The sequence below is a fragment of the Trichosurus vulpecula genome, chromosome 6, assembly GCF_011100635.1.
Source record: "Trichosurus vulpecula isolate mTriVul1 chromosome 6, mTriVul1.pri, whole genome shotgun sequence".
NCBI classification, from domain to species: Eukaryota; Metazoa; Chordata; class Mammalia; order Diprotodontia; family Phalangeridae; genus Trichosurus; species Trichosurus vulpecula.
In genome coordinates, this window is record NC_050578.1 from 138,714,230 (window position 1) to 138,972,345 (window position 258,116).

The following is a 258,116-nucleotide window of genomic DNA, read 5'->3' on the forward strand; positions in this document are numbered from 1 at the left end:
ATGTTCTAGATAGAGTTCTTAGGATTCAGTTAAAGATATGTAGGCAGCAAGGAAGGCTCATTGGGTGAGGCAGACACAAGAACTGGACTTTACTCTTGCTTCTGCTACCTATGACCTAGATGACCTTGGACAAGTCTCTCCACGGGCTTCCACTTCTAAATCTGTAAAAGGAGAGGATTGGACTATAATCCTGTAGGATCCTTCTAGCAGGAAATCCTATGATCCAAATGACTTTTGTGGGCCTTATGTGGCAAAGGGGATTGGACTTGCAAACGGGACACATCTTCCATGCGACTGGTTTCCTCATCTGTAAAAGAAGGGAGTTGGACTAGATTCTTGTAGGATTCTTCCACTCAGTCAGTCAGCAAACACTAAGTGTCAGGAATTCTTCTAAGTGCAGAGGATACAAAGCAAGGGCTCCCAAGGAGCTCCCAGTCTAAGGGAAATCAGACTCAAATGAGATAATACCTGTAAAGCATTTTGTTAGCTAGGATTAATAAGTAACGCTAATTTTTCTCTCAGGAAGTCTCTGCTCTTATTGTGACCCTTAACCTCTCAGGGTCTCAGTATTCTCAACTGTGAAACTTGGCCCAGATGATAGATATCCCAGGTCCTTTCTGGGTCGAAGTCCTCTATCTCCTGAACATTATGCTAACTTTGGTTACCTTACAAGTTTGTTCAAAGGGAATAGGGATGTTGTTCCCCTTGGGAAAATTACAGGCCAGGGCATGCTGAGTGTCCCAAAATGAAACTGGGCACCTCTCTGATTACAGCTCCTTGAGGGCTTATTGTTCAGTCGGGTTCCTCTCTTCATTATCTTATTTGGGGCTTTCTTGGCAGAGATACTGGAGTGGTTTGCCCTGTCCTTCTCAGCTCATTTTACAGATGAGGAAACTGAGGCAAACCGTTAAGCGACTTGCCCACGGGCACACAGCTAGTAAGTGTCTGAGGCTAGATTTGAACTCAGATCTTCCTGACTCCAGGCCTGGTGCTCTGTGTAATGTGGCGCCCTCGGGGCATAGTCCTCGAGGACAGGATTAGTTCCTTTCATTGTCAGCCCAATGACTTACACATGGCAGGCTGGAATAAACATTTTAAGACACAATTAATTACAAGCTGAGGTGTGAGGCATGTTTCTGCATCACAATTCGGGATTAGGAAAAGTTGCCTCCAAATTAACCAATGTTGGGTTCCCAATTAGTTCAAAGGGAAGTTGGAAAGTTGTGGTGAGAAGGGAAAGGCGAGATCTGAGGAAAAGAAAACGTTTTCCTTTCCGAAGCCTGAATCTTTCAGCGGAAAAGGTTCCTCTCTTCACTGAAAGCCAAAGGGACTTATTTGCACAGGGAGGGTTGCAGGGGCTTCTTCTCCCTCATTTCACAGATCTCAGCAAGTGGCGTCCTTCCTTCCCCGACCCTCGTGTCCTCCTGGTCTTGACCAAAGGCAGTCCTCCGCCAGCTCTGTCGCCCGCTCCTTCCTCCCCCCGTCCCACCCCCTTCCCCATCCCCTTCTATCCCTCCACCCCGCCCCCCCCGCCCCGCCCTTGCTCTCCCCGTGGGAATGATGCTGTCCTCGCCAGCGATGTGGTGCTCGAAAAGAGAGAGACGAGGGCGGAGGAGGGAGGGCTCCCTGCGCTGCCCAGAGGGGCCCCGCAGCCGCTACCGCCGCCGCCGCTGCCCGGGACGCACATCTGGCTGCCGCTGCCCAAGGCGCACATCTGGCTCCGCAGCTGGCTCCAGGGCAGGTTGGATGGTGCGGGCGGAGAGGCGGCGCGAGCTGGGCTCGGGCCGGGCTTTCTCTCCCCTCCAGCGGCTGAGCCGCGAGCCCTGCCCTGCCTCCCGGACTCCCGCCTGGGGCCGCCTCCGGGGCAGCGGGACGCGCGGGCCGAAGGGGTGGGGGCTGGGGCGGAGCGAGGCGTCGGTGGGGGCTGCGGGGGCCGAATCGGGCAGCCCTCCCCAATCTCTGAGCTGAGCTCCAGCCCGAGCCCTGGCCGGCCCGCCACGATGTCCACCAAGGGCAGGAAGTGGAAGGAGCCGGCGAGGGGCAGGGTGACCTTCCCGGCTCCAGAGGACGAGGAGCAGCAGCTGCAGCAGCAGCGCGGGGGGCGCTGGGGTTGGAGTGGCGTCAATGGGGGGCTGGAGCCGCCGCCCCGGCTCGGCTACGGGGAGAGCCTCGCCGAGCCTCCCGGCGGAGAGCTGCTTCGCTCCCCCCTGGGCAGCAGCCTGTGAGTACGCCGGCAGGCAAGGGGCAGGCTTGGAGAGATGGAGGCAGAGGACTGGGGGGCGGGGGGAGGCCGGCAGGTGGCCCCCTCGGAGGTGCGAACTTAGGTTTTTGAGCCTCAGGCCGCGGGGCTGACCCCTCAATCAAACGGCCCGAGGGAAACTCTGAGCAACTTTTCTGCCGGCCAAAAGGCTCGCCGATAGCGCCCCCGGATGCTGCCTACGAGGTGCAAAGCCTGGAAGGGAGGGCCCGCGCTCCAGGGTCACCGAGGGTAGACAGACAAGTGGGCAGACAGGGTGTCAGGCAAATAGAGTGTCAGGCGGAAGGGCAGACAGACTGTTGGACAAAGGGAGGGAGGAAGAGAGGCGGGGAGGAAGAGAGAGAGGGAGGTAGGAAGAGGGAGGGGGGAGGGGAGAGAGAGGGAGAGAGAGGGAGAGGGGGAGAGAGAGAGAGAGAGAGAGAGAGAGAGAGAGAGAGAGAGAGAGCGCGAGAGAGCGAGAGCGAGCAGGCAGAAAGTAGCAGACAGACAGGTGGTAGACTGACAGAGACAGGCAGGAAGACCATTAGGTTAGACAGGTGAATGCACTGACAGAGGCCAAAGCATAGGCAGGCAGACAATAGGGCAGGCTGACCCGTAGATAGAGCCAGACCGGGGGGCAGGCAGGCAGACACAGACAGTCAGGGAAATGGCTAGGCAGACAGACAGGAAGCTGGGCAGGCAGAAGCCAGAAGACCCGCTGACTGGCAGGCGGAGTGACTGACAGACAGCAGATTAAGCTGACAGTGACAGGCAGGCAGTGAAACAGCAGCTGGGCAGACAGGTAGAGGCAGAAAATCAGAAGGGCAGACAGAGCGGTGGATTGGAAGATAAACAGGCAGGAAGAAAGGAGAGGCAGTCAGCAGACAGACAGACACACATAGTAAGGCAGAAATCAGACAGGCAAGGTCGGCGGACTGGGATAGACAGGCAGGCGGGCGGGCCAGAGGAGCTGCCCCGCGGACAGATGGGCAAAGACAAAGAAAGGCACAGACCGGCGGCTTAGACTAGAGCCACCTGAGCGCCCGAAGTGCACAGGGAGGAACCTGCTGCCCGATGAACACCTAACCCAACAGACGCTCTCTCTCGTCAAACCACCCCAAGCTCGTGTAGCCGGTAGACAGGCTACACAAGGGAGGCCTGGGTCCTATCCTACCCCCTTACTACTCCGGCCGCAGCGAGCCCTGTCCCTCCCCTACATCGCATAACCAGCGTGATTGGCCCCAACCCGGGAAAGTAGGCTTCCTCATCCCAGGGCAGCGGAGCCTCGGTGTTGGTGGTGGCCCGGCAAGGGAGTGGGGAATTTTGTCGGTCTGGCTTAGCCTACACAAGGGGAGGAGAGATGCTGGAGGCAGTTAGAACTGGGACTGGAGGGGGCAGAAGGGCTGTCCTGAACGTGACTGCCGTGGTGGCAGCTCAGTGACCGTCTCGTCTGCTCCCTCCTGCTAGGGGAGGGTAGGGTCCCGAGTCACAGGGAGGGGAAAGGACAGCGACTTTGGCCATTCTCAGGTCTAGTCTCGAGACAGGTAGATGTATATCAGCCTCGTAGCCTAGGGCACCTGAGGGCTCTCGGGGAAGGTGGGCCGAGTTCTGGAAGCTGTATTTCGCCCCCAGCTTGGTTTAAGGGGATCCTCGGCAGAGAGACGGAACGCGCAGGGGTCCGTCTGATCACAGAGGATCCACAGCGCCTTTTGGCGCCCCTTGAGTCTTTTCCACAAGGAGGCACACCCCACCCCGACTTCAGGGAATCTGGTCCCTGGGTCGCAGAGCAGTGCTCTTAAGTTGCGAGCCCCTCTTTACCATGATCCCACACTCCCCAGCAAGATCCTGTCGGTTTGTTTGTGTGTACCAGGCTTGTTGTTAAAATAGGCAGGAGTGGTCCTTTTCCATATGGGTGCCTCTAATCGCGACTGAATCAGAGATGGGCTTTGGAGGTGAGGGAGGCAGCCTGGCAAAGTGAAGGGTTCCCTGGCCTGGAGTCTTAGAACTGAAGAATGTCAGAATACAAAGGGACCGACTTTACAATTCGTCTCCAGGAACTCTTAACCTGGTGTTTGATAAATATACTTCAATGTAATTGGCTTCCTTTTGTAATCCTATGTATTTTATGTATTTAAGAATATTATTCTTAGAAGGGGTTCATAGGCTTCACCAGGCTGCCAAAGGTGTCTGTGACACCCCAGAAAGATTAAAAACCCCTGACCTGCTCTGACTTTGTTTGGAAAGAATGCTGGATTTGGGTTTGGACCTGGATTCAAATCTGCATTTGCTAATTACTGTTCTTCTGACCTTGGGCAAATTACTGAGTCTCTCCAGACTTCAATTTAAATGAGGGGGGTAAAAATGTATTTACATGTAATTGGGGAAAAATTAAATACTAAATTTTAAAGAACGTAAAAAATAGTGAGAGGTTGGACTGGATGCCTTCAGAGATCCCTTTCAGCTCTAAAGTGAAAGAAACTTGGCCCAGAGGTCACAGGTAGAGGAGAGGCAGAGCCAGGGTCCCAAGCCAGGTACCCTGCTGTCACATTCAAAGCTCTTTTCCTAGAGCTATTCTCCAGGGAGTTAGAATGCAGTCTGGTCCTTACTAGGTATGTCACCTTGAACATGTCCTTTGATTCAGTGTCCTCATCTGGACAATGACAAAGTGACCTCTGAAGCCCCTGCCAGCTTCTAGTTCTAATGTTTTGTGATTCTGTGAGGTTGGCGTGTATGCCTTCCATTCTATGGACCTCCTGAATGGCAAGGTGAAAGCTGTCCACCCTTCTGCCAAATTGTTTAGATACATACATACATATATATATATATATATATACACATATATATGTATATATATACATATATATGTATATATACGCATATATATATACATATATATGTATATATATACATATATATATACGCATATATATATGCACACACGTATTTGAGTCTGGGCATAGTCTTTAAACACAAAATACAGCTTAAAGAGCACACCTGAAGAAGTAGGACACAAGGCAAAAGGTTCCTATTGCTTTCTAAAGTTCTGGGTCAGTGAAAACCTCTGAGGCAATTTTGTTGTTTCATACAGGCCAGTCTAGTGTGTTGAGGAAACCAGTTGGCTCGGTGGATAAATCTTCTGGGCCTGGAGTCAGGAACACCTGAGTCAAATTTGGCCTCAGACTAGCTGTGTGACCTTGGGCAAGTCACTTCACCTGTTTGCCTCAGTTTCTTCATCTGTAAAAGGAGCTGGAGAAGAAAATGGCAAACAGCTCCAGTATCTTTGCAGAAACAAAAACAAATCAAATAACAAACAGACAAAAAACCCAATCCATGTGGGGTCACAAAGAGTGCAACAGAACTGAAGCAACTGAACTAGTCTAGTGAGTAGGCAGAATGCTTTTCTCACAGACCTTTATAGCTAGCATGGAGGGTGTGGGTGTTTATAAATAACAACCAACATTCACGAGATGAAAGATTTGAAGCTTGAAAGGGCTTTAGGTATAGCTAGCCAGTCCCTTAATTCTCTGTATTGGGAAACTGAGTCCCAAAGAAGGAAGATGGCTTGTCCTAGGTCTTGCAGAGAGTGGGTGGCTGAGTTAAAGACTCAGACCCCAGTTCCTGAGAGTAGGGATTGTTTCATTCGTTGTGTTTTTACCCCCAACACCCAATAGCTTTTCCTAAATGTCTGTTGATCATTTGATCCAAATCTAGGTTCTTTCCAATCTGTGGAGCTGTCTCCCATTTTATGACTTTTCTGCACATTAGCTCCTTGGACTCCTACGACACACTTGCTGGGTTTGGTCCTGCAGGTAATTTTAACTCTATTTGGAAGATGACAAAATGGAGATTCAGAGAAGCTGAGTGATTTGCCCATGGTCACACAGTGTTCATGGCAGAATTTGAATGCAGGTCTTGAAAGTTCGACAGCTTCTCACTGAACTGTGCTGCTTCTCAGTTATCTAGTTATATAGTTTAAGAGAGGCTCCTTCTGCCAGTGAGGAAAGGAAGGAAAGATAATGGGGTGGGAGAGAGAGGAGAGGCATGTGGAGATGGGCCTTTTCACTTCAAATGGCAAAAATGAAAATTTTTTCTTCAGGTAGGAAGGTTTTCCCTCTCACCAGCCCCTGAATTTAGGCCATCGGTAGTCAAATGCAGACCCACGTAGAGGACCATGGACACTAAAACAGCAACCTCAGCGAAAATGATCAATGGCATAGGCTTTCATTAGCCTCTAAGACTTACAAACACTGTTCCACCAACAGCCACCCGAGGTGAGCAGCTGGAAGGGACCTTATAGACCATATAATCCAACCTCCTTCATTTTACACATGAAAAAAAATCTGTGGCCCAAAAAGGAGAAATGTTCCACCCACCCCACCTCACCCCTAAGGTCTCACAGCTACTCGGTGGCTGAATAGGATTTGAATTCAGGTTCTTTGACTCCAGAGTCTGCACTATTTTTTAGCATACCATGAGGGTTCTCTTGTTATGTTGTGATGACCATTTTACAGACGAGCGCACTGAGGCACAGAGAGATTAATTGGATCTGGATTCACCTCCAGGACCTCTTGACTTGGGGACACTGAAATCACAGGGGCACATTTTAGGCATAAAGAATATAATGTCCCATTTTCAATGGAGAGACCATTGGTACTCTGCCCAGAAACATTGCCTTGGATGATCAAGACACATAATACATGCCCAATAACTTTTGGTTGGTTATTTACTTGATTGATTACCTGATGTAATATCATGATATTATCATAGTATCATAAATTTCAAGCTGGCAGGTGCTTTAGAGGCTGAGTCCAACGTCTCATTTACAGAAGAGGAAATTGTGGCACAGAGATATTAATTGATTTGTCTGGGACCACACGGTAATGTGAGAGAGGGTCTGAAGTCAGGTCCCCCTGATTCCAAGTCAAGTGCCCTGTACATTGTGCTGCACTAGCCTTTGAGACAGAATCAACCTAGAAAGGATGGTGTCTGCATGATCTTGTCCATGCCTAGTACTTGGTCATCTATGGCTCAACTGCCTATTTGAAACCTAGCCTTCCTTAAGTCTTCTCCTTAGCTAAGCAAGCACTAATGCTTATATAGGAAAGGATGTTGTTAGGTTCATAAATTAAATAACTTAATTAATTACTAATTAATTAAATAGTTTAATTAATAATTCATGAAATAATTACTAAATTAGTAAATGCATCAGTTGTATTCCCAAACATGTCTTTGCAACCCCTTAGGACAATATCCTAAGCTATGACAGAAAAAAAAATGCCTTCACTTGGTAGTCTGTAACTGAGATGTTTCTCCTGGCATCAGAGTTCTAGAGGGGGAAGGGTATAATTAGGTCGTGCTGCAGTGGATAGCACACCAGGTCTGGAGTCAGGAAGACCTGAGTTAAAATCCAACCTCAGACACACTAGTTGTGTGATCCTGGACAAGTTACTTACCCCTATTTGCCTCAGTTTCCTCTTCTGTAAAATGGGCAGAAGGAAACTGCAAACCACTCTAGTATCTTTGCCAAGAAAACTCTAGATGGGGTCATGAAGAGTCAGACAGAACTGAACAACAACTGTGCAGTAACTTATTCATTCCATTCATATAACATAATGTATTCAGCCATTCCCCAATTGATTGGTACCCTCTTTCCTTACAGTTTTTTGCTATTATGGTTTGGTCTTAAAAAGCAGTACAATGCAGTTCTTTATTTAGGCTCCTTTATCATCTTAAACTTGTCTTTGCAGAACAATTTTTATGCTTCAGTGAAGTTTTTTTCCATTTTTCTTTCTTTTTTTTTTTAACAGTGCATCGCACATAATCATTTTAATGATTCTAATCAGGTAGGTGGTGAAGTAATAGAGAGCTAGGCCTGGTATCAGAAAGACCCGAGTTCAAATCTAGCTTCAGATATTCACTAGCTGTGTGATCCTGGACAAGTAACTTAGTCTCTGTTTCCTCAACTATAAAATGGGGATCATAATAGCACCTATCTCCAGGGTTGTTGTGAGAATCAAATAATGTTTGTAAAACACTTAGCACAGTGCCAGACACATAGTAAGCACTACATAAATGTTAGCTGTTATTATCAATATTATCGCTATTTTGGAAATGATGCAAATCCTCCTGGGAGGTATTGATCATTTATTAAGTATGAATAAATTAAAAGTAAGTTAGAAATTAAAATTATTCCCTCTGCCCTGATCAGACCATACCTGGATACTGTATTGCATTCTGGGAAGCATATTTTAGGACAACTATTAAGCATCTAGAACATACAGAGGAGAGCGTCCGGGATGGAGAGAGGCCATTCCAAATGAAGAAACTCCGGAAATGTAGGAAAGATGATACAGGGAGGCCATGAGAGCTGCCTTTGACCATTTGGAGGGCTGGGATGGGGAAAATGATTTGGATTCATTGCCCTCGGCCCCAGAGGCAGAATGAGAAGGAAGGTACAAAGATGCCAATTGTGACTTGATGTCAGGAAAATGCACACCAGGTCTAATGAGATGATTTGGGAAGTAGTGAGCTCCTTCCCTTTTATTGGAGATCTTCCAAGCAAAAGCTGGATAGCTATTTGCAGTCTGGACATTAGATTTTTGTCAGCTCTGATGGCTAAATGATCTTTCAACTCTGAGATTCTGTGAGTCTGTGATAGCCACAACTTAAATACTTTCTCCTCCATTCAAGTCAAAGGTACAACTATGACTTACCCCTTTCTTCATAAATTCACCTAAGGAGAAGTACCAAATTGAAGCTCCAAGCCTATGACATTCTTGTGGAGAGTATATCTGAAATAAGATCGCTCAGTCAACAAGCATTTATTAGTCACCTATTCTGTGCCAGGCACTGAGCTAGTTGTTGGGAATACAAAGACAAAAAATGAAACAGTCTTTGGCTTCAAGGAGCTTACGTTCCATCCGAAGAGAGACATGTACCCAGGACAGTCTCCCCCAGGGAGAACTTGTGATCAAGCTTAGGCATTGGCTGCCAATGGAACATGCTCAGTTGAAGCCCTCTGGCTCTATTACTGGGGTGAATTTTGTGCCCTCCCATCCTTCACACTAAGGTTAGGTTTCTTTTGAAGTTCCTTAGGGAATCCAGTGAAGAGACAAACCACACAAAGTCATTCAGACTGACACCATCAAGGAGCAGCCTGGAACTCTCTGGTTGTCTGATTTCTTTCACGAAAAGGGAATGAAAACAAGGATATGGATGTCTTTGGTTTCAAATACCTCTGGTTTGGCTTATGTGGAATTTAACAGTAAAATTCACCTGGAATTTGTTGGCGAACAAGTTTATTGTCTTGTGAAGGATTAGTAGTGAAAGGGAACCTTCAGGAAAAGAACAGCAGACTTCCAGGGCCCCAGGTGCCCTCTCCAAATAGTCAAATCAGTCAGCAGGAAGTAAAGAGATTGACTAGGTCAGGGAGGCAGCATAGTTTAGTGGAAAGAACATGCCCTGGCTCTGGAGTCAGAGGAACTGAATTCAAATCCCTCTTTGACACTTAATACCTGTGTGACCTCGGGCAAATCACTTAATCTCCCAGGGCCTCAGCTTCTCATCTGTAAAATAAGGGGAATGAATTAGATGGCTTCTGAGGTACCTTCCAGCTCTGTGAACCTGTGATCCCTTTAAGAAGCAGATTTACCTGAACTGAAAAAATGGAGAGCATTCACCAGCTTTTCTTCCAGGTCGAAATTCAACCTGGCATCTCTTGTATCACTTGCCATGCTAGCCTCCCTTCTTCCTGCTTGTGATAGCTTCTTCTGTCTTCCCATAAAATCCTTCAAGGTCAGGGTGAAAAGAAACCCTTGACCCTGGGAATCTGGGTTAACCACCCATCTGGTACATCGGTCCTTTGTCATAAGTCACCTGCATCACTGTCCCTTGTGGGTATTACCAAAAACACATAACAGGGCATGAGAAATAAATGCAAAATGAATCCAAGGTAGTTGGTTGGAGGCACTTGCAGCTAGATTGAAGAGGATTTTTAAAGAGATTATATAGGAAATTGTATTAGTAGCAGCTAGGTGGCACATTGTATAGAGCAGTGGGCCAGAAGTCAGGAAGACCTGAGTTCAAATCCAGCCTAAGATACTTATTAGCAGTGTGACCCTGGGCAAGTCACTTGACCTGTTTCCACCTTAGTTTCCTCAACTATAAAATGCAGACAATAATCACCCCTGCCTCTTGGGGTTGTTGCAAGGATAAAGTGAGATGATATTTGTTAAGTGCTTTGCACACCTTAAAGCTCTATATAATTGGTCATCATTATTATAATAGAGTATTTCTTAGTGTAGGTGAAGCAGGTCATCACCGATATGATATGATAGGAAGGAGTGTCTTTGGTAAAATGTAAGTTTCTTGAAGACATAGACTTCCAGTTCTGTCTTTGTATCCCCCGTGTCTAGAACAGTGATTGATGTGTAGTAACAAAACTGATAACCACGACAACAGTAATAATAGTGAACATTCGTAAAGCTCTTTAAAATTTGCAGAGATGTATGTTTGTTGCCTCATTTTATCCTCACAACTACTCTGGGAGGGAGGGGCTATTATTATCCCATTTTATGGATGAGGAAACTGAGGTGGACAGAGATGAAGCGATTGCCCAGGGTCACACAGCTAATGGGCAATAAATAAATTCTTGAAGTGAATCTCTTTACTTTAGTGCCTGAGAATTCATCATTATATAGAACCATGGACTGACTATTAGAGTTGAAAAGATCCTTATTCTCTATGTCATAGGATTGAGAGCTGGAAGGAATGAATCACAAAGAACATCTACTTCTGCCCTCTCGTTGGCCAGATGCAGAAATAGACACCGAGAGATATGAAAGTGACTTGTCCCAGTGGACGTAGTCATAAGAAGCATCTTCAGGATTTGAATCCTCATTCTCAGAGTCTGAAGCACAAGCAGGCTTGAGAGTTGATTGTTACATTTTTAGTGTGAGCATTTATACCTCAGAAATCACAAATTCTACACATCAGGACTGATATAGTGTTTTGTTGATTATCCAGACTTAAGGAAGTAATGGAGAAAATATTAATAATGCACATTAAACTGAAAAATATGTCTTGGTACTTTTTGGTGGGAGGGGGAAGAGCTGGTTGTTAAATATTTATTGGCACACCCTTGATCCAGGGCCAGTGTTCTTTCCATTCATTGCACCACTCTGCCTGCTCTTGTCCACCCCCTAACTTTTCAGGTGAGCAAACAGAAGGCCGGAAGCTACTTGTCTACAGAGGTTTGTGGTAGAGTAGGTGGGGCTGTCCCGGGCTTCAGATTCCCAATCTGGGGCGCTTTCTACTGGACCCCCCACTTCTTCTCCCCTTTGGCTTAAATAGTATTCTCACCTTAGGTTTTCTGTTAATGTGCAAATATGTTTCAGAGGTGTTACCCATGAAGTCAGTCACACTTCAGTATGAATCTATTCATCAGGCATGAGCCTTCCTCGAGGATGAAGATCTTGGGAGGAGGGGAGTAGGAAAAAGAAGGAATGTTACAGTAAAGGGAAATGAGGATTACTTAAGGTAAACCAAACTTCCTTGGGTATCTTTAAGTCTGTCTCTGTTTTGACTGCCACATAAAAGATCTAGCTGTAACACCACCATTCCCTTGAGATTATCTGTAGCATTTTGTTTCCATTTTTGTTGTTGTTGTTCAGTTGTGTTCAACTGAACATGACCCCGTTTGGGGATTTCTTGGCAAAGATGCTGGAGTGGTTTGAAGATGAGCCTTCCTGATTCCAGGCCCAGTGCTCTATCCACTGTGCCACTTAGCTGCCCATTCCCATATTTACTCATTTGTCAAATCCTATGCGTTGTGTGACTTTGGTAACTCTTGAATCTGCCCCATCCTTCTTGTTTCTATTGGCCCCACTGTAGCTCAGACCTTCATTGTCAGGGCTTACTCAGGTCATTCCACCTTCACTCTCCCATCCTTTCCATTACCCCATGCCATAAGCACCTTAATCTGACACCAGGAGCTGGTGGGGTCTCAGTTCCAGCCCTCAGCCCAGTCTGAAGTCTTCAACAAAATAACCAAGGCAGAAATTCCAAACCAAAGAGGAGTCTGCAGTTCTATCAGTCTGAACCTATAGGGCTTTTCAGTTGGCTGTTAGTGGTGGCTGGAATTCTAGCCAAGGGCAAGCCGACATGTGTTGCTCAGACAAAACCCCAGGTCAGGAGTCTGCAGATTGAAGACCAAAAGAGTAGCACTCAGGCGATCCCCTGGAACAGACCATTTTGGGAATACTGAAAGCTTACAGATCTCCAACCTGAGCTGTCCCTGAAGAACTAAAATAATGCAACACTCAATTACCCAAAGAAAGCAGCAACATGATGGAGCACATAAAACCCCAGCCCAGACACTTTTTCAAGAATTGCAGAGAACCCAGCCAGCCCTAACATAAAGTCTGAACTCAGGAAGTAGGCTGGAAGAATGAACAAACAAAAAGAATTCCACCGTAAAGAGCTATTATGGTGACCAGGACACTTAAGACAAACTCAGAAGAGACTGACTCAAGAAGCCTCAAAGGAAAACAGCTTAGGTACAAGTTCAGCTAGAATTCCTGGAAAAGATGAAGCAAGAGTGTTTTTAAAGAGCTCAGAAATTATTTGATAAATGACATGAGAATGCTAGAGTCAAAACTGGAAAAGAAATAAGAGCTGTTAAAGAAAGAATTGGAAAGAAAATTAATAGCTTGGCAGAAGAGGTACAAAACTTGAACCACACAATAGATTCCCTAAAAATCATAATGGACCAAATCGAAGTTAATGACTACATGAGACAACAAGAATGTTAAAAATAATTCAAAAGACTGCAAAAATAGAAGAAAATGTCAAGTATTTCATAGCAAAAAAAGATTGACCTGGAAAACAGCTTGATGAGAGACCAGAATAATGATAATAATAATAATTTTGTTGTCGTTCAATCTAGTCTGACTCTTTGTGACCCTATCTGGGGTTTTCTTAGCAAAGATACTAGAGTGGTCTATCATTTCCTTCTCCAGCTCATTTTATGGATGAGGAAACTGAGGCAAACAGGACCAAGTGACTTGCCCAGGACCACACAGCTAGTAAGTGCTGGAGGCCAGATTTGATCTTGAGTCTTCCTGATGCCAGGCCCGGCCCTCCATCCGCTGAGCCACCTAGCTGCCCTAATAATAATGATAACCACCATTCATATAGTACTTATTATGTGCCAGGCATTATGAGAAGGACTTTACAATTAGGATTTCATTTTTTCCCTCACAACAACCCTGTGAGGTAGGGACTATTATTACCTCTGTTTTACAGATGAAGAAATTGAGGCACAGACAGGTTAAGTTTACTTGCCCAGGGTCACACAGCTAGTGTACGTCTAAGGCTGGATTTGAATTTGGGTCTTCCCGACTCAAAGCCAAGCACCCTTTCTACTGTTCTGTCCATATTTTAAACTCCCTAAAAGCCATGATTTTAAAAAAGAGCCTATATGTAATGTTTCAAGAAGTCAAAATAGAACATTTCCCAGGTCTCTTGGAACCAGAGGGGAAACTGGCAATACAAAGGATTTACTGGTTACCTCCTGAAAGAGAAGTGTTTTCGTGTGGAGCACCATTCTCAGTAGAGTTAAGAAGTTGTGTGTTTAATCTGTGACTGAGGATTTATGAAGAATCTATGTGACAGAAAGGTGAGAATAGATTTCTTTCTTGTGATAACTGTCTTGAATGTTATTTTTGAGAAAATCATGTAAAGAGAAGTTTCTAAAGAAAATCCTATGAAGATTTTTGAGAGAAGCTAAAAGATTGTCTCCTGTCATTGCTGGAGAGAAAGGAAGAAGTAACTGATATTAAGGAGAAATATTAAGATAACAAAGAGACTTTACTTATTGTTTGGAGGGAGTTGAATGATTTGGAATTGAGTTTACCGACAAGTGGCTCTGACAGTTAGTTTGCAGCAGCCAAAATATTATAAATAGTTACCTATAGGATGCCAGAGGAAGTGTACGGAGAAGACAAAGTTTGGAACAATCACTGCGGGCAAGGGCATAGAGAACCAGAAAAGAATGAATTATCAATGCAAAGAGTAAAGGTCCAGTTGAGGTTAGATACCATAAATCTGTAGGGACCTAGTCAACATGGTTGAGCCCTTTGACAGCCTGAGAAAAACAATGTAAAAGGCATATGAGTGAATGAGGATTTGGGTTTGGCAAGGCATTCATGGTGATGAGAAAAGGGGGCAAGAGATTCTAACTCAGAAGGCAGTGCATGCTTGATCTGGATAACTAGAGGCTCAAGATTGTGACAGAGGAAAATGAGGCCAGAGCAGAGAGGTGGGAAAAGACTGGAGGTTGAAATGAAGATGAAGAAGAGGTTTAGGTGGAGTAAGGAAGAGAAAGGGATGAAAGGATCGGAAGTTGTGGTCAGAAAGAGGAATTTCATGGGTCTGGATCCTAGAGGTTGAAGAACTATGGGTGACTGTGACATCAGGGCTGTGATGGATTCTTGCACATGGCTGAGGTAGAGTGAAGTTGTGGGAAGTGGTAAAGTTGATGAGTCTGGGAAGACAGAGTGTTGGAGGGACAGCAACCTGAGGGGAGACTCTAAGCCTAGTACTCAAGTATGTGAAGGGGGAATGACCTGGGGATCAGTAGACAACTAGAAAGAATGTCTTTGCCAGTGGTCTCCTCAGTTAGGTGCACCAAGAAAGTTAGAGGTGGGCTGCTTTCACCCCAGATTTTGAAGATGTCCTTCCTGGGCATGGAAATCATGTGCTTTGTACTAATCATTACAACCATTCAGTCTCTCATTTATTATTCATCAATTCACAGATCACAGATTTGGAGCTGGAAGGGACCTTAGAGAAAAGGAGGTCCAATCTGTTCATTTTACAGAAAGGGAAACTGAGGCCTAGAAAAATGGTGAGATCTGAATTCAGATCTTGACTCCAAAACAAGTTATCTTTGCAGTGCACCATTGTATTAGGAGGGCAGAGTTTATAATCCCACAGAGGATCATATATATGTCTGAAAGGTTCGGAACCGCCGGATATAAGAAACTCTCAAAGTAGAAGGCAGAAGAATCAAAACATATATTTAGGCTCCACAGTAACCAACCCATGAACCAGCAACCCCATTTTAATATATTGATCAAAAGCTTCCAGGCCCAATAAGTACGCCTTGAAAGAGTAACCAGGAGGCTACAGAGAAGCATGATTGTGTAAAGCAAAATCATGCTTCCCCCTCTATGGTAAAAAGATTACCCACTGGCCTGAAGTCCTTGTTCAGCTTCCTCCCGTAGGTCAGCTCTGCTACTGGCAGCTCCGGCTGTGGCTGTGGCTGTGGCTGTGGCTGTGGCTGTGGCTGTGGCTGTGACTGTGGCTGTAGCAGCCTCTGGCTCCAACGGAAGCTGTTTTTAACCATCCAGCTTCTGCAGGGGTGTAAGGTACGCCGGGGAAAGCACAGGTTCTTTCAATCTGCTTAAACAAGGTGAAGGGGTTGACCGAGAAAGCACAGGTTCTTTCAGTCAGCTTAAGCAAGGTGAAGGGGTTGACCGAGAAAGCACAGGTTGTTTCCATCAGCTTAAGCAAGGGAAGCAAGGTGAAGGGGCCAACAAGCTTACTCCAGTCCAAAATACAAACAGCATTCAGTTCAGGGGAAAAAGCCAAACTAGTCAAGGGCACTTGTTGACCAAGTGCTATAAGGAGCCCATTTTTGGTTGCCAACACAACCATACAGCCTCCCAATTCATTCACAGTACCTCCCATTCATTCATTCATCGAACAAATATTTATTGAAAGTGCTTACTCTGTGTGTGTATGTGTATGTGAAGATTCAAAATTTAAGCAGGATGGAAGCAGTTGGACACCCGTGTAGGTAGAACCAGAAGAGATTTTCAATTCTCACTCACACTTAAATAAAATACATGAAAAACAAACACATTGCTGCTTTCTCAACATTCCATTTCAACCTGACAGTCTTATTGGCTTTTCAAAGCCAGTAATGTGAGGATAGCTTTAACTTCTAAGTTTCAATACCTTTCCTACAGATCAAACCACAGCTGTTTTTAAGACGTTTTATTTTTATTTTCAGTTCTAAATTCCCCCCTTCCTCCACTCCTCTCTCACCCATTGAGAAAACCAGAAATATGATACCCATCTACATATGAATTCATGCAAAATATATTTCCACAATAGCCATGTTCCCCTCCACCCCACCCCCCAAAAAACTCCAAGAAGAATAAAGAGAAAAAATAGGTTTTAATCTGCATTCTTAATCCATCAGATCTCTTTCTGGAGGTGGATAGCATATTTCATCATGAGTCCTTTGAATTGTGACCAATCACTGTATTGATCAGAGTTATTAAGTCTTTCACAGTTATCGTTATAATATTACCGTTACTGTGTACATTGTTTTCCTGGTCCTGCTTACTTCACATTGCATCAGCTCATATAAGTCTTCCCAGGTTTTTCTGAAACCATCTCCTTCATATTTTCTTACAGTGTGAGAGTATTCTATCAGTCATGTACCGTAATTGGCTCAGCCATTCCCCAATTAATGGGTATCCCCTCAATTTCCACACATCTGTTTTAGATACTGCATATTGACTGGAAACAAAATAGATGCTTATTGAGGGGAGAATGGCTAAACCAACTGGTAAATGAATCCAATGAACAAGCATTTGGTAAGCCCTTAGTGTGTGCCAGGCATTGGGGATACAAAGGCAAAACAAAGTACTAGCCCTCAAGGAGCTTACATTCTTCCAGTGGGGGAGACAATAGGTAGATAAAAGAAATATCCAGAGTAAATGGAAGGCTCTCTGAGAAGGGAAGGTATTGGCAGCTGTAGGGGGCATGGAGAAAGGACTCATAGAGAAGACAGGATTTTAGCAGAGTCAAGAAGGAATCCAGGGAGACCAGGGGGCATGAATGAAAAGGAAGAGCATCTCAAGCAAAAGGACATAGAGATGGCAGGTGGGGGGGGGTAAGTCTGAGGGACTGCATGTAGGCCAGTATTGTGCTGCTAGAATGTACACTTAACAAAGGAGAATTCAGTGCAAGAAGACTGGAAAGGTAGGAAGGGGCCAGGTTATAAAGAGCTTCAAATGCTAAACGAGAAGTTTTTATTTGATCCTGGAGGTGATAAAGAGGGAATATAAGAACAAAAGACATCTATAAAAATGAACTATTTTTTCAAAAGGACTGCATCTTGAAAATTCAACTAGCAAGAGTCCTAGAAGGAGCTAAGGTAGACATATGGCATTACAATTAGATTAGACTTTTCAGAATGCAGGTGATAAGCTTACAGAGAAGGGGAATGGATAGGAGGAGTTTGGGATATTGTGTTGGGAGTTTGGGAGGAAATGCAACCTTTTGGAAGAAGTTCATGATCTTTCAAAAGATAATTAAATTCAATCTCGTGATAGACATCTGAGGAAGTTTGGAAGAAGGATGTATTTCCATTTTCCTCCTAGAAAAAAGTACAGTGCAGAAAGATGATTCTTTTTGGCCTGGCTTTAAAAAATTTGAATCATGATGAAAATTCCAGTCACCTCACTACAACAACAACTTAAATGTTCTTGAAAAGGTGGGAGGCACCCAGTAAAAGCACCATTCTGATTGCTGTGGTTCAGAGTGTTGTGGGCATGCGGTTAACACCCAATTAAAGATTGTTGGCTGATCTTAGGGATGTCGAAAGGATACATTCAGCCAAAAACGATTTCCCCTTAAGAAGCAGATGTAAACAATCAAAAATGGTCCTTCAGTTTGACCTCCACAACATCCAGCTCACAGACCACATCACCCTTGCAACATCTGGAGCTAGGAGGGACTTCAGAGGCCATCTAGTTCACCACCCCCCAACCCCTGTCCCATTTGACAGTTGAGGAAACTGAGGCCTAGAGAGATGAAGTGACTTGCTCAGCAGGTGAGAAAAACTGTTTTATCTGTCCTCTTCCAAAACCAGCCCCTTCCTCATTCCCTCATCACCTCTCCCCAGGACTAGTGACGTTAAACTCAAATAAAACTGGTGACAGATTGACTTAGAAAATCACATTAGCATTATCTGTGTTCTACTCTATTTTCATTTGTTTCCCAATGGCATTTTAATCTGGTTCAGGCTGCAGTCCTGAGTATTGTGGGCTGCATGCTGCTAGCTGGAGGCATGATTGGTACCTTTCCCTCTTCTTGCCATGGTTCTTCCATTTACAATCTGTCTCTCATACAGCTACCAAAATCATTTTCCTAGGGCACAGATCTGACCACATCACTCTTCAAATCAAAAATCTTCAGTGGTTCATTATTGCCTCTAGAATAAAATACTTCACCTGGCATTGAAGACCCTCCAATCTGACTACCAGCTACATTTGCGGCTTTATTTTCCACTACTTCCCATACATGGAGTGAAATGCTTTCAGCCAAGTGGCCTCCTAGGAGTTCCAATCCGAACTGTTGTTTTCTCCTACTTCCTGAGCATAGGCAGCTGGGTGGCACAGGGAAATGCTGGACTTGGGGTCAGAAGATCTGAGTTTGAATACTGCCTCACATACTTACTAGCTGTGGGACCCTGAACAAGTCACCTCAGTTTAATCTAATTCAGTCCAACCCAATCAGCATTTATTAAGCATCCACTATGTGCCAGCGCTGTGCTAAGTGCTGGGGGTACAATCCAGAAAAAGAAGCAGTACTTAAGCCTTTGTGTGTCGTGAACCCCTCTGTCAGCCTGGTGAAGCTTAAGGGCCCCTTCTCAGAATCATGTTTTTAAAGGCAAAAACCAAACCAAACCATAGGATTACAGAGGAAGTCACTTATATTAAAATACGATTATCAAAATAGTTTTCTAAAGTTCACAGCCCCCTGGTAGAGTCTTTAATTAATGCTTGGCACTGGGCAAAAGGAAGGCTGCGGGTGACCTTGCAGAGTGCCAAATGGGACTTTGAGCTTGGCAGCCGGGAAAGGGGTGTGGAGGAGGAGGAGGTGTGGAGAGGGGATGCCAGCTGTCATCGCCTCCAGTGACTTTCTACTTGCTGCTAATTAGGTCCGTGGAACGAAGCCCATCGACGACCAAGCGGCTCGCCATGAGGGAGAAGGGCCGGCGCCAGGCAGTGCGCGGCCCGGCGTTCATGTTCAACGCCCGTGGGCCGAGCCTCACCGCGGAAGAGGAGCGCTTCCTGGACGCCGCCGAGTACGGTAACATCCCGGTCGTGCGCAAGATGCTGGACGAGTCGGAGACCTTGAACGTGAACTGCGTGGACTACATGGGCCAGAACGCGCTGCAGCTGGCCGTGGGCAATGAGCACCTGGAGGTGACGGAGCTGCTGCTCAAGAAGGACAACCTGAGCCGCATCGGCGACGCGCTGCTGCTGGCTATCAGCAAGGGCTACGTGCGCATCGTCGAGGCGCTGCTGAGCCACCCGGGCTTCGCGGCCGGCCGCCGCCTAACACTGAGCCCCGGCGAGCAGGAGCTGCGCGACGACGACTTCTACGCGTACGACGAGGACGGCACGCGCTTCTCTCCGGACATCACGCCAGTGATCCTGGCGGCGCACTGCCAGAAGTACGAGGTGGTGCACATGCTGCTGACCAAGGGCGCGCGCATCGAGCGGCCGCACGACTACTTCTGCAAGTGCCCGGACTGCGCCGACAAGCAGCGGCGCGACTCGTTCAGCCACTCGCGCTCGCGCATCAACGCCTACCGCGGCCTGGCCAGCCCAGCCTACCTGTCCCTGGCCAGCGAGGACCCGGTGCTCACGGCGCTCGAGCTCAGCAACGAGCTCGCCAAGCTGGCCAACATCGAGAAGGAGTTCAAGGTGAGGCTGGCCCCGGCTCCTGGGGGCTGGTGTGCGCGCGAGTGGGAGTGTGGGAGTGTGTGAGCGTGAGTGTGCGCTCACGACTGTGTGCGTGCACGTGTGAGTGTGTGAGGGTGAGCGTGTGTGCACGCGTGAGTCTGTGCGCGTGAGTGTGCTCTCATGAGTGTGTGAGCGTGATTGTGCGCGCACGAGTGAGTGGGTGGATGTAAATGCGTTGCCCTGAATGTGAGCTTCAGTATGTGAGCGTGAGTGTGCACGAGTGTCTGTGTGTCTGTGTCGGTGGAAGAGTGGCAATAGTTCGGGGAGGTAAGGGAATCACCCTTTGGGGCTTACACCTCTTAGCAGGGTGATTCTGCTCTTTAGCCTTTTTTTGAGTCATGGACCCCTTTGGCTGTCTTGCAAAGCCTATAACCTTCCTTTCCCCTACCCCTGTCCCTCTTCAGGAGAATGGTTTCAAATGCATAAAATACTGGCCTAGGAGTACAAAGGGAACCAAGCGAAGTATATTGAAATAAAGATATAATTTTTTTTACCCCATTCAAGTTTACGGATCCCCTGAAATCTCTGCCTACACCAAAGAGAAGTTAACAATGGCTTAGGCCTCCGTGATTTTGGGTGCTCTGGGGGACCAGTCAAGAGGGCAGAGTTCTGGGCTCAGAGTCCAAAGGTTTGAGCTGGGAATTCCACCTCAGATGCTGGGCAAATCCCTTCATCTCTGGGCCTTCAGTTTCTTCATGGGTGAAATGGAGGGATTGAGCTCTGTGTCCTTGGAAGGTCTTTTTGGGTTTTAAATCTGAGATCCTTCTGACACTGTCACTTATGGCTGGGGGTCTTCGGTCAAGCTGGGCTTCAGGGATGATTCACTGATGGACTGACAGAGGCTGGGGGAGGAGCAGCATCCTCTGCTCCTGGTTATTGCTTGATGTTTAGAACATCCAGTTAGAATTCCCCATTTAGGGACCCTAGCACTAGAGCTGGTTGGGATCTCAGAAGGCATCTACCCAATCCTCTCATTTTAGGGATGAAGAAGCTAAGACTACAGTAGGCTAAGTCACTGGGTCAAGCACTCCAAGGATGGCAGGAATTGAATCTAGCTCCTGTGATGCCAAATCAAGTGTCATTGGTTGTTTTTCTACTAGACTGGTTTGATTCAGTGGACATAACGGCGGAAACATGGGGGAGTGGTGGGGAAGTTCCCTCTGGAGTTACAGACTCTAGTGCTTAGACCCATGCCTCTCCAAACCATGGTGCTCTGTCTGCTCCCGTGCTCTGGAGCATTGCTGTTCAAGCCTGTGGGACTCTTCATGACCCCATTTGGGGTTTTCTTGGCAAAGATACTGGAGTAGTTTACCATTTCCTTCTCCAGTTCTCTTTACAGGTGAAGAAACTGAGACAAACGGGGTTAAGTGACCTATCTAGGGTTATGCAGCTAATTAAGTGTCTGAATCTGGCTTTGAACTCAGAAAGATGAGTCTTCCTAACTCCAGGCCCAGCACTCTATCCACTGTGACACCACCTAGCTGCCCCTAGGAGCATTTAGAGACAGTTTATCTCTTTCAAAAAAGAGTGGAGATGTAGCTTGATATTCTTAGCCCCAGATTTTTCCTCCCCTGTTGCAGTGCACTGATTAATTACTGCACCTTAGCCTCTCTCTCCCTCATCCTTCTCTCTCTCTCTCTCTCTCTCTCTCTCTCTCTCTCTCTCACACACACACACACACACACACACACACACACCACCACCACCACCACCACCACCACCACCACCACCACCACCACCACCACCACCACCACCACCACCAAGAGTATTTTAATAGGATCTTCCCTTCCTCCTGTCTTCATCTGTAAAATGAGGGGGTGGGGTTTAGAGTAGTTGACCTTTAGGGTCCCTTCTAACCCTAAATCTGTGACCTTGTAAGACGATCCTACATTACAGTGGTTCTCAGTGTTAATGAGGCAATTCAGTAGGGTACTCGATAGAATGCTGGATCTGGAGTCAGGAGGACCTGAGTTCAGATCCTTCCTCAGACACTTACTTGCAAGCCTTCTGTGTTGCCAGCTTCAGCTGGTAGTTCAGCGCAGGATTTAATTTCACATGGCAAAAGAAAGCGGTTGTGTTGTTGAGAATCAGTGTATAGTATCGATACATGTGTGAGTCACATGTGCCCTGCTATTGCCAATATTTAACAAATGCCATTTGAATTGAATTGATTCTCTTCAAAGATCTTTTGGAGATAAAATTCTAGTGTAGAATTGTACTTATTTTGATTCGTTTATGAAAATGTGGAGAGCTCCTACCCCTGAAATCCACAGCCAAGGATGTGACCGAAAGCAGACAGAGTACATTTTGGCATCACTTAAAAAGGAATTAGCGAATGTAAATTTCCTCAAGATGTGTCTCGGCAATTCCGAATGAATGTTGATACAGTCCAGGTCATTGGCACTGGACAAACACTCCTTTTTTTCCCCAGGAGACAGTGGAGTGTATGGGAAAGAATCCAAGGGTGTGATTCAGAGGATTCAATCAAAATACTGAATCACAGTTCTGACACTTACCACCTGAGTCCCATGAACTCTCTGGGCTTCAGCCTCCTCCTTTGTAAAATGTACGATTGTTTCTGGGTATTCTGGGTTCCCTAGAAAAAATAGAATGACTGAGAAATAAAAAGGAATTTTATTTGTAAATCAAAGGTAATTTTGGTGGGTATTTCATCAGCACAGCACAATTATTCATTCTTGTTCATTAGTTATTAAGGAAATTTTTCCCCTGCTTTTTCCAGCCTTTTTGTAGACTTTGAACAGTTCTGCCCATTGGCTGGGACATCGGTCAAATTTATACAGTCTGTTTTCAGGAATGACCTTATCTCCCCATGCCTAGTTGTGAGGATGATTATGGACGCTAACATGAATATGAATCCTGGCCACAGTGGTGGGGAGCCAGGGACCTTCTGCTCCTCAGTACCAGCCCTCCAGTGGGTGTAGAAAAGAACCCTGAGAATGAGAAAATCTTTCAAGTCTCAGGTCTGCTACTTATTGCCTCTGTGTTCTTGACCAAATCACCTTCATCTCTGGACTTCAGAAAACTCAAAGCGTGACTAGTATCAACCTTTGGAGGATTGTAAAACATCAAAAATGCAGCAGTTGTAGGTGAAAGACGGGACAAGAGGTGGGCTTGGGGGAGATACAGAGGAAGAAACAAATGTAAAAGGGGTAAACCAGTCAGCCCTCTGATGTAGGGGACTTCAGACCACTTCAAGAGGGAGGAACATGTGAGTGAGAACATAAGGTCATAGGGGGTTGGATTTAGAGCTGGAAAGAACATTAGGGTCCAGCCTTCTTATTTTGCAGCTAAGGAAACAGGCATAGAGAGGTCACTCTTGCTCAAAGTCACACAGCCAGTAAACGTCTAAGGTGAACTCCGAGTCCAGTGCTTTATCCACTTCTCCATTATGCCTTTAAGCTGAGGCTGTAGCTTCCTTTAAAGTTTATTAAGTGGGTGGCTCTCCCTGGTTCAGTGGCCAGTCCTCTTTGGAAGCATCATCCAATCCCTGAGGCTGCCATGGAACCAAAGAATTGTATCAACATCCCAAATTTCCAAGTCCTTCATGGATGACCTATAGCACAAATGACCTAGTGACCCAGAGACCTGCAGATCAGGGGTCTCACTGGTTTATCCTCATCATACTCTCCCCAATTAAATATTTGCAGTCCTCAGCAAATCGGTTGGGATGCATTTAGCTCATTTTCCCATATCCTCAATCCCAGAAAGTCTTTGGTGACCTGGGAAGGCTCAAGCATTATCTTTTAGAGTCTTCCCGGTGGCTCGCACTAAAGACCTTCAACAAAGTGCATGTGACAGTTTTAATGGATTAGGGCAGATTATTCTACCCAGTTCTTAAGTATTCCCCAAATTAACAGTCTTTGTGGAGGGTCTGGATCTACCAAAGGCTGATGAGTCTAGAGATTACCATTTCTCCCAAATACTAAGTTATGCAAAGTCAACAAAGGACATTTTGTGAAGTTTATCGTGTATTTACTCCGTGTCCCAATCCAGTCACCTAGAAAAAATAATTAGTAGAAATCGACAACTAACAAAATGGAAATTTAATTCAACAAACATTTATTAAGCACCTACTATGTGCCAGGCATTTGGCTAAACACTGGAGATACAAAAAAAAAAAACAAACCAGAAGACAGCCTCTGCCTTCAAGAAACTTACAATCTAAAGGCGGAGACAACAAAAAATAAACACAAAGCAAGCTATAATTAAGAGAGGGAAAGTTAAAATCAATACCCTATTTTTTGGTGACATCCTTAGCTGACCAGGTATATACTATTCCCATTAAAACAGACTAAATGATGATTTAACACTATGTCTGAAGATGTCATCCATCAGGCGTTAGTTTCTGATTTTTCGTTGAAGTTAGTCAAAACCTTTTTAAGTCTCCTGGGGGGGTATTTCCATAACATTGATCCTTGTGTGGGTGTGAATGTTTACATAATCATCCTTTCCCTTAAAACTTCTCAGCTGAATTCAGTACTCTAATGAAAGCATAACTGTTTGCAATTACTTGACCATAACTTTAGCCTATGTTAGGAAAACTACAGTTATTTTCTCCAGGCAGCCTTTCTCAGTTAGTGGCTTACTTTTGACTGCATGACAAAGACTACAACCAATCCATTATATACTAAGCCTTTGAAATGGAACTGAGGATCACTAATGGAGAAGTCCACATATACACATGGTACAACTAACTGCTTCCAATCGTAAGCAAAGATAGGGATATTTTTTGTTTCCTCACTGTTTGAAATTACAGTTCTTATATGTCAATTAGGTTTTTACTATTTCCCCAGTATATCTGTGTATAAGTAAGTTTTCTGGTGCCTCTCACTGCAGTATCCAGGCTTGTTATTGGTATCTCCAAGTCACCAATGAAATGTTGACCCTCTATTTGTGCTTCTGTGCTTCTTGTCAAATGTCCAATCTCCATGCTGATTTGTTTTAGCTTGTAATATTTTGCATTAAACTTTCTACAGGAAAAAAAAGAGAGAGATGGCCCTAGAGTTAAGAGAGGTTAGGAAAGGGTTTTTATAGATGGTGAGATTTTAGCTGGGACCTAAGGAAGCCAGGGAGGTCAGTATTCAGAGTGGAGGAGGGACAGCAATGTATGGAAAGGGGACATCCAGAGAAAATGTCCAGGGCTGAGAGATAAAGTGTCTTGTTCATAGAATAGTCAGGAGTCTGGTGTCACACAATAAGAGACAGGGAGTAAGGTGTAAGAAGACTGGAAAGGTAGTAGGAGCTAGGTTATAAAGGGCTTTGAATGCCAAACAGAGCCTTTTGTATTTGATCCTGGACAGTGGGAAGCCACTGGAATTTATTGAGTAGGGAGATGACATGGTCAGATCTGTACTTTAGTGACTGAGTGGAGAATGGACTGGAATAGGGAGAGACTTGAGATAGCAGACCCACCAGCAGCTATTGTAGTAACTGAGGCATAAAGTGATAAGGGCCTGCACTATAGTGGTGGCAGTGTCCGAGGAAAGAAGGGGGCATATTCTAGAGATGACCCAAAGGGAAAGGCAACAGGCCTTGGCAACAGCTTGAACATGGGGGTGGGGCTGGGGGTAGAGATAAAGTTATGGTTAGATAATGAGGGTTAGACTGGAGGGAGGCATCCCTGCCTTCTCATCACAAAAACTCCCAAAGAGAGAGCAGCACCATACTTCATATTCCAGAGAGAAGAATGGGAGAGTGGGGGTAGTTCTCTCTCCTTTTAAAGTCAATTGACTGGGCTGGATAGTGAAGAATCTGTGTTGACTCCTAAACTGCAAGCCTGGGGGACTGGGGATAGTGTTGCCCTCTCCAGTAAAAGAGGAAGTGGGGGAGGGGAGAATTTAGGGGAAAAGAGAATGAGTTCTTTTTGGACATAGTGAGTTTGAGATGTCTACAAAGAAGTTGGAGAGGTGAGATTGGAGAGCAGCAAAGAGATTGAGGCAGGAAAGCTAGATTTGAGAATCATCAGCATAGAGAGGGTAATTAAATCCATGGGAGCTGATGAGATCACCAAATGAAGCAGTGTAGAGCAAGAAGAGAAGGGAGCCTGGAACAGAGCTAGATTGGGTTAGATGATCTGGAGGAGGAACCAGCAAAGAAGACAGAGGAGGATGGGTCAGAGAGGGAGGAGGAGAACCAGGAGAGAGAGAGAAAAGTATACTGGAAGAGAGCAGAGTAATCCAGCAGTGCCAAAGGCTGAAAAGAAGTCAAGGAGAATGGATTGAGAAAATTCTTAGGATTTGGCACCAAAGAGATCATTAGTAACTTTGGAGAGAGCAGTTTGGATTGAAAGTTGGAAGCCAGAGTGTAAAGGATTAAGAAGAGAGGGAGAGGAGAGGAGGCAGAGGCACCTCTTATAAACAGCATTTTTGAGGAATTAAGCTACAAGGGGCAGAAGAGATAAGGAATGAGAATTATTAGGGATGGAAGGGTCACATGAAGGCTTTTTCAGGGTGGGGGAGATATGGGATATTTGTAGGCAGTAGGAAGGAGCTAATAGACAGAGGAAGAGTGGGGATGACAGAGAGGGCAATCTGTTGGAAGAAAAAAAGGAAAACTTAGTTCCTTCTCCTACAGAGAATCTTTAGGCCCAGATGAACTCCCAGAACAAGTGAGGCTCTCTCAACAGGGATTAGTGACTGAGGGTCACCTGGAAGTCACCTCCTAACCAAAGTGTACTGGGTTCCTCCGTGGGTCCCATAGTGCAAATGGCAATGTATACATTTCCCACAATGGATTAGAGAGCTATCCAGATAGAAGCCCCAACGCAATCTCTCCAGGCATCTCACCAATACAGAGAGCACACCAAATAGAGGTCTGAACTCATCCAACAATTAGCTTGAAAGAAAGCAAACAAACCTTCACATCCCATGTGGGGCTCAAAGAGGTGGGTTAAACACTTGGACTTGTTTGCGAAACAACCCCTCAGATTCCAGGCAAGGTCTTTAAGTATACAAAAACAAAACCTCTTGGTCCAGAGGTCTCATTACTGGCTCCTGCTCTGGGTTCATGATGACTGGGCTCCACCCTGAGGGAATTGTGGCCCCTAAAGAGGGGCCACAAAAAGGCTTCTTTTTCCCCCTCGTATCTGCTGACCTTCACGTAGACACCTTGGAGCTCCTGGGAGAAACACTTAAAGTTAGCTTATTACATTTGCCTAATGTCTAGAGTCTCCCTAAAAGGGTGGCACAATAGATAGAGCGCTGGGTCTGGAGACCTAAAGATGAGTTCACATCTGGCCTCAGATACTTACTAGCTGTGTGACCCTGGGCAAGTCACTTAATTTCTGTCTGCCTTAGTTTCCTCAACTGTAAAATGGGGATAATAATAGCAGCTATCTCCCAGGGTTGTTGTGACACAGGGTAAAATGAGATAATATTTGTAAATGCTTTGCAAACCTTAAAGTGCTATAACAATGCTAATCATATTATTTAAAAGGTATTGAATGAAATATGTAACTCAATTATAGGATAGATTTCTTTCCCCTTCACTGAAAAGAAAAGCTTAAAACACAAAAGACTCATGAGCATTCATTGATCAAAATGAACACATAACACAGCAACCTTGATCATCTATTTTCTATGCCCTGAACCTCCCTCAAAGTCTGTGTCTTAAGGCAATTCAGGCAGAATCTGGGCTCATCTTCTGGAGGATGGTGGTACTTCTCTTCATTACAGTCTTTTCAAGGAACATGGTTCAGTCAGTGATGGCTCGATGACCTTGGAGCCCTCCACTTCTCCACCTCAAAGAGTTGCTTCCCAGACTGGATATGTGCATCTCAGGATCACTGTTTGGTAACCTATACTCAGGAAAAGAAACACCAAGCAAAAGAGTCAGTCACAGTCTTAAGATCTTGACTTGAGTCCACCTAGAGGAGCACGCAATCATATAGTGGCCACTGTTCTTTTAAACAGCAGTATTATGGCCCCCAGATTGCTCCACAGTGGATGGAGTGCCCAGTCTGGAGTCAGGAAGACTCATTTTCTGAGTTCAAATCTGGCCTCAGACACTTACTAGCTAGGTGACCTTTGCAAGTCACTTAACCCTGTTTGCTTCAGTTTCCTCATCTGTAAAATAAACTGGAGAAGGAAATGGCAAACCACTCCACTGTCTTTGCCAAGAAAACCCCAAATGGGGTCATGAAGAGTTTGACATGACTGAAAAAAATGACTGAACTAGGGCTTGGGTTGAAATTGTGAAGAGGCACATCCAGGCTCCACGTTAGAAGGAACCTCCTTCCAATTAAGCTGTCCACAGATGGAATAGATGGCCTTGGAAGGTAGTGGGTCCCCCCTAGACCTTGAGTCAGACTGTGGAGGAACATCTGTCAGGGTCTATTATAGTAGGGATTGTTTCTCAGACGTGAGTTACACTAGATAGTCATAGAGGTCCCTTCTAGCTCTCAGATTCTGTGACTCGATGAAGCCTAGACAAGATCTAGATTCTCCTTCACCTCATTTTTCTTGTCTATAATGTAGAACAGCAGTACTGGCCTAGGTCAGAAAAGAACCTGGTAAGGAATGAAGACCATAGTTACCACAGAGCAGTAACTTTAAGGTCCTGGCCTCAACACACACGATCATATAATTTTAGAGCTAGAAGGGGCCTTAGAGACAAGCTAGCCTACCTTCTGTATTTTATATATGGGGATACTGAGGCCACAGCTAAGGTTACAAATTTGTGAACAACAGATCCCTTCATGGAGGAATTTTTGCCCAAGAAAGTTTTGTTTCTCACTTGAAGGTGCGGAGGTGACTTCCGGTGAATCCCAGAGCCCTAATCCTTGTTGGGAGAACTCCACATTTTCTTGGAGCTCATTTGCAACTGGAGTTTTACTCTGAGAAGACAAACTTGTGTGTGACCTTGGCTCTGGCCTCAGTATCCTATCCAACCAGGGTAGGGAGTAGCAGAGTCAGAGCTAGAAAGCCAGGATTGGGCTCCAATATTAGTCCTCTTTCTTCTCACCTCACTGCCCCAAACTATAATAACAATCAGGACAGCATTTGATGCTGATCACCAGCCCTGGCTTGCAACTTAGTAATTCCAGTGAAATCTGGGAGGTTTAGAGGTGAGCCTTCTTTTTCCTCTTAAGGGGCAATAATATTAGAATCTGATTACTCACCAAAGTAGGAGTGATGGGACACATAAACAAGGAATGGGCAGGTCTGGGTTTTGTACTTCCCCTAAAGTGGGCACCAGCTGACTGCTGCCAGCTGACCTTGCACAATGCGGTCTAGATGATGAGAGGGAAGTATGGCGAAAGACGCTGAGCTAAAGAAGATGAAAAGGAGACAAATAACCAAGTAAAATACAGCCTGGAAGAAAAAGAACCGTAACAATATCAGAACTCAGGTCGAGGAAGACAGATGAACATTGACAGGCAATGTGATGGGTAGGCTTGCTCAAGGTTACCCAGCAAATAAGAAAGCCTACTTTTAGTTAATGTTAGGATGGAGAGAAAGAGAGAGAGGGAGGGAGAGAGAGAGAGGGAGGGGGAGAGAGAGAGAGAGAGAGGGAGAGAGAGAATATATATAACTGGCATATATGTGTAGATGTATAATATTAGTGTATGTATATGTTGGTATATCTATATACAATGTTAGTACATATATGTTTGTGTATATGTAATATTAGTGTATATATAGTATATATAATGTTAATGTATGTAGTATATATACATATACACTATATATTAAATTAACATTAGCATATATACAAATACACATACACACGTATACATCCATATACAAATATGTGCTTTTGGGTGTGTGCACATATACATACATGTTCATATCCAAGGCAGGTTTTGAAGCTATCTGTTCCTGAATTCCAAGGCTAGCCCCCTATCCTCTACACTAAGCTCCCTCTCATGATGTTGAGAACAAGACATTTTGCTTAGAATATTTCTGACTGGTAGCATACCTTTGTTTCTCAGCTAATGTGTTGTGTGTATATGCAGAAAAGCCCACATCCTTCCTGAGTTTTGTGCAGTTCACAAAATACTTCCTAAAGCCTTTTCCAATTCCCATAATCCTTGTGCCTTTCCTCTGTTAATTATTTCCTGTCTAATCTTGTTTATATAGAGTTAATTGTGTATTGTCTCCCAATTAGCCTGGGAGTACCTGGAGATCAGGGACTGTCTTTTGCTTCTCTCTGTATCTCCAGTGCTTAGCACAGTGCCTGGCACACAGTGGGTGCTTAATAAATGCTTATTGACTGACTGCCTAGAGCTGGAAGGGATGTTAGAAGTTATCTACTCTGAGCAGCTCCTTTTACAGCATTCAGAGTCAGGAGCTGATCCCCTGGCTTTGAGGCAGAGGATACCCGAAGGCTGACTGCCCAGCTTGTGCTTCTCCTACCAGGACAATGAGGAAATGGCCAGTTTCTATTCTGCACATATTTCCATGACTGTCCTCCTGAGCTGAGGATGCGCATGCGCATGAAGACGTTCCAAGTGCTTAAAAATCCAGCAAGGCGACTAGGCTCGGGAGACAAATAGACTCTTCCGTGGTACTCTGATCAGTCTCTGACGAGCAGATGAAGAGGGAGCTTTCTTTTCTCAGAGTCCTGTGAGGAACTTGAGCCTGCACTGCACTGTTGGCCAGTTTTATGCCTGGCCTAGTACCACGGGGAAGCTTTGGGGGGAAACACTCATCTGTTCTCGATGTGAATTTCCAGTCTCTGAGACTGAAGCTCCCACTACCCATGCAGACTTTAAATTAGGCTCCCTCTCTTTCTCAGATTTGGTGCATACCCTGATTCTAAAGCTTCAAGGCAAACAACTCATTGTGGCCAAGGCTTTGATGTTTTCCATGACTCTTCTTCAGGACTCTGACTTGAGACAGATATGCCACTGTGTTAGGCACCAGAGGGACTGGTAAATTGTGTGGGGGTTTGGAAAACTTTCAAATCTCCTGCCATACTTGGATGTAAAGATCGTATGTATTAACTTATTTGGTAGGGGAAGGGAGATCCAGGCCTGTGACTTCATCAGTGTGCATGGGGAGCTTCCAATATGAAAACTCCCTTTAATAATGCAGATCAGCAACTCAGCAGCAGACCCCTCTCTCACCGCTACCCCCTTCCCATGAAATCATAGATCCAGATGAAAGAAATAAGACAAAGAGCTCTTGTTGTACCTCCTTCAATGAGTGACTGTGAAGCTCAAATAAATCATGTTTGTAAAGTGCTTTTTAAACAGGTAAACACTATAGAAGTTCCAGACACACTTGCCTAGTTGTTGTTGCAGTGGGAAGAGTGTTGGACCTGGAGTCAGGAAGACCTAAGTTCAAATCCTGCCTCAGAAAATTACTAGCATTGCGACCCCTTCCCTCTTGCAAATCAATTAGCTACTCAGCCTCAGTTTCCTCATTTATTAAATGGGAGAAATACTAGTGCCTTCCTCACAGTGGTTGTGAGGATTGATTCATCCAAGGTATGTAAGGCACTTTGCAAAGTGATCTATATGCATGCTAGCTGTTACTGTTATTTTGGAAAAGCCGGACCGCCAGGGTCCTGGGGATTCACGGGGGGCCTCCTTTCTAAGAAGGGACCTTGGGCACCTTTAGAAGAGGCCAGAGTCTCAGCTCAGAGGGCTTCATCTGTCAGGAAAGGAGCAGAGGGCAGGGAGCCCCACTCGGTCATGATGCTCTGGGCTCCGGAAATATGCAAATGAAATGAAAGATTCATTCCCAGAATATTTTTAGCAAAGTGTTAGTTCCAGTGTCCTGGAAAACGTTCTCGCAGTTATCGATATTCTGCAGCCCTTGAAGATTTAGTTACATGTCAGCAGCCTGGTTCTCTCCTCCCAGCTCCGCGGGCACGGATGTGTCCTTCAGCGCTCAGAGGAACTGGCTTTAGGAAGGTAGAGACAGAATTGAGGAGTCTGCACAGGTGTGCCGTGGGGAAACCTTTTATGTTTTCCAGTGACCTGGAATTAGAGGTAAAAGTGTAAGAGAAGTCACAAGGTGGCATTCTGGAACCAGGGAATTGTGTTCTGCTCTCACTCGTGGCATAAGCTGGTGGTGTGACCTTAAGTTATTCACTTCCTTTCCTTTCTTCTCCTCGTTCCTTTTCTTCCCTTCCCTTTTTGTCTCCCTCTCCTCTTCCTTTTCTTTTTTTTTAAATTTTACTGATGCTCTTTGTGTTTTATTTGTGGTTGTTCAATCATTTCCGACTGTGACCCCATTTGGGATTTTCTTGTCAGAGATACTGGAATGGTTTGCCATTTCCTTCTCCAGCTCATTTTACAGATGAGTAAACTGAGGTAAATAAGGTTAAGTGACTTATCCAGAGTCACACAGGCAGTACATGTTTGAGTCTGGATTTGAACTCAGGCAGATGAGTCTTCTTGACTTCAGGCCAGGTGCTCTATGCACTATGGTGCCCCCTAGTGCCCTGTTTGTGTTTTACACCATTATTATTATGTCCTGACCACATGCTGTGGTAGCCAGAGCACCTACATGATAGGATATAAACTCCTCTGTTTAGCATTCAGATCTCGTCACAACTGGACCCTTCCTACCCATCCAGCCTTCTGACCATTCATTCTTCTCCATACAACTCTATAATCTAGCAACTCTGCCTTATTTGTTATTCCTCAAACATTCCAACCTGTTTCCTGTCTCTGAGCCTTTGCCCTGACTGTCCCCAATGCCTGGCAAGCTCTCCCTTCTCACCTCAGCGTCTTAGCTTCCCTGACTTCTTTCAAGACTCTGCTCAAATCCTCCCTTCTTCAAGAGTGTCGTCTGGTCCCCCGACCTGTTAGTGCCTTCCCCTCTGAGATAACATAGCCTCCCATCTACTTCGCATACATCTTGTATATGTCATGTTATTTACATCCCATCAGAGTGGGAGCTCCTTGAGGGCAGGGCTATTTTCAACTTTCTTTGTATTCCCAGTTCTTAGCACAGTGCCTCGTACAGGAGAACTTAATAGATCTGCAGTTACAGGTGCAAAAGATAGAGCCAGAGAGAGAGATTGAGATTCCAGTGTCATCCAGGGGCTCTTCCTTTATTTGATGCCTGTAGTTGCTCACTCCAGGCTTGTAAGTGTGTTCCTAGGGCATTAGCTTTAAGCTAAGACCAGCTTCAATACTAATCTCCAGATGTCTTCCTCTTAGAATGACTATCGGAAGCTTTCCATGCAATGCAAAGACTTCGTGGTGGGTGTTCTAGACCTTTGCCGAGACTCTGAAGAGGTAGAGGCCATCCTCAATGGAGACGTGGATTCCGTGGAGCCAGCAGTGGGGCAGCACCATAGAGCATCCCTGAGTCGTGTAAAGCTGGCCATCAAGTATGAGGTAAAAAAGGTGAGTGGGCAGCGAGTCCCTTCTCAGCCAGCACCATGCTGAAGCAGTATCTAGTGCTCATGCTGTGAGTACCAGTGGACTTACAATGAAATAAAAAGAATTGGGAGCGATTAATGAAAGACGGAATAGATTCCATTCTATTTAAAGGAATAGAAAGTATCTTGGAGTCAAGAAAGCCTGAGTTCAAGTCCTGCTTTTGACACATATGGTTGTGTGACCATGGGCAGGTCATTTAATTTCTCAGTGTCCCAGGAAATTCCTTAAGGCTAATACTTACAGATTAGTTGTCCATCTGCATTGGTAGAGGAGGATGCCATCCTGGAAGTTCCTTCATATTGATGAAATTACAGGGATGCCTAGACACACACACACACACACACACACACACACACACACACCATCATCATCATCATCATCATCATCATCATCATCATCATCATCACTCCATAGCCAACCCAGTAATGATATTAGTAAATTCTAGCTATTTTTATTAAGGAACCTCCAAGTTTAGTGAGTGTGGTTGGTCCTGAGACAACAAGCCACCTACAGTCCGTTGCTGGATCCTTATTCAAAACCTTTCTGGTTTGGTAGAACATGCCAAAGCTTCTACTCACTTGGCATAGTATTCAGAACCTCAGTCACCTCCACGCCATAGTTAGTTGTCCTTCATTCTCAAAGAGGGCCAAAAGGACATCAGTATGTTAGAGTCGAGTTACAGTGTGTCCAGCTATGGCTGATTAGACCAATATGAGCTCAGAATGTTCTACCACAGGTTGGGCACCAATAGTCCATAAGCACCAGAGGAGGATGTTAGTGGGACTGTATAATCTGCTAAAAAGAATTATTGTGATATTTCATTACATTAGAAGACCATCTGAGGATTTGGGGATGGTGACCTTGGAGAACAGAAGACTGAATGTTGGGGGTGGAGAGGCATGATAATTGTGTTCAAGTATTTGAAGGACTTTTTTTTGGAAGAGGAATAACTTACTATGTTTGGTCCTGAGACTTAAAATAGGAGCACTTGATAGACATTGAAAAAGGGCAAATTTAGACTTGAGGTCAGGCAAGCTTTCTAAGAGTCAGAACTATTCAAAGTGGATTGGGGTGCCTTGGGAAGTACTGGGGTCTCCATTACTAAAGGCCTTTGGGAAGACTGCTTTCCAAGAATGTTGAGGATCCCTTCCAGGTCTAAAAGTCTGTAATTCTGTGAACTCAACTCTTAAAATCCCTAAAATAACTGGATGTTTTTCTGTGCTATGGAAGAGAGGGAAAACACTCTCCCTTGGATCAGGGGATCAGGGAGGAAATCAAAGGAAAAATAAGATTCTATCAGAAACAATTCAAGGATGTCCTCGGGCTGGTGCCCTTAGATTAGCATATATTAAGAGCCTACTATGTGCCAAGCATTCAACAAATGCTTTATTAATATGATACCATAGCAAGTTTGTTTTTTTTTTAAAAAAAAAGACTATGTAAGTTGCAAAGAAGGGGCTGACCTGCATCAGTGAGGGGAGTTGCTCATTTAGGAATTCCCTATACTGTACCAGTGAAATCACACTGGTCACATCCCTTTTTCTATTCCCATCACTCATTCTCTGGCAGTGTGCAAAGAATACACTTATCCCTTCCACATCGCAACTTTCCCCATCACGGCTTCTATATATCATGGGTCAGCATAAGAAATTAAATGGGAATTTTGGGGGAGTATTGTGGAAGCCTCAGATGACATGTGAAGGTCAGAAGATGACACCAAAGAAGTTTAGAAACTCAGTAATGCATAAAATATATGTATTGTATAATGTCAACATATTTTATCTTTTAATACTATAATAATTCAGACTTCTCTAGCATGAAGAGAGGACCAAAAAATTTTACATGAGTTTTCCAGATCTCAGGGGCACCGTGCCCCTAACCTCTGAGATGTTGAAGGGAAAGCCTAGTCTGACCCTTCCCTTCACTGGTCCTCTGCTTCCCCTTCCACATGACAGAGGGGTTGGACTTGTATCCCTAAGACTCTTTCCTGCTTTACCATCCAGCGCTGGTTTTTCTTCTCTGGAAAATCTCTTGTCAAACTATGATTTGAGTTCTGCTGGTGCCACTTTTAAATGCCATGCCCTAGAATAGTGCTGACCTCATTTTCTTCATTGTCCCTCCCCCCATCAGCCTGCTGATCATAGCTTGGGGCAGAGGCAATGACGGATTTTTAATTCAGTGATAATTGGTGCATACCAAGGCTTGCATTTCCTCTTTGCAACTTTTGAGAGCTTTTCATCCAATGTCCCATGGCATTCATGAAACTGAGTCATTATGTTATTGAACTGGCTATGACTTACATATTGAAGACGCCTCCTACAGTTTGGGAGGAAGGAACGTGACCTGGGAGTTCTTTCTAAGATTGTGTGCTCATATCATGCTATGACATTTACAGATTTCCACAACAAGCCTGAGAGCTCAAGGATAAGAAAAGTTTAAGTCTCAATTTACAAACGAGGAAACTTGGGCTGAACAAAGTGAATCACGTTGGCCTGAGCCACACAGCTATTGAGTGTCAGGGCTGCTGCATCTTGAACTCAGGTCTTTGAATTCAGAGTCTCCAGGGCCTGGGCCCTTCTGCTGGGCTGCCTCTCTCTGTTACACACAGTGATTAGTTTAAGAAGTAGGGACTCCATCCGGTGCATCCTGGAGCTGAGGGCTTTGTAACTGTTTAGAGAAGCATTCAACAAAGAGAAAGGAGATGATAAAATGATTTTCCTTCTGAGACTTTTAAATCTACAAGCTGGCTTTTGGTATTAACTTCATAAGTAGGAGTAAGTAACTCAGACAATTAGTCAGCTTTATTAAGACCTCCCCTGTGTTAAGCACTGTGCTGGGCTTGGGAGTGCAGAGACAGAAGTCAAAGAATCCCTGCTCTCCAGGAATTCTCTCTGTCTGTCTCTGTCTCTCTCTGTCTCTCACTATCTCTCTCTTTGTCTCTCTGTCTCTGTCTCTCTCTTTCTCTCCCTGCAAAGAGAGAGACAGACAGATATAGATATCTATATTTAGATCACTGAAGCATATATAATTTCCCTCCAGCCTGTTGGACTCCTTACAATATTCATTCTCACGATCTCAAATTCTAGGGTAATTCAAGGATACTCAAAAATATCCCTCTGGAAATATAAAAAATCAGTAGAATGAATATTTCCTTATTAGTTACTAAAGTTATAGATATTGCTAATTAATCAACTAGCTTGGCACTTTCTGTCCTAGTTTTTTAAACATCATTTATTTAATAGGTAATAAATTAAACATTATTTCTTTAGTAAACTAGAGAAATTTCTTTTCCTATAAGCAGTTACTCATCCATCTCTCTCTCTCTATATATATATGGATATATATGTCTCAAAATGCTTCATCCCTTAGGCAAATACATATTAAAGTAACTGATACACAGTTAATTAACGAGGTAACCAACACAAGGACAAAAAGTAATACTAACACAAGGATAACTGCAATGTGTAGAGGAAGATCACAACCAAAGTCATCTTTGGCCATCAGACAACCATTGACTTGTCACTTATCTAACCCAGTCCTACCATTCAGCCCTCCCAAGTCTCTTCACAAGAATTCTGTGCATCCTTTTTCTGAGATAAAAGTTGAAACAGTTCTCAAAAGAAAGAATTCCTCTCCATCTTTTGTTTACTGTAGCTCACTGAATCTCTTTTTGGTGAAGGCAGGAAAAATTCTTTCATCCTTCTTTATTCCTCATAACATTTTCTTAATGATATTTTTTCACCATATTAAAGGTAAACAATACTCCCAAGAAAGGTTTTTCCTCATCCTCTCAATCTCTCTCTCTCTCTCTCTCTCTCTCCCTCCCCCCCTCCCCCTCCCCCTCTCTCCCCCCTCCCTCCCCTCTTCTCTTTCTCTCTCTCTCTCCCATCTCTCCCTCCCTCCCCCTTCTCTCTCTTCCTCTCTCTCCCTCCCTCTCTCTCCCTCCCTCCCTCTCTCTCTCTCTCTGTCTCTCCCCTCCCTCCCCACTTCTCTCTCTTCCTCTCTCTCCCTCCCTCTCTCTCTGTCTCTCTCTCTGTCTCTATCTCTCCCTCCCTCCCCTCCCTCCCCCTCCCGCTCCCCCATGCTCTTTTACTCAAACCTCTCCATTAACTGTCTCTTCTCAATGCCTCTGTAGAATCACACTTCACAATTCAAGTATTACTCCCTAAATTTCCCTGATTCCTGAAGAGATAGTCACAGATTATTCTCTTGGGACCAGGAAATGATGCTCGAGCTGAGTGTTGAAGGAAAACAGGAACTCCCAAGTGTCAGAATTGGGGATGGAGAGCTGAAGTACTCTGGGCGTAGAGAATGATCAGTGCTAAGTCATAGACATGGGAAATGTAGCACTGCTCATGAAGGACAGCAGATATTTGAGGATGAATGGACCATAAGAGGATGGAGGCAAATAGTGACTGTGGAGAAGAGGACTGCAAAGGTCAGTTGGAAAGGGTTTTATATGCCAAGCAGAAGACTTTATTTTTGGTCCTGGTGATAACAGAGACCATTTGTAGTTTATTGAGCAAGGGGTGACATGGTATACCTGAGCTTTGGAAAATCACTGGTGTGAGGGTAGGGGATGCATTGAGAAGAAGGGAGAGATTTGAGGCAGTGAGACCAATTGAGAAGGGAAAGGGAAGCAAGGAAAGGGAAGAGGAGGGGAGGAAAGGGAATGGAAGGCCAGGGAGGGGAAGACCAGGGAAGGGAAGACCAAGGAAGGGAAGGGAAGATCATTAGATGTTCATTGGTAACTTCAGAAAGGATGGTTTAAATTGAGTGGTGAACATAGAAGACATATAGTTAGTTCAGAAGAAGTTAAGAGGAGAGGAATCAAGGGCACCAAGTATAGATGGCTGTAACCCATTAAAATATTTTCTGTTCTGACCTGCTTCCCATCAATATGGGCATGTTCTCATTAGCCTTTGGGTTCTTGGAGAGAACAGGGACTGTTTTTTGCCTTTGTATCCCTAGCACTTAGCACAGTGTCTGGCATACAGTAGGCACTTAATAAATGCTAATTGATCGACTGACTTACTGCTGTTTCAGATTAAAAGTGGAAAACTCCCTTACCTAAAGTCAGCCTTTGAAGACAACACTGACCTCTTACAGTAGGCAATGTTGAAAGAAGAGAGACTGGGTGAGGTTCAAACAGAGATGCCCTTGTCCCATTCCCTTGGAAGCACATCTGGCAGCAGGGCAGGGAGCCAGGGTAACGCCCTTATGAAGGATAGCTAGATGCCTTGGAGCCTAGCCAGAAGGAAGAGGCTGCCAGGTGACTTGGGTCCAGGTGACCTGGAACCTCTGCTCTGCAGCCTTGGTCATCCTTCGCTCATCTACAAAATGGAACCTTGGGTTAGATAATGATTTTTTCAAAATACCATATATATGGTGCAAGGGTTTGTAAAGCATTTTGCAAATATCATCTCACTTGATCCTCACAACAACCCTGGGAGGTAGGTACTATTTTTATCCTCATTTTACATGTGAGGAAACTGAGGCAGACAAGCTAAGTGACTTGCCCAAGGTCACACAGGAAAGGTTTGCGCTGAGGCTGGATTTAAACTCAGGTGTCCCTGATTCCAGGTCTGTCCACTGGACCATTGAGGTGCCTTTGATGTCTCTTCAGTCTGGGAGAGGAAATTGCCAGTTTACAGTTATTCTTTTAGTGGTGTTCATTCCAGATCCTCACTTATTTTTTTTGGAGGGGGGAAGGCAGGGCAATTGGGGTTAAGTGACTTGCCCAAGGTCACACAGCTAGTAAGTGTGTCAAGTGTCTGAGTCCAGATTTGAGCTCAGGTCCTCCTGACTCCAGGGCCAGTGCTCTACACATTGTGCCACCTAGCTGCCCCCAGATCCTCACTTATAAGCCTTCAATCAACAAGGCACAGCATGGCATAGTGAGTAGACCAAATGTAAGTCTTGGAAGCAGGATGACCCTAGGTCAAATCCTATCTCTTACACTAACTAGCTGTGCAACCATGGATGAATCATTTAATTTCTCTAAACCTCAGTCTTCTCATCTAAAAAATGGGGATAAGACCAATACTATACACCTCATACAGCTGTTATAAGACTCAAATGAGATGTGTAAAGCTCGTTATAAACCTTAAAGCATTCAGCAAAATTTAGACAGAGTGCTGTAAAAAAGAAATTAGAGTCAGTTCTTCTGCCTTATTAAAATTTCCAATTTTTTTCCTTTCAGAGTTATAGAATAATAGGATGTAGGGCTGGGTGAGATTTTATGGATCAAGTATGGTGCCCTCATTTTTCAGAGGAGAAAATTGAGACCCAGAGAATTAAGTGGCTTGCCTGGGTCACATAGTAAGGAGCAAAGCCCAGGTCTTCTGACAAAGGCAGCTTCCTAGTGCAGCGGATGGAGTGGTGGACCTGGAGTCAGGAGGAGCTGAGTTCAAATCTGGCCTCAGATGTTTCTTTTTTTAATTTCTTTTGTTTCTTTTTGTTTAGCATTTTATTTTTCCCCAGTTACATATAAGAGCAATTCTAACATTCATTTCTAAAACTTTGAGTTCCAAATTCTCTCCTTTCCTTCCTTCCCCCCACCCCCACCCATTGAGAAGGCAAGCAATTAGATATGGGTTATACATGTGTAATGCAAAACACTTCCATAATAGTCATGTTGTGAGAGACTAGCTATATTTCCCCCATCCTATCCCTAATTCTCTCCCTCCTTTCACCCTGTCCTTCCTCAAAAGTGTTTTGCTTCTGACTACCCCCTCGCCCAATCTGCCCTCCCTTCTATCACTCTCCCCCTTCTCTCATCCCCTTCCTCCCTACTTTTCTGTAGAGTAAGATAGATTTCTATACCCAATTGAGTGTGTATATTATTCTCTCTTTGAGCCACTTCTGATGAGAGTAAGGTTCACTCACTTCTCTCATCTCCCCCCTCTTCCCCTCTACTGTAGAAGCTTTTTCTTGCCTCTTTTATGTGAGATAATTTACCCCATTTGACCTCTCCCTTTCTCTTTCTCCCAGTACATTCCTCTCACCCTTTAATTTTATTTTTTATGTATCATCACCTGTGCCCTTTGTCTATATATACTCCTCCTATATATATATATAGTATATATATATATATATACTATATATATAGTGTATATATATAGTATATATATATATATACTATATATACTCCTCCTATCTACCCTAATAATGAGAAAGGTTACAAATATCATTTTTCCATGTCAGAATGTAAACAGTTTAGCTTTAATAAATCCTTTATGATTTCTCTCTCCTGTTTACTTTTTCATGCTTCTCCTGAGTCTTATATTTGAAAATCAAATTTTCTATTTAGCTCCAGTCTTTTCTCAAGAGTGCACTAAATTCCTGTATCTCACTGAATGTCCATTCCCCCACCCCCCCGCAAAGGATTATACTCAGTTTCGCTGGGTAGGTGATTCTTGGTTGTAATCCTAACTCCTTTGCCCTACGGAATATCACATTTCAAGCTCTCCAGTGCCTCAGACATTTTTTTACCTGTGTGACCCTTAACTAGTCACTTACTCTGTCTGCCTTAGTTCCCTCAACTGTTAAGTGTGGATAATAACCACATTTGCCTCCCAGGATTGTTGTAAATTTCAAATAAGAGACTATCTGTAGAGTGCTTTACAGTTCTTAAGCTTATATAAATGCTAGTTATTATTACTAAAAGTCAGGGGTGCTGTTCACTCTTGTACAGATTATTGGAGTAAAGGACTTTAGTTGCCGAATGTCTCAAGAAGATTCTGAGAAGTGCATTTATCTGAGAATGGGTACCTGTTTTGTTTTTAACATGGAAGCTTTACATGATATAAATATAATTAGCCACCAAAATAAGCCAGACTCCAGATACTCAGCGAAATCTTCATTTAACTCAATTTAATTCCATCCAGGGAATTGACCTAAAGAAATTAGGCAGTGGCTATGAAAGCAATGTAATACATAACCTAGAACCAGAAAGCTGGAGCTGGAAGGGACTTTGGAGCTATCTAATCTAACTCCTAATTTTACAAGTGAGGAAATTGAGGCTTGAAAGGTAGATGACTTGCTTAAGATCATGTAGGTAATAAGCATCAGATTTGGGGCTTGAATTTGAAGCCATTCTACCTACATTACCTCTGTTACTCTTTCCTTATCAAAATGTGAATTTTTGACAGAATCACTAGTGATGTATGTTTCCTCCAACATTTGGATATGTTTCCATCAAAAGTGGTTTGATGATCTCAGCAGAGGGAGTCTTCCATCACTGGTGCTCATTTCAGTCCATCTAAACCTCCTCCTGTGTGGTTCTTATCCATGCCTTCCCATAGATCCTTCATGGGAGATACGCTTAATGGGCTGGAGGCCATCCTCCAGGTCATCCAATGTGCCACGGATTGCAGGGTAGCCCTAGAGCTATCCAGCTCTTATGTAATCCTCAGCTATCACACTGTGGCTGGTCTTTCTCCTTTTATGACTGTGTATTTCCTGAGTGCCATCTTTGAATGCTACTTCTTGGGCATAAGTGATATTTTATAGGATGCCATGACCTGCTCTCATCTGAGTCTGCCTTTCTAGTGCCCTTTGTGTGTCCCACAGTCTTGATTCTTTGGAGATTTTGTGTCCCATGATTTGCAGACATATGTCTTGATGGGTGTGAACAGGCTACAATACAGAACCAATGAGAAACTTCCAAGAACAGGGACAAACAAGAAAGGTACTGTGACAGGGTAGAAAAGAGCTGGTCCCATGGTGAGGGTGGAAGAGATGGACAGCCAGTGTGCTCCACTAGGCCCTCATGCTGTTAGGAGAAAGTAAGGAAGGTCTCTGACACAGTGGATGCACCCCTGGGTTGAAATTATGGGAGGACATGGACAAGAATGGCCCAGGATGGGCAGGCATGATGGTCTTCATCTCTGGAGAAAAAGACTCTAATCCAGATGGTGATGCATCTTTTCTAATGTTATTTCTGTTGACAAAACCATATCTATTTCTGATTGTGAACTTCTTGGGTACGTGTGGTTCAGTGAAAAGAGCACTGGAGTAGTGGCCTTGGGTCCAAATTCTGCCTCTGACTCTGGCTGTATGTGTGACTTTGGGCAAGTCACTTAGCCTTACTCTGTACCTCGGCTTCCTCATCTGTAAAGAGATGAGGTCATACTAGATGGCCTCTAACATCTCTTCCAGCTCTGTCTGTGACTATAAGCCTAAGACTTCCTGTAATGTTAATGGAGGGGGGGAGGTGTAAGATCTTCCTCACCCATTAATAGGCCTCATGTGGAGCCCATTAAGAGAAGCTTGCTTGTAAGAAGACTTGCACAGCTTTTGTTAATAAGCTAATCAGGCAATGAGTCGGGTTGTGATGCCTTCTGGCTCTGGGTCTGTTAGCTGAAAGAGTATATATTGTGAGAGTTGAGCTTTTGCTTTGGGGCTTGCTTATGAGAAAGATGTTGTTATTCCCTGGTTGAGGCTCTGAGTGGCTGTATGTTCAGAGCTCTCTGACTCCTCAGAGGTAAAGGCTCTCTCGATTCAGTGGTGGATGTAAAGCTTTGATTCAGGCAGGAGAGTCCTATCTGTTGGTCTTTATTTCTCTTTGTATTTTTTCTATGTAATTAAAGAAGATCATTGACCCCTTTTGAGTTGCTTTCCTTAGTAGAGCAGATCTAAGAACCTGCACTAGCAGCCATTCTGGATGTTGCATCCAGTGTGGTTGCTGTTACACTTCCCCAAGGCAAATACTTTTTAAAAAATCAGTAAACATAAACACAGCTAGAGTTTTATATTTCCTCCATCAGTGGTTCTCCATCAGTGGTTGGTTACTTATCATCATATGGGGTTGGGGGAAGAAGAAAGTACCCAATTTTTTAATGAGAAAAGACTTTTAATATAAGCTCAGCTATATTCTGTTCTGTGGGTCCCCTAGCCAAGAACCAGAATATGTCCCAAGGGCCTCATTATTTCTAGTGAGGCTGGCCTCCAGGTAATGGTTTTCTTTTGGCCAGACATTCACAAAGCTGTATGCTGAGGCTTAGAAGGGATCCAGATCTGCAGTGGTAGAGGGCATGCCCACACCAAAGGCATTATGGATCCCTGAAGTATTGAAGGTGATTTGTTTATGTAAGAGAAACGGCAACTCTAATGAGAAGCTCTACCTCCAGGGGTCCTGAAGAAGTGATTGGGTCTCTGGGCCCTTAGTGTCTGGCTCTGACCTTGGCTCCGTAACGTGTCTTTACTTCTGTTTCTCTGCAGTTTGTGGCTCATCCCAACTGTCAGCAGCAGCTTTTGACTATCTGGTACGAGAACCTCTCGGGATTACGGGAACAGGCCATTGCTATCAAGTGTTTGGTGGTGTTGGTCGTTGCCTTGGGACTACCATTCCTGGCCATTGGCTACTGGATTGCCCCATGTAGCAGGGTATTGACTTTTCTCCTTTAATGTCCTGTGATGTTGATTCAGGATGTCTGATAGGGAGTGTCTGTCTGTCTGTTTCTGTTTGTCTCTGTCTCTCTCTCTCACCCCTCCCCCAAACAATGGAAAGGCTAGAAAAAACAAAACCTATTACAGATATGTATAGTAATGCGAAACAAATTTCTACATTAGCCATTTTGGAAGGAAGGAAGGAAGAAGAATGACTGGGAGAGGAGAGAATGCCATGGCTGCACCAAGATCAGATGGGTACCTGGCAAAGACATCTAGGGTTGGATATACCCAAGTCTGGTCACATTGAAGAAGCTCTGACAAGCCTAGGGAGGCTATACTGATCATATAGGCAAGGTCTATAAGAGGGTAATAAATGGTGACTGCCCAGAAGGAGATCAGGAACTGGCCTAGAGAGCTCACTTCTGTTTCAAAATCCAAACCTCTGGTTTTATTAAGATTGGTAGGTATTTCAGGCCAAATAGGTCAATGGCACTCCCAGATGGACATGACCTCTCCCCATAATCATCCTTTCTAGATCCCTCATTTCCTTTTGGTAAAACCTGGGCCCCCTTCCTGCTCCCAGGAAACCATACTTCTGGGGGAATATTCCTGGGCTGTCCTTTCATTTCATCTTGCTTTGCAATTGAGATAAATTACAAAGAATGGGCTATTTTTAGGTTGCTTGGCATTTCTATTTTTGATGAAAACCCAAACATTTTAAGCTCTTTTTCAACTGGTTTAATTCATTGAAAGTAAGCAAAGATTTATTAAGCCACTCAGGGGATGCAAAGATGACCCAAATATGGCATTTGTCTTAGAATTTTATGTCTCCTGGAAAATAAGATAGATATAGAAAATATATGGTATGATACAGTATACAGAAGGGAATGATAGGGCAAACTTTAAGGAAAGGACTTAGGGAAAGTTTGAAGGAGAGAAGAGGGGCCTGGGGAGGTGCATGAAAGAGGGAACCCCTGAACTGAGCCCAGGAGGATAAGGCTTTCAGCAGGCAACACAGGGTAGTGGATAGAGCCATGGACTTGGACTTAGGAAGAATTTGAATCCAGCAACAGCAACTTACTAGCTGTGTGACTCTTCACAAGCCACTCTGCTTCCCCTGGACTCAGTTTCCTTATCTGTAAAATGAGAGGGTTGGACTTGGCAGCCTGTAAAGGTCCCTTCTAGCTGTAAATATGTGATCCCAGGTGAGGATGATGATGATAATGATGATGATGATGATGATGATGATGATGATGATGATGATGACCACTAACATTTATGTGGAGCTTTAAGGCTTGCAAAAAACTTTATAGATATAATCTCATTTAATCCTCACAACAACTCTGGGAAGGTAGGTATTATGATCCCTATTTTACAGTTGAGGAAACAGGCAAACAGAGGTGAGGTGACATTCCAGGGTCACACAGCTAGTGTCTAAGACTGGATTTGAACTCAGGTCTTCCTGACTCCAGGCCCAGGGCTCTATCCATTGCACTACCTAACTGCTTATATAAGCTTCAGTAGTTGTTAAGGTCAGATGGAGAATAAAAATCTTTTCTTTTCCTATCTTTTCTTTATTTTTTTTCCTTCATGAAAGAGGGGATGGGGGTGGGGGAAGTCCCAGAAAAGAAAATGTGGAATTTACTTAGAAAAAAAAGCCCCAGCAAGTGTTCCATACCTCTTGGGCAAAAAGACTCCTTAGAGCAGGGGAACATTATTTGTGACTTCTTCCTCATCTGATGATATCTCCTGAGAAAAAAAAATCACCACACATGGAACTTTTAGGATACTTCATGAAATGTGGTTTTGAAGGTGCAGAAGAAACTTTCATATAATCATAAGCTTATGTATCAAGATACTTTCATGAGAGAGCATAGTAGAGAGAGTATAGGGACTGTGGTCAAGAAGACCAAGGGGTGTGCTGGTAAATGTTTAGCAACCAGCTCTCCAGGAAAAAAATATGCCTATGACTCACTTTTAAGTTTGATCTGTTTTATGAACATTTTGTCCATTGCTTTCTTAAGCCTAGACAATCAACAAAATGACAGATCAAGTCCTGATTTGTATCATTTGCCATTTCTGAGGTTTAAATGCTCATGCTGAAAATGTAATGATTGGCTCAGCTAGTATGAGCTGGCTCCAGCGCCAACTTCCCAGGATCATGGTGACAATCAAATGAGATGACATTCATAAAGCCAGTAAGCTTCTGAGGGAGCATTTGCAGCTAGGTCTTTGGACCTCCCAGCCTGGTACACTATCTACTGTGCCACACTGCTTATCAATTCATTATTCACCTCTATTTAATGGAACAAGCCTTTAACAACTCCTACTATGTGCAGGGGACTGGGCTCGGTCTGTGAATACAAAGATAAGCAGGTATACATTTCCCAGTGTCTTCTTGCCCCAGGGACTGTCCTCTGTAAGTGGGAGCCAGGTTTTCTCAAGTGAAATTTTTTTTAAAAATTCTGTCTTGCATGTGGTAGCTTGGAAAAATCCTCCGAAGCCCATTCATGAAATTTGTGGCCCATGCTGCTTCCTTCATCATTTTCCTGTGCCTGCTGGTATTTAATGCCTCGGACAGGTTTGAGGGCATTACAACGCTCCCAAACACGACGGTCATCGACTACCCAAAGCAAATCTTCAGGGTGAAAACAACCCAATTCACCTGGACTGAGATGTTAATCATGGTCTGGGTTCTCGGTAAGTGAGTGATTCTCTATTCATTCAAGTTTCTCTGCCTTAGGAAGTTTTGAGAGGAGGACAGGGTATCTACTTCATTTGCTACTGAAAATAATTGTTCCCGCCTTTAGAAACTGGGTCAAACCACATACAAGCAATGAAGCCAGTGATTCATGGAGAGGTGAGAAGATCATCGGATCATAGATTTAAGGTCATCAAGGCCGATCCCTTATTTTGCAGGTAGGGAAACCAAGGCACCAAGAGGTTGAGATTCACACAGCTGGTAAGCATCTGTGGTGACACCAATCCATTCTCCCCTCAGCTGTCAGGGTGATTTTACTAAGGTGTAAGTCTAACCATATTACCCCATGCTCAATGAACATGAGTGGTTCCCTATTACCTCCAGGATTGAATACATAATTATCTAGCCTGTAATGCCCTTCATAACCTGACTCCTTCTTATACCTTATCCCCTTCCATATATGCCAAGTTACACCTTCAGTGACCTACTTGCAAACACCCTACTTCATCTCCCCCAAAACCACACTGTCTACTATTTGTTCACTGCTATTCAATTTGACAAGCCTTTAAAAACTCCTACCATGTGCAGAGTACCGAGCTAGGACTACGAATGCAAAGATAAGCAAGCAGACATTCCCCAACTCCCTACCTTTGCGCTGGTTGTGCTCTTTGCCCAGAATGCTCTTCCTCTTTACCTCCATTTCTTAGTCACTCTGGCTCCCTTCAAGACTTAGCTCAGAGCCCCCTTCTGCACAAAGCTACTCTCATTCCCTCCAGTCTCATTTAGTCTGGGTACACTTTCTTTGTGTCTAGTGCAGGGATAGGGACCCTGCCGCCTCAAGGCCACATGTGGCCCTCTAGGTCCTCAAGTGGGGCCCTTTAACTGAATCCAAACTTCACAGAACATATCCCCTTAATAAAAGGATTTGTTATGTAAAACTTGTACTCAGTCAAAAGGCTGCATCCAAGGACCTAGAAGGCCACATGTGGCTGCAGGTTCCCCACTCCAGGTCTAGTTATTTAGATGGAGTCTCTCTCATTAATTAGATAAAGCTCCTTGAGGGCAGGGACACACCTTTTTTTGTAATCCTGTGTTTAGCAAAGTGTCCAGCACACAGTAAATGCATAATAAATGCTTGTTGGGTAATGACTCCCAGGTCAGTCAGTTTTCCCCTTTAAATGTTAAGGATTGCCTTTCCATCCAAAGGGAGAATGTCTATGAGTCCAAATTCAGCCACTTGTTTCTAAAGCCTGAATCCTGTTCTGTAAAGGTCTGACTGTGCATAGACTGAATAACTATAATTCTCAGCTTCTAAGGGTCAAGCGGCCCTCTGACCCCAAGAGACTGTGAACTCTTCACCCAGCCCACTTTGTAGAAATGTTGTTTATTAAGAAGGTTTCCTGGTACTTCAGTATCAGAGGCTTTTTGCTAGTTTGTGTGTTTTCCCCCAGAATCCCTCCTCTACTCAGACACCTCCAGTTTGCTTGTGTGGATGGTTTATCCTTAGGCAGAAGTCCAGGCAGAGTGGGAGAACCATGATGATTGAGAGGAAAAGGGGAGGCAATTGTTCCTGAAGCATGATACTGTCACACAGAAATGGCAGACATGGACAGGAGACAGGAACCAATCGGGAAGAGTCCCGCTCTTTCCCCAGTTCTCCAGCAGACTAGTTGAGCAGACATACAAACAAGCAGCATTCTGCAGTCCTAGGTCTCAAGCTTTCAGGGCTCAAACGTAGACAGTTTTAGATAAAGACATAGTAGTTATTGGTGAGGCAAGGCAGTGAGAATAGTCTGATGCACTGATATCTGGGTATTTTCTGAGTTGTTTAAAAGGAATAAGGAATGGGGGCAGAGTCAGGAAGCTTAACTCTTAAGTGTGCCTCGCACAGCAAACAGGTGGCTTAGGAAGGGACAATGCCTGGTTTCTGGCTCACTTGATCTGTAGCTGTGGGCATCCCATGTGCCAGTCAAACTAATTTTCATGGGCTTGCAGTGATGGAAGAGGAATTCTATTATGCCTTTTCTTCTTAACAAATGGAAATTGAAACAAAACACTGGATCACTAGACACCAAGAGTTTTACACCTCTCACCTTTGGAGGGGTGGAGTTGTGAAGTTGACAAGATTAGCCTTAATAATAAACCAGGCTCCCATTTAAGAGGGGGCATGTGGGGCAGAATTTTTGTGAGTCCTAAATTATAAGCATTTAAAAAGCCCTCCATTACCAGAGAGGAAACCCAAGGGGTTCCTGAAGACTAAAAAATACAGCCAATGGATCTAGAATTAGAAATGAGAGAGCATCTAGTTCAATGCTGTCATTTTACAGATGAAGAAACTGAGGCACTAAGCAGTGAAGTAACTTCTCCAAGCTCACCCAGTTTGTGCATGCACACACACACACACACACACACATACACACACCCCTCTTCTGCCTCCATATCTGCTGTCTACTGCACCACTTAGTCACCCTTCCCCATATCGATGAAATCGATCTGGCTTAGCCAACTATAGATGGTGCAGTTGAAGGCAGAGTGGTTTCTCTAAAGAGTCACAGATCAGTCAGTAAACATTTAGCAGCATTCCACAGAATGTAGACATAGGCTTGTTGATGGATTGAGTGACTGGAGCTAGAAACATGGCATTTAGTACCTTCATTAAACCCAATATCCACCATTCAGCAAACATTTATTAGGTGCCTACCGTGGGTCAGGCACTGTACAAGGTACAAGGGATTTAAAAACAGAAATGAAGCTGTGGCTACTCTCATGGAGCTTATTCTCTCTTAAGTGGTTACTAAGGTGAATAAAACACTCAAGCAAATACACACAAAATAATTCAAAGAGGGAAACCATATTTAAAAAGAGGAAAATAGCACCTGAATTGAGCCTTGAAAAAGACAAGGGGGAGGGGAAGGGGGAGAGGGAGGAAGGGGGACGGGAGAAGGGGGAGAGGGAAAGAGGAAGATGGAGAGAGGGAGGGGAGAGAGAGAGAGAGAGAGAGAGAGACACGGGGGAGAGAGGGAGAGAGGGAGAGAGAGAGAAAGAGAGGGAGAGAGAGAGAAAAGGATGAATCGGGCAGGGCATAGGCTGAGGTAGGTGGATCAGTTAGAAGGGTATTACGTTACAGTAGGCTGGATGAAAAGCTACAATGGCCTAGACAAGGCATAAGTAGAGAAAAGGACACAGATATAACTTGTTGGGGAGGTAGAATCAGTTGATTGGTCTTAAAGAATGAGGGAAAAGGAAGACTTAATGATGATTCCAAGGTTACAAATCTGGATGACTAAAAGGATATTTTCCCCCCTCAAACTAGATAGGAGCTTGAAAGAGAGCTAGGTTTAGGGAGGAAAGTGAGGTCCATTTTGGGACTTTTATTTGCTGGGCTATCCAGGTAGAGATGCCCACCAGGCATGTGGCAGTGTAGGGTGGAGATTCTCTGGGCATCACCTTGGTAGAGGTCATTGCTAACCTTAGAGCAGTTTCAGCAGGGTGGCAGGGTGGAAAGCTAGATTGTAAGAGATTAGGATGGAAGAAGTTGGTAAAGAAGTTGCAGTGGAGAGAGAAGACTGCTTTTCTAGGATTGTCCCAATGAAAGGGAGAAGCGATATAGGACAAAGCTTTAGGATGGCAGGTCAAGTGAAAGGTTTTGTTGTTGTCATTTTAAGTTTTATTGTTGCCTTTTAAAAAGTATATACGAGGTCAAAGGATATGAACAGCTTGCTGCCTTCTCTTCAATTGTTTCACCTCAATTCACAATATAACAACAACGTATTTGAGCTTCCCACAGCGCCTCCAGGACTGACTTGAAATAAGAGGTAACACCAGGTTTTGGGACACCAGCTTTGATACCTGTCCCTTGTTAACTGTGCCTTTAAGAAACAATGTTGATCTCAAAGTTAGAGATTTAATCTGGGAAGACTGGGGAGACTAAGAGTTTAATTTTTATTCTGGAGAGTTACCTATGACCTGTACCTATGAGGTACAGAGAGAAAAGACTACTAAGAGAACTTCCCTGAGAGACTAAATTTGACTCTTTTGGGTCAAGAAAGAGTGTTCGTGAGAGACTCTGGCTGATACCCAGAGACCTAATTGTGAGGCCGTTTCCTAGAATGTAAGACATAAGCAGCAGCGATAGTTAGAAGTGACTTTGGCTGTGATCAGGTCTTTTAGGTGATATATTATAAATAATTATTTACGTCTTTAATTCAAGACATCAAGTAGTAGCAGGGATAGTTAGAAGCGACTTTGGCTGTGATCAGGTCTTTTAGGTGATACATGTAAATAATTATTTATGTCTTTGTTTCATTGGGTCTGTTGCATTGTTAAGAAATTATATAGCCAGTAACTTTGTCATTTATTTAAGCCTAAAAGATTAAGGGAGTGTATACATACAGGGTGGCCCAAAAGTCTTGGTACAGTTTTAAGCTACTAAGTTTATGGAAAAAGAGATTCTTCCAGTTTATTTAATGTGGTATTTTTAAGCTAGAGGTGAGGGAGGGAGCTCAGAGTTAAGTGATTAATTAGTGAGACAAATGAAATATGGTAGAGTTAAGTGGAAGGAGATGGGATGGGGATGTGGTTTGACATGATTGTAGATGCAGTTGACCCCCATGTAGGCTATAATACCAGGATCATTCTACCCTTTATCATCTTGGCCCATTTATGAGGTGTGGAATAAAACCCCGGTAGTATTTTAATTAAAATTCTTACTATTAGTGATTTGGAATGTTTTCATGTGGTTGTTGATCATGTGCATTTCTTCAAAAACTTAGGTTCTTTGATCCAAGTGAAGTGTGGGTTGGTTGGGTTTCTTTGTTTTTAGGATGAGAGAAAGCTAAGGATACTTTTAGTGTGCAGGGAAGGGACTTGTAAGTACAGACTGAAGATGAGAGAGAGGTAGGAAATTATCAAAAAAGGGCCAGCTCCTGGAGGAAATTAGATGGGTTGGCCTTGGCAAGGAGAAAAGCCACCTGACCTTGGAGAGTGGAACAAATGAGGAATGGATTATTGTAAACTTTCAGACAGTCCTACATAGCTTCTAATCATGAGGAATGAGGTGGCTCTATTAGGTCAAGCCATAGACCTGAAAATAGCAACCAGCGCTCGAAGCTGCAAGCCAGAGCAGCCCATACCCTTACCTATTGTGACTCATTTGTCTGTTTAGCCATCCTGCAGGGATCATAAGTGCCATTGCATGTCATCTATCGACCGATGAAAAGAGGGCTGGTCATTGAATCAGGAGACTTGCGTGCTGGCTCTGATAGTGATTAGCTTTGTTATAATAGGAAATACATGCCATCTTCCTGAGCCTCAGTTTACTCATCTATAAAATGGGGTGATGCACTAATTTTATCACAGGGTTGTGAGGAAGTGCTTTATATATATATATATCTTAACACACTAAGAAAATGTGTGTGACACTTAAAAAGTTTGAGAGACATAGTTTCTGGGTAACACAATCATTTTATTGATAAGACTAGCAATTATTAGACCCCTCATGGTGGGAGGCTCCCAGTTTATATGCCCTTGGAAGAGCAGGTGTACCTGAAGGTGGCAGTCAGTTCTGATTGGTTAACAATTAATGAGAGAATAAATGTTATACTGAGAGGTAGGCTCTATTACTATGAAGGTCTTGCTGGTACATGACGTGGTTCACCCAAATCTTGGTCAAAGAGACTTGTCAATTTCCATATCACCTGTCTTACAAAAGGGAGAATCCATATTTTCAGAGACCTGAGTAAATATGACGAGCAGGAATCCTCCCATTAGCCTAAATTTAGAATTTCTTTTACTGTCCAATTAGGTCTTAGTCTGGGTAAGTCTTTGCCCAAGATCTCCCACACTGGTTGATTTCTGGATGATGCATTAGGACAGGGGAAAAATGTTGGTCCTGATTCAGTGATTAGTTATTAATATAAGAGAGGAATAATCATGTCTCTCATGCAAGTTATTAATTTGTACAGGTGAGGCAACCCTGCTTCTGAAGTTGAAGGTAGGGCAGTGAGGCTTGGGGGCTGAGCATTTTTAAGAGTAAGAATGTTTGCCATACTTAGTTGTCAGTGAGTCAACAAACATTTATTCAGCCCTACTATGTACCAGGCACTGCGCTAAGCTCTGAGGATACAAAAAAAAGACACAAAGAGCAGTCCCTGCCCTCAAAGATCTTACAGTCTAATGGGGAAGAAAACAAGCAAATACATATGTACAAAGAAGCTATGTACAGAATAGATAGGAAATAATTAACAGAGGGAAGGCACGGGAATGAAGAGAGGTTCCTATAGATGATGAGATTTCCTTTGGGACATAAAGGAAGCCAGAGAAACCGGGAAGCAGAGGTGAGAAGGGAGAGCATATCAGGAGTGAGGGACAGCCAGACAAAATGCCCAGAGGTGAGAGGTGGAATGTCTTATATGTGAAACAGCCAGGAGGTCAATGTCACTGGATCAAAGAGTACATGTTGGGCAGTAAGGTATAGGAAGACTAGAAAGGTAGGAGAGGCTGGGTTGTGAAGGGCTTTGAATGCCAAGCAGAGGATTCTATATTTGATCCTGGAGGCAAGAGGGAGCTAATGGAGTTTATTAAGTAGGATGAGGGTGGGGCTGATGTGATCTGACCTGCACTTTAGGAAAATCACTTTGGTGTTGGAATGAAGAATGGATTGGAGTGGAGAGAGACTTGAGGTAGGCAGACCCACCTAGAACACAAGGTGGTGAGTGCTTGGACCACAGTGGTAGCTGGGACAGAAAAGAGAAAGGGGCATATTTGACAGATGTTGCAAAGGTAAAATTGAGAGGCTTTGGAAACAGTTTGGATATGGGGGTAAGGAGTCGTGGATGACACCTAGGTTGTGAGCCTGAGGGATTGAGAGGATGGTATTGCCCTCGACAGTAATTGTGAAGGTAGGAGCAGGGGGAGCAACTAGGTGGCACAGTGGATAGAGCATCAGGCCTGAAGTCAAGAAGACTCATCTTCATGAGTTCAAATCTGGCCTTACTAGCTCTGTGACCCTGGATAAGTCATTTAACCCTCTGCCTCAGTTTCTTCATCTGTAAAACGAGCTGGAAAAGGAAATGGCAAAGCACTCTAGTATCTAGAAAACCCCAAATGGGGGTCACAAAAAGTTGGATGTAACTGAAAACGACTGAACAACAAATTTAATTGATTGGTCCTCTACCTTAATACATTTTTTGAGGTAGTATGGCATAGTGAATAGAACAATAGACAGGAAAACAAGATTTAAGATCAAATCCTGCCTAAGATAAGAAGAGGTTCAAGTGCTCCCTCTAACAGGAAGTCAGAACTAGGTTCAGATGCTGCCTCCCCCACCTGCCAGCTCTAAGTTCAATCCAAGTCCCACTGTTCTCCCATCTGTAAAATGGGACCAATAATATTTCAGGTTTGGGGTGGGGTCTGGACCTGGGATTTCATGGGCATTGGGAATTCCATGTGTGGAAATTCCTTCCATGGATGAAGGCTGGCAACTTACAGTCTTAGAGAGTTGCCTGGGGACACTGAGGGGTTAAGCCACTTGCCTAGAGTCTCACAATAAATATGGTAAGACTTGAACCCATTCCTTCTTATGTCTAATGTCTGCCCTACACCAAACTGTCTCTGAATACCTGGAGTGTTGTAGCATCCCTATTTCTAGGGCTTCCTTGAGTAGCTAGTGTTTGCATATTACCAATCCTACTTTTTAGGGGATAGATTACTTTTTTCTCTTCCTCCTCCTCCTCCTCCTCCTCCTCCTCCTCCTTCTCTTCCTCCTTCTCCTTCTCCTCCTCCTCCTCCTTCTTCCTTCTTTCTTATTTCTTCTTCTTTCTCCTTCTTCTTCCTTCTTTCTTCTTTCTCTGGGTTAAGTGACTTTCCCAGGATCGACACAGTTAGTAAGTGTCTGAGGCCAGATTTGAATGTAGGTCCTCCTGACTCCAGGGCTGGTGCTCTGTCCACTGAGCCACCTAGCTGCCCCAGGAATGGATTACTTTCAGTCAGTCTCTACTTCTTCCATTTATCTTTCCCTGGTATTTCCACATGATTAGCTGTTTGAATAAGAATTCCTTGAAGATAAAGCCTTGGTTTCTTGGGCCTCCAGGGAGCTGAACCAGATGCTTTTTCAAGGAAAGCATCCTGTCCATAGGAGTGGCTAACTAGCACAGGGGACAAAGCTGTCTTGATGGGATCCCTGATTGTGTCTCTTCTCTGGTCATCCAACAGGGATGATGTGGTCGGAATGTAAGGAGCTCTGGCTGGAAGGGCCGAGGGAATACATTTTACAGCTGTGGAATGTGCTCGATTTTGGGATGCTTTCCATTTTCATCGCAGCCTTCACAGCCCGATTTCTAGCTTTTCTTCAGGCCACCAAAGCCCAGCAGTATGTGGACAGTTATATTGAACAAAGTGACCTCAGTGAAGTCACACTGCCTCCAGAGATACAGTATTTCACTTATGGTAAGTTACCCATTGAAAATAACCTCTAGAAGTTTTCAAATAAAGGAGGAAGCAAGGAAGTACACTCCGTGGAAGTCAGGAAGGCCTGGGTACATCCTGCCTCGGCCACATCCTGGCAAATCCCTTAAGCTTTCAGTGCCCCCAGGGAACTTGAAGACTGTCGGATACAAAGGAGCTGGCCGGCAGAATCAGTGAAGGACTGTTCCCGTAAGCGGAGTTCTCTAGAGTAACAAAATCACACATCCAGACCATCCTCCACAAACAAACAAAAAAATGAAGAAAGCAACAAGAAAATGCATAGGATCATAGCTCCAGAGCTGGCATGATTGACATTTACATAGTGTTGTGAGGTTTGCAAAACACTTAGACATACTTTTTTTTTCTCTTCTGGGACTTGCAAAAACCCCAAGAGGTCAGCACTTGTTAGGGCTACCTCCCTTTTTTAGATGAGGATCCTAAGATTCATGGTCACACAGCTAGTAAGATGGCAGCTGGAATTTGAGCCCAGGTTTACTAGATAGCATTTCTATGACATGTACATGTTGACATGCTATATGATGTGTGTTTGTATGTGTTATATACACACACACAATGTGTGTTGTGTGTAGACACATAATGTGTATGCTTATATTGAGCATATAATGTGTGTTTATATATAACATACATGTTATCTTATTTGGTCTTCACAATAACCCTGGGATGAAGGTGTTTATTAGTTTCCCCATTTTACAGATGAAGAAACTGAGGCAAAAGCAGTTAAGTGACTTGCCTAGGATCACATAACTAGTAAGTGTCTGAGGCAGGATTTGAACTCAGGTCTTCCTGACTATGCTTTATTTGTCCAGCATTCTGTCACCCATATGGCACTGTCTCACATCTCACAACCCACATCTATGTCTCTGAGGTATTTACCTTCAGGAATAAAGCTGGATCACCTCATTTTACAGAGAAGGAAAGAGAAGCTCGGAGAGCAGAAGGGACATGTGCAAAACTAAGAAGGGGCAGATCCAGGATTGGAATCCAGGTCCTAAATCCCACTCCCAGTTCCTTTCCACATGTTACACAACAGCTTCATGGTCTGTTCTGAGCACTGCTCCTCCCCATCCCCAGGTTCCAGTTCATCACCTTGTGGTGACACCTTGTGGGCAGTTTACTAGGGAGGATAAAGCGTGTGTGTGTGTGTGTGTGTGTGTGTGTGTGTGTGTATACACATGCACACGCATGGAATGAGGTGGTGGTATACGTGATCATCATCTTTGAAGGACTGTAATATGAAAGAGGAATAAGATTTATTCCTTGTTTTTTTGTTTTTGAGGGAGGAAGGCAGGGCAATTGGGGCTAAGTGATTTGCCCAAGGTCACACAGCTAGTAAGTGAGGCTAGATTTGAACTCAAGTCCTCCTGACTCCAGGCCCAGTGCTCTACTCACTGCGCCACCTAGCTGTCCCTATAAGATTTATTCTTAACAGGTCTCTATAAGGCACAGTGGCTAGAACTCTGGACCCTGAGTCAGGAAGATTTGAGTTCAGCCTCAGACATTTCATTGGCTGTGTGACATTCTCTTACGCCCTCCAGACATGGGGCATATTCCCTGACAGATACACCCAGGTCCATGTGAAGAGAAGATTTAAACATTTGAACACCTGTGTGGAAAAGGTGTGTCTCCATAAGGGGTGACTTAACCCCCTTTCTGATTCAATTCCAATTCTGATTCACCTGTAAAATGGGGATAATGGGCAGCTGGGTGGCACCATAGTGCCTAGAGCCCTGGGCCTGGAGTCAGGAAGACTCAATTTAGTGAGTTCAAATACAGCCTTGGACATTTAGTAGCTGTGTGACCCTGGGCAAGTCACTGAACCCTGATTGCCTCAGTTTCCTAATCTGTCAAATGAGCTGGAGAAGGAAATGGCAAACTCCTCCAGTGTGTCTGCCAAGAAAACCCCAATTGGGGCCATGAAGAGTTGGACCCAACGAAACAACAACAACAAAAATGGGGGTGCCTGCGCTCACCTCTGAGGGTTGTGGTGATGACCAATTGAGGTTGCACATGTCAAGTGCTTTGCAAACGTTAAAGCAGGCTGTATCAATGTGAGCTGTGATCATTGTTTTGCTCTTCCTCTGGGGGCAGAACTAGAAGTAACAGGTGGAAGTTTCTAAAAAACTGACTTTGGTTCGCTGTCAGGAAAAGCCTTCTCTCTTTGGTCTGGCTAATATGGAAATATACTTTGCATGATGACACATGTAGAAGCTATATCAAATTGCTTGTCTTCTCAAGGAAGGGGAAAGGGGAAGGAAGAAGGCAGGGAGAGAATTTGAATCTTGAGTTTTTAAAAATAAGTGTTAAAATTGTTTTACATGTAATTGGAATAAATACAAAAAGTTTTTTAAAGGAGCAGAGACATAAAAAAATGAAAAGAAAAACTGCCTTTCAGTTTTGTTCCAGAACTGTGATGGGCATACATTAGTGAAGTCAAGGTGAGTGAAGTCCAGCTATGTCATTTGAAATGTGCTAACTTTGTGATCATGGGCAAATCCATTAACTTCTCAGTTGCTTGAGTAGCTATCTAAGAATGTAAATTAAATAAATAAAACTTCTCGTCTCCCTGTCAGGAAATTGAGCCCAGTCTCCCTCCTGACAGGTGAGGATAATCACCAATTTGACTAGCTAAAGAGGCCACTCTCTGCTTCAATTCTAATTAAGTCTCAATCTCTGAATGGGCTTTGTCTCAGTCACACTGAGGCCTGTTAAAGACCTTAGCGTGAAAAGGCCAGGGTGCCACACTGCATCCTGAGCCATCTCCAGTTGCCTGATCTGTTTCTGGCCGCTGGATCCAGATGGCGCTGGAGGAGAAAGTGAGGCTGGTGACTTTGCACAGCCTCCCTCACTTAAATCTGATTCACTTTCACATCATGGCATCACCTTTATGAGTTGTGGTGTTTTGGACAAACAGCAGCAGCAGCATCAAGAGTCTAAGTTACAGGAAAGTTGCTTCCAGGTGAGCCGAACTTGGGAGTCAGGAAGACCTGAGTTCAAATCCTGCCTCAGACACACACCAGCTGTGTAAGCATGGGCAAGTCATTTAAACTTTGCCTGCCTCGGTTTCTTCATCTGTAAAATAGGGATGATAACGTTTCTCTCAGGGTTATTGTGAAGATAAAATGAGATAACAGTTTAAAAGTGCTTTGCAAACCTTCAAGCATTATATAAATGCTAATTATCATCCCCATTATCAGTTCCCGTACTAGAAATACCGGCAACCCACTGCCCAGAATTGGAATGAGCCTCCATATTCCCCCACACAGGAGGGGATTCCCCTGACAAAAGGCTGGGTGAGCACACATTGCGTGCATTCTAGTAGAGATTCTTGGTCAGGTATGTGTTGGACTAGCTGCCTCCTAAGTCCCTGCTACTGAGATTTTGTGATTCTGTGAGTTGAGCATTTAAGAATTTAACTAAGCCAGCCTCTGAGTACAGACCATTCATCAGCTGCCTGTGCTCTGCCAGTGTCAGAAAAATAGGAATAAGCGAAGTCACTTTTGAAACCATATATGTTTATCAGCTAATTCAAGTTGCATTCCATAGAGCTCTCATCCACTGCTTACTCAAGCTCTCTATGATTCCTCCTAATATAGCCAGGAGAATTATGGAGCTTTCTCAAAACAGTCTCTTGCTACAGTTGTTTTTGGTAAATTTTTAAAATCTAGACCTTATTTTTTATATGGTATCCTTCCCCCCCTTCTCTGATTCCTTATTTTTTTTTGTTCTTTATGAGATTTTTGGAATATTATCTTTTTTTGGATCCAGATTCCAGAATGTTTAGACCAACTCAGAGTTTCACCAAGGTTGCATCAGTGTTCCTATGTCTCCACAGCTCCTCCAAGACCAGCTATTCCCATCTTTTGTTATCGTTGCCAGGTTGCGAGGTGTAAGGTGAAACCTTAGAGTGGTTTTCATTTGTATTTCTCTTAGTTTACAATTCTTCAACTACTCAGGTTTCTAAGATAAGGGTTTCTAGTACAGTTGTTCACAAGCCTCCACTGGTGTGCTCCCCATTAATAATCAGCCAATAGATTTAATAAGATTTTAGCAAAAGCATCCACTACAGTGGTATACTAAGAACAGTGGTACAAAACATTTCCTTTTGTCCCTCAACCATTGGGCATACTCCCTAACATTTATACCCAGCTCTATGAGAAGAGCAGACTTAAACTTGGAGTTACAATGATATTGAGGCACATATTTACATATCTATGTTGCAAAAGGGTAACTCATAATTCCTTTAGTTTTGTGACCTAGAAGTCCTTTCTTGAGTCCAAAACTGACATTCTTCTCTGGTATAAGGAGCCTGATTCTTTGAAACAGTGATTGCATTTCTACATCAATTTCTCCTTAGGGTCCATTCTGCTCCTGGCTGGTTGTGGTACTTCCTATGGGTCTGCTTTTTCTGATCCTAGCTAGTTATCCTCTTTGTTACTGGTCAAGGTTCTCTGATGACATGGTCAAAGGTGAGGGTGGGGTAGAAAAGCAAGAGAGAAATTCCTCCCTCCAATAGCATTTCCTTCTCAGGGGCTTGGCTCCAGCTTTGAAATTGGAATCCAGACTTCCGGGGGTGGAGCCAAGATGGCAGCTGGAAAGCAGGGACTTGCGTGAGCTCCCCACCACGTCCCTCCAAAAACCTATAAAAAATGTCTCTGAACAAATTCTAGAAATGCAGAACCCACAGAATAGCAGAGGGAAGCAGGGATCCAGCCCAGGACAGCCTGGATGGTCGATAGAGGAGGTCTATCGCGCACGGAGTAGAGGGGAGCAGAGCTCAGCGTGGGAGGCAGCAGGACCAGCCAGACCAGGAGCCGGGCAGAACAGGCCCTAGCACCCTGAATCAGTGAGCTGTGGCAGTTACCAGACTTCTCAACCCACAAATACCAAAGACAACAGAGAAGGTTAGTGGGAAAAGCTATGGGGGACAGAGTTCGAGGTTAGGCCACCACCCCAGGGGCAGCGGGGGAGGTGCAGCTACAGAACTACAGCTTCAGTGGCTTCCAGCCCCAGGCCCACCTGGTGGGAGGAATTAAGTGGCAGATCAGAGCAGGAGTGCAGAGCCTGCTGAAGATTTGCGGGTTGGTGGTTCTTGAGGAAGGAGGAGTGCTGGTGTGGCAGAGCTGGCTATATAGAAATAGCTCTGGAATCAATGGCGCATCCCCTCAAGCTTGGAACAAAGTACTCTGCTCTACAAGCAGTCATACCCTGACGAAAAACTCAAGGGTCAAATAAGTTGGCTGTGAACATGGCCAGGCAGCGAAAACATACCCAGATTGAGTCTCAGACTTTGGAATCTTTCTTTGGTGACAAAGAAGACCGAAACATACAGCCTGAAAAAGTCAACAAAGTGCAAGAGCCTACACCAAAAGCCTCCAAGAAAAACATGAACTGGTTTCAGGCCACGGAGGAGCTCAGAAAGGATTTGGAAAAGCAAGTTAGAGAGGTAGAGGAAAAATTGGGATGAGAAATGAGAATGATGCAAGAAAACCATGAAAAACAAGTCAATGACTTGCTAAAGGAGACCCAAAAAAATACTGAAAAAAATATTGAAGAAAACAACACTTTAAAAAATAGACTAACTCAAATGGCAAAAGAGCTCCAAAAAGCCAATGAGGAGAAGAATGCCTTGAAAGGCAGAATTAGCCAAATGGAAAAGGAGGTCCAAAAGACCATTGAAGAAAATACTACCTTAAAAATTAGATTGGAGCAAGTGGAAGCTAGTGACTTGATGAGAAATCAAGATATTATAAAATAGAACCAAAGGAATGAAAAAAATGGAAGACAGTGTCAAATATCTCATTGGAAAAACAACTGACCTAGAAAATAGATCCAGGAGAGATAATTTAAAAATTATTGGACTACCTGAAAGCCGTGATCAAAAAAAGAGCCTAGATATCATCTTTCAAGAAATTATCAAGGATAATTGCCCTGACATTCTAGAGCCAGAAGGTAAAATAGAAATTGAAAGAATCCACAGATCGCCTCCTCAAATAGATCCCAAAAAGAAAACTCCTAGGAACATTGTTGCCAAATTCCAGAGCTCCCAGGTCAAGGAGAAAATACTGCAAGCAACCAGAAAGAAACAATTTGAATATTGTGGAAAAACAATCAGGATAATACAGGATCTGGCAGCTTCCACATTAAGGGACTGAAGGGCTTGGAATACAATATTCTGGAGGTCAATGGAGCTAGGATTAAAACCAAGAATCACCTACCCAGCAAAACTGAGTATCATGCTCCAAGGCAAAATATGGATTTTCAATAAAATAGAGGACTTCAAGCTTTCTCAGTGAAAAGACCAGAGCTGAATAGAAAATTTGACTTTCAAACACAAGAATCAAGAGAAGCATGAAAAGGTAAACAAGAAAGAGAAATCATAAGGGACTTACTAAAGTTGAACTGTTTTGTTTACATTCCTACATGGAAAGATGATGTGTATGATTCATAAGATCTCAATATCTTAGTAGCTGAAAGGAATATGCATATATGTGTGTGTGTATGTGTGTGTGTGTGTATACACATATGTGTGTGTCTATGTATGTATATATGTAGGTATATATACACACACGAAGGGCACAGGGTGACTTGAATATGAAGGGATGATATCTAAAAAAAATCAATTTAAGGGATAAGAGAGGAATATATTGAGAGAGGGAGAAAGGGAGAGATAGAATAGGGTAAATTATCTTGCATAAAAGTGGCAAGAAAAAGTGGTTCTGTAGGAAGAGAAGAGGGGGCAGGTGAGGGGGAAGGAGTAAATCTTGCTTTCATTGGATTTGACCTGAGGAGGGAATACCATACACACTCAATTGGGTATCTTACCCCACAGGAAAGAAGGAGGAAGAAGATAGAAAAGGGGGGATGATAGAAGGGAGGGAAGACAGGGGTGGAAGTAATCAAAAACAAACACTTTTGAAAAGGGACATGGTCAAGGGAGAAAATTCAATAAAGGGGGATAGGTTAGGAAGGAGCAAAACATAGTTAATCTTTCACAACATGAGTACTGTGGAAGGGTTTTACGTAATGATACGCATGTGGCCTATGTTGAATTACTTACCTTCTTAGGGAGGGTGGGTGGGGAGGGAAGAAGGGAGAGAATTTGGAACTCAGAGTTTTAAAAACAGACGTTCAAAAATGACAACAACAACAAAAAAGTTTTTGCATGCAACTAGGAAATAAGATACACAGGCAACAGGGCATAGAAATTTATCTTGCCCTACAAGAGAAGAAGGGAAAGGGGGATGGGAGGGGAGTGGGGTGACAGATGGGAGGGCTGACTGGGGAATGGGGCAACCAGAATATACGCCATCTTGGAGAGGGGGGAGGGTAGAAATGGGGAAACAATTTGTAATTCAAACTTTTGTGAAAATCAATGCTGAAAACTAAATATATTAAAATAAATTAAAAAAAAGAAAAAAAAAAAAGAAATTGGAATCCCTAGTTCTTGAACTTGAAGTCTTCCTCCACTGGACTGGTTCACTATTTGGTAGATTTGGTAGATTTGGGATTTGGGGTGTGTGTGTGTGTGTGTGTGTGTGTGTGTGTGTGTGTGTGTGAGAGAGAGAGAGAGAGAGAGAGAGAGAGAGAGAGAGAGAGGGAGAGAGAGAGAGAGAGTGTAGCCCAAGGGGATCTTCTCAGTTCATCGTAAGATGTTTTCTTTGTGGCTAATATGCCTTCATCCAGTGACTAAAACCCTGTGAGTCTCTCAAATTAGTCAAGGATCTGTTTTCACCCTGTGACAGGGATGTTATTTAATGCTGAGTTCAAAGTATTTATTGATTGATTGGGATTTCTGTGATTATATTGAGGTGGGGTTCCAGCTGCCATCCCCCTATAGAAACATAAACAGAGCAAGATACAAAGGAAAGAAAGCAGGTGTTTCAAGGTGTGGAGGCAGAGAGAGTTGAGCATATTAGACTGCTTATTTTGTCCTCAGAGGCAGCATGGTGCAGTCTAGTGTCTAGTGCATTTGACTTGGGGGTCAGGAAGGCAGGTTCAAATCCTGTCTCTGATACCCACCAATGAGCAAGTCACTTAATATCTCTGAGCCTCAGTCTCCAGTCTGTAAAAATGAGGATACTAATCGTAGCTCCCTCAGAGTGATCTTGAGGATCAAATGAGATCATGGATAAAATGGGCTTTGGGAAACTTAGCTATATCAACATAAGCCATCATTATCCTGCAGTTAGATATTGCTTACATTTGACTTGAAGGTAGCTTTATGAAAAGAACCTGGGATTTTATCTCTTGGAGAATGTGCAGATACATAGGCTATAAATGAAAAGCCCTGAGACTCATTATGTATGCCACACATAAAAACCCAAGCCCTTCATTCATAGTCATGCACTTGCTAGCCAGTGACCCTCTGCAGGCTCCAGGAGCTGGGGAGAGTCTCCAGTCCCTCTTAGGTAGAAAGGGACATTTTCTTGTAGCTGATTGTGCTCAGAGAACTTGGTTCCCTAAACGCTGTTAGACACAAGTTTCCTAACAGCTCTGGCTCTATGATGGTAAAATAGAATAAAGAAGTTCTGGGTTAGAATCCCACCATTTCTGTTTCTTCATCTGTAAAATGTGGAAAATGATAGGGATGAGCTCACTAGGATTGTTGTGAGACAGATCAGTAAGCATTTAGTAAGCATATACCATGTGCGAGGCACAGTGCTGAGTACTGGGGATAGAGACAAAGGCATTGGTGCCTGCCCTCAGGGAGGTTACCTAGCAAAGGGAGAGACCACACATACATGAATCAGTACTTAGATCCAAAAGGAGACGGAAGGTTGCCTTAGGCTCAAGCAGCCCAAGTGTGTAAAAAAAAAAACCCACAACTTTGCAAACTTCCAATTGATACAGAAACGTCAGCTAGTCTTATCTACCCAATGGCGTGGAAACAATTAGTCCATTTCAGTTGTTTTGACATCATGTTATCCCAGCCTATATCAGAGGGATTTTTCCCCCTTTCTCTTCCCCTTGAGTATTTTATTTTGCCTTCTCCCAGTTGGAAAAGACAACGCATGCTTTTGTGATTGTTCCACCCTCTATTGAAAAGAACATTTAATTGAAATCTGAGTGAAAAGGAAGGATGGGAAGAGGGGAATGGTTGTTCCAACAACAGCGTGGAGCCACCACAGGATAAATACTGCCTGTCACAGTGGATGCTGCTGGCGAGCGTACTCAGTGATCAATGGAAACCTCTCTTTTTAAACCTCTTTTTCCCCTCTCCAGCTAGAGATAAATGGCTCCCCTCTGATCCTCAGATCATATCCGAAGGCCTCTATGCAATAGCCGTTGTGCTCAGCTTCTCCCGGATCGCCTACATCCTGCCAGCCAATGAAAGCTTCGGCCCCCTGCAGATTTCTCTGGGCAGGACTGTGAAGGACATCTTCAAGTTCATGGTTCTCTTCATTATGGTGTTCCTGGCATTTATGATTGGGATGTTCATACTGTATTCCTACTACCTGGGAGCCAAAGTCAACCCTGCTTTTACCACGTAAGTAAGACTTCATTTTTATTTAAATTAAATTTTAATTTATGGAAAAAACAAACATTTCCATAACATAGTATAATTTAAAAAAAGGTGATTGCACATAAAACTGCAAATCTGTCATGTAAAGACTTCATTAAAAAAATCAAATGAAGAGCAATCCTGATGTTTACAGATGGAAGCAAAGGAGAAATCTGGCAAAGATATTAACAATTGTGGTAACCGAACACAAACTCAAATAGAAATGAATCTTTGTTGGACAGTATATGGCCCTAAAAAACCACAAATTCACATTGTCTGTATGGTGTGGTATTTTTATCTATTTTACTAAACATTTCTGAATTACATTTTAATCTGGTTTAGTACACTCAATTTTGCTGCTGCAAGTTTTACACCTCTGTGCTAGGTCATTTCTGAACATGAGAAAGTACACAAGCACTACCACCCTCCAAAGGAACCTGAAATCACACTAGGTTTTTTTTTGGCTGCAAACTGTTGATGTATTAAGCTTGTGGTTCACTAAGACCCTGAGATCTTTTTCAGACAAATTGCTATCTAGCTATGACTATCTAGCTATGACATCATGTATTTATAAAATGATTTTTTTCCAACCCAAATGTAGGACTTCACATTTATTATGATTAAATTCCACAAATTCGGAATTTTTCCAAATGCAAAAAAAAGTCTCAGAATTTCTCCATAAAAAAAACAAATAAAAAATGAGAGAGAAAGCATATAAACTTATCTCTAAAATAAATTTCCTCTTGTTTGATTTGACCTACTGCTTTTAGCCTGTCCAAATCATTGTGGATCCAGCTTCATTTTACAGATTCCTGAACCAGCAGAGAAGTGTGCTCTTGGTTATATACAGTGCTGTACCTCAGCCAGCAAAGCTCTGGTTTGAAGGACCAGTCTTTGGGTTGGGCATCACTTTTTCCATTTCTGTCCAGTTGTTTTTCAGTCACGTCTGATTTTTCATGACCCCATTTGGAGTTTTCTTGGCAGAGATACTGGAGCATTTTGTCATTTCCTTCTCCATCTCATTTTACAGATAAGGAAACTGAGGCAAACAGGGTAAAGTGACTTGCCCAGGGTCACACAGCTAATGTCTGAAGCCAGATTTGAACTCAGATCTTTCTGACTCCAGACTTGACATTCTAACCACTGAGCCATCTAGCTGCCCCTTTCCATACTGAACCACCAAAATAATTGTCTGGACATCTATTAATCTAGACATTAAGAGGAGAGCTATGCTCTGTCCTGCAGCCTTGGGGACTGTGTGAAGCGTGGGTTCTGTCTCTGATGCGGTCATTATATCATAGGATCATAAATGTTGAGCTAGAAATCACCTTAGAAATCATCCAATCCCCCCTCTCACTTTACAGGCTAGCGGAGGTGAGGGGACAAGGCCACCCAAGTAGCAATGGCAGAGTCATGACCCGAGCCTAGGCCATCTCCATCTCCAGGCTCTTTCCACTCTGCCATGCCTCCTACTGTGTGACCTTGGACAGGTTATTTGATGTCTTCGAGTCCCAAGTTTTCTCACCTGTGAAAGTAGGGGCTGTGCTAATTGTCACATTGAAAGAGTCTCTAAGCCTCCATTTCTTATTATCCAAAATGTCCATCAACAAGCATTAGTTAAGCACCTACTATGTGACCCCACCCTACTGGGTCCTGGGAATACAGAAACAAACAAAACCAACCCCTGCACTCAAGGAGTTTGCATTCAATTGAGGGAAACAACCACAACAGCCTCATAATCTAGCATTTCTATAATGATTTAACTTTTGCAAAGTGCTCAGTCTCATTTGATTCTCACCACAGCCCTGGGAGATAGGTACTATTATTATCTTTTTTTATAGATGAGGAAACTGAGGCTAAGTGGTGAAGTGACTTGCCCAGGTCACAGAGCTAGTGTTTGAGGCAGAATTCGAACTCAGCTTTTCCTGACTGCAAGTACAGCTCTCTAGCTACCATGCCACCTAGACGCCCCATGCACACATATGAGTACATACAAAAGAAAGTAAATCCAAGGGAGTTTTTTGTTTATTTTGTTGTTTTTTGAGTTGAAGGAGGCAGGGGCAGCTGGGCAGAGATCAGGGAAGGCCTCATGTAGGAGGAGGCATTTGAGCTGAGCTTTGAAGGGGTCTTGGGATTCAAGAGGTAGAAGTGAGGAGGGAGGGCATCCCAGATAAGGGGGTTAGATGGCCTTTTCAGGAGAAAGAAGGCAGAAGATCTTATGAGATAGAGGGACAGCAGGGCCAGTTTGCAGTGTGTGAAGGCGAGTCATGTGTAATAAGCCTGGAAAGATCACCTGGGGCCATATTCTGAGTAAGGCTCCCTGTGGGCTCCATGTTGACAGTTTTAAAGTATAATATTATCTATATTTGATTATATTTTTATTTATTTTGTTAAATATTTCCCCATTTTCTTTTCATCTGGTTCTGGCTGTATGTGGGAGTGTTGTGGGCCGCATACAACCTATATATCATGTGTATGACCTCTGAACTAGATGACTCCTTCTAGCTCTAAATCTGTAACCTCAGACCAAAGTCCCAGCCCACCTCCCCAGCTTGCTTCCTTGCCAACTGCTCCCCAAAGGAAATCCTCAGTTCTAGCCACACAGGTGCAGTCCGGACCCATCTACCGACCTTGGCCTTTCCCACCTCTCCACTTCTGCTCAGCCGTGTCACCTGCTTCTTCCTCTCTCCAGATCCGATTCTCCCCATCCTTCAAGAGTCAGCTCAGAACCCTCCTTCTCTCTTCACTGGTCTTTACTGACCAGTCTCAGCCTCGGTGAAATCTTGCTTCTCGGAATTCCTCTGTGCCTCTCACTTCCTACTACCTGGAGCCATCTCTGTTCCAGTTGTCTTGGATTACCCAAAGAAAGCTGGGTCGAGGCTTTGTTGAAAAGTTATTGTTTCATTTCTGGCTGTGGCTATAGACAGTTTTCCTTATGAGAAGTAGTGTTTGTCATTCCATCCCTGTCCACTCATAGGACGTGTCTCGGATCAGCTAAATATTTGGAAATCCATTCTGTCACGGGAAAAGAGAAAGCAATTTAATTCTCAATTTAATTCAACAAACATTTGTTTGGCTTCAATCCTAGGGATGCAGATGTAGCAAAGCTTCTTGTAATGGGAATTTTGGTAAGTCACCTGGACAACTTTTATGTGCAGATGTGAGATGTAGGGTGTGTGAGGGTGAGCACCTTCTCAGCTGCTCTCAGAGACAAATGCACCAACCTTCTTGGCTCATTTATGACTCATTAATTCTCTTAATTAGGCAATCAAGGGGTATGTTCCAACATTACCTCATAGTTTCTTTTAGAAACTGAGTAATTAATTAGCTCCGAGTTCCCACCCCAGTTTATGAAAACAAGAGAGACTTCTTTTTGCATAAGCCTTTTTCACTGTTCTCTGTCTCAGGCCCATCTCATGGGCTTAGACAAACATCAGGATTATTGGTGAAAGTACTGAGTAATAGATGATGTGTGTGTATGTGTTTCAACAGCGTATGGGCAATGAGGAAGATCACAAAGTCCACCTCTAGTTGTTGGCTATGGCTACTCTGTTGACTCTTCTGTAGACCCAAGACCACAGTCCAATGCCTTTTTGTCTGGATGGCCACTAAAGCGCTTTTTTCAGGATGTCTTTTCCGCAGGATAAATGTTAAACTAGATTCTCTCAAAATATCTTTCCAGACTTTCTCAAAGATGACAGTTAACTCTCACTAACTCTTTCTCTGTGAAGTGAACTCTAAAAGCCAGTTCAGTGAGCATTTACTAAGCCCTTACAACGTGCTAGGCACCTTGCTAAGCACTAGCAATGCAACTCTAAGCAGAAGGAGAGACAATGCCCTCAAGGAGCCTACATTTTAGTGGGAGAAAGAAGCAGAAAAGTGGGGCAGGGGTAAAGGGGAAGAGAGGAGTGGACTGGCTTAGGGCAGTGGGAGGAGATGATGGAGAAAATTCATAGAGTCAGGAGTGCAGCCTGGAGAATGATGACATGGCACTGCTTGAGTGTCCTCCAACAATGGACATTCGGGGAGGAAGTGACCAATCAGAGGAAGAGACTAGAGAAACAGAGGGTACTTCCAGTGTGAAAAGTCCAGGGGGAGAGTGAACCTCAGGGTGAAGAAGTTTCTGTGGCTTACATGGTAGAGAGAGTCAGGAGTACAGCTTGGAGTGGAATGTGGGGGGAAGAAGTGTGAAATAATCTGGAAATATAAGAAGCAGATTGTAAGTGGCTCTGTTTTTTAATGTATTGTATTTTTCCCCAATTATATGTAAAAACAATTTTCTAACATTTGGGTTTTTTTAAAAGTTTATTCCTCCGTCTCTTCCTTCCCCCCCTCCCCGAGATGGTAAACAATCAGACATAGGTTATACATATGCAGTCATATAAAACATTTCCATATTAGTCATTTTGTATAAGAAGACCTGAATAAAAGAAAAAGATGGAAAGAAAGAAATTGAAAAGTAGCCTGCTTCAGTCTGTATTCAGACAACAGCAGTTCTTTCTCTGGAGGTGGATACTATGCTTCATCATTAGTCTTGGATCATTGTATTGCCAAGAAGAGCTAAGTCTGTCATAGTTGAGCATCACGCAGTGTTGCCATTACTGTGCATAATGTTCTGGTTCTGTTCACTTCACTTTGCATCAGTCCACATAAGTCTTTCAAGGTTTTTTCTGAAATCATTCTGCTTGTCATTTCTTATAACACAATGGTATTCCAATGGCTTGTTTAGCCATTCCCCAATTAATTGCTGGGCATCCCTTTGATCTCCAATTCTTAGCCACCACAAAAAAGAGCTGCTATAAATATTTTTGTACATATAGGTCCTTTTCCTTTTTTGAAATCTCTCTGGGATACAGATCTAGTAGTGATATTGCTGGGTCAAAGGGTGTGCACAGTTTTGTAGCCCTTTGGGCATAGTTCCACATTGCTCTTCAGAATGGTTGGATCAGTTCACAACTCCACCAACAGTGTATTAGTGTCCCAGTTTCCCCATATCCCTTCCAACATCCATCATTTTTCTTTTTTGTCATATTAGCCCTCTGAAAGGTGTGAGGTCGTACCTCACAGTTATTTTAATTTGCATTTAACTAATCAATAGTGATTTAGAGTCTATTTTCCATATGGCTGTAGATAGGTTTGATTTCTTCCTCTGAAAACTGCCTGTTCATATCCTTTGACCATTTAGCAATTGGAGAATGACTTGTATTTTTATAAATTTGACTCAGTTCTGTATATATTTGTTTTTTTTTTGAGGGGGGAAGGCAGGGCAGTTGGGGTTAAGTGACTTGCCCAAGGTCACACAGTGTCTGAGGCTGGATTTGAATTCAGGTTCTCCTGACTCCGGGGCTGGTGCTCTACCTACTGCACCACCTAGCTGCCCCAGTTCTGTATACATTTGAGAAGTGAAGCCGTTATCAGAGGTACTTGTTAGAAAAAAAATTTTCTGCAGTTTTCTACTTTCCTTTTAATTTTGATTACATTGGTTTTGTTTGTGTAAAAACTTTTTAATTTTATAAAAATCAAAATTATCTATTTTACGTTTTGTAATGTTCTCTATATTTTCTTTGGTCCTAAATTCTTCCTTTATCCATAGATCTGACAGATAAACTGTTGTGGAGGGTTTTAAAAGCCAGCCAGAGGAGTTTGTATTTTATCCTAGGGCAAGAAGGAGCCACTGAAGTTTCTTGAGCAGGATAGTGCCCTGCTGACAAGTACAGTCAGATCTGTACTTTAGGAATATCAGTTCTTTGTGGAGGCTAGATCTTTGTGGAGGCCCTCTCTCTGTGTGCTTCACAATTTCTCTAAAGATGGATGGCTGTCACAATTCTCAAAATCTCAGACTTGTTCTCTCATAACAATCAACTGTACTCTCTCACAGACTTTTCCTGTCATGACAGAGCATTCAATCTTTCCCAGACCCTCTCTGCAATGGCAGTTAAATAGTCAACCCCTAGATTCTCTTTCCTTTCTCTTAGAAATACAGTAACAGCAACCAAAGCCTCTGTGACAAAAGCTGTTTTAAAGTAGAGTGACACAGAGATTTAAAAACTATGCACTGCCTTTGGGGAAGGAGGAAAGAGAGCTAGAGACAGAGAGAGACAGAGAGAGAGGGAGAGAGAGAAGAAGAGAGAGACAGACAGAGGGCGAGAGAGAGAAAAGAGGAGAGACAGAAGAGAGAGACAGACAGACAGAGAGACAGAGGGAGAGAGAGAGAGAGAGAGAGAGAGAGAGAGAGAGAGAGAGAGAGAGAGAGGAGAGACAGATGGAAAGACAGAGAGACAGAGGGAGAGGGAGGAGAGAATAAAAGAGATAGGAGGAGAGCGAGACGAGAGAGAGACAGACAGACAGGAGAGACAGAACAGACGGACAGAGGCAGAGAGAAGAGGGAGACAGAAGAGACAGGGAGAGGGAGAGAGAAAAGAGGAGAGAGAGGACAGACAGACAGAGACAGAGAGAGAGACAGACAGAGAGACAGAGGAAGAGGGAGAGAGAAAAGGGGGGGAGGGAGAGAGGGGGGGGGAGGGAGAGAAGGAGAGAGACAGAGAGGAGAGACACAGACAGACAGAGACAGAAAGAAGTGGGGGGGGAGAGAGAGAGAGAAGAGAGGACGCGAGGAGAGAGAGAGATGAGAGGAGAGCACGAGAGAGAGAGCGAGAGAGAGAAGGAGGAGGGAGAGGAGAGAGAGAAAGAGAGACAGAGATGGACGAGAGAAGAGAGTATAGGGGCTTGAGACAGAGAGAAGAGGAGAGACAGAGACGGAGAGAATACAATGTAAACACAGATAAATTAATATAAGGTGGAGTGTGATGGGAACAAAGCAGAGGTCGAGACAAAGTGTTGGAGGGGATTCTGATCAGGGAGGGATCACTTGCAACTAGAAGGGAAGGGGAGGCTTCATGGAGGGGCTGTGATATCTGAGCCCCAGCCAGGAAAGAGGACTAGGATTTTGAAAATGAGAGATGAGGAGGGTAGGGCATTCCAGGTATGGGGAGTGACCTGTACAAATGTCTAGAAGAGGGAGATGGCAGGTGGACTTTGGGGAACAGCCCCAATAATGATAAAGGTGTGAATTCCCAAACAAAACCAACAACTAAAACCCCCACCACATCAAAAGATAAAGGAATAGGCAAAGGATATATGGGCTGGAATGTGTGATATCATTGTACATTTCACTCTGGTTCCCAGTCTTGGAAAGCAATTTCTTTTCTTTTTTTTTTTTTTTTTTGGTTCAATGTTGTTGTTTCTCCTTTCTTTTCTTTTCTTTTTATTAATTTTTAGTTTCCAACCTTCACTTCCATAAGATTTTTGGTTTCACATTTTCTCCTCCCTGCCCTGCCCCCTCCCCAAGATGGTGTGCAGTCTGATATAGGCTCTGCTTACACATTCATATTAAATATATTTTCATATCGGTCATGATGTAAAGAAGAATTAGAACAAATGGGTTGGAGAGCCATCTCTAAGAGGTGATATCCAGTTGGATAACATCCTACAATAATAGCTGCAGCAGCAACAACTATAATAATAATAACTAGCATTTATATTGTGCTTTGGGCAGGTAGGTGGCACAGTGGTTAAAGCAGTAGACTTGGAGTAAAGAAGATTCATCTTCATGAGTTCAAATCTAGCCTCAGACACTAGCTGTATGACCCTGGGCAAGTCACTTGCCCCTGTTTGCCTCAGTTTCCTCATCTGTAAAATGAGCTTGAGAAGGAAATGGCAAACCACTCCAGTATCATTGCCAAGAAAACCCCAAAAAGAGTCAGATATGACTGAAACGACTGAACAACAACATATTATGTTTTATGGGTTTCAAAGTGCTTTTCCAGATATTTACTGGGTATCCCAGAACATCTTAGTGCAGTTTTAATCATTAATAACTTCAGAAGCATAAATATGACAATTAAAAAGTTTTAATTGGAAACTTTAAATTTCTTTTACGTTGAATGATTTCCTTTAAGCTAAGTAGTTTTGTGAATTTTGAATAATAAAATTTTCATTTGAACAAGATGGCATTCCCTGTGTGTGAGAGAGAGAGTTTCTCATTTCTCCTCAATGCTTTCTCTTACTGGAGCAGCAGAGGAGGTCATTCCCTCACTCAGCTACCTCAGTTGCCCAACCTGTCTCCTTTGGGCTTTTTCTTGTGGGGTCACATCCGGACTGTCATATATGCATCCAAACCTCGTTTTTTGGATGACCTGAAGGCTGGGATTACAACTGCAGTCCTTTCAGGCACTGAGCAGCTGCTGCTGAGTTTTCACAAAGACCAAAAATCAATATATAGCATGACATGGTGGTTATATTGAATTTTAATAAGAAAAATCAATATTTAAAAACTTTATAAACCTTTCAGATATTATTTTTTGCAAGTTTGTAACATTTATACTTCTAAATATAGCTAGGTGGTAGAATAGATAGAGTGCTAGCCATGGAGTCAAGAAGACCTAAGCTCCAATCCAACCTCAGACACTTACTAGTTGTGTGATTCTGGGTAAGTCATTTAACCTCTGCCTCAGTTTCTCAACTGTAAAGTGGGGATAATAATAGTATCTACCTCTCAGGGTTGTCATTAGCACATGTCATGTGCTAATATTTGTAAAGCACAGTGCCTGGTGCATAGTAGGCACCATATAAATGCAAGCCATTATTATTCTTATTGAAGTCATTAAAACTTAAAAATTCACCAAGACTTTTGGGACACCTTGTATAATTTCATTTCATTCTCGCAGCAATGATAGCTCCTACCGTAGGAGGTATATGCTATTATTATTTATTTTTACAGATGAGGAGAGTGGAAGAGACACAGGCCAAGTGAGAGGTTCAGGGCACAGAGAATTGAGCTTTACAGAGTTTTTCCTCTGTCTACTCACTCATAATTATATACATTTATATACATATACATCATTATACATAATATAGTTTATATAATAAATATATTTAAAATTTTTATTTATTTTAGTCTATTATTTATTATTATTAATATTATTATTTTATTTAATTTTATATATTTTAATGTTTTATTTTATGTGTTTATTTTTATTTTATATATTCATTTTTATTTATATACTTATATATTTTTAATTTTTATTTTATATTATATATTATAAACATATATTATGAATACTCATGACATTTGAGCTTCTCGTATGAAAAATAGTTCATTGATGACTGTGATCCTGCTTCTTTAACAGAGTGGAAGAAAGCTTCAAGACTTTGTTTTGGTCCATATTTGGATTGTCTGAAGTGACGTCCGTGGTGCTCAAATATGATCACAAATTTATTGAAAATATCGGCTATGTTCTCTATGGAATATACAACGTCACTATGGTTGTGGTCCTTCTGAACATGCTGATTGCGATGATTAATAGCTCTTACCAGGAAATCGAGGTAAGCTCTTGAGGGCAGTCCCTCCATCTTGTCTAGGACATCTAATAACATGGTGTTTGTGGGATTTTGCCTTGAATGTTGGAGATGAGAAGATTGTTGATTTGGAGTTTGAAGAGACATTAGACCAGCCTCCTCATTTTACAAATGAGGAATCCAAGGTCTAGCAAGATGAAGAAATCACACACACACCACACACACGCACACGCACACACACGCACACACACACGCACACACCACACACACACCACACACACACACACACACCACACACACACACACACACACACACACCACACACACACACACACACACCACACACACACACACACACACACACACACACACACACACACCCCACAACCACAGGTTAAACAGGAAGTTAAGTAGCAGTGCTGATTTTTTAATGCATTCCCCACCAGATCAAACTTATACAGACCTCTAGCCCACCGAAAGAATAAATCTCGGATAGAGTGAACTGTTGTCTGCTTGCACTGCCTCTCCCAGACTGAACGAATGAAAAGTATTTCATGAACACTTACTGTGCTAATCATTGAGGATACAAGTACAAAAGTAAGACAGTCCCTGCCCTTAAGAAGTTTGTATTCTTATGGGGGAGAGAACACACATAAAGGAGTGGAGGCCAGGGATGGTAAGTTCAGTCTAGTGGGAACGAATGGACATTCCATTCCAGAAGCAATGATAGTATTGATGTGGCTACTGTTCCCAAAGCGCGAGGCAAAAAAAAAAACAAAAAAAACAAAACATGGGGAGGAGGATAGGACCCATGAGGCAGCAGTGAGACTGGAGGTGCGGAATTTCTGGATATGTGTATGTACTGACACAGCGTAATGGGCTGGCTATCCAACTGTTTCTCAAAAACTGGAAAATGGGCACTTTTCAACTACTTAGTTTTTCCTGTATTGTTTGACTCATTTCTTTCGAATAGTCTTGACCTTATTGTAATGTTCTAAGGCATGATGCATTCAGCACAGTATCAACCACAACCAAGAATATTTGGGGTACTCAGTGATTTATGGGGAATCCCTCTTCCATTTGAACTTTGTATAGGAAATTCTCCATGCCATGGCCAGCACGTTGGGCTATGATCTGTCTTCCTGTTTTATGTTTTGCCTGGAAGTCTTGGATCCCAGTGTTGCAGTGAATAGAGAGCCAGCCTTGGAGACAGAAAGACCTGAGTTCAAATCCTACATCTCACAGATACTGACTGTGACACCCTGGGCAGGTCACTTAAACCTTCAGTGCTTTGGACAGCTCTCTAAGACTAAATGCAGAGAAGGTGCTGCCTTATATAAGTGAAGGCAGTTTACTCACCTGAGAATTCTCAATATCAGTGAAATCCCAGCTGTGGTCCTTATCTGGGTATTATTATTATCATTATTATTATTCTGTATCAATAAATACAGGGTTTTGTTTATCAAGGATTTTGTATCACCTTAGCATATAAATGAGAGATTCCTTATGGAGGGATAGCTTTCAATGATTTCCTCTCCTTGGGCAAATGTATTTTTGTAAAAGACAGACAGTAAACATAGCAGGAGCTTGTATTCTCTGTATTTTTTAGCCCATTGTGTGCCTGCTGTAGATAAAAAGCCTGCCCGCTGGATTCCCATATTTTCATCAAAGATATCCTCAATACATATTTTATAAATTCTCACAAAAATTTAATAGAGATAAAAGAGTAAGTGTGGGTCAATGGTAATTAATGTTATCTCACTTGCCTTTTGGGATTATAATATAAAGAAAGCTAATAAAAGATCAATAAAATAATAAATCACCTACATATTTGTATATACCTGCATCTGTCTCTTGGAAAAGTCCTACTGGGTTCTCTTGCTCCGGACCAGGGGTTTGTAACCTTTGTTGTGCCGACTGCTTTGGCAGCCTGGGGAAGCTGATGTAGCCCTTCTCAGGATACTGTTTTTAAATGCATAAAATAAGAAACTTAGGGATTACAAATGGAATCAATTATATTGAACTGCAGTTGTGAAGGAAGGAAAGAAAGGAAGGAAGGGAGGGAGGGAGGGAGAAAGAAACAAAGAAAGAAAGAAAGAAAAAGAAAGAAAGAAAGAGGAAGAAAGAAAGAAAGAGAAAAAGAAAGAAGGAGAAAAAGAGAAAGAAAGCCATTTTTTTTGAAGACTGTCTCCCTATCTCACTCAGGTTGGAAGTACAGTGGCCACTCACTGGTCCAGTGCCATGTTTACCAACTGGGAAGCTTTGACCTACTCAGTTTGCCCCACCCCCACTTAGGAAGCTTACTGACCATCCCTCCCCTCATCCCCATATTGATGCCTAACTTATTGCAGACGCCTGATCCTTGATTGGCTTATGCCCTACTGCCATTCAGAACTCAAGCAATCCATTAGTTTCAGCCCCACCTGTAAGCAGGAATTATAAGCATAATGTACCACCAAGCCCAGTGGCAACCAATCATATTGCAGCACAGTTATGTAAATAAGTTCATGGACCCCAAGGTTAAGAACTTTTGCTCTAGAGTATTTAGTTTAAAATAGAAGCCGGTATCTCTTTTTTTTCCCTTTGTGATGCAGGATGACAGCGATGTTGAATGGAAGTTTGCTCGCTCAAAACTTTGGTTATCTTACTTTGACGATGGGAAAACATTACCCCCACCCTTCAGTCTGGTGCCCAGCCCCAAATCCTTTATTTATCTCATCATGCGGATTGTTAATTTTTCCAAGTGCAGGAGGAGAAGACTGCAGAAGGATATAGAGATGGGAATGGGTAACTCCAAGTCCAGGGTAGGTACTGAAAACTTCTCTAGGCCTAAAATAAATGTGTTTGTCTCCCCATCATTGTCCTTTGTTATTTGTAGACGATTTTCTACTTGTGAAATTGAAAGGTGTTGGAATCTTCATGGACTTTTATAGAATGAGCCATATTTTAGTATCATCTTAGGGCATTTAGAAAGAACTTTCGTGCCTTTGGTTAAAACTTCCCTTAGCCCATTGGAGGCAAAAAAAAAAAAAATCCACAGGAGTAGATGATATAAATTTTGCCCTTTTTTGTACTCCATATCTTTACCATTAATGAAAGTTTAAAAGTTTTAAGCTAAATTCTTTAGGCTATAATTTAAACCCATTTTCCCCTTATTTTATCTGGAGTAAAAACAAGTGGCTATTTCCCACCATCTGTTTTTATTCTTGAAAAGCATTAGCCACTCCCCCACTCCAAAAAAAAAGATAAATCCGCAAGCAATCTCTTCTTGAGGCTAAATAACCTGAATTTCTTTAGGAACAGATATAGCAATGAATACCAATATAGAAGAATGCAAATCAGCCTCATCAAGTTTTCTTGCAGCCAGTTTCCATTATTATTTGAAGGAACTGAGTTAGCCCAATGTGGCATTGGGGATCAAAATGAAATAGGTAAGATCGATGAAATAGCCATCTCCCATAGTGGCAACTTAATAGTTTAAAAAACTTCATTACCAGAGAGGAGTAACTAACTTAGTAGGTTAGGGGATGGATTTCAGGACTTTGGAGAAAGGAAGTACACACACACACACACACACACACACACACACCCTGCATTTGGGCTTTTGTTTAACATTATGTTGTGACAGAAATTATTATTGCTCTCTTGTATTTAATAACTAATTACTGTATTCGGACCAAGGTTTTTCCCTTTTTCTACTTCCTCAACTAGAAATCAAGCAGTGTGGGAAATCTTGGGCAAAGACTCACCCAGTCTAAGATCTAATCAGACAGTAAAAGAAAATCTAAATTTAGGTGAATGGATAGATTCCTGCTTATTGTGTTTACTTTGGTAGGTCTGGAAAAATGTTGATTCTCCCTTCTGTCAGGCAGGTGATATGGAAGTTGATAAGTCTCTTTGGCCAAGACTTGGGTGATCCAAGTTATGTGCCCCAAATTTCTCATTAATTGTTAACCAATAAGAGTTGATTGCCACCCTGAGGAAAACCTACTTTTCGAAGGGCATGTTATATAAGTGTTGACTAGGTTCCATGAGGGGTCTTTAGCATTCAAGAGTGCCATTGACCTCTTTTATTAATAAAATGCTAGCATTATTAGTAAAATGATTAATTACTCAGAACTTATGTCTCTCAAACTTTTTAAACACCAGAGTTGAGAAAAAAGGAGATTAAAAGAAGGGATGGGATCACTGGTTATAGTGCATGGAACCATGATACTGATGGCAGAGCTGTTGCCATCTTATTTCTGTTTTCTCTGCCAAGGAGAGAATGATGTCTGCCTGGCTTCAAGAAACAAAAATGACTAGCAGGGAGTGGCTACATGAGACAAATAAGGCAATGGGAAGAGGACACGTAGCTGCCCAGGTGGAATTCAAGGCAGCTGGCCCAGATGAGCTACATCATGCAAAGGGAAAATGGGACAAGGGATCACAGGACCAGGGAAGGGCACGTGTTGTCCTGAGTTTCAAAAAAGGGAAGAGAATAAAGTCTGCAAACTCCAGGCCAATGAGCTTGATTTTGATTCCTGGGGAAATTATAGAACACATCATTAAAGAGATGGGTGGCGAACCTCTAGAAAAGTCAGCAGTGCTTCCAGAGACTCCACCTGTTCCCAGCCAGAACCCATCTGGCCAGACTAACCTTATTTACTTTAAAAAAAAAAAAAGTTACTACAGTGGCTGATCAGGGGAATGCCAGAATATAGTTCACCTAGATTTTAGCAGAGAATTTGATAAGGTATGTTTTTAGAGTAAAGATGGAGAGATATGGAGTAGAGAGCAGTATAGTTAGATGGATTTGATACTGGTTGAAGGCCTGGACTTAAAAAGTCATCATTAATGGCTCAATGTTGGCTTGGCAGGAAGTCTCCAGGGAGCTGTGCTGGGCCCTGTGAAGTTTAATTTTTGTTTTCCAGTTATTATTCCTGACTTAGAGGGATAGATGACATGCTCATCAACTTTGCAGATGATGCAAAACTGGGAAAGGCAGCTAACAAACTGAATAACAGTTGAGCCATAAAGCTCCCAAAGACCTAAAGCATTGGGCTGAACCCAGTGGTGTGCTGATAAATGTTTAACAGCCAGTCCACTTAAAACCATAATACTTTAAAGTTTAATCTGTATAATTTATATTTTCTCCATTTTTTGAAGTCTAAGCAGTCGACAAAACAGTCAAGCCCTGATTTGTATCATTTGCCAATTTCTGAGGTGTAAATGCTCACACTGAAAACTTAACAATCAGCTCACTTGAGCACTGGCTAAATCTAATAAAATGAAATTCATTTGGGATAAACATAAAGACTTCAAGGTAAATGTCTTCAAAGCATTCAAATGTAAAGTTAAAAAATCAAAATCACAACTACAGGTTAACATAAGGATAATTAGGCAGCAAGTTTTAAGAAAAAGATGAGTTTTAGTTTAGTTTACCCAATGTTTAACAACCAGCTTTCTGAAATAAAAAGATGTAAGTGTGACACACTTTTAAGTTTGATCTTCATCATTCACATGTTCTCCATCACTTTTCTAAGCCTAGAGAATCAACAAAACAGTCCTAATTTGTAGTGTTTGCCTAGTTCCAGGGTGTAAATTCTTACACTAAAAATCTAACAATCACTCTTGTAGGTTCAAACTGGCTTTGACCCATCCCCGCTTATGTCACAGTACCTCCTTGCAGGGATTCTCTGGAGATTTTCATCTCCCCAGGAGGGCCTAGTGCCAAGAGATTCTGTATTTCATGGTCTTTAGTTACCAGAGGGCAAAGCTGGACTCCTGAAGGGACCACCTGCTAGTTATGACCCTAGTCACCATTGGAATGAGGTAGAGGTAGTCATAAGGTCATGGAATCATAGATTTAGAGAATGTAGACACCATCCATTCCAACTCCCTCATTTTAGTGAGGAAGAAACTAAGGATCTTAGGATCATAGATCTGGTGCTAGAAGGGACCTCAGAAGCCATCCAGCCTTTCATTTTAGAAATAAAGAAGCTGAGGCCCAGGGAGATTAATGATATGCCCACAGCTCAAACCCGGGTCTTCTGATTTTAAATCCCAGGGTCTTTTCATGGTCCCATTCTGCCTCTCAATAAAGAAATGTTTTTTATCTGAGATTTACCCCATTTGAAAATCAGGCTTGCCATAATGCAGAAATCCACAGCTATCTGGGACTGAAGTTGACTTCCTTTTTAACAGCCGGATTGAAGCAATTTATTTTTTGAGATTTTCAGCTTTAGAACCAGAAAGACCTGGGTTCAAGTCTTGTGACTTTGTGTCCTCTCAATGCTCTTGGTAGTTCTGTAAGACTATGATTACAGAGAAGATGATCTGCCTTTGTATAGGGAATTTCTTCATCTGAGAGTCCCCTATCCCAGTAAAGTCCAGTCCTCATCCCTTATCCCTTCCTAATGAGAAAGCTGAAAAGAGGGTAGCAGTGGGCTGCTGTAGCCCAAATCTCTAATCCAGATAATGTTTTGCTAACTCAGAGCCCATGGAGAAGAAAGCCAGCAGTCATGGCAGCTCTGAAGGTGCACAGCTGGGCTCTATTTTAAGGTGTACAGCTGGTATCCACGTTGCTGCTCTCCAAGAGAATAACTTGTCTCAGGCGGGATTCCTGCAAATAGCAGAAAGGTTGAGTCCTCTGGAGCCCCTTCTCAGGGGCTTCCCAGCCAAGATAAACTGAGCTGAAAACCTGCCATCCACATTTTCCAGCTTTTTAACAGAGGGCTGTGTTCTCCTCCCTTCCTAATCCTCTTCACAGATGCCACTTCTTTACTGACCACTCCAAAATGAGAGGACGACAATATTTGCAGTACTTTTATTCTTGAGGGGGGAGGGAGAATTTTGTTTTGTAGCCTTAAGGAATCTCTTTTGCACAACTGTGGAGGTGACCTTGGCTCGTAGACTGACCCTAACCTCTTGTGGGAAGCAGCAAAATCCGTCCTTATATAGTGATCAGACCAGACAGTCTGGGGAAGGTTTGTCTGAAGGACCAATGATTTCACTGGTATAGGGATGAGGAAATTCTAGGATTGCTGAGTGCCATCTTCTCTGCAATTTAGAAAGTTACCTGGAGCATTGGGGAGTTGAGTGAGTTGCCAAGGGTCACAAAGCCAGGATGTACCAGAGACAGGACTTGAACTCAGGTCTTTCAGACTTTGAGGCTGCCTGGCTATCCACTACTCCACCCTGTTGTCCTTTAGACAACATAGTGAAATGCTAGTAGGCATTGAGAATTCTCTCAGACCAGCTCCAATTTCTCTCACCCTGGCACCTAGCCACCTCCCAGGTGCCCCCCCCCAATTGTCCTTTCTCTGATGGTCTTATGGTCATCTGGTTAGCTGAATTCTGCTACATTTTGTTAACTGATGCCAAGGTGTGAACTTGGAATAGCTTATGGTATAACTTCTTCCTATTCAAAAAGGACTCTTTCAGATCCAAAGGAATGAAGCTGTAATGGTAGAAAGTCAGTGGTAGTGTTGATATTTTTGGGCAGAGGGCCCTTCACAGTGTACCTTCCCACTCCACTATAGGCCCATCTCCTCTGCCTTCATGGGAAGGAAGGTTATTCCTGCCCTTGTGTGTATCAATGGAGTGGTTGATCATGATTGTCAACTGCTCTCACCCACTCAAAATCAAAGCATATAGAACACTTTTAGCTTGATTCTTAAAGTCCTAAGTAAGTATCTAGAAAGGTGCTTTACATCAGCCTTTCTTTGAGGGAGACCTTCACTGGGGAGAAATTTAATTCAGGTCTTTACAACATTCATTTATTAAATGCCTAACGAATGTAAGGCACTGGATTAGGCATTGGGGATACAAAACCAAAACCAAAAGATATCTTGCCCTCCAGGAGCTTACATTCTAATGAGAGAAAAGAAGCCCAGAAAAGAAATCCTTTATTTCATAAAGAGAAACACTCCAGTAACATGACCAACATTCCTGTCTCTAGGTAGCACTGGCCCCCTCAGAGCTCCAGAACAATGCGTAGGAGTACACAGAGGGGTGTAAGAAAGAAGAAAGTTTTTAATATAAGCAATATATTTAATAGGTTTTACATATTTAATTTAAATAGTTCAACATTTTAAAGAACAAGGATGTTGAATTCATTATAATAATAATATAATAATAGTAGCTAGCATTTATGTAGTGCCTACTATGTGCCAGGCACTGTGCTAAATGCTTTACAAATATTATCTCATTTTATCTTCATTTTTTGTTATTCTCACTTTATAGTTGAGGAAACTGAAGCAAACAGGGATTAAGTGACTTGTCCAGGGTCACACAGGGAGTAAGTGTCTGAGTCTGGTTTTTCACTTAGGTCTTCTTGTCTCCAGGCCCACAGTCTATCCACTGCACCACCTACCTGCCCCAGAATGCGTCTGCAAAACACCTTCGCTTATTGTTTCTAAACCACATTTAAGAAGAATGCCCCTCACCCCCAGACTTGAACTCCAGAAATGCCAGGGAAAAATGAACAGGTAGATGGTAGTTTTGATTTCCAATGAATGTATTCTCATTTACTAGGTTAATTGTATTTTTTCCTAGTTAAACCTCTTCACTCAGTCTAACTCCAGAGTTTTTGAATCACACAGTTTTAACAGCATTCTCAGTCAGCCAACACGCTATCAGGTAAGCGCTTATCGGGCATGTATGTACACGTATGTGCACATGTGTAACTGTGTGTGTTTGTGAGTAGAAATCCATCCTTCATTTGTGCCGTGAATTTGAGAGTTGACTTTAGAGACCCCCCTGCTCAATGTGAGGATGCCGAGGAGTCACTCCAGAGCATTCAAAGTGAGGACTGGCAGAACAGTTAATGCCAGGCTATGGAAGAACAGTACGAGTTTGATGGCTAGCCCCCTTGTCCTTATGGACGGGATGTAAATAAGCTTGACACCCGGCCTGGATTTATAAATGTTTTCCCTTCGGGAAGCTATTCCCCCTAATTATTGTCCATACTTGGGGAATTTGTCTTCGTGAGCACCATCTTGAAGGGAGAAGGGGGGGAGGGGAGAGAGGAAGAAGCCTTTATTAAGCACCTGCTTTGCGCCAGGCACTGTGCTAATCACTTTACAGTTATTATCTCATTGATCCTCACAATAACCCTGAGAGGTGGGTGCTGTTATTATTTGCAATTTACAGATGAGGAAACTGAGGCAGATGGGTGACGTGACTTGTCCAGAGTCACACAGCTAGTATGAGGCAGTATTTGAACTCAGGTCTTCCTGATGCCAAATCCAGTGCTCTATCCACTGTACCATCTATTGTGTATTTTGCATTTTAATATTGGGTGAGACATTTGGCGCTGCTCTCAAACTTAGGGATGGGGAGAGCATGGTTCCCCTCAAGTTGATCATTCTGGTTTCCAAATCTCCAGGCTGTTTCTGGCAGGTGATCCAGCCCCCCAGTAAGGAGGAAGGGGATCAGGGAGTGAGGATGAGTAGCGGGTTAAGTAGTCGTAAAGCGCAGCATTGGTCTGGGGGCTGGGAGGCCGGGGCTTCTTTTCACACTGCTTCCAGTGAAGCTGACTTTGATGTTTAAATATTCTGCTACGAACTGAAATAAGAAATATGTCACTGCCAGAGGCAAATGTCCAAAGACTGGCCCAATGTTAGCCGTGTGCTTTGGAAGCTGCCCAGGTGCCAGGGGTCGTGAAGCTGGGCCAGGGCTGCCTGAGAAGCGCCCCCATGCTCTGCTCCTTTTACCTTGTGCCCCCTCTCCCTATGACATCTTCACAGCTCCGCCTCTCTCCTCCTTGGCCCCCAGGGCCCTTGGACCATGCATTGTCCCTAACTCCTTCCTTCTCTGCCTGGGCTGATTGTTTGCTGACGCCAGAGCTTCTGCTGAACTGGGCAGCTGCCCCAACTCTTCTCCCTACATCAGCCCCAGCTCAGGACTTCAGGCAACAGGGATGCCCCAGCCTATCAGGATTCAAATAGACATTCAACAAAGATGCCTTAAATAGGGTTCTAGAGGACTTTGAAGGTTTGAAGAGCATTTTACATGCAGTGTCTCATTTGGTCCATACAACAACCCTCTCAGGTAGCTGCTTTTTAAAGATGGGTAAAGCTAGGAGGAGAAGTGATGTGTCCAAGGCCACACAGCTAGGAAGAATTGGAGGCAGGATTCAAACCCAGGGATTCTTGACTCCACGTCCAGAGCTCTATCTCCTATATTACCTAGTGGCCTCAGCAATATGTTCTGTACAGAGGGAGAAATGGAAGGGGGAAAAGGAGAAAGGGAAATGGGAGAAAAGGAGAGAACAGAGTAGAAAGGGAGGGAGAGAAGGAAAAGAGGTGAGAGGAGAGGAGGAAGGGGAAAAAGAAAGGAGAAAGGGAGAAAAAGAAGAGGAAAGAAGAATAAGGGAAAGAGAGAAGAAAAGAGGAGGAGGAGGAGAGCCAAGAGAGGAGGGGAAGGGGAGAGAGAAGAGAAAGAGGAAGCAGAGGAGATAGAGAAAAGAGAAAAAAGAAAAGGGGAAAGAGAAAGTGAGAGAAACAGGGAGAAAGGGTGGAAGCAGAAAAAGTCATGAGGGAGAAATTTCAACTGTCTGATGATGAAGCCTTGGACGCCAAAGTTTAGTGGAGGAGTGATAATAATAACTCAGTTTTCTATGGTGGTTTCTGGTTTCCAAGCTTCTTGTTCACCACCCTGGAAGGTGGTATAACTCTCCAGGTAATGCGAGTATCATTGTCCCTATTTTATAGACTAGGGAACTGAGGCCCCGTGAGGTGTGCCAATCTGGCCACAGTGCCAGGGCCCTGGCAGAGCTCAGGGCTCCTGACTTCCCATTCACTCTTCTCATGCTCCTGGCTTCCAGGTTGTGCCTCAGTCTTATGTTGGGTCAGCATCTCGCTATGCCTAGAGATAGCATAGACATACAAGGCTCTTTCAAAGATGAGCATATGGGGCGGGGTGTCTAGGAAATGATTCATTACTTATTTTGGAAGACTCAAAAGGCACAGTGTATATTGTCTAGTTAGTTAGCAGTAGAAACAGCACTCAGAGCTAGAAGAGACCTTGGACTTAGGCTATTGCCTGGTTCATCTTTCTCACTTTACAAAAGAAACAGAGGTTCTGAGCTGTAAGGAGTTTGCTCACGGTCATACCAGGAAAAAAGGAGTGGAGCGAGAATTCAGAACCAGACCCCTGACTCCACATCTACTGTCCGTTCTACCATACTCCCTTCCCTCCTGAGAGCTGGCAGGTCCCAATGGCTACCTGGCTCCTTCCACCGTAACAGTGTCGATTCAAGCCACTGTTCTCTCGTGGTATGTTTTGCTTGCAGGTGCATAGGACTCTTGGGAGAGTAAGTTGTGGACTCTTTACATATATAAATAGGGGTATAATTGTGTCTTCTTTCTGCAGCAAATAATGAAAAGGCTCATAAAACGTTACGTTCTGAAAGCCCAGGTAGACAAGGAGAATGATGAAGTCAATGAAGGTGAGTGTCTCCTGGAGGAGAAGCTTGCTTTGAGAAGGGTTTCATCAAACATGGAAGACAGGAGGGAGGGAGGGAGGGGAGGGGTTGAGAGAGAAAAACAGAGAGAGAGAGAGAAGGAGGGAGGGAGAGAGGAAGAGAGAAGAAGCAAAGAAGAAAGGGGAGGGAGAGGGAGGGAGAGATAAGAGAGAGGGAGAGGGAAAGGGAGAGAGAGAGAGAGAAAAGAGAAAGAGAGAGAGAGAGAGAGAGAGAGAGAGAGAGAGAGAGAGAGAGGAAGAGAGAGGAAGAGAGAAGGAGGGAGGGACAGGGAGAAGGAGGGAGAGAGGAAGAGAGACAGAAGAGGTGAGAAAGGGGGGGAAGGAGAGAGGAAGAGAGAGGGAGGGAGGAAGGGACAGGGAAAGAGAAGGAGGGAGGGAGAGAGGAAAAGAGAGAGAGGAGGATGGAGAGAGAGAGGGAGAGAGACAGAGGGAGATAAAGACAGAGATTGGGAGCCGGGACAGGAAGGCCCTTGGACATCTTAAAACAGTACAGAAGTTAGATTATGCTTATTTGAGTTGAGTCTTTCTTATAATTCAAGGGCAGCTGAGCAAGCCATGTCATGTTTTTCAAGTATCTGAGCAGAGCCATAAATAGGGCTTTTTGTGCCTGGGTAAAGAGGGTAAGGATGAAGGTGCAGAGGAGGGGAAGGCAGGGAGGGAATGGGGACAGTGAGAGGAGGAAATGTTCTGTCTGGTGCGCTGGAGTGAAGTCCTAGAAAGGACTTCAAGAGGCAGAAAGAGGTACCCTAGACTTGGGGTCAGGAAGATGTGGGTTCAAATCCTACCTCAGAAACTTCCTAGCTGTGTGACTCTAGGCGAGTCACTTCCCTCTCTAATTTCCTCAGGTGTAAAATGTGGGGCTTGATGCTGATGCCCTTTCAGGTCCCTCTAGCTCTCGATCGAGGCTCTTAGGGATTCTATGATGGCCCCGTGTCTAAGAACCTCTGAATTCCTATTTGGTGAGAGCCAAGGCTTCCTGGGCAGGAGCCCAGGTGACAGGCCATCCCGACCCACCTGCCATTTCTCAGCTGTCTGTCCGGTCTTTTCTTCACTGATGGGGGTCTTTATCCTTTACCACCCTGGTTAGGCAGAAGGCTAGCTGTGCCAGCTCCTGTTCAGTAGTCACACAGAAATGTGAACAATTGTCCACTCAGAAAGTAGTGACAGAGCCAAAACAGATGCATGTCTGGTAACTTGGTGATGAGTCCCTTCCTATGGAGCTAGGTTATCTGAAAGATGCCAGCTGTGTGACCCTGGGCAGATCACTTGACTTGTTGGTGCCTCAGTTTCCTTTCAGGCAGTGTTGTAAGAAATGTCCTTATGAAACGTGGCCCATTCCCTCCAAGTCTTACAAGACTTGGCCCTTCTTCTCTGCTGCTGCCTGGGCTATGAGGGCCATGGAGGATTCAGGTACTACTTGAGCTCACTGCTCACTGTCAGAGGCATCATTGCTTTAGTCTGTCCTAACAAGTGGAGGAAGAGCAAGTGTCTTCTGTAAAAATACAGGGGCTGGAAAGTGTTTGGGGACCTGGTATTAATACAGGACTTTTTTGGATCTGACTTGTTCCAATGGGCAAACTCTTTGTTTGTTTAGTATTAGGGTTTTCTTTTAGGGGACAATTTTCTCTAATAATAACAAAAATACCTGACACATGGCAATTTAAGGTTTTGAAGTGCTTTATTCATTAATTCAGATTCTCACAACAACCTTGTATGGCAGGTATTTGGAGGCTTTATGGTCTCATTTTACAGATGAGGAAACAGGCTAAGAGGTTAAGTGACTTGCCCAGGGTCACATAACTTGTAAGGGTCAGAGGTGGGATTTGAGCCCGAGTCTTCTTGACTCCAAGTCCAATTGGCTCTTTGCCCTATCAAATTCCCTTAAGCTGCCCTCTAGAGCAAAGGTTCTTAAACATTTTTGTGTCCTGAACCCTGTAGCAATCTGGCAAAACTATAAAACCTCTTCTCAGAATAATGTTTTTAAGTGTATAAAACAGAACACAGAGGATTACAAATGAAACCAAAGATTACTTGAAAATAAAAAATGTAATTTTTTCTTATCCAAGTTCATGGATCCTTGAAATCTATCCAGAGACCCCTTAGGGGTTCATGAAGCTGAGGGTAATGCCCCCTGCTCTAGAGGATGGGCATACTTGGGGCCTTGGTCCTTTTCTTCATTGCCTTACTTGCTGTGGTCACCAGGGCAACTTAGGGACTGTGTTGTCATTGGGCCCTTTTCTACATCAGGAGATAGAACAGTGGGACCAAGATGGCAGCACATCCCAGCACTCATAGTCATCATGGTTGGCACTGATGGAGTGCCTAACAGTTATGAGGCACTCAACAGGGATCATCTCATGTTGAGCCTCCCAACAACCTGAATAGTATTATTTCCATTCTTGGGATGCTGGAGAAACTTGCCTAAGATCACACAGCTTATAAGAAGCAGACACGAATATGGAAATTGGACCTATCTTCTTTAATATTAGCAGAGACAAAGGAAATGATTTCATAAGCTCATTTTAGATATTGGTTAATGGATCTCCAAAGCCACAACTTTCGTCAGCAGTAGCCTGGTGCTGAGTCCCTTTATCTGTAGGTTAAGGATGCATGATGTATTCTAAAAAATTACAAAGATTAGAGTAAATGATATTAAATAATGTATTTTCCAGACTATTCTATAACTTTATGGATTATTCTATAAATAAAAAGGCAAGTTGACTTAGGTGTATCTTGCCAAGAAAGTTTCTGAATCAAAGGCCCATATCTACCTTGTTGTCTTGTCCACAAGTCTGTCTTTATTAGGGAGGTCGAAGTGATGGCTGATGGGTATTTATATCAGAGGTGTCACACAGCCACAAAACTCCTCAACCAGATTAAAATGTAATTGGAAAATGTTTAATAAAATAAATTAAAAACACAACACAACACAGATACTGTTAATCTGTAATTTCTTATGTTAATATGTGAGGCAACTAGGTGGCTCCGTGGTTAAAGCCCTGGTGCTAGAGTCAGGAAGACCTGAGTTCAAATCCAGCTTCTGATACTCACTAGCTGTGTGACTCTGGGCCAGACACTTAACCCCTGCTTGCCTTAATTCACTGGAGAAGGAAAGGGCAAACCACTCCAGTATCTTTGCCAAGAAAACCCCATTTGGGGTCTCAGAGTCTGACTACTGAACAACAACAACAAAGGCAATTTGCACAGCAGGGATTGTTTCTATTTGAGCTTGGCACCTCTGCTATACACTGTAATTTGAGAGTGAGCCATATTTTGGGCGATGGGCCAAACCTTTTATGGCAGCTGTGATAGTGCTAAATGTCCTTGGTGGGGTGCCTCTCTAATAGGCAAGGTGGCCCACTGCTGTGCTAAGGAGCCTGGAGATAGTAGCTGCCTGCCCCATCACTTCTAACAGCCTGTGCCTCGTGGCCTGTTTCACCTTCATATCTCTGGTTATTTTTCTGGTACAGACACTTGGGGCCAGCCAGCTTGTCTGCCCACCATTGCCTTCCCTGGCTTGTTCCCATCCCTGTAAATGCCACTCCCTTTCTTAAGTGCCTCCTTGCTCTTTTCCCATCCCTTCTTCTGAAACTTGTTCAAAATTGACCAATTCCAGGAAGGCATTTGATAAACCCATGTTTAATTAAACTCGGTTCATTGGTCTTTAGCTTTAGCAAGCTGAGGGAGTCTGTTTTATGTAGCCCCGTTGGTTTGCAGATGAGAAAACTGAGTCCCAGGAAGTTAAATTTACTTACTCAAGGTCACACAGTTATTCAGTGACAGAGCTGTAATTTGTGTCCAGGTTCGTTAACTCCAAATCAAGAGGTTTTTCAGTTACCCACACTGCTTCCTCAAGCAGAACGCTGAGGTTATCCGGAACCCCTTTGTCCGACCACAGAATGCCCTCCCAGTGGAGTCACTATGTGTGCCTCTCAGCTAAAGGGACCCATGGTACTACACCTCCTTCTGGATAAGTCTGGGTGTGGGAGGCATTCTTGCTGTGGCTCAGAAAAGAGAGTGTTGGACAAGATGACCCCTAAGCTTCCTTCCAGCCCTGGCTCTGGGGTCCTATCATCCCTATGTACCTACTAGCAAATTGGATCAAAAAATGGTTGCTTAATAAACATGGGATTGTTGATTCTGAATGTCACTAGTTTAGCAAAGTAGACTTTTCAAAGGGAAAAATCTGAAGTGTGTACCTTGAAGACTTCTTTACATTGAGTGGATTTTACATGTTCTTTTCCAAATCGATGAACAAGAGACCAAAAATGACTTTTTACCATCTTTTCTTACAAACACTACAGGTGAACTGAAAGAAATCAAACAAGACATTTCTAGCCTGCGTTATGAACTCTTGGAAGACAAGTCCCAAGCAACAGAGGAGTTAGCAGTTCTGATCCACAAACTCACAGAGAAGCTAAATCCCAGCATGCTGAGATGTGAATGACTCACGGGTCTGGGAGTCTCTTGTTGACTACAGCACATACACGGGCAATAATATTTCTAACAGATACTTGTGGGCGGCGGGGGGGGGGGGGGGGGGGGCGGGGAGATGTCAATTTTTAGCATAAACTGCCTTTATTATGTGACTCTTTCCTTGAAAGCTAAGACTTTAAGATTTGATTTGTTCAGCCCATCAACACAATGATCTTCTTTTAATTGTCTACACTGATGTTTTTACATTTTTAAAAAGTAAGATAGCATTTTACTAAAAAGTCCAACTGTAGAGGGCTGATCAGGGGAGCCTGACCAGCTGGATGAAGGTATAGTGGGATCAGCCTTGGTTTGCCATTTTGGATTGGATCTCCCTTGGGAAGGCGTGAACTTGTCTATTGTGTGACTTGTGGAAAGAGTGCTTAGAAGAACTTGGAATCCTGGGACCTGGGGTCGAATCCTGTCTCATCCATTTACTCTAGCTGTATCCTTGGGCCATTCATTTTCCTGTCTCAGTTTCTTCATCTATAAAATGAGGGAGCCAGACTAGATGACCTCCAAGGTCCTTTCTGGTTCAAAAAGTCTGTAGTGGCTAACTATGATGACTTTATTGAGAAGACTGAGGACCGCTCCTGAACTCAAGTCTTTGTGAGTCTTTAAGGCCCTGTGATTAAGAGGGATTAAACTTTCATGGGTGTAATTTGATTGACTTGGGCTATGAATCTGAGCTGCCTCTTTGTATTAGGCAGAAAGAGAGCGTTTAGTCTGAATGTACGTCTTCAGAGGGATCCAGACAGAGTCCAAGCCAGAGAGATGAGAGCGAGCTAATGTGAATGAGAGTGGGAGTGCAGTGTTTCATACCCCCAAGATCCCCAAAGGAACCAATCCTCCTTCCTCAAAGTCCCAGGGAGGGCATCTATGGAGTGGCATCCAGCAGGACACACCCTCAGTCCCATCATGGAGGTGCTAATGAGCATTTTCACACTCGCATGGGAAACCAAAATCCCAAACCAAGGCTCATTTTCTTGTAACCGCATCAAGTTGATCAGCCTCGCCTAATCAGCTCTCTATATTCAACTATTACCGATCATTTTCCTTTTTTTCACAACTGACCCTTCAGCATTTGCACTAACTGGTTGGCCAGAAAAAGAAATAGCCCAAACCATACCTTCCCTTGCAGCAAGTGGTCCAAAACTATTTCTTTGGAGAATCGTTGAAGTACACATATATAGGTAAATGAGGCTCAGGTACACTTACTGACACATTTTTTGGTCTGAGAGTATGGATGTTGCCTTTGAGTCATGAGTCAGGAGTTTGATAGCAAGAAGATGTATTGTGCTGTCCAAAGCAATGAACACTATTATGTGCTTTATTTGTGTATCTGCATATGCAAGTTGTACATTGTGTCCTTTCTATCTTAGATTTCCTTTACCTTTGTTGAGGTCACGTGAATTTAGTCCCAAGTACATTTGCACGGGGCAGAGACTTTATTCTCAATTCTCTGCCAGGCTGACACCTTATTGCAGGCTCTTCATTGCTGCCTCTGATGTTTAGAGCTCAACAGTAATAGTCACACTTCGTGGGCTTTGAGTTTTGTAAGCGTGTTTTTTATGCAGAGAAATCATGCACTTAAAATGAAGAGCAATAAAAGAAAAGCCCGGGGTGCTGTACAGACCAGCTGGGTCCTTGTCCCAGAGCTTCGAAGATGCTGCAGTAATACGGCTGGATGTTTGTGCGGCCAGCAGATGTCACCAAGGAGCACAGAATTGGGCTGAGGAGGATGTTCCCCCTTCTAACGGAAGGGAATAGGTCTAATGGACCACGCTTGCCTCTGCCCATACGTCTTTCCAGGGGTGGGAAACCTGCAGCCTTGAGGCCACATGTGGCCTTCTAGGTCCTTGGATGTGGCCTTTTGACTGAGTCCAAGTTTTATAGAACAAATCCTTTTATTAAGGGGATTTGTTCTGTGAAGTTTGGAATCAATAAAAGGGCCCCACTTGAGGACCTAGAGAGCCACATGTGGCCTCGAGGCTGCAGGTTCCCCACCCCTGGTTGGCTATAGAGATTACCTTTCCAGTGGGAGACCCTTCTTTCCCCTTCCTCATCTCTGGAAATTCCTGGGAGAGCAAGGTAGAAATTGCCTGATCTATCTTTATTCAAAGCTTCTGGGGACAAAGATAAACTCCAAATTTTAGACCAGGGCAATGACCCAGAGGTTTTCAAAGTTGTCCTTTCTCCCTGTTCTTTCTAGGAGCTTATTAATGAAGATTATTAAGAAAAGAAAAGCAAAAGCTCAGAGCCCCCAGGTTAGTGACCTCTAGTTGCCAGGTCAAAGATGGCCTGTAAAAATCTTTGTATTCAAATGGTCACTGCAGTCCCCCCACCCTCATCTTTGTACCCAAATAAAGACAAAGGCATTTTAGAAATTGTATCTTGATCTGAAGGAAACCAGATCTGAAGTGCTAATAAAGAAATGAGGAATAGTTTAACAAAAGGAGAAAGAGATTTAGCATCTAAACCTCCACCCTTTCAGACAGAAAGGAAGAGGAAGAAAAAAAAGAAGACAATTTACCAACAATTGGGTTTCCTCAGGAAAGACCAGTCTCTTTCTTCCCAGAAGGATCCTTATGAAATAAACAGTTCTCAGAGCAATAGGTTCCAGAAGCTTAATGCTTATAAGGACAGTCCCCATGCCAAAGATCCTCCACTGCTGCTGCCACTGTAACCACCTGCTCTTTGTCCAGGCAGTCAAGACTTTCTGGGCCAACCTAACTGGGTCCCTTCCTGTCTAAAACTATATAATCAATCCTGTCTCTTCCCAAGCTGAACAAGGAAAGCTGTCTCTGAAACACTGAACTACATCTCCCAGGGGCCCCCTGAACGGTCTGCTATATCTTCTGGGTGATCATTGGCAATCCTGTCCCCAGGGGACATCTGTGTCCATCACCGCAAATACCTACTGAGAGATGTTTTCGTCTAAGCAAATGCTTACAGTCCAGCTTTCTTGGTTTTTGGTCTATACCTGCAGTTTAATCTCCATAGAGAATTCTCTGATCTGTCAGAGTCAGGACTGCATTCCAGAGCTTTCCAGCTCCAAAGCTGTCTCTCTTTCCACTTCCTCTTCAACTATAGAATTAATATAGAAACTGTTACATTTGGATTTGAAGTCTATCCGAATGGGATTGGATACTTCTACAATGCCTCAAACTCCAAATATTGGAAGGCTATCATAAGAAATGGAGGTTATATTTCTATTTGCCACAAGAGAGAAGAAATAAGAACATTATGTGGGAGCAAAGGGGTGAACGGTGGGGTTGCAGAGAGGCAGATTTGGGTCCAGTGTCAGGAATGACTTCCTGACATTCTGAGCTGTCTCAAAGTGGAGTGAGCTGTCTCAGAAAGCAGTGGACTTTCCCTCCTCCCATTGGAGGTCTTCAAGCAAAGGCTGGGTATATTGGAGGAGGGATTCTTCTCCAGATAGAGGTCGGACCACATGCCCTGTGAGGCCCCTTCCAGTTCTGAGATTCTGGCATTCCATAAAGAGTTGAGTTTCAAGCCAATAAGGCATCCTAGCACAAGGATTTGTACTTGTAAAATGTATCACCAAAAAGTGGGGAAAGACTCAGAAAGACTTCTGCCAGCTAGTTTAAATCACTTAGAGATTTATACTCTGGAACATGAGTTTCCTCTCCTCCCCTCCCCACCCAAGCTGTTCCCATAGCACTCTCTTAGGAATGTAAATTGTAATCCTTTTCTTCTTCCTCCATCCAGATGAAAAAGCCCTGTTTGGATGGCAGAACCCAACACAGCTTCCCAGATTCAATGACATCAGCTAGCATGTCCTGGAGATGCTCATAACTTTTCAAGTGATATGATTTGCAGTTTCTACCTTGCAAACTTTGTTTCTATTGACATTAAGAAAAAAAAATCCCCTTCATGCTGTACCAATAGCATATTCATTCTAAAAGCTTTCCAAATTTCACATGTATTTTACAGTTGAATATTTGATGTGATGCCTCAGACCTTAATAAAAGACTGAATATTTTTCCTAGTGTTATGTGTTAATATCCACTTATATGGATTGTGACAAAGCATGAACTTTTGGTACTGTTTAAATCCAGAAATCCCCTGCTCTGCAGTCTCAGGACAGGCCCCAGCAGTCAAAGAGAAATGCCTTTAGCTACCTACCTCCTGGCATTAGATTGAATTGTAAGGTACTTGAGGACAGGGGCTGCCTTTTGCCCTTTTTTTTATATTCGTAGTGTTTAGAACAGTGCGTGGCACATAGTAGGCGCTTACTAAACGTTTATTGGGCAGCTAGGTGGCTCAGTGGATAGAACACCAGCCCTGGAGTCAGGAAGACCTGAGTTCAAATGTGGCCTCAGACACCTACAAGCTGTGTGACTTTGTCAAGTCACTTAACCTTGTTTGCCTCAATTTCCTCATCTGTAAAATGAACTGGAGAAGGAAATGGCAAACTACTCTAGTTACCATTGTCAAGAAAACCCCAAATGGGGTCACAGAGAGTTGGACACAATGGAAAAAATGGTTTAATCACTACAAATACTAAGGATCTGAATATAACTTCCTGGCAGCCTAAGTGCAAAAAAATGCAGGGCCTAACCAGTCACCTCCTCCTCCCTTCTGGGCAGTCTGTCAGCATAGGCAGCACAGAGGCAGGGAAGCTATGCCCACCTGAATCAATGTTCTCTCCTTAATGAACATCCTCTCCCTGCTATGAATAAGTTAACCTCCCTTTGGTGATTTCTAATGATCTACAAGTGTTTCACTGCATTCTAAACTCAAACCTGACCTACCAGGTTTTCCTGAGTCAGGGCTGGCTTATTATGCAGTATTAAAAGTAAAAAAGGAGAATCCACAATGAAGAGAAAATAAAGGAGATTATCAGAACCTATTTTTTAAAATTATGTACAAATAAAAACCTTGAATATGTGAACATTTACAAAAATACAAAACACCTTGATTGATAGGATAAGAGATATATCATTTAAATAACCCAGTCTCAGAAAAAGAAATTGAAAAACCATAAATGCATTCTTCCCCCCCAAAACTAAGAGCAGATAGATTTAAAGGTAAATTTATCAAACGTTCAAAGAAAAATACAAACTTTTAAAAAAATAGGAAAAGAGGGGCAGCTAGGTGGCACAGTGAGTGGAGCACCGGCCCTGGAGTCAGGAGGACCTGGGTTCAAATTTGACCTCAGACACTTGACACGCCTACTAGCTGTGTGACCTTAGGCAAGTCACTTAACCCCAATTTCCCTGCCTCCCCACCTCCAAAAAAAAAATAGGAAAAGAGTGGATGCTACAAAATTCATTCATGGATAGAAATAAAGTTGATACCTAAACCAGGGAGAGACAAAACAGAGATAGAAAACAAAATTAATATAATAATGAATATCAATGTAAAAATATGAATAAAAATTAGTAAAGCTATAAGAAGATATTTAAAATAGTATACACTATGACCAAGATGGATTTATGCCAGGGTTGGTTCTAAATTTGGAAAACTACAAACCCAGTAAGGCATACTAAACTTTTAAAAAAATAATCACATGATTATATCTGAAACCAGAATTCAGTTTGCTATTAAGAGATATATAGTCTTTCCCCACCCTGGGGAAAGGGTTTATTCTGTGGTTTATACTGGACTGAGTGGGGTGATGCCGAAGAAGCCTCTCTGGTCTCTTCACCAGTTATAACTACATGGCTGGTACCATGTAGCCCAGTACTGCCAAAATTCTGCATTTAGATCCTCTTTTTCCCTGGACTGGGGATAAACTATAAATCTCGTAACAGTCTAAGTCCCAGTTTTGCAACAACAGAAAAAGAAAAAGCTTTCTGATAAACTATGATATTCATTTCTTTAACAACAACAAAAACCCTAAAAATCGCGGGAATAAGTGGACCTTTCCTTAATACAGCAAAGAGTATCTTTGAATAATCATTGCTCAAGGTTGGGATGTGCCATTATAATAAAAATGATATTACTAAGATAAATGTACTTATTCAGTACCATACCAATCATAGAACTGGGGGAAAAATAAAATTCATCTAAAGGCATCAAAAGTCAAGAATCTCAAGGTAAATAATGAAAAAAAAAAGTGGAGAGGAAGCAGGCCTCGCCATTCCAGATCTCAACTTTATTAGAAAATGGTAATCATAAAAACTATAGGGAATGTGTTAAAACTAGGAAAAATGATAAATTGGGCAGATTGGGTACACAAGACCCAGAGGGAATTGAGCATGGTGGCATAGTGTTCAGTAAACCCAAAGATGCCAATTACTGTGATAAGGATTTAGTATTCGACAAAAACTGCTGGGAAAATTGGAAAGCGGTCAGGCTGCACGAAGATTTAAGCCAATTTGTTATAGCATGACCATGATAAGTTCCAGATCGGGTACAAAACCTAGATTTAAAAGATCACATAACAAAAAGTAGAGGAATAGGGGAAGAGATCCCTTTCACTGTTATATACAAAGGAACAGCTCTTGACCAAGCAAGAGGGATAGAGAAGATCACAAGGGATAAAATGGACCATTTTATTGCATAAAATTGAAAAGCTTCTGCACACATAAAACCATTATAATCAAAATTATTTATGGAATGATGGAAAAGGTTAAAATCTTTGCAGCTTCTTTTTCTGGTAAAGTTTTTTTTCCACATTAAAATTTGTTTTAACGGTCCAAAAATTCTGTGACAGATTTTTTATCAAGTTGTTTCCATTTAAAAATTACAGATTTTAAAAATGAATGCCTCAAAACTGCCATGAAACAAATGTCCAGAAAAAAACACAACCATTCCTTTCTTCCTGAAGCTTTTATGATTCATTGTAATCACTAACCAGTCTTTTACTATTAAATGTCAATGACCAATTGAGACAAACAGTTCTGAGACAATGATTAAGACTGGGGTGGCTGCTGTTGGACAAAATATTCATTTGGCCTTTGGGCCTTCTGGGCAGATTTAGTGACCTGGCCTACTGGAGCAGCCATCTTGTCAACTGCCTTGATGACACCAACTCTAATGGTCTGCCTCATACCATGAACAGCAAAAATGACCCACCCCGGTCTTAATGGAGGATTGCTGGGGAAGCTCCACACATGGGCTTGCCTGGAACCACGCCGACAATGGCAGCATCAGCACATTTCAGGAATTTGGGGACATCTTCCAGCTTTTTACCAAAGCAATTATCAGTCTTCTCTTTTGGTAAAGCAGTCTTGCAAACAATGTGAACTGTGTGACAGTCTGGAACAGGGACATAGCCAGCACTGATTTGGCCTTGACAGGACAATGATCTGGGTAGTGAAGCCAACAGCTTCAGTTGGTGGTTCATTTTTGCTATCACCAACAACATTACCATGATGGACATCTTTGGCAGACACATTTTTTGGGTAAATTATTTTTTATTTTTTCCAATTACATGTAAAGATGGTTTTCAAAATTCATTTTTTTTATAAAATCTTGAGTTCCAAATTTTTTTTTCCCTTCCTCCCTCATCTCCCCAAGACAGCAAGCAATCCGATATAGGTTATACATGTTCACTTCCTGACAGATGACAGCTGTGGGATGAGCCATATACAGCTTTGGATGTGGCTATGTGTGGACTTGTATTGTTTTACTATACTTATTTATTACAAAACGGTTTGTTTGTTTTTAATTTGGAAATACGAAGGGGAGTAAAGGGGCTAGTGATGATGGTGATATAAAAAAAGAAAAGAAAAAGTTTATTGAAGCACTTTAAGAAATAGAGAATATAAGAAAGTTAAGAGGGTCACTAACCAATAAAAGGATTTGGAAATTATTAATTGGGTTTACTACATACTTTTAAAAACTACATAATACAGCTTTGTAGTTTCATATGCAATCCTCTGTTCTTTCTATATGGAAATGTTTGTTGGTGTTTGTCAAGTGCAGAATAACCAAAAAATTTTTTTTAAATAATAAAGGATTGTGTTGTTCAGGTGTGTCCAATTCTTTGTGACCTCATTTAGGGGTTTTCTTGGCAAAGATACTGGAATGGTTAATTTTTTATTATTATGACTTTATTTTTATTTTATTTTAAATTTTTATTATTTTATTAATTATTATTTATTTGTCAATGCTAAGAATAAGAAGCAAAACAAATTGCAATTTCACCTCCCCTAGGCATCAGGTGTTTGGTACAAAAGTGACCAGCCAAAGCTGGAGTTCCCACATCCTGCCTAACAACAAGAACCAAATTTAATACCACAGAGTCCCCTCTGCTGATTATCTCCCATTTATGTCCCACGTAGCTTGTTTGTATGTTCTTATTTGCATGTCGTCTGCCCCCTTAGGCTTCGAGCACCTCGAGGGCAGGGATTGTCTTTTACTTTTCTTTGTACCTTAGTATGTACTTCATCAATATTTTTTGAGAGATCTCTCAAGGACCTTACAGTCTAGGAGGAGGATAACTATGATACAAAATAACCCATGATAAGGGCACCCTACTTCACTATTTCCATTGACCCATGATCTTAGCGATGTGGGCATTCCCACCATCAGTGGAGATGGCGGCCCGTCTGTGTTCTTCCAAGCTGGCAATTCTTTGGCCTGTTCTCCCCTTAGTCTTCCATATGGGACCCACCCAAAGTGCTAGAGGCCTTCCTCTATTGATTTTTATTTATTATTTTATTTTTATTTATAATTTAAATTTCCAGCTGGTTCAGTGCTCTAAAGACCATCCATCTATCAGCCTCGACCTCGCTACAGCATCTGACGACCTCAATTTCTGATCGTATATTTCCTCAGTGATAAACCTTGTATCTCATCTTGATTCCTTACATGGACACTATCCATTGCTCTTTGAGTGCCTGGCTCATAGTAGGTGCTTAACAAATATTTATGGGCTTTAGTTGAATTATAGAATCTCAAATGTTTATCCTTGGAGGTCGTGATGCCACATTGTTCATAGACACGCAGAAGCACCAAATATTAAAGGGATGGGCTTCTTTTTTGGTCAGGGATTGCTAGATGTCTCTCATATAATAAGTGAATAGGGGACAATCACAGAATAACTGTGCATGCTGTGAATTGGGGACAAAGTGCTCTCACCATTCATCACACAGATCTGGAAGTAAAGCTTTTATTGAGGCTTTTCGATTTTGGGTGCTTCGGCCTTTTTGTTGTTTTCCTGGTTTCTCATCCTTTGACCCCTCCACAGATGTATAGTTAGTCCCCAGGCCCCGGTTTTGCCTCTTTGCCTTAGGAGATAAGGAGTTGCTTTGAGTCTTGAGTCACTGCTAGGGGACAGGACTAGCCCCTTTGCATTATTCCTTACTGTTGTCTTTCTTTAACCTAGGACTGTGGGCCTGGTAAACTAGTTGAAGCCTGCATGATTTTCAGCCTTTCAATTCCTCCTTTCCCTCCCCTCATTTCCTTTCGCTTGGTTGGGCACAATCAATGACTGAGGGTGGCTTCTTGAATATTGGGGCCTGGGGCCTGGGAGGTACTTGGGAAGGATCACTATGGAGGGGATGTGAAGCTGAGACCACAACCCTAGGAAGTTTCTGCCTCCTACCCTGAGCCCACAGGGTTGACTGGAGAACACTCAGTGAATGTTTGGGTTAATGCTGGTTCACCATTAACCCCTTAGGTACTTATGGAATCCACCATCTTCTTATCTTGTGAAATCTGTTGTAATTATCTCATACTTGGCATGTAATTCCTTTCTTTTCTGATCTGGTTTAGAGAAAGTGTCTTTCCTGCCATTTTGCTGGTCATATCTTCATGGTTTATGGTCAAAGAGCCCTCTCAGGTCTGGCATTCTGGTGTGGTAGAGGAAAGAAAAGCAAGATTCAATATGGAGTCCCAGGACCTTGGCCCAAGTTCTGGCTTTTAGTACTTATTACCTCCACAAATTTGGGCAAATCACTTCAAAATGAGGAGGTTGGCCTAGCTTTAAGGTTGCTTCCAGCTTTCAATCTATGATTTACGGTCTCTTTGAGCTCTGCTTCTCATTGCTTTTTTTCCCCAGCAAAATGTGAGGCAAGTTTCTCAGCTGAAAAAGTGGAGAGCCATAGGAGGTTTGAGGAAGGATAAGAAGGCTTGGAAAAGCCACTATGTTTTGGGATAATGAATTAGATTGATGTAAAAGGATTGGGCCCTCTAGGTGGCACAACAGATAGAATGCTCAGCTTGGAATCAGGAACGCTCATCTTCCTGAGTTAAAACCTGGCCAAGTCACTTAACCCTGTTTGCCTCAGTTTCCTCATCTGGAGAAGGAAATGGCAAACGATTCCAGGATCCTTGCCAAGAAGATCCAAAATGAGGTCACAAAGAGTTGGACATGACTGTAACAACTGGATGACAACAACAACAGAAGGATAGCTTTGCAGCAGTCAGTGCCCAGTTGAGGTTATGTAAGATAAATTTGTAGAAACACAGTTTCATGATTTTTTTCCAGCTTCGTTCAGCGGCACACATGTAGGAGGGATCCAAGCTGAGGCTTGGTGGGCCAAGATTGGCAATATGAGGAAAGGGACTCCAGAGAAGGGGACATTGCAGAGTTGAATTGTTCACCAAGGTGGGGGAAGGATGAGAGCATAGGTGGTGTAGGGGTATGGTCTGGGAAAGAACTGAAGGCTTGAGGGATTGGAAGTTGCAGTGTAGGTGAAGAGGGCTTGGGGTTTCAAGGTACAGGGACAGATGGAATAACAATATCTTGTGATCTAATGGCAATTTCAGAGCTCACAAACATGGGAGTGGTGCATTTGTGTTTGTGGGTAACGGGAAAATCAAGACTATGATCGTTTTTCATGTGAGACGAAGGCCACCAGGATTTTGATTCGATCCTCATTTCTCCCCTGGCTGCCCTACTTTGGGACTTCTCTGACTGACTTCAGGCCCCAGGGAGCTCATTATTGGGAGAACCTCCTCAACCTGTAAGAGCTCATCAGCCGTGGAATTGCCCTCCTCTCTATCCTCTGCCCCTCTGATTGGAGGGCGGGGCCATGAACTCCAAACCTTCGGTAAGGAGAGAGTTCAACTCAGACGCTTCTCACCTGGCTGCCCGACTTCGGGACTTCTCTGACTGACTTCTCTATCACATTGGGTACCGCCCGATCTCCTCCCCCCTTTTCAGTTCCTTTTGCCTGCTGTCTTCCCCCATAAGATTTTAAGCTCTTTGAGGCCAACCACTGTTTTTTTTTATATTTGTATTTATTTAACAGTTCCTGGCACATAGTAGGTGCCTAATGTTTGATCGGTAGATATGGAGGCTATATCTTAGTGAGAGCCAGAAGATGGAAGGAGCGGGTAAAGAAAAGATTTAATGCGAAATCAAGGTTGTTGCCTAGGCTTGTTCTGGCGCTCGTGATCTGACAAATTGTCTGGGGCTAAGGATTCTCGGTCTGGCTCCTCCTGGAGCAGAGAACCCCTCCCATCCCTGGGAGAGCAAACAGCTTTAAGGAGGGGCGGAGCCAGTTTGGCGTCGCCGTCGTCATGGAAACGGTTCCCAGCGCGGGTCTTTCGCCTTCTCCTGGGTGCCAGGGAGGCTGCGCGGACGCCTGGGGGCGGGTCCTCCGACGTGACGCAGCACGAAGCCCCGCCTTCTCCCCGCCCCACATCTTACCCGCGCTCCCATTGGCTGCGGTAGGGGCCGGGGCTTCGTGCGCGGCTCCTCCGCTCGGGTCCAGCACCTTGCCCCTCCCCGCTCGGCCACCGCCCCCGCCATGGAGCTCACCCTGAACCGCTCCGACTATTTGCAGGTGAGACAAGCGGCCCGGAGGAGCCAGGCCGGGCTACCCCGCAGCCGGGCGGCCACGCTGCTCACGGACGCCCCCCGGCTGCGGCTGCCGCCCCGGGAGGCGGGTCCTGCGGGGCTGTGAGCGACGCGGCGGCTGCCCGGGCCTGCCCTCCTCCCTCCTCTCCTCCCTCCATCCCCCTAGTCTCTCCCCCTCCTCGCTCCCTCACCTCTCCCCCATGCCCCCTCCCCTCCTTCCTCCAGCCCTCCTCGTCCCTCCCCCCTCCCCCTCCTCATCCCCCCTCCTCTCCCATCTCTCCATCCCCCATCCCTCATACGTCCTTCCCCTTCCTCCACCCTTCATTCCTTCTTCATTCCTGTCTCTCCATCACTCTCCACTTTCCCTGTCTCTTCACCCCCTCCTCTCTATGCCCCTCATCTCTCTTCTCCCTCCATCTCTCCGATCCTTACCTTCACAGGATTCCACAGACAGATCAGAAAGGAACGCACTTATTTTGCAGATGGGGAAGCTGAGGCCTAAGAGAGGGGGAAGTGAGCTGCCCAAGGTCACTATAGATTTAGCTCTGGAAGGGACCTTAGAGGCCATCGAGTCCATCTCTCTCATCTTACACTCAAGGAAACTCAGATTCTGACAGTTCAAGTGACTTGCCCAAGGTCTCACAGGCAGCAGGTGTCAGAGGTGGGATTTGAATCCAGAACGGTGCCAAGCTGTTTCCTTAGCAGGTGTAGCTTGCCTCTATGCCCCCAGCCACCAGGACAGCAAAGTTCCTCATGATAGGAGCTTAATGAGTGCTCGTTGAATTGAAGACACAATGCTTCCTTCTCTTTCTTTCTTTCTTCCTTTCTTCCTTCCTCCCTTTCTTCCTTCCCTCCTCCCTCTCTTTCTTCCTTTCATTCTTTCTTTCTTTCTCCCTCCCTTTCTCTCTTCCCTCCCTCCCTCCATCCCTCCCTCCTTCCTTCCTTCCTCCCTCCCTTCGTGTCTTGACCTAGGACTAAATCAATGGAAGGAAGTCTCCATAGGGACACTTCCTTCATGGGGGCAGATCAGTATGTGCTCTGCAGCTGAGAGTCTTTGTCTAGAACAGAGGTATCAAACGTGGAGCCAAGACACTCCCCCAAAATAAATAAAGCTACAATAGGACATGGATAATGTGAATGCATGGTTTCCTAAGTCATTATGCGGCTTTTGGAGATGCTTATATATGGTTTAGTGGCCCCAGGTTTCTATCTGAATTTGATGCCAACTGGATAAAGCACTGGCCTTGGGATTAGGAAGAGTTCCTGAGTTCAAATCCAGTTTCAGACACTTAATAGATTTTTCATTCTGGGCAAGTCATTTAACCCTGTTTGCCTCAATTTCCTCTCCTGTCAAATGAACTGGAGGAGATGGCAGACCACTCCAACATCTTTGCCAAGAAAACACTAAATGGGGTCATGAAGAGTCAGACACAACTGAACCAATTCAACAACAACACAGCTGGCCTAGAAAACTGAAAGGTCAAGTCACCTGGCCCGGACCACATAGAGCTTGTATAAATGAATGAATGAAGGAAGCATTTATTAAGCAGTATATGCAATGCACTCGGCTAAGCCTGAGAATAGTTACAGAAAAGTAAGACAGTCTCTGCTCACCTTCTAATGGAGGTAGATAATGAACCTGACAAGCCTGAGTATAAATCCTGCCCCTGATATATTCTTTGTGGCCCTAGGTATCTCTCTTAACCTTCTGTTGCTTCAAGTAACTGTGGAAAATTAAATAGGAGAACATATGCTAATCTGCGTTAATGGTGGGGATTTCCTCATAGGGATCTTCCTATTCCAATGGAAGGACCTTCCCCTTCCCAATGTACCAGATACTAAAGACAAAATGAAACAGTTCCTGCCTTCAGGGACCATACATCCTATTGGATGGGAACAGTGAGTACATAGAAAATTAAATATCAGAACTATCCAGTGCACGTATTTTTGGGTGGTCCACTAGTACCTGGTCGATTAGTTAGTCAACAGGCATTTACTAAGTGCCATCTACGTGCACGGCACTCTGCACAGCGCTGAATATGCAAAGAAAGGCAAAAAACAGTCCCTTCTCTCTAGGAGCTCCCAGTCTAATGGAAGAGACAGCATGCCAACGTTTCGTTTATGTCTGAACAAGCTGTGCGCGCAGTCGGCTGGGGACAGTCAACAGAGGGGAGGCACTAAGGGGGCTTGGGAAAGGATTCCCATAGAAGGGGGTGTTTGCTGGGAATTGTAGGGAGCCAGGAGGGGGAGATGAGGAGGAAGAGCATTCCAGGCCTAGGGGAATAGACATTGATAATGCCCAGAGGTGTGATAATTGATAATGCCCAAGAGGTGAGAGATGGGAGTGGCTTGTTCAGGGAAGAGAATCACAGGGAAACAGAGTATGTTTGGGGAGGGTCATGTAAGATGTACAAAGATGGAAGCTTAGGCAAGGAGGAAGGGCTTTCTGTAGGAGTGGTACTTGGGAGTGGAACTTTGAAGGAACTTTGGAATTCTAAGGGGTGGATGAGAGAGTGCTTTCTAGGTCTGAAACTCTGTAGAGGCATGGAGATAGGAGATGAATGTTGTAAAGGCGGATCACGAAGACCAGTATAGTGCAATGCAGAGTTGTGAAGGAAAGTTAATGAGTACTAAACCTGGAAATGTAGCCATCCCAGAGTCAAGTGGGAGCCACTGCAGGTTCTTGAGCAGAGGACTGATGTGATCAGACCTAGAAGGTTAGAGGGCCATGATGAGGACCTGAGTTAGGGTGGTGGCTGTGTCAGAGAGGAGGATCAATGATGCATGAGATATTGTAGTAATTGACAAGATTTGAGAGCTGATTGGATACAAAGGGTGACAGGAGAGTCATTGATGAGGTTACAGATCCACATGACTAGAAGGATGGGGTGCTTTTGACAGAAATAGAGAAGTTAGGGGAAAGGAAAGGCTTGGGAGGAAAGATAATGGGTTCAAAGAGATTGTGTTTGAGATGCTTCCAAGACAACCAGCTAGAGAGGTCCAGTAGACAATGGATGATGAGTGCCTGGAGCTTGGGAGGGAGGCAGGAACTTGGCATATAGCTCTGGGTGTCATCTGCTTAGAGCTGATGGGATTACAGAGTGAGAGGGAAGGTGTGAGAGAAAAAAAGAGGGCAAAATAATACCTGCCTTCCCTACCATACAGAGTTAAGGTGAGGATCCAGTGGGGGAAAATACTTGGAAAACTGCAGTATGGGGTTGGAACCTAAGAGTTTTATCAGTTGAGTTGGTAGTTGTCAGCATCATTCTTCTTGATCAATATTTCCCATATGACCCCCTACTAACTCTTGCGTTACATTTACATGTTTGCAGAGATTTAAGGAAAATTACTTTGTTAAGAAAGAATCTTTAGATTATATTATTTGGCCTGACCATTTTTTTTAACAGAAACTTTTAGAAGTATTATTGCTTGGTGCCCCTTACCAAAGTGTCATAAGCTAGTGACTAATGTCATTTACTTTGTAATTTAAAATAGAAAGTTTCTGATTTCCAGTTGCAGTTGTGTTGACTTTTGAACTTTTTAGCACGCCTTCAGGATTCTCATTATAATTTTGTTCCTAATGATATTTATGAGGGTTTCATTGTAAACCATGTAGTCACAGTTGAAATTTGCTTACCGCTAATTAAGAAACTCTCTGACTTTGGTTTTCCTAGGTAGGAGTGACCTCTCAGAAGACCATGAAACTGCTCCCAGCATCAGGACGCAGAGCGACGCAGAAGGTACTCATTCTTTCCCATGTATGACCCTGTGTGTGGCAGCCTCTGCTCTTGGGCTTGTCTCCTAAATTTGACTTAACTGAGAAATTTATTGGGGAAGGGAAATTCGGTTTTTGAAAAAATTGTGTTTCTAAAATGCTTTCTTTCCCTTATTGATAAGGTTAGCATTTTTAAAGATGCTTTAAAATTGAACATATTGCATGAATTCATTTTCCCCTATCTTTGAGAATGCCCAGGGACATAACGTGTAAGGAAACAAATACTTTCTTATATACAGCATTCAAATAAATGTGCTTGTGTGGGGAATCCGAAGACTTCAATGCTTGAATATATTTGGATCTCATCAATGCGGGCATTTCTTCCATCACTGGAGATCTTAACTGCGTTCATGTTTTTCCTCCCTAGTGATTCTTATCCACATTCTTCTGTACATTCTGCACCGAGAATCTGCCTACTGTGCTAGATTTTGTTGGCAGTAGCATACTTAACAGTTATGACACCAAGAACAGATTGTAAAAATTCCCTCCTCTTCACAACAAAATTATTTTCAGCAATACTCATGGAACAACTAATGATATTGGCCAGAAAAGAAATGCAGACAGCAAAAAGTGTCTTTTAATGAACTTTGTATGTAATCATGTGGTAAAAATGTTTTTAATTAAAAAATAAATATTATAGTGTTAAAAAGAAAAAAGGAAAAAAACTTTTTAATTACATTTTTTTAAAAGAGAAAAAACTTACACCTACATGTTGGTCTGTTGCAGTAATGAACATTAACATACAGTTTGTTTTTGAGCCTTAACTTCTGCAGATTTGTCAGTAACTTCCTCAAAATTTATTCATATTTGTTTTCAGTAGACAGTAGAGCCAGATTTGATATTCTGTCTTCACTCATGGTTGATCAAAGAATACTTTTTATTAATTTGAATTTCAAAATGTTTCTTTCATATGAAGCAACAGATGTACAAAGTTAGAAAAGATCTTAAACATAAGGATAAGTTTATAAAGAGACTTATAGAAATCCCATTTCACAAGTAAATTTAATAAATTTAATTTACAGTAATATACAGTAAATTTATTTCACAGTAAATTTAATAAAGCTGAAATGTCTGCAAAAGACAAAGTTTAGGCACTTACTAAATTGTACCACTGATGTCGTTTTATTTTCTTGATTTGTTCTTTAGTTTTAAAATACCAAGAGTTAAAAATAAGAATAAATTTCAATTTTAAAGATGTTGTACAAATTCAGTAAAGTATTTCATATATGAACCAAAATTTGCCTATACCAAACAAAAGATATAGTGCCTTGCAGTTCACACATTGTCTCACTGTTTCAAATACAATGACAGACAGAAGTAACTCAGGCTCTCCTTTGTCTTTACAACTGCTGTGCTGTGTATCTATGGTTGTTTATTTCGAATCTGCTATTTAGATGCAGGAATGTAGAAGCACAGAAGTTGGAGACACTGAATGTACCATTCTGAACTGTGACAAACAGGGCCTTGGGTATTGGGGACCTTCTCCTGATTAACTTCCTTTCAGAATGCGATGTTTATTATTTTAAAATTCTCTACAGGCTGTGCAGCCCCTCATTGCCTGCACCCTGGGAGGACCACTCACTCTTCACCGTTGGTGCTCCAGATCCTCTAGGGCTTCTTACATTTGGTGGATACAAGTGGGACACTGGCCGGCCATGACTCATCCCTTGCTTCTGCCCCATGATGGGCCCACCTCGTTGTCTGAGTGTATGTCCTCGGTGACACCCTTTCCACCACTTTTGGGTGTTTGCTGTAATTGGACATGGGTGTCTCTCTTTTGTTGAACTTTGGGTCACTTGTAAAGTCTTCAGAGATTATGTGTCCCAAGCTTCACAAGTATGCAGCATCACCAGGAGCCCACTTGAAGATGATTTTCACACAACGGAGTAATCTGGGTTTCTTAAAAACTCCGTGCAGTTTCCCAGATGCCACATAGCTCACTCTTCCTCCAGTTCAGTTCTAGAGCCCACTCACTGTCCATCTACCATGCTGGAAATCAACCAATAAACAAGCATTTATTAAGCACATACATAGTACCAGGCACTGTGCTTAGGAACTGGGGATGCCAATACAGAGAATGAAATAGCTTACATTCTAACAGGAAACATAACGTGTACATATGGAAGTATCTACTAAATAAATATAAAGAGAATAAATACCAGATAATTGGGAAGGAGGGCACCAGCAACTGGGAAGATGAGGAAAGGCTTCATGTAACTACGGAGGGACTAACTCAGTGGCTGCAGTATGCCGTAGTGTGGGAACAGAAACATATGTTTGAAATTCCACAATTCAGACTGGGCAAACAATGCGTAAGTTCAAGGCGCTGCTCTTCTGAGCCTTGTATTTAGTATTCCCTGAAGCACTGTCTTTGGGAATACACAAAGCAAACAAAAACCCACAATATGGTTCAAAGAAACTGCCTCCTTCATATTGATCACATTTTCGGTAAGGGTACAGCAACATCTCTCTGGTGTGATTTGATGAACAAGATGGATTTTTTAATGAAAATGTGAATTCAGTGATTTCTACAGGGTGGCTGATTGTTCATTAGTACAGGAGCAGGATTTTTAAGCAATTGCCAAATGATGCCAACAGGATTTACATAGAAAGAAGTCATCAGACATTTTGGTGATGGAGGCATCCTTTTTAGCCCTCCAGGAAAGAGTGCTTAGTTTAGTCAGATAACTCGAATGCAAATCTTGTCTCTGCTGCTTTGGACAAATCGCTTTACTTCTCTGAGACTCAGTTTCCTCATCCATGAAATGAAGGGCTTAGGCCAAAATAATTAGAGGTAGCTTCTATCTGTAAATCTGTGATCCTATAATATCACTTAGTAAAGTAGTGAATCAAATTTAGTGCCAACCAAAATGCCACACTTCATCAGGGACAAAATTTTAGCATTGCATATTATGTCTCTTTGTCTCAACACGAAACATTGCTTAAACCACTACAGACATATGGATGCCTCTTATATTATTAAAGAGTGTCAGGAGAAGATAGACCACAGCCATCTGGGGTAATCCTTTCTAAGGGATAAGCTCTGGAAATTCTTATGGGTGTTTGGAGGTTTAATCTGCCCTGCTACAATTTAAGACAACCTACTCTTGTTCTGCTCCCACTTGGAGAACATCTAGATACATACCTCCTTACGATACATATCCATAACCTTTCCTCCTACGTCTAGTTTTATAATCCTTTGGGTTTTTGTGTTTATTTTTTCTGGATTCTCCAATCTGTACAAATCCAAAGTAATTTATGCACTGAGTATAGTACCTTGCACAGAGTAGATACCAAGTAAATATTTGTTGAATAGTAAAATACAGTAATGTTTTTATGCATGAGTAATCAAATGTAAAAAGTGACTTTATCCTGTTCAATTTGTTGAAGGTGGTCGTTGGAGATCAGGATGGGGTGGCTACATGTTTTGGCATCAAAAAAGGGGAGGCTGTGGTAAGTGGAGCACTTTGGAATGTGCTTTAGAGAGAGAAATGCTCTCCTTACATTCTCTTATACTTAAGCTTAAAAAGTCCTAAAATGAATATCTTGATAATAGAGATAATGTTTAAAAAAATTAAAGAGAAAATTCGTTTCAGACACAAATACTTTCACTGAATAGGCTAACAGCAGATAGCTTGGAATGCATTTGCTTCATAAATAGCTTAGGAAAAGTCATCGCCACTCATAGTTGGGAACAAAATGCACATATTTTCTTGTCTTATAGACCCTTAAACTTAGATATACCTTCGATTAGCATTAGAGGTGTTTGGAGAAAAATAACAGTGGGAGCTTAGCTGTAAGGCAAAATGAGAAATTACTAGATATCATTAAATGTGCCCTTTGTGCTCAGCCCCATACTAGGCATTGTGGGAAAGAGAGGATAGAAGACAATTCCAGGAAATTACATTCTGGCTGTATAAATGTGAAAAAACCTGAAAACAACATAAGATAATATACATTTGAGTATTATAGACAAAATCTCTAGGGCTTCAGAAAGGAATTCATTTGCTTCTTGGTCTTGTGAGCCTGATCTGTTCCATTTACCAACTTTTCTCTTTTGTTTTTTTGTTAAAACAAGTATCAAATAGGTTTTTTGGTTACCACTTTTTTTTCATTATTTCTTAAGAGGTTCTAAACCTTTCATTCCTCCAGATTGTTATTTTTTGTAGGTCCATAAAATAATTTTTGGTAATTTAATTAGTGTGGCACTGGATAAATAAACTAAGAAGTTGTATCATGTTTATTATATTGGCATAACACAGTCTATGTCTGTTTTTACTTTTGCCTTGTCTGATGTCACAGTGTTCATCTCTGCTTTTTTGAATTCACTGGAAGCCCAATAAATTCTGCTCTAATCCCTCCTTTTAAATGTATGTGGATTTTTGTTTTTAAAGTGTGCTTCCTCTAAGTAACATATTGTTGGACTCTGCTTTCTTACCCATTTTCCTACCCTTCTATATTATGTGGGTGAGTTTATACCATCCACATTCTGTGTTACTATTGCTAATTATATTTGTCCCTTTATCATGTCCTCTTATACTCCCCTCTTCCCATTTCCTCTATATAAAGAAGAATATGGTAACACAAGAGAAGTATGATCAGTATTAGTAATGAGTAGTTGAAGGAGCCTGATCCCTTTCTCTTTACTGCCTATCTTTACTGAGTCCAGAATTCTGATGACTAATTCTTATATTTTCTTTCTCTCCTTTTGATCCCCACTTCTGATCTCTTGTCCAGAGTTAAAGTTTGTTTTCCTTGTGAATATTCCTTCCTTGACTCGGTCCTTTCGTTTAAGCCTCCTCTCTTTTCTCCTTGTCCCCACCTGTCTCCCTGTTGAATTTAATATATTTCTTTACCAAATTGTGTGTGTTCAACCTGCCTTTGTCTGGTTCAGATATGAGTGAAGTTCCTGAGCTACCTCGCCATCCACCCTTTCTTCTCTGTTTGTATACTCTTCTCATGTGGCACATTTAGGAGAAATCACAAGTTCATCCCCCTTCTTCCTCATTGTTCTCCAATATATTCCTTTTTTCCCTCCCTTTCCTTTCCTCTCTTCCTCTCTAGTGTACAACAGATTCCCAGGCCCTTGACTTTGCCTTTCTTTCTTTTCTACCTCTGTGACCATAGAGAGAGGGATTTTCAAGGGGCAGTCGTCTCTCTTCCCCTTATTAGAGTAAGCCTTTATACATCATCTAGCATTTTCCAGTTGTTCAAATATATTTATCTTTCTAGGTTTCTCATTTCTCCTTTGTTTGCATGTCACAGATTCTACATAGTTCTGGTCTTTTTATCAGGAATGCTTGAAATTTCTCTATTCCATTAAAGTCTTATTTTTTTAACCTGGTAGGATTACACCTGTTTTTTGCCATTATTTTATGTGTGTATGTATAGAAAGAGGCAGTGGGGCATGATTTGTGGAGCCTTAACCTCGGAGTCAGGAAGGCGTGGGTTCAAGTCTTGACTCTGATACGTACCGGCTGTGTGACCCAGGGCAGGTCACTCTGTAGGCTCAAGATTGCCAAACTTCCTCCATGGATAAAGGCATAGCTTTGTCCCTGTCATATCACACACACACACACACACACACACACACACACACACACGCACATGTAAACATGTATACGTCCAGACATATAGTATGTATATACATGCTTGTGTATACGTATACACAAAGTGAGGCAGATGCACATACCTGTACTATGTATATTTGTATATATTATATATGACTACAGTGTGTGTATGTATATATACATATACACACATACACATATAGACATGCATATATATATATATACACATATATGTGTGGTACTTAGGTACTTGGACTCTTTATGGCTGCTTGTAAAAGATATATATATATATATATATGTATATACATACACACACATATTTTACCTCGAAGCTTTGAGTTTTGGCTATGGTGTGCACATGCACACCTGCCTGCGTGCGCGCGTGTGCGCGCACACACACACACAGCTATGAATTGGTATAGTCATTCTGGAAAGCAATTTTGGATCAGGCCTAAAGATTCACTAAACTGTTTATATTCCCTTTGACCCTGCAAAAAGAACAAAGAAAGGGGAAAAGGACTTCTACGTAGAAAAGTATTCATAGCTACTCTTTTTTTTTTTTAATGGCAAAGAACGGGGAACTAAGGGGATGCCTGTCAGCTGGGGAAGGGCCGAACAGATCATGGAATGATGAAAGGGACAGTTTAAGAGAAACCTGGGGAGGTTTCTTTGCCCTGATGCAAAGTGAAGGGAGCAAAACCAGGAGAATAACACTGGAGAAACACACAGCTCTGAAAGATGGAGAATTCTGGTCAGTGCAGTGCCCGAGAACATGCTACATGCCTTAGCTAGAGGGGTGATAGAGTCAAGGTACAAAAAGTGATGTACATTTCTGGGATGAGGCCAGTGTGGGAATTTGTGTTACAAGAGTTTTGTTTTTCTTTTTCAGAAGGCAGAGGAGGGGACATTGGTAGGGAGAGAAAAAACAAACCTGTTATTTGAAAAAAAAAAAAAGACTGATGAGATGTCAGCACAGAAATATAAGTAAATTCATAAGAGTTCTGTTTGCAGTTCTGCTCTGAAGGATAATCCTGTGTTAGCAAAAGTAAAGTTAAATTCTGTGCTATTGGTCTAGGTATCAGAGGGTTTAAATTCACATACCTTAGCTGACAGACAGGCCCCAATGACTGTGAAGGCTTAAGGAAGGATTAATTCAAACAAACAGCTTATCAGAGGTGATATTTTTCAAGATCTAAACAAGTCCCTTGTGAATTTGCTAGTTGACCTTACCTGTTCTATATTAACAGTACTTGGGCTTTAGCTTTGTGAAATATACATGTATAATAAGCGCACTTATTTGGATAAATAACTATTTAAAGAGCATTTAGCAGAAAAGAGTGCTAAAAATAGAAATGAAATTTTATCTGATTGTGCTCACTAAAGTTCTGTACTTTGCATGTGATTCTCAGTGTTCTTTAATGACAAAAAGGAAGATTTTTTAAAGGCTTTTTTAATTATTTCGCTAATGATTTTTACAGCCGGTGTTCAAGACTTTGCCAGGGCTGAAGATTGCACGGCTAGAGCTAGGAGGAGCACTTAACACACCCCAGGAGAAGATTTTTGTGGCTATGGGCTCCGAAATCAGAGGCTTCACAAAGAGGGGGAAGCAGTTTCTTTCATTTGAAACTAACCTCACAGAAAGCATCAAAGCTATGTATGTTCATTATTTCATTTATTTTTAAACATACTAGGTCTTCTGGCAGGCTGAGGAGTTTTTGATCAAACCCTGTTTCTGAATAGATTACAGTGGTGTTCTGGGGCCAGCCCCAAGGCCTGCCTTCCCTCAGGGGCACAGTGTATAAGCCAATGCACTCCTTGAAAGATCTGATCCTCAGTTTTATGGTTTTGATAATCTTGCATTTCCCACTTGTTCCTCTGTCTTCTTTGTAAGAGCTGTGCAGACTTTTTTTTTTTTTAAACAAAGAAATGGAGTCAGGTTAAAAGAAAAACCCAGACTTTGGGCATTTATACTGGTTTGCTGCCACCTTGTTCCATATTAACTTTTTTTTGACAATAGGGCCAGCCTTATGAATAGGTGACCCCCTACTCATGACATTTCATGGGAGTCAGAGAAGATCTCTTCCATATTCCATCTTACACAAGGCTTGAAGCCTTTGGATTTATTCCTTATAAAATATCCAAGTTAAGCTGGGAGGGGTGGCACATTGAGCCGTAAGTACTAGTGAAAATAAGTCAAACTCTTCCAAAAAGCAGGATTTTCTTGGGGGTGGGATGCAGGGGCATGGAAAAGTAGAAGGCACTGGGTCCCTGAAGGAGATGCCACAGCGAGGTGATGAAGCCAAGGGCCCTCTGGCCATCCTCTTACTCCTTAAACATTAGACTGATGCTGCACAACATGGTTAGGTGCTGAACTCTTTTCTTGAATTCATTGCAAGGATCTGGCCACAATGCATGGAAAGCTTCAGTTGTCCCATTGTTAGAGTAGGTACAACTGTAGACCGGGTCAGAGGCAGGCCAGTCAGGTGCTTCAGGTTCAGATTGGAATGACATGAGATGCAACAGACTAGCTAACGCTTAGGGACGAAAGGAAATACACTTAGCCTGAGCAGGGAAAGAATATTCATTCAGCCTGGATCCAGATCAAGCCACCCATTGGATATCCATCAAGTCTGAAGGCACTGACATAGAGTATATGATTCTCTATAGAAGTGTCCTTGGATAAATTTCTTTAGTATTACGTGTTAATTGGGCTGGCCTTTTATGTCCCAACTCATCAGGATGCTGCCTCAGTGCCATAAGAGCGCTACTTTTTTTGACCAATCAAGTCTTGGAGATGGTTTTTCTGCCTTTTAAAGAAAGAAAGAATGAACAAAAAACTTGCTCAGCCCGTAGGAGAGTGACTTGAGTAGTTATTACTCTCACCACAGTGACCAATTATACTTTTAAAATAATTTTTAAAATTCAGAGTTTACTGTCCAAGCTGTTCTACTCTTAAGATAACTTCCTCCTTAATCAGTCACTTAATTGTTTCCATTAATGCATAATTGCATTTCCAGCATCTCTACTTCCATTTTCTCCAGTTTCAATTTTTCCAGGAGAATACTGAAATTATCCTTCTTCAAGATTCTCATAAAAATCATAGCAACATAGATTGTATAGCGACATAATACTGGAATTGTAAGAATTGTAGCAACATAATACTGAAAACGCAGAAATTAAGGAGGGAAGTGAAGCAAGGCATTATGGGCCTTTTGAGGCAATAGGAAAACCATAGCATTTGGTAGAAGTGAACTGTTTTATGTTAGTCTCAAAAGAAAATTGAGTTTTTAGTTTGCCATTTCGAGAATTGACTTTTTAATTGTCAGGTTGTCTCTCGTTCCCAGGCACATCTCTGGCTCAGATCTCTTCCTCTGTGCCAATTACATCTATAACCATTACTGTGACTGCAAAGACCAACATTACTACCTGTCGGGGGACAAAATCAACGATGTCATCTGTCTCCCAGCTGAAAAGTTGCCTTGTATCATACCCATCCTGGCTTGTCAGGACAGAGTGCTTCGAGTCTTACAGGTACGTGACTATTGTTGACTTCCTTCTTTCATGTATTTAAGCCACATTCAATTCAAGAGGCATTTTTTATGAGGCCAGGAATACAAAGACTGCCCGTTGCACTGGGGGCATAAAACAGATAAGTAACTAATTCTGTACTAACTGACGTAAAGGAGTTTCAGAGAGAGGGGGATGAGGAAAGGCCTTATGTAAGATGTGCTATCTGAGCTGCCTTTGAAAGATGCTCAGGATTCTACAAGGGGAAACTGAGGACATGGGGACATTGGGGAATGGGAGTAAGCTAACAGTCCAGTTGGACCACACACACACACACACACACACACACACACACACACCTCTTAATTTGAAATAATACTAAAGAAATTTATCCAAGGACACTTCTATAGAGAATCATATACTCTTTGTCACTGTGTTGGTAACAAGTGCTGTGTTGAATTTTTATTTTCAACTGTCTTGTTAGTTTGAGGACATTGTGCACAGTGTTTTGGCCATTGTCAAGGAGACTTTGTCTAGACTATAAGAAGCAGTACCCAGTTTTGTTGTCTGAAGACTATTCTGATCCCAAGTTCCTGGCTGTATCAAGGCAAGCAGGCCTCCTCTCCAAGGACTTCCATGACCCTATCTTCCTCTTCTGTTTTTAAAATTTTGTCATATTGATTTTTTCCCAGTTAATAGTATTTTTCCCAGTTACAGGTAAAGATAGTTTTCAACATTCATCTTTATAAGATTTTGAGTTCCAAATTTTTCTCCCTTCCTCCCTCCCCAAGACAGCAAGCAACATGATATAGGTTATGCATGTACAGTCATGTTAAACATATTTCCACATTAGTCATGTTGTGAAAGAAGAATCAGAACAAAAGGGAAAAAACATGAGAAAGAAAAAACAAAAAAAGTGAAAATAATATGCTTCCATCTGCATTGAGATTCCCTAGCTCTTTCTCTGGATGTGGATAGCATCATGAGTCTTTTGGAGTTGTCTTAGGTCATTGCATTGCTGAGAAGAGCTTAGTCTATTGAAGGTGATCGTTGCACACTGTGGCTGTTACTGTATACATTGTTCTCTTGGTTCTGCTCCCTTCACTCAGCATCAGTTCATATACATCTTTTGAGGTTTTTCTGATGTCCGCCTGCTCCTCATTTCTTAGTGTTCCATTACATTCGTATACCACAACTCGTTCAGCCATTCCTCAATTGATGGGTCAGTTCTTTGCCACCACAAAAAGCTATGTTCCTCTTCTATTCTACTGCTTCTTGAAGTCCAAGGAAAGAAACACGAGAAGAATGAGGATACATGATTTGGGTGGATGCAGGGAGAATCATGGACCGCTAGGTGGCACAGTAGATAGAGTAGTGGGCTTGGAATCAGGGAGACTCATCCTAATGAGTTCAAATCCTGCATTAGACACTTTCTAGCTGTGTAAGAAAGCCTTGAATGGAGTCCTGAAAAGTCGGCCATGCCTGAAATGACTAACAACAACAAAAGGAAGGGCTGACCTTCATTTTAAGATCAGAAATTTAGAGTTTGGGGTGATCTTAGAGATCATCTCATCCAGCTCTGCACTTAGGGGCAGCTAGATGGTGCAGTGGATAGAGTACCAGGCCCGGAGTCGGGAGGACTCATCCTCCTACGTTCAAATCTGGCCTCAGATACTTACTAGCTGTGTGACCCTGGGCAAGTCACTTAACCCTGTTCACTGCAGTTTCCTCATCTGTACAATGAGCTGGAGTAGGAAATGGCAAACCACTGCAACATCTTTGCCAAGAAAACCCCAGATGGGTCATGGAAAGTCAGACATGACTGAAAAGGTGACTGACCAATAGCAACAAAGGGAGGGCTGTGTCCTTAGCTGTGTCCTTAGCTTGGCCTGTCACTGAGTCCAAAGCAACGATCTATGTCAGTGGTAACTTTACAATTAAGCAAATGAAAAATAAAATATTTGAAGCAGGAAAAAACATCTGTGAGCATTAACTGTAAACATCAATTTGGCCCTTTTCTGAAGAAGCCCTTTGAGGGTGGCGCCATGTATGACTTGAGCTTTGCTGCTCCCTGTCCCCCACTGAGCCCAGGGCTCTGCCCGCAAGTGAGGCTTCACAGGTTTGTCATACAATTGCAGGGTTTCTCCTCTTCCCCTTCCCCTCTTCTCCCTTTCCCTGGCCCCCTTCCCTTCCCCCTTTCTGTACCCTTTGTTTTCCTGGCTCAGATTTCTTTTCAGTTTGGGCAGAAGCAGGGGTGTCTTGGAGACAGCTTGTATAGGCCAGTGAGAGCCAATTGTTAAATTTTCTTTGTGAGCAATTAAACCTTGAAAATTGATAGATGCTACAAATCAGGACTTGATTTATTGTGTGGTTGATTGTCTAGACTTGAGAAAGTGATAAAGTGCGCATTAAACTAACAAATGTGTCATGGGTGCATTCCCCCCACACCCTCTCAAAGCCAGTCATTAAACATTTCCTAGCACCCCCCTGGTAAAGCTCGTGCACAACACTGTATTTAAATACTTATAACCAGAGGTACACTTGCTCTCATTTCAGCGACACGATTTTGAATTCCATTCTTTCAGTGTTTTCGTGTCATGCTTTTCCGCAGGGGTCTGATATGATGTATGAAGTGGAAGTCCCTGGCCCCCCTACGGTCCTCGCCTTACACAATGGAAATGGTGGTAAATAGAGGGCATTTTCATCCTCACCACGCTGACTTGTTTAAAGATACAGATCAACGCTACATAACTTTTATGTTTGTAATATTCTTTGCAGTCTTTTATTTTTAAGTTATGTGATGAATTGATTATACATTTTAAAAGAGAAGTCATCTGTGTGTTGTAGAAGTTCGTGGGGTCATGTATCATCCTCTTCAGTTCTCTTGTTCCATATAGACGTCGAAATGACCATTTTAGCCGACATTTTAAGTTCAGAAGAAAAACAGTTAAAAAAACAACAACTGGGGGAATCAGGAACACCTTTGGCGCCCCTGCTAATCAGCAGACAGAAGCAGCTCAATCTTCACAGTATGGTTTTAAGGAAATCAATGAGCGCTGTGGGGCTGCCCGTGGAGACCTGGGCTTTAGTCCTGACCGCTATTTTGCCACAGAACCATTGCAATATCTCTCAGGATGTCATGTTCCTCAACTATTAAAGTGAAGGGGTTGAAATAATCTCTGAAGGTCTTTTTACAGCTCTAAAATCCAATGATTTTATGACTACCCCTAAAAGACATATTCATGTTAATTCTTTTCTTTAATACATATTTTGTAGTTTCACTGAATGGTGAGTATATATAGTTACTGGAAGTCTAACCTTGGGACCTACAAAGGACAGTTCGATAAGTATTTTTTCAAACTAAAAGAACTGATAAAATAGAACCCTACTGTAATATCATTTGTATTACAAAGGTCAAATCATGCATCTTAAAATATTCCTGTTCGTTCAGTCAGCAAACATTAATTACCTACTGTATGCTGAGCATTGTACTAGTGTGGGCAGAGAGAGGAAGCTTAGAAAAGATACTGTCTCTGCTTTCATGGAACATGACAGGGGAGGGTAAGATGTGAGCACAAATAATTGTAATATCCAGTTTTCCACAAGCACCTTAGAGAGGAATACAACAGCAGTATAAAGATGGGAGAAGGGAGATGGAATGGCATGTGCAGGAAACAGCAAGAAGCCCTGGTTGGCTGGAACATAGAGAGTGTGCAGGAAGTAGAGTTGTGTGTCTGGAAAGGAAGGCTGAACCCAGATTGTGAAGGACTCTAAAACCCAAGCAAAGTAGTTGTGGAGCCTCTAGGGAAGTGGGGGGAGGAGGAGGGACAGTGAAATGGTCAGATCGTGCTTTAGATGTGAACTGTGGATTGGAAAATCAAGAGACTGGAGGCAAGGAGGCCAATTAGGAGGCCATAGCTGTGGTTGAGGTGAAAGGCATTGTGGGTCTGAGCTAGGGAAGTAGCCAGTACCAAGAGGTTGTGAGAACATTGGAAATAGGGGGGCCATACCTATCACAGTGCCCAGGCTATGGGAAGTCATAGGTGAAGCCTTGTTGCTAGACAGGATTAGCCAAAAAAGCGGGTATTTGACCATTCCTCCCAACACCAGCCTTTTTTCAAAGAGTTCCAGTGTAGTCAAATTTCATTTTTTTTTCCATCCTCTCAGAGAAATTGTCACTTATAATTTAGGTAGCTTAAAAACTTAGTGATTTCTGTGATGTTTGGAGGGCTATGGGATATCTGTAGTTTTTTTCTGTTTATCAGGATAAGAACTTTAGGAAAAATCAGAGCCATGGTAATATAACTGTAGGAAGACAATCATCTGCTGATGAAGAAATTGTGATTTTATCTTCTCCATTTTCTCGTTTATAGGCCCAAATTTCATAATTCCCAACATAACGTAATTTGGTTAAAAGCCAAAAACTGTTAATTCCTGGTTGCAGCCCATTTGGCTGTCTTACAGTGCAGACTAATTAACACTTCAGAAGAGGATTCTCTGTACAACCCCTGCAAACACTGGTAGATTTATGGGAACGAACCATAGTTATCATAAAATACCATATAGCTTTAAATATGATGTCCTTTTAAAACTGAAGTTCTGTTTTAAAATGTGAATTTTATGCTCTGGCAAATGTGATAGTTGGTATGTTCTGCCTTTAATACTGACTGGTTTCGGGCACCTTTCAAAGATGAATTTAGAAAGTTATCAATCAGACTGCGTATCTTTACGGTTAGAGAGGTAGAGAGTGAGGTTTTGGCCATGGAAGGAGTTCTTTGAAGTATTGGTGTACGTACAGGGTGTCCCAAAAGCCCAAGGGCTGTTCTAACGAATTAAAACTTCAATATTAAATTATTAAATATTAAAATATTAAATCAATTCATGATTAATTATATTAATATTGAATTATCTAATTGATTAAAATTTAAATAATTTAGCAAAGCTTGAATATTAATATTAAATAAGTTAATTTCTTATTAAAGTTTTAATTAGTTTAAAACTGCATTAAGGCTTTTGGGGCACTCTGTATGGTAGTCAAAAGAATCAAGGAAGAACTTGGAGTTTGGGGATGGGGAGATTTGGATTCTAGTCCCAGCCAATTTGCAAGCTCACCTGTCAAGTTCCCTTAAGACAATGGGGCTAGACCTAATTGTTTCTGGGGGTTTTTCTAGCTCTAACATTCTATGAACATGCATCCAGAAACTAATTCAGATTGTTTCTCATTGCATAGGATTTAAGTTTTCCCTGATAAAACTGTTAGGAGAATAATTTATTTCTTAAAGGTTCTGTTGTAAATGGGAGAAATATTCACTTCACCTTGATTTTCTAGGTGAATCTGGAGAGGATCTTCTGTTTGGAACCTCAGATGGAAAACTTGGGATTATTCAGATCACTGCATCCAACCCAGTCCATAAATGGGAATTGAGAAATGAGAAAAAGAGAGGAGGTGTGTCATTGGTTGTTATCTGGGGACTCTAACAATCCAGTGGTATTTCTATTAAATCTCTAGCTCATAATTTAATGGGACAATAATTCTTGCTTTACCCCACAGGGTGGCTGTAAAGATCAGAAGCAAATGAATAGAAAATGCTTTGTAATTGATTATAATGGGATCTAAGTGAGTTGTTAGTGTTACTTCATTCATTCTCTTTTCAAGGATGACAAACTTAAAAGAATCCTCATTCCCTTTTCTCTGAGGCTTCCTTGAATTGCTGCGTTTATTAAGACTGATAGTTTTTAGTTTTTTATATATGGATATTTTTCAGAAGGAAGCATATTCCAGGAAGCAATGAACATAACAATACAGAGAAAGGTGGAAAGGCTTACAGTAACGGATAAAGAGTGATGTTGCAGAGTTAAGAACACAAGGGGCAGGGGCAGAGCCAAAATGGCAGAGTGGAGGCAGGAACTCACCTACATCCTCCCAAATTCCCCTACAAACAACTTTGAAATAAAGCCTCAAATCAAATTCAGGAGCAGCAGAACCAACAAATGGTCTGAGTGAAACAATTTTTCAGCCCAAAACAACTTAGGAGGTTGATAAGAAAAGTCTGTCTTACCAGGGTGGTGGTTAGGCCTAGAGCAGGCTGTGTTCCAGAAAGTCAGTAGCAGGCCTTGGAGGCAGCTGCATCAGTGGCAGCAGCAGTTTCAGAAGCTCTCAGCCCACAGATGCCAAGGAGGTCAAACGACTGGTCAGAAGAAGTTAATGGGAACCTTTGCTGGCACTGAGTGCATGACTCTGTTGCATTGCTGATATGTGGTTCTGGGTTGCAGTCCCAGGGTGAGGAAGAGCACCTGTGCCCAATGCTTGTGACTGCAAGAGAGCAGGGTCCCTAGTTTCAGATCCAAGGCAGAAAGGAGCACTGACACTTATGGTCCCAGGAAAGCAGAAGCCCGAATCACAATTCCAGGGTCATAAGAAGAAAAGCATTATGGCTGTAGGAGAGCAGAGGCCCTGGTCACAGTTCCAGGGCAGAGAAGAATGTTTGTAGTGGCTCACAGACCAGGAGAGCAGGGACCACATCTTTCCTTAGATCATACCACCTTGGAAAAATGAAAATTAATAGACACCCTCCCCCCAGTACTAGCTCTATGAAAATAGCAGCATGAAAAACCTGAAGCTTGAGACAGTGCCCCCTGCACCCTGGAAGCAGAGCTCAACATTAAAGTTAAAAATCAAGAAATAGGCTGGAAAAATGAGCAAATAGCAACAACAAAAAGAACCTGACCATAGAAAGTTACTGTGATTTCAGGGAAGATTAAGACACAAACTCAGAAGATAACAGTCAAAATGGCTACATGCAAAACTTTAGAGAAGAATGTGAATTGGTCCCAGGCCCAAAAAAGAATTCCTAGAAGGACTTTAAAAAGGATTTAAAAATCAATTAATAGAGGTAGAAGAAAAAATGGGAAAGGAAATGAAAATGATGCAAGAAAATTATGAAAAAAAGAGTCCACAGCTTGGTAAATGAGACAGAAAAATACTGAAGAAAACAGTACCTTAAAAAACAGAATTGTATCTGTAAGGACTAACTGAGATAGATTTGGCTTTTCTCATCAATGCAAGGTTCAAAGACAGCTCCAAAAGACTCATGATAGAAAAAGCTATGCACATCCTGAGAAAGAACTACAGAGTCTGAATGCAGATTGAGGCAAACTCTTTGCTCTCCACCCCCCCCCCTTTTTTTTTGGTTTTGTTTCATCTTTCTCATGATTCATTCCATTGGTTATAATTCTTCTTTACAACGTTGGCCCTTATGTAAATAAGTTTAATGCAAAGGTATATGTAGAACCTATATTGGATTACATACTGTCTTGTGTGGGGAGAGGGGAGGAGAGGGAGAGAAAATTTAGAATTCAAGAACTTATGGAACTGAATGTTTAAACTAAAAATAAAAAAATAAATTAAAAAAAGAATTGGCCAAATGAAAAAGAGGCACAAAATCTCTCTGAAGAATTCTTTAAAAATTAGAATTAGGCAAGTGGAAGCTAACAGCCCCTTGAAACACCAAGAAACAATAAAACAAAAATCAAAAGAATGAAAAAAATTGAAGAAAATGTGAAATAGCTCATTGGAAAAACATCTGACCTGGAAAATATATTAAAGAAAGATAATTTTAATAATCTTTGGACTACCCGAAGGCCATGCTAAAAAAAAAAAAGGGCTGGATATCATGTTTCAAAAAATTATCAAGGAAAACTGCTCTGATGTCCTAGAACCAGAGGGTAAAATAGAAATTTGAGGAATCCACTGCTCACCTTCTGAAAGAAATTCCCAAATGAAAATTCCCAGGAATATCACAGCCAAATCCCAGAGTCAAGAAGAAAATATTGCAAGCAGCCAGAAAGAAACAATTCAAATATTGTGGAGTTACAGTCAGGATCACTCAAGATTTAATAACTTCTGCATTCAAGGATCAGAGTGTTTGGAATATGATATTCAGCAGAGCAGAGGAGCAAAACTGAGTATAATCCTTCTGGGGAAAAATGGATATTTAATGAAATAGAGGATTTTCAAGTATTCCTGATGAAAAAGAACAGAGCTGAATAGAAAATGTGATTTTTTTACAGTAAGTTTCTCTGACAAAGGCCTCCCTTCTCTAATATCTAGAGAACTGGGTCAGATTTCTAAGAATGAGTCATTCCCCAATTGATAAATAGTCGAAGGATATGAACAGGCAATTTTCAGAAGCTATCTGTAGTCATGTGAAAAAATTCTCTGACTCACTATTGATTAGAGAAATGCAAATTAAAACAACTCTGGAGTACCACTTCACACCTATCAAATTGGCTAATATTACAGAATAGGAAAAAGAAAAATGTTGGTGGGCATATGGGAAAAGTGGAACACTAATGCACTGATTCAGTCATTCTGGAGAGCAATTTGGAACTATACGCAAAGGGCCATAAAACTGCATAGCCTGGGACCTATCAATACCACTACCAGGTAAGTATCCCAAAGAGATAAAAAAGGGAAAAGGACCCATATGTACAAAAATATCTATAGCAGCTCTTTTTGTGCTGGCAGTCACACCACTGCCTAGCAGTAGAATCTCTGGACCAGAGAGCACGGGCATCTTATCCACTTTCTTGCCAAAAGTGCACATTGAAATTACCTTGTATTGCTTGGGTTTGTTTTTCTGGACTTCTGTCCCTTCCAGCTTCTTGTGGATTTCTTGAGGGCAGGAACTGTTTCATTTTTATCTTTGTACCTTCATCGCTTTGCTAAATAAGTAAATGAGTGAATGAATAAATGAATAAATAAAATAGGTGCTTTAATAAACCTTTGGTGGATTTAAAAGAATGCTGGTGATTATAGCAGCAACTAGCAGTTCCATTGTGCCTTGAGGTTTACAAAGTTTTAATATATATTTTTTTCTTATCTGATTCTTACAATAATCCTGTGATGTAAGTACTCCAGATAATATTAGCACCATTATAGAGATGAGGAAACTGAGGTAGCCTAGAGATGTTAAATCACCTGGATGGGAAGTGTCATCGTTGGGATTTAAACCCAGATCTTACCTGGCTTCAGGTTCAGTGTTTGTTTGTTTTTCCCACTATACTAAATTCTCAGTAAGATCATGAATACATTAGATAAAAATTACCACCAATGAAGTTATTACTTAATCTCAAACTGAAAAGATTAAGGTTTAAACGTTAACTGTTTGTTAGATGAATCCCAGTTCTGGTTGTTACATTTTGGGACTCATTAACTTAGATTTTGCCTCTAAGGCAGTGGGTTGTACTGAAATCCAAACAGTTCCTGCTGTTGAGAAAGCCCCAGCTTACACACGTCAAACTAAAAGTCGAACTAAAAGTTCATTAAAAGTCGTATGTCAACAATTTTTTTTTCATAGAAACAAATTCAATAACAGTTTCTCAGGTCAGCCTTAGTCTCAAGTATAACCGAGAGTCCTTGAAATGAGGATACATTTAATGAGATTAGAGTACTACTATTTCAGCTATTTTATGGTTTAAATGGAATTTGAAGGTTAATCCTTGTTCATAACGTTGTTTCAAGGAGGGGGAAAGTGTGTTCTATAAACCACAGGAGGAAACAGGAAGATGTTAGACCCACATGGGTGACGAGCCGTGTAGCTGGCCAACCATTTCAATGCACGAAGGACTCTGAATACTTTGGTTTCCTGCAGGGACTAATCCCTGCACCGTGCACCGTGCACCGTGCACCGTTACACTCAGAAGTCTTTATCCCTCTTCATCCCTACCTTAGAGTACTCAGTACTGCCTTGAATTCAGTCCTCACTATAAGCTGTCATCTGCAGTCGTGGTGTGTGGCTTTTTCTTTTTTCACCGAAGGCATTCTGTGTGTTGACTATTTCGATATTGTGGGAGACGGTGTTAAAGACCTACTTGTTGGTCGAGATGATGGAATGGTGGAAGTATATAGTTTTGATGCTGCCAACGAGCCCGTTCTCCGATTTGACCAGGTAAGTCATGTGTCGATAGCACTTTATTCCTGCACCAAAGAAGTGACAGAATAATAATGATCTTAATAGCCGACATTTGCACAGCAGCTTAAGGTTTGCTTGTTATTTCAGCCGATCCTCACTACAGCCTCGGGAGGGGGGTGCCGTCGTTACCATCATCTCTGTTTTCATAGATAAGGAAGCTGACAGAGGTGGAGGTTAAGTGACTTACCCAGGCTTACGCAGCTAGCAATGTCTGAGGCAGGATTTGAACCCAGGTCTTGGTGCATAATGGATAGACTGCTGGGCCTGGAGTCAGGAAGACTCATCTTTTTAGTTCAGGTATTTAACTAGCTGTGTGACCCTGAGCAATTCACTTAACCCAGTTTGCCTCAGTTTCCTCATCTGTAAAATGAGCTGGAGAAGGAAATGGTAAACCACTCCAGGATCTGTGCCAAGAAAACCTCAAGTGGGGTCATGAAGACTTGGACAAGACGGAAACAATTGAACAACAACATATGTGTATATGTGTGTGTGTGTATGTGTGTGTATATATATATGTATGTTGTATAAACATGTGTGTGTGTATATCCAAGTACAGATTGAACGATTTCATAGCTGTACCATTTTGAACACAGGGAGCTGTCTCTATATAGGGATCATAGCCAAGTGGCAGTCAGAATTCTTAGTGAACCCTTGTAATCTAAACAGCAGAACCCTTTCTGAGCCCTTACCAGTCTAGATTTTTTTTATCACCATGCTAATAGGATCAGGCATCCTGCTGCTTATGTTAACAAGAAGTCTGTTTTTTAAAATGGATGCTATCCTGCTTCCCATATTTCTCACAGGCATTGTCTGAAAGTGTCACTTCCATCCAGGGTGGCTGTGTGGGGAAGGACGGTTATGATGAAATTGTGCTAACCACATATTCAGGTAGAGTAAATGCTGAGAGCCCAGTGATTTCTTAAACTCTTGATGACTGTGTTTTCCTTCATACTACCTTGTTTCCAACCACTTTGCCCCTTAGCTTCGAAAGCCCCTGGGAGGAGACATTCTGGGCTGGGGCTGCTCCCCAAGGCCGTGAACTGAGTTAGAAAGGGATTGACTTGGGGGCACTGTACTCATAGGTTGAACGATGTTGTTCTCATTCCATACCCAGTAATCTGGGCTTCTTATATTAAGGAAGAAAGGCTAATCTTTGGGCTGAGAGACTTCTTCTTGTCTTGTTATTTTGGCATGGGTTTAAGGACTTGCCACACTTGAGGTTGGAGGTGGGCAGGGAATTGGATGGCATGGCCTGTAGCAGAGTGTCTGGGCACAGGTCACCTCTTTACTCCCCCCCTCTGGATGTCCTTGAGGCAGCATCGTCCTTGGTGTAATCAGGGTCCTTTCCTGTAGGCTGGGTCACAGGCCTGACCACAGAACCTGTCCAGAAGGAGAGCGGGTCCGGGGAAGAGCTGAAAATAAACCAGGAGATGCAGAACAAGATTGCGTCCTTGCGGTAACATCCTTGTTTGGTTTCTAGAGTGGATCACTTGCTCGCTTTGCGATGCAAGATTGTTTGAAAGGGACCATCTAGCTTATATTTCATTGGGGGAATGAAAAATTCACAGATGATAATAGTCTCTGGTTTTGGAAGTTTAGTTTGAAGAAAAAACCTTGTTCTGTACTCAGTTCTTTTTCCTTAGGTTAAAAATTCCATTTCCCTAGATATTTAATTGTGAAGAATCTCTGCAGTCCTTCCTAGTCATTGGAAAGGACCGACGGGGACTTCCTCTTCCTTCCTTTAAAAGCAGGGAGCATTTAGTACAAGTCTCCCGACACCTGTGGGCCATGAGTCCATCGCCTTTGTGGGTTACTCAGTCAGGCAACAAGAATGTATTAAGTATCTCCTATGTGCCCGATACTGTGCTAAATGCTGAGGAGACAAGAAAGACAAAACCTGGATTCCTGCCTGAGCCGAGAGCTTCCATTCTAATGGGGAAGACCATGGGAAAGTTTCTTATTGCATGTTGTAGTAGAAAAGATCATCGGGCTTAGAGTCTGAAGACCTGAGACTGAGGCCCTGCTTGGTCACTTTTGATGTCTGGGAGTTTTTTTAGGTAAGGGAGCTGGGTGGTGCAGTGGTTAGAGTGTTGGGCCTGGAGTCAGGAACATCTGAGTTCAAATCCAGTATCAGAAACTTGCTAGCTGTTTGATCCTGGGTAAGTCACTTAACCTCTGTCTGCCTCAGTTTTTTTTTTTTCTTTCTGTAAAATGGGGAGGAAGGAGACAATAACAGAACCTGCCTTTCTGGGTTGTCACAAGGATCAAAGGAGAAAATCCTTGTAAGCGGCTCTGCAGACTTTAGGGTACTCCACATGCATGCTGTTTTCAGCTGCACAGTCAGTTTCCCCATCTGTCAAATTCGGACAGCACTTGTACTGCCCACCTCAGAGATTTGTTGTGATCAAGCATTTTGTAAACCTCTATGCAGGCTGTAAGGGAGAGGTACTTCATCTTTAGGAGACTCCTCCCCACGGAGGAGGAAATCTTCTCTTCCACGGTAGATCAATTAAGTTTTCTGCTGTAAGCTCGGTGCTACCTGCAGGATTGAGGGGTGAAGTCAAGTCAAGAAGCATTGACGAAGCATGTGCTGTGGACCAGGCGCTGTTCTAAGCGTGCCTAGAGTCACAGAGCCAGCTAGGGTGGAATCCACCCCTCTGCCCCAGGCCTGCTTCTGGCTACCTTATTATTGCCATGGCTGTAGACACTAGGACATGGGGGCTCCCTTTGTCTCTGGTATTGCTTGAATAGCCTGCCTGTTGGTTACAGGGGCTGCAGCCACTTTGGGAGAGAGGGAGTCCCTCCCTCTTGGAGAGGTGTCTGCTGTTCAGGAGGTAGGAGCTGGGAGAATTGACATTTATTTAGCCCATTTCTGTCTGTCACCTCGGAAGCTGACCTGCTCAAATTGTCTGTGGCTCCATTGTCCGGATCCTCCGGCGGCCCTCAGACTCCTTTCTGTTAGTGACTTCTTGGTTCCTATTGCTGTTTGAATGGATCTTTAATGCCTACTTGGAAAGGAAGTAACATGAAATAATACAATCAGTTACAAAGAACCTGAAGGCTCATGCCTCCTGACCCCCTGTGGGTGGCAGGAAAAGGACAAACTCCCATTGTAGAAATCAGGCTCTTTCATTTGTTCTGTAGCTGGTCTTTGAGGCTCCAGAGCACGTGGGTTTCTGGAATCTGAGTGGGGCTGTCTTTCTGTAGGAGCGACTTGGAACATTTGCAATTTAAGGTGATTCAGGAAAGAGAGAAATACCAACAAACATCGCAGCTGAGCACAGCGATCTCGACAGTGCCGTCCTTCAGTGTGAATGACAAATTCACACTAAATAAGGACGATGCCAGCTATAGCCTCATCTTGGAGGTGCAAACAGCTATTGATAATGTCATGGTCCAGGTATGTGAACTGGCCCTTTTCCCTGGCCTCGACTGTACTAAAATTGCAGGGGGTAGGTGCTTATTCTGTTATATTGTGTATGGGAGTATGGGGGATCTTGAAGGAAGGCAGAAGGTTGGAGGAAATTATGTCAGGGAAGAGGTAAGTTACAACAAGTGCAATGCATTTTCAATTCAGTACGTTTTTATTGAGCTTTAGTTTTCACATCACCTACATTTCCTTATAAGAATATAACAAAGGCTAAAAAGTAGCATATCAAAAAAGTCTGCCATTATAGGCAGGAGCTCCCCACCTCTGCAGTAAAAGGAGGGAGGGGCCTTTTTCTTTCTCTCCTTTGGGGCCAAGCTCAGTCATTACAATTTTACACATTCGAGTTCAGTCATTTTTGTGGCTAATTTACGTTGTTGGCATCATCATGTATATTATTTGCCTGGTTTCACTTGCTTTACTTTGCATCAGTTCATGTAGGTCTTTCCTGTACTTCTCTGGAGTCAGCATATTCACAGTCAGATCTCGTTCCATTCAGGCCCCACCACCCCAGTTGAATGGGCATCTATTTGTTCCAAGCTCTTGACTGTCATAAAAAGTGCTGCTATAAATATTTTGGTTGGTTGTCATCCTTCATTCTCGAAGAGGACCAAAATGACAGCACTGTGCTTGAGTCAAGATTCAGTGGTGTAGTGGATAGAGAGCCAGCCTTCAAACTGGGAAGACCTGGGTTCAAGTCCTGCCTCTGATACATATAAATATTTTAGTCTATATAGAGATAAATACAGTTAGTTAATGTTTGTGAATTAAATAATGCACTTTTTAAATGAGTTGGCAAAACTTTAAAAAAGATATTAAACCAATTATTGTCCTAGAGGTCAGATAATAAAACACACCTTTTCCGTCATGGCGGAGAGATGGGGGATTGCTAGAATGGAAAATTTTATATTTTCTACATCTTGCCAGATAATCTCACTGTGTTTGCCTCATTGTTTTTGTTCATCATAAGGGGGAAGGCAGATTCATTGGAGTGGGGGCCAGGGAGGAAGCTCTGAAATGACAAACAGCATCATCAATAAAACATTAAATGAAAAGTAGTTTTTGAAATGAGATTACTTAATGTTACAACTTATCAATTATCCCATCAGCTCCCAGTTTAGGAAAAGGTAAATGGTATCCTGGGTAGGAGTGTTGGGTTTCTTATCTATCTATCTGTCTATCTATCTATCTATCTAATCTTAGGTCAGGCCTCAAGTTAAAAATGCAGTAGGAAAGAAAGGATGGAGTGGGGAGGAGTACAATGAAAGCACATGGGAAAGTCATGAAAAGACTATGGGATTTAGAGTCAGAAGACCTGGGCACCAATCCCAGGGTCCAAGCTAGTTCTCAGTCTCAAGATCCTAGAGACAATTAGAGTAAAGGAAAAAAAAAGGAGGAAAAAAGAGTAAAGACAAAAAGAAAAAAGAAAAGGAGGAAAAAAGAGTAAAGAAAAAGATAAAAGGAAAAGAAGGAAGAAAAGGAGGAAAAAAGAGTAAAGAAAAATATAAAAGGAAAAGAAAGAAAGGAGGAAAAAAGAGTAAAGAAAAAGATAAAAGGAAAAGAAAAAAAGAGTAAAGAAAAGATAAAAGGAAAAGAAAAAAGAAAAAGGAGAAAAAAAGTAAAGAGAAAAGAAAGTGAGGAAAGAAGTAAGATGCAGCTAAGGAAGGAAGGAAGAGCTTTTGAGGCAATCTCCTATGCCATCTCTTTAAAGGTCATTTCAAAGCCCGGATTTGTTTAATCATGCTAACATTTTAACTGCCCACTTTAGACCAGAAAATTAGCTTTTTCTTTATCAGTGAGGGGGTAAGAGTTAATTGCAGCCATTGGGTGCTATGAACCAGGTTGTCTCCTACTGTTTAATGATTATAGCAGGTCACAGGTTAAGAGCTGGACCTTATATATCAGCATTTTACCACTGATATTGGGCCACCCAATTCTGTTGCTTCGACTGGTTCCAGCAGAACTAGGAAAAATTCTGCAATTTTGCCTGTCATGAGTGATGGTGTGTGTGTGTGTGTGTGTGTGTGTGTGTGTGTGTTGACAGGTATATTAATGCCTCCAAATCCTGAGACATTGGTTTGTTGGTTTTAATGAGTGTTCAGGCAGTAAAGTAATTGATTATACAGTAAGATGTGCTCATTATTTTCTTAAACTTTGACAGTTTTCTAAGAGCTAAAGCAGAATTGAAAGTCCTTGAGAATATAGTCTTTTTCAAGTTAAGAAATATTTCTATTCTTCTCCCTCTCCCCACCCCTCCCAATTGTTCCATCTAGAGTGATGTTCCAATAGATCTGCTTGATGTGGATAAGAATTCAGCTGTGGTGAGTTTTAGCAGCTCTGATTCGGAGGTGAGTAAAGGCAGAATATGAAGCATTCTAGCATCATTTTTTTCTTTCTTTCTGCTTGAGGCTTTCTAGATGAAGGCTTTTCAGTGTCACTTATACTCGGTGAGCTCTCTGACTTTTTCATCATAGGGCTTGTGGTGAAGCCAGAATTGCTTTGAATTTGGGCAGAGAGATTTCCCACCTTTCTGGCGGTACATGGGATGAGCCCATGCCACCAGGCCTGCTGCCTCTTGGATGACTGCTGAACCTGAGCCGAGGGCCAGTGGGAGCCAGTGGCATTTGGATTTTGCATGAGTGAATTTGTTTTGGTGGACTAGTTTCCTGTGATTAATATTACTCATTCCATTTATACTCAGGTGTAAATGCTGAGAGGAAAAAATACCAACATTTCCCTGTTTTGATTTATTAGAGGATGTTATTTTAGGAAAAATTACAGATATGTAATTTTCATCTTAAAGAGTTTGAATTTTGATTACTCATAAATCATGAAATATTTTCTGCTTATGCAGTATTAGACTTGGAGGTAACAAGAGCTGAGTTCAAATGTGACCTCAGACACTTTATCTGCATGATCCTGGGCAAGTCATGTCAGCTCTCAGCCTCGGTTTCCTCATCTGTAAAATGATGATAATTATAGCAACTACCTCATAGAATTGTTATGAGAATCAAAGGAGGTAACAAATGTAAAGAACTTTGCAAACCGTAAAGAGATAGGTAAATGTTAGCTGTCATAGTTAATGTCAGAAGAATATCAATTGTTTTAGGTTGTTCATATGACTTGTTTAAAGTAATTCAGTATAAATAAACCACATTTATGGAAAATTAGGTCATAAATCATATCTTCCCTGGTTACTAATTATGGTTCTAAAAATAAAAGAAATGATCGTTGCTCATAGCTTAATTCTAACCAGAATACTTTTAGGATAAATGTCCTATTTGTAAGCTATTTTATATAATATTGATTCATCCTTCTCATCAACTATGAATTCCTCACAGGCCAATGAGAACTTCCTCCTGGCCACTTATCGGTGCCAAGCAAATACTACGAGGCTGGAGCTCAAGGTAAAGTTCCTTGAATCCTGCTGCATGTGTTTATTCCTAAGAATACCATCAGCTGCCACACTTTTTATCTGTGTCTTTTATCTCTGTTCTGACTTTTACTTTGGATTATTGTCTTTTGGATGCTTTAGTGAACTGCATTTAAAACCAAATGCCTTTATCTTTTTCATTTCCATACACCTGGCTCTCACCTAAATGCCTCCCTAAAAGGATAGTAGTTGTTTGTAACCTTATTTAAAGTGTTGGCCTTTTTGTGGTCAAGGGAAATCTTTTCAAGCTTTCTTTTTGCAATTTAATAAGAGTCATGTTGAATATCATTTTTTTCAGACCCTAGCTCAAAATTTACTGTACTGGTTTTATTTATGAGCTCATCCTAAATTAGTAAAATGATGGTCATTCTTAATGAAGAGTTAACATACTTATCTCAACCCTAACAACAAAAGAATTATAATCCATTATTTTTCAATTTTCGATCTTAGAGTTTAAAAGGCTTGACATAGAATTTATTAGTTTGCCCAAGTCTCTTTCTCAAAGTGTTATGTGATGTAGTTTATAGTTCACTAATAAGTAACTTTCGCCCTCCCTCCCCACCTTTGAGAGAGAAATAAATCCTTGTTGGTCAGTATTGCTCATTTCTTTACGGTGACATTTGGAGCATGTTATCACACTGGCTAGAAGCCAGGAGCTAATTTGGGGTGGCTTGATGCATTCTGGGACTATTGTCTTCAAAGATTCTTTAGTTAAGAGCTCACTGTTATGTCAGTTAAGTCAATGTGTCTTATTGATGGTGAAGTGGAAAGTACCAGGCTGCAAGTCAGGTGGGCTGGACCCCTGTCCCGGCCCTGCCTTTATCTAGAATCGTGGCCTTAGGAAAATCATTCTTGCTCTCTGGACCTCAGTTTTTCCAATCTGTAAAATGGAGGGAAGTGGACTTACATACAAATTCTTTTTTCCACATACTATCAGGGAAATGTTCCATTTTAATTGTTTCCCCCTTCTATTAAAAGATGGTTTTTCTTTTCATTGTCTTTCTTGAATTAGTTTAGTTTAGTTTTTTGGCAGGGTACTGTAGAGTCTGTACAAGGAATACAAATATACAGTCATAATTTAGTGGACATTATTCAGTGTTTGAAGTAAGTGAAGACTGTTTTAAATAACTGAAGCTTACATCTATCGCCAAAGCTTTAAAAAATGTTCAGTAGTGTAGTGTAGTGTCATAAGAAGAAAGCTAATCTGGGAGCCTTGAGCCCTGGGTTTGAATTCTGTTTTTGAAATTTGTTAGTTGTGTGAACAGAAACCTCAGTTTCTTTATTTCTAAAATGGAGTTAATGTTGGTTGTACCTGCTTCCTAGGGCTGTGTTGAAGGTCAAATGGGGGAAAAATGTATGAAGTACTTTAGAAAACTCCAGTGCTGCTTAAGGAGTACTCATAGTGAGGAAACTCCCTTCACCAGTGCAGATCAGCACCTCTGGCACCACCTCAGCTGCTGAGAGTCTGAGATAGGCGCCTTGTACAAGGAGATGTGCCCAGGTTCTTACAGCTGAGATGTTCCAGAGGCAAGACGTGAACCCAGATCATGCTCTCAAGGCTGTCTCTGTTGAGAATGCCTCACAGGATTTCACGTCTCCAATGTTATTATTGACAGAAGTCTTTCTAAACTTTGGTGGAACACTTTTCTCATCAATGAGTAAGTTTGATCAAGCACCTGCCCTGTGCCAGGTACTGGCTAGGACTTGGGACAAAGGAGTTAGAAAGACTTTGGGTTTGTTTGGCATTGGAGGAGCCTGTATAGGGCTGGTAAAACCCAGGGATGTGGAACACTTTTGATGCTTCAAGGGTTATTTTTCAAGCCACCCACAAGACAGGATGAATTCATCCTGCTGTTGACCCTAGCTGCCCTGGCTTCCTTCAGGACTCTTTCCCAGGCTGCCCGATGCCCAAATGTTGCCCTCTAAGATGAACTCCCATCTATCCCCTGGATATCTCATTTGTACCGAATTGTTGGCATGTTGTCTGCCCCCTTAGTCTGTGAGTGCCTCAAGATCAGGGGCTGTCCTTTACCATTCTTTGTATCCCTAGTGCTTAGCACAGTGCCTGGCATACAGTGGTTGCTTAATAAATGCTTGTTTGACTAATTAGTGACAGGTAGAATGAAAATTTTTTTACTTGAATTTAATTTCTTTATCATAGCTTAGTCATTTTATAAAAATCACCTTTTTAATGGAATACTTGTTTTTCCTTCTGGCTACTTGGTATTGTACATACAAAGAACGAGGTCTTACATTCTTGGTTATTTGCAATAAGGATTTTCTTCAGATTTTTTTGGTCTCTAAGATCATTCAGATTTTTTTTCCTCTTCTTTCCTTTGTACCGAATCAGATTCGATCGATTGAAGGCCAGTATGGTACGCTACAAGCATATGTAACTCCAAGAATTCAGCCTAAAACCTGCCAGGTTCGTCAGTATCAGATCAAGCCACTTTCGCTTCATCAGAGAACTCACTTTATTGATCATGACAGGTAAGACAAGGGACCAAACACTTTGATTTTATTGTTCACTGGATTGAAGGACGTGTATTTTTGTAATGTAACCATCCTTCTTCAGTGGTCTAAGTAGGTGTAACCACTTAGGTTTTGTTTAAAACAATTCTGCTAAGTAATGAGAACCTTTGCTTTCACTTAGTGGGCTCCTGAGATGGAGTGCCAGCTCCTCTGTATCTTCCCATCTGAGTCCTCCATTGTATCTAGGCATAACTCTGAAACACCTGCTACCCTCAAAATCGATCCCGTGGGGTGCCGTCAGCATTGTTCCCATTGGATGCTATTGGCAGAATTTCTATTTTCCTTTCTCACCCTCCCGAAGGACTATAGGCAGACTGCTTGGCTAGTGTGTTGTGCTCATTTCCATATGCTACTTTTGGGACAATTCAGTCCAGTCGTCGTCCCCCCGCCCCCCGCCCCAGCCCAGCCCTAACCCCAGGGATGGAAGGCTGTCTAGCCCACCCTGTACCTGAACAAGGAATCCCTTCAACAAATATCCCGCAAGCAGTCACCCAGCTTTAATGACAGAGACCTCACTGATTTCCCAGAAGGCCCGTTGCGCTTTGGAAAAGCTTTCAGAACCTCTGAACCAGAGTTCTGTGCTCTGGGGCCGTGGAGCTGGGAGGAAGTTGGATTAAGGAAGGATGTCTGGTTGGGAAGGTTGTTAAACGTGGAAGGCCGGGGAGAAGCTCTTGTGACCTCTCACTCAAAGCCTGTGATTCCATAATTCTCCACTTGTTAATCACTTATTTTGTCCGTGTGAGAGTAAACTGTTGTTGTTGAGTTGGTTCAGTTGTGTCCCACTCGTCACGCCCTGACGTAATCTGTAATTTTTGGTAAATAACAGGACATTGGATACGTTTTCTTTATCTAAGTCTGTCCATCAAAAAGGAATTGTATTTGCTAACCGTTGGAGTGAAGCTGACTACTAGGTAGCAGCAGGCAGCCTTGTAGGCAGGGCCAGCTGGATGACAAGGTAGAGAGAGTGCTGGTCCTGGAGTCAGGAACACCTCGGGTCAAATCTGGCCTCTGACACTGAGTAGCTGTGTGACCCTGGGCAAGTCACTTCATCCTGTTTTGCCTCAGTTTCCTCATCTGTAAAATGGGCTGGAGAAGGAAATGGAAAACCCCTCTAGTATCTCTGCCAAGAAAATCCCAAATGGGGTCACAGAGTCAGACACGATTGAACAAAAGCCACAGTCTGTTCTTATTCCTTGACTAAAGCAGTTCAGCTTGACAAACATCTCTCAGATACTTCTCATATACCTTCCTCTGCTAGGCTCAGGAAACCCAAAACAGTTGAGAAGGGGTGCAGTTCCTGCTGTTGATGGAGGAGAACAGAGAAGGCAGAGTTCTAATGCACTTGAGCAGCCCATGACAGACGCTAGATGGCATCATAGTGCAGGCAGCACCGGGCTCCAGGGTGGCCTCAGACCCTTTCTAGCCAAGGGACTGGGGCCACTTTGCTTAGCCGCTGAATGCCTCAGTTTTCTCACCTGTAAAGTGGGGATAATGACAGCCCCTACCCCAGAGTTATTGTGAGGATCGCAGGAGACAATGCTTATACAATGCTTAGCACGGTGCTTGGCGCAGCAAAGGCGCTTCATTAATTCTGGTTTCCTTGTTCAGAGGTGTGAAATCCAGGGGAAAAGTCACAGTATCCTAGAGTTAGGCCTGGGAGGGGCCTGAGAGGCTGCCTAGTGCAGCTCGCCGATGTTAGGTGACTCGCTCAGGACCTCACAGCTTGTAAGTGTCCGAGCTGAGATCGGCAGCCAGGCTCCCCCACCCACCAGGCACTGCCGCAATCAGGGCCAGCCTCCGGGAGAAGGCTGCATCAGAGTTGGCAATACATAATGTTGATGAGTAATGAAGAATTGAGTCATCATTAATGGTATAGACAGCATTTACAAGAGGGGCAGAGAAGGAGGGAGGCACAGCATGAGCAAAGGCCTTGAGAAGGCAAAGTGCCTAGTTTGGTTGATGTGTAAAATGTGTGGAACATGGCATCAGAAGGCAGGATTCCTCCTCTTCCTCTTCTTCCTCCCTCTCCTCTCCCGCCTCCTCCTTGCCAGCCTTTATGTGATGCTTTAAGGTTTTCAGAGCACTTAACCTTTTTTTATCATGTAGGTACTAGGGTCATTCCTCATTTTATACATGAGGAAAGTGAGACAGAGAGGGGATGTCGTTCTTCAGCCAGGACAACCCAGCTGGGCATGTCTGACTCCCCGCCCAGGCCTCTCTCCACTTCCCCCCATAGACTTGGTAGGCCCCAAGAAGCCCCTGGAGACCTTTTAGCAGTGACTCAGTTGAAACAATCGAATGTTCTATGTGGAAGATTTTTCTGGTAGAGTGGATGAGAAGGGGAAGAGAATCATGGCAGGGAGATTGGGTAGGAGGGCTCTGCTGTAGTCCAGCTGGGGAGGAGGAAATGTGGTGAGGAGGGAGAGGGAGCCACTTATTGGAGAAATACTCTGGGGCGAGAATGGGCAGGGTCAAAGAACTGATTGGGTAGGAGGAGCATGGGAGACTTCTGGAGCCTTAGGGCCACCTAGTCCCTACTTCCATGGCAGAGGAGTGTGGCTTGTACCAGGGCACCCAGGCAGAGCTTCTCTGCACTTCAGGGAAGCCTCTCAGAGCCCAGGCTGAGGTTCTGAATGTGGGGGATTGGGTGGCCATTGGCCATTAGCCATTGCCAGAAGCAGGAAGTCTGGGGAGGGTGGCAACAAATCTGGTTTTTGTTATTGCTTGGTGAGACCCCCCAGGTAGAGGTGGTGCTACAGGCAGCCAGGAACCATGTTCAGAGTTCTGAGGCATCGAGCAAACTAATAGTGTGCTTGTGGAATTGAACTGTAAGTAACTGAGGGGAAGAAATGGAAATGGACCATCCAGGGATCGTTGGTCTGCGTGAGAGGAATTCTGTGACTCCCTCTTACTGACTTTCATTTCCCAGTCTGATGCTGCTTCTCGTCACCATTGTGCTCCTCTTCTTAAATTGCAGGCCCATGAACACGCTGACTCTGACCGGCCAGTTCAGTTTTGCCGAAGTTCACTCCTGGGTTGTGTTTTGTCTGCCCGAGGTTCCAGAAAAAGCTCCAGCTGGAGAGTGTGTGACTTTCTATTTTCAAAATACATTCCTCGATACACAGCTAGAGAGTACATACAGGTAAAGGCGGTGATGTTCTTGGGCTTGTTTGAAAGGACACTGTCTGCCTTGAATGAATGAATGTAAAGGCATTTGTTTATTGAGGATTGACTATGTTCCAGACAGTGCTGAGGAGTGAAATACAGATGCATAGATGGTCCCTCCCCTTAAGCAGCTTACATCCCAATGGAGGACCCCTGGGGCCATGGTGGCCAGGATGGGGTTGTTACTGGGGGAGGAGATTGGTGCACTGGCTCATGCTGGAACAGTGTCAGAGTTGATTTGATCTTTGTTCTTTAACTATTAGGAGGGAAGAGGGAAGGAGGGAGAAAATGGCTAGGAAGTTATCTCAGCTATTGGGAAGATGTGAACCAGGGAAAGCCTCCTGGAAGAAGTAACTGGGGTGGGCCTTGAAAGATTTCTGCTGGCCAGAGTGAAAGAGAGAGTGCATCCAGGCCTGGGGGACGTCCTGGCCACATGCACCAAAGAGAATCCCAGAGGCCAAAGTGATCTCAGAGCCCTCCTAGTCCAACCCCTCTCTGTGGCCATGTAGTCTTTGCTTATGGATGGATGGATGGATAGATGGATGGATTGATGGATGGATGGACCGATGGATGAATGGGCCTATGGATAGATGGGTGGATGGATGGATGGATGGATGGATGGATGGATGGATGGACCAATGGATGAATGGGCCTATGGATAGATGGGCAGATAGATGGATGGATGAGAAGCTTTGATTAAGTGCCCCATACTAGGCCATGCTCCGGGGATACTAAAACCAAAGCAAAGACAGTCCTTCCCTCAAGGAGTTTATGGAAGTTAGAGGTGGAATGTTTCTGAGTGAATTCTGGATCAGAATGAGAAGCGTTCATTGTTCAGTTTGGGTGGGGAGAAGTGTGGAAAAGCAGGGTGGAAAAGCAGGTTTTGGAGGGTCTTAAAAGCGAGACTTAGAGGTATTTATTTCATCCTATAGCCAGGTAGGGAGTTACCAAAGCTTTTTGAGTAGGGACATGGTGTTCCCACTCTTTAAGAAGCTATTTGTTTATCATGTGAAGGCTGGATTGGAAAAGGGGGAGACGAGACATTGGCTGGGGCCACCGAGACCAAAGTGGAGACTGTTTCACTAGTTTCTGTGAAGCATAATAAAGGCCTGGAGAAGTATTAGTACCTATCCCATTTTATACATGGGGAAACTGAGATACAGAAGTACAAGTATATTCCTGACGGTACACAGTCAAGAAGTAGCTATCAGACATTTGGAGGGTATATGCGTAGCATTATGCTCAGAAATACTAGGGGGAACAGTTGAAGTGACTGTATTCCAGACCCCAGGAGGCAATCTGGGACTTCTTAGTGCTCTCCAAGGTCTATCCTGCAGGTCTGAGTCTCTTTGTTCACATGAATAGGTAATCAGATCAGCCTTCATCATAGAACCATTACTGCTGAAATAGATGAAGGCTTAACACTGAAAACAGATCTCTCCTGAGAAAGCCTGAGTCTGCTAACTCCCTCAGAGTTGTTTTTTAAAGGGGTGGAGGATGGGGGGAGGGAATGTAACAGTGGTGTTTCCAAAAGAATGTAGAGAACACCAATGGGGAGAGCAGGTGATGGCTCAGAAGGGGATATATCAGGCAGTTTTGAAACTGAGCTGAATCTGTTTTATACCAAGCCAAGCTGATTTCACAGGGACTGATGGTCTCATATACAGTCCTCTTGTTCTGGCCTTTGTGTATGTAATGGTCTATGTTTGTCAAGTTTATAATAATAAGAAATAAAATTCCTGAAAAAAAGGTCCACAAATAGCCAGAGAGGGCTTTTTGGCAGACGAATGGCCTGGTGCAAAATAGTCCTTAACGAAGAGAACTCTGTGCTGTGTGGAATGGATTTGAGAGGAGAGAGCTTGGAGTCTGGCAGGTCAGCTAGGAGGCTGTTGTCTGTCTTAATCCAATGTGAAGGATAAGGTGAAGAAGGCTGGGGCTCTTGGTGGGAGGTGGGGTGGAGATAAGAATGGATTAGAAGGGGTGGGTGAACACAATAACCATTTCAAAAAGGGAGAATCAATAGAGTTTTTGACAGTAGATAAAGGATGCCATGTGAGTCTAGTGGGGGTAGCTGATGAATTCAGTTTCAGAAAAGTTGCAGAATTCTTGAGCAGCAAAATCTTGGTGTGTGACAAATTTAGATGACAGGAGAGGACAGGAGTTGAGGTGTCACCACTGCAACAGCTGTGCACTAAGAAGAGGCCTGGTTTTCTCCTCTGGCCACAGCCCAGATCCCCTGGAGGTGAGGGAGGTGGTCTGCCACTCCTTTGTGCCTCTCTTACTAATCCTCCTTCCTGCTCCTGAATGAGAGAGCAAATGGGGTATTTCCTGAGGACATACAGTACTAGACTTTACATGAAAGGTACATTCTGCTTGGTTTAAACATTTTTAATATAGTATATGGATTGATCAGAAATTATCTTAAGATGAAAGTAACCCTCCTCAGAAAAGGTAAAAGCACAAATGGCAGTCCAGGAGGAACCTCATAAGCACTGCCAAAGACGAGGATGTCTTGCCTGAGGAACAGAGGCATGTCTTGTGGTTTTCTTGCTGCTGTCCATTGAATGCAAGAGATACAGAAGACCCAAAATTACTTTATTACTTAGCAGCTGGCTAAGAAGGTGGTGGCTTTCTGGATCAAAACCTGCAATATAAGACTGACAGATTCCTGGCCAGAGATGGAGTATACTTCGCAAAGGCTGTAAGAGTGTAGTTTTGTGTGGTATCTTGCAAATCAAATCAAAAAGGCTTTGAAGATGAGAGAAGGAAAAAACCGCTTAAGTATATATACTTCATCGTCTATGGTACTTTGTAGAAAAATGTTGTTTCCCTGATTATCTCTTTTAGTTAGGTCTATTTTTGTTTTTTGCTTTTTCTGAAATCATGATTACTACTTCTGCCTTTTTTTTTCTACTTCAGCTGAAGCATAATAGATTCTGCTCCAGCCTCTTATTTTAAATTAATGTGTACCTTTCTGTTTCAAGTGTGTTTCTTATAAACAACATATTGTTGGATTCTAGTTTCTGATTTATTTCGCTGTCTTCTATTTTATGAGTGAGTTCATCCCACTCATTTTCATAATTATGATGACTACCAGTGTATTACCCTCCATCATATTTTCTTAGACTTATCCTTCTCTTTTTTTGACCCTGGTCCCCTCCCCAGGAGTCTATTTTGCTTTTGACCACTGATTCCTTTAATCTACTCTCCTTCTTATACCCCTCCTCTTTCTCCTACTTCCCTGTTGGGTAAGATGAATTTCTGTACTCAACTGTATGTTTATGTTTATTCTTCCCTCCTTGAACCAATTCAGATGAAAATGAGGTTGAAGTATTGTTCCTCCCCCCAGCACACACCCCCAACTCCCTCCATTGTATAAACCTTTTCTTTCATCCCCCATTTAGATGAAGTAATACTTTTCTTGAGTCCTGTGTTTGAATGTCAATTTTATATTCAGTTCTGGTCTTTTCATTAGAAATGCTTGAAAGTCCTCTATTTCATTAAATATCCATTCCCCCCCCCACCCCCCAATGATTATACTCCGATTTGCTGGATAAGTTATTCTTGGTTGAATCCTAGTTCCCTTTACCTTCTGATATTCCAAGCCTTTGTTTCTTTGGAGAGGTATGAACAGCAACAAGAAGCTGCTAAATCTCATGTGATCCTAATGGTGGCTCCTTGGTACTTGAATTCCTTCTTTTCTGGTGGCTTGAAGTATATTTTCTCTCATTTGGAAACTCCAGATTTTGTCTATGATGTTCCTGGGAGTTTTCATCTTGGGATTTCTTTTAGGATGTGACTGGTGGATTTTCCCAACTTAAACTTTGTCCCCTGGTTCTGCGAGATCTGGATGGTTTTAAGATTTTTAATTTTTTGGTGAGGCTATTGGGGTCATACAACTAGTAAGTATCATGTATCCCATAGCCCCTCAAACATTTCCATTTTCCTTTTCTGTCATATTAACCAATCTGATAGGAAAAAGGTGGTATGTCAAAGCTGTTTTAATTTGCATTTCTCTAATCAATAGTGATTTAAAGCATTTTTTATATGACTATAGAAAACTTGATTTCTTCTAAAAACCACCTATTCATATCGGCCATTTATCAGTTGGGGAATGACCTGTATTCTAAGACATTTGACTCAGTTCTCTATATATTTGAGAAGTGAGGCCTTTATCAAAGAAACTTGCTATAAAACTTTTTTTCCAGTTTACAGTTTTCCTTCTAATCTTGGCTATATTGGTTTTGTTTATACAAAATCTTTTTAATTTGATATAATCAAAACTATCTATTTTATGTCCTGCAGTGCTCTCTATCTCTTGTTTAGTCCTAAATTCTTCCCTCATTCATAGATTTGACAGGTAAACTATTTCATGCTCCCTTAATTTGCTTATGATATCATCCTTTATACCTAAATCACATACTCATTTTGATCTTATCTTGGCATATGGTATGAGATGTTGGTCTATACTTTGTTGCCGCCAAACTGCCAAACTTTCCAGTTTTCCCAGAAGTTTTTGTCAAATAGTGAATTCTCATCCCAAAATATTGGCTCCTTGGGTTACTAGATTGCTGTGATCACAAGGTGTATTGTGTACTTAATCTATTCCACTGATCTACCACTCTGTTTCTTAGCCAGTCCCAAATTGTTTTGGTGATTACCATGTTGTAATACAGTTTCAGATCTGGCACTTCTAGGCCATTTTCCTTCACCATTTATAAAATTGTTTCAGTGAGAATCCTTGTCTTACCTTCCCCGTGGGGTTGTTTTGAGGGAACTACTATGTAGACTTTAATTTGCCATATGATCCTTATTATTGTTATCATTATGTGCCACGATCAGAACTGGGCTTTAGGAAAATTATAGATGAAAGTGTGCTAAAGAGGGATTGGAAGATGGAAAAGACAAGAGACGGGGATCATTTAGGAGGCTCCTGCAGTAGTCCAAGTAAGAAAAAAAAGGATTGAAATGTAGGGAGTGGCAGTGGGGATGAGATGAAGACATATTCTAGGGACAGCATCAGTAGAACTTGTCAGCTGCCTTGGAAGAGGAGTTAACCATGATTCTGCTGTTCCAAGTCTGGGTGACAGAGAGGATGGTAATGTTATGGAGGTGCTAGAAAAAAGAAGTGAAGAGAAGTGGTTTTCTTCTGAAGGAGGAAAAATGAAAGATTTTGTTTGGAACATGGTGAATTTGAGCTGCTCTTAGAACTGCCAAGTGGGAGTTGGAAATGTGGGCCTGGACATGTAGATATGGGATCTGTGTCCCCGGAAGAGATTGTGAAAGAGTGTGAAGAGCAGAGAGGTAGGAGAAGAGATTTGGGGTATGCCTCCAAGCACTCTGAGTACTCCAAGGAAGAAGAGCCAGCAGAGGGCACAGAGCAGAATGTCCAGAGGGCCGCAGCGACAATGACCTTGAAGGTCTGTGGTGCTGGGCCACGTGGGTGGTGCTCATGATAATCCCTTTTGTAGGGGTGGACTTTTATAGACTCAAAGACCTTGTGATTTACCCAGAGAGATGTAGCTGTTAGGTGGCAGAACCAAACTCAGACCAAGATTTTGTACCAGCAGAAAGAGGAAACAGACCTTATGTCTAAACATTTATAGAAGCTCTTTTCTCTGTAGCAAAGAAGTGGAAACAGGGAGTGCCCATCATATAGGGAGTGGCTAAGCAGATTATGGCAGGTGAAAGTAATGTAATATTATTGTGCCATAAGAAATGGTGAGGGGGTGGCATTAGAGAAACCTAGGAAGACTTGTGTAAACTGATTCACAGTGAAGAAAACTGAACTAGGAGAATAATAACATTGTTTTAAAAAACCACCTTTGAAAAATTTAACAACTCTTAATTATGCAATGCCTCACCATGATTCCAGGGGATTGATGATGAAATGTGCTGCTCACATCCTGACAGAGAAGTGATGGACTCAATGCAGAATGACTCATACGGTTTTGGACATGGCTACTCTGTAGATTTGTTTTTCTTGATTATTCTTGTTACAAGCATTTTTTTTTTGTCCTTTTTAGTTGGGAAGAAAGGGAAGCTAGTTATAGTGTTGCTAAAACAGAATAAAAGAGGGTCACTGAAGCATTTTTAAAATGCATTGATTAGAAATGAAGTCCAGAAAGAAACAGACAGAACAGCTTTCAAAGTAACATGTTGAATTTATTATATAATTTTTTAAAAAGCAACCTCTACAGAGGTTTGTGGTTTCATATATAATCCTTTTTTATATTCTACTTTATATGTGGAAATACTGATTTTGGGGGTATTTAGGTTTGAAATTTTTTTTGTTTGTTTGTTTGTTTTTTTGCTTTTTGGCAGGGCTATTGGGGGTTAAGTGACTTGCCCAAGGTCACACAGCTAGTACATGTGTCAAGTGTCTGAGGCCGGATTTGAACTCAGGTCCTCCTGACTCCAGGGCCGGTGCTCTACTCACTGCGCCACCTAGCTACCCCCAGGTTTGAAATTTTTTAAAGTACTTTATAAAGAACTCACTGTGACATCTGTATGTCCAGACTACCTCTTTTGGCATGTGAATTATTTTCTACTGGAATCCATATATTTAAGAGCTTGCACGAACACACACACACACACACACACACACAGAGCTTTCTTTAGCATCATTTACAGCAAGGCAGGAGTATGATAGAAAAAGGGGCCCTTAGCAGTTCCTGGTACCGCAGACAAGTTATGGGGGCATGAGGATTAAGAAAAAGGGACCAGATTTGTTGCTGAGGTTGTCATTAGTAAGCTTTGAAGGGGCACTTTCAGTAGAGTGATGAGGCCAAATACCGTCTACTCTCTGAAGCTGAGAATTGGAGGCCATCCAGTCTGCCTGGTACCTCCCAAGAATTTTGCCTGCAGCATCACTGGCAAGGGGCCCACCCCTTTGCTTCCAGTGAAATTGGATGATGAAGAGAAGAGATGAGATGGTAGCTTGGACGTGGTTGTGCTGGGGGCCTGGGAGCTTGATTGTATCTGTAGAAGCAGAGAGTGGAAGGGAGAAGAGCCATTGACCTGAAAGAGGCTGAAGATGGGAGAAGGAAGTAGGATAATTGATGAAGGACCTTGAGTAGAACATGAGATCAGAGGCACATTTGGAGATTAGTCATGAAAAGGAGTAAAGATGCTCCCCACCCCCAACCCCTTCTGAGACAGGAAGGAACAGAGGGTAAGAGAAGACAGAGTTCTAGGTGATTGAATTAATGAAGCATTTACTGGGCTCAGTGCTGGGGATACAGATGGAAGAATGAGCCTGCCCCTGCTCTCAAGGTGCTCACATCCTAAAGGGGAGACAACACACAGGGGAGCTTTCAGCCCAGGTCAGATGAAAAAGGTTCACAGTCTTTAGGGTGCAGTGTCTTCTTCATTGTCATTTCCACTGGCAGAAATGATGCCATATTTTGATGCTGAACCGTTTTGCCAGTGCCAAAGACTGGATTGCCAGAACTTTCTTTCCTGGGTCTCCAGTAGCTGCAGCTGCCTCTCCCCAACGACTGCTCCCACAGAGGATCCTAAGCCCTTGGGTTCATCAGGGTCTGAGGGGACCTGGGGGTAGTCACAGTGGTGATGGTGGTGGTCTGACCTGCCTGCCACATGCTGCCTCCTGTCTGTCCTCCAGGGGGCCATGCTGGCCGTGCCCACCCTGAGAGTGGCCATTGACTGGCAGTGAAGTAGAGGCTGTTCCTTAAGAGTAAAGCATGAGAGGGGGAGGTGGGCTTGTCTGCAGAGAGGATGGGGATTGGGCAGGAAGAGAACTATCTGCTGGGGGAAATAGCTAGGAGAAATGACATAGATGAAGGACAGTGAATGGCAATGAGAGCCCAGAGGAGGCCAGACCACATTACTCAGTGGTAGAGGCAGTCATCCTGCCTTCATGACTGGGGATTTGTCCCCGGCTGCGGATTGGCAGCGCCCATAGAGTGGTGAGAGCCAGACCTCCCTCACCAGAGGGTGTGGGCTGTGGGGGGGATGTGGAGAGGGCAGGGTTCAAAGGGCTTGCCATGGGGTCTTGATTGGGTAGGGAGGCAAGCGAGTCCAGAAGGGAGCTAATGGACTAGGAGAAGAGGGGATGGGAGTGTCAGAGCATGTTCAATGACAATGAAGGAGTGGGATCAGGGAAGGAGAGAGAAGTGTCTGGGCTGTGGATCCTTGAAGCTTAACCATACAAGTGAGGCCATGTAGGGAGGCAGGACTGTGAGCCAGGTGCTTTCTCCTGGCGGTACGCAAGGCATTGGGCAGTGGGAGAGGGCAGCTAAATGCATGGTCATGAGACAAGGGGGCCATTGAGAGAGGAGAATATGGCAGCCCTTTGGCCCTGGTGCCGATCTTGTCTCATACACTCACCTCCCTGGCCATGTCACTTCACCTTTGTGAGTCAGCTTTCTCATCTGTAAAATGGGGCTGAGCATAGCCTGCCTCCCAAGGTGGTTGTGAGGATCCAAGGAGGTGATCTCTGTAAAGTGCTTTGCAAATTCTAAAGTGCCATGTAAATGCTAGCTAATATTGCCATGATTATCATTTTTATCATATCAGTGTCAATAGAGGAGGGGTAGAGAGACAGAGAAGAGATGGGGAGAGGGTGATGGGACAGGGGCAGGGAACGGTACAACTACCCAGGAGAGAAACTTAAGGGACAGCTGTGATTTTGAAGCCCGGCTTCTCTGTTTCTCTGTCTTGTTCAGTGTGGCATGGATGCCTTGACTGGTGTTAGGTTTGCATTTTCCCTTGGGTTTGGTCCTTTGAACCTCCCCCATCCTCTCCCCAGCCTCTAGGCCTCTCCCTTCCTCCTTTGCAGCCCTTACCCACCATCTTTCTCCAGATGATCACTATCTTGGCCTCTTAACCTCCACGAGCTTCTGGCAGGGATGTAGCCCTGCCCTCGTGGCCCCTCCAGTGGGAGCTCAGACACCTCAGGATTTATCAGCACAAGGATCAGGGTTAATCTAGCAGGACTGCATGTTTATAGTTTTGCAAAGAGCTCACCATATAGTGCTAGTTTTCTGTGATTCATGTTAATAAATTCTAAAGTCAAATCAGACTTGAACTCTGGGCTTCAGACAAAAGGGATTTGTGGACTGGGCCATATTCTCCTAATGTTCTTTCTAAAACATTAATTTTTTAGAAAAGGAGAAGGAGTCTTTAAATCGGACAACATTTCTACTATATCCATCCTAAAAGATGTGCTTTCCAAAGAAGCCACAAAAAGAAAAATTAATCTCAACATAGCCTATGGTAAAAAACAAATCAATTAAAAATTGTGTAACTGCATTATTAAAGTCATTGGACCAACTGGCACCTGTCTCTTCTCTTTCTCAGAGATCAGTGAAGTGTCTGTGAATCACACATTAAAGCTGATCCACCCGAAACTGGAATACCAGCTGCTTTTGGCCAAGAAAGTGCAGTTAATCGATGCTTTAAAAGTAAGCACAGTTTTCAGATTCACTTCACCCTGTTAAGGCATTTTCCCTAATATTTCATTTAGGTACCATATTTCTGATTTTACCCAAGGAATAACATCCATTTTTTCATTTGGGACGTTTTACAAAAAAATGAAATGTTATATTGCACTGCAGCAGCCCACTTATCTCTGGAATAGGAAAGAGGACATTAAACTCTGGCTCATTATTTTTTAGCAGACCTAAAGAAACCCTTTTGTCAGTCTTAGAAATGTTTTATTGATTAAATTTTGTTATCCTGAATTGTTACCACGCTGGAAGGCTGGAGCTGAGTCGTGGGTCAGAGCAGTGTGCTGCTGTGAATAGCAAGCTGGCCTTGGAACCAGAAAGGCCTGGCTCTAGTTCCTGCCTCTGCCCCATTGTGGTTGTGTGACCCTGGCTTCACTCAGAGAAGTGACTCCCTATTCCAGGAACATCACTGCTCTAGCCTCTGCCCAAGGAGGACGAGGGCAAAGTTGGCCAGCCCGGATGATCCTGAGCCTGCTCTCACTTTTCTCCAAAGCCTGGGTGATACAATGTGGTTGGAGAGAGTGAATGACCTGATTCCATCCTGCAGCACTTCGGAATGGATCATGCCAGGCCTCTGGGCCCTGGCTTCCATAGCTTTAAAGTGAAGAGACTGAACTCAATGGTTTTGAAGTCCCATCCAGCTCTGATGAACAACGATGCTGTGATATCATGGCCTTCTCTAATTTAAGGGGTGGAATGTGGGAACCAGGAAGGAAGCAGAAAGATGGCTTGGGTTCAGGCAGTGGGGGAAGGAGGCAGGGAGGGGAGGGAGAGCTTGTCTTTGGTTAAGTCTATAAGTGTAATAAAGTGAGGCCATTCACAGCAATTGTTTTGTAGACTAATTTATCATGGACTGGTGTTAGCTAGGCCATGGGCCAGTTCTTGGGAAATGATGGACAGAAGGATGTGGTCAGGATATAAAGTTTGATGAAGAAATGCCAGATAGTTTTAAAATTTAAATTTAAAATAATGTGGAAATAGCCTTCCCAATGCTCATTTGTCTGCTACTGTTGGTGCATAACAGGGAACTTTACTAGGAGGGGCGAAGAAGCACTGCTGCAGATTCCCTTGGAGCTCCTTGCATTTGTGGACTAACCAGCAACCTTGTTTTATCCCAATAAGGAACTGCAGGTGCACGAAGGAAACACTGACTTTCTGATCCCGGAATATCGCTGTATTCTAGAAGAGGCGGACCGTCTGCAGGAAGAGTACAAGAAACAGCCTGCACACCTGGAAAGGCTTTATGGTCAGTCAGCCATTGTCACAGCATCTGGGAAGCTAAGCAGGATGGGGAAGGCTGCCCCCCAGCGTGACAAGTCCAAGCTGCCAGGACTAACTAGGATGCCCAGGGAAGGAGTCGGCTGAAGTGCCAGTCTTTAGGGAAGGTTGGGGTGTGCGTGTGTGTGTGTGTGTGTGTGTGTGTGTGTGTGTGTGTGTCTCTTTTGTCCACACCTGTGATTTCTCAGGAGATGAGGAAACTCACCCCTGCCCAAAGCCACTGAGAGGTTAGGTGATTTATCCAGGGTCATCCAGTCAGGCTGGGCCCCAAATACCGCCAGAACCCAGGTTATCCCGACTCGAGATACTGTGTTAGGGACCATGTCTCCTGTTCTTGGACTGCTCATTCACTCTGATACAAAGAGAGACATCAGCATCCTCTTCTGGCATCATTGTTTGTAGAAGCTCAGTGAGCCCAAGAGAGCACTAGGGGCTCAAGGGTGTTTTATTTACTCTCTTACCGTTAACACCTTAATTTAGGTGTCTTAATGAGTAAATATGTGAACTCTTAGAGTTTTTACTCGTTCAGCTAAATTTAAATGATGAAGGCTCTCTTCCAGGACCAGTCTGACTTACACGTTTAGGTCCCCTGGCCCTGAGAGCAGATCCGAGGAGGGCATGGTGGTTCTGGCCTTGTCTTTGTATCCCCAGGCTCCTGACCATGATTGGAACCTGGCAGGCACTTAGTGAGTGCTTCTTTGGGCCTCCTTCACGGCAGCAGCAGTGGCTGTGTCTGGCCCTTGTGAGGACAGGCTGCCTTGATACTGAAGATAGCTGGAGGGCGTAGGTGGCCCATTACTTTCTGGTGTCTAAATGCAGCCACAAAGTAAAACTACAACCTGACCAAATCATGCTGGAAGCCAGGGTTTTAGTGGCATATTTACAGATCCGGTTACAGTGAGGGGCTGTCTGCCTTGTGGCAAAATAGCTAGTCAACTCCATTTTTAAAAAATTAGCCTGGCTAGTTATTAATTAGTGTTATATAAACAAAACAGCCATTTAAATGCTTGTCTCTGTCCCTTATCGAAGTCGTTATAATGGTGAATTAGACCCTGAAACTTTGATACCCTAGAACAGTGGGGCTCCTCTGTATGGCTTCCCCTTTCTGTCCCCACCTCCCTCCAAGGGCTGAGCAGCTGTGGAGGTGGGGGAGATGCAGGCTGAGCCAAGGGGTCACAGGAGCCCGTCCAGGCCAGGGACCACCTGAGGGTGGCAGTGAATGGCTCAGGGATGAGGGACAAGGGGCAGCTGCAGCTGTCCAAGAGGCCCAGGGACATATGGGCCCATCTGAGCAGCTGCTGGGAGCACCCAGGCCCAGGGTTGGGCCAGGCCCAGACAGCTGGTGGGAGGTAAGAAGAAACAAGCATTTATTAAGCACCTGCCATGTGCTTGGCACTGGGCAGTCCAAGACAGAAGCAGAGCAGTACCTACCCTCCAGGACTCGATGCCCAGATGTAGTGTGGGTCCAGATGGAGGTATGTGCAAAACAGGTACAAGGTGACTGGATTGTGGGGCATCAGTCTTGGGGCTCAGGTGGGAGGACCTTCGGGCAGTTGGTGAGGCCAGGGTGAGGATCCTGAGGTGACAGCTGGTTCAGAGTCACTGACAGCATCCTCATCTTTCTTCTGCCTGCATTGGACAGGCTGCCTCTCTCTTCTCTCCTGGTTTTTCTCCTTCCTGTCTCCATCTCCTTTGCTAGATCTTCCCCCAGGTTGTGGGCACTAACCATGGCTGGTCCATAGGCCTGTGTCCTGAGCCCTCTCCTCTTCTCCCTCTGTGCCATTTCACTTGGCACCTCCTCAGCATCATGGACTCAGTGTTTCAATGCTGATGATTCCCCGATCCACTTCTCCAGCCCCACCGTCTCTGCTCAGCTCCAGTATGGCACCACCAGCTGCCTGTGGGACATCTTGAACCAGTCATCTTAAACTCAATGTACCAAACTGAGCTCATTTTCTTTTCCCCAGCCTCCCTCCTTCGTACTGTTCCTTCTCCTTCCTTCTCTTATTTTGGAGGGCTTTGCCATCCTTCAGGTCACCCAGGCCCACAGCCTCCACATCATCCCCAGTTCCTCACTCCCTCACACCCCTGTATCCAATCCATTGGCATGTGGATTTGACCTCTGAGTTCTGCCCTGTTCTCTCCTCTGAAACTGCTGTCCCCTGGGGCAGGCCCTCCTTAGCTCACCTCTGGACTATTTCTGTGGCCTCCTCGTGGGTCAGCCTGCCTCAAATCTCCTCCATCCATCCACCAGTGAGCTTCCTAAAATGCAGCTCTGACCCGTGCTTGGGAAGTTCCAGTGGCCTCCCTATTGATCATCTGTGTGATTGAATATAAAATTTTTAGAGACCACTGTCCTAGAAGTTGGGTTTCTTATGCTTAATATTTTTAAGAACAGTGACTGACCCTTTTGTGATTTCAATGATGAAATCACAAGTCTGGACAAAAAAAAGGTGAGAGACCCTAAAAAGGCCCTTTTGAATGGCTCTCTGTGTTCAAAGAATACATTGACCTCTGGGAAAACATGTCCTTTTGGGTTGTGACAGCTAATGGCTGAAAACCAGCATTTTTCTTTCAGGCATGATCACCGACCTCTTCATTGATAAGTTCAAGTTTAAAGGTACCAATGTGAAGACCAAAGTTCCTCTTCTGCTGGAGATTCTGGACAGTTATGACCAAAATGCCCTGATTGCTTTCTTTGATGCCGCTTAAAATATAAAGTGCACATCAGGCATCAAGACAGCTCCGTCTGTGAAAGGATATTTTTCAAGTATGTTCCAGATTAGATTTATAATATTTTTACACGATTTGGACTCCATCTCAAATGTATCATTTGGATGTTGTCCTGACATTTTTCAAGAAATTGTATTTTTTGTTAGATGTTTCTTTAAAAAAAAAGAATATTTTTTTTTATTTTTGGCGAAAAAGAAAAGCTAATTTTAAGAGTTGTGGAGATGACTTAATCAACTTCCTTGAATATTGATATTTGGGAAGCAATAACATTTCAGAATGGCAGGAGAATTGGTTTGATGGTTTAAAATGTGCTTTCACATGTATTCCCATTTGATCCTTATGACATCCCCAAAAGGTACAATAGATATTATTCTCACTTTACAGTGAGGGAACTGACTTGGGCACCATGAGAGAAAGAGATTTGGCATCATGGCAATATACATTTAGAATTGGCAAGGGCCTTCAGATCATTGACCTCAGCCTCATTTTATAGATGATGAAACTGAGGCCTACATGATTGGCTCCAGATCACATAGCTAGTAAGTGTCTGAGCTGGACTTGACCCCTGGTTTTCTGACTCTTAATCTATGTATTCCTCCTGTCTCTTAGACCCACCATGCTTTCTTCGTATAGGTCTTCCCATTATTGTTTTAGTAATGGGGCTGGTTATGCTAAATAATAAAGCCAGTGGGGTCTTCTGGTTCATTATCTGTGGGTCTGATGACCCACATGTGAGGGGTGGCCCCCCCCGACTGTGCCCAGAAGTGTAGGCCATGGCCATGGAGGAGGATTGGTCCTGTGACTCCTAGTTCACATGCCATGCAGTACCTATGTGATGCTGCTGGGGTGGTGTGGAGGTGGGGGGGTGAAGGGAGATCTCTGCCTGTTATTTGTCAGTTACCATTATAGACCATTTTATAGTCTTTGAGGAAAGGTGTCATTTTTTGAAGACACTCTAGGATTAAATTATATTCCTTTTTAGTGAACATCATTGTATTTAAGTTTACAAAGAATCAATAAAAATGACAGTCTGGTTAAACAGATGGTTGTTTAAAGTTTTTAGGTTCCAGATTTTCTCTCCCTCCCTCTCCTCCCCCCTCAAGATGGCATGTAGTCCGATATAGGTACTACATACACCTTCACATTAAACTTATTTACATAATAGTCCAGTTGTAAAGAAGAATTATAACCAATGGAATGAATCATGAGAACGGAGAGATGAAACCAAAAAAGAAGGAAGAAAAAAAAAGAGAGCAAATGGTTTGCCTCAATCTGCATTCAAACTCCATATTCTTTCTCTGAATGTGCATACTTTTTCAATATCATGAGGCTTTTGGAGCTATCTTTGAACCTTGCATTGATAAGAGGAGCCAAGTCTATCAAAGTTAGTCCTTACAGATACCATGTGTCTGTAATTGTATATAATGATCTCCTGGTTCTGCTACCCTTACTCAGCATCAGTTCATATAAGTCTTTCCAGGTTGTAATGAAGTCTGTCTGCTCCTCATTTCTTATAGCACAATAGTTTTCCATTATATTCATATACCACGATTTGTTTAGCCATTCCCCAATTGATGGGCATCCCCTTCATTTCCAATTCTTTGCCACCACAAAAAGATCTGCTATAAATATTTTTGTACATATGGGTCCATTTCCCACTTGTATGATCTCTTTGGAATACAGCCTGGAAGTGGTATTGCTGGATCAAAGGGTATGCACATTTTTGTAGCCCTTTGGGCATAGTTCCAAATTGCTTTCCAGAATGGCTGGATCAGTTCACAACTCCACCAACAGTGTAACAATGTTCCAATTTTCCCACATCCTCTCCAGCATTTATCATTTTCCTGTTTTGTCATGTTAGCCAATCTGACAGGAGAGATGTGGTACCTAAGAGTTGTTTTGATTTGCATTTCTCTAATCAGTAGTGATTTAGAGCATTTTTTCATGTGCCTATAAATATCTTTAATTTCTTCCTCTGCAAACTGCCTGTTCATATCCTTTGACCATTTCTCAGTTGGGGAATGACTTGTATTCCTGTAAGTTTGGTTCATTTTTCTGTATATTTTAGAGATGAGGCCTTTGTCAGAGACACTGGTTGTGGAGATTCTTTCCCAATTTCCTGCTTCTCTCCTAATCTTTGTTGAATTGGCTTTGTACAAAAACTTTTCAATTTAACATAATCGAAATTATCCATTTTGCATTCTGTAATGATCTCTATCTCTTGTTGTGTCGTGAATTCTTCCCTTTCCCATAAATCTGATAGGTAAACCATTCCTTGCTCTCCCAAATTGCTTATAGTATCAGCCTTTATTCCTAAATCATGAACCTGTTTTGACTCTATTTTGGTATATGGTGTAAGATATTGGTCTATGCCCAGTTTCTGCCCTACCATTTTCCAATTTTCCCAGCAGTTTTTGTGAAGTAGTGAATTCTTAGCCCAGAAGCTGGATTCTTTGGGTTTGTCAAAGAATAGATTGCTATAGTCGTTGACTGTGTCTTGTGTACATATCCTATTCCACTGATCCACAACTGTTTCGTAGCCAGTACCAGGTAGTTTTGATGACTGCTGTTTTATAGCACAGTGTAATACCTGGTATGGCTAGGCCACCTTCCTCAGCATTTCTTTTCATTAATTCCCTTGATATTCTGGACCTATTGTTCTTCCAGATGAATTTTGTTATTATTTTATCCAGCTCTGTAAAATAATTTTTGGTAGTTTGATTGGTATGCCACTGAATAAGCAAATTAATTTAGGTAAAATGGCCATTTTTATTATATTGGCTCGGCCTAACTATGAGCAACTGATGTTTTTCCATTTATTTAGATCTGACTCTATTTGTGTGCAAAGTGTTTTGTAATTGTGTTCATATAGGTCCTGGGTTTGTCTTGTCAGGTAGATTCCCAAACATTTTATAGTGTCTACAGTGACTTTAAGTGGCATTTCTCTTTCTACCTCTTGCTGTTGGGCTTTGTTAGTAATGTATAGGAATGCCGAGGATTTATGTGGGTTTATTTCATATCCTGCAACTATGCTATTTATTACTTAAGTAGTTTTTTACTTGATTCTCTAGGATTCTAAGTAAATCATCATATCATCTGCAAAGAGTGATAACTTTGTTTCTTCTTTGCCTATTTCAATTCCTTCAATTTCTCTTATTGCTAAAGCTAGTACCAAACTGAATAACGGGGAGGGGGGTATTAATAAGGGATGAGATTTTTTGTTCGTGTGAACATTAAGAGGATGATATAAACTAGGAATACCTAGCGGTCGGCTGCCCTCTTCGTTCTGTTTGTCTGTTTCAAATATGAAAATGGAATTTAAGGCCTTGAGGCTGCCGTGAGTGGAGGCACTTTGAGAAGGCTTCCCGGCAGACGAGGAAGATGCCGCGGTCCTGGGGGACGTACAAGCACACGCTCTGTCCGTCCTCGGGCGGCCTTGGTCGGATCCAGGCCGGCTGCGCGGAACCTCCCCCGAGATGAGCGCTCTGCCCTTCCCGCACCCAAGGGGCAGCCGCGTGTTCGGCAGCCGGGCTTCTCCGGAAAGGTGTAGATGGAGCAGATAGACTGCTCCTGCCCGGGGCAGGCATCCTTGGCCAGGCTGGGGACCCTTCTCCTGGGGGTGGGGGTGGGTAACGAGTGATCTGGACGCTTGGATGCGGTTGTCCAGAGTCTGGACACCTTCCTTTAAAGGGGGTGCTCCCTGCTGTCCCATTTCTTACTCTTCGTGTCCTCACCATCCCGCAGCTGCCCTGCATGTCCCGCCCCGCCCCGTCCTCTCCCAGTTTGGAGTGCCCCTGCACGCCTGAGCTCCTCTGGCAGCGTCCCGGGCCCTCTCCCCTGTCTGGGGGGGTGTGGTACCCTGTGCCCCCACCCCGTCTAAGTATCATTTCGGCCCGGGTCACGCGCCTAGCGAAGGATCCGCACTGGTGCCCGGTGCCCCCCACCCGGCCTGCCTTCAGCCTCGCCCTACCCCCAGCCTGCCCCCTCAGGCACCGTCGCTCCCGGGAGCAGAGCGTCCCCACGTGAGCTCCCCCGCCCGCCTCGCCTCGCCCCTGAGGGGGCGGGGCCTCTGTCCCTGCTCAGGCCCCCCCCTCCCCCGAGGGGCGGGGCCTCCCTCTCCCCCCCCCCCCGCCCCGGGCCCGCGTGCGCGAGGTGACGTGAGGACGCCCGCGGCTGCCATTGGCCCATTTCAATAGTCGCGGGCCGCTTGAACTGCGGCGAGGGGAGCCCGGGGCCGCGGCCTGGGCAGCGGTGGGACCCGCGGCTGCTGCTGCTGCTGCTTCCCTCACCCGAGCGGGCCTGTGCGCGGCCCGGAGCGTCCGCAGCGCCCGGAGCTGAGTGCGGGGCCGGGTCCCGGCAGGCTGGCTCCCGCCATGCTGGGCCACACGGCGGGGCCGCAGCCCCCCAGGCTGCCCCGGGCAGCCGCCCCCGACGAGAACCAGGAGAACGTGCACCCGGACAAGCGCGGCGGCCCCGAGCCCGCCCGGACGCGCACCGTGCTGGGCGTGCTGCGGGCCAACGTGCGGGCTCCGGGCCCCGGACCCGGCCTGGGCCCGGCGGCCACCTTGGCGCCGCAAAAGTCCAAAAGCCGCAGGGTGAGAGGCGGGGGGTAGGATGGGAGGCTGCGGGAGGATTCCCGCCGTGAGGACGCCGCGATGGGACGCCCCGGGGCCGCGCGTTCCACCGCAGGCGGGGCGGGGACGCGGCAGGCGGGACCCACGCTGTCTGCGGTCTGTCTGCGCGGGCTCGGCGGGGGTGGGGTGGGGGCCTCCCGGGAGAGGGGAAGGGACCCAGGCAGACCCGGGAGCCCCCCACCCAGGGCCTGGCCCCGGGCCGCCGGGTTTGCGCGGGATCCAGGCAGCCGGCGCGCGGCCCCTCCCCCTCCCCCCAGGAAGTGGCAGCTGTCAAGGGGCCGGCCCCCACCCCCCTGCGGGGGCTTCGGGAGCCGGTCCCCCCCAGGTCCTTCCCTGCCCCATCCCGGGCCCCGTCGCTGCTTGGGGACCCCCATCCCCCGGTCCGCAGTGCCAGAGACAGCATCGGCTGGGGTGGGGCGGGGAGGTGGGTGTGCAGAGATCCCCTACCGCACTGTGCAGAACCGGGGAGGAGGGCCCCCAGGGCCAGCTGTCCGGCCCTCTGGCCAGGGCTCATCCCGGAGATGCTTTTGCAGGTGGCTGTGCCCCTCCGCGATGTCCAGGTCCAGGAGGAGCAGGCTCCCATCCCACCCTGGAACGCCACCAGCAAGCAGCCGGCTTTTACCATTCACGTGGATGAGCCCGAGGCGGACAATGGCAAGAAGCCCCCCGGCCCTAGGAAGGAGGACTCGGAGGACTCGGTGCTGGGCTTCCACTCGGCGGTGTCCCTACAGGACGCCAGGAAGCCTCTGGTGGCCCTCGACTACCCGATGGATGGCGGCTTCGGTAAGCATTTACCTTGTCCGGAGGTTAGAGTGGTCATCCCGGAGTGACCGGGGCTTCAAGGGCAGGCCTGAGACTGTCCATCCGGCCCTCACCCTCCCTCCGGGAAGCCCAGCAGTGACCCTTCACAAGACTCATCTGGCCCCCCCCCCCAAGCAGGGGCTCAGACGTGGGCCAACGTGCGGGCCCTGGGTTCTCCAGCCCTGAGACCTGTTCAACATGGGGTACTGGTGCCGTAGCTGAGGCTGCAGAGCAGAGCGCTCCCCAAAAGTCAGAGCTGTTATAACTGGCATATTAAGCCAGCATGAGCAGCCCAGCAGAGTCTCTCCCAGGTATGGTAGGATCAGGATCCTCTGGGGTCCCCTGCTGTATAAGCTAGGCCAGACCTCCCCTAAAATGCAAGGAGGGTTTCTGCAAGATTTGCTAGCACCTTGCACAAGCCTTCACTTCTGAGGCCCAGCTCTCTTGTTCAGACAATGGGAGTGTTGGTGCTCCTGGCTGAGCCGCTGGAGAAGGCACCTGGTGAAGCTAAAGTGCAAGAGAAATTTAAGCTGTTTGCTTTATTGAGTAATGAACATCATTTATGTGAATCCCATTTACCAGGGTCACAGGTTGACCGGGGTCAGCCACCTTCTGATTTTGTGCTGTTTAAATAAATAAGACAGTAAAATTAACCTGGCCCTGTATCTTCTGAAATTTCCTCAGAATCTCCCCTTACTATGGACATGTCAGTGGTACTGGAACCGGAAGAAAAGCCACCAAATGTCAACGAAGTCCCTGACTACCATGAAGACATCTATTTGTACCTTAGGGAAATGGAGGTAAATCAGAGTTTGTGAAGGGACAGCTCGCTAGTCAGGATGGCGGACAGGGTCCAGCCGCCCTGACCCTCAGCTGTTTCCTTCTCTCACCAGGTTAAGTGTAAGCCCAAGGTGGGCTACATGAAGAAGCAGCCGGACATTACCAACAGCATGCGAGCCATCCTGGTGGACTGGCTGGTGGAGGTAGGGGAGGAGTATAAGCTCCAGAATGAGACTCTCCACTTGGCTGTGAACTACATCGATAGGTTCTTGTCCTCCATGTCAGTGCTTCGGGGGAAGCTTCAGCTGGTCGGGACTGCTGCCATGCTCCTGGCCTCGTAAGTCAGTCCCCTGGGGGGTGGGTAGCAGGATTGAACGGTTTACTGATCACCTAAAGAACCAGGCGTGCTTTCAGGGGCCTAACAGTGGAGCTGGGAGTGTGCAGGACAGAGGTGTGATAGCGTCACATGTATGGACCAACATGCCGACTTGTGCTTACTGGGACAGGGCTGGCAAGAACTTTTCATTTTTCCAAAAAGTTAATTTGCTGGGCTGGACTTTCTTTCAAATCTGGCCTAGAGGAGACCAGAGCTCAGCAAGGAGCACAAGTTTTCAGTGCCTGCCTACACTTATGATTTTCCTTTTCTTTTGAGATTGTAGTAGCCTCTGCTTAGGAGAGGGGATATTATGTTTTGGAGGTGGCTCATTTAGGCAGTGGAGGGAAGCCATCTCAGAAGCTGGAGCCCCACTTGGGCTAGTGGTTGGCTCCTTCCACAAAGGGCTGCCATCTTCAGCAATAGCTGTTTGTGCAATTGGGGTGTTGGCACCACCACTGTTTGGATCTGGCCACTGCGTCCTGCCCTTCCACAATGCTGTCACTGCCCTTCTCACTTCACCCCACTCCTGGTTTTGGTGCCCCATACTTGTTTGGTTTCCTACCGAAACCTACCTTGCCTTTTACTTGTCACCAGCTTTGTGTCCCTCTCAAATGTAACTGTCATGTCCTTGATAATGACGAGACACCTCAATGAAGTGCTTTGGTTTTAGCATCAGTGATTCCTGGAGCGTTGGCAGGACTCTTCCTGGCGTCCAGCCACATAAATAACATTCCTTGATTCAACAGCAAGAACAAATTAGAGCCATGCCATTTGAGTCTTCACAGACGGCTGAGGGCCCGAGGCAAAGCCAAAGCTAAGGGAGAAGATCAAGTCTAACCTTGTTCTTCCTATGAAGCATCGGAGGCCTAGAGCAGGGAAGGGGCCAGCTAGAATCCAGTGATGGCAGAGCTGCATTTCAAAACCAGGTCTGTGCACACCAGCTGCATCTGGTGAGCATGAAGCCTCCATGATGTGCCAGTGTCTCTGCTAGTGAGGAGCTGGAAATTCAAAGACCCAAGAGCCTCTTCCCCCAGAGAGCCTACCTCCTGAGTGGGGCTAATGTGGAGATAAAAATATATGGCAAGGAAGAGCAGGAGGTGGGAGAGGGTTTTATCGGTGGCAGCAGTCAGGAGAGGCCTTATGGCTGAGGGGGCATGAAGGAAGCCACCGGAGGTTTTAAGTGCTGGAGGTAAGGAGTGAATGTATTCCAGACCTGAGGGGCATCTGTGGAAAGGATGAGCAGCAAGGAGGCATTTGGAGGTTGCTAGAATGGTAACCGAGGTATCTGTATATGATCCAGAGGCACCAGCTGTTGTTTAGGACACCAGTTTGGCAACTGCAGAGACCAAGTGGGAGGTTACTGCAGTGGTCCAGGTGAGAGACCAGAGCCTGAATGGGGAGTGGGGGCTGTGAGTGAAAGGTGGGAAGACAGACTGGATGAGACTTGGCAGCTTATCGTCTTTGGAGCAAAGTCAGAGATGACTGAGGTGCTGAGCCAGGGTGGCTGGGAGCACAGTGGTACTTTTATCTGAAATGGGAAAATTAGGAAGAGGAGTTGTGGTTTGGGCATGCTGTCTGGAGGCTGTTTGGGGGCTGTGCCACCAGGCATTAGGAACCGTAAGGCCACAACAGATCAGGCTTCTACTGACAGCTTTGGCAGTGAAGGCATTTTGTCAAGGAAGGCAAGTTTTGTTTGTCTAAAAGCACTGATGATTTTGGATGCTTTCTTTTGTTGTAGAAAGTTTGAAGAGATCTACCCTCCCGAAGTGGCAGAGTTTGTGTACATCACAGATGACACGTACACCAAGAAGCAGGTCCTGAGAATGGAGCACTTGGTGCTCAAAGTGCTGGCCTTCGACCTGGCTGCACCAACAATCAACCAGTTTCTTACTCAGTATTTCCTGCATCAGCAGCATGCCAATTCTAAAGTGGAAAGTTTAGCGATGGTAAGTGACGCGGAAGCGTGCCTCACTGTAATTTCACACACTGTGCCTGGCTCTGCCCGCTGGGGCCAAATGATTTTAACCCCTTTTCTACAAAGCAGTCCTTCAGATAGTTGAAGACAAACATCCCATCCTCCTACATCAGGAATTTTTTGGGGTCCTGGATCCCTTCTCAGAATGCTTTGAACACATAAAGTACTACCCAGGAAACCAATGGTGGTGAAATACAATTACCAAAATACCAGGCATGTTCATAGACTGTTAGGAGCCCTCGGCCCAGGCCCTCTCTTTTCCAGGTTCACTTCTCTAGCTCCTTCAGCTGATCCTCCTAGCACCTAACTCTGAATCCGTTCACCAGTCTCCCTGTCCTGGGCCTGTTAACAATCCCTCCATTTAGGCGTAAGGCTACAGAGACCCAGAGCCAACAAGAAAGCTGCTTGTTAATAAGAATTATTGTGCAGAAAAGACTGCAATTGGTAGCTCCTTAGTATCGCCACCAGGTTAGCATTCTGTCGTTAATGTTAACACATAAAACTTTTGTTAATGTCTGAAGCAGAAATGAAATCTATGTAATCACTAAATAGGAAAACTTTTACATTTCTAGTTTCTGGGAGAGTTGAGTTTAATTGATGCTGACCCATACCTGAAATACTTACCATCAGTTACTGCGGGAGCTGCCTTTCACATAGCCCTGTACACGATCACTGGCAAAAGCTGGGTACGTATTGATGGCCATGCAAATAAATCGGGCTAGAAGAGTTGTTTTTATAAAACACAAAATCGTGCTGGGTTCCTGATTTCCTTTTATGAAAAGGAAAAGCCAGTGTTACAATAGCTCCTTTCTAGAGCAGTGTTTGGCTTACAAATTGTTTTTGGGAAACAGTCCTGTGACGTGGGTAGAACAGAGATTCCTCCCCTTTACAGAACAACAAGCAGGTTAATAAGCTAATGAAGGAAGCGACTATTAAGACACATCCAGCCAAAGGGCAGAGAAGCTGCAGCTATGTATCACAGTGCTTCTGCTCTGCGGTTCAAGCTTTAACTCAACCCATTTCAAGGATCTTTTGAGTTTGAAACCAGAGAATGATGAAAAGATGGTGCTTGACTCATTTGTGGAGGAGTCACAAGGTCATTCCCGGTTTGGGAAGCCTTCATGTTCCAGGGGAAAGGGATCTTTGCCCTGACTACAAACAAGCCTCATGCTTCTCTGTTCTTGTCCCTTTCCTACAGCCTGAGTCATTAATCCAACAAACAGGATATACCTTGGAAAGTCTTAAGCCATGTCTAATGGACCTCCACCAGACCTACCTCAGGGCACCACAGCATGCACAGCAGTCTATACGAGAAAAATACAAGACAGCAAAGTAAGAAACCATCTGCTTGGGTGGGAATCTTTTTGTGTAACAAGCCCCATGAAGCAAGCACTTTTCTTTCAAAGTGTGGCCTGCATATCCTTATCATCTATAAATGTGTTTCTGAGGTCAGAATATGACATTTAAAAGCCAGCAAGCACTTATTAAGTGCTTACTGTGTGCCCCACAGTGCACAGAAAGGGCAAAACCTTCCCTGGACCTCACGTTGGGGTGAATCAGATGGGACTCCCCATCTTCTGTAGAGGTGCAGGGACTGGGGCCTCTATCTGACCTGTCAAGAGAAAGAGGAAGATTTGGGGAACCAAAGATAGGATACCCTGACTGTCCATGGGGCTTTGCATACGTACTCAAAGGATTGTTAACTCATTAATTTCTAAGCTGCCCTCATCTTGAGTCTCTTTATCATGCCACATAAACTACGTCCCTGTCTTGAGAAGCTGCTCCCACTAAAGCTCTAAATCCATAGACATCAGGAAGAGGAAGGAAAAACAAACAGCGAGTCTTTGTATCAACTTTGCAGCATCTATCCCACTGTGAGCTCACCAGCTATCTTAGCCAAAGTCGAGGATAAGCAGAAGCTGCTCCTCCAAAAGGAAGAAGGCTGAATTTCCCTCCTCTCTCTCTCTCCCTTTCATAGGTACCATGGTGTATCCCTCATCAACCCTCCAGAGACACTAAACTTATAGTGAGTGAGAGACTGGGAGCTGTAACTCCAGCCCAAGCGGTTTTTATCGTGGGCCCAGGTTTCTTCACAAAGAATCACTTCACAAAGGACAAGTTGTGGTCTATTACAGATTATGAAGTACTTTTTTTTATTTTTATGATTTTAAATGTAAATCTTTTCTATGTGCAATTGTCCTGCATATTTAGCTGCAGATGTAAGTGGTGTTGTTTATGCATAGTGAGTATTAACCAAGCCCGTACTTTAGGATAAGAATTTGGCAGCCTCGATGGTTTGCCTCCAACAAGTGAAAACTGAGGTCAACCTGGCTCACTCGCGGGAGTGTTTGGACATGAATGGTGTGGTGCAGGAGAGCCCAGTAGAAGGATTTTCCAGGATAAAGTTTAGAATGTTGGCAGCCCTCCCCGTCTTGGCTAATATCTGTTTTCCTAAGATTGGAGTGGCTCGGGAGAGCATCAGCACCTGAACTTGCTCGGACAGACTCCTCCAGGGCAGGGGGACTTCGGTGTTTGGGTAGAGAATGGTGTTTCTGGAGCGAGTCCCTGCAGGCGGGCTGTGCATGTGCCATCTGTCAGTGCTAGGGGTCTATCTCACCTGCTGCCCTCGTGGTGTAAGACAGAATGAGATTTTAAACAGAAACCATGTGTGGCCCTTCTTGATGATGCCTGCCACCCGTGGACCCCAACGACCCAGAGGGAGCTGCTGATGGGCAGAAGGGCCTTTCCTAGGCTGGTCCCTACACATGGAAATGCGTAAGCCTTCTTTGCAGGCTTAGTGATGTTGACAAAGCCAAACAGAAGGGTTAGGAAACTCCAAGTCATCCTTCCTATTACTAATGGATTGGATAGCTAGCAACGAGCAGGACACAGGGCCTGACTACAAATTAGGATCTGATGTGTGACAGAAACAGGCCCCATTTTTCGGGTAAAGAAATATTAAGAGATTACTAAGAATACTAAGAGATTAAGTGATGACTCAGTGGCCCCACTCCAGGGAGGTCTCCTCAGCCACAGCTCTGTCTGGCCAGACCATGCCGCCTGCCTCTCTGGGCCTTCCCCTCCTCAACTGTGCAATCACAAGTAGGTTCAACCTCTCAAATTAATCCAATGACACGAGATATTTTCTAGATACTTTATTTCAAATCAAGAAAAAATACATGTAAAAATACGCAACAGTCCTAAATGTACTTAACAATAGTGTATTTTGGAAGCTTTAGTTAGCAGGCTTCTTTTTCTTCTTTCTAATGGCTTTTTTACTAAAGACTTTGTCCTGTTTGGAGTTGGCCTGTATTCTGTAAACAAATAAAATCAAAGCCTAAAAACATGTACCTCAGATTATGGACACGTATTTATAGAAGTTTCCTTTAGTAGGTGTTCACTCAGGCAAAAATAACATTGAGTGAGAAGAGAAGAGGGCTCAGCCTCTGCTCTGCAGGGTGGGAGGCCTGGAGGACAGACTGGTGCTTCTTCCAGGCCTCTCTGAGAAGGGCATCTCTGTGTCAACAGAGCAGGAACAAATCATGGCCTGGGATAATCGCTAGTATTGGCAGACCCCACTTCACACTCGACAGAGGAAAATTACTCGCCTTTAAATAATGATGGAAAAATCTTTGGTCAGGGCCATAGGTTACCATATGACTTTACATCAGGCAAGGGTGTCTTCCCCATTCCAAGCACCCTGCCCTGAACCTATCAGGTACAACAAAGCTCTCTGCTCCTGATCTTCATATGCTTTTGTCATATGGTACACATTTTAAGAAGGCCCAGACAGCCTTTCCTGAACAATTCACTATAATCAGTATGTAAAGGAATCTTTGGCCATCTGCTGAGATTAAAGTGAGGTTTATACTTCTGCCTATGCATTTAAAAACCCTACATTTGGAGAAGAGATATTGAAAACTCATCAAGAGTTGAATTATCATTTGCATTAACATTAATAACTGTTGAAATAAATCCGAAATCCTTCAGTTACCTTGTTTTCTTTGGATTTTCTCCTGGTTCTAAAATAATGATTTCATCTTCTTCACTATCTGACAGCACTATAGGAGTATCTTTAAGAAACATAAAAAAAAAACATGTTAAATTAGGCAAAAATGTACAGACGAGATAATGTTATAGTTTCTATCACTAGGTAAACTTAATATATTTTCGTTTTAATAAAAGTGTAATTCAGAAGAACTGCAAGCCCCCAAAATGTTCAGCTGCTGAGTCAGTAAATGCCTATCATTAGAGGACACTGGGTGAAGGCCAACTCTACCATGTTGTATTTTATTTCCTGTAAGGGGCTTTATGTACATAGCAGGTCTGAAATAAATGTTTTCTGTATGGATTATTCAAAAGCTGTAATATATAGATTTCATTAAATGGATTACTGAATTGTGTTTCCAGAAAAAAATGGTTGCCTTTGGGGGAAAGCATGTAGTCAGTCTCTAGGTACAGCCTGGCCAGAGCACAGGGCTTGGACTTGGGGTGTGGGTGAGTGGGAAGCTCTGCAGTATGTGAGCCAAACGAGGCCATGCCTGCCCTCGTGGCATCATAGAGTCTGACACAAATAGGAATGTCTCTCCAAGGACAAAAGAATCTGGGAAACTACATGGGTCGGGTTGGTCTGATCACCTGGACACATTCACTACGAAGCAGTGAGTGCTGAGTTCAGAATCATGAAGCCTTAGGTTCAAATCCTGCTTCAGACATTACTTAGCTGGCTACTAAGACACATTTGTTAGCAGAACTGCCCACTCAGTTAAGGGCTTGGGGGTCCTAATCTGGCAGGGTTACCTGTTTTTAAACCAAGTTGTGGTGAAGTGAGCCAGGCACTCCACCCACCCAATCAAAGTTCAGAACCTGAGCTGATATTCTAGGCTATTTTACAAATAATAATGAACTTGGTTTCCCTTTGCATTCAGTTCCAACTTGGCATTAATTATTATTTGGGGCATATTATTTGGGCATTAATAAATTACATTGAGTGATGGGTACAGGGAATCATAATTGTGACACCTGAGGATCAAAACTGAGCTTTTTGCTGTCTTTCCTTGTCCCTCACATAGCTAGATCCATGATCACCAGTCCCTACTGTGTGCCAGGGTGCACTGCTCCACTATGACCTGGCTCTCCTGAGGAGTGCCCATCTTTTGCCTAGAAATAAGTGCATGTTTCAGCAGGAAAGCAAACACATAAGAAGGTGGTGAGCCCAGAGGAAGTGAAGCCAAGTAGAGTGCCAATGAAAACCAATAGTTCAGTGGTCATGTTTAATCAGCAGAACTTACCATCGCTGACATGGTTTCCAACATTCTGGTCTTCTGTTTCCATCTTGACACTGTCAAGAATGGTGACTTCATCACTGCCACCTTCATCCTCTTCCTCTTCTTCTTCCAGATCTCCCCAGGAACTTTCTATCCCCTCTCCAATCTGGGCAGTCCCAGGAGTCCATAACACCGGTTTTGAAACACTCAACTTGTTAAGGAAACTAAGAAACCAAAATCTGATCTGACACCCTGGTCCAAAGTAGGCAAGATGAGAAGAGGTTTTTTTTTTTTTTTTTAAGAATCATATAAGCCCATTTAAAACAAGTGGCACAATTTGTTTCCTTAAAAGCAAGATAACCTAGCAGCCAGCACACAAGGTCAGCCACATATGCCCACCATCAATGGGACCAACAATAAGGAAGATGACTGGAGGAAGGCTGAGATAAAAGGTTATGCGCCACATTATCAATATGACCTATTCATTTATATGATACGAAGCTAAGATGACAAAGATAAACACAAATATGACACCCCAGACATCTTGGTGCAGCGTTAAGCTGTGCTGGCCAGCAGCAGTGGCCTTTTTCCCCTGATACTAAGGGCCTCCTGAGGAGACAATAAACATGGCTCCTCTTGGAAAGCCCATGATTGAAGCATCTGCCAGCAATGGAGTGGAGTGACCTGGCTCTTAGAATCCCGGATTTCTGGAGGCAAAATTAGGAGTCGAATGTTTAACTTTTCACTTGACGAGCTAGATTATCTTACTCTTCATACTTCCTAACTGTTCAAAGTTATTAATTTTTTCAACAGTAAACAACTACCTCAAAAAGAAATGAAAATCGTAACTAACACTGAATGACTACAGGTTTTGGGGGAAGCACAAAATTTAGCATGCAATGGGTCTGAATTTTCTATGATCACTTATTACAAAAAATAAGCTGTCAAAAAAGATACGCCTCTGAAGGAGGGTCAGCTTCAGCTATGATTTCTTCTGCTTTCTCTTCCACATCTGATGTATCAACAGGGGCCTTTTCCATTTTGAAAGCTGTGATCCTTTGGTTTGCTATTGATTCTGCAAAGCCAAACTTTCCACCTTCTTTCCTATTTTGTGTTTTTGGTGTGAGAAAATAAAACGGTAAAATAATTAGTAGTATTTATTCAATGATAGGCAAGGAACTTCAAAATCAGGTTAGCGTGCATTTTGGTGGCCATCATGACCTCACCCCACATGTGAAAAACCATTCAACTGGAAATCATTTAGAAATTATCTTATTACTTTTGATTCCTTAAGAAATTACAGTAACTTGGAGGAATTGTCTTACCTGGCAGATTTCTTTTTAATGAGAGATGGTTCAGATCAGAAAATACAAGACAAGGAACACACAACTGGCTTTCACAAACACACTTAAAACATAACTACAGTTAGCGGACAAGGAATATCCATGTGAGAGTGTAGTTATGTGGTGGCTGTTATATGCCCTGGAGGTTTCTAAACAGAGAAGCCAGGTAGGCTAGGAATACTCAGGCGTCGAGGAGATTTTCTCTCTGTCAAACTCACCTCACTCTCTTGTCATTCTCCAAGGCTTTCTGTATGAGTTCTGTGATTTCCGCCACTTTCACACCAGCGATTTTACTGCACCTCAGAACCTGTTTGTGAAAGCCAATGTTACTCAAAGAATACAGCGTGTCAAATGCTCTATCCTAATGCAATGAAAACAGGCACATTTCGGTTCTGAGACTAGTTGTTCCACCTCTAAAAATATTGCCAACGAATTTAAGCGACTTTGCCCAGAGGGGCGCTTTTAAAAAACAAAAGGAAAATTCAATCATCTGAGTGTACCCTACCAATTAAATGTAGTACTTTGTTATTTAAAGATTTGAAATGGAGATCAATTCTAAACTAGTCTCCTATCCATATGTCATTGGCTCAAATAAACAACATGATTTAAGTCAATAGCAACAAAATAAATACTGTAAGACTGGATGGCAAATAGAGAATGAGTATTGCTATTATAAAATAATTATTTCATGCTAGGGATTTTCAATCCCAGCATCCCATGAAGTATCTTTGAAAGGCCTTTTGAGAATCCCACAGGTGTGTTTAATTTGGGTCTGCTGCTTCACTTCTAACAACCTAGGAGCAGGGCTATTTAAAAGCTTCGATGTGGAGAACTTCCAAATTCTAAAAAAGTTTAAAAGTCCTGCCTCTAAAGTAAACATTTCATTAATGCTAATGTCTTCCATCTACCCTGCCCGCGTTCTGTATGTACAGAGTTGTTAGCATGTTTGTCTCTCCCATTAGAACATGAGCACCTTGTGGAAAGGGGCTCTCATCTTGCCTCAGTATCCCCAGTACATGGCACAGTGCCTAGTTCATAATCAGCACTCAATAAGTAAAGATTTGTTGACAGATTAAAATAGTACTTTTTTTTTCAAAACAACATATAGTTATCCCTTTCACATTGTAAGGGTTAGGACAGCACCTCCACGATCTGGAAAACCTGCATATAATTTTTTGGCCCTCCCTTCATACCAGAGAAGTCTGAATTTTACTTTTTCCTTTATGGGGTTCTCATGCATTTCCAAGTTTCTAAACCTCTTCTGTGTTGTCTGCTGCCCTTCACCTGTCACCTATGACTTTCACAAAACTCCCCCCAAATTTTCATTTAAATTTTATGCTGATACCGTGATGGGGAAGGTTGTGATGTGGCAGGGATAAGTGTCTAATTCCAATGCTGATCTTCTTCAGATGGTGAATGAGCATGGAATCTGCAGTCTCAGGAGCTGGATCTACCTCTGTGACTCTGACAAATGGATTGTCCTCTCTAGATCTCAGCTTATTCATCTATAAAATGAGGAGCTGGGCTAGATCAGAGGTGTCAAACACAGCACCCTACGTGGAGTCCACAACACTCCTGAGGGAGGCTTGAGCAAGATTACAAAGTAATTGGGAAATATTTAACAAAATGAGCAAAAATACAAAACACAGCTAATGTTAACATATGTCTTTCTATGTCAAAATGTGGCCTGCAGGGATCCTAATGTACAGCTCAGTGGCACCATTTCTATTTGAGTTTGACACTACTGGCTTTAAAGCTGATACTACGACCACTAATCCCAGAATTTTTCAAAAAAAAAAAAAAACCTCACTTGTCTGAGACAAAGTAAGTTAAAATTCATTTTTTCCTAGTCCTTTGCAGCTAATGAATTTTAAGGTGATGGGGTCACCAGCCCTGCTGTTTTTTTCCGAGAAGTAGGCCTTCTCTTTGAAGGATGCAATGATGATTTCTTACATTTCTTCAAAGATCAGCTCTGGCAAGGCTGAGGCATTCATTCCAGGATGGCAGCAAATACGCTGATGTCAGTCATTCAGCAGGCACCGATTAAATGCACACATAGTTCAACCCTGGCTCTATGATTGGACTTGTGGCAAGTCACTCCTCTCTGGGCCCCAGATTCCTCAGCTGCAGAATGAGGATGGCACACGCGAAAGCTGGTGACATCAATGTTACTCTTTCAAGTTCTATACTTCGTACTTCCAGATGACTGAATTATGTCACTTATTTGGCCGAAGGAAATGAACTCCAGGACATCAACAGATCAATGATCTCGTTAATGGGCACATTCCTCGTAGTAGGAACAGATCATCTAGCTGCAACCATGGCACAGCTCCCCTCTCGAGGCACAGCACAAATGCCCATGACATGCAGGCCTCAGGGCTCCTTCACTTTCACCCCATGACAGCCAATTTTTTTCCTGGTCATGTTTCTCCTACCGGTTTTGGGTAAATCCTGGATAAACTTAATATGCTGCCACCTGCTCAGTCCTCCCTGGGGTCATCCTCACCTTCAAATCTTTGGAGACAGAAAGCAGCATTCCATGATTCACAGCCATACGTCCAAGGCAATCCGGCTGACATTCCTCTTTCTGTCCAATTCTGGGCTCTGCTCACGGTCCATTTGCCTTCAGTCCATGATGTATACACTGATGGATGAGCTCTATGGGCAGTTCATCCAAATATACATCATCTTGTTTAGAAAACAGGCCTTTTCTACACACTTGGTTTCTCCTGGCTAGATTGGCTGAGCTCCTGAATGCTTGGAGATCTCATCAGGAGGCACTCTGCACAAAGTCATTAACAAATAGGATCTGAAGGGCCTCACCTCCAGAAGGACTCCAGGCTGCACATGTGCATGATGGCAGCATACGTCTTCCCATCTTATGCCCTGCTTAACTTCAATCATCAGAGGCTTGAACACAGTTATCTTGTTAACATCATTTAAGGATGTTGGATGCCTCTGACTCACCATAGGAGAAGAGCCCTTAGGGCAATGGTGCACTCTCCCAAATCATCATTTCTCATCATCACAAAAATAAACGCAGTGGGGTCTTGAATTCTCTGCACCTTTCAGTTGAGTGCATCACTGGGTTTGCTGTAGGATCTCATCTAAGAAAGCCTCATTATTCCTTTTCTATGCCTTCATCAAGAATGCCCTCAATGCATGGGCAGATGAAATTTTTGAGAAAATGGACAACACAGTGGCCTATGGTTGGGAAGTTATTGATGTCCTCTTGGTCAGTTTTTCTGATAAAAACAATGCTTGAGATTCCCCCCCACCAACCCCACCCCACACACATCTTTGCCATTTCTCCATCTTTCAGAGCCCTTGAGAAAGGTTACTTTAAAGTCCACCAAAACACTGTTTTGAGCCTCAGTTCAAATAAAGTCTTATATAGCTCGTTAAAAAAAAAAAACAAACCATCCTTAGATGACAGGGACAGAGGGAGGAGAAAGGCCTATATCTGTGATTTCGCTGGTCTGCTCTAGGGAATTTCTGAGAAGGAAACTCTCTACCAAAGAAGTTCAACATCTTCTCTAAAATGTACAGTCTTAGAGTGTTGTAAGTGACTATCACTGAGAGGTTAAGTGTCTTGCTCAACGTCGCATAAGCAGTATGTATCAGAGGTGGGATCTGAACCCGGGTTTTCTGGCTTTGCAGTCAGCTCTTGATCCGTTTATAACATGCTGTCTGAACTATCTGTTTTAGAAATGCTCTAACATCATCCTTTCATTTATCTGGATCCTTAACACAGCTTACATAAAGACTTGAGCTTGGTATCCACACCAGTCAGGTAACCAGAAGGTTCAGATTCTAAGTCTTGGCAGAATAAACAATTTCCTAACATTGCTCACTCATTTCCATCACTTGTGTTCTCCTTCATGCCTCTTCATGGTGAGGAAGTAAAAGGGGGGAAGAGGGCGTGTGTGGCTTTGATGATGATGCCTGAAGCAGGGGAGCCTGAGGCTAGAATGCTGGCACCAGGCTACACACTCAGGTATTAAGAAGTGGTCTGCACTGTGGAAGAGGCATCCACAATGCGCTGCTCTGAAATATTATTAGGTGAGCATTATTAAAGATCAGCAACCATCAGTGCCTGGATTATGTGGGTGAGAACTAGTTTAGTTTATACACAAACCTACTCTTCTAGTTACTCAAGACTTAATGTTAGTAAGTAACATGGAGCCTCAAGCCACAAAACGCCTCATGCCATCATACCTAACAACTAACCTGATCTTGGAGCAGCATGATCCCCCCGCTGGACTGGATGGTACAAATCTCACGGTGTTTGTTCATGGCAATCACGAGCAGGCCATCCATGACACGCTCCTCTCGGTCATTGGGATCTACTAATAAGTAAGTTCTGAAATAAATATTAGTATTTTAATTAATATTAATGGTCTAGAACAAATCAGAAACATGGAGTGACTCAAGGGTTAAGATATGAACCCTAAACAATGGGTTTTGAAGAACTAAAATGACACTATTTTGTGCTATTAGAAAGCAACCTGGGGAAGCGTTGAGGGGCAAAGAGAATGATTATGTTTATGAAGAGAGTGAAAGCTAAATGCATCTCTCTTTGAAAACCCAACAGGGCAATTATTATAAAACCTCTCTGTTAATATGGGTTTCTTCAAATAATACATAATTTGTCTTTGGCTGATTAGATGACTTAAGTGTTCTAACAAAAAATTAGATCATGTGGACCTGCTTTGATGATTTATGTTAATTCCAAGTCCATTTTTTCCCTAATCCCTTTCATCTAGGATTTCATTTCAAATTTCAAAGTACAATAAATGCCATTATATGGCAAAAACTAATGACCCTAAAAGTATTTCTAAACTCTGATCATATTTCATCAAAATAGTTCATCTTACAATGAAATTCTCAACTATCAGTTCAATGTAATGAGCCCACTGACTGCTTCTCAGTGCTTTTATCTAGCCCTTGTTCATAGCCGACAGAGAACAAATAGGAACACCTGACCACCTGAGCACAGTCCGTCATTTTCCAGGTCCTTACTACCTGAGTACATACTGGCTGAGCTGCCCCCTGGTGCCCTGGGCAAATCTCTACAGCTGAGTCCCAGACTTGCTGCTGACATGCAATGGTGGAGGGGAGAGTCCTCACCTGGAAGTCTCCTACACCAATGCAGTCACAGATTTAAGTCTTTATCATGCATTTATTAAACATAAGAGAGATGACACATGACAACAATCAGGGGTGGCGATTTCAGCATCACCTACTTGAATCTACCCCTGCCATTTTTTTGGCAACATGGAATGATAATGATGATGATGATGGTGATGGTGATGATGCTCAGTTTCTCATGTTTCAGGGTGTGTGTGTGGTGAGAGACCCCAGTGAGCCTCTTCTGCCTGCCAGGCCCTGGGTGCTGCCAGACAAGAGTGGCTAGGGATCACAGGCTATGTGCTATGGATGTACATTGTGGCACCATCCTCAGAGCATCTGTTTTTGCTCCTGATGACGAGCACCCTGTGACTCACCCTTGCTGGAAGAAGGCAAAACTGACACAGATGGGCATGTGGTGGATACTCAAAGGGACGGGATCTCGTTCTTCCAGCGCGTACTGCACAAAAACACAATGGCCAGTAACTAACACGTTAAGGGAATGGACAAGGGAAAAAACGAATGCTCTAGAGGTTCAAGGGGAAAAAATAAAATGCCCCTTTGTCCCCAATGTTCACCCATGCCTCTCTGACCCCAGAATCCTCCTTCTTGAAACTCTCTTACCAGGGTCCCTAGGGTCTGAGAGGGCCAGCCCAGGAGCTGGGAGAAGCCTCACTAGGACTGATACAATCACAAGACACCCACGCTCCTAGCAGGCACGAGAACGTGGGCTGCCTGCCAGGGACGCAGGCGCCCAAGCCAAATGCTTGCCTCCTGCGCAGGACATCTTCCTCCAATGTGCCACCCTGGGATGAAGCTCTAGAACTGGTGCCAAGCACACATGCAGCCTCCTCCTCAGCACCGAGACACCAGTGAGATTACAGCAGAACCTTGGCACCATGAGAAATTCTAAGCTTCAGAGTGTCCTTGGTACTAGACTCAGATCCATCAGAGAACACCAGTCTCAGAGAACCAGAAACTCTCAGGAACCAGAAGCCAAGGGCATGCTGTTCTAGGAATGAGATGCCTTTTGGGTGGATTCTTCCCTCAACATTTCAAGAACACAAAGGACCATGGAGCACAAGTTCAACCAGGCTCCAGGCCCCTGAGTTAGCATTAACAGCCCTTATTTGTATAGTGCTTTAAGGTTTAAAAAGCAATTCACTCATAACCACTCTGCGATTCTATCTCCTACAACTGCATATCCAGGCAATCCTGCCCCATGCCCTTCTCATCTCTACCCTGCAGAGTCCTTCAAGGGTCAGCTCACATGCCACTGATCTATGAAACCTCCCCTGGGGTCCCTAGTGGTTAAATCTCCTGCCTTCCTTAAATTCCCTTGTCTTTACTTATTTTTGTGCCTGTTGGATTCCCCCAACCCCAGCAGAATGCTTTTTGAATGGCAGAGGCTATTTTAGTTTTTGCCTTTTTATCTACAGCACGTCTTCTGGTTTCTTCTCTTGTTAGCGTAGAGACAGATGTCTTGATGTATTTTGTGGTATTGTTTCCGGTCCTCCTTTCTCATAGCACACTGAAATCGCATTAGGTACAGAGCCTCATTTGGTCATCCCACAAATCAACAGGCATTTACTCCAGTAGGTTCTTAATCAAGCTGAGTTGAACTGAATTGAATTTGGGCATGCCCAGTGAGGCTCTGGGCAAGTCCCTATGCTTCTCTGGGCTTTGGCTTCCTCATCTGAAAAATGGGGTCAAGAGCTGTGCCCCACTTGTCACAGAGATACTGTGAGACTCTAATGAGGTAATGAGTGCAGGACATTTCACACACGAAATGGCAGCTTCTATCATTTTCTAGTGGATTCCTAAATCACACTTTCTCCTTTTTCATCCCTACTGACACCCTACACACTTTCCCCTGCATTCTTCTCTTCCTAAGTCTTTGAGCATTTTGTTCCATCCAAATGCCTGGAACCACAACCACTATTAATAGATTTTTGGTCTAGACTTGTGGTTTCATCAATTGCAGGAAATTCCTAGCGTGGAAACTCTGCCAGAATGAGATGGAGTCACCGAGAACTTAAGTGACTTCCCACAGTCACAAAGCTACACCACAGCAGAGGGAGGACCTAAACAGAAGGTTTATTGACCCAAGGCTGGCCCTCCATTCACAGCATCCTGCTGCCTCTCTTCATCGATACTTTCTGATAAGTCTTGTTCTACCCTTGATGCTGTGCTAGGCATTGCAATTTAGAAAGCTGTGATTTGGCACCTTTGGGATTTAACCCCCAAATGCCAGCACCCCTGAAACAAGTGCTCCACAAACAATCCCCCAACCATCACTGCAGAGACTTACCAGGGTGATCTCATCACCTTGTACAGACACATCTGGTCTCCGGAAGTGACACAATGCCACAATCGCGGCAATGCTGGCAGCATCAATAATGTTTCCATCATGATTTAACAGATGGAGATCCACACGGATCTGCCAGACCTGGAAGAGAATTAGAATAAAAAAAAGTAAATCTTTGTACACTGAGTGTAAAATGTAATTACTTTTTAAATATATCTAGCAAGTCAAAGAAAGCAAGTCTGTAAAGTCAAGGAACATGTCACCAGGCAGCCTGGTAGGGATGTGGCATTGGTGAGGGTGCCACCTCTGTTATACCACTGTCCTTTCAGGCCCTGTTTGTTTCCTCTCTCTAAAAGAGACTATGATGACATTTCTGTAATTTGGGCAACTGGAGTATGGAATGCAGAAACACAAAGTGACTTGCTGTAGTTCAAGTCAGTCTACTACAGCCAAGGTTAAGCCAAAGTGACCCCTCTGCCAGGCTAGCACCGTGACTCCAGAGAAAAATCACTGCACTGACAGTCAAGAGAGCTGGGTTCCAATCCTTGCTTTGTATGGACTTGGGGAGGTTAACCAAACAACCTCTGTGTGCATTAGGGTCTTCACTTTAAAAGATGAAAGTGCTAGCTGTCTTTATGAAACACCTTAAGTAGAATGAATGAGTAAATCTGTATGAGAACCCTAAAGCTCAATAGAAGGTGGCTTCTATAAATCTGACGTGTCACTTCCGTGGAACGCAACAGTTGTTTATTTTTTTCAATGGAAACAAAATGATATTCATAAAAACTAAATTCTACTCACAATTAAGTGATGTTTATGCCTTCCTAACAATAAATGGGATAATGCTCTAAGTATGCCTTTAAGCAACCTTTGGGAGTGATGGTAGAATTCCCCATGAAAAAGTTGGATTGACTAAAGCTTTGGGAATGAAGGACGAATGTTGAGTCCCACAAATCTAAGACATTTCTCCTAGTGTTAACCACTGAAGGCATATCCTATACCTTTTCGCCAGCAACAACACAGAGAGATTCGGTGTCTATACACTTCGAATTTCTTAGACATCTTTCCAAAAGTCGATTCAACTTCACCAAGAGATCTGACTGCCTATGAAAATAGGAATGGGCTAATGAGAGAGAACCATGAAAACACAAACTCACTGCTATAATACATTTTCTTCCACCAAAAGGCAGAGTAAATCCTTCTTAAGAAACAGAATCCAGTACCTGCCAGGTTCAAAAGCTGGAGCGGCCATCTGAGAGAGTTCAAGGTTGAAGAAAAGAATACCTTCTGTTGCCCGATTGAGCTTTGGAGAAACAAGTTCACAGGAAACTTGCCCAAGAACTCTGCAAAAACAAAAAATAAACATTTGTCCAGTGAAACCTACACATGCATTTCTTACAGCTCATCTCAACTGATTGATTTTTTAAAAACTAGATCTTCCTCTCTTGCCCAGGCTGGCTATGCAAGAAACAATCCTACCCCTGACTGGCCCAGGAGCTCTGACCTACACACTGCTTTCTCCCTGGGCTGGTCTGTCCCTCCTGGGACCCAGGGGTCACCACATTAATGCCAGATGGCGCAAATGCCCAGTTGGCACAGCCCAGTGCAGCTCAGAAGAGCTGCCAGCCTCTGCTTACTGCCCCCCTCCCAACATCAGAGGGCATTGTGTCTAATCCTCTCATTTTACAGATGAGAAAAAGTGAGGGCCAGGGTGGTTTCTGAGATTCTTCAAATGACAAAAATGCTAAGCCCATGAGGTATTTCTCAGGCTGATTTTTATTATAATGGTTAGCCTTTTCTTACCTTGTTTTCCCAAGTTCCACAATACAGCAGCCATAGTCTGTTCCAAATGAAATTTTGATGTTTCTGTAGTCATAGGTCTGTCTACCATCCAGGCGCTTCAACAGAAAAACAACAATTTCATAGGTAGGGAGAAATTTCAGGAAGTTCAAACAGTCAAACTATTTTAATGTTATTAACTAAACTTGTGAGCTCTAATTCAACTCAGAAACACTCAGGCTTGTTTGATATCATCTTGTATTACAGCTCTAGTTGGTGTCTTACCCTTTACTAAGCCATCAGCTCCACAAGAACAGAGATTCTCTCCTATCAAGCCTCACCTCTCCCTAACAGCTAGCACCAGACTAAGCACACAGTAGGAATTTTTAAAATGTGTGATGAATTAAACTATCATCCTGCCATTCAGTTCTGAAACCAAACATCTCAGAAACCTATAATACTTTATATTAGAATGACAGACTTCTAATAGTGGAGACTAGTAAAATAATCAGTCCAGTTTCTCACCACCCCCCCATCCCCAAGGCATTTCTTTTTTTATGGCCTCCACCATAAATAGAAATGAAGGGGTTGTACTGGTGGGTTTGGTAAGAGAGTATCTCCATCAAAACCAAACCAAACCATATCCCACTACACATCACAGCTGAGTTCTACAGACCACAAACTGCTGAACTTTCATGAGGATGGGGGGATGAGACACAAGCAGGACATTAAAAAATGGGAAACCAGCTTTGGAGAGGATGACAGCCTGAGTTGAGGCAAAGATAATAAAGCATCCACAGGGAGGCCATCACTGACAAATAACCCTTGTATGTGAGGAGCGGGGAAGATCTGAATAGTACAGCGTGATGGTGATTCCCATGGGGTGGCCATGGAAGGGGAAGGCTTGGGCCATGTGAAGTTGGAAAGAACGGAAAGCTTGTTTAGAAAAAAGGGATGGGTTAGGTTGATCTTGGCACTTAGTTTTTGGTCCTCCCTGGAAAATCCAGATGTGGGAGCCTGAGAAAGAAGGAACAGGTTCTGAGGAGCAGAATTGGGCTGAAACATAGAGTGTATCCAGGGGAATCAGAACAAGCTAAGCTAGAATGGTGTTCGATTGTGGAGGTTCTTGAACCCAGGCAGGAGTTCAAAGTGTACTCAGTAGACAACAGAAAGCCAGTAGGGACTTTTCTGCAGAGAAATGACAAGACCACATCTGTACAAAGGGACAGCTATTCTAGTAATGATGTGAAGGACCCATTAGAAGGAGGAGAAAGAAAAAACCGCAAGGCCTGTCAGACAAGAGTCCAGGTAATGAGAGTCTAGGCTGATGGCAGTGGGGAGAATGAGGAAAGGATAGTTATAAGAACAGGCAGGACAGACAGTTTATGAATAGTTTTTGCCCTCAAGGACCATGGGTACAGTTATGATCTTTACTCAGAAAACTCCCAGAGATGCATACCCAGCTCTTACTTTTTTCTCAACAACTCTACCTAGAATACCACTACCTAGATGCCTACTTCAGGCATCTCAAACTCAACATACTCAAAACAGGAATCATGACCTCCAAAAAACCCAACTCTTCCTCATAACTTCCTTTCTTTCTGTTGATCATACATGATTCTGTGAAGTGACACCTCCTTCAAGAAGCCTTCCCAATTTCCCTCCCCAAGTCTCACCAAACCACTGTATTTATTCTCTTATCTGGTACACTTACTTATCTATGAACATGCTTCATCCTGCAGTTGAATGTCAGCTCCTTAAGGACAGGGGCTGCACCCTCATCACCAGGCACACTGGCATATGGTAGACAGAGTAAATGTTTGTTGATTGACTGACATTGTCTCTTGTCACCAGGCACCCTACATCCCCTCCAAGTTAATTCATTCAGCCTTGGGGGTCCCTTTAGGGCAGAATTGTAAGGCTTCTGAAGAGGGAAAGTCAAACCTCACCTGAACCCCAGGCCAGGCTTCATCCAGTCTCCTACCAGGGCCTACCAGCACAGACAGCTAGCTGGCCACTGCTTTGGAGGGTCTCTTTGCCATCTTGTTCAGGGTCTGATCAAATAAACATTGCCACTGCTAACAGACACAGTATGACATTCTAATGTCACAAGACTCCACTCTTGACCAGTGGTTCTCAAACCTTCTTGGGTTTTTTGGCTCACAGCATAGTCTATATTCTTTGCTTTGAGGCATCTCTAAGGAAAAGTCTGGAGATTCGAGTGGACCCGCTTTCCCTTCAATAATAGCAGCTATTTTTGAGTTCATCATGGGTTCAGGGTCTGAAATATTCTGGGGTTAGTATATATAAGTAACAAGGTTTATTTATCTGTATTTAACATACAGATACTAGGTAAGTAAAATGTATATTAACAGATTAATTATTTTTATAATCTGAAATAACATATCTGAAACTTATGGCCCACTCTGGCTTGGACTGAACACCTGTCCTCACTGCCTCACACACATCCACCTTAGCCCCACCCTTTCCGTATCATTCCATTTTTAGACAAACTACTTTACACCATGTTCAGTCCTGGGTCATTCTCCCTCCTTTCTCAGCTAGTTCAGTATGTCTTTCTCTCTAGCCCAGTCCTTAACGCTGGGAATTGACCTAACATGTGATGTCTCCACAAGCATCCTTGTTTTCCAGGTGAACCTTCTCAACTCCTAGCATCTGTATTCAGATTACATTATTATGCATAATTCACACCTCTGAAAATCTTCCCCAGTGCTTCTGTTCTGCAGGCCTGCCCTCCTCCCCCACCAAGGAACTGATAGGAAAAGCTCTTTGTACACATTGCTTCCGCCCGGCGCAGTGACAGCCCCGGGCATCCAGCCCTAGGACAGGGACTGATCACTGACTGGGCGTCGCCAGGGCGCCCCCGCCCCATGCCCCGATGACGTCACTTGGCCCCGGCGGGGTTTGCCCGGACGCGCTGACGTCACCAGCACACCTCCCTCCTGCTCCCGCCCTCCAGGCCGCCTTCCCGGATTTCTCGCGGTTTACTTAGTATTTGACAAGTTAGAGGGAGGCAGCCTGGCCGCGGGCCGATCCCTCGGGGGCTGCAAGCCCGCCAGGAGGAGGCGGCCGCCACGCCCGTGAAGGCCCAACATGATGGCGCCCGGTCAACCACGGCCTCTACCTGGGGGAACCTAAGGCACCGTTTGGGTCCGCCCCCAGGAGGGTGAAGGGGGATGGGAGGGAGGGGCTTCCCATACGCCCGAGGCGCGAGCGCGCCGAGGGAGCCCTCCTCTCTTGCCCCCGGGGGGGGGGGGGGGGGGGGCTGTGAGCTACCTGCGCATGCGCCCACAGTGGGGCAAGGGCCTCGGCAGAACGCGGCTTCCTAACATTCAAATTCAGAGCCCCTTTCCCATAAGGCCATAAACCCGGAAGGAGGGGGGTGGGGAGACTGGGGAACGGGTACTCGAGAGACGTTCGGGATTTCTGTTGTTAACACCTATAGTGTGGCCGCGGTCGAAAGGCTAGCGCGCTGGGGTGGACATTCAAAGGCGCATGCGTTCTACCCTACACGCGCCCAGGAGGGGGCGGTCCTGGAGAATGACAGTTGCTCCGCCCCGCCCCGCCCCCACCTCGCCCCTAAACAGCGGACTCGAGGCCGCGCGTGCGCGCGAGCGGAGGAAGAGAGGGCGCGCAGGCTTCCTTCCCTACCTTCTTTTCCTCGATGGCTCGGAGCAGGAAGCGCCTCTCGCAGTTAGATAACGGCGTCTCCTTCATGGCACCGCCGTTCCGGAGGAGCGCTGCGGCCCCGGAGCCGGGAGAGAGGGAGGGGAGTGGAAGTGGGGAGAAGCGTGCCCCTTCACGTGAGTCCTAGACGTCTTCGGTCGCGCCGAAGACTGACGGCATCAGTATGCGGCCCCGGCTGGGGAAGGTGGGAGGGAGGGGGAACGCTGGGCGCGCGGCTGTCGCTCTGTTCATGCGCGAGGGCTGGGAGGGAGGGGAGCCCGGGGCGCTTCTGCGCAGGCGTCACGGCTGGGGCTGAGGTTCGCTAGTGTAGGGTGGGTTACCTGCGGGGAGTGGAAGTCTCCGCAAAACTCGAATGAGGAGTTGCACGCGTGATTATGGGGCACCATGGAGACCTAGATCAGCCAGCCCACTCCCCATTTTACAGGTGAGGACGGTGGGCCAGAAGAGGTGTTTTGGAGGCCCTCGGGATCGCGCGTGTTCCCTTACAATCCCCCGTGGACTTTCTTTGGTCTCCCGTGCCTTTCCCCCGGCACACTCGTGTTTATCGGCCATCGGTGATTCTGGGTGATTGCACGTAGTAGGTACTCACGTTGCCTGCGGTATCTGACAAGGCCCCGCCAGAGTGGGGGCTAATCCGGGGAACGAAGTTCGGATCCTGGCCCAGTCACCGAACCCTGTCTGCCTCAGTTTCCCCACCTGTCAAATAAGCCGGAAAAGGAGACCGCAAAGCACCCCAGTGTCTCTGCCAAGGAAACCTCCAGTGGGGTCAGGAAGAGTCGGACAGGACGGGAACCGCCCGACAAAGAGGGAATAAAAGTGACCAACCCGAGATAGTTCACTCGGGGTCAGATTTCGGACACAAGGCCAGCGCCTCTGATCGCAGATTCAGCCTCTCAGTACCACGTGGGGGGGCACTTACCCTTAGGAGCCAGGGGCCCGACCAGGGTCCAGGGCGGAGGAGGGGGCACCCTAGGGTTGAATTACTGTCTGTGCAGACAATGTCCAGTCCTCGCCCCTGCCCTGGGCTTCAGAACTGTTCAAACTGCCCATCCTGAATGCATCTTACACTGCACGTGCCGATAATGATTTCATGTTCTCCTCCCTCCCCAAAAATAGTAAAGTAGAAAACCAAAGAAAACAAGCCTTAATTCCATTTGTCGTGTTAGATTGAACTCTCCACAGAAGTCCCCTAGGGAAGAATAGTGCCCCCAAGAAAGAGGGAGTATTTAAGGTCGCCTTCGCTGCACTTGCTAAGAGGCGGACTATGAGGACCTTAGAAATGAGCCACAATTTACATCCAACGACATCCAAATGCCAAAAAAAAAAAAAAGCATTTCCCTTTTAGGCAGCAGAACACAAAAAGGACTAATTCATAACCCTTGCTTTTTAAATTGCACGTGCACTTTTCAGAATCGTTCACTTAGTCGGTATTCCCTTCTGTTTGCTTCTGTGCATTTTAGGTAATGTTTCAACAAACCCTCTTTTTTCATCAGTATTGCTAACCCCCCTTTCTCTCCCTCACACCCCCATTAGAAACCAAGAGAAAACAAACAAAAGACTTGTAACAAATAAGCTTAGTCAAGGAAAACAATTCCATACAACGGTCATGTTCAAAAACACGTTTCATCCTAAGTCCTCTGGAAACACGGTTGGTCATACATTGATCAGAGCTCTCAAGTCTTTTAAAGCTATCTTTCCAGGGTGGGCCCAGCATCAGTCGGACTTCCTTTCCCCTTCTCTTTCCTCCACATGTCTCTGTGCCAGGGTGGACTTGGATGTATTTCTACCGCAGATTCTTTGTGTGTGTGTTATCTGGAATTCTTTGACCCATTCAGATAAGAGTGGGGTTCATCTGATGCCTGCTTCCCTTTTCCATTCCTCCTTGTGTATACTGTTCTCTGGCACCCCAGTTAAGAGAAATCCATTTCTCCTTCTCCCTCCTTTCTAAACCAGCATATTCCTTTTACTCTCCCTTGTCTTCCTCCTCTTTGATCCTAAACAATCACCTGGGGCCATATGGTTTTCTTATGTAACTTAGTATGCTTTGAAGACACTGAGGTTGTGAAGATAAATGTATTTCTTTTCCTCCATTAGAATGTTATCTTTACAGCATCATATAGCCCCTTTCAGTTACTCAAGTAAATTTGTTTTTCCAGTTTTCTCTTTTTTTAGAATTTTATTTATTTTTTGTTACATTTTAAGTTCCCAACTGTTGCCCTCCCTCCCCACCCCACACTAGAGAAGGCCACCATTTGACACTGATGTGTGTGTGTGTGTGTGTATGTAAAACCATATTGCGCATTCTTCTTATCAGTTCTTTCTCTGGAAGTGGATACCATCTTCAGATATCATCTTCTTTCATAGGTCCTGTCAAGATATTTTTTCTGTTTTCCAGAGCTAAGGCCTAACAGGCTGTGCCCTGAGCTCTGGCAAAATCTCATAATTGTTGTATTGCTTTGATAAGCACCAGGTGTTCTCCGAGCTCAGACAAATTTATCCCAGAAGATTAAGGTGACCAATAACAAAGGCAAAGAAAAATTCTATGTGGTGAAGAGATTTCTCATTGCCACTGGTGAAAGGCCACATTACCTGGGCATCCTGGGAGACAGAAAATATTCATCAGCAGTCAGTTTCTCTCTGCCTTAATGCCCAGGCAAAAACACTGGTGGTTGGTGATTGATAGTCATTGAATGCGCTGGGTTTCTGGTGGGCATTGGCTTGGATGCCACTGTGATGATTCAATTTGTTCCCCTAAGAGAGATTGACCAGGATATGGCAAACAAAATTGGCGACCACATGCAAGATCATGCCATCAAATTTATAAAGCAGTTTGTGCTTATTAAAGTGGAATAGATCAAAGATCTTGGCAAACTCAGGGTGGTGGCTCAGTCTACATAGTTCCTTCACAAAGCTCCAGGGGAGCACAGGTTTTAGATTCGTTCTTAATTCATTGAAACAGTGACTTCTTCCAGGAATAATCAGCATTTATATGTGCACTCTGTACCTAATGGTGGGAGAAAAAAAAATTCAGAATATCTTCTTGACCTATTCCTCAGTCTTTCTGGGCAGGGTGAGGAGGAGCAATTTTGGATTGAGAATGAAAGCCTGAAACCATCACAACTCAGTTTTTTGGATAAGCCTTGTAGGGAGATGGGGCAGTCTATCAGCACTTGTGATCTCTTCTCTTTGTGGGGAAGGGAGGGGAACAGACCCATTTCCCTTGATGAGGTGTTTGTGCTTGGACCCTAAATCCTAACAGCCTCTGCTTGGGTGCCTGTGCCTGAACCCCAAGTTCAAAATACATCCAGTTCTCATAAACACATCTTGTTCCCAAAACATTCTATCCCAGGCTATCTCTCTCTGGCTAAAGGGCAGCATGACCCAACTGATCCCTGCTTCTTCCTCAGTAAGCAACTATGGACAACTGTAGATTGAATTCCGGATGCTGATAATTGTCTGAACACTGAGTCATAACCATATTTACTATTCACTGCCCTTTCTAACATGTATCATAGAGATAGTATTTTGTCTAACAAAACACTAGATGAGAAACTATTTCCCTTTAGCCCCAACCAACAGTGAACTTAGTGACATTTCACAGGAAAGACCACACCCCCCCAGTAATCTCCCTGTGGGCTATTTCCTAGAGAACTCTAGGTAATATGCCTGTGCAGTAGATACTAAATGTGCATGTTCCTTTAAGAACTAACCACTCCTTGAACACTCCCTAAACCGCTCCCTAATCCCACCCCAAAACACCTAACTGATATGTCCTCCCCTTAGTCCCCTATTAGCTTCTATAAAGATTCCCCCTGCACCTCTCTATTGCTGCAGGTTCCCTAAGAACTCTTGTCTGCTGAAAAAGCATAATAAATCTTTGCCTCCTTGACTTAAAGAATGCTTGTGTTCACGAATGCATTCCAGGCGGCCTCACCCTGGGAACTTTGGTTTGGGATCCCTGCATCCCTGGGTTTCTTCTGCCCCTCTACACCCTGGTTCTTTTGGTTTTCTTTCTTACTTGCTTTAAAAAAGGGTATTGTTAATATAAAGTTTTAAAATATTTTTTAAGCCCACAGACAGATCTAAGGGATTTTTGTATTTCATAAAAACCAAATAGTTTTGGGGGAAGGGATGATGGAGGATAGTACCAGATAGAATCTTGTACAGAACTGTTTTCTCTTAGACCTCTGGCTTAGAATAACTTTCTAGGAGATAGGAAATTACTCCAGTCATATCCCCTAGTACACTGAACTAGTGATTGCACTTGGGGTGCTTGTCTCATTAGGGAAGTTTAATGGATGGTGGATGTGGAGCATAAAATGGGTCTCCATATAAAGTCTGTATAACTCTGTGCCCATTTCCCTACCTGTAACTTGTAATTCATCTCAGGTGGTGCATTGAGTACTTGCTTCAAAGCCCCCATCCAGGAAGGTGCAGGAAGTTCCCCTCTTTGCTTGGCCTTTACACAACAGGGTCACCATTTGTTTGCCTCTCTGTGCTTAGCCTAAGGTCCCACACACTGTCCGCTTACTTGTGGACCTCTGGGTGGGAAAAGGGAAAGGTCCACTGGACAGAATCAAGAGATAGTAGCCCCACTGTGTTTGATACGCTTTCTCTAAATCTTCCTGTTTCTGGAATTTAAAGGGGAGACAGGCAAAATATAGAGGTCATTATACTTTGGATTTAATCATGCTACCATTCTCTCTTCTCTAGTAAGAACAATGTGTTGTATGACTAGACTCCTGGCCTAAAAGAAGGAATCTAACTGGCGGAATTGACCTCACTTCTTTCTTCCCAGGTGGACCCCTGTATTGGGATCCTTGAAGAGTTTGGCCTTTGTTTATTTTGATTAATTCAGTGTCTTTGATTGAGTCTTACTAGGTGCTAAGCCCCAGGCCCAAACCCCTATCTATTAGGTGCTGAGCCTATGTGGGTGTGAATTGGTAACTAAGGTGGGGCTCCAGGTGGGGCCAATGAAGGGAGGTGCTAACACCAGAGCCAATCATAGGAGCCTAAATTCTGGTGGCTCAGATGACGGTTGATGATGTCTGAAATTGTATAAAAAGAGAAGACAGAGCTATTGGCCTGGGGCTCATGCTCTTGGTGGCACGCTAATGTGGAGACCCTGGGCAGCTGTAGCTAAGAACCCTCCAGCTTGTAAACCGGATGTTGGGACTTTGTTAAACTCTGGTGACTATGCATTGGGATTCTAATCAGACAAGGTGTGTCTGTTGATGCTTGTAATTTGTGTGTATTTGCTCTGAAGTTCAAGGTGCTGGCTTTTCCCCCTGAGCTGAGTGAATGATATTTGTATGCTGGATTAAAGTAAGATTGTTAACCCCTTAATGTTGCTTTCCTCAGTAAAGCAGATGAAAAGAGCCTGAGCTTGTAGCGTTCTGTGAGCTGGTTGTGGTTGGTTTTTCACCCCCACAGCAGCTGCTAGCTGGATTGTTGAAACAACCCCTTATCAGACTAATTGTTTTAAGTTTTTCTTGTTGTTTTTTGGGGGGAAGCACTTGGCAGTCTGAACATTAAATAATATTTATCTTCATTTTGCAAAAAACCCAATAGAATAACAGTTATTGAGATCATCACCAAGATTTGGTTGGTTCAGGCTGTTGACATCCCTGCCTGGGTGCTGAGAATAAAGCAGCCTTGATGAGTTTGAGGCATCTTCTCGGATTTCTTGCCTAGTTGACCATGATGGCCGCTCAGGCCCTCTCCTTGCTGAATGTCCTTCTGCTGGGGCTAAGTAAATCTTTTGTTGACTGGTGAATGACCTCTGAGTGTCTCTCTTTGTTCTAGTATTGAACATAAATTACAAGGGGAGTGGCCGGAGTCAGGTCCACCCTTAGCAAGGTGCTAAGTTCAGAAAGGCTTGTTACAAAAAATGCAAAAGGGAAAAAAACTGTTGGATTTTTAATAGGGCAGTTCTAAGAGGTTAGAAGTAGCTATGATCTACCTCAAAGAAAACCATTAGCTCGCTATATAGGCAAAAAAGGGTTGTAATACATTTAGTGCAGAGGTTTCTTTGGATTAGGAACAATTTCTTCAAATAAGGGTTGCATTAACAGTTTCAGCATGTAATCAGTAATAAATAGATTCAGTGCCATGCGAGAGCTTGGTCTATCTTCACCTTTACCGGTAGAAATTCACATCAGTAGCCCTTATGGATCGGGCTATAGCAGTCAGCCCAGTCATTGGCCAAGAAAAAGGCCTCCTATAAAACAAGCCTCATAAAAATGGAAGCCCATTGAAGTAATGGGAAAGGGAACTGTTTTTTTCCTGTCTTTATATCTTACACAGGATTTAATGGGTTAGAAGCCAGTCTAGTGATGGGTGAGGTGGCCTACTTGGGAAGGACTTGTGTTTTACCTAAAAAAAAATACCCTATTTCATCAAGGAGGTGCATGGCTGAATACAGATGGAAGCATACTATTTTCACTTTATTTTTTCATGTTTTTTCCTCCCTTTTCTCCCCTCCCCACCTTTTTTCCTACTTTCTTCTTTCACAACATGACTAATATGGAAATGTTTTACATGCTTGCACATATGTAACCTATGTCAAAATGCTTACCATTTTAGGGAGGAAGAAAATTTGGAACTTAAAAATTTTTTTAAATGAATGTTAAAAATTGTCTTCATGTAATTGGAAAAATAAAATACTGTTTTTTTCAACTAGGTGCCATAGGGAAATAAGTCAATAACATACTGATGAATGCTGGACTAAACCAGGTAGACGATTTTATTTGTCCTCTGTTACTATTATCATCTGACATAGTTCTAGTAATGCTAGCTATGTCTGTATCCAAGGTAAAGAAACAAGCGTTGATAAAGAAGATGCTAAATTTTCTCATTTTATAGATATTATAATCATTTATTTTCAAAATCCAAGAAAATCAAGAAATCAATAAAGCAAAAACCACAGATATTCAGCATATTGAGGTAAGTAGAGCAAATAGTAGATTTTTCAGCAAAACATGAAAAATAAATTACCTGAATTTCTATTTAACAATAATCAAGCGCTTATTAAGTGCCTACTATGTACCAGACCAGAAAACAAAACCAAACCATTTTGTTGCAGATTTATTTTAAATAAAAACAAAATGTAATAAATCTGGAAATTAACCTACCAACACTCACCTTGAATTTCTAAAAATACAAAACAATTTTTAGAAATAAGGAAAGAACTAAATAAATATATTTATTCAGTTTGCATGGTTCTGTAGTCCTAATAAAGTAAAAAGTCACAATACTGCATTACCAACTACTCTATTAGCATAATGTTTTACCAATCAAAATCCTGAAGGGATGCTTCATAAAATTAGATTAGATGGTAACAAAATGTATATGAAAGAACAAAAAACCCAATATAAAAATGAATAATGAAAGAAAGGTAGGGGAATTTGTACAGCCAACTCAAGTCATGGCATAAAGCAATAGCTATTCAGATGATTTGCAGCTACATAAAATGTATGTGGTAATTCAGTTTAATGCATTAGATCGGAGAGAACCAGATGCGTACACTGAGATTTGAATTTAGGCAAGTCAGTCACCTCAGTTTGCCTCAGTTTCCTCAACTGTAAAATGAATATAATGTCACCCATCTCCCAGGGTTGTTGTAAAGGTGTAATAAGATCATGTTTGTAAAGTGCTTAGCACAGAATTAATTTTTCAACAAAAACAGCTGAGGAAAGCAAACATTGCCTATATGGAGCATGAGATCTGACATTCCCCTAGGCACATCTACTCTACATTGGCACCAGAGGCGGCGAGGCGGCAGGAGCATGGCAGAGATCCTGGTGACCTCGGATAGAGGAACTAGCATCATTGGAGAAGGAGCAATCTCTGTGTGAGCCTCCAGGTGGCACTCCATGCTCAAGCTGCTCCTCTTCCCTTTGAGGAGCCTTGATTGACCTCCCCACCAGACCCCTTTGAGTTCTTGTGCACGTGTGGGTATGGGTCTGGACCTCTTCCTCCCAGGGGCCCAGCTTTGAGCCAGTCTAGGGTGTAGATATGGACACTATAACATACAGCTTGTTTGGTCCTATTCCAGTTGAGGTTCAGAGCTTCCCTGCTACTATGACCTGAAAGGCTTATACATTCACAAAGATTAGAGTAAATTTACTGAATGGATTTAAAAGTTAAAAAAATAAAGCCAACACTAAAATTCCTCCTTCGTTGTGCCTAGCCCTCTTAGAATGTTCGGGTTCTCCCACTCCATCTTCTTGATGCTTTTGTCCAAAAAGCCGTCAGCTAATCTCAAGGGCGAAAGGAAGGAACTGTCTCACCTCTCTCTCCCTTCTAGAGGTTGAACATTCACCCTGACTCCTCTATGGATCACACGCACTTCCCGCCCACTTGCCGGGGGAACTTGGACCTTGAGTCACCAGGCTGGTTCTGAGGTCAAGAAGAGCCTCCTTCCAGGCACTGCTCCCACATTCCCCCCTGAACTCCCCTTTAGCTCACTGCCCATGCTGCATCTCTCTCTGGTATTATTTTTGTAAAGTACAAAGACTTTTCATATAGCGTGTGTGGATGTCAGGATCATATTAAAACACCCCGGGCAATTATATTGTCTGTCTCTGATGCATTCAGGATGGGAAAAGTGCAAGAGGATTCCAAGGAAAAGCTGGCGTTTCACTTATTTTCCCATTATCTCTACCAATATACTGTTAAACTATAGGTTGCACTTAACCCTAATTGCCCTGCCTTGCCCCCTCCAAAAAAAAAATCCCCAAACCAAAAAACTATAGGTTGCCTAGGGAGGTGGATGGCATGCGTGTGTATGTGTTTTTCAGTTTCACAGCTCCTCCAATGTATGCACCTATTAATTTATCAATAACACTCTGTAATGTTTTATCTCTTGAAAAAAATTTAAACAGAGGAGACATGTGCATGTTTATAGGCAACAGTGGAGAAACGGATAGGGAAGAGGTTGAAGACTAGAGGGATGATGATTGTGGGGGTAATATGCTGGGATCTATGTATGGTAGAGGGGATGAGACGCTGGAGAGAGTAACGGAAGATAGTGTCAGCATGTGCGCAGATCAGTGCGTAGGGCAGGATAGAGAAGGCGGGAGAAGAGGGAACTCATGGTCCGTGTTTTCTCAGTAGTATATGAGATGAAGTCTTCTGCTGAAAGTTTGGGGGAAAGAGGTAGTGTGGAATGCTTAAGAAGTGAACTTTTGTATCAATCACTACGTGGTCAAAAGAGGAGGAGAAATTTATAAGGAAAAAAGATAGAAATTAATAATTCAGAGAACTGAGGATAAAGCAGGTAAGTAGGAGGATTTTTTGGGGGTGGGGAGGCCGTGGGAATTGATTTGCATCAGAATAGTATTTTTGTTCAGTTGTTTCAATTGTGTCTGACTCCTCAAGACCCCATTTGGCGTTTTCTTGGCAGATACTGGAGTGGTTTGCCATTTCCTTCTCCAGCTCATTTTACAGATGAGGAAACTGGAGCCAACAGGATTAAATGACTTGCCCAGCTAGTGTCTGAGGCAGGATTTGAACTCAGGTCTTCCTGACTCCAGGCCTAGCACTCTATCCACTGTGCCACCTAGCTGTGCGTATGTGTGTGTGTGTGTGTGTGTGTATATACATACATACATACATATACATATGTATATATGTGTGTATATATGTATACATATATATACACACATACACAGTGCTACATGGTACCTTTATAAAAATAGACCATATGTTACAGCATAGAGAAATGATAAATGTTTTTTACAAAGCAGAAATACTACATACATCCTTTATAGACCAGAGACCATAATGTAATAAAACAGTAAACAATATGGTGAACACAGGGAAAAGACACACACCTAAATGGAGATAATGAATTCTGAATAGTGTGTCAGAGTAAATTGCAGAAGAAATAACTGCGTGAAAGAGAATGACAGTGAAACGATATACCAAAATTTCTGGGATGTGGCTAAAGCAAGCCTTAAAAGGAAAACTTCATATCTAAATACATGCTTAAATGGATCTGTAATATAGACTTAGGAGTTCCTCCCAGTGATGCAGACTGCAGCCTCCTGTGCATCTCTTGTCCATGTCTTCTCTTAAGTTCAACACAGGGAATCCACTCCACTCGATGGAGATCTTCCTTTCTTTCTCCTGACATTGTGAGTACATCAGTGGAGTGCTTTGGCTGTCCAGCTATCGTCATGTGTCCGTTCTTACCTTGTGAATAGTTCATCTTCTCTTGTCATTTATTATATGTTGTAGCTTACTCACACCCATTGTGTATCTCTCCATTGTCCTCTATAGTACTCATTTTTAATTCTTTGGAGGAAATGGTGTTCTACATCTCGCTGCCAACTAGAACACAGGTACAATGAAGGTATTTTTAAAAATGGGTCTTTACTAGCATGGAAAACTTGGAGTCATTAAAGAAACTTTGCAATTTCCTGAAAGCAAGCCAACTCCTTTTCAGCTCTGGGCCCAACTCTAACTCTATTTGTACTATACATACTGATGGACATGCTCTAAAAAGTGCCTATCCAAGTGCATGTTGAAATCTGGGCTACAAAGAGTGTCCATCCACTTGGTGTTTTCTATGTGGATGGACAGACTAGACTCCTTCTGAGTGATCATAGCTATCTTCTAGGAGGTCCTAAAGCGTCATCTGCTAACAGGAACATCCGGATGACCTCACGATCCCCAGTGAATCTATATTCAATCTGGACGCTAAATTTGTTCTCTGTTTTGGCAAGTCTGTATCTCCCTATTTTCTGCCTTGCCTGATGTTTATTATCAGAGGGTTTTTGAACAGGATTATTCCTTTGGTTCTTTATTCTAAAGCAACCAATGGTCGTGACAACCATAAAACAAAGAAAAATAAAAATGGTCGTTAATCTTCTGCGGCCCCTTCAATTTCAGCAGTGTTAGTGGTAGAGGGGTGGGAGAGGGGAAAGAAGGAGAGTGATCGAACAAGTAAGTGTGCACACAAGTGTTTAGACTGCCAACGAAGTTAAAATTGACTCGGTACTCTAGATGTGAGGTCCTTGTCCTGTGACTAAATGTACATATTGCTGAAGGATTTGGATTATATCAAACTTGATATTGCTATAAACAAAACCAGAAGGAAGAAGGAATTTTCAACTAAATTGAAGTATAACTCAAGTATTCTTTGGAGAGGCTAAGCCAGAAGATGGTGGATCAGGTTTAATCGTATGCCCAAAGGCTATAAGAAGCATCTAATGAGACAGTTAGTTAAACATTCAAGTAAAATTATAAATATTTGCGAAAATGCCATCCTTGAAATAATTGCAGTTTTCAAACCAATATTGATTGCTGAGGATGAAGCGATAGACAAATTCTATGAGGAGCTTAATAAGATCTATATGAACTGATCCATAACAAAGTGGGGAAAACCAGAGCAACAATTTATACGATGACAGCAACATTGTCAAAGCAAACAACTTTGAAAGCTATGAGAATTCTGATCAATGCAATGACCAATCATGATTCCAGAGAATCAATAATGGAGCTTACTGCCTACCTCCTGATACATTTTAAAGACATGGACAGTATAGGAATTTATTTAGCTTGACTAGGCATATTTTTTACAAAGGTTTTCTTTTTCTTTCCCACTTGGGGAAAATGGAGTATCTATAGAGTATCTTTAGAGGGGGAAAAAGGATTGATTAGGTGGTGTGTATATAGTGAACACCAAATAGCATCACAAAGAGTGAAACTGACTACATTTTAACAGACAAGAAGAAAAAGACTTATTGATATGGGAATAATTCCTGAGTCAGTAGTCAAACTATTAACTACTTAGAGCTAAGAGCAAAATTTGTAATCTCAATGGAAATGATTAAAAAGTAGAAATAGCACTTCCATAACTCAAATAGTAGAATAAATTAGTAATCATACAAATGATTTCATAATTAAAATTTTCATAATTATCAAATTATGAAATTTAATTATGAAATTTAAATTAAATCATAAAATTAAAATTTCATAATTAAAAAATAGAAACACACTAGAGCAGAAAGAATCAGAACACAATAGTCCAGTGTTCCATTAAACATAATAACTTGGGGAAGAAATCCCTATTTGACAAGAATGGTTGGGAACACTTGGTTTTTATATTTTTTTTAGTAATATTTTCCCAATTACATGTAAAAACCATTTTTAACATTCACTTTTTTTTCCTTCTTTTTTTGGAGGGGGGAAGACAGGGCAATTGGGGTTAAGTGACTTGCCCAAGGTCACACAGCTAGTAAGTGTGTCAAGTGTCTGAGGCCGGATTTGAACTCAGGTCCTCCTGACTGCAGGGCCAGTGCTCTACTCACTGCACCACCTAGCTGCCCCAACGTTCACTTTTAAAAATTTTACGTTCCATATTCTCTCTCGCCCTCCCTCCCTCTCCTACCCACTTCCTGAGATGGTAAGCAATTTGATAGGTTATACATGTACAATCATGGAAAACTTCTGTATTAGACATGTTGTAAAAGAAAATACAGACCCCTCCTCAAAAAAATCCATGAAAAAAATGAAAAATAGTATGCTTTGATCTGCATTCAGAATCCATCATTTCTTTCTCTGGAGGTGGATAGCATTTTTCATCATAAGTCCTTCTGAATTGCTGTACTGCTGAGAAAGCTAAGTCATTCACAGTTGATCATCATACAATATTGCTGTTACTGTGTACAGTGTTCTTGTGTTTCTGCTCATTTCACTTTCTATCAGTTCATGTAAGTCCAGGTTTTTCTGGAAATCATCTTGATCATAATTTCTTATAGCACAATAGTACTCTATTATAATCATATACCACAACTTATTCAACCATTTCTCAATTGATGAATATCCCCTCAATTTCCAATTCTTTGCCACAACAAAAAGAGCTGCTATAAATATTTTTGTACAAATTGGTCTTTTTTCCTTTTTTAAATCTCTTTGGGGTACAGACCTAGTATCACTATTGCTGTATCTAAGGGTATGCAGTATTATAGCCCTTTGGGCATAGTTCCAAATTGTTCTCCAAAATGGTTAGAGCAGTTCACAGTTCCACCAACAGTATTCCAATTTTCCCACATCATCTCCAACATTTATCATTTTCCTTTTCTATCATATTAAGCAATCTGATGGGTATGAGGTGGTACCTCAGAGTTGTTTTAAGTTGCATTTTTCTAATCAATAGTGATTTAGAGCATTTTTTCATATAAGGATAGATAGGTTTGATTTCTTCATCTGAAAATTGCCAGTTCATATCCTTTGACTATTTATCAGTTGGGGAATGACTTGTATTCTTATAAATTTGACTCAGTTTTTTATGTGTTTGAGAAATGAGCCTTTATCAGAGACATTTTGGCTGGGAATATTTTGTCAGAAATTAGGTTTCAACTAATATTTAACACCATGTGCTCAAATTGCATGTTCAACCTGGTATGAAAGGCACATAGAAAAAAATCAGAAGACAACCAGATCCATTACCTTTCATGGCTACGGCAAAGGCGATACTTCTTAACTAAACAAGGAGGCATATAATTAAATTCAAGGTTAAGCAAAATGGATTGTTCTTCTAAACCTTAGATTGTCCTATCAAACCTAATGACGTATGAACTATAATACCATGAACTAATAACACACACCAGCCTCAACTCCCAAGCAGAACGTTCGGTCATTAAGGAAGCATCTGGATGATTGTTCTGGGCATTGTTTAATGCTACTCTGGTGTTTATATAAATATAATATGAGTACTAGTAGTGTCTTATAGTCTCTTGCAGACTGACTGTAGGCATATACTCTGTAAATCTGTCTCTTCTTGCACAACAATAAACTTTTAAAAATTATTTCAGGCTTGATGAGTTCATCAAGTGGCTTCTTTGTGAGTGCTGGAGTTTGTTTTCCCCTGCCGTAGGTGCCTAATGAATGCTTATTGACTGGCATTTTGACTCTGCCCTGCTACAAGAAAAGCCCACATAAGTCACTGTGCAGAAAGATGGGGTCTCACCATCATGCATTCTGTTGTCTCACCTGTGGCTCCTAGAAGCTGTAGCACATGCAGTAGCGACACCCTGGGTGAACCTTCTTGGTGGACAGGCTAAACCAGGTTGAGGGTAACTGGCAGACTTCAGACCAATTGGTGAGTTAGGGGGATGTCTACCCCCAGCATGTGAAGACATCTCCCAAGGAGAATGGGCAGATGAGAACAATTTGTTCCAGTGACCATGAAGGCAGCTGAAGCAGGTGCTGTGGAGTGCTTAGAGCTTGGTCAGACATGGAAGACACCAGGGTCATCCACTGCATGCCAGGCTGTTGCCAGTGGCTTGACTTTTGTCTTGCCATTAGACTTTGATGGCTCTGAAGAGAGAGTAAGACTGATGACTTTGCACAGCTCTGCCTCACTTAAATCCAATTCACATGCAAATCAAGACATCGCTCTGTGATGGCATCGGTCCTCTTTGAAAATGAAGGATGGACAATAAGAGTGTCCAACCATGCATTCCTCAGAGCACTTGGCACCAGAGCTGTAGACAGGGCCAACTCAGTACCTAGGCATGAGTGTTGGGAGGCTGTGAAGGAGGCCTGAGACCGGAATGATCTCCAACGTTCAACTAAAGCTTGTTAGGGCCACAGTGGGGTACAAAACCAACTCCCAATTAAGAAGAATGAACACAGAAACTGACCAAGACCAGAACTTACTGTGGACTGTGAGGAGACTGAAACAGAAGCCACAGATTGAGGCAGAGGGTTGTGACTAATACCAGTCACTTCAGATCAGTGGTGGCAATGGCTTTCAGACAGCAGGGAACATAGGATCAATCAGGAACTACCTAATCCCGTCCAAGAGTATGTAAGAGGATTGGCCCAAACAGAAAATCCCAATCTAAGACCTGGAGCTGAAAATATGAGCAAACAAAGGAAAATGCTGAATGCAATGAGAAATATTCTGGGTTGAGAGAAAGCATTGTACAGGGCAAGAGGCAGAGTAATGCCCAATAATTCTGCAATTCTGGCCCAGGTTGTGTATGGTTTTACAAACTAAATCGAGGAGTTTATATTTGATCCTAGAGGTAGTAGGAAGCCACTGGAGTTTGTAGAGTAAGGACGTGATGTGGTTGGACTTGCATTTAAGGAAAATTCATGTTAAACATAAAAAATAGCCTTTTCAAGGAGTTTGAGAAATGAGGGACAAATTTAGAATGGTAACTTAGGTACTGAGGAGAATTATACATGTTTGAAGGTAGTAGAAAAGAAGCCAGGTGACAGGGCATTGAAGATTCAAGGGGAGTAAAATTGAGGATGAAATCTGCTGGAGGTGATGGGAAGGGCTTGATCAAGCGCACATGTAGAACAGCTGGCCTTGGCAAGGAGAGGGGTCACTTCCCTTCAGACACTAAGGGAAAGGAAGAGAGAGTGGAAGAGGACATCAGGGGGTTTCGAGATGAGGAGAGTGGAAGAAGTGGGAGTTGATGTCAGATGGTCTCATTTTTCTCAGAAAAAGAAGAGACAAGGTTGTCAGTTGAGAGCAGGGAAGGCAGATGTTTGGAAGGTTTGAGGATGGAAGAGCAAGTTGGAATCACTTCTGTGGGGAGTAAGATAGGGAAACAATTAGGCAAAAAATTAAAAGATTCATTTGCTGCAGTGAGGGTTCAGTTGAGATTGGATAACATGAATTTATAATGTACCCAGTCAGGGTGGTTGTGGGATTTTCTCCAGCTTCATTCAAGTGGCTCCTGAGGAGGAATGGAAGAGGAGGAGGATGGGAATAATCCAGGGCTGAGTTTTGGCAAGAGAAGAGTGGCGATAGTTGGAGAAAGCGATTCCAGAGCTGAGCAGAGTTTCAACTCTTTTCAAGCCTACTTCCCTGGGGTCTGAAGTGGTGCAGGAGAAAGTACGCTCCAGAGGGGTTGGGAAAAAACGTGTGTTTGCTCTGCCTCTGTCTTTGAAGTAAACAACTTTTTGTAAAAATCTAATTGATGTTAAGTGGTTAAATGGACCCAGGGTACTAGTCACTGACCCCAAACAACGTGGGGTACACAGATGTTGAGGGCCCTAGCCAGTGGCAGTAGAGAAAATGTCCCCTCGGGGTTTCTTAGAATATTGCAGTAGAAATTATAATAATGAGACTGTGTCAGAATTTCTGGGTTATGGCCAAAGTTCCTTAGAAGCCTGAAGGGGGCAGTGTAGCAACCCTGGCTCTGGGAAAGAGAACCACAGTGCATGCATGCGCTATGCAAAATGGGGAGAAAAACAGGAAAAACCATAGGGGTAGTATTGGGTGGGATATGAATAGAAGTTTACAATCTCTAAGGGGTTTTGCAGAGAGAGCTGAACTGGGGCTTGGGTCAATGGTGGGGATAGATATATGTATGTGTGTGGTGGGGGAGGGAGGAAGTTGGGGCTAGTGGCTAGACAGCAAAGAGCACTGGATGGTAGTTTGACCTGGATCTGGGTTTGGCCAGGGTCTGACAGTAGCAGGTACTCCTGTTCCTCCTTCAGGGTGTCTGAAGCTGGTGGTCTCCCATGTGGAACATAAAGATTCACACAGAGTTGAGTGGAGGAGCAGAATAGGTTATACTTCAGATGAAGTTTTAAAAAGCAGGGGGTAGCAATCATGATCTCAGACAGTAACAATAAAAATAAACATGGTTAAAGAAGATAAACATGAGAACTACATTATACTTAAAGGCAATGAAAAATTATATACACATATATACATACATACACATGTGTATATGTCATCTGAATGACGTAACAGCTAAGTAGTTGAAGGAAAAAGTTAGTTGAATTACAGAGAGAAATAGATAGCAAAATCATAATAGTGGAGGACTTCATTGTACACTTTTCAAACTTAAACACATCCCACAAAAAGACACATAGAAAGGAATTTAAAACCTGCTTAGAATTTTAGGAAAGTTAGATATGGCAGATATCTGGTAATTACTGAATGGCAATTGCGAAGGATATACATATTTCTTAGCTGTCAGTGCACCTTTACAAAAGTTGATCATGTGGTTTGGCATAAAACTGCACAAACAAATGTAGAAAAGCAGAAATATTAAGCACATCATTTTCTGGCCACAGCTAAATAAAAATTATAATAAATGAAGGATCTTTGAACAAAGCATTCATGTAAATGGAGGTTAAATAATTTAATCCTAAATAATTAATAGGTCAAACAATTCTTAGAAACAATAGATAATTTCATTTAAGAAAATTATAATAATGAGACAACATAGTAAAACTTTGGGGATATATCTAAAGCAGTCCTTAAGGGAAATTTTTTATTTCTAAATACTTTAATCAACAAAAGAGAAAAAGAACAAGCTAATTAACTGGGTATATGACAAAAAAGGCAACAATTTTAAAAACTCTTCTTAAAAAATTTAAAACCTCTGAAAACCAAGGAAGAGAAAGATAAAATTGAAAATAAACAAAAAACCCACCATTGAGTTGGTAAAACCAGGAGCTGTTTTTTTTTTTTTAAAGAATAGTAAATTAAGTAACAAAGAACAACATCCTTTCATGAAAAAATTAAAAGGCATAGGAATAAATATACCATTCCTTAATATGGTAAATATTAATTAATATTAAACCTTATCTAAAACTAAGCATTATCTGTAATAGAAACATACTTTCTAGTAAAATTGGGGTAAAGTAAGGATGCCCATTATCACTGATGTTATTTGATATAGTTCTAGGAATGTACATTATTGTAATAAAACACAAAAAATAAATTGAAGGAGTAAGTAGAGACAAAAACAAAACAAAATTATTGCTTTTCCTGAATAATGTGATGATTTATTTAGAGAGCTCTAGAGTCAATGAAAAAAATCAATTGAAGTAATAATTTCAGTAAAATAGTAGGATATAAAATAACCCACAAAATCACCAACCCCTTTGTTATGTTATCATCAAAACGCAGCAGGATGAGATGGGAAAGGAAATTCCATTAAAAATAACTACAGAATGTATAAAATACATGGGAATCCATTTACTAAGACAAAGCAATTATATGAATGCAACAAGAAAATGCTTTTTACCAAAATAATGACACACCTAAATAATTGGAGGGATGTTATTTGATCATGGTTAGGCCATGCCAATGTCACAAAAATGACAATGTTACCCAAATTAATTTTTTGATTTAGTGCCATACCAACAAAACCATCAAAGAATTACTTAATAGAATTTATAGCCTTCCCCAGTGACTGTAAGCCAACCTAGCTGATGCAGCAAGGCACCCTGAGGAAAAGGAAAGAAGTGGCATGTACTAGGAGAGGCAGATCATCACTGTCATCATGACTACTATACTTCCTCAGACCTTGCTGGAGACGACCCAGGTCCCTGAGCCTAAGAGCCTTGGCTATGGCAGATCCCTAACCACTAGCCATACTTTCAGCCATCAATGAGGAAGCAGCCGCTGTTCAAAATGGATCCACCATTATCGACTGTCATCATTGATAAGCAGGTAAGCATGAGAGCTCTGGTAATAATAGTGCTCTCCAGACTGCTAGCCATGCTTTCAGTTTATCCCCCCACAGCTATCATCCTGTGGAGCCACATGTGGAAAGCTCTGTGGAGAAGGGGCCAACCATACCCCCGCCTACCGACCAGCTGCAACTGAAAGGTCAGGCAAGTCAGATTAGCTTAAGCTACAAGGGACACAAAAGAAAAAACAAGAGGTGGCATGTGCTAGGCAAATCAAACTATTGCTACCACTTTGACTGCTGCCTCCCCTAAGACTGTATTGGAGGCAGCCCAGATCCTTAAGCCCATGAGCTCACCTCCCAGCAGATCTTGGGTCCTGCCTCTATCCCAGCCCCTGAAGCTGTCATCTCCATTATCAACCCTTGTGGAGCCAGGACCTGACAACTACTTTTTATAAGTGGCACAATCCCTGGTTCCTCAGCTGCCCCAGCTACTAAAGACCCAGAAGAGAGTGTCTCCACCAAAATCTTTGGTGTTGTCAAAGGGTTCAGTGTCAGAAATAGATGCAGTCTTAACAGTGGAAATAATATTAAAGAAGATTCATTACTACCTGCTTTGCCACTACCCCCTAAGCATCATGGCTGTAAATGTCCTATATGTACTATTGTAGCAGCTCTTTTTGTAATGGTGAAGAACCAGAAATTAAGGGAGTGCCCACCAGTTGTGTAAAACTGGGTGAAAATGGCTAAATGAATTATGGTATGTAAGGGTAATAGAATACTATTGTGCTCTAAGAAAAGATGAAACATATGGTTTCAGATAGGGGAAGACTTGTATGAACTGATGCAGAGTGAAGTAGACAAAGCCAAGGAAAACAAGTTACACCATAATATCAACAGGTAGAAATGAACAATTTGAATGAAGTATTATCTAGGCAATAACCAGCCATGATCCACAGGACCAATAATGAAGAACGTTGATCCCGACTGTTTGATAGACTAGTGCAGAATGAGACACATTTCTTGAACATGACCAGAATAGAAATTTGGTTTACTTGATAATGCTTATTTGTTGCAAGAATTTTCTTTTTCTTTTTGGTGAGGGTGGAGGAATTATGAGATGGAGAAAAAATGATACTTTTAAAAATGAATAAAATTTTGCATGTAGGAACAAAGCCTTGATCATCATCTGAGTTTTTTTAATAAAACAAAACAAAAACAAACTACGCCATCATTTCCCCTTGGTGATCTTATTCATGTACATATTGATCAGGGATGCACCTCAAGAAGGAAGGCAGAAGGAAAATTCAGGCATAGTCTCCCTGTTAGAAGGAACAGCCTGGATTGAATCCTTTAGTGCTATTCAAAGGATGTTGGGATGACAAATGTGCCCAGATCTTCAAAGACAATCACCTCACATATGCCCAGTGTTGACTTTTACAAGTCCAGAAAAGCTCTCTGTGTTACACAGCCTGGATGGTCCAGGAGCAGTTTTGTGTGAGGAGAGGTATGGCTTCTAGCAGCTGATTATTTTTGTCAGTTGGGCCATCCCTAAGAAATTAGTGCTGTTGGCCTTTGAAGGAAACTGTCACTGAAAAGTGGCAAGACTCTCTGTAGGAAGCTCTGTTCCAGGCATGGCTTGACAAAACCTACTGACCTCAATTCTGACAAGTGCCAAGGTGAATGAATGCCAAGAGCCAAAGATAGGCAGCTGCCTGGCAGGATGACAGTGCATTCAGTGTACATGAGCTCTCAGGTCTGAGAGAGACTCCAGAGGAGAATATGTGAGAGATCGTGCCAGCAAGAGCTGTCAGTGGCAGAAAGGGATGGCGGGCCTGTCACCCAATTAGGAAGGACAGTGCCTGGAGTCCAGGCTGATCTCCTTATCCCCCAATGAGGGGAGCTGTCAGAACTTTGAGATTGGCAGACATTCGGGGCAGGATTACTGTAGGTGGCCTGTGAGAGCCAGATGCGATGGCTAGAGAGGGGAAGAGTCCGAGTCCCTGGCCTGGATGAGTGATCCTATTGGCTAGAAGCATGTGGACTAGTCATTCAATCTCTCTTGGTCTCAGCTTTCTCCTTTGTAGAATGAGGGGGACATACTAGATAATCCCTAAGGCCCCCTGCAACTCTAAATTCTAAGATCTGATGTATTTCTGGATTTGATGTAACCTATTTTCAGTCAGTCAGTTAGCAAGGATTTTATTAAGTGCCACCCATGTGCCAGGCATTGTGTTAGGCACTGTGGCTACAAGTACAAAGAATGAAATCATCCATATTCACAAGGAGCTTATGTTCTGACAGGGGAGTCAATAAGTCGACAGATACAGACAAACAGATGCATAGATATAGATAGAAAGATTGATCAACAGATACATTTATCTACAGATCTATATATGTGTATATATGTATTCCTATTGATATATCCCATATTACATATGCATATATAATATATGTGTATGGCAGAATAAATGCAATAATTAAAAACGAGGTAGTTTGGGGAGAGAGGGTACTTATAGCTGGGAGTATCAAGAAAGGCTTCATGTAGAAGGTAGTGCCGAATGATCTGCAGGAGCATTTGACTCAAGAAAGGAAAAAAAAGGGAGATGCTTAAAACAATATGGTTTCCCAGGGAACACAACCCGCTGAGTTTTCAAACAAATAAACAAATCACAATATTGATAGAAGATGGAAAAAAGGGCAAATAATTGCAGATGAATCGAAGAGTCCTAAAAATACTGTGGCCATGCAGGACGCCAATTATCTATTGGACGTCTCAGGCTGAATGGCTCAAAGATGAGTCATGCTAAATATGTCCAAAATAGAACTCATTATCCTTTCCCCAAAGCTCACCTCTCTTCTGGCCAAGGGTTTCTTTATCCTTAATGTCACCTCTGTTCATCACTTTGGTGTCCTCCTTGACTCTCACTCACCCACTATATCTAATCCTAATCAGTTGACAAATGTCTTTTCTACTTTTATGACGTCTTTCATATGTAGCCCCTTCTCTACCCTCATATAGCCGCCATCGTAGATTGGGCCCTCATCACCTTTCACCTGGACTCTGGCAATAGCCTAACTGTTCTCCTTCCCTCAACTGTCACCCTTCCCCAATCCATCCTCCACTCAGCTGTTCTTGTAGGTCAGGCCTAACTCAGGCCTGTCTTAAGGTTTAGGTTTGGATTGAACACTCATACTCATAGACTTTCTTACTTTTCTAACTCATAGACTCTGCAGCAATTAACAAAAAGGAATTTCCTTAGTCATGCTATGGAAAGGATCCAGCATTGATTCAATAAGGCACCTCCCCTGCTCTGCATCTGCCATGGTAGTCTTTGATGTTAAGGGTAGAGGTCCTGTCTCCTCATTGACTTCTCAATGCACTGGCTTTTGTTCTTGGGATAGAAGGAAGCTACATAAAAGACTCAAGCCTTAAGTCATTGGGCCAATTATGTCTCAGTAATCATTTTCATACCTTTTAAGGAAAAACAAGTTTAGCCTGCATGGTGTAATGCCGCCAGGAAACCCAGTCCACCCTCTGTGCCAGGGATGCTAGTACACGCTGTTCCTGCCATATTTCCCAAAGTGGTTTTCCTGAATCAGAGTCTAGAGACTTAACCCTCTCGCTCAGTGAGCTGCAGTCGTTCTCTTACCACTTCTGGGATCAAACATAAACTCTTTATTGGCTCCCTCTCACCTTTCCTGATTGCACCTTACTGTGCTCCGCGGACTCTGTGAAACAGCCAGGCTGCTTTTGCTTTTCCTCACACTGCACTCCATCTCCATACCTTTCTGTCAGCTGCCTTCACACCTGAAGTACTTTCTCTTCCCAGCCACTTCTTGGAATATGGTTTCCTTTAAGACTCAGCCTCATTTTGTGCGTGAGGCTTTTCCTAATCCCAGTTATGAGTGCCATGCCCTGCTCAAGGTTACCTTGTATCTCTTGTGTCTATTTTGTTCATTTCCATTTGTGCCTTTTGTGTACTCTGTTAGCATGAAAAAACCTTGAGAGCAGGGACCATTTCATTTTGGTCATTGGTTCGTAGCACCTATCACAGGATCCAGCAGGCACTTAGTGAAGGCTTGTTGGTGATTGGATGAATGGGTTGAAGGATGCACTGGGTAGAACTGACTGTTGCAATTCTTTAGAGCACCTCCCTCCACGTGTGTCTAGTAAAGATTCCCATGGTTACTCCTCATTAGCATTTCGTGTTCCTCCGGCCATCTATGCAGTACAGCTCATCACCCTCGTTGTAGTTCTTAGATGTCATGTATCTTGAGGGCCTAGGGCCATACCAGTCAAATTAGTTTTCACCAGTTCACAGTTTTTTATATGTTAATTTAGAAGGTGTGGAATTTAAAATAATTTTCTTCAGAAGTATCAAACTATGAGGCTAAATCATGACCTACTTAGAAAATGTAGCTTATTATCTTCATCACTATGACTTCCCTTTGGGCCTCAGTTTTTCATATGTACCATGAGGCAGTTAGATAAAATGACATTTCGGGACCCTGCTAGCTCTGAGCCAGTGATTTCCCCCCCCCCCATCATCATTTTCTACACCTGCTCTATGATGTTGGTTTTAATGTCTGGCTTTATCACGTGACGTTATTGATTCATGTAGAGTCAGCTCCTGTCATGTTGCAGACTAGTTATCTTCTAATATTGATCTTTGCCAACATAACTGCTAATTTACTGCATATAGTCTGGAGTCATAAGGATCACAGAATCGCAGATTTCAAAAGAGACTTTCTCAGAAGCTGTCTAGTCAAAATCCTACCTGACCAAGCATTTTCTCTATGATATCCCGAGCAAGTGGCCATCCAATCCTCACTTGAAGATGTTGGCCAAGGAGGGACTGATTACTTCCACCCATTCCATTTTTTAATAGCTCCAGTTATCAACTAGAATTCATTGAGTATTAGTTCCTGTGTGCCAGGCACTATGCTGAGTGTTTGGGGCATCTAAGAAAGATAAAACAAGTCCTTGCTGTCAAGGAGTTCACTTTCTAATGAGAATTGTCCAGAAGCCTTTCCTTCTTTCTGTCAAGCTTAAATGTGTCTTTTTGTGATATCCACCTGTTATTCCACATTCTTCCCTGGGGGATGTAGTGGAACATGAGAGTCTTTCAGATAACTGAAGCAAACTAGCAGCATACCTCTCCCAACTGTCCTTTCAGGCTAAACATCCTCCATTATTGAGAGGACCCTCCCCTTCCTGATCCTTCTTAAAAAGTGACTGAGCAGGGGGCAGCTAGATGGCGCAGTGAATAGAGCACCGGCCCTGGAGTCAGGAGAACCTGAGTTCAAATCCGGCCTCAGACACTTGACACACGTACTAGCTGTGTGACCTTGGGCAAGTCACTTAACCCCAATTGCCCTGCCAAAAACAAAAAAAAAAAACTAAAAAAAAAAAAAAAGTGACTGAGCATAGGGACTGACCCTTGATACTCTGTTTGTTTCTATAGGACACTTTACAGTTACAAGTCATTTTCATATACCTCATCTGTTGGATCCACACAACAATCCTGCAAGTTGTTGGTGATAATACCTTGTATATGGGAAGCTGCAGGTTCCATGACTAGTTAATATGAGCATCTTATAGAAGGGCAAAAGGATAGAGTAGAATCTACCCCGTTTGCCCCAAGTGACTCAATTAGGTGCCTAGACTACATTTTGATTGAACCAAACATTCAAAATTGGTTGTGAGCTGGCCTGTACGCTTCTCTTGGATCAATCAGAGCTTCACCCTATGTACTTTTTACAAAAGAGAGAAGCTACTGCAGAATCAGAGAAGAAATTCTGAGCCTCTGGATTCAAGAGGTTGGAGCAAGGATGGAGCAAAGTGTGGGCCAAGCTTTGGCAAAGAAGTGAGTTATAAGGAGGAGCTGTTGTCTCAAAGAGCATCATGGAGAGAAGGATCCAGGCTGAGGGAAGTTCCAAGAAAAGATTGGCTCTTTCCCCAACTTCCCCTCTAGCTATCTGTTTCTCCACAGACACTATAATATAATCTGCTGTTTCATTACATCCATATTGCCAGTAAACTGAATTTTGCCTCAGCCACAGAGAACCTCACCTCTACCTTGGCATTAGGCATTTTTCCTCACTGGGGGCTCAGAGCCATCCTGACTGAACTCAGAACTTTTCATCTAAAATAAACTTCCTGAAATAGAAAGAAGGAAATCAAGTGGATTGTAGGAGTAATTATATTGCCCCCAGGCTTAAAATAACTAATTCTTTGTAATAGGGTTTTAAAAGAGAGTACTTTGTCTTGAAGAGGTGAAATGAACAGGTGGTAGGAGTAGATTCGACAGAAAAAACTGATTTGCCAAAGGAAGGGGCAGAACCAAGGCTTGAACTCAGATCTGACTCCACTTCCAGAGAGTATCATTGAAGCAACGTTGTTGCCAAATCATTCCTTCTTTAAACAGTGTTAGAATCATATTTTTGTAAGATATCTTAAGATGAAATATGCCCTCTCATGTTTCCAATTAATTTTATAAAAACTGCTTTTAAAACAATAGTTGACATACATATCTAGCAATTTCAGGTTCATACAGACCTTTCCATATGTTCTCATTTGTTCTTCACAATAATGCCATAAGACAGGCAACAGAACTCTCATCATCCCCAGTAGATGGAGAATCTGAGAGAGCTTAAGTAACTTGGCCAAAGTCGCAGAGTTGGTGAAAGCCAAGACCAAACCTTGTCTTCTTGCTTTAATTCTAGTGCCCTTTGCCCTAAACCATAAGATAGTGGTCACTCATTGTTCTCTTAGTCCAGAGCTAGAGAGCAAGACTTTATATTTATAAATCTGTGTATAGGTTGCATGAATATATCCCAGGTAAAAAAAGCAGCTCTTTGATGACAGGAATGATTTTCGATTTTTCTCTGTGTTCCTGTATATTGCACACTATGTTTGCTTCATGCTTTGTTGAATGAACCAATCTCTAAACTAAAATGGTTGATTCTGGAGAGAAATTTGGAACTATGCCCAGGGCAATCAAACTGTGTATTCCCTTTGATCTAGCAATACCACTACTAGGTCTGTATCCCAAGGAGATCATTAAAAAGGGAAAAGGACCTATATGCACAAAAATATTTACAGCAGCTCTTTTTGTGGTGGCAAAGAATTGGAAATTGAGGGGATGCCCATCAATTGGGGAATGATTAAACAAGTTGTGGTATATGAATATAATGGAATTATTATTGTGCTAAAAGAAATGATGAGCAGGCAGACTTCAGAAAAACCTGGAGACTTACATGAACTGATGCTGAGTGAAGTGAGAAGAACCAGGAGAACATTGTATACAGTAACAGTAACACCGTGTGATGATCAAGTATGATTGACAGCTCTTCTCAGCAATACAACCATTCAAGACAATCCCAAAAGATTCATGATGGAAAATGCTATCCACATCCAGAGAAAGAACTGATAGAGGCTCAAAGTATACTGTTTTCACTTTTTTCATTTTTTTCTTTTGTTCTGTTTCTTCTTTCACAACATGACTAATGTGGAAATATGTTTTACATTATTGTACATGTATAACCTATATCAGATTGCTTGCTATCTTGGGGAGAGAGGAAGAGAGGGAAGGAGGGAGAAAAATTTGTAATTCAAAATCTTTCAAAAAATGATTGTTGAAAATTGCCTTTACATGTAATTGGAAAAATAAAATACTATTTAAAAATGAAATAAAATGGTTGAATTAGAGCAGCGGTTCTTTTTGGTCTAAGGACTCCTTTATACTATTAAAATTATTGAAGTTTTGTTTATTTGGGTTATATCTATTGATATTTACCATATTAGAGATTTAAAATAGTTAATAATTCATTTAAAAATAACAATGCATTATTAACATAATGAACATTTATTGTGAAAAATAGCTTTTTCTAAAACCAAAAAAAAAAAATTAGTGAGAAGAGTTTTGCTGTACCTTTTTTTGTGCAAATCTCTTTAATGTCTCACTTAATAGAAGATACCTGGATTCTCATCTCTGTTTCTACATTCTATCTGTGACAATGTGTTGTTTTAGTTGAAGTTTATAAAGAAAATCTGACCTCAAACAGATATATAGGTGGAAAATCATTTAAATATTATCATTAAAATATTTTTGATCTTGTGAACCTCTGAAAGGTCTCAGGGGACCCCAGATATCCATGGAAAAACCTCTATTAGATGATCTCCAAAGTCCTTTCCAGCTCTGACATGTTGTGATTCTGTCCTCTTCCCTGAGTTTCCTTACCTGGTTTCCAGGGGATTGCTGGGGGACTCATCCCTGTTCATCTATTGGTGTCTATGCTCTGAATTTATAACCCTGTTCGCAAGTTAAATTACTATGGCAAAATATGCCAAGACTTGGAACAGACTTGGGAGGTGCCCCATGCAACAAATGTTTACAAGATGCTTGTGATAAAAGGACTGTGTCCTGGTCACATCAAGGATACGGTGCCAGGGACCTGGTCAGTCAGTTAAGTTGGGGGCCCCAAAAGCAGCCATGGCAGGTGAGGGTATACAGTATCACTCCTCACGGTAACTCTGAGGAGTAGGTAATACCAGTGTTAGTTTCAACATATGGCGAAACAAGTTCAGTGAGGTCTCACCTGAGATGGTCAAGGAAGGTAACCTGAAGAAAAGTTCAAAGATCAGTGTTTGACACAGCTTCTTGATTTGTTTCACCAACTGGAATCAATGAACAAGGATTAGTTAAGTACCTACTATGTGCCAGGCATGGTGCTAGGGTCTAGGTCTATAAGGACAAAAACAAACAAAAATATCTTCAAAACTGATCCTTACCCTCGAAAAGCTTACATCCTATCTGAGGAAACAACATGTGTGTCTGTGTGCACAGACACATATGTATACATATATATACATAGGCATATATATGCGCACATATACAACATATATACATATGCAACTAAATACAAGGTAATTGGGGAGGGAAAAAATCAGGAAAGGCCTCTTGTAATGGGCAGTGCTTGAGCTGATCTTTGAAGGAATCTAGGGATTTGAAGAAGCAGAGGGGTAAGAAGGGAGCATATTCCAAGCATGGGAGACAGCCCAGGCAAAGTCCTGGAGATGGGAGATAAGATGGCTTGTGTGAAGGACAGCAAGGAAGCCACACAGCTTCACAGAACATGCTGTGTTAGTGCTGGATGGCACCTTAGAAAGCAGCTAGTCCAAGCTCATTTTATCAATGAAGAAATTTGGATCCAGAGAGAAATCACATGTGTATGGTTATGCATCTCACAAATAGCGGAGCTGAGATTCCCAACCCTGGCCTCTTAGCCCTTTGTCCTTTTTACCACTTGCTATTTATTCACATGAAATTCCCTTTTCCCCCTTTAGACTGTTTGGGTCCTGCATCTATGTATTTATTTTAATGAACGTATTTAGACGGAACAAGATGCCTCATTTGAGAGCAGCCTTTATAACCTCTAAGCTAGAATTCAGAGCCTGTACTATAGAAGATGCTTGCCTCTAATAAAGGTAATGAGAAGGATGCTAGCCAGCAATGCCCATTTAAATATGAACTCCCGAGGGAGAGGCAGTGGAGATTGATTAGTTAATATCTGCAAATCCTTTTAAGATGCTTAGATAAAAGGATGACATGAAAAGCTATTGTTCAGCTCAAGAGTCCTAAGTGGCTTTGATCACAGCTGTGGCAAGCAATCACTCCCCCCAGTCTTTTACCGTCCTGAAGGCAAACATCCATTATTAAGAAGCTGTTGTTTTCAGTTATCAACTCCTGCCGGCAGGGACCAGAAGTGTGAAGGAGGATGAGGATGATATGGATGTGGATGACGACAGCCAACACTTGACATGGAACTTTAATGTTTGCAAAGCCTTTATATATGTTTTTTGACAACAACTCTGTGACATAAATAGAATAGGTCTTATTACCTCCATTTTACTGAGGAAGGAACTGAGACTCAGAAAGATTGCATGGTTTACCCACATAGCTAGTAAGTGGCAGAGGGACGATCTGAGCCCAGATCTGCCAGACCCCAAGTCCAGTTATGTAACAGTGCCATGTGGTTTGAACCCAGAGAAAAAACAGAGGTGGAATCAGTGAATTGAAAGGTATCAATAAAGTGTGTAACAGTGCCTGCCACATAGTAGACTCTTGATAAAAGCTTGTTCCTTTCCCCTTCTCCCTTTCCCAATAAAAAGCATTTATTAATCACTAGCTGTGTATCTAGGCACAGTGATAACTGCCCAGAACACAAATATAAAAGAGAAAACAGATCTTGTCCTCAAGGACCTCGCCAAATCTATAGGGGAGTAGTGGCTTGGAGGGGCTGTTGCAGTCTGGAAAATTTGGGGGATCATAGGTTGATTGGCTTGGTGGTGGTCTCAATGCCTTGCATTTTCCATTTTAGCTTTGACTGAATTAATTGCCCTGTTGCCTTTCTCTCACTAAGTGATAGAAGCTTCAGCCCTTGTTTGATGGCTTCAGATACCTCTGCTCACCAGCCTTGGATTCATGGGCAGACTAGATGGAGGCAGAAGCTGCTTGCCAGGCCTCTCACATTATGATCTTTGCCATTCCCTCAGCTCTTCATTCCATCTCCCCTCCATGGACCTTTGCAGAAGTAATATGGCTGGAATATAGTCCCTCCTCATCTCTATGACTATAGCATCTGAGCAGCTCCCAAGATCTGGACCTCCTGGCCAGCCCCTCGATGATCTTCCTGATTACAGTCAGCTCCCTGAGAATGATGTAGAAATGAATAGATTTTTTTTTTCTTGAGCTGGTCATTGAGTACCTGGCTCAGGAACTCCACCATAGCACCCAAGGCTGGAAGTGTCTATTTCTCAGGATCAGGTGCTGCTGACATGTGCTCATGGAAAGAACCAAAAAGCCAGCACATGTTACTGCTGCCATCATCCCAAGGCCCTCTCAATGAGAAAGGACTGGAAGAGAGATCCAAAAGAAAAGGAAGCCAAAGTGAAAAATGCTTTCTACCATTCTGGACCACCAAGGGAAGAGGTTCAACTCCAAGGGCCCATCCCCCACTATGTTTAGTCATCTCTGATGCAATTGGCCTAGTTCCAGGGACTAAGCAGCAAAACTCATAGCTCTCAACCATGAGAGGTGCTCCTTTCTGACAAAGTTTTTTTTTTAACCACCTTGTAATTTTGTTGAGGGTACTGAAAAGACTCACTTGATCATGTGTCTCCCTCCCAAACTTGTAAATGCAGCTAAAGGCTAGCAAGCAATGGGAAGTAATAATCTCATCACTAGATGGTTGTTGTTACTTTTATTAAAGGATATGAAAGGTAAGAACCAAGTCTCTTTATTTAGGCTAAATCGACTGTGATATAACTTAGTGTTTCTTTTATGAATGCATCAAGATATGTCACCTCTGCAGTCTTCAGAAACCTCAAAGGGAACAAAAGGCAGGATAAAAATTAAAATAACAAAAGCAAGTTGAAAAACCTGAATGCAAATAGACAAGAGTTCAAAGCCCATTTTCTAGTAATCCCTGGATCTGCACCAGGCTCTAATTAGCGTTTGGCCTCAATAAACTGGGTCATGGAAGAATCCAAAAGCTGCTGATTGAGAATGCAGATGATGCACTTGACATTGAGGAAAAAATACACTTGAAGAGTTATTGACAATAATTCACAATCAAGATGATTTTATTTTTTAAAGTAAATCCCATCTCAGGATTGTCAGGTACCTCACCAGATGTGCCTACAAAGCATTTTGTGCCTGAACCTATGATGCTTGTAATTTATGATATCTGTGCAGCAGCTGGGAAGATCAGGAACAGTCTCATGCAGAAGAAGGTTGTGTTTATGCTGAGCTTTGAAGGAAACCAGGAATTCTAAGAGGCTGAGGTGAGAAGAGGTGCATTTGGGGAGTGGGGGACAGCCTGTGCAGAGGCATGGAGGCCAGCCAGAGAGGGAATGTTATGTATGAAGAACAGTAAGGATGCCATTTTGTCTGGACAGAAAAATACATGAAGGGGTCAAGTATAATAAGCCTAGCAAAGTATTTGGGAGCCAGGTTGTAAAGAGTTTTTAGTGCTGAAGATTGAAGTTTGTATTTGATCCTAGAGATACTAGAGACCCACTGCAGTTTCTTTATCAGTGGAAGGATGTAATAAAGTTTGTTCTTTAGAAACTATCACTTGAAAAGCTAAAGGGAGTACAGTTTGGAGAGAACTTAAGTCATGGAGGCCAATGAGAAAGCTATTGCAGTAGTCCAAGATGACAGATGCTATGGACTATAACTAGAGTGGTGGCTGTGTGAGTGGAAAGAGGGGGACATATGAGAAAGATGGCATGGACTTAGAATAGATTTGGTAACTGAGTAGATGTGTGAGTAAGAGAGATCCCAAGGATGCCAAGCTGTGTGACTGGAAGGATGGTGTAGTCCTCAAGGAAACAGAATTTTGGAAGAGGGTTGTGTTAAGGCACAAAGAGAATGAATTCTGTTTTGGACAGGGTGAGTTTGAATGCCTACAGGATATCTGGTTTGAAAATGTCCATTAGGCAGTTAATGATTTGGAACTGGAGGGGTGGATGTTTAGATCTGGGAGTCATGGGTGAAATGTCAATAGTTGAATCCATAATTGAACTGATGAGATCAGCAAGAGAGAGGAGAGGTCACCTGATAAAGACTTGGCCTATACTCACAGACAGGTGGCCTTCAGAGGCTGGTAATCCAACAAAGGAGACTGAGGGGTGCTCAGGTAGGCAGGAGAACCATGAGGAACCAGTGTCACAAAATACAGAGAGGAGACTGTCCAGGAGAGTGGGCTCCAGCATCGGATGCTGAAGAATTGTCCTGAAGGGCTGACAAAAGGCCATTGGAATTAGCAATAAAGTTATCATTAATAACTTTGGAGAGAGTAGTGTTGGTTGTGTAATGTCTGGATTCAGATTTCAAGGGATTAAGAAGTGAGTGAAAGGAGAGGAAATGGAAGCAGCATAGGTAATGGAGGTTGTTTATCAGGCTTGTTCCAGAAGACAAATGTAATAAGGCTTGGAGTGCAAAGGAAGAAAGAGAGCCATTCAGCTCCTTGGAAAAGGAGGAAAGATGGCCCAGAGGACAGTTGATTAGTAAAACAACACCTGGAACTGCTGAGATAGGAGGACAATGAGATGAATCTCCAAAGAGGACTATATGTAGTAGTGGAGAATGAGAAACATGCTGGTCTCCTCCTTCCCAGTGAATAGTGGGGAGAATGAGAAAAGGAGCACCCCATCTAAAGACAGAGCTGGGGGATGTAGTGTCTCTTCCAGAGGAAGTCAGGTGTCCCTGAATGCAAGAAGATGGAGAAAGTGTGAGAGGAAGAGCTCCAGGCTGAAAATTTTGAACTACAGGGTGGAGTTTCAGAGACTAGAAAGGAGGAGGAAGTCAGAGGATAGAGAACGGGGTGGGTAGAGCTAAACTGGATAAAGATCCTTAGAGTGGTTGTAGGATTAAAGGAAAGCAAGAAGGAAGAAAACTGAAGAAGGGAAGAGGGGAGGAGAGCGGAAAGAACAGGAAGAGACGAGAAGAAGGGAGAAAGAGGAAGAAGGTAGGGAGGGAAAGAAAAAGAGTGAGGAGAAGGACAGATGGGGAGGAAAGGAAGGGGGAAGAGAGTGGGAGAGAAGGGGAAGAGATGAAGAGAAGGGAAGGGGGGAAAGGGAAAAAAGAGGTTGGAGGAGAGAGAAAAGGAGAAAGAAGAGGGGTGGAGAGACAGGAGGAGAGAAGGGAGGGAGGAAGTGGGGTCCTTGTCAATGTCCGGAATGGTCATTTGCAAAGCAGCAGCGCCAAGCTCAGGAGAAGCTAATTGGGGACTTGCTTGGCAATGCTTCCTCCTTCCATCCCAGTCTCCCCTCCCTTCCGCTGAAGTTCTCTGGGCAGCATCTGCTTCTATCACCCAGTGAGCCCAGAAGGGAAAGAAAGCGAGACTGAGACCTGGGACAGACCCCAGGAGGCTCCCGCCGAGGCTGGCTACTGTCATCGGCACTGGTCCTGGCAGGGCGCGAGAGCGCAGCTGTTTTGCCCAGGATTGGACTGGCGGGTCAGCTAGGAGCGCAGGTTGCCTCGGAGGGGCTGGGTCGGGGTGAGAGCTGGGGTCCCCTAGAGGAGAGTGGCCCGGGGGGCGGTTCGGCCGCAGGCTCCCTGCAGCCAGGGGGCAGCGCGGCTCTCCCCGCTTGGCCAGGTGCACTGGGGCTGGTCATTCCACGCGGACCTGCGGGCCGGCGGCATGGAGTGGGAACTCAACTTGCTGCTCTACCTGGCCCTCTTCTTCCTGCTGCTCTTCTTACTCTTCCTCCTGCTGTTCGCCGTCATCAAGCAGCTGAAGAACTCCATCTCCCACACCGCCGGGGCGCTGCAGCCGGGCCGCCTCTCGCTGGCCCGGGAGCCTTGGGGCTTCTGCCGGGAGCAAGCGGTGTGAGCCGGCGAGGTGGGCGCGTGGCTCCGGCCCATTCTAGTGCCTCCCCGCCAGCTCCAGCTCCAGCCCCGGCGAGCTCCGACTCTAGAAAACCTTCGGGCTTTCACCTGGGGCTGTACTAGTCTCCGCTCTAGCTCCCTACCTGGGCAGAACCCCAGCGCCCTCCTCGAGTCCGCTGAACCTCAGGCTCTAACCCTGGTTGGTGTTGATCTCGCCCAAGTCAGCTCCTGACCCGTAGTTCCACACCTCTGGGGGCGTAAGGAGTTGCGGCTACTCTGTCTCCTGCCTCACGGTGGCCCCAGGTCAGCTGGCCCACTGGGATCTTCGAGAATGCAGGTCGGTGGCGGGCATTGGGGGCGCGGGCTGGTGGTGAGGTGAAGGAGCTGCCACGGCACCTCAGAGGATGCGTCCAGTTTTGGGGTTGTGGGGTGGAGAGAGCGAGAGCCCAGGCAGGGTTGGATGGATAGATCGAGCATGAGAAGTTATTCCGGCTACTTTCAGCAGAACGAAGAATGCATCGGTTTAGAATCAGACAGCCTTCCCCACCACCGACCAAAGTCACTTTCTGCTGAAAAAGCCTTATAACAAGTTGCCAGAGGAAAGATCGGTGCTGGGGAATCGTAGCCGTAGCTATCTTAATTCTTTCCGTAGAGTTGCTTAAAGCTAGCAGTAGGCCTGGTAGGAGACGAATCAATGCTTGCTGAATGCACAAATGAATGGACGAAGGCCATGTTCGAAGGGCAAAGGAAGGAGTGAAATGACCATTTCAAGTGTTGCTGGGCAGATCCACCAGGGATCCTCCCCTTGGCATCCGATCCATGAAATGGCTGTGGTGCCCTGGCCTCCTTATCCTGCTTCTCATACCAAGTTGTCCTGAGGAGCGAGAAGGAATGCATTGAAGCCGGGATAAAAAGCGAGGGGAGCACTGAGTGTTCATTCTATAGGGCTCTTTTGGGAATGGGAGGGTGTGGAAAGGGAGAAAAGAGAGAATGACTGTGGGAGAGAAAACCTAGAAGAAGAAAAGAAACAGGAGCAGTCAGGCCTCCTCTAACTGTGGACAATTTGGAGAGAATTTGCTCTGGAGAATTGCAAAAGCCAATTTTCATCTTGCAAATAATAGTGATGACTTGGCCTTCTAGAATCCACTTCTGTTTTTCTTTCTGGATGTGTACGGAACTGAGCTTCGGCCCCTGAATATGTTACTGGGAGGGGTGCAGGACGATGCCAAAAAGCTTGACCTCTAAACTCCCTCAGTGAAATTCAACTTAAACTTCCCTTTACTCCCTCCTCCCTCAAGCTGGCCAGGAACATTAACAGGATGGCCATTTCAGCTTACTTGTCAAGGGGCCAAGCTGCCATCAGTTGGTTCAGTGAATTAGCATATACTGAGAAAAATCTTACTTCAAGGTAAATTATCTGCTTGTAATTATTTGTATTTAAAGCGCATTTGCACGGATAGGAGAAATTGTGGTAAATTATAATAAAATATAAAAAATAATCTTGCATCCATCAGTGTGCCTGGTCCTTCTATTAATTACCTTGGGAATGGAGGCAAGGAAGCAAATGTAGATATTTCGTAGTTGGTGAATGGGTGTACCAGGGACCTGACCATGTCATCAAGTCCAGAGATTTCAAACTCAAATAGAAATGGAGCCACTAAATCATACAAAAGGATCCCTGCAGGTAGTATATTGACTTAGAAAACCACATGTTAACATTACCTATATTGTATTATATTTTTATTTTGTTAAATGCTTCCTAATTACATTTTAATCTGGTTTGCCTGACACCTCTCATCAAATAGACTTTCTTCTTTTACAGATGAGGAATAGAAAGCCCAGAAAAGGGGGAAGGGAGGGGTTAATTTGCCTAGGGAGACCCAAGTAGTAGCAGAACTAAGATTTGAACCCAAGCCCTCTGATGCCAAAGCTAACATTATCTCCACTCTGACATGATACTGTTACAATCTGGTGAGTAGTCAAGTTCGTTTTTTTTTTTTTTCTCCTGGGACCGAGGAGCAGAAATGTTTAATAAATGACCCTGTGCAAGCTTAAGGATCTAATTAGTTGAAGATTGGAAGGCATATAGAACACAATTTTAGTATGTCTCTCTTTCCTTCTTCAGGAAGACAATGCAATATTTGTGAACTGAGAGATAAATGAATGTAAATGTAGTATTCTGCAGAGGCAGGAGAAATGGAAGATGTTAAAAAGTATTGGGGTAGAATAGTATGTACTTCGTTCCTCCCAAAACCGAGAACAGTTTTCTTAACTGAAATATTCCGATCATTCAGACAAAATGGGCATTGTTTTGCTGATCTTAAATTCTTCACATTGTGCATGTAACTAGCTGTGTGTGTGTGTGTGTGTGTGTGTGTGTACAGCTTCAGAAGTAAAGGTGGGGTCTGGGCCTGTTCGTCTGACCAAAAATTTGGAAACAATTCCACTGTAACAGAAAACTTAAAAATTCTCACTTCAGGGGCAAAGAAAAGACCCAACCAGAGGCGTGAACAGTAATCACATTTTCAATTCAGTCCAGTTTTGTGAGATGCAGCAGGGTGCTGTGGGAATGCCATTAACTAGCTGTGCGACCTTGGGAAGTCATTTAGCCTCTAGGTCTGTCTCCCCATCCTGTAAAATGAGAGGGTTAGACCTGGTGATGTCCAAAGATCTGCCTGCCTCTAAAAAGCTATTGTATTGTGGTTCAGATACAAATGTGCAATGGAAAATTGAAGCAATTATTCATACAATTTAAGGAGAAAGTGAGCAAGACATATTTGTCTCAATTACATGGATACTTAAGGGGGATTTTAGGCTACATTAATAATAATAATAATGCGAGATTTATGTAGGGTTTTAAAGTTTACAAAGCACTTTGCTTACATTATTTCATTAAAGGAGGCTTTGTGTCTAGGCCTAGGTAGTTAATAGCCCCACTGCCCTAGTTAGATCACATTGAGTGTCTCTTCTTCAGTTATGGGCGCCACATTTTAGGAAGTACTTGATAACCTAGAGAGTGTTCGGAGGAGCACAAAAAGGATGATGAGATCACCCCTCATTTGAACAAGCTGGTGGTCTTTAGCCTGGAGAGGGGGAGATTTAGCGGGGCACAATGGCTACCTCCAATTTGACAGGCTTTCAAATAAAAGAGAGTCTAGACATGTTCCAAAGGAAAGAACTGGAAGCAGTCAGGCAGACTGGCAAAGAAGATCTCAGCCCAGTAATGGGAAGAGCTTTCCAGAAAGGATAGCTCCTCCAAAGTGAACTAGGCTGCTTTGGCAAGTAGAGAGCTCCCCTTCACTAGAGGCTTCCAGCAAAGGCTGAGGGGAGTCTAGTCAGGGGTACCAGAAAGGGAATTTTTGTCCAAGTATGAATTGGTCTAGACTAGAATCTAGTCTCCTTGGATAGTCTGGTGAAGCCTATGGACCCCTTATCAGCGTAGCGTTTGTAACATAAATAAAATACGTAAGATTCCAAAGGGAACCAGTTTACATTGAAAGAGTTTACATTTTGTGTGTGTGTGTGTGTGTGTGTGTGTGTGTGTGTGTGTGTGTGTGTGTTTTAAAGTTCATGGATCCCAGGTTAAGAGCAGATGCTTCAGACATTCTCTTCCCACCTCTTCCATCTCTGAGCTTCTGTGATTCGGTGATATCTCCTGGGGTGGTGATGGTGGTGGAGGAGGAGGAGGAGGAGGATGAGGAGGAGTACTGTCTATTTCAGAGAAATGCTTCCACTCTCCACTTTGAATTCAATTCAGCAGATATGTATGAAGCACCTACTATGTGCAAAAGCTAGGACCTGGTGGAACAAAGCAATAAACAAAACAACAACAAACAAGCAAACAAAAACCAAGAAGACCTGTGCTCAAACATTTGAGGAGGGAAAGACACTAATAACTAGGCTAGGAGTGAGGATCCAGGAATATTTGCCACAGTAGACTTGGCCCCAGTTGAAAGAATAGTTTATTGCAAACGAAGAAAACCAGCCCTTACTGACAAAGCCATCTGAGACAGAAATAGCCAAGACTCAGTTTTTAGTCTCTGTTTCCCTGGCATTGTATGATCAATAGGAACACTTAACAATTAATTGTTAGTGTAGACTGTAGAAGGAATTATTTAATTCCTTGTTTATTCATGATGAGGAGAAATATGGATTTCCCTCTTTTTAAATTATCAGAATCTAGGTTTTAATAACATTCTTGGCTCTTTGCTCCTGGGCACCTCTGGCTTTCAAAACTGGGGCCCTTTTGCCCCCATCTTTAGATTTTTGGGGATCCATTTCCTTTTTAAAAGGAAGCCTGAGGCCATAGCTGGTCCCACTTTATTCTTAGTTCAAGAACTCGTTTAACAAGTGTTTACTAAGAGGCCACTACGTGCCAGGCACTGGGGATTAAAGTCAAAAATGCAACAGTCCCTGCTGTCAAGTAATCTACAGTCTACTGGAGAGAAACAACATATACATAGATTAATAATAATAATAATGACGATGATAGCTAGCTTTTATATGATCCCTATTATGTTCCAGGCACTGTGCTAAGCACTTTAAAAATGTTATCTCATTTGTTCCTTACAACAACCCTGGAAGTATGGTGTTATTTTTTATCCCCATTCTCCAGTTGAAAAATTGGGGCAAATGGAGGGTCCAATGACCTGCCCAGAGTCACCCATCTAGTAAGAGTCTGAGTCTGAATTTGAACTTGGTCTTCCTGACTCCATTCCTAGAGCTCTATCCACTGGGCCACTTCATTACCTCATTAAATACAAAATGTATCCCCAGTATTTGGGGGTGAGGGAGAGGGAAGGGCTTATTTCTGTCTTGTTCCCTTGTGACCTGGTCTGAATCAATTTTTCCTGGGAAAATATTTCTTGCCACTAAGCCCCATGACTACATACACAACCCCAGTACCTATTATGGGACCTACCCATGATGTTGGGATCTAGAACTGGAAGGGTCCTTAGAAACCCTCTAGTCCAACCCCTTCATTCTTATAATTGAGGAAACAGGTCCAGAGACAGGAAGTGACCTGTTTGAAGTCCTTCTGGGTAGTAAGTGATGGAGCTGAGACTGAGGCAGAGGTCCTCGGACGCCATTGTTACTGTTCTTTCTGTTTTGTCATGCTGTCATGCATGGACCTCTGCCAACCAATGGCATGTGGTTTGACCCTCTATCTGGGTGGCCAGGCCTGCCCCTGCTTGGGCAGCTCTACCAGCTCTAGGCCTTGGTTTGGATCCTTTTCCTTCGCTGCCTTTCTTTTCTGCTATAGATTGACTCCTGGATTGGGAACCTTCTGTCAGACTTCTTCCCCTGCATGTACAGCCTTCACCTTGACCATCCATACTCCCACGTTCCAATGTCTGGCCTTCACTTTACCGTGTGGATCTGTCTGAAGTCCTGGTCACCAGCTTTCTGGGTCCTGTCTTGCTGCCATGGGAGCTTACTTGGAACTATGGTCCATGAAAGCATCATTTTGAAGATGGAGATTACCTTAAAATAGGTATTTATTGTAAGCTTATACCATAATTGGAGGGGTGTGTGTGTGTGTGTGTGTGTGTGTGTATGTGTGTGTGCATGTGTGTGTATGTATGTGTGTGCGTGCATGTGCGCACGTGCGTGCTTTATGAAATAAAAGGCTTTCTCTGCAGTCTGGGAGCTGAGCTAAATCGCTGAAACATCAAGGGAATAGCCTGTAATTCCCCTGCTGTTGTTCGCTCAGCTTACTTCACTGAGCTCCCCCAATTTCAGCTTAATAGAGAAATGATACCAAGTCCCACGAGGAAAGCCTGAGTTCTGCTTTCCTGTCATTTCCTGAGTTGTCTGTGCAGTTAAGCTGCAGTTGTTACCCTCAGGAAGGCCGGCATTTCAGGTTAGGTAACGTCACACTCACAATTTTACCGTCCAATATGCCACATAAAGTCGATGTTGGTGTCTGACTTTAATTTTAGGGTGTAGCCGTAGGGGCAGAACTGCCTTCCCCCTGATGTTCTTCCATAGGGAAAGAGTTGGTTTTTTGGTGCCATTGGTTAGGATTCAAAAACACATTGGCAGGTGAGAACATTGGGCTGGATGGGAAAAGGTGAAATTTAATGGAGATAAGTGTACAGAATCACACTGGATTCCAGAAATAAGCTTGACAGGCCTAGGATTGGGGAATAGTTTTCATAGTTTGGATGGATTCTAAGCTCTGTAGAAATCTCCAAGTGATATGGAATCCCCAGAGGCTGACAGGATCTTGGGCTGCATTGGGAGGCAGGCACCATGAAGAAGGAGGTGAGGGTCCTTTTATTTGTGTTCTGCCCTGTTCATTCCATGCCTTCAGTCCAGTTATCCCTTCCACAACATGACTTTCCCCACTGAGGTTTCCATGTATCTCAGGTCCTCATAAGAAATTAAATGGGAATTTTGGGGGAGTTCTGTGTCATCTGACACAGAACTTATGACCAAATACTTAACCCAAATTTTATAATAAGGTACTATAAATATCCCATAAAAGAAAAAATAAAAAAAAATTAGACTTCTCTGGTATGAAGGGAGGGCCAAAAAAATTTACATGAATGTTCCAGATCTTGAGGGTGGGACCATGCCCTTAACCCTTGGCTATTTCCAAGTATTTGAAAGACTGACATATCACTTGTCTGCTTGGCCCCTCCAGGACAAAACTAGGAACTATGGGTGGAAGATGCAGAGGATTTCATACAGTGAAAAACTTACCCTCAATGAGAGCTATACCTCAAAGTAAAAGTGTACTCACTACTTGTTCTCCTTCCTCGAGGTTTTCAAAGGAAAGTTAGATGACCAAAATAGTTTGGTATTGATACAGAGAAGAGTCTTGGTCAGATGTGTTTTGGACCAGATGGTTTTCACATTCCCTTCCTGCTTTGAAATTCTGTGTCCAAGGCAAAGATCAGATTTACCCAGTGTAATGGGGCCTTTGGACCTTGCCCAGATTGCCTATCATGGAGATATCCCCTTCTTGCATCCCTGACTGTTCCAGTGGGAGTACACACCTTTCAAAGGTTGTGCGGACAGAAGAGGCTTGTCTTTCAACACTACCAGATTGGGCCAATCTCTCCCTTTCTTGCAGAGTCCAAAGGTTGAAGAATAGATTTCACTCATAGGGGGCCACCATGAACTGAACTGGGAAGGGGAAGATTCCTGTCCCTCCCCCTTTTCTCCCTTCCCTTTTGCCCCAGCCCTGAGAAATGGTTCTGGGGTCTCTACTTGTTCTGTTCCCTTTGTCTTTCTCATTTTCAGGTGCTGAAGGTGATCTCTGCATGACACAGGAGTCCATGAACCATGGCAACCTTGGGGTGAGGATTCACTGTGGGACGTTGCAGTGTGCTAGCTAGGCTAGCTAGGCAGATGGCTTTGGGCTTGAACTTTAGGAATACAATCTACAGCAGTCAAGTTGAGCTATGAACCTAATCCCATTCTCCTCCCCAGAAACTGAGGTGGTGCAGTGAGGGAAGATGAGTTAAGCCCCACACATTGAGGGGGGAGTAAATTTGTATCTTTGTGATTATACATATCTTTGAAGTAAATATTTCTTTATAAAGCCAATCTGACTGTTAGTGGTTAAATGGAACCAAGGTACAGGGGACCACTCTTACATTGAAAGGAACATCATTGGTGGGGACTGGCACTATTTGCAAAGGGCCTAGACACCCCCCAAACCTCCCTTAAGGGTACTTGAGAGCCCTGGAGAAGGGGTGAAATGTAACACCTCTGTCTCTCAGACACTACAGGCCAGGGTAGCAAGTGTTATACCAGAAGGTGCCATGTTATGGCTTTTCTGGAAATTAGAACATGCCATCGTTTGTGCTTGGTTCACTTGCTTGAGGAGGGAAATAGCACTAGGCCAGTAGGAAGAATTCTGGGTTATTCTAAAGAATCCAGTATAAGCTAGTATAAAGAATCCAGGTGTTATTCTAAAGATAAGAGCGATGAAACACACACAAATATTATGGGTACATATATAATATATATATATTATACATAATGTGTGTGTACATATCTATGTCGAAACTTAGAGGTGGCTAGAAAGGCCATGTTGTGCCATAAAATGATACTTGCCTTTTTTGGCATCATATGGCAAGAGAAGGGCACATTAGAGCCCTGGTGTATGGCAGGGACAGTTGTGGGCTTTTAATCCTTGAGGCCACCAAGAGTTCTTTATGGAACATCCCACAGTTTAAACCCAGGGAATAATTGTATGGTGTCGGTGTCTACACTGGCAAAGTAAAGGTGACCCTTGTAAGGGGAATCCAGATGACTCAGTCATTAAAACAAAACTCCCCTCTTTCTTTGAGCTCTCCAAATAATGGCAATGGGGTTCTTCTAGAACTGGATCATTAGATAGACTTTCCCTTGGACAGACATAACCTAGATCTGCAAGACAGCATAGACTCAGAGGCAGAACAAAGGTACTTGAATTGGTGTCCAATCAGTTCACCACTGTGGCCAAAGCAAAGGACTTCACTTCTCTGAAACTCAGTTTCTTTATCTGTAAAATGACATTAATTGCACATTCACCTTACTGAGGGGGTTGTGAAGAAAGCCCTTTCTTGGTAAACTTTAAAATTCAGTGTAAATGTATATCACTGTGATCATGGCCTCCAGGGAGGTTGAGACAATCAAATGAGTAACTTATGTAAAACTCTCACAGAATTAACTGCTGCTATCTCTGTTGTCCAGAGGAAAAGAAGCTTCTTCCTCTGGGCTCCTTTGCTGCTTCCCTGCCCCAGCCTAGCTCAAGGCACTGTCTCCTCTCTACTCTCTCTCCCTTCCTGATCTCATCAGCTTCGATTACAGTTTCAGATTCAAGAATGCCATCTGTGCAGAATCAAGCATTTGTTAAGGGCCTAATAATGTGCTGTGACAGGCTCTAGGGATGCAGATATAAAAATGACACTGTCCTTGTCCCCAAGGAGCTTACATTCTACTGTGAAGATGCAACCTGCTCACAGAAAAGTAAATGCAAAATATATAGAAAGTACATGCAAAGTGATAGGAGTGAGGAGTGGTACCAACAACTGGAGGGTCAGAAGACTCCTCCAGCCCATACCATCTAGTCCCATTCTTCATCCTCAAGGACAGTCATTTATTACCATGTCTTCGGGACACCTGTATTCTCCAAATGTGTCTCAAACTCAATATGTCCTGGACTAATTATCTCCCCGCACCCCAACTTAGGCTTCCTTATTTTTGTTGAGGGTACCACCATCAAATGTCGATCAGGTTCAAAATCTCAGGGGTCATCCCTGGCTCTTCCTTCACCTTCATCCCAATATCCAATCAGTTGCTTTGTCTCATAGATCTTAACTCCAAATAACTCACATCCAACCACTTCTCTCTTCTCCACAGTCACCACCCTCATTCAGGCTCCCAATGCCTCTCACCTGGACTCCAGCAATAGCCTTCTAATTGACTGATGTCTCTCCATAGAGCCCTCCTCCCTACAATTTCATCAGGTTGATAAATTGATATGTCTAAAGCATAGATCTGACCGCCTTTCCCTTTCCCAAAAAAATCTTCAATAGCTTCCTATCATCTCTGCAATAAAATATGAATTCCTCAGCTTGACATTTAAGGCCTGCCATAGGCTGGCTCCTACCTACATTTACAATCTTATTTGGGGCATTCAGTGGTTGCAGTCATACAGCTTTAGCAGCTAATCTCCTGTGCTTTCCATCTCCCATCTAATAACTTTGCATAGAGGGTCTCCTATGTCTGGATGGCCCCTCCTTATTTACCTCTTCCTCATAAAAACTCTGTCTTCCTCCAAAGCACAGTACAGTTGCCATCTCTTACAGAAGGCCTTTCCCGATGCTGTGTTTACTCCTATCTGCACCTGGTAAATCATAAAATGTAAACTCCCCTAAGGCTAGGGACTATTTTCTTTGTTTTGATCCTCAGCAACCTTGCACAACTTCAGTACTCCCTCCCACCAACTTTCCTGCTCCCCTTTATGTTTTGTCTTTTCCTAGTAGGATGTCAGTTCCTTGTAGAAGCAAGGTGTGACCAGAATGGCCTTTGTTTTTTTTGAGTGACTCAGCTTACCTCATTGAGCCTTGAGGGGTGCTGGGGCTTCTCTTCCAGGGCAGGAAGCCCAGAGGCCATGCCTGGAAGCAGAGAACTTCCTGTGTGATGAGTCATGGGGCTGGCTGAGGGGAGGTGTTGACTCCAGAGCCATGCCCTATTGCGTGTTAACCCAGGGGAAGGGGCCAACTCAAGAACCAATCGGCCCTGGCCATTCAGGTGGTGCTTGATGATGTCAAAAACTCTGTAAGAGGGGAGAGGACAGCTTGAAGAGCTCTCTTTCCTTTTCCAGTTGGTGTGGGAACAGTGGCAAGCGTGACTCTGGGCCAGCCCTTGCTCTCGGGCCGAGCCCAGATGTTGGTAACTATGAATTGTATTGGGTCTGTCTGTTGATATTTGTAATTTGTTTGTATTTTGGTTTTGAGGTTCGGGGTGCTGGTTCATTTCCCCCAAACTAAATGAATGTTCTGAACCTCAGGGTGCTGGCTTTTTCCCCTGAAGTAAGTGAATGAAACTGTATTTGGTCTGTCTCTTGATGCTTGTCTCTTTGCTCCCCTGAACTAACTGAATGCTAACTGAATGCTGGTGTTTTCCCCTGAACTAAATGAATGTGGTCTGTAAGCTAACTGAATGCTGGATTAAAGTAAGCTGGTCAACCCCTTCACCGTGCTTTCCTTGTTTAAGCAGATAAAAAGAACCTGTGCTTTCCCGGCATCCCGGCAGCCTCCTGGGTGCTGGCTGTTGCGGGGATCTTACGCCCCCACAGAAGCTGCTAGCTGGGTTGTTAAAACACAAGGACCATCTTGTTTTCTTGGTTTGGGATCCCCAGCACTTAGTACATAGTAAGTGTTCAACAAATGATCTGTCTGTCTGTCTTTCTATTCTGTCTATCCATCCATCTATCCATCTATCTACCTATCTATTCTATTCCCTTCCATTCCATTCTATTCTATTCTATTCTATTCTATTCTATTCTATTCTATTCTATTCTATTCTATTCTATTCTGTTCTGTTCTGTTCTGTTCTGTTCTGTTCTGTTCTATTCTATTCCATTCCATTCCATTCCATTCCATTCCATTCCATTCCATTCCATTCCATTCCATTCTATTCCATTCTGTTCTGTTTTGTTCTGTTTTATTCTATTCTATCATCTGTCTATCTACTTATCCATTTATCCATCTATCCCTGATGGATGATGAAGTGACTGGCTCTACATCCTTCTTCAGGGTTGATGGCTCCCTACTAAGGTGTCCTCCCCCAAAGGAAACTTATTCCAGAATCCTATCATTTCACCATGAAACTACTCAATTGCCTTAAACATTCAGTAGCAATGGATATCATTTCCAGTAAGCGAAGGGAAGGGTCATTTGCTCGCAATGCTCTTCTTCCTTGATACATAGCACTGAAAGGGAGGTACAGAGGTTTGTACAGTGGCAGAGGAAGGGTCTCTTCTTCAGTCTAGCATACCAACCTGACATATTGGTTAGAAGGGTAGAAAGTACAGCATGAAGGAGAAGGCTCCATTCCTCAGGTAGACCTTAGTACGCCAATATAAAAACCATGGAGAGAAATTTGAGTCCAGTCCAACCAATAAACATCTATTAACTGCCTCTTAATGTTCCAGGCACTGGACAGTATGTGTGTGTGTGGGTGCGTGACATACAAAGGCAAAACCTAAGCAACCTTTGTCCTCAAGGGGGGACAGTGTTATTTATGCAGCATGTTCCCAAATAAGTGTATATAGGGAGGGGGAATGGGAACAATCATTTCTCAAACACCTACTATGTGCCAGTTGCTGTACAAAGTGCTTTGCAAATATTCTCTCATTTGATCCTCATAACAGCTCCAGGAGGTAGGTGCTATTATTATCCCCATTTCACAGTTGAGCAAACTGACTTGCCTGGATCACACAGCTAATGAGCGTCTAGGCAGGTATTCTTGACTCTTGGGGCAGTTAGGTGTTGCAATGGATAGAATGCCAAGCCTGGAGTCAGGAAGACCTGAGTTCAAATCTATCCTCAGACAATTACTAGCTGTGTGACCCTGGGCAAGTTACTTAACTCTGTTTGCCTCAGTTCCTCATCTGTAAAATGAGCTGGAGAAGGAAATGGCAAACCACTGCTGTATCTTTGCCAAGAAAAGCCCAAATGGGATCGTGGAAAGTGGGACACAATAGAAACAACTGCACAACAACAACATTCCTGACTCCAGAGCCTGGACTCCATCCACTGTACCATCTAGCACTCACATACACAATAATTGAAGGAGATGGAAGTGTGAACTCAGGTCCTCCTGACTCCAGGGCCAGTGCTCTACCATTGAGCTGCCACCTAGCTGCCCCCTAAGGCCAGACTTGAACTCAGGAAGATGATTCTTCTTGCCTCAGGCCTGGTGTTCTATCCACTGCAGCACTACCTAGCTGCCCCCTGAGGCCAGACTTGAACTCAGGAAGATGATTCTTCTTGCCTCAGGCCTGGTGTTTTATCTACTGTAGTGCCACCTAGCTGCCCCCTGAGGCCAGACTTGAACTCAGGAAAATGAGTCTTCTTGCCTCAGGCCTGGTGTTTTATCTACTGTAGTGCCACCTAGCTGCCCCCTGAGGCCAGACTTGAACTCAGGAAGATGATTCTTCTTGCCTCAGGCCTGGTGTTCTATCCACTGCAGCACTACCTAGCTGCCCCCTGAGGCCAGACTTGAACTCAGGAAGATGAGTCTTCTTGCCTCAGGCCTGGTGTTTTATCTACTGTAGTGCCACCTAGCTGCCCCCTGAGGCCAGACTTGAACTCAGGAAGATGATTCTTCTTGCCTCAGGCCTGGTGTTCTATCCACTGCAGTGCAACCTAGCTGCCCCCATTATTAGTTGCTTTTCCTCCATTAACCTTTTCATCTTGTTTCAATCCCTCTTAATGCTAGTGCCTGCCCTCTGGGATTGTATATCTTGTTTGTTCATAGCTGTTTGCATAATGTCTCCTACCATTAGATTGTGTGCCACCCGAGGGCAGGGGACTGATGGTCTTTTGGTTTTATTTGTATCTCTAGTTCATAGTGCAGTACCTTGAACATACCAAAGGTGCTTAATAAATGCTTGATGATAGAATTCTGCATAGATTGATATTTCTGTCAATGTGGAGTTACCTTAGTATGCCGGGTGAAATCTACCCATGGTTAATTTCCTCAGCAATAAAGGCCTGGTTTGTTCAACATGCTTATCCCCTTTGCATGTAGACAAAGTATTAATGTTTTTGATTGCCTCTTATTCAAAGATTTTTGAAATGAGGAGTTTGCAATCAGTGTGAATACTAATAGAAGTCAAATGTAGGCTAATGCTTGATTTATCATAATTCTAATATCTAGGGAGTATGAATTAAAATATTCAGTGTCAATTGCTTTTCTGCACCAACTCTCTATAATTGCCCATCAACATTGATCAGCGTTGACAAGACCTGTACAAAATCATCCATATCCTTCTGAGCACTTTACCTGATTATAATATTCACCAAGTGCCCAGTGCTGAATGTGATTTTAATTAGGTAGGTGGATGTCTTAGGGAATCTGTCACATCGCTATACTTCATTCTATTCCACAAATGGTGATTCAGCACCTACTGTGTAGATGTCACTGTACTAAGTAAGCACTCTGGGTACAGAAAAGAACCTACCAGGTCCTACAAATACAGAGAGTTTTTTTAAAAAGCTGAAAGTGTACAAAGTACATACATTTAATACAAATAAAGTGACTGGAAAAAGAAGGGGACACCAGCAAGAGGTAGGTGTCAGAAAAAGTTTCCTCTAAGTGGTGGCCCCCTGAGCTGATCCTTGAAGGAAACTGAGGATTCTGAGGTTGGATCAGAAGAGCTGGGCCATTGGCTGTGAGGTCTGGGACTGGAGTTCAGGAGAGAGGTTTGAGCTAGATACACAGACCTGAGCATCAGCTGTGAATCAGTCCATTCTGGGAAATCGATCAAAGAAGGGTAGCCATAGTTTACCTACAAGAATTAAACATTCATTTGGAAAATGCTTTTGGATGCCTGACATTTAGGAGACAATGCTCCCAAGTTCAACTGTCCTTTGAGACCATCTTTAGAATTTTTTTTCTCGTGTCATTTCAAGGTTGACTTTTAAACACATTGTTTTATTGTGCAACTATCATCATTTTTGTTATGTGCGTTGTTTTAATCGATGAGAAGGCAGTGTGGCATTATAGAAAGAGCATTGGATTAATGGCCAGGAGATATGGGTTTGAATCTTGGCTCTACCACTTATAATCTGTGTGAACCCAGACAAGCCCCCCCCCCCCGCCTTGGTTTCCCCATCTGTAAAATAAAGGGGTTAGGGTAAACAGCGTTCTAGTTCCCTATCTATAATTCTACATCTTGCTGCAAGTCAGAGCTTGGGGGCATAGAACTGAAAGTACTTTCTTTTTTAAAAGGTGCCAGTGCTTTATGAATCCAGGTATTGCTATTATCATCATTATAATTATCATTCTCCAAGTCCTCCCTTGCAAGTAGATGAAGTACATAATCATTGGAAGGTGCTTATTTTCCATACGAATGCATGAGTTACTTTAGTAAACACTTTTCTGCAGCCGTGGACGGCATTATGCCATGTACATGTTAATTCTGCATGCATCTGAGCTGTCACCTCCAAGTGGTGGGCCTCTTTTTAAATTTATATATGGGGTTGGGGTATTTGTTAAGCTGCTGGTGCTACCAGACTTGGTGGTTATCAGCTTTATGGCCCCCTGTAGCTTCTCTGTCCAGAATAGTATAGCCTCAGCTTATGCAGGGCTGTGGTCCTTGAGTATGGCTGAGTCCAAGTTTTACAAACAAATTCTTTTATTAAGGGGATTTGTTCTGTGAAGTTTGGAAGTGAAGTCAAAGGGCTGCAGCCTCCAGGCCACAGGTTCCCTACCCCTGGTAGAGTATCAGGGCCTCTTGATGACTCCCAGGGGCCCAGGGTGGCTCAGTGATGGAAGACTTGGCATTTGGGGATGACGCTATGAATCCTAGGGTGTGTGTGTGTGTGTGTGTGTGTGTGTGTGTGTTGGGGGGGAGCGGTCCTTAAATTGAAAACACCTCCCCCCAAGGCTGCAGGGGAAATTGTGCCAAAACTATAGCAGAGAGGACAGGGCATTGAGCCAGAAAAGCTATCCACTGGCTGATTTTTAGAAAAGTGAATCTGCCCTCTGGCTCTCTCTTTCTTCCTTTCTCTGGAACTCATGGCAAATTGCTGTTTGGGATTTCCCATGAGGGGTAGGTACTTTTTCCTTCCTTCCCCCACCCCTGTTTCCCAGGAGAAATTGATCTGCTGAAATATGGCATCCCCCATAGGTGCTGGCCTTTGTGAGCCTGGCCTGAGCCTGAGCCTTGGGCCTTTGACTGCCTCTTTTGCTCTTTCCAGGAGTGTACTGATAAACACACAACTTTGGCTTTCTAAAAATAAATGACTTTGTGGCCACCAGCAAGTCACCTATTGTCTCTGAGTCTCAGTTCCTTCTCTGTAAAAGGAAGGGTTTCACCAGATGATCTCCAAGATCTCTGAGCTCTAAATCCATGATACTACAATTCTATGAAAGATGATATGATAGGGTGAATAGAGCACTGGAGTCAGAAAGGCCTGGGTTCAAATTCTGCCTCAGCCACTTATTTGTCTGTGAGACCTTGAGGAAGCCCTCCATTTCTTCTCAGTTTCCTTACAAAGGGGAATGGACTCAGTGACGTTGTGGTGACTCTTGGCTGCCTTCCTTCCTTCTATTCTTGATGGTGGCTATGGCCACATTCTTGGCTCCAGTTCAATGTTTCCTCACCGAAGAGCATTGCATTTGTAATCAGAAGACCTGGCCTCTGGTCTTGGTCAAGTCCCTTCTCCTCACTGGGCCTCAGTTTCCCACTGTAAGATGAAAGTGTTGGATTGGATGATTTCCAAAGTCCCTCTCAGCTACATGCTGTGGAAATAGGGGACCTACATGGCACCTTCTGAGCCCTAAGGGACATAAAAGGGACAATCTTGACATATAAAACCACGAGCCTGAGGAGTTAATAAGCTTCAGCAGAAGTAAATATAATGAAGGCTGGAGGCAGTCAGGGCTGTGGGTGGTCCGGAAGGGATGAGACAGGTAGATCTATGCTCTGGTTAAGGGCTAGCCCTCCTCATTAATTAGCACAGTGCTTGGCATATAATAAGCACTTAATAAATGCTTGTTGGTTGGTTGATTGATTGATTGCATTCCAAGGACTCATTCCAATGTGAATTCTTTCATGTTAAATAAGGCCTGAGTTCTGACTCCACTCCACACACTGACAGGACCTTTTCTGCTCTGGTCTGCAATCAGAGATGAACATTAGGTGCAGGCATCCCTTCCCCCACCACTCTTCCCCTACCTCATCCCCATCCATTATCTTTCTTCCTTCTGATGCTTGATTAAGTATGATTTTTGTCTGGGACTTTTCCCATATACATAGCATTTAATGGGGCCTTTCCTCTGTGGGAAACTTCTAATATGTGAAGAGGTTTGAATTCATGCCGGGGCATTTTTCTAAATTCATTAGTTTTTGGTCTCTCTCCCAGTTGGGGTTTCTTTATTGGTTAGGTCACTCACCTGAAACCTCTTCCCTGAGAAACACAGAAACTGTCTCTGATTGGCCCCTTCAGGGTTTCCACTCAGCCTCCCTGATCTGCTCTCATCATCACAGTTTGTTCCAAGGAAGAGTCAGAGCTATAACTAAGAATTTTCCCACTCACTTTGGACAAATTTATTGGTGGCGATGGATGTGAAGATGGCCCTCTGCTGGTGGAGTGATACTAGGAGAGGGCATGACCCTTCCTCCAAGATCCTGGCCTATGCATTAGGCAGCATGGGGGAGAGGAGAACATGGCGGACAGGAAAGACATGCCTTGAGAAGCACAACGGTGAGACTCTGGGGTGGAGGCAGGGACTTGCAATAGGACCAAGAGGTTGAAGGAAGGATGCTGCGGGGAGAAAGTGCACTCCTCTCCGCAGTCGGTGCCCTGGAGCCCATTATAGCTCTGCCTCAGGAATACACCCTGGAAGCCTTTCTGTGACTTTCCAGGTGTTTATAATAGATAAAAGCTTCAGCTCTGTGCTGCTCCCTCCGCCGCTCTCACATCCCTCCTTCTTGCTCATCTCCTCACTCTAATTGATGCCATTCAGAACTGTTGGCATGCTCATTAACCCCGGCATGAGCACCTTAAAGTTCCCCTGTAGACAAGGGTAGGTTCTGCAGATAGAGGGTTCATCAGAACAGTGTGACCTTAGATGAATGACTTCCCTAGTCTTGGCCTCATTTTCTTCATTAGTAAAACAGAGGCTGGGCTAGATAGTCTTAAAGGTCCTTTCCCAGGTTGTCTCATTCTAGGCCGCCGGGAACTTGGGCCCAGCTCTTGGTCTTACAAGTAAATCAGACACCTGTCATGACCACCAGGTGGCGCTATTGGGTGTAAAAAGAATCCTCCAGTGTCGGTTCCTAGGGATCTCAATGGGTACCAGACCTTGTTAATAGTCAGAGAGGACCCAGCTCATCACCTGTAATTACAACAGGCAAGTGGGGCCATCTGGAGGTTGAGTGGAGTGGAAATGAAAGTCTCTTTATTGAGCAGCTACAACAACGGTGAAAAACTGTCCAAATGACTGTGAAGAACTTGATCCAGTCCCTCCCTCCCTTTCCCTCTTTCCTTCCTTTATCTTATTCCTCCTTTGCCTCCATCCTTTCATTCTTCTTTTTTTCCTTTACCTTTCTGAATTGATCACTGATTTATGAAATTATGAAAGAGGGGCAGGAGTGCCTTGTTCTCTGGGTACTTGTCTGGAAAAACCATGATTGGCAGTGGGGAATAGGGGGTGACAATCATATTTGAATAAGGCACAAGTTTCTAATAAGTGGGGAGAGATACAGAGGCAGATAGTGGTATGGGGACAGGGAATGGGATGGTGAAGGAAGGCAGCTTGGGGAAGAAGAGGGGAGGGGGAGTCACTTATATAATCATGGATTAGAGGTGGGAGCACTAGGCAGCATGGACCCAGTAGAGATGGAAGAAGGCTGGGGGGGCAGGAGTTTGGGGTCTCATTTTTATAGGGGTTTTGGGGAACGGATGAACTCTTTTATCTGTGCCACCTTGGAGTGAATTCATTAACATATCCAAATCATCTCAGAGTTATTGGTAGAACTTCAAAGTCATAGTCTCAAAGTTGTCATTATCTTTTTGATGTTTTGCTGGTCTGGAATTGCAGAGGTCTAGAATTTGTCTGAAATTTACATGTTGTAGGCCAGAAATCTTGACAAGCCATGCTTAGATGGTTTCTCCTAACTTTGCACATATTACCAGGATGTGAATTTTAGTTAATATGTGATACAGTTTGTAAATTATACTCCTTTAATCTTTTGGATGGTTTGCACATGATTTCCGGGTTCCCCTTTGCAATATTTATTCCCTGCTACAATTTACTTACTATTCTGACTAGAAGGGGGAGAGGGGTGAGGAGCATGGTCAGAGGGACCACAGCAAGAAACAATTTTGACATTGTAAAGGGATTTATGATTCTCATATTAATTGCTATAATATATGTAATGAATATACTAACACTTAGATTTCTCAGAGCTCCCTTTCTTTCCTTCTCTTACTCTGTCGCTCCCTTTTCCTCTTTCCCTCTCCTCTCCTGTCTCCCTCTTTGTCTCTTCCCCCCACTCATTTGTAATCCCTCCTTCTCTCTTTTCCTCTCTTTCCTTCTCCCTCTTCTTCCTCTTCTCCCTTTTTTTCCTTCTCCTGCTTTTCATGATGCGCACATATTGAGATACTGAAGGCCAGTGCTCTGGGGCCAGAAAGTCTTGCAAGCTTGGCTACATGGGCCCCTGGGAGATGTAGGAACTGAGTCCTACAGAGACATCATTGTTTCCTGTCAGCTGGAGGAGAAGCTATGGAACCATGTGGAGGGGCAATTGAGGAGGCTGGCTGTGGGATCGGGAGGTTGAATTTGATGGGTGATTCAACAGAGGCAGATGGAAGAGCTGGAGAGAAACAGGAACGGTTTGAGTTTGACTAGCTGCCACTGCCGCCACCACCCCAGCAAGGGTGTAGCTGGAGCAGACTAAAGCTTGTGCAACTATTCTCTCTGGGGATCTGATAAAAAATGAGGACATGCTTTGTCTCTCCTCTCCCTTCCCCCCACCCCCACTGTCTTAAAGGGCAGGTGTCAAATCCAAAGTTTTCCTGTTCTTTAAAGTTATGTTTCTATTTTAATTAGTATGGATGCCAGCTTATTCAGGATCATAATTACGTCTGATTGGTGTGTTCCATTGTTGTGAAGAGGAAGCCAAGGAGGAGAGCAGAGATGGCACAGGACACCAAGCAAAGTAAAAGGGTTCAAGAGTAAGCACTTTCTGAACTGTAGGGGAGAGGAGTAATTTTCTCTGGAGGTTGGGAGGTCAAGAGCTAAAAAAGGAAAGAATCTTATTAATAATGATTTTAAAACATTTTTTATAAACCTCTCAAAGTTGGGGCAAGTATGGATCTGGGTCTTCTCCTCTTGAAGCTAAAAATAATAGTTGACTGCTCTATGTAGGGGAAGGAGAGGGGGTTGGGTACTATTGTGGTCATGTTGACTTCTGCAATTGTAAAGAGGCTCAAGCTTGAGTATTTGCATAAGATGCTCTTCATTGGTGGAGAGAAAGATTACCCAATGCTATGTGCCAGAGTGAGGGGTGAAGTTGGTGAGAGCTTGAGAAAGGAGAGATTCTTCCCAGGAGCAACCCTTGGTGCTCACTAAGGGAGGAGGTTCATTCAGGATAGCTATCCTGAGAAGACTACCTCTTCTCTGAAGCTCATGTCAACTTCCCCCTTCATTCAGGCTTACTCTTCATTCCACCACTGAGGAATGTCTTCTTCAAAGACCCAGACTAGACTTCTGGGTTACAACATTGTTTTCTTGTTGCATTGTGCAAAGAAATCCCTCTTGAGGGGTGGAGCTGAGGGAGGTGACTGGAAATTAGGCCAAGTTTGGTGGAAAGAAAGGAGGCATAGCCAGACAAGGCTGGGCATGCCCATATTTCAAGGGTAGGGACCAGGGTGAGTGAGTGTTCTTTCTTGTAGTAGCCTAGAAGGTGAATTTTTACACTTTATACAAATAATCCACACAAATACCAGGTTACATACACGTTAAACCTAGAACTATGACAAGGAAATAACATTGGAGGTGAATATGTGGGAATGATTGGAAGAGGATTAGCAAATCAGGAAATGAGGGTCTTGCTTGGGGGCCTCAGGGGATAAGACTGCTTTGTGGAAGGTAAGGATGAAGTGATGTCACTTTCCTAAGCACAGATACTTGGAACACAAAATGCTGATTTAAGTCCGGAGCTGGGCCACTTTGAGCCAGTCATTTCTCTCTGAAGGCTCATTTGTAAAATGACCAGGGCTGAGTGAGAGACTCTCCAAGTTCTCTTGGAGCTCTGACATTCTCTGATTCTATAACTAGTCACTCACCAAGTCCTGTCCTTCCTTTGTTGGGTGTGTTCCTTGTTTCTGTTCTTTTCCCTCCTTTTACATGGCTATTCCCTGGGTTTCCCACAACTTCATGCCAAGGTTGATGTCTTAGTTACCTTGCTGGATTGCTTGCCTCTAGGCTCTTTCCACCTCAGTCCTCCTTGCACTTGGCCATCAGATGCTTTCCTTAAGCATCTATTTCATTGTGCCAATCCTCAGCTGAAAACACTCCAATGATTTCCATTACTTGTAGGATAAAATCCAAATTACTCAGCCTGGTATTCAAGGCTCTCCGTAATCTGATTCCCTTCTAAGCAACCAACCAATATTTTCTTTATCTGCCCCCCAACATTAACAAGCTGGTTTTACTGCCCCCTCAATACTTTATACTAATTACTAATGGAAATGAACAATAATTTATTAAGTACCTACTTTGTAGCAGGCACCATGCTAAATGATTTACAAATATCTGATTTGATCATTGAACTTTTGAACAGCCTTAAATGTCCTTTTCCCATCCTCTGTTTAATCTACCTTTTTGGTGAAAAATTATTAATAACCAATATCTTGGAGATGCAGAGCTTTCCGCAGCCCCCTTTTTCAAAGTCCTCACTTTAAGTTCAGATTTTCTTCAGAAGGATGTTACTGATAACGAGATTGCATTGACTTTCCTCATCCTGGTCAGCCCCAACCCAAGCTAGCAATTAATTTAATCTAAAGTAGGGAAGCCCATTGTGTTCCGCTCAAGCTTGGGTGGAGACAGATTCTTTTGTCTTTTGTCTAGGCTGGAGTGGTCTGGTATAGCTGGGGGGCAGTATTTTCTCTGTCCAGGGGTGAAATATCAGCTTCTATTGGAAGGGTATATAAACTGTGCACCCTAACCCCCAAAAGAGCTCAGGCTCTTGGTGGTCTAAGGCCAGTCTCTCCATTTTTGTTTTGTGTGGCTTTGATTGATGACCCCTTGGGGAAGGCAGTCAGGAGCTGTATCCCTTCAGGTGTCTATGTGTGGGTCCTGGGAGATTTGCTCCACACTCTAGCCTAATTGGACCATTAACTGTGAATTTCATGTAGTCTACCACCTCCATACATTTGTATAGGCCACCCCCACCCCCCAGGTCCCCAAAGCACACCCTCCTCACTTCTGCCTTATAGAATCCATATCTCCCTTCAAGGCTAAGCTCATTTCTCTGAAAACTTTATTATCTGCCCCACATGGAAGTGTTCTCTCCCTTCTGAAATTTTCTTAAAGCACTTTGCCTGGATCTTTCTTTTGTTCCTCTCACTTCCCATCATGGGCTATACTTTTCTGCCTATTCCCTTCATCCCCACTGACCATAAGCTTCTTGAGGGCAGCAGCTGGATCATTTGTCTTTATTTCCCTAGCACCTAGAGAGGTGGTCTCAAACAGTGTCTATATATAACTGATGGTGAATAAATATTTGTTGAATTAAATTACATTTACTAAAGACTTCCTCTGAGTAGAGTTCTGTACTTGGTGCTGAAGGTTGGGTCACTTCTATCCTGAATATAACCTGCTTTGTTTATACTTGTTTGCATGTTGTCTCTGCCATTAGAGTCCTTGAGGGCAGGGTCCATCTTCTGCCTTTTTTTTGTATCCCCAGTGATTAGTAAGTACAGTGCCTGGTACATAGTAGATGGTAAATAAATGTTTATTGGTTGATTAATTGATCATGGAGTTTAAATTCTATTAGTGGGATCCGACATAAGGATATAGTTGCAATACAAAAATACTACATCAACCCATTATTCAACAAGGATATATCATGTGCCCACAATGTGCCAGATGCTGTGCCAGGGAATACAAAGACCACAGTGCAAATGGTCCTTGCCCTCAAGGAGCTTACAGTCTAGCCAGGGAAGACAACAGAGTTTTGCAGTAACACCAACACCTGTTTTATATAGATGAGTCTTGTTTCCCTAGGTTCGGGGATAGGAAGGGCAGCCTTAGGATTCGATTGACCTTGGGGTACTGCAGCTTGATTATTTCTTTGATTTCTGGCCAAATTGTAAGGCAAATGTCCTAAGGTGAGCTCAGGGAGAACAGAAATCTCCTGCAGAGCAAAGGGCAAAAGCTTGCTTGATCTTGACATTCGGAATGAATACCAACCTTGAAAGTTGGGCCTCGTGATCCTTCCTTCACGACTTCTCCCCTTGGTCCAGGTATAAAAGGCCCAACCCATGATAGGGGAATTCATTTGCTGCTTTGGAGTCTTAAGTGGAATCCCCATTGGCCTGCTGAGATGCCTTTCTGATTAAATGTAGCCAGTTGCTGGGGTAAACGCAGAAATAAGGGAGAGTATTTAATTAGGAATTATATCTTTAAAATCTTATCACAAGTAAAATTGTTTTTATTGTATTTTGCCTTCCAGTCTAAAGCCTGAAGCACTGAGCTGGTCTGAGCTTGTCCAGGTCTGCAATAGAAAAAGACAAAAATAGATACAAAGGGATTTGGGGGCAGAGTTGGCATAGATCAGGGGGATCAGGAAAGGCAGTATGTGAGCTGAGCCTTGGAGGATTTGAGGGATTCTGAGAGAAAGAAGTAAAGAGGAAGGGGATTCCAAAAGCATGGAAGCAGGAGGTATGAGTACTATGGGTGAGAAACAGGAAGAAGGGCATCTGGCTGGTCTACAGCATGAAGGGAGGGGAGGTAATGATGTGAAGGTAAATGGGACAAGGTTGTGAGGCTTTAAGTGATAAACACAAGAGTGTATTTGATCCTGGAGGTAATAGGGAGTCACTGGAGTATATTGAGTAGAGGAGTGACATGGTCAAATCATTTTAGCAGTTGTACGAAAGATGGATCAGAAAAGGAAGAGAATGGAGGGAGGAAGACTAATTAGGGGGCTGTTGGCAAGAAGTGACGAGGGCTTGAATTGGGATGTGAATGGAGAGAAGGGGAAGTGGGAGATATTGTGGAGGCAGAAAAGACAAGATTTATCATCTGAGTCCTTACAAAGGGTGAGTGAAAATGAGGAGGGAGGGATGGTATCAATACCTTGAATATGTGACTACAAGGATGGATAGCAGCCCTTAAAGCACCAGACTCCCCAGGGGATGAGGTCCTTCTCCTCCAGGCACTCTGCTGACAAAGACCACCCTCTAGGCCATACCATTAGGCTTTCTAATTCATGTGCCACACCTTTCACAGTGGATATCTGGAATCCACAATGCTATTAGTTCATTCTGGCTGAGGTGGGATGATGAATCCTTCCCACTTCCCTTCTGGATTTTCCTCAGACTGACCCAGCTAAGACTTGCTTTGTCCTAGTGCCCCTCCCACTCCCAAATGGAGTATCAAGGTCTCCACACTATGGGGCAAGCCTGGGGTCTCTGTCCCTTACCTTTTGGATCTCACCTCCCAAAGTCTCAGGTCGCTCTTGGGTTGCCCTTCATATATGTCGATGTCTACTTGACTCAGCTAATGATCTGCCATGTTTTAGCCTGGTCACTCAGCTTCTCAAGATCCTCCTGAAGTCTGTCCCCATCTTCTTGGCCTCCCACTACATACTGGTCACATTTACTTTGTGCTCCTTCTTTATCAACGTATCAGTCAATCGACAGGCATTTATTAAATACCTCTTCTGTTTCAGGCTGGAGATAAAAAGACAAGAGGTAGTGGTAAGATCAATGGATTAGAGTCAGAGAGCCTGGATTCAAATCCTTCTAATACTCTTCACTTGTGTGATTCTTGCCAAGCTATTTCTCTGGTTCTCACTTTCCTTATCTATAAAATGACAGCTTGGATTAAATAATCTCTAAGAGTATTTCTAACTCTAAATCAGAAATTCTTTACTTTTTTTTTCGTGTTTATGGACCCCTTTCATTGCCTGTGAAACTTATGGACCCCTCGTGAGAATCATGTTTTGTTTTCATTGTTGTTGTTTGTTTGTTTGAAAGCCTATGTCTCCCTCTCTTGTTCAAGTTGGGAGTGAAGTGACCATTCATGGGCCAATCCCAGTTGAGATTGTTATGGGAGCTTGGACCTGCTCCATTTCTTACCGTGGATCCTCCTTGGGTAGCCCAAAGAGACTAAATGCCCTGGTCTTCTTACTCCATCTTCACTATTCCCTACTGCCTCTGAAACAGTGTAGTTTGTTGGTATTTTCTCAAGGATCACATCAAAATTGGGTTGTGAGCCTGAGGGGATGGAGTTGCCCTCTATAGTAACAGGGAAGGTGGGGATGGATGAGGGTTAAGGGAGAAAGATAATGACTTGTGTTTTGGACATGTTAAGTTAAAATGTCTACTGGACATACAATTCTAGATGTCTGAAAGGCAGTTGGAGATGCAAGATTGGAGATCAGCAGAGAGATTGGGGAAGGATAGGGAGATTTATGAATAATCAGCATAGAAACAATAATAAAATTCACAGGAGCTGCTGAGATCACCAAGTGAAGTAGCATAGATGGAGAAGAGAAGACACCCTGGGACAGAACCCTGAGGGGCACCTATAGTTAGAGAGTGTGATCTGGAGGAGGATCTAGCAAAGGAAATAAAGAAGAAGTCAGAGGGGTAGGAGGAGAAACAGGGGTGAGGACTGAACTTGGCTTTTCCTTAATGCTCTCCCTGAGTCAACCAAATTAGCTTTGCATTTATTTATCTGTGAATTGTTTCGCCCCAATAGTTTGTAAGCTCTTTGAGGGTTGGGATCACTTCCTTTTTGTCTTTCCTCCCCAGCACCTAGCAGTTTTTTGGCTCATAGCCAGTGGTTACTAAATGATAGCTGAATGAATAAATGAATGATCTCTGAGGACTCTTTCAGCTCTCAAATCCTATGATGACATGAGTGTGAAGACCTCCTTTCTGGAGAGGGAGAGAGAGGGATAGAGAGGGAGAGAGGGAGAGAGATTCAATATAGGCTGAGTAGAGCACCTAAATGGCTTAGTGGATAGACCATAGAACTTAGAATAGGAAGACCTGAATTCAAATCCTGCCTCAGATACTCTGTGACCCTGGGTAAGTCAGTGAACTTCTCTGTGTCTCAGTTTGTCCATCTATAAAATGGGGATAATAATAACACCTACAGGGTTATTCTGAGGATCAAATGAGTCAGTATATGAAAAGTGCTTTGCAATCTTTAAAGTATTACATACATGCTGATTATTATTATTATCCTTTTTATTATTATTGTTAAGTGTAGGGTCATGGATCTATAAGTTCCTTTTTGTCTTTCCCCCAGAACATGGTTAATTCTTTTATAGGAAAAGTAGCACAGATGCATTAAAAAGCAATCTTCCACCTCTTCTCCCTCAGAGCCTCCTTCCAGCCCAGAAAGCTATGCTTCTTTTTATGTTAACAATTTACAAGCAGATAACAAACATAAGATGTCAGAATTCTTTCACTGCTTACCATTGTCCCCTTGGGCTATCAGGTGGAAAACAATAAATTAGGATTTACTCTACCTAATTAGGGCAATAATTAAGGCTAATAACTCTGGGCTTCTTCCAAAAATATTTCATAGTTATATTTAAATAAACTTTGACTAGCATTTGTTCATACAAATGCCTACCAAAATGAATAAGTTTACTTCATAAATTACTTTAAATTAAATTAATAAAATTACGTTAATCTTATTGCTAGAATTTCTCTGGGATCTAGAAAGATGGCAAAAATGTAAAAATGGCCTGTTCAGGATCTAATAGCAAATCACTAGATCTGAAGCCCAGTTTATGAGGCAGCTGGTGGTGCAGTAGATAGAGACCTGGAGTCAGGAAGCCCTGAGTTCAAATGTGGTCTCAGATACTTGTTGGCTGTGTGACCTTGACAAGTCACTCAACCTCTGTGTGCCTCAGTTTCCTCAGTGGAAGAAGGTGAGAGTCTTAAAAGAAATATTTGTAAAGCACCTATCAGAGTGCCTAGCCCATGATCAGTGCCTAATGTATATGTGTTTCCTTCCTTCCTTGTAAAAGATACTGCTTGACAGTCAAAGACTTTTGTCTAGAGGGCTAGTAGTTCTTTATCTTCAGTGCCCTGTGATTCCTTTAGTATGGCTTGTTCTTTCAGATAACAATCCCCTCTAGACTCAACCAACATTGCTGGGTTCATCATTTTACAGCCAATCTGGTGATGAGCCTCTCCAACTGTGCTCAGGTGACAGTCATTCAGCCTTATCATTCAACTAGTACTTCTAGCCTTTCTAGACTGGTGGGCTCTCCCAGGACCAGAGAATCTAAAGGGAAGCGACCTTTGAGGTCACCTGTCCCAAGCCCCTCATTTGACAGATGAGGGCCAGAGAGGTGTAGTTGTGGCTTGCCAGGTGCTAATTTGCAGAGCCAGCATTCAGACAGATTCCAGTGAAAGCAGAACCCTCCACAGTGCTGTGAGGCTCCGGGGCAGAACTTCGATGGTAGGGTAAGTGGATGAATGTTAAAGTTGTGGTGTAGGGGATGGAGCACTGTCCTAGATGTTAGGAAACAGATTTCTAGTTATAATCAATCAGCCTATTGGTGTGGTTCTTCCATTAACTAGCAGCATCCATAAAATAAGGGATTGGACTTGGTGATCTTTAAGCTACTTTATAGCTCTAACATTCCATTATTCTAATGGACACTGAGGCAGAGTTACTAATGGATAAAGCTTTTCTTATGTTTCCCTCCCTCCCTTTTCTGTGTGCTTCTCTAGATTTCCCATACTCAAAATGCCCTGTATGCTTTTCACTTTGACACTTCTCTCCTCCTTCCCTCCCTTCTGCTTTAAAATAATCTCTTCGGGCTGTTCCCTATCCTTCCTGTGACTCCGCTTCTCAGTCTTTAAAAGTACTATTCACTATGACTATACCATAAGAAATGACCAAAGGAATGGTTTTAGAGAAACTTGAGAGGACTTGTATGACTGATGCAGAGTGAAGGGAGCAGAACCAGGAGAACAATTACTACAATAACAACATTAAAAACCGATGAATGTAATGACTATCCCTGATTCCAGAGGGTCTACAATGAAGCATGCTACCCACCCTTACTGATACTGGACTGGATACAGGATGAGACATATTTTTTGGCATAGTCAGTGTAAGAATTTGTTTTATTTTGCTTGACTATGTATATTTGCTATAAAGATTTTGTTTTGCTTTTTTTCAATTGGGAAGAGGGGGTAGTAGAGGTAGAGACAGTATTGGCAAAAAAGAAAAGAAAAGAAAGAAAAAGAGGGTCTTTGAAAGCACTTTTTTTTTTTCAAAAATGCACAGAGGAGAACAGAAAGAAGGCCAGAAGGAATCATGGATAAATAGGGCAGCCTTGAAATGTACTTTAAAAGAGAACTAAGCCGTATGTGCTAGGGATTTGCAATTTCATGTCCAATCCTCTTTCTTTTCTACTATGCATATGGAAATGTTTATTCTATTTGGCATTTGTTACTCAGTTTTTAAAAAAAGGAAAGTACTATTCCCTCATTGCTCTGATCTCAGCTAGTTGTCCAGGAAAGGGAAGCAGGAAGCCAATTCATACAAAGGTGTAAAGTATAATTAATAATTACTGGTGCCTTAATTTGTTACTTTTCCTAGGGTATAATCATTTAGAAAGAGAGGCTTGGAAAGGGTACCCAAAGAAATTAATCAGCAAATCAGTATTCTTTTTACTTCAAAAATTAAAAGTCAACAGCTATGAGTAGTATCTCTATGATCTATATCTTGCTTCTTAAAAAGCACAAAATAAATTCAATAGATTAGTTTTGAAGCTGCCCTGCCTGTCTGCGTCTCCTTCTGACCTTCCTTCTGTTCTCTTCTGCGCATTAAAGAAATGCTTCAATAACCCTCTTTTCTTTCTACATTTTTTTGAGAGAGAGGCATCATTATTGTTTACTCCCTATTCCCTCCACTGTACCCAGAGGGTCAATTTTTAATCTGTGTGGCTGTCAGCCAAGGGACAGATTTGAGTTGGAGAAATCTTCTTACTCTTCACTGTGGCCAGCATCTTCCCTTGGTCCAGGCTAATGGACAAAACTAGCATTATCTATCCCAGCTGTTCCAAGTTTCTTATTTATTTAAAGTTCAGAGGGTTATGTGTGGAACAAATATTTGTGTCTTTGGGCAAGTGAGGTGTGTGCCATTGAATAAGGAATGTGTTTATGTTGGGAGGAATGATGGGGAAAGGGGGAACTGAACATCTTCTGTCAAAGAGAGCTGCAAGGGCTTGGGAAGAATGAGTGGATTATGCAGACTGCTCTTAGCTAAGAACTGCCAAGTGGGAGAAGTTAGGATTAGAATGTGGCCAGGCAAAAGTTCCCTGGAGGGACCTAAGAAGAGATCAAGTTGTCATGAGGATGTATCTTCAAGGCTATTGAGGTAAAGGCTCAATGCTCTTGTTTTCGTTTGATCCATATTCCTTGATGCTTCCTGAGCCGTCGTCCTGGTGAATATCAGGCCACTGGACCCAGATGGCTCTGGAGGAGAAAATGAGGCTGGTGACCTTGCACCTCCCTCACTCAAATCAAAGTCAACTGCAAGTCATTTCCCCGATGTCATAGTCTTCTTCAAGAATGAAGGACAAACATACTTCCTTGATAGTTACAATCCGGAGGCAGTCTTTCTCATCTGCTCATGTGCCCCAGGCAATTACAGTTTGGGAGGCCTGCTTGGATGGTCCAGTAGCTTCACCAGTGTGGATTACACATCTCCCAGCCCTACTCCATCCTTCTCTGGTAGTCTTTGAGAGTGGCTGCATCCTGTGGTAGCCATCTCTAGTGCAAGGGAGGGGGCAGGGCGGAAGGAAGAAAAAAAGAGAAATTCACATGATAACTTTATTATATATTCAAAAGGAATAGCAAGTTGTAGATTTGCAGTTTCATGTACAATCATCTTTTTTATTACACTATTTAATGGAAATGCTTGTTTTATTCCATAAATTAATTTTTTTAAGAGAGAGGAGAGGGAGAGGGAGAGAGAGAGACAGAAAGAGGTTGTGTCTAAAAGACTCCCTTTCCTTTTGCCACTGTGGCCATGGGTCTCTCTGAGTTTGGCTGGGCCCTTCCTCACTCACCACACACAGAGCCAATCATTGGGCTCACCAAATCCTTTTTTGGCTTTATAGGACCTTGAACTGCTTTCCCTTTAACTTTGAGGGGTCAGGACCACCTCCATGTCTCAAGGAGGTATTGGAGCAGGACTTTAGCGAGGGATGGTTTAACTGGCCTGGAGTTAAACACACATCATAGTCTTGGATTAGAACTCTAGCCTGGCTACTCACTACCTCTTCAGTTTTCTAGTCTGTAAAATGAGTGGTTGGGTAAGATCTCTAAGGTTTCTTCCAGCTCCAAGATATATGAGCCTAAGTGCTCACACTGATGTGTGTGTTACCGAGTGCCTTGTACTTAGCCGCAGAACTACAGATCTTCTTGCTGGAAAGGACTTCAGAGATCATCTGACTGTTCCTGAATAGAAATCCCTGTACAACATTCCTGGGGAGTCTTCATGCAGCTCCTCCAGTCTCTTCTGGCAGATTGCTTCTTTTCTCTTCCAGATTCTCTCTCTAATCTTCCAGCTTGCCTTTTAGACTGGCTCTTTTTCTGGTACCTATAAAACAGCTGTGTTTCACCTAGTCAAAAACCACCACTGACAAAAGCCAATTTACCCTTGATTCTCCCATTCCCCCTAGAGATCATCCTCTAGCCCTTCTCTCTTTCTTGGTTAAACAAACTCCCTGAGAAGATATGTTGACATCTGGTGCCTCTACCTCCTCTTCGGTCACTTGCTCCTAAACCTTCTGCAATCCTTAGCATTCCACTGAAACAGCTCCCTTCAAAGTTAGCAGTGATCTCTTAATTTCCAGATCTAATGGCTTAACTGAGGCAGTGGAGAGAGGGCAGGGTCTGAAGTCAGGAAGACTCATCTTTCTGAGTCTTCAAATCTGACCTCAGACACTTATTAACTGTGTAACACATGGCAAGTCACTTAACCCTGTTTGCCTCAGTTTCCTCATCTGTCAAGTTAGCTGGAGAAGAAAATGGCAAGCCACTCCAGTATTTTTGCCAAGAAAACCCCAAGTGGGATCACAAAGAGTTGGACATGGCTGAAAAATGAACAATGGCTTGACCCTCATTCTTCTTGGTCTCTTTGCAACCTTTAATACTGTTGATCATCCTCTTTTGGACAGTGTCTCCTCTCTAGACATTCCTTTTCAGACCGTCGGTCCTGCCTGCTTCTCCTCCTCCTTGTCTGACCATTCTTTTTAAATATCCTTTGCTGAATCTCCATCCAGTTGCCCTTGCTAATGGTGGATGTCCCCTACCTAGGCCTTCTTCTCTTCTCTTTCTATATTATCTCACTTGGTAATCTCCTCAATTCCCATGGGTCAAATTATCACCTCTAGGCAATGATTTCCAGATCTTACATCTCCAGTCACACATCACCACTCCCTTTTGGACACTTTGAATTAGCCAACCCAGAAGCCATCTGTCCTCTCAAACACCCTTCCCTCTTCCAAGCTTCTCTATTATGGTTGAGGGCACCTACCTTGACTCAGTTTACCTAAGTTCCCAACCTCAGGGTCATCTTGATTCTTCACTTGCACTCACCCCACATACCCACAGACTCTGTTGTCAATCTGGTTGTTTCTATCTCCACAATGTCTTTTCTCTAAGCATCCTTCTTCCCACCCATCCACCTACCACGGCCCTGGTGTGGGTTCTTGACACCTCATGCCAAGGCTCATGCCACTGTCTCCCTTCCTCAAGTCTCTGCCCATTCCAATCCCTCTTCCACTCAGCTGCCAGGGATATTCTTGAAGCACAGATCTGACCATAAAACCTCCTCCCATCCTTCTCTGTTAGCTCAAATAGCTCCCTATTATATCTAGGATCAAATAGAAAATTTTCTGCTTTGCGTTTAAGGTCTTTTACAACCTGGCGCCTTTCTACCTTTCTCGTCTTCTTACCCCCTACTCCGTGTCCTCACTATTTCTAGAAGAGGACAGTCTGTCTCCCCACTTTGTTTTTTCCACTGCCTGCTCTCCCTTCTTACCTGTGGCTCCCAGCTTCCCTGGCTTCCTCCAAAGCTCAGCTAGAATCTTACCTTCGGCAAGACGCCTTTTTGGGTTCCTCCTTCTCTCTCCTTCCCCTGACCCCCACCCCCCACCCCTCTACTCCACCTCAGTGTCTTGCCTTGGAGTTTACCTTCCATTGACACTGTATATATTTTCTAAGACACTCTCAGAGTCTCTATGAAGAGCTTTGGAAAGGATTGTGAGGCGTGAGGGACGCTGGCCAAGGACCGCCCAACATGGTATGCCTGCATCAAAGAAAGCACTGTGTTCTGTGAGCGAAGCAGAATTGCAGTAGCTCAAGAGAAACATGAGATGCACAAAATTAGAGCCACCTCCACCCCAAATGTTCCCATGAACTATTTGTGCCCAACCTGTGGAAGAGCCTTCTGAGCTCGTGTTGGTCTGATCAACCACAGATGGACACACTGTACCTTGACCCCCACATAGAGACATCATTTTGGTCCTCTTGGAGCACAAAGGACAACAACCAATATATTTTGTATGTCCATGTTGTCTCCCCATTGATCTGTGAGCTCCTAAGGGCAAGGACCAAGTTTTTGCCTTTCTTTGCACAGCCAGTAGCATTTAGCAAAGTGCCTGGCACGCTGTAAATATGCAATAAAGGCTTGTTGACTGACTGTAGTTTCCATCTAAATGTCTACTCCCCTCCTGCTTCTGGGACCCTGGTGGGCTGCTAATTATAATTTATCATAATTAATATAATCTAATTATGGCATGATTTATGATTAGATGACATTTCTCCTCATCGAATCTTACGTGCTCTCAAGTAAATCCTGCCTGGGAGGTCAGGCTTTAATATTTTAAGACTTTGTAACTTCATCAGGGCAGTGCTCAGGTATCCCTGCTCCTCTACATCCTTAGAAGGCAATCTTTGAGAGGTTGAGGGGAAGCTGCTGGGACATTTGATAGTAACCCCACATTGCTTCCTTGTCCATTAAGAGATAGAGGAGAGACAAAGGATGGTTTTGTTCTCATTTTGCCGTTTTATGAGCTGGAAAATAGGGATAAAAATAGCACCTGCCTCCCAGGGCTGTCGGGAAGATCAAGTGAGCTAATGTTTGTAAAGCACTTGGCACAGGGCCTGGCATGTAGTAATTGCTTAATCAATGTTCGCTTCCATCCACTCTTCCTTAATCCCACTTTATCTACAACAAACATGAGAAGAATCTGCTTTCCAACTGGAGACCCACAGCCCTAACACCATGGCCAAGGTGACTGGGGGACTGGAGTACTAGGAATGGCTGGATCAGCAGGTGCCAAAGAGCTTCATGTCAATTACTAGTTGCTATGGGCACAAATTTTTGTGACAGTTTGTTATTGATGACAAACATTGAAAGTGTGTGGGTGGTCTGCTGGATCTGACAAATGTGTTTGGCTCAGAACCACATTTGGTTGGCACTAAAATTGGCTGCCTTGTATGATTAAGGACATTAATGTCATGCAGAGATCCTATGGGGGTAATACGATTGTTCTAAGGATGGCTTTTCCTTGAACATCTACATCAGTACAGGGGGGAAGCAAGGTTGCCTTCTCAGCCCAATAGATTTTTAATTGAAGTTTAGAACTGGTGATCCATGCTGTGATGTGGGCTGGTTTGAGATATGAACTGCAGTGACTGAGCCACAGGGACTGAGACCTCAGGCTCTCTTCTATCAGGTTGTCCTGGACAATGTGCGTGAGATTGCCATGTGGGCAGGACTACATTTTGATGAGACAAAATGTTTGTCCTTATTTCCTGATAGCCAATAAGAGAGGCTAATGCCCACTCAATTCCAGGATCAAAACTAAAAGATTTCCATAATGTCAGAGGAGAACACATGTACCTTTATCTCAGAATCTCTTTGGGGTTCCAAACCAAGACTTGGTCAATGATGCTGTACCCTATATAACATCTATTTTGGACCTAATAGACAAGTCAAATCTGGCACCCTGGAAGAAATTAGTGACAGTGAATACTTTTATCTTACCCTATACCTCTTTTCATTTTAAGAATGAAGACTTTGCTCATCTCAGCAACACAAGGTACAAAGACAACTCCAAAGGACTCATGATGGAGAATGCTATCTACATCCAGAGAAAGAACTATGAAGTATGAATGCAGATTGAGGCACACTTCATGCTAGCCTTTCCACCCCCCCCCACTTTTTTTTTCTTTTTCTCTCTTTTGTTTTTGTTTTTGGGTTGGTTTTTTTTTTGGTCCTGTTTCTTCTTTCTTATGATTCATTCCATTGGTCATAATTCTTCTCCATAACTTGACTAGTGTGTAAATTAATTCAATGCGAAGTTATACATGGAAGTTATATGGGATTCCATGCCGTCTTGGGGAATGTTTCAACAATCCAGCTAGCAGCTGTTGTGGGGGTGTAAGACCAACCCAAACCCAACAACAAGAAAGCTACCAGCATGCTGCAAAAGCACAGGTTCTTTTGATCTGCTTAACTAAGGAAAGCTACATTAAGGGGTTGACAAGCTTACTTTAATCCAGCATACAGACAGCATTCACTTAGTTCAGGGGAAAAATCCAGCACCCTGAACTTCAGAACAAAATACAAACAAATTACAAACATCAATAGGTAGACCCAATACAATTCATAGTTACCAACATCTAGGTTCAGCCCGGGAGCTCAGAACAAGGGCTGGCCCAGAGTCACACTCGCCACCGCTGCTGTGGGTAAGAGCTCCAAAGAAGAGAAAGCCAACCCCTGGTTTTATATCTTTTTCAGGGTCAGGGGTGAGTCACACATGCGACTCACTCATGTGACCTACAATTGTCACAAAGAGGCAACTTAAACCCACATGGTCTAAGAGCCTCTGATGTCCCAAACCTATCACTCAAACTCATGTGTAAACTAGGCCCTCCCCTGAGTCAGCCCCACCTTGGGCCCCACTTTAGTTACCAATCCACACCCACATCAGTTTTACACCTAATAGGGGTTTGGGCCTGGGGCTTAGCACCTAGTAAGGCTCAATGAGATACACTGAATTACTCAAAGGAAACAAAAGCCAACTAAGTACTAAGAGCCCATTTTGCTTACCAACACAGGGAGGGAGGTGGGGAAGGAGGGAAGAAAATATGGAACTCAAAATTATGTAGAACTGAGTGTTGTAAACTAAAAACAAAAAAAATTAACAAAAAAGAAATATTAAAAAAAAAAAGAATGGTGTGGTTTCTAAAAGTGCCCTTACCTTTTTGGATGGGACAACTAAAAAGAAAAGCAAGAGGTAGCCATATCTCTCTAAGAGAGTCAAAATCAACTTCCTGCATTTTCTCTACAAAATGGGAGGTGGGGAGGCAGGGAATGAGTTTGTTGCTACTGATTGTAATAATTGGGTGGGTGGTTCATGGGCTGACCTCAATGGACCTGGTTTGGCTTTCTCAACATTTCTTAAGCATGACTCTCAGCTAGAAGACCTCACCACTTGTTTGAATAGTTCTATGAAGAGAGAGTTTGGCAATATATGGAACACTGAAAGAGACAATAACCCATGTCCTTAGACAAAGTGATCAACGCTAGGGCTATCATAATGCTGGAGCAGCTAGGTGGCATAGTGGATAGAATACTGGGCCTAGAGTCAGGAAGACTCATCTTCCCTGACTTCAAAGCTGGCCTCAGACACTTATTAGCTGTGTGACCCTGGGCAAGTCATTTAACCCTGTTTGCCTCAGTTTCCTCACCCATAAAATGATCTGGAAAAGAAAATGGCAAGTATCTTTGGCAAGAAAACCCCAAACAGGGATAACAGAGAGTTGGACACAACTGAAAATGATTGAACAACAAAAATCACAATGTTATCCTAAACAGATCAGTGAAGGTGAGGGTGCCAGAGACTACCAAGGCTCCAAACAATCTGACTCTTCTAAGTTTAGAAGAGAAGCTTTGACCAGACCTGATAATTATCCACTGAGAGAACCTCATTGCTTCCCTCTCGGACATCACTGGGCTACACATTTGTGCCTGGCACATAGTAAGTACTTAATAAATGTTTACTGATTGATTCATCTTGAATTAGCCAGAGCTGGTAAAATTGCAAAATATCAAATAGTGTTCCAGCAGCTGACCCAGAGAGGATTTGGCATTTCTAGTGACATTGTGATTGTGGGGGCCCTGGGAATGACTGTATTATCCAAAATGGAGATGATGAAGAGGTAGGGAAATCTCATGAGAAAACCATTAGTATGATTCAGTCAGGTGGGACAGAGATGTATACATTTAGCATGTTACTTACCAGTGTGAGACAGTTCACAGAATGAATAGAATCTCTCTGTCTCTCTGTCAGTCTCTCTATTTTAGCAGGACATAATGATTTTGATCCCTTTTAACCTGATTAGTAAGTTTCCCTTTTATAGGCTTACTGAAGGTTTTACTTTTATTCATTTTTTTCTATATCAAATATATATCTCATATATATGTATATACATATACATGTTATATGGAATTTAAGTTCACATTAACTATCATGTAACATTATTATTACCTATCCAGAAGAAAAATTCTGAGCCATAGTGATATTGTAATGATTTTGTGTCTTTTAAAAAAAATTTAAACACAGTTACCAAAATATTTTTAAAAAACAAGTTCATGGACCCCAGGTTAAGAAGCTTTGAGTTACAGGCTGGGTTAGGTGCCCTCAGAGATCCTTTGAAACCAGAATAGAGATTTCATTGACCTAAATAACCTGAACAACAACTAGGGAGGAACAGCTGGGGCTTGCCTCAGAAGGCCGACATTTAGAGGGTGATAGAAGGTCTTTCAGTCCTTCAGCAACATAGCTACAACAGAGTTCATCCTCTAGTTAGCAAGAATTAGGCTCAGATTAGTCTGACCCCTCATTTTTACACATAGCGAAATTGAGGGTCAGAGAGGTTAAGTGATTTGCCAATGATTGCATAGGTGGGATTTGAACCTACTCCTCCTGACTCCAAGTCAAACACTTCACCCCCAAGGGTTAGCATTGATTTAGGGTGTGCCTGCTTCATAGTAGGTGATTGATAGATGACTATTGACTGACTGTTTTGTGCTGCCTAGGTCCAGAAATCCCTTTTGACTCTGTCCTGCTCCCTGTCCATCTCCTCCATGGGGTAGTCTGATTCAGGCTTCTCTGCCCTTTATGTCCCCAAACCAGGGCAAGCTCTCATTAGTGGTTCATTTTCTTCCATCTTTTCATCCCAGGTGAGAACTTCACCCTGACCTTCCTGATCTTCATTATATAAATATAGTTATAAGCTGCATTATTATCCCTGAAGCAATGCAGCCCCTTCACTCTCACATGGCTGGGAGCAGGCTGTGAACTCACTCTCAGATCTCAGGCCTTGTGTTTCTCTACCCTTCTTTACAGTGAATACAACTCCCTCCGCACCGCCCCCCCCCCCCCAAAAAAAAACACCACCACCAACAAAAACAACTCCTTTTCTCTTGGGATTTCTGGGCTATGAGTCATGAGAAGGGCCTTCACCACACTAAGTCCCAGTGGAATCTGGCCCTGGAGGGCACCGTCTAAGGACAGCCCTATGGATTCATCTCTGTGGGGGGTGGTTAAACTGGGCCAGGTTTCAGTGGGAAGAGAGCTGGCTAACTGTCCCTTGGCTTCCCCTTCTATCTTTACTTTGAGCTAGAGGGCGGGGAAGGGTGTGGGGAGATAGCAGGGCAGTGACTTTTGGATAAAATCAAGTTTGCTCAAGGAGGTAATTTTAAAAAAAATATTTGGAATGTTTTCCTTTGCTTCCGGATTGTAGTAGCTAGAGAGCAGACTTTGAAGACAGGAAGACCTGGCTCAAGTCCTATCTCCGACACATGCTCACTGTGTGGCCCTGGGTACTTTGGCTCTCAGTGGTAGCCTAGGCAATGCCAAGGCTCCAAGTTGTAGAAGGGGTGTCAACTTGCACTGGTAAAGGGATTTTCCTCACCAGTGAATCACAGGCTTGGTCTTAGACTTGTCCTACTTTGTTTCATCTGTGGATTGGCAGAGCAGGTTCTGTTGAATGTTGGAAGCTTCCTAAGGTCAGCCACTGTGGCACTTTTTCTTGTGTCTTATCAGCTCTTAGCACAGAGACTGGATATTACCAGTGTTTAAGAAATACTGTTGATTGACTGGTTAGAAATTTGGGTGAAGGGGAGGAATGAAAACAGCTGAAATCCTTAGATGATGAGTTGCAAAAGGAAAAATCATTCAATTTTAATATTATGTTCAACCCACATTTATCATGCAAAACAGTGTTTTTAGAGCTGCTCAGCCACCTGTGGTGTCCACTCAATTCACCCAATTCTCACCTCTGCTGTAGCATGCACAGTAGCCATACCCCACAAATTGTCTTGGCAGATGGGCTAAAACCAGGCTGGAGGGTAACAGTTGGGCCTCAAAGCCATCGATGAGTTAGGGGGATGTCTAGCTCAAACATGTGAAGACTTCCTCTGGCAGAATGAGTGGATGAGAACAATTTGTTCCAACGACCATGAAGGCACCTGGAGTAGGCACTGTGGAGCGCTTAGAGCTTGGGCAAGCATGAAGATGCCAAGGTCATCCTCTGCAACCTAAGCCTGGTCTTGATTTTTGTCTTACCACTGAACATCGATGACTCAGGAAGAGAGAATGAGGCTGATGACTTTGTGCAACTCTGCCTCACTTAAATCTAATTCATGAGCAAGTTAAGACACAACCCTCAATGTCATTGGTCATCTCCAACACTGAAGGACAAGCAGAAACAACAATCATGCAAAACAGAATGGTAGTATACATAGTGGCTAGAGGACTGTCCTTGGAGTCAGGAAGACCAGGGTTCAAGTCCTGCCTTTCAACCATCTGGAAAATGAAGGGAATGGATGAGAAGACCTTAAAGGTCCTTTCTAGCTCTAAAGCTATGACCTGTAGAACAAGGATTGGACCTGAGATGTCAGCGGTGAAGAGGGTTCTGGGCATTTATTCTATTAATTCAAGGTGGCACCTTCTTTGTAGCTTAAGACTTTGCAGAGTCTGAGAGAGCTGCCTAGAGCACTAAGAGGTTAGGTGGGTTGCCCAGGGTCACCTCCTCCAGTATGTGTCTGTTTCTTTGTGATCCTATTGTTGAATGAATTTATTAGCTATGTGCTCCAGGACAAGACATTTCTCTAAGACTAGAAGTTAAATAAGAGCTGGCAATCTGTATTAGCAAAAGGAATTTCCCCAACTAGGAGAGATTTTTTAATTTTTAAAATTCTTTTCCCAATTATATATAAAAAACCAATTTTAACATTTTTCCCCCAAATTTTGAGTTCCAAGTTCTCTCCCTCCTCTCCCCACCATTGAGAAGGCAAGAAATTTGAAATAGGTTATATACGTATAGTCATGAAAAACAAATTTCCATGTAAGTCATGTTGTGAAAGAAAACATAGACAAAAACAAACAGAAAAATAGAAAGAAAAAGTAGCTTCAGTCTGCATATAGGCTCCACCATTTCTTTCCAGAAGAGTTCTTTATGCCACTAAAATCATAAGTCTGGACCAAAATAAAATGATTTCCATGGGGCCCCCACACATGAACTCAAGAGAAATTTAAGAAACATTCCAAATGTTTCCCCAGCTCTTTAGTGAAACTGTGGGGAAATGTTCCCCACAATAAACAATGTATCCTCTTTGCAGATAATAAGAAAGGCTAGAAACACTTGGGCAAATCACCTAGCCTCTCTGTGCCTCAGTTTCCCCACTTGAAAATTTGGCAATTGGACTTGATGGTCTCTAAAGTTTCTTCCAGTTCTAGATCTATGATCCCAGGATACTATGATCCTTTTCCTATATTCATCTACTCGGAGGCTCAGAGAAAGTAAAGGTAGATAATAGCTCAAAAAACAACCTGAGGTTTGTTTTATGGATTGTAACATCAATGTAAGTCAATCATTTATCCTGGCAGGAGAGAGAGAGAGAGACAGAGAGACAGAGACAGAGAGAGAGAGAGAGACAGAGAGAGAGAGAGACAGACAGACAGAGACAGAGAGAGGCGGGGAGGGAGGAGAGAGAATCTTATTATATATAATATATAATACATACATACATATATAAAATTACATTGAGAGAAGTAAAGTGTTTAGGGAGAGGGAAGTAACAACAATAATCTGCTTTTCTCTGGTCAGATCACTTCCCCGGGCAGTTCTGGGGGCCACAGTTCATCAAGAATATTGACAAACTGGACAAATATCAGGAAGGGAGGCTGGTGAAGGGCCTCTAGCTCGTGTCACACAGAAGGACTGGCTGATGGAACTAAGACCATTCCACTTGGAGAAGAGAAGACTTAGGAGGGCTGTACAATGTCTGGCACTTAATAATTAATAACTTGTGGATTGATTGATATGTTAGTTATCTCCAAGGATCTGAAGGGCTTTTTTATGTAACAGGAAATGTACTTATTTTGCTTGGCCCTAGAAGGTAAAAATAGGAGGGATGGGTAGTCGTTGCAGACAAATAGGTTTAGATCTTGTCAGGAAAAAGATCTTATGTCAGGGCTGAGTCAGAAGGTCCTAAATTTTTTCTCTCAGTAGAAGTTTTCAAGTGGAGGATGGAGAACCACTTGTGGGAGAGAAGATGCCTGAATAGGTATCACTGGGACTAGCTGGCCTCTGAGGTGCCTTTTAGTTCTGATATTCAGGGAGTCCCTATCAATGGAGTCCACTTATGGGGACCTTTCATCTTAGAAGTCCAAGAACACTTCAAAACAAACAGCAAGATATAGTGGCATTTACAAAATGTAGTTCTTGAAATTTATGTAGTATTTTGCTACTTTATATCATAAATTAGCTAATTTACTCTGAAATAAAACTGGGGCAAATGGAGGGTTATAGTTCTTAGTGGGATAACTCTGAATTCAGGGCTTGGTTGTTTGCTGACTCCATGCTACTCTTTGCAAGCCAGCTATTGTAAAACCATCTGAACTCTGAAAGAGTTGGGCTGATTCCAAGAGGCATCCTTGGCTCTGGCAGGACTGGCAAGGACTGGACCTTGTTTTAAAATTCCACTCGCTAAGAAAAGAACATGGAATTGGCTTCCTCTGCAGTGGAGGAAACTCTTAACTTTCTAACAGGCTAGCAGTTAGACCATTTAGTATTTTTTTTTTGCTAAATTTTAATTTTAGAAATTTTTTTTTTGTTACTAAGAAGTAAGGTTTTCTCATCAGTGAGACATTTCTCTCCCCTGTTTCATGTGTTTTAGATCACAGATTTAAATTATCTTATGTTACAGTCATGTTTTTGTGTGTTTGAAGAGTTGCTGGCATAGTATATGCTTAATAAATGCTTCCTGACTTGGAAAATCTTCAATCAACCAAATGTTTACATATGAAATCTGATTTTCCTTTCCAATTACATCGTAATATTGGAATTCTTCCTCTGGATCTATTGTTTTTTTAAAATCTGATTTCCATTCTGGAATGAAATTTGGAATAATGCCCAGAAAGTGACTAAGATATCCATATTCTTTGACCCAGAGATCTCACTGCTGGGCAAAATCTCTAAGGAGGTCAAAGATAGAAAGGCCCCATAGACACTAAACTATTAGAGCAACAGTTTTTTATGGTAGCAAAAAATGAAATAAATTAAAAGTCCATTAGATGGGGAATGGGTAAACAAGTTTTGGCATATGAATGCTCTCTTGTAAGAAAAGATGAATATGATGGATACGGAGAAGCAAATAAATAAGTGAATAAATGATTAAATAAAGTGAAACAAGTAGAGCCAGGAAAATAATCTGGAACCACGTTACAATGATGTCTATGGATGCAACAATGACAAAAACAGGGAAACTGAATTACAGCAAAGTTGGCCTGAAAGAAGAGGTGTGAGAAGACACTTCTTTCTGCTTCTTTGCAGAGGTAGGAGAGAAGGAGGGTGGAACACTGCCTACAATGTCAGGTTTTTTTTGATGTGTTGTTTAATTTTTCTGAACCTTTTTGGCTTCCTTTTTAGAAAATTCTTTGTGAAAGGTGATGGCTCTTGGGATAGTGGTGGTGAGAGAGGCTAACACTGGGAAATGTAGATGATGTAAAAACAAAAGGTCGCAATAAAATTTATTAAAAATATCTAAAATAGATAAAAAGTATATAAGCTCATATAAGGGACTGGGCTGTGCCCCTTTTCTTTGTGTATTCCCTTAGCTTAGCCAAGTGTTTGGGAACACAGCAGTGGATGCATACCAAGTCCCCACTCTCCTCATCTTTGGAAAATATTACCATGTCCTTGCCTGAAATCCTTGGTCTCAAATGTTATCTGTACTTAATCAAAATCCAAAGGGACAATGTCCTGATCTAAAAATTTTAGTTATAGGATTTTTTTTTTAGTTTTGTTTTCCTTTTAATAGTGGTTTCTTTTTTCAAATTATATGTAAAGACAATTTTTAGCAATAATTTTTACAGGATTTTGAGTTGCAAATTTTTCTCGCTCTTTCCACTCCCCGTTTCCTAAAACAGCAAACAATTTGATATAGGTTATATATGTGCAATCATGTGAAACCTATTTCCATATTAGTAATGTTGTGAAAGAAGAAACATACCAAAAGAAAAAAAAACCCATGAAAAAAATGAAGTGAAAATAGTATGCTTTGATCTGCATTCAGAGTCCATCAGTTCTTTCTCTGGATGTGGATAGCATTTTCCATCATGAGTCCTTCGGAATCGTCTGGGAAGTTAAATTCTTTTCAAAGACCTGATCAGTTCGTGTAATAGAAAACTGTTTATGGTAATTTAACTAGAAGTAGAAACGTCTTTCTTTAATTAAACTAAGAGAACCATATTGCAAGAAGAATTCTGAGAGAGAGATTTAAAAGGACATGTCCCTTGGTTAACCAAAGAAGTCTTCCTGATTTTGCTTACGCCCTGGACTACACCTTGGTTTTCTAGGAAGAAAGCATCTCTGCAGAGGAATATGTCTGTAGTGGCTTTTGGTGAAAAGCCTCTATTAAACTTCAGTCTTTCTCTCTCTGGAGTTTTCCGTCTGTTTTATTATTAGTATAACATTGTATGTAGAAATGCTTGGGTCAGAGAGACTTTTAAAAGCGAGGCAGTTTCTGTTCCTTTGGATTTCTAAGCAGAGATCCTTGGATTTAGACAATTAACAAACCTTTCTGACAAGTTAGTGACAAACAAACAGAATGCTTCGTTTTTCTTCCACGTAATGAATGCCTCACAAATACGGTTCATTTATTTATTTTGAGGTTATGGGTTTAGACCTGACCCACTCACTCAGCTGTCTTGCTTAAGGTCTCCCATTCACTTTATTTCTGTACTCAGCACCGTCGTGGTAGGGGAAATGCCCGTTTTTCAGGAGAAGGGTGCTGAGCTGTTGATCTGTGGTCTGCTTATGGGTGAAGGGACACTGGGAAAATCGGTGGCTCAAAACATCACCTCCCACCCCGACTTATGTCACCAACTGGAGAGTCCTCTGACTGACCTTGAGAACTGGGATCCGACCTCGGTTACGTACTCCTGTGTGACCTTGTGCGGGTCACGTTCTCTTGGACTCGCCGCACCCCTGTCTCCGCCCCATCGCGGACGGCGCTCCAGCCTCCGCTTCCGCTCTCGCCCGTGCCCGCCCTGCCAGCTGCCGAGCCCGAGGCGTCCCCGCGCCCCTCCTGCAGGCCGGCCGGCCGCCCCGCTCTGCGCCGGGGCTCCCCTGGTGCATTGCCCCGGGCCCTGAGCCCCCGACCTCAGCCCGCCCGGCCCGCCTGCCTTCGGCCGGCTCCGGCCGCATGAAGACTAAGTTTCGTAACGGCGGCGAAGCGGCCCGTGGCCTCTGGGGCAGCTGCTGAACTGCGGGAGCGCAGAGAGAAGGGGGCGCCCCCGCGCCCGGTGGGGGCCCGTGCAGCCCCGCAACATGGAGGCCGAGGAGCTCGGGGTAGGTGAGGGAGAGGGAGGGGGAGGCCTCTCCTGTGCCCCGCCGCCGTCACTGCCCTCGCGGGCCCCGGAGCCCAGCACCCGCCTCCAGGCTTATCGCTGGTGCCAGGAGTTCCTGCCGGGAGCCTGGAGGGCGCTGTCCGAGGCCCAGCTCCACGTGCGCGTTGTCCGGGGCGGTCTCAGCAACCAGCTCTTCCTCTGCTCCTTACCTGACTGTGTCCAGTGCGTCTCGGACGAGCCCCGCCAGGTGCTTCTGCGCCTGTACGGTGCCATGCTGCCAACGGGGGCCTGTGATTCAGAAGGAGCTGGGCCAGACCAGAGCAAGCAGGCCGTCCAAGGGGCTGAGACCGCGGTGCGGGAAAGTGTCATGTCCACCATCCTGGCCGAGAGGTCCCTGGGCCCGAAGGTCTACGGGATCTTTCCACAAGGCCGCCTGGAGCAGTTCATCTCCAGCCGCCCCTTACGCACCGAGGAGTTAAGTTTGCCACACATCTCTGCAGAAATAGCTGAGAAAATGGCCATGATTCATGGTATGAAGATGCCGTTCAGTAAAGAACCCAAAAGGCTTTTTGGAACCATGGAGAAATATTTAAATCAAGTTCTGAGAATTAAATTCACCGGAGAATCCAGAGTTAAAAAATTAAACAAAATCATCAGTTATAATTTGCCTTCGGAAATGGAAAATCTAAGGTCTTTGCTGGAATCAACTACATCTCCAGTGGTGTTTTGCCATAATGACTGCCAAGAAGGTAACATCCTCTTGCTGGAAGGCAGGGAGAACTGGGAAAAGCAGAAGCTGATGTTCATTGACTTTGAATACAGCAGCTACAATTACAGAGGCTATGACATCGGCAATCACTTCTGTGAATGGATGTATGACTACACTTATGACAAACACCCCTTTTTCAGAGCCGACATCCTGAAGTACCCTACCAAGGAGCAACAGCTTCATTTTATTTCTAACTACTTGGCTGCCTTCCAAAATGGATTTGAAAACCTCAGCAATGAAGAGAAGTCCAAAATGGAGGAAGAAATGTTGGTAGAGATCAGCAGATTTGCCTTGGTGTCTAATTTCTTAGGGGGACTTTGGTCAGTCGTACAAGCCAAAAGTTCATCTATTGAGTTCGGGTACATGGACTTTGCACTAGCCAGGTTTGATGCCTATTTCCACCAGAAGAGGGAACTAAGCTTGTGAATCTTGGAGCCACTTGAAGCAGGGGGTCCCTGAACTGTTTGTGTGATAAGAGCAGCTGGGCAGGATTTCTCCTCTGTGCTCACCTCCATTGGGAACACCAATGTGTGGGAGACTACAGAGACTATATCAAAGTTGGGTGACATTTATTTCCTATCTCGTTGACGATTTCACTAGGAGTCTTTGACATGAGACCAGGAAGCAAAGTAGGTTTCGGCAGTTGAGTCATCATTTACTCCTCTTTCTGGCAGGTGGGGAGCTTATCCCCTCTACAGATACACATACAAGACCAAGCAGCATTAGGGGATGAGGCGGGGTATTGTTTCGTGGTTATGTATTTTTTAAAAATATGCTGGTAAAGATTGTGGCCAAGATGTTTGGCAATGGCCATGCATTGTAGACACTACTAGCTTGCAGAAGGAAACAGGAGCTGTCCACAGCGACACTGCCTGGAGGGCATCCTGTGTGCCCCTAGGGGCACATCCAGGACACTAGTGTCCCAACCCTTGGGTCCAAATTACCAATGCTCAAGAAAGCACATCCACATAGAGCTCACACTATGGCTTCCTTGTGACTGGTGTACGCGCTTTATTATCCACACATATCTTACAGTAACTAGAAAGAACCCTTCCCCGAATTGCTGGGCTGCCAGTGAAGGGGGCCAGAGTGCCTGTGGTGGGCCAGAGGGCTGGGGGCAGTGGGGAGGGTGAGTTCCCACAGCACCACCACATGCGTCCACCAGCTGGTGAGCCTTGTGTAGCTCTCCTGCAATGCCCCTGCCCTATGCCTCCCCCTAGCCTCTAGACCCTCCTGTGTCGTAAGGAGGGGAATGATTTAATAAGGGAGTAGTAAGAGCTGGGTCTTCTTCCTCCTGCTGCTGTTAGTGGGGTGGGGAGGGAGTCCTTGTAAAGGTGTCCTCTGTAAAGGTAGAGGTACCCCAGCTGCTTCCAGAGCCCCCACTTTTCCCTCATGACACTCTACTAGCACCAAGATTGGGGTGACCAGTGGACTGTGCTGAGGAATGGGGGCCTGAGAAGAATCTCTGTGAAATGTCCATAGGTATTAACTGGCCCTTTGGGGTAAACCTTGAGCCCTTCTTTACTCTTTGAGTTCTTTGTGCAAACATTTCTGTCACCACCCAGATTGTACTATGCTAAAAATATACGTTTTAAAATCAGAAAATAAAATGCAATGATTTGTATGGTTAAGATTCTGTCATTCACACCTTGGTATGGATGAAACAGAAATTCTTTAGGGACTTATGAGCAGTTAGAACTTTGAATGAAAGTTCCTGTGGTGATGGGTGACAAAACATTTTCCCGGCTAACCAGGGGAAGTCTCTGCTATTTAGTACCTGTTTGATTAGTATAACATCCGGTATAGAGTAAGTACTTAATAAATGTTTTTTGATTGAGCATGACCTTGGACAAGTAATTTCACATCCCTGGGCCTCAATTTCCTTATCTGTAAAATTAAAGTATTGGACCAGATAGCCACTGAGTTCACTCTGAGAGTCAAGGAAACACAGACCCTCAGAGTGTGGTCTCCAGAGGCCACCTGCAACAAATCACACCTGAACAAGAATTCTCTTTCTCACATACTCTAAAAATGATTACCCAGCCTCTGCTTGGAAACCTCTACGGAGAAAAAAAAACAAAACCCATTACTCTCTAAGCCAGCGCACTCCACTTCCGGACAGCCCCAAGTCTTGGGAAGTTTACCGCACTGGATCTCCCGCCTCTGCCTCTCCTTCCGCCCCCACCTCCTGCTTTTAGTTTGGCCCTCCGGCCTTAACCATAGGATTATAGGCTTTTAATTTGGCCCTCTGGCCTTAACAATAGGGTTATAACTGGGTGTTAAAAGATAGTATTAAGAAGGTTTAGACTCTAAGTTTAGAGGTAGAATCTCAGATTGGAAGCTGGAAAGGACTCCAGACATGCTCTCACCCAGCCGTCCCTCTCATTCCGCAGACCAGGAAACTGAGGCACAGAAGAGCCACTTGCCATATCCTTCAGCTAGGAAACAACAGATTTTTGGGTTCTTGCTAGTACAGTACATTACGTTCCCTGCGAGCGTTTTGGCAAACTCGATATAACTCTAAGGTCCAATGAGAGACTCTTTCAGTAACTTTTTGCAACGAAAGGCTTCTGGGAAGCTCCCCCCTCTCCGCAACTGTGGCGGTCAAGGGCGTCCCTGTTTACGCGCCATGACCTTGGAGCTGGGTCAC

The 258,116-nt window shown here is 43.3% G+C and overlaps 6 protein-coding genes across 6 annotated transcripts; 5 read left to right on the top strand and 1 right to left on the bottom strand.

The window, feature by feature from the left end:
• The first annotated feature begins 2,000 nt into the window (after nt 1–2,000).
• Nucleotides 2,001–89,785, top strand: TRPC3 (transient receptor potential cation channel subfamily C member 3). Its single transcript, XM_036763997.1, has 12 exons — nt 2,001–2,221; nt 19,257–20,028; nt 33,206–33,394; nt 43,655–43,819; nt 46,309–46,525; nt 54,738–54,971; nt 64,233–64,497; nt 73,701–73,896; nt 76,464–76,673; nt 82,408–82,491; nt 85,228–85,303; nt 89,643–89,785. The coding sequence occupies exons 1-12, from the start codon at nt 2,001–2,003 to the stop codon at nt 89,783–89,785; spliced, it is 2,772 nt and encodes a 923-aa protein (XP_036619892.1).
• An 11,598-nt stretch (nt 89,786–101,383) lies between these two features.
• BBS7 (Bardet-Biedl syndrome 7) lies at nt 101,384–151,443 on the top strand. The gene is made up of 19 exons (XM_036762276.1): nt 101,384–101,522; nt 105,211–105,276; nt 108,702–108,764; nt 112,360–112,535; nt 114,226–114,412; nt 117,000–117,072; nt 119,718–119,834; nt 124,208–124,338; nt 125,166–125,250; nt 125,716–125,818; nt 127,570–127,762; nt 130,063–130,137; nt 131,131–131,196; nt 133,573–133,712; nt 136,732–136,896; nt 146,047–146,156; nt 146,241–146,344; nt 147,512–147,635; nt 150,246–151,443. Exons 1-19 carry the CDS (start codon nt 101,487–101,489, stop codon nt 150,377–150,379), a joined length of 2,148 nt encoding a protein of 715 aa, XP_036618171.1. The 5' UTR covers nt 101,384–101,486; the 3' UTR covers nt 150,380–151,443.
• A 3,141-nt stretch (nt 151,444–154,584) lies between these two features.
• On the top strand, nt 154,585–163,325 carry CCNA2 (cyclin A2). Its single transcript, XM_036764337.1, has 8 exons — nt 154,585–154,995; nt 155,568–155,817; nt 156,520–156,635; nt 156,729–156,952; nt 158,730–158,937; nt 159,539–159,652; nt 160,165–160,298; nt 160,945–163,325. The coding sequence occupies exons 1-8, from the start codon at nt 154,774–154,776 to the stop codon at nt 160,991–160,993; spliced, it is 1,317 nt and encodes a 438-aa protein (XP_036620232.1). The 5' UTR covers nt 154,585–154,773; the 3' UTR covers nt 160,994–163,325.
• On the bottom strand, nt 162,107–178,655 carry EXOSC9 (exosome component 9). The gene is made up of 12 exons (XM_036764338.1): nt 178,466–178,655; nt 174,818–174,912; nt 174,238–174,357; nt 174,016–174,118; nt 173,018–173,155; nt 171,084–171,166; nt 169,807–169,939; nt 165,795–165,883; nt 165,191–165,337; nt 164,258–164,439; nt 162,961–163,039; nt 162,107–162,280 (listed from the first exon to the last, which is right to left on the bottom strand). The coding sequence occupies exons 1-12, from the start codon at nt 178,529–178,531 to the stop codon at nt 162,202–162,204; spliced, it is 1,314 nt and encodes a 437-aa protein (XP_036620233.1). The 5' UTR covers nt 178,532–178,655; the 3' UTR covers nt 162,107–162,201.
• A 32,461-nt stretch (nt 178,656–211,116) lies between these two features.
• SMIM43 (small integral membrane protein 43) lies at nt 211,117–211,308 on the top strand. Its single transcript, XM_036762934.1, has one exon. The coding sequence runs from the start codon at nt 211,117–211,119 to the stop codon at nt 211,306–211,308; it is 192 nt and encodes a 63-aa protein (XP_036618829.1).
• A 42,998-nt stretch (nt 211,309–254,306) lies between these two features.
• Nucleotides 254,307–257,309, top strand: LOC118854290 (choline kinase alpha-like). The gene is given in 2 exon segments (XM_036764645.1): nt 254,307–254,583; nt 254,586–257,309. Coding segments are annotated over 2 exon segments (1,338 nt in total). The 5' UTR covers nt 254,307–254,552; the 3' UTR covers nt 255,893–257,309.
• Nucleotides 257,310–258,116: the final 807 nt, after the last annotated feature.

What these genes read in the sequence shown, in the direction of transcription:
- TRPC3 (XM_036763997.1), top strand. Translation starts at nt 2,001, where the DNA reads ATGTCCACCAAGGGCAGGAAGTGGAAGGAGCCGGCGAGGGGCAGGGTG. An exon ending in GATACAGTATTTCACTTATG is followed by an intron (nt 54,972 to 64,232) that starts GTAAGTTACCCA and finishes TCCCCTCTCCAG; the next exon opens with CTAGAGATAAATGGCTCCCC. An exon ending in GCTCTTACCAGGAAATCGAG is followed by an intron (nt 73,897 to 76,463) that starts GTAAGCTCTTGA and finishes TTTGTGATGCAG; the next exon opens with GATGACAGCGATGTTGAATG.
- BBS7 (XM_036762276.1), top strand. Translation starts at nt 101,487, where the DNA reads ATGGAGCTCACCCTGAACCGCTCCGACTATTTGCAG. An exon ending in ACCGCTCCGACTATTTGCAG is followed by an intron (nt 101,523 to 105,210) that starts GTGAGACAAGCG and finishes TGGTTTTCCTAG; the next exon opens with GTAGGAGTGACCTCTCAGAA. An exon ending in AACAAGATTGCGTCCTTGCG is followed by an intron (nt 125,819 to 127,569) that starts GTAACATCCTTG and finishes GTCTTTCTGTAG; the next exon opens with GAGCGACTTGGAACATTTGC.
- CCNA2 (XM_036764337.1), top strand. Translation starts at nt 154,774, where the DNA reads ATGCTGGGCCACACGGCGGGGCCGCAGCCCCCCAGGCTGCCCCGGGCA. An exon ending in TGTACCTTAGGGAAATGGAG is followed by an intron (nt 156,636 to 156,728) that starts GTAAATCAGAGT and finishes TTCTCTCACCAG; the next exon opens with GTTAAGTGTAAGCCCAAGGT. An exon ending in GCTGCCATGCTCCTGGCCTC is followed by an intron (nt 156,953 to 158,729) that starts GTAAGTCAGTCC and finishes CTTTTGTTGTAG; the next exon opens with AAAGTTTGAAGAGATCTACC.
- EXOSC9 (XM_036764338.1), bottom strand. Translation starts at nt 178,531, where the DNA reads ATGAAGGAGACGCCGTTATCTAACTGCGAGAGGCGCTTCCTGCTCCGA. An exon ending in GTGGAACTTGGGAAAACAAG is followed by an intron (nt 174,358 to 174,817) that starts GTAAGAAAAGGC and finishes TTGTTTTTGCAG; the next exon opens with AGTTCTTGGGCAAGTTTCCT. An exon ending in TGGAAACCATGTCAGCGATG is followed by an intron (nt 163,040 to 164,257) that starts GTAAGTTCTGCT and finishes TGTTTCTTAAAG; the next exon opens with ATACTCCTATAGTGCTGTCA.
- SMIM43 (XM_036762934.1), top strand. Translation starts at nt 211,117, where the DNA reads ATGGAGTGGGAACTCAACTTGCTGCTCTACCTGGCCCTCTTCTTCCTG.